We start from the raw sequence: 271,266 nt of genomic DNA, 5'->3' as shown, positions 1-271,266 counted from the left end.
CACATATCAGAGTGCATCTAACCTAACCTAACCTAACCTAACCTAACCTAACCTAACCTACCTAACCTAACCTAACCTAACCTAACCTAACTAACCTAACCTAACCTAACCAAACCTAACCTAACCTAACCTAACCTAACCTAACCTAACCTAACCTAACCTAACCTAACCTAACCTAACCTAACCTAACCTAACCTAACCTAACCTAACCTAACCTAACCTAACCTAACCTAACCTAACCTAACCTAACCTAACCTAACCTAACCTAACCTAACCTAACCTACCAACCTAACCTAACCTAACCTAACCTACCTAACCTAACCTAACCTAACCTAACCTAACCTAACCCTAACCTAACCTAACCTAACCTAACCTAACCTAACCTAACCTAACCTAACCTAACCTAACCTAACCTAACCTACCTAACCTAACCTAACCTACCTAACCTAACCTAACCTAACCTACCTAACCTACCTAACCTAACCTAACCTAACCCTAACCTAACCTAACCTAACCTAACCTAACCTAACCTAACCTAACCTAACCTAACCTAACCTAACCTAACCTAACCTAACCTAACCTAACCTAACCTAACCTAACCTAACCTAACCTAACCTAACCTAACCTAACCTAACCTAACCTAACCTAACCTAACCTAACCTAACCTAACCTAACCTAACCTAACCTAACCTAACCTAACCTAACCTAACCTAACCTAACCTAACCTAACCTAACCTAACCTAACCTAACCTAACCTAACCTAACCTAACCTAACCTAACCTAACCTAACCTAACCTAACCTAACCTAACCTAACCTAACCTAACCTAACCTAACCTAACCTAACCTAACCTAACCTAACCTAACCTAACCTAACCTAACCTAACCTAACCTAACCTAACCTAACCTAACCTAACCTAACCTAACCTAACCTAACCTAACCTAACCTAACCTAACCTAACCTAACCTAACCTAACCTAACCTAACCTAACCTAACCTAACCTAACCTAACCTAACCTAACCTAACCTAACCTAACCTAACCTAACCTAACCTAACCTAACCTAACCTAACCTAACCTAACCTAACCTAACCTAACCTAACCTAACCTAACCTAACCTAACCTAACCTAACCTAACCTAACCTAACCTAACCTAACCTAACCTAACCTAACCTAACCTAACCTAACCTAACCTAACCTAACCTAACCTAACCTAACCTAACCTAACCTAACCTAACCTAACCTAACCTAACCTAACCTAACCTAACCTAACCTAACCTAACCTAACCTAACCTAACCTAACCTAACCTAACCTAACCTAACCTAACCTAACCTAACCTAACCTAACCTAACCTAACCTAACCTAACCTAACCTAACCTTTTTTTTTTTTTTTTTTTTTTTTTTTTTTTCTTCGGGGAGGAAAGGCATTTACGCCTGCCGCCCGGTCCGGGGGGACCGGGACGGGTATGTGGGACTCACGGGGCAGAGGGCCACCGTCCTACCCACTAAAACCTCCCCGGATTTCCGCCTCTCCGCAAGGCGGCGGGGTCACGGGAACGTTGTGACTTACAACCGCAACCCCGCCAGCGGTCGTCGCCATAAGGCGACCCATCTCGAGAGCGCGCCAGGATGTTGGGGCGCGCCTCCCTCCTCTCTGTGCCTCCGTCCTGTTACGTGACGGACTCCCCCGAGTCCGCCACTGGAGGCTGGGCGTCAGGGCTTGAAGCCCCGCGGCGGATCAACAGACTGGCTCCGCCGCCAACCACACCTTAACTCTGCGGCAGCGTCCGGCCTGCGAAGGCACGTCGCCGTCGAAGAGGTCTCCTTCTTCGTTGCGGGAGCGAGTCCACGTCGTCCTCCCGCTCCCGCTCTGCCTCCTCCTTTTGCGACATGACACATGCGCTGAACCGTGACACTGCCGCCCAGATCTCTTCGCTTCCGGCCATCTTCTCGACGACGGCCGGAAGCGACAGGTCCCCACCTACAGCCGTGGATAGGACCGCGCGAGGCTCCGCCCAAGCCGGGCACTCTACGCGCGTGTGTTCCGCCGTATCCACGGCTCCTCCGCCACAATGGTGGCACTCCACCGTCGGCTCCCTACCGACCACCTCACACAGGTACCGGCCGAAACAACCGTGGCCGGTCAAAAGCTGTGTGAGGTGATACGTGGGTGGGCCGTGCTTGCGCTCGACCCACTTCCTCAGCACCGGCCGAATGGCCGCAACGAGGTCCCGGCTAGCACCCGGGACACCCAGTCTCTCCGACCACTCGGCGAATACCCTCTCGCGGGCCTCCTCTCGCCACGTCCGAACCTCACGTGGGTGGGGCCGGTTCTCCTCCGCTCTCACTGCCGCCTTGATCCGCCAATAGACCCTCGAGTTAGCCTCGGCCTCGAGGTCCCATGGCGGGCTTCCGGCGAGCAGGCACGCCGCGGTGTACGACACCGTGCGGTACGCCCGAGCCGCTCTGAGCGCCATCGCTCGCTGCGGACGTCGCAGCGAGGCGACGTTACGGGCGCTCAGAGCGTCCGCCCATATCGGCGCCCCGTAGAGCGCCATCGAGCGCACGACGCCGGTGTACAAGCGCCTGCAGGCACCTCCTGGCCCACCCACGTTCGGGAGGATCCTCCCTAGCGCCCCGGCTGCAGCCACCAACTTTGGGGCCAAGCGCCGGAAGTGCTCTTCGAACTTCCACCTGCCGTCGAGCACGAGTCCCAGGTACTTCATCGTCGACCCGACGGCGATGGAAGTTCCGCCCACCGTTATCGCCGCCCCCGGAGGTGGCGCGTTCCGAGGCCCGTGAAAGACGAGGGCCTCGGATTTGTGTAGGGCCACCTCGAGGCCCAACGCGCGGATTCGGTGGACTACGTGCGCCACCCCAGCCGTGGCGCGATAGGCCGCCTCCCGGTATGAACTGCCACGGGCCGACACGAGGGTGTCGTCAGCGTAGCACGTGACGCTGACCCCCCGCAACGTGGCCCCGCGCAGCACCCAGTCGTAGCCGATGCACCACAGGAGCGGTCCTAGTACCGACCCCTGCGGAACACCGCACGACAACGACCTGACGGCCCATCCGTCCGCAGTCGGGAAGGCCACCGCCCTGCCCGAGAAGTAATCGGCCACGGTACGCCGCAGGTAGCCCGGCACACCGTGGAACCGCAGGGCCTCCATCACCGTTTCCCAGGGCAGGGTGTTGAAGGCATTGGAAATATCCAGCGACACTGCCAACACCACCCCGCCCCGAGACACCTCCTCCTCGGCCAGGCCCCTCACCCTGGCGATCGCGTCGAGCGTCGAGCGGCCGGGACGGAACCCGTATTGCCGCTCGTCGAGTCCCGGCTCCATACTGCCGACGAGACGGGCAGCGAGCACCCGCTCGAAGAGCTTGCTCACCTCGTCGAGCAACACGATCGGGCGGTAGGCTGACGGCTGATCGGACGGACGCCCGTCCTTGCGGATCAGAACGAGCGTGCCCGTTTTCCACCGTCGCGGGAACCTACCCTGAGACAGGCATGCGGTGAAGAGGCGCCGCATGCTCTCGCCGAGTTCCTCCGACGCGATCTTCAGGGCTCGACCGGGGATTCTGTCGGGCCCAGGGGCTGTCTTTTTCGACCCTAGTCTGATGACAGCCGCCTGCAATTCCGCCTCGGTGATCGGAGTCACCGGTGACCCGTCGTCCTCCTCTTGGGGCCTGCTCGCGGGCGGCACCATGGCCGGTGGCACGAACTCTCCCCGCTCGGGGAAGAGCGTGTCCACAACCCTCGCCAAGAGCTGCGGCTGGAGACTGCTGGTCAGCGGAGGAGCCCAGGGTCGGAGCTTTTGTCTCACGACCCGATACGGACGCCCCCACGGATTGCCGTTGAGCGTCTCCAGCCATTCCTCCCACGCCGCCTCTTTGGCCTGTGCTATGGCCTTCTGTAGGGCCTGGCAGGCGGTCCTATATCCGGTGTAGAAAACCCCTTCCGCGTCGTCATCACGAACCCTTCGTCTCCTACACCGAACGTAACGGCGCCGTGCCGCCACGCACGCCTTGCGCAGCCGACGGAGCTCCGGACGCCACCAGTACACCCGCCGACGTTGCGGGTGCGGCTTAGCCCTCGGCATCGCCGCGTCGCACACTCGGGACAGGGCGCCGTCGATCCGGTCGGCCTCCTGGTCGATCCGGAGGACCGGGTCGGAACCGGCCCCCCAAGCTTCGACGATGGCCGCCTCCTTCGCCAACTGTCCGTCGAGGCGGCCCAGGCACCAACGCGGACGACCTTCCGTTCCTCCGACAACAGTGGGCCGAACATCCCAACGAGCCGACGCAGAGACATCGAACCGAATATATCGGTGATCCGACAGTGTCTCCACGCCAGTCTCGACCCTCCAGTTTTGAGCACGGCGGGCCAGGGCGTTGGACGCGAACGTAATGTCCACGATCGATTCGCCCTGCCGCCGCACGTACGTGCTCTCCGACCCACTGTTGAGGACCGCCAGCCCCAACGAGACCGCCCACTCCTCGAGCACCTCTCCCCGGGCATCGGCCACAGGAGAACCCCAAGCCGTTGATTTGGCGTTGAAGTCCCCCGCGACCAACACCGGTGCGGGCGCCGCTTGCCCGATCAGAGTCCCGACCTCTGCCAGCATCTGCTCAAACTCGGCGAGACTCCGACTGGGCGAGGCGTAGACGGCGACGACCGTCACACCGCCGACGACGGCCAGCACGCACCCCCTGCCCCTGGCCACACCCTCGATGGCCGGAGCGCCAGCGACCGCAGGGGCGACGATGGCCACGACCCGTTCGTGGTCGGAGACCCAGTCGTCCCGCGAGGGAACGAAATAGGGCTCCGATACCACCGCCACGTTGATCTGCCACTCTGCCATGCTTTGGACTAGGAGGTCCTGAGCCCTGGCAGAGTGGTTGATATTGGCCTGGAGGCAGCGCAGGGCCATCACTGCGTGGTCTCCATCGGCTCCGCCTCTGTGCGTGGAGACGCGGCTACCGGGCCTTTCGTCGCCACCTTCCTTGTCTTTTCCTTCTGCGCGGCGCCCTTTCCGCCCTGGCACGACTTGCTGCAGGCGGCATGGGCAGCTGGCTTACCGGCCGCAGTGCAGACCACGCAGCTGGCTACGGCGGCGGAGCACTCCCGAGCCTTGTGACCGGGCTGACCGCAGCGGAAGCACAGACGGCTTCGGTCGACGTCCCGGTCACACTTTGCCCCCATGTGCCCCCGCTCGAGGCACCGGAAACAGTGCAGCGGTCTGGGGTCGAGCAGCATGACTCGCGCCGACACCCACCCGACCCTTATGCGACCTACCTCCACGACCTTCTTCGCGGCCGAAACGGGGCAGCTCAGCCACAGAGAGCCCGAGCCGCTCGAGCCGCGAGCGATGATGCCCGCTTTAATGGCCCCGGTAGGGCAGCCGCCTTGTTCAGCGACCGCCGCCACGGCTTCCGCCACCGTCACGGAGTCGTCCAGGTCTAGTACCCTTTAACCTAACCTAACCTAACCTAACCTAACCTAACCTAACCTAACCTAACCTAACCTAACCTAACCTAACCTAACCTTTTTTTTTTTTTTTTTTTTTTTTTTTTTTTTTTTTTTTTTTTTTTTTTTTTTCGGGGAGGAAAGGCATTTACGCCTGCCGCCCGGTCCGGGGGGACCGGGACGGGTATGTGGGACTCACGGGGCAGAGGGCCACCGTCCTACCCACTAAAACCTCCCCGGATTTCCGCCTCTCCGCAAGGCGGCGGGGTCACGGGAACGTTGTGACTTACAACCGCAACCCCGCCAGCGGTCGTCGCCATAAGGCGACCCATCTCGAGAGCGCGCCAGGATGTTAGGGGGCGCGCCTCCCTCCTCTCTGTGCCTCCGTCCTGTTACGTGACGGACTCCCCCGAGTCCGCCACTGGAGGCTGGGCGTCAGGGCTTGAAGCCCCGCGGCGGATCAACAGACTGGCTCCGCCGCCAACCACACCTTAACTCTGCGGCAGCGTCCGGCCTGCGAAGGCACGTCGCCGTCGAAGAGGTCTCCTTCTTCGTTGCGGGAGCGAGTCCACGTCGTCCTCCCGCTCCCGCTCTGCCTCCTCCTTTTGCGACATGACACATGCGCTGAACCGTGACACTGCCGCCCAGATCTCTTCGCTTCCGGCCATCTTCTCGACGACGGCCGGAAGCGACAGGTCCCCACCTACAGCCGTGGATAGGACCGCGCGAGGCTCCGCCCAAGCCGGGCACTCTACGCGCGTGTGTTCCGCCGTATCCACGGCTCAACCTAACCTAACCTAACCTAACCTAACCTAACCTAACCTAACCTAACCTAACCTAACCTAACCTAACCTAACCTAACCTAACCTAACCTAACCTAACCTAACCTAACCTAACCTAACCTAACCTAACCTAACCTAACCTAACCTAACCTAACCTAACCTAACCTAACCTACCTAACCTAACCTAACCTACCTACCTACCTACCTACCTACCTACCTACCTACCTACCTACCTACCTACCTACCTACCTACCTACCTACCTACCTACCTACCTACCTACCTACCTACCTACCTACCTACCTACCTACCTACCTACCTACCTACCTACCTACCTACCTACCTACCTACCTAAATAAACCCACCACATAATTTTTTTTTTTTTTTTTTTTTTTTTTTTTTTTTTTTTTTTTTTTTCTTTTTTCATTATTTAATGTTATATGTAGCCGCTAACGATAACAAACTATCAATAAGCTCTTTAATGTAAATCTCTTTTAGAAAATCAATGTTACTCGTTACTTTACGGTTATTTATTACTTAAATTAAGAATAAGTTAAATTAATATTTAATAACTTAAATTACGCTTAAGCACCTACCTTTAATAGTAACAACTACTTTCCGCCAGGGTTCGTCTCGCGTTTTAGTTTTCCTTTGTATACATTTTCATACATTACCAACTGGTAATGGAAAGAAGCAGAGAGCGTCGTCAATACTAATATAATATTAAATGTGCAACTGTGCCGAGCTGAGCCAAGCTGTGACGAGCTGTGTGTGTATGTACAAAAAGTATGTAAGGCGTTTTTCTTTATGTGCAAAAAGTATAAAATTCATTATTCAAATAAGCGTAAATAAACCTTACTCAGGTAGCCTTGTGGTGGACTGTCATTGCCTATCTTATAGTCCTCGTGAATAAGTATTGCACATCGACCTTTGAAAAGAGATGATTAGCTAATGTCGACTTCGTAGAGCGTTATCAGTGTCGCACACTACCTATGAGACGTTTCTCAGTCATTTTTTAACTGACGATAACCGGCAAACCTTAAAAGACCCGCCAATTCAAACACCATTTCATTCAAACATGAAATTCCAGTTGACTCAAAATTGACGAAAAACCCAGATTTACGATTTTATATATTATCACTAGGAGAGGTTTAGTTGAAAATTACATTAGTATTGATGATAATTTTTATTCAAGTGAATTAGAATGTATTTAAACAATATTGAGACATAATCTAAAGAAATTAAAAGTGTAATAAAATAATTAAAAAAAAAAAAAAAAATGTCAAACAATAAGAGAAAATCCAATAACAAACAACAGTTTAAAAAAAATATATAAATATCAGATTACTTTACATGTACACAAAAATCATTGATTCACCTATCAAATGGATCAAATTACCAAAGAGTCAAGTGTATTAGACTTAATTAAACCAAAACAATAAATTGTTATAATGTTTCAATTCATATTAGAGCAGGAACCTCATAATTAAATCTTTAAATGTTGGTATCAAAGTTTAATCTTTGAATATAAAATAACAAAATTTACTATTTGAACGAAATTAACAATATTTTAACATGAATCGAATTACTTAAACATGACATTGAATGAGATTTTTTTTTAATATAATATAAAGATAATAAAAGTGTAATTTAATCATGCTCAGTTCCAACACAGCGGTGATATTAAATATGTATAAACTACATACCTCCAGTAATGTTAAACACTTTAAAGCGTTCAAAAATCCATGAAGACATCTTGACAATATATATTCCTTAAATAATCTTTAAAATAATTCTTAAGAGTAAAAATCCAAATTAAGCCTTCAAAATATTATCTAAATAAAAAAAATTGAAACATTGAAAACAGCCATTGATAAGAAAAGTAAAAAAAAAAAAAAAAAAATTAAAGAAAATAATCCACAATAGTGTAACTATTGAAAATAATGGTTGAAAATAAGGAATAATTCCAGTTAGAATCCAATTACGTTTTTATTACTATGTTTTTTATAATTCAAAAGACTTACCCAGACTATCCCAGTCATTTTTCCAAAAATAACAAAATGCATCATGGTAAATATTTTAAGAATTATCCTATAAAGAACCACAATCGATGTTACGAACCAGATCAATTAAAATTAAATTCAAATTTCTAAGAAAGTCTTAAAACTTACGAGTTGAACATGAATATTAACACATACCCATAATACCAAATATTGTTACTCCAAAATACCAAATATTGTTCACGATACCAACACTTGAACAATATTAAGAGTTTTAAATAAAATAGATAACATTACGAGTCATAAACCGAAAGGAAAGTGAATCCCTAGACAAATGTCAACGATCATCTCAAAGATAGTAAAACATAATATTTTTATCAGGTCAAGAATGCATAACGCATAATTCAATCGCATAAGTCAATGTTTATTTAAGTTTTTTTTTTTTATTGAAGCTAGAAATTCAAATAAGATATTCGTCGTTTTTATTTTAAACAAATGTAACTGTAACGACAATGTTAGCCACATTACGTTACAATTTACTATAAACTTCGTTACAAATATTATTATTATTTTTATTAAACACTTTTTTTTTAATAATTTTCCAGCATATTTGTAAATACGGCACACGGCAGCGATTTGTGTGTTTGCTTTGGCTGACAATAAGTATGCTTATTCTTATGCTATATCCTTATGCTTAATAAAATCTGAGTTGTACTCACACAGTGAATCCACACCTTGCCTCGACGTTACGCAGAAAGTAAATCCTCGAATTCCCGTTCACCACTCTAGCAACCATCGCCTGCGGCGCTCAGCGACGGCTATCCTCTCAAGATGGCCGTCACTCAGTTAATATACTCAATTTTAAATAATGAATTTAAGTTAACAGTTTTAACACAACATCATTTTAACTTATTAAATTATAAAACAATTTTTAAGAATTATTTAAACATTACTTAGAATTTTAGAATGTAAAACCAATAATAAAACATTTAAAAAACTGCAGTCACTTAAGTAATACACTCACTTTAAAATAATGAAATTAAAGTTAACAATTTTATTGCAACACAATTTTAATTTATTAAATTATGAAACAATTTTTAAGAATTATTTAAACACTGCTTAGAAATTTAGAATATAAAACTAATAATAAAAACATTTTAAAACGGCAAACAAATTTAGCACGCTGAGCGTAAAAATGAAAACTATTTCTTTTGATGTTACAGAAATTCATAAACAAAAATAACCATTGTTACTTATAAATTGTAAGTTTTTTGTTAATTTAGAACGTAAAATTAATAAGCAAAACATCTTCATAAACAACTAACGGTGTTAACGGAACTTGCCGTTTTATGATGTCTAGAATAATGCAACTTATTTACTTAAATGTAATCAAAATAACTAAACAATGATGTGTTGTTTTTTATAAATCTAGATAATAGTTTTACAATTGAATTTTTAATTTCAAGATTAACTTTTTAACAAATAAGGAGTAATTGTTCGTCTCTTAAAATACTACTCAACCATTACACCTTCTTTTTAATATTACTTAGTCAAATCATACATTTTAATCATAACATTACTTAGTAAAATAAACTTGTAAATTAATTTAGTAATATTAACATAATTTAGATTTAGGAAAGAGTTTTATGATTTTACGTCGACAAATATAACTTCAATAATACACCGGGATAACATCACTTTCGGGCAAGCGCAAGGCGGGGGCGGCTAGTGTAGAACATTCTTCCCGACTGTACTGGCCGTCGTCGTGTTTGGACTCTACTACCACTTACCATCAGGTGGAGTAGTCATTTGTCTTCCCGGCAAATATAAAAAAAGTATTCCTTTATTGCTATTGCACCACTTCATTGATAATCTCAACATAACTCTCAATTCTTCTTTGTCCAAACCCTCTTTCCAGTTCAGCTGGGGTCGTGTGTCCTTATACGTCTGCGTCAGAGAGCTTTGTTCTGGGTTGTCGGTGTACTCAGATTTTCTTTCTGGGTCTCTTTTTGCATGTTTGACCACCAAGTTGCGGGCGGTCGCCCTCTTCCCCGCGGTAAGTCCGGGTTATTTAAGGCTTTCTTGGTGAGATGGTCATCGTCATGTCTCAGGATATGGCCGTACCAGCGCAGTCAACATTTCTTTTTCAACAATTGGTTTTACCTTGAACGATCCCCTGACATACTCATTCCTTACTTTGCCGTAATTCCCACAGATTAATTTTAGGATGTGCTCGATGAGAGATAGTTTTCATTCCAAGAATTCCATCCATGAGAATATATCATTTGAATTTGAAAGTATATACTTCTCTCTTAAAGTGTGCTTCCCCATGACAATCAAAAGTCCCATTGCCTGTCGTTGAACATGGCCGGCACTGATTTTAATGAGAAGTGGACAGATGGACAGTTTTTATGTTGCATGCTCCAAAGTGAGCTCTGCGAGTAACTAAGTAATTTTTTTTCCCCAAAAGGAAATACCGCTAACATCGTTTTTTGATATAAATAAGATGTATATAAAATTGTAATATCAGAATCGCTGACTAATATTACAATTTATATTAGTTTCGGAGTCCACCACCTATGTTGCTTATGTAAAAACCTTAGATATGGACAAATGGGCCACCTGATGTTAAATGGTCACCATTGTCCTTAGACATTGGCTATGTAAGAAATATTAACCATTCCCTACCACCATTACAAAGAGGTGCTTCGATTATTAATTGAGTGAGTTGAATAGTTTTGTTTAACCTGAGATTGATAGAATAAAAAAAAAATTATTGGTATGCTAGATCATTTAGAATATTAACTATATCCAACAGTGTGGATAGATGTCGAGGTATTTAAGCAACATAATCATATAATATCATAGATCGGAAGATTTGTATAAAATATTGTTTTCTTCAATCCATTTAAGTCACTTTAAAATATTTTAAGTGAAACTACAGGGATTTACAGTAAGTTATGATCAGTCACTGATGATTATTGAAAGAGTAATCATAAATATAAAAATAAAAAACCCTTTACCTTAATTTTTTTCTAACCAGAATAGCATTTCATGGTTCTTAATTTAAAATCACAGACTTCTTAACAATCATTATCCTTTCTTTATACTTAAGTGCAAGCGAAGCCTGGGGCTAGTACTAAATAAAATCACAGACTTTGGCAAGGCTACTCAGTTTATTATCCTATCTTTTCCAAACAAATGTAACATTTAAATAAAAAACAAATCCAAAAAGTTTTTGACTTACATAAAAAAATAATTATACTTACGTTTTAATGAAACCAAAAATAAGGCAATTAAAAACAAATGTTGTCCATTGAACTTGACATACATTTTAATAAGCTGCTTATGGGCTTACACATCCAATATAGAAAAAGTATATAATATAAAAAAGCAGTTATATAACAGTTTTGATTAAAGTAAAAAGCGGTCATTTGACCATTCTGGTAGGTTTAGTGTTAATTATTATTATTAATTTTTAAGGGAAACTTACAATGTTATGACACTTATAGCATATTAATATAAAATAATACATACATCAGCCTAGTTTCCATCAATAGCAACTAAATAATTACTAAAATTAACAAAAACAAAACCTACATAAAATCACATTGCTAACACATGTAACAATAATATTAAGTGAAATCAATAAAGGTGTAGTAAGATATTTTGTGTAACCAAATAAAATTAATTATTTAAACAAAAATTTAACAAAAACAAAACAAATTAAATCACATAGCTAAACATTGTAATATAAATAAGATCAATAAAAGTACAGTAAATAAATAATTTATACATAAAAATATATCTTTTTTAACCATGTATTAAAAGGCAAGTAAGAATATGACTACAATTGCAGATTTATAACAAACTAAAAGATTGCATATTAAGATGTGTTCATACAATCATATATAAATTAATATATTATATTTTTACCTTATTTATTTATTTTATATCAACGTACCAACAAAAGTTATAATGATACAACAACCAATATATAATTTAGGCTAAGCAAGATTAATTGCACTTATATTATATTTAATTACAGCATGCTTTTTACTAATTTTGTATTAACTGAGTGACCAATATATTACATTAATTACATTTTATAATCATTAATAAATAACATATTATGATAACAATAAATTAAATTAGAAATTTGTTATACTTAGTATTCATAATAATTTTAATTAAATTATTTAAATGTTAATTTGAACGATATTGCAAAATATAATCTAGGAGAAAAAAAACGTGTGACTGTAGTCAAGAATGTCAAACATAGTAGAGAAAATCCACAATAATTTAACAAAAAAAAACAACAATTTAAAATATATAGATAAACAAAATACAATTAATTGGAACTAACTAAATTAAATTAGAATAATGTCAAATCATATTTTATTTTAAAAAGCATTGATTTTTTCAAATATATAATATGAATATCTGAATATAATTTATTATAATTTTGGCAGCTATGGCTATCGCAAGGATGAATAACGACCACAATATCTTTCTTGAGTGGAGTGAATCTTTAGGTCATATATTGGCAGACAGAAACAAATATCAAAAGTCGACTGGTCTTCCTTGTCATCCATAATGTTTGACAATATTTACTTACCTTATTGTGATCATTTTAAAAACTTGGTAGTTTTTGTGATAATATTCTTAGCTGGAGTGACCATATGAATGGCATCATCAGAAAAGTGTTTGCAGCTCTGAGGTCTGCGTTGTCTTCAACATTTTCTTTTAAATAATGCTCGCACAGATCTACTTCTTCCTATTCTTGATTATGCTAACGCAAGATTTGTAGCATTAATCGAAGACCAATTCAATAAAACTGAGAGACTTCAAAATACTATTATTCGATTTATATATGGATTAGGCAAATATGACCATGTTTCACAATTTCGTTCTCATCTAAATTGGTTACCCATTCGACTTCACCAGAATATGTACATCCTCTCTATTCTATACTGTGTGTTGTTTCATCCTTTTACTCCTCCTTCATCACTTGATATGCATTAGAAGATGACAATGACGACGACGACTCAGTGCTTTTATTTTTGTGGTCTGTGTTTTGTTGCGCGATGACCGTTGTAATAATCTTTGACGTAAGTGCGAGCTATTTGAGCACATATTTGCTATATTTGGTCCGTGATGGACCAATGATTCTTTTAATTCAATTTAAAACCATTTATTTGCTACACACATACATTACCGAAAACCGAAACCGAAACAGCCTGTAAATGTCCCACTGCTGGGCTAAAGGCCTCCTCTCCTCATTTTGAGGAGAAGGTTTGGAGCTTATTCCACCACGCTGCTCCAATGCGGGTTGGTGGAATACACATGTGGCAGAATTTCAGTGAAATTAGACACATGCAGGTTTCCTCACGATGTTTTCCTTCACCGTAAAGCACGAGATGAATTATAATCACAAATTAAGCACATGAAAATTCAGTGGTGCTTGCCCGGGTTTGAACCCACGATCATCGGTTAAGATTCACGCGTTCTTACCACTGGGCCATCTTGGCTTTTTTACATACATTACACACATTACATACATTACATAATTCAACGAAATCACATTTTAAGCTAACGATGCGATTTTCTAGATTCGTAATAGTTGTTTATATCTTCGTGTTCGCGTTGTTTTCTTATAAAAAATGTATGTCTGTCCGTCCATAGTTGTTAAATTAATTGATGAGGTCTACTAAAGTAATTTCTTTTTTTCAATGTTGAATTAATTGAATATTTCGACACTTTTGCACCAATCGAAAGTAATAAAAATTGCGACTAAAAACTCTTTTCACACTCCTTATCGAAGCCAGTGGCTAATAAATAAAGTTCGAAATATAGTAGCCACTTTTTCCAAATTCAATTGTTATTCGTTGTTTATAAGCAACTTAAAACTTTTTGATTGTGACAACTGCATTTGACAGTACGCGTGCAGTTCCTACAGATAATAATTTATTAATTCTTAGTTGTGAAGCAAAAGTTTTATTAAATAATTAAAGAAATGGCAAAAACATATTTAATATTGTAACGCACAAATATATATTAGACAAATTATAGGATAAATTATAAGCAAAAGAGTATATTAAATGATCAAATATTAATCTCATTTCAGTTTGACCAGACTATAAAAATTCCAAGAGGAATGATGAATGGATCACGTGTGTATACACACGTCCAATGCGTAATGCGTATGTTTGTTTGTTGTAGTGTGTGTAACGTTTTCTTTTACTAATTTAAGGTATTTCTAATGCATATTTCACAAAAATTTTACTACTTTCTGAACATCTCCTCTATCTAAACTTTAACTGTGCAAAATTTCATTCTTCTTCGTCTACGCAATTGGCGGTAAAAGAGGTACAAAGTGGGGTGCTTCACGTATTTATATTATAGATATAATATCGTATCCATTTGAATCGTCGTCGCGGATTCAAATGAATTGCCATTTAATGGCCGCCATTGTCGTCCAATATGTTGATTTTATTAACTCAGTCAGTGCACACGTCTGGCGCTGTCCTGAGAGCAAGAGACCAAGGGGGTCGCTCGACAAAATGATCACACGCGCTACTGAGATACTCCTTTATACTTTATATTTCCATCAGTCGGCTACATAATGAAATAGGCACCCGTCTTATAATTTTCGCACTTGACGTCTGACAACCGACCAACCTACATGACATACATCATGTTGTGTGGTGTTGCTATTCTAACAAGTGACGTCGTATACCCGCTTAAATTTATTATCTCTGACATATATATATATATATATATAAACTAGTGGCGTCGTTATTATTCTATACTTTCATTGCTAGCCGTTTGTGACGTCTAGCGAAAGATCGAAATGCGACGTTGCCACATCGTGCGCATTATGTTCGTGAATCTCGAGTATTCACACGTCTTCAGTTACCATACGATAGCAACGTCCGTCTTTTTAAGCGAAATGTTCAGAAAAAATTATCGAAGTGAAAAGTTGCTTAATTTAATTCCCGGCCTTGAAGGTAAGATTGCTAATTTTTTTTATTTTTTTTTTATTGTATTTGTTGATACTTTGAATTTATACATTTTATTATTGAATTGAATTTATTTCTTGATATAAATTCAATTATAGGTAGATAAGTATTTAACTGACTGCAAAAAGGAGGCTTTAAATCTTCTGTTGTTTCATATTAAAACTGACCTTTTCTTTTATACTTTTTTTAGTAGTATAATAAAAAAAAAAAATTCAGTGGTAAATCACAACAACTTCCTTATGCCTCGACCTAGAAGAAAACACAAAAATGTTATGGCGAGAAACGTACATTGGTGAGTATTTTTTCAATTATAATTACGAGTAGATAATTAGGTAGGTAGTCTATTAATCGTTGAACTAAATAGGCATCGTTCATATATTACGTAAAAATCTAAAGAAAAAAATTAATAAGTACATGCGAAACTACAATATTAAAATCATCAACGCAAACAGAGACGACTAGTTCACAAGCGGGGAGTTCCCGGGAGGTGCGGTGCGGGTGGCGCGGATCCATTACCATGGCAATCGTTTACCTATAAGCATCCGATACTTTTGAAGATAATTTATAAAAAAACTTGTAAAAAAACTAACTTGTTTTAAGTATTAAAATAATGGCCCCTATTGCAGCCTGAAAGAAACAAAAATGTATTTAAACGGATAGTGTATACGGACGTTGCAATATAATAACAAATTTCACAATGTGAATCATTTGACGTCCTGGACGTAACGTCCGTATATAATTTGTCTAACTAAATATGTTAGTTAATAATTTATTCCATAGATCGTTAATTAACGACAATTCGACAAATAGATTAGCATTTCAGTTAACTCTAAAAACTGTTAACAGTCTCGCTAACTTCTGTTAATTTTTTTTACGATTACTAATCGTTCATCCATTGCCTACTATAATAATATTTACCATATCGCACGCACGGCGCCTCGCCGTAAAAACACGACCAATACATAGTAATTTTATTTTCAATTGATATGATTCAATGATAGTTGTCAAAAAGCCGAGATGGCCCAGTGGTAAGAACGCGTGAATCTTAACCGATGATCGTGGGTTCAAACCCGGGCAAGCACCACTGAATTTTCATGTGCTTAATTTGTGATTATAATTTATCTCGTGCTTTACGGTGAAGGAAAACATCGTGAGGAAACCTGCATGTGTCTAATTTCACTGAAATTCTGCCACATGTGTATTCCACCAACCCGCATTGGAGCAGGGTGGTGGAATAAGCTCCAAACCTTCTCCTCAAAATGAGGAGAGGAGGCCTTTAGACCAGCAGTGGGACATTCACAGGCTGTTTCGGTTCGGTTCGGGATAGTTGTCAAAATATGTATGTTGATAAAAAAATTAAATCTCAAGCTTAATGTTTTTATTGCTGACAAAAAAAATAATTTGAAGAAGAACTTTGGTCAGACGTATTCGGTCGGTCTTAGGTGAGAGCGTGGTACTCTTCCAGACGTGGTGGCCTATTCGGCTGTAACTAGAAGGTATACAGCGTGGCAGTACCACATTAAAATTTAAAAAATATAAAAATTGGTCAGCAGCCTGTGTATAGCACCAACTATTTCCTTTATCCGAGGGACAAGGTGCTCGAAGTGTTTTTCGAAGCCGCGTCTCCCATCCAGTGGGATTATAACCCTTAAGGCTTTATCAGCTCGTACTATACAGGGTTACTGAAAACTGCCTATCTTCAGGGACAGGTCCTGAGAGGTATATGAGCATTTTTTGTTCTACAAATTTTGACTCGTTGAAATTTTACAACTTTGTATGAAACAGCCGATCGCTCATTTTAGGTTTCCATATTAAGTGTGGATAAGTCCGACGCACACTTGGCTAGCTTTTATTATTAATTTGTTGAGTAATTTTATGCGAGCATGTAATAGCATTCCTAACACCACATTTATGTTTTTAATAAGTTAGCCGAATTATAGTTTTATTTTACAGATGTCCAGCCACAATCTGCCTTCAATAGCAATACCTAATAGCAGTACTGATGATTTATTTATGGACACTACTGACAATGAGCAGAACAAAGATTAAGCTTATGTGCCATTTACAGGCGATGACACTGCAAACAGTTCATATCTATCTGACGACTTGTCGGTTTCTTTGGAGAATGAGTCGCATTGCACTACAGATTTAACTTCTATAAAGTATTTCATTGGAACTCAACACCGATGAAACACATTTAATAAACCAAGTTGCTACTCAACATTGTAATGTCAACATTGATGAAACCGAACATATTTTTGTTGAAAACAGTGACAATTCAATAATTGAAAATTCTGAAACTTCAAATATGTTGGTGTACGGGAATAACTGGCTCGACGAAATAAAACAGGCGAATTACGTTAACTTAGAAAGCGTGTATTTACGAATTTACATAACTCGTTGCCTCGTTGTATTAATTTTTTTCAAAACCTAGCAAGTTCCAGAAGAGATCAGCACCAATTAAAATATCTACTTCGGACGGCTATTGCCTACGCGAGAATTCACGTTATTTATGCCAAAGATTGACCCATCTACTTGTTTAGTGTATAGCTTGAGCCGTTTACATAATCGCTCCGTCATAAAGCATTATGTTATGTGCTGCCACTGTCGAGTGCCGCACGCACTATATGTTCAACATTATTGTGATCATATACTTTAACTAAAGCGGTTGATAATAAAACGCCGCGCTGCTTATTATTATTTTTGCTATACGAAGGCGAGAGGTTCGCAGATAAAGCGACGTTTCCAGCGCCAGTGTGAATGGAGCGCTCAGGCGCAACAGATGTTGACTGAGACGCAGATATATTATTATCTATGTCATAGCGATTACCTTTAATGTCAGAGACGTGAATTAATATATTATGCCTACGCTTACATAACTTGCACCCTGGTTTTTTACAATTGTTAGCAAAATGACCTGAACGAACACAGTTGTAACACACTTTTTAACTCGGTATTAACTTAAGACGAGCTTCATTACTTAATGCAAGGAACTGTGAACAATTAGTTAGACTGTGGTCACCTTTACAGCAGGGACAAGTCGAATGTGATCTTGCTATTCTTGTCAACACGGCCATTAACTCCTCCCACCCACGATAAGACTCTGATCTAACTTGCGAGTAACTAAATATATTAATAAAGTGTCTCATTGTTTAACTGTCTCACCTAAGGATTCTAAAGAACGCAAGTTTTTATTTAATTGGTCTATCAACCCTTTTAATCCCACAGAAGACTCCCTAGTAACAGCTTCGATATTAAATAAGGCTGACACGTGATTCTGCACTAATAATCTTTTATTATCATAAGAATCGCATATTAAACTCCAATCCAAGCCGAGATGGCCTAGTGGTTAGAACGCGTGCATCTTAACCGATGATCGTGGGTTCAAACCCGGGCAAGCACCACTGAATTATCATGTGCTTAATTTGTGTTTATAATTCATCTCGTGCTTGACGGTGAAGGAAAACATCGTGAGGAAACCTGCATGTGTCTAATTTCATTGAAATTATGCCACATGTGTATTCTACCAACCCGCATTGGAGCAGCGTGGTAGAATAAGCTCCAAAACCTTCTCCTCAAAAGGGAGAGGAGGCCTTAGCCCAGCAGTGGGACATTAACAGGCTGTTACTACTACTACTATTAAACTCCAAGCAACTGTATAATTACTAGCGGAAAACTCAATCGATTGAATAACCGCAGCCTCTAGAGAAGCACGCAGATCATCATCATCATATCAGCCGAAAGACGTCCACTGCTGGACAAAGGCCTCCCCAAAGGATTTCCACGTTGGCCGGTCTTACGCTGCTCGCATCCAACGGCTTCCCGCGACTCGTTCTAAGTTGTCGGTCCACCTTAATAATAATAAGATAATGGAATTTATTTATTTCGTCAATTTCATCATTATTATGGATGAGGCTAGTAAAAGTGTCACGAAATTCTAGCCAATTACTATAACAGCCATTAAACCGTGGTAGCTGTATTGTAGGCAATTTAATAGGCTTATGAATACTGACACCTGTATTCCTATCACTACATATAGACTCATTGTCTTTATTGTAAAACTTTAAAAATTCTTGAGATCTAGACAATCCCTTATAATATAATGATTCAAACTCTGAACGCTCAGAAAACTGTAATTTTACATCGACAACTATACATTCCAAACGCAACTGTACCTCATCATATTGCATGTACAACGACTCGATCCGTTCCCTCGGCAATTGCAATTCAGTGACATCACAACTGCTTAATTTTTTATCATTTAACGCATCGAGGTAATTAATAAATGCTGTTAAGCGACCTTTAAAACTTCCACGCTTCTTTACTAACTCCATTTCCTCGGACATACTGGGATTCGGTTGTCGTCGACCTGTAATGTATACAGTAACAAGTTATATAACTATGTACTATTTGAATTATAAGCTTTAGGCACTACTTTCTAGAATTAATTTTATTTGATTTAACAATGTAAATAGGTAATCTTTAAAGTAAATGTTAACAATATAATTATTAAATTTAAAACGGCAATTTTTATTTAACCTACACAAATAAATAATTATTTTAAGTACACAGACTTAATTAACACACAAATATATTAAAAGTAAATGGATTGTAATAATACCTAACACTTATTAATACGTTATATTTAACAAGTACCTATGCATCAACTCACACACAACAACAGTAATAATTGAATGTATGTCTCTTAAATGCAATTTTAAAATTATACAACAAAGTAATTACTTCTACAATAATATTTTAATTATTGTATATATAATATTTCTGCTAATCATATGTATATAATATGAAAAATGAGAACCATTCAAAATGCAAGTTGGTACTTAATTAATTAATTAATACAGGTACAAAATGTACTAACCTTTTATATTTCTTATATATTTTAAAGTTAAACACAACCTGTACGAGTGTTGGGTGACGATATTATCCACAAGAATATGTAGCAGTACGCATAGCAAAAAGAATATACACGCCACGCATGCCTCATTATTTGACGTCATCGTTTGAAACAACGAATAGCTCTGAAAAGAGCTGTGTATTTGAAACAAGAAGTAGCATGCAATGACGTAGTATGACATAATGTCAAGCTCTTAAAAGAGCTGTTTTTATATTTATTATCTTCATATAATAATCTTCGCTTCAATTGGTTTCACTTCTTCAACGAAAACAACTCGACTTGCTGACTTCTTGAAACGCGTCTTCACTCCACGCGCCGCTCGAACTGACTGAACGCGACGCCGCGGTAAAACGAGTATTTGTAGAATCAGCCGCGCATCGATAGTGGGGAATTAAGCGCGGAAGTAAGACGCAAAACAGGTTTATACGCGCCAATCAAAATTCCTACTTTTAATGTAGACGCGCGCATTTGTTATTATTTTTACATTTTTACAACTTATATTTTTCTTGTATTCCTATTGGTTAATTTTTACTCCACTTTTTGTATATATACTCGTACCGTTTTTCAATAAATCATTCCACGAATTCCACGATATTCTACTGTTCTACAAGAAGAAGTTTTATTTTACTACTACAACGTCCGCCTCCTAAAAATACTTAACACCGTTGAAATATGTGTACTAATTCCAAATTCACTCTGCCAACGTGTAACTCCTCAAGTTGCAGTTATTTTTAATTAATATTTCTGATTCATTAATTATCTTCATTAATTCTTAAGTAATAATCAGGCTCGATAATGGACCATGTACGGAAATAACTGGCTCGACGAAATAAAACAGGCGAATTTGGATAACTTAGAAATCGTGTATAGAAACGGTGACGATGAGCGGCAATTAAGCAAAATGAAGTTGACGGTATACAGGCTTACACCGTTGCTCCAAACAACAATCAGGCGCTTCAACAGTTGGAGTCATCTCATTATAATTTAAATATGTATATTCCGCCAAGTGAAAATGCAAGTGCAAAAATGCAAGTGACCATTGTTCCTTCAAATATATTGGAGCAATCTCAGTATCATGAAAATGTATTGGTTCCACCAATTGAAAGTGTAACAAGTCGGTCATTATCCCCAGGTCAGTGAGAAGATCAGAAATGAGATTATCCGGAAAAGAACCGGAGTCACCGACATAGCTTGCAAAATTAGCAGATTGAAGTGGTAGTGGGCTGGCCACGTATGTCGTAGGACCGATGGCCGTTGGAGCAGACGAGTCCTAGAGTGGAGACCGCGGATCGGCAAGCGCAACGTAGGGCGCCCTCCAGCCAGGTGGACCGATGACCTTAAGAAGGTGGCGGGCACCAACTGGATGCGAAAGGCGGAGGACAGGGAGCTTTGGCGCACCTTGGCAGTGGCCTATGTTCAGCAGTGGACAATGATTGGCTGTTGATATAATATGATATAACTTGCGTAAAAAAGGAAACTATATCAAAAATATCACAAAATGCTGTGGACCTATGAAAAAAGCAGTATTTATACAGATATTGACTTCTTGCCATGTAAAAAATGTTTGGGTTTTTACTGGAGAAAACAACTGTGGAAACACAAAAACAGATGTTAACCATTATCTGAAACTGCGAATACTAAAGTTGAAGCTCATTAATGATTGTAAATAAGATTGACTTTGACTTTGACAGATTGACTTCGACTGATTGACATTAACAGATTGACTTTGACACATCGACTTTGATTGTTTACATTGACAGATGACAGATTAAGTTTGACACATTGACTTTGACAGTTTACTTTGACAGATTGACTTTGACAGATATAGTTTGACAGTTGACTTTGACAGATGACAGATTGAGTTTGCCACATTGACTTTGACAGATGACATTGACAGATGACATATTGAGTTTGACACATTGACTTTGATTGTTGGTATTGACAGATGACAGATTGAGTTTGACACATTGACTTTGACAGTTGACATTGACAGATGACAGATTGATTAACTTTGAGACATTGATATGGACAGATTGATTTTGACACATTGACATTGACAGATTGATATTTACAAATTGACTTTGACACTGACCTTGAAAGTTTGAATTCGGAAGATTGACTTTGACATATTGGCAATTTGACATTTGAAAATTCCAGATTGACTTTGACAGAATAATTGACTTGAGACATTGACTTTGACAGATTGATATTTACAGATTGACTTTGACACATTGTCATTGACAGATTGACTTTGACATATTGGCAATTTGACATTTGACACTGACAGATTGACTATGCCAGATGGACTTTGACACATTGACATTTACAGATTGACTTTGACATATTGACAATCTGACATTTGACACTGACAGATTGACTTTGACATATAAACAATTTGGTTCCACCAAATTTTTAATATTATTATTATTACTTACCCCTAGAAGTGCACAGTCACGATCATTCCGGTACACGTTATAGCTAGAATCTAAGAGTTCTTCATCAAAGATATTAGGAAGTAACCAGGTTTCACTAAGACAAATTACGTCATAATTGGAATTTAACAAATTAGAATAGAACTGTAAAGTTTTTGTACGCAATCCTCTAATATTTTTGTATTAAATATTTAAGTACATAGTTACTTGGAAATGCAACTTTTCCGAACCAATATGACATAGCAACCTCAAAGAGCATACTCATTCCTAAAAGGCCGGCAACGCACCCGCAAGCCCTCGGGTTTTGCAGATGTCCATGGGCGGTAGTAGTCACTTTCCATCAGGTGAGCCCCTGCTCGTTTTCCTCCTTTTACTAAAAAGCGACTTTTAACAGATCGCGCGATATGAAGATGGCTAGTTTTCTTTCATGTATTGTGATGATACGAACAGTCACAATGGACAGCAATCATCGAATAGTCATTTATTAATCATCCATTAAATAAAATACATTGTTCGATCAAAAGCATATAACGGCAAATAAATATTAATATGCTTAGAATCCAGAATTAGACCAGCGCGCCCCTCTTATGCGCCATTACTCCGAGGAGCTCCCGGTCGTTGACCAAGAAGAGATTAGGGTGGCTCTAGAACAGCTTAAAAACAACAAAGCTCCGGGAGATGACGGAATCACAACAGAGTTGCTTAAGGCAGGCGGGACTCCGGTCCTGAAAGAGCTGCAAGCAATTCCGTCATCCAACATGGCAAGACCCCGGAAACGTGGAGCGGGAGTGAGGTGGTACTGTTTTTCAAGAAAGGTGATAAAACCCTCTTGAAAAACTACAGACCAATCTCCCTCCTGAGTCACGTGTATAAGCTGTTCTCAAGAGTCGTCACGAACCGTCTCGCCAGACGACTTGACGAGTTCCAGCCCCCAGAGCAAGCCGGCTTTCGATCAGGCTACAGCACCGTGGACCACATCCATACTGTTCGGCAGATTGTGCAGAAGACCGAAGAGTACAATCAGCCGCTGTGTATGGCATTTGTGGACTACGAGAAAGCCTTCGACTCCATCGAAACCTGGGCAGTGCTCGACTCATTGCAGAGATGTCATATTGATTGGAGATAAATCGAGGTACTGAGATGTCTGTACAACGCCGCTACAATGACTGTCCACATCCAGGACTGTAAGACGAAGGCGATCCAACTGCGCAGTGGGGTGAGACAGGGGGATGTAATATCCCCGAAACTGTTCACCAACGCGTTGGAAGACGTTTTCAAGACGCTGGATTGGACTAGGTATGGAGTCAATGTAAACGGCGAGTACATCTCACACCTTCGATTTGCCGACGATATCGTCATCATAGCAGAGTCGCTGGAACAACTCACCGAAATGCTGCGTAGCCTAGGCGAGTCTTCCTGGTGTGTCGGTCTCGGTATAAACTTGGACAAGACCAAGGTCATGTTCAATAGGCATGTCGTGCCGGGACCGATATACGTCGAGGGGAAACCTCTCGAAGTTGTTAGTGAATATACCTACCTAGGACAGATAATACAAGTCGGTAGGAACAACTTCGAGAAGGAAGCCGATCAAAGAGTTCGCTTGGGATGGGCAGCATTTGGCAACCTTCGTCAAGTCCTCAAGTCGTCTATACCGCAATGTTTGAAGACGAAAGTCTTCAACCAATGCGTCTTACCTGCCATGACATACGGTGCCGAAACGTGGACACTAACTGCGGGACTAGTCCACAAATTCAAAGTCACTCAGCGTGCTATGGAGCGAGCTATGCTCGGAGTATCTTTGAAGGATAAGATCAGACATGAGATTATCCGGAAAAGAACTGGAGTCACCGACATAGCTTGCAAAATTAGCAGGCTGAAGTGGCAGTGGGCTGGTCACGTATGTCGAAGGACCGATGGCCGTTGGAGCAGACGAGTCCTAGAGTGGAGACTGCGAATCCGCAAGCGCAGCGTAGGGCGCCCTCCAGCCAGGTGGACCGACGACCTTAAGAAGGTGGCGGGCACCAACTGGATGCGGAAGGCGGAGGACAGGGAGCTTTGGCGCACCTTGGGAGAGGCCTATGTTCAGCAGTGGACAACGATTGGCCGTTGATTGAAGCTTAGAATAATTCACATAGATATTTTTTTATATAATAGGTGAGCGGACAAGTTTGTGGGCCACCTGGTGGTAAGCGGTCACTAACGCTCATAAACATTGGCGTTGTAAAAAATGTTAAACATCGCTTACATCGCCAATGGGCCACTAACCTTGGGAACTAAGATATTATGTATTTTGCGCCTGTAGTTACCCTGGCTCACTCACTTTTCAAACCGAAACACTGCTAATACAAGTACAGCTCTTTTTCGGTAAAATATCTGATGAGTGAGTGGTACCTACCCAGACGAGCTTGCACAAAGCCCTACCACCAGTAAAAGAGCTGTAAATTTGCTTGATATTCTTGAGGTCTTTGGTAAACTATTATAAATGAAATATCAAAAATCACCATCAATCCTACGTCTGCTAAAAAAATACTAAGGAACACTTTTCAAGTTCTAATGTTGTCCCAGAGTTCGACCCATCTAAAATAAATCAGACAATAAGTAATAGGTTAACTAAGGTTAATGTGGTTATGTGCTATTTTGTATGGATGGAGTGACAGACAGATTATACATTATGCGTTACCAAAACTAAGCGGTGTACCAAAAAAAAAAAAAACAAAGGATGGTATGAGAGATTACCAATTAATAGTTTTGTTTAAGTAGGCAGAGTGGCAAGCTAAATTTTAAATGCGTTCAAGTCAGATGAAAATTATGGTCAGATGTTATCGGATACGTTAGATAAGAAAGCAAAATTGATAATTCTATAGGGGATTACTTTAACGAAAAAGTAGCACTAATCTATCGTTGTGACATTAAAGGGAAAAAAGCCGTAGAATGTGTTTTGCATGGGATAGAAGATAGTTCGATTCAATTAAGGTACATAAGCAGACAATTTGATAATCTAGATAAAGTAATAGCCTATTTACAAAATAGATCAATTAAAACTATTTTTTTAAGTATAATAAAGGTAGCAATGTTTTATAAAAACGAATATTTGTAGCAAAACTACTTTAATTAAGTATTATAATCGTAAAGATGAGTCATTCTGCTTTTAAAAGTCCAAAACCCTTAAAAAAATGCATAAAATGTTTAATGTTAGGACACTTGGATATCGAATACCTTAGGAATAAAAAAAGCTGAAAAAAAGTAATACTTTCTTTTAATAAACCAAAATTTTCGAAATAATGTAGATAAATACATAAGATATAAAAATAGTGACATTAGGAAAATCGGATTTATTGACTTAGGGAGTGATTTAATATCGATATGTGAAATTTAAAAAAATGGGATAACGGTGATAATAAACCTACGGTAGGATTCGGTGGCACGGTTATTCATTCGCTGTATGTGTGTGTATTATCTATGTAGTTATGTATTGTTGTATTCTTTACTTATAGGTCAAACTTATACCCCATGTTAATATTTTTAAAACAAAGGACAAAAATTATAAGTAACTATGATGTAGTCGACAAAAATGAAATAAAAATAGAATTTAAAGTTGCTTCTAACATTACAATTAAATAAACAAGAGGCCAAATTCTACTAATTTATAACGATTACGATACGTTCCCGATTCCATTCCGATCAAACTATGACTAATCTATATTTATTCGGATCGGAACCGAACCGATATGACGTTAACATATACCGTTGTGTCAAAACCAAACTTAATTCTTAACCGTTATAGCAATAGTCGATAATTAAATAATAGAAAAACGGAAAAACGACAACGATCAGGCTTCGATTCAAAGTCAATCTGGTCAAAGTCAATTTTTCGAAGCCAATCTGTCTAAGTCAATGTGTCAAAGTCAATCTGTCAAATTCAATGTATCAAAGTCAATCTTTCGATGTCAATCTGTCACTGTCAAATGTCAAATTGTCAATATGTCAAAGCCAATTTTTAGAAGTCAATCTGGTCAAATTCAATTTTTCGAAGTCAATCTGTCACTGTCAAATGTCAAATTGTCAATATGTCAATTCAATTTTTCGAAGTCAATCGGGTTAAAGTCAATTTTTCGAAGTCAATCTATCACTTGTCAAATTGTCAATATGTCAAAGTCAAATTTCCGAAGTCAATCTGTCAGTGTCAAAGTCAAGTAGTCAGTGTCAAATGCCAATTTGTCAAGTCAATCTGTCAAAGAAAATTTTTCGAATTCAATCTGTCTAATTCAATGTGTCAAAGTCAATATGTCAAACTGAATCTGTCAATATCAATGTGATAAAGTCTATACGTCAAAGTCTAACTATCAATTGCAATCGGTCAAATTCAATCTGTCAGTGTAGTTAATCTGTCAAAGTCAAGCTGTCAGTGTCAAATGTCAATTTGTCAATATGTCAAAGTCAATTTTTCGATGTCAATCTGTGACTGTCACTCACATCACTGTGTTAAGACTTTTTTCACGTAAGGAATAATGCATTATAAACTTTTAAACATATGGCGTAATCAATTGTATGTCGCATCCGCTCAATCGTACGGACACTCAATGGAACGAAAGGCGCACCAACGGTTGTGAACTCGACTCTGGTGTGGTTCGGCAGAACTTCAGTGCGCCATTCGACATTCGACAGAGTCGTGATGGTATGGCTCGGGACCGGGCAGAACACTCTCTGCAAAGCATCGGTCGAGTGAGGTCACGGAACTGTCTTACCGTTCCATAAAGTACTTTGTGTATGATATTAACTGTGAAGTGTAATAAAGTGTGATTATATTAAGTTAAAGTTGATCATTTCACGATAACCCACTGCACGCCCACATGATGTTCGACGATAATGATCAAAGATCTGATGTCCCCTCCGACATCAGAAGTGGGATACCAATCATAATGACTCGCAATGGCGACTACTGTTTGAAATGCAGAATCAACAAATGCAAGCGTTGATTCTAACATTGAAATCTCCAAATGAGAACAAGAACGTGAGTTTCAATCAACAGCCAATCGTTGTCCACTGCTGAACATAGGCCTCTCCCAGGGTGCGCCAAAGCTCCCTGTCCTCCGCCTTCCGCATTACATTGACTCCATACCTAGTCCAATCCAGCGTCTTGAAAACGTCTTCCAACGCGTTGGTGAACAGTTTCGGGGATATTAGATCCCCCTATCTCACCCCTTTGCGCAGTTGGATCGCCTTCGTCTTACAGTCCTGGATGTGGACAGTCATTGTAGGCGCGTTGTACAGACATCTCAGTAACTCGATATATCTCCAATCGATATGACATCTCTGCAATGAGTCGAGCACTGCCCAGGTTTCGATGGAGTCGAAGGCTTTCTCGTAGTCCACAAATGCCATACACAGCGGCTGATTGTACTCTTCGGTCTTCTGCACAATCTGCCGAACAGTATGAATGTGGTCCACGGTGCTGTAGCCTGATTGAAAGCCGGCTTGCTCTGGAGGCTGGAACTCGTCAAGTCGTCTGGCGAGACGGTTCGTGACGACTCTTGAGAACAGCTTATACACATGACTCAGGAGGGAGATTGGTCTGTAGTTTTTCAAGAGGGTTTTATCACTGTTCTAGAGCCGCCCCAATCTCGCCTTGGTCAACGATCGGGAGCTCCTCGGAGTAATGGCGCATAAGAGGGGCGCGCTGGTCATCAATACTGATTCCCACGGGTTTATCCGATCTTGAAGAGAACAACTGCCCATAAAACCTCTTTACTTCTCCGACAATCTCAGGCCTAGAGGTAACGACCCCACCATTTTCAGTCAAAAAGTTTTGTCAGACGCGGCCTCCCAAACTTGCGAGCGAACACTTTCGATCCCCGATTTTGCTCAATCGCAGCCTTGATGGCACGGGTATTGGAGCGTCGGAGATCGCGTCGCGTCAGCGTTTTTATTGTTCGGTTTCAGGCCTTATCTGACAAAAACGATGGTAGTTCTCGTCGTTTTCTCATGAGCTCGATTGTCTCAGCAGAGAGTTTTGGTGCGTTGTCTCTTCTCTGAGGCGGAAAACACTTGCGGGATGTGTTTTGCAGTATTTTGACCAGCGTGTCGGTTTTCTCATCAATGCTGCTTACGGTTTCCAACGCGGTGAATTGATTTTGAAGTTCCATTTGGAACTTTTCGGAGCCTTGAGCAGCTTGGAGCATGGTAGGTCGGAGAGTAGATCTCATCATTCTCGATCTTTCGGCTTTTAAGTCGATATTTAGAGTGCCTCGAACCAAGCGGTGATCACTTCCGGTATTAAATCTATTGATCACTGAAACATCTCTAAATATGTGCCTTTTATTCGAAATGATAAAGTCTATCTCGTTCCTTGTCACGTTATCGGGGCTTCGCCAGGTCCAACTCCTCTGAGGCTTCTTTTGAAAGAAAGAATTCATCAAAAAGAGCCCCTGCGCTTCGAGAAAGTTTACCAGCATTTGCCCCCTGTGATTTCTGCAGCCCAAGCCGTAAGGTCCGACTTTCGATTCACCGCTATCTTGTACTCCCACTTTAGCATTAAACGTGAAACGTGAACATGAGTTTGCCAGAGTTTAATCCCGTTAAACGTGATTCCGACGCACGATCATGGTGTGCAACCGCCGTTATATGCTTAGAAGGATCTGCTACCGAAGGCAGCCAGCTCATCATAACTATGTAAGCTATGTAATTTTAAGAAAGGTATGATTTACATAAAAATGTTTTTGATTTGACTATTTTTATTAAAAGGTAAGAAAATTAACAAGACGGGTAGTCAAATAAATTATAATTTAAAGTAGGGTTAAGTGTTTTAAAAAGAGTGGTGTAAATTGATTTGCTCTCAGTTCGTTTGGTGCATAGGTAGCAAAATCAACTAAAGGTGAGGTTATTGTACTATCTTTATATTTACTGTATTAATGTATAATATTATAATGTGGTTTACAAAAACGAATATACTTAGTGACGTGTATGTCTTGTTTTATTTTAAAAAAAGGATAGTAGATGCTAATAAATTCAGAATTGGGATCGCTCTTCACGCGCAAATCTGTTGCGTACCTTTTATCGTGTTGTTATGTAACAAATTATGTCCAAATATTTTTAAATATTTCAGTAAGAATAATGAACGATTCAATGGAACAAAATCGTCAGTCAAGATCTCCAGGGTTAAGCATTGCCAAAATACATCAAAGCAGGGTGGCCTGTTGCAGGGCTCTGTGATCGATGATTGTAGTGCGCAGCCACCAACAATACCTTCATGTGGCCACACGATGCCTGACATCAAAATCAGGCAACGTGATGTGCGTGCGGAGCTGCAATCACTTGATATACGGAATGCTAGCGGTCCTGATGGAATACCAGCCATTGTGCTGAAGAAGTGCGCGGCGGAGCTGTCTCCTGTGTTAACGCGCCTGTTCCAACTTTCTCTCTCTTCGGGATGTGGGCCGGAGGCTTGGAGAAGAGCTAATGTGCAAGCGGTTCCCAAAAAAGGGGATCGGTCTGACCCGGCAAATTATCGACCAATAGCTATCACCTCAGTACTTTGTAAGGTGATGGAACGGATTCTAAACAACCAACTCATCCATTACCTAGAAGATCGCTGTCTAATTAATGATCGTCAGTACGGGTTTCGACCAAAACGGTCCACAGTGAAGGTGAAGCTATCGACAAGCATGGAGAATCGTTGGCTGTCAGCCTCGATATCTCCAAGGCTTTCGACAGGGTCTGGCACAGAAGTCTTCTCTTCAAGCTGCCGGCATATGGTCTGCCTGCTCAGCTATGCACCTTGATTGCCAGCTTCTTACACAAGCGTAGCCTTCGTGTTTTAGTTGATGGTTGCGCTTCACAATTCTATGTAGTGAATGCTGGGGTCCCCCAGGGATCTGTGCTATCTCCCACACTCTTTCTTTTGCATATCAATGATATGCTCTCTCTTGGGAAGATACATTGCTAAGCAGATGTCACCGCCTAACTGTGACATCAATTCCATCGCGCACAAAGAAATTTGGCAACTCCTTTTTTTGTCGCACTACCAAAAAATGGAATTCCTTACCAGCTCACGTGTTCCCCTCCTCTTACAACCCGGGTTCCTTCAAACGAGGTGTGAAGAGGCATCTTGCGGGCCGGCAGGGCGGGGACGGCTAGTACAGAACATTCTTCCCGACTGTACTGGCCGTCGTCGCGTTTGGACTCTCATACCACTTACCATCAGGTGGAGTAGAGTCATATGTCATCCCGGGCATATATAAAAAAAAAGGTGAACTGTTTGCACGCCACTGCACCGCAATCGACAAAGAAGATAAGCGACTTTGACATCTACAGATTTATTTCGACACATTGACTTTGACAGATTGTCTTTGATACATTGACTTAGAAAGATTGCCTTTGAAAAATTGACAAATGGACAGTTGACACTGACAGATTGACTTTGACACTGACAGATTGACTCTGACAGATTGACTTTGACACTGACAGATTGACTTTTACACTAACAGATTGACTTTGACATAATGACAATTTGACATTTGACAGTGATAGATTGACATCAAAAGATTGACTGATACATTGACTTTGATAGATTGACTTAGACAGATTCAATTCGAAAAATTGACTGACCAGATTGACTTTGAATCGAAGCCTGATCGTTGCCGTTTTTCCGTTTTTCTATGTATTATTCAATTTAATTATCGACTATTGCTATCATATATGCCTCTGCATCTTTGACAGATGATTTAAGCGGCATCGCGAAGGCACTTGCGTTCATGACTGAAGAGACCAATGCGAGAGAGAATCCTTCGGCCGCACTCCCGAGAAGTGTATGCGCCCCCAGATGGGCGGGGGTTTGAAGCCCGCTCATGACGCCTAGTGCGTTTTTCTTTTAGTAATTTAAACCAGGCATCGTCATGCTTTGATTGACCTTCGTGAATAAGGCGTCGCCACTTGGCACGGTCCTCTGCCAGTTCCTCCCATCGATTTCTAGGGATGTTAAACGCAACCATATCACGCTTAGCGCAATCTTTGTAACGGAGCATATGCCGCCCAACAGACCTTTTTGCATCCACAACCTCTCCCAGTATTTGCCTTGGAAGACGAGTCTGCTCCATTCGATGCACGTGTCCCAGCCACCGTAACCGTTTTTTTTTGAGAATGGCCATGATGATAGGCAGCTGTGCCTCGCCTATAATAGACTCGTTTGTCACGCGATTCTGCTATGTGATGCCCAGAATGTTCCAAAGACAGCGCAAGTGAAATGTGTTTAGTCGTCGTTTTCGTTTTGCGTACGTTGTACACGTTTCTGCTCCATACAAGAGTGTGCTTAGGACACATGATTGGTAAACAAGCATTTTCGTTTTTACCGTAAAGTGTCTGTTATACCAAGCCCTTGTACAGAGCCCCCTGAACGTAGAGGCTGCTTTGCCGTTGCGGAAGTCGATCTCTGCATCAAGCGAGAGATTGCTCGACAAATGCAACCCAAGGTAGCAAAATTTGTTAACCACCTGTAAAGGTGCGCCGTTAAGTAAGATGACTGGTTGCTCTAAACATCCTTGCGCTAAAATAACGGTCTTCTTGCAGTTTATGGACATTGAAAAGAGGTCGCACGCTCTGGCAAATTTGTCCATTAGACTCTGGAGTTGAGCATAGTCATGAGCAACGAGGGCAGCGTCATCAGCGAAGAGGAGACTATCTACAAATAGGTCCTCCTTGTGGCGTTTGGACTTGAGCATTGAGATGTTGTACAGCCTACCATCGGTTCGCGTGTGTAAGTGGACGCCTTGCTGTTCATCTCCAAAAGCAACCTTCAGAAGCACCGAGAAGAATATTCCGGACAAGGTGGGGGCCAGTGCACAACCTTGACGAACACCACGGCGTACTTCGAATGGCGTGGATGTATTGCCATTGTGCAGGACGGTGACTTCCATATCTTCGTGGAACGATTGCACTATCCTTAGGAGTTTTGGGGGGCATCCAATTCTGACAAGAACCGAGTACAACCCCTCTCTGCTCACAGAGTCAAAAGCCTTGTTTAGGTCTATAAATGCAATGACTAGGGGGGTATGTTGCTCCCTACACTTTTCTTGTAGCTGTCCGAGTGAAAATATCATGTCGACAGTTGACCGGTGGGACCTAAAACCGCATTGTGCCTCAGGGTATACGCGGTCAGCGAGCCTTTGTAGTTTGCCTAAAATCGCCCTCGCAAAGGCTTTACCAACGGTGCTAAGAAGAGATATTCCGCGGTAACAGTCACCACGATCGCCTTTGCCTTTATAAAGAGTGACGTTTGCGCACGCTTGGATGCTTTGGCAAAGCTCTGTCCAATACGCATTTACAAAGAACCGCGTGCTACGCTGGAGTGAGGCTTTTGCCTTTGTGAGATCTTCACGCGTCGCATCGCAAGGGTTAAGGCGAAAATTTAAAGCGGCTTGACGTTTTGAGTCAATCAAGGGAAGTAAGTGCTCCTCGTTTTCTTGAAATCAGTCATAAGATTTTGCTTTTTGATAGCCAAAAACCTTGCCTGCAGTGTTAGTGAGAAGAGACTTGACTTTTTCCCATTCGACTCGCGCTGATGCCGTACTGTCCCAAGTTGCAACTTCTTCGCGGACAAGTTCCCCAAATGACTCCACTATTTCCATGTCCCGAGGCTTGAAAGGATTTATCTTTATTCGACCGAGTAGCTTGGAAGAATGGACTCTCTTAGGGACAAGTCGGACATTAGTAGCAACGAGGCTGTGATCGGTGTCGTACTCGGCTCTGTGAAACGCCCGCGTGTGGAGCGTTTCCCGTAGATCCCTCCTTCTTGTAAGAGCAAGGTCTAATTGGTGCCAGCGTTTTTTTTTTTTTATAGAATAGGAAGGCGGACAAGCATATGGGCCACCTGATGGTAAGTGGTCACCAACGCTCTTAGACATTGGCATTGTAAGAAATGTCTAGTATCTTAGACATTGGCATTGTAAGAAATGTAGAAAAAGGTGTCTTATCGAGCTGGCCATAGAATTGATTCTTGGTCTCGGGTTTTGAACTAAGCGTCGGTGCGTAAGCGGAAATTAGCGTAACAAAGCCGCTTTTTGTATTTAGACGCAAGACCATAATCAGCTCGGAAACGCCTACAGGTTACTATGGCGTTAATGAGATTGTTTCGAACCGCGAAACCTACACCATGTTCTCGTGTTTCCAAGGAACTCTTGCCCTTCCAGTAAAAAGTGTAGTTAGCTTCACGCAAAGAGCCTTCGTCTTCAGTTCTGGTCTCTTGTAAGGCTACAAAATCGATATTGAGCCTTTTAAGCTCCACGTCGATACTGGAAATTTTTACGCAGTTCTTGGGCGCAATCGGAGCTTCCGTAGGTGTTCGGGAAGCCTTTCCTCATCGTTCGGACATTCCATGTCGCAATGCGCATGTAAGCAGCGTTGGTGTGGGTTTTGGGATTTTTGTTCCTTTGAGCAGGTGGTTAATGTCACAGCATCTACGTCTAGCTGTAAGGCTTGTGTTCTGTTTACCCAGGCGGAACAAGTTAACGCTGAGGCGGATCAGTACCTTATTGATCGGGGGCTGCCCGACTTAAAGCAGGCGGTAGCTGATCAATGGATCTACGATGGATCCTCCTACTGTCAAGATTATTTCTATCCTATTTTATTTTACTAATTTAAGGTATTTCTATTGCATATTTCACAAAAATTTTACTACTTTCTGAACATCTCCTCTATCTAAACTTTAACTGTGCAAAATTTCATTCTTCTTTGTCCACGCAATTGGCGGTAAAAGGGGTACAAAGTGGGGTGCTTCACGTATTTATATTATAGATCAATCAATCAACAGCCAATCGTTGTCCACTGCTGAACATAGGCCTTTCCCAAGGTGCGCCAAAGCTTCCTGTCCTCCGCCTTCCGCATCCAGTTGGTGCCCGCCACCTTCTTAAGGTCGTCGGTCCACCTGGCTGGAGGGCGCCCTACGCTGCGCTTGCCGATTCGCGGTCTCCACTCTAGGACTCGTCTGCTCCAACGGCCATCTGTCCTACGACATACGTGACCAGCCCACCGCCACTTCAGCCTGCTAATTTTGCAAGCTATGTAGGTGACTCCGGTTCTTTTTTTTTATAGAATAGGAAGGTGGACGAGCATATGGGCCACCTGATGGTAAGTGGTCACCAAACGCCCTTAGACATTGGCATTGTAAGAAATGTCAACCATCGCTTATAGCCAATGCGCCACCAACCTTGGGAACTAAGATTTTATGTCCCTTGTGCCTGTAATTACACTGGCTCACTCACCCTTCAAACCGGAACACAACAATATCAAGTATTGCTGTTTTGCGGTAGAATACCTGATGAGTAGGTGGTACCTACCCAGACGAGCTTTCACAAAGCCCTACCACCTGTAAATAATTATAATTTAGCTCCACTAGTACTGAATTTGTGAATTTACCTATTTACGAATACTTCTATAAATCTAAATATATTATAAACATATAATAAATCTTTATGAATCTCTGCCTCTATATTTTTAAATGAAAAACCTTATCTCAGGTGATTATTTTAAACTAATAAAAACCTTGTCCATTGCCACCTTCTGTATTCGTATATTAATCTCAATTTTGTTTATTTTAGATCCTCACGACCGTCATATGGGGATGATGATGGTGTTGATATTGATGTATTTTTACACAAAGGCACCGCACACCACTTGTAAAATTTGGAATTCATTTTTAACCTTAGGAAATACGCAATAGTTTCTGATTTTCTTCGTTGAGTATAGACACAATACAACGTTTACTATGGAGTGACGTCACGTTCAGGCGCCATGACACCTGCGGGTGTTTTCGAGCGAAATTCAAAATAGGTAAATGAAATTGCAATTATTTGCGTAAACAGTTAGTTTATTACTGAAATAAAATTATTTTTATAAAATATAAATTATTTTTATAAAAGTGGCTACTATATTTCGAACTTTATTTATTAGCCACTGGCTTCGATAAGGAGTGTGAAGAGAGAAAAATCGCAATTTTTATTACATTCGATTAGTGCAAAAGTGTCGAAATATTCAGTTAATTCAACACTGAAAAAAAGAAATTACTTTAGTAGACCTCATTAATAAATTTAACAACTATGGACAGACAGACTTACTTTTTAATAAGAAAACAAAGCGAACACGAAGATATAAACAACTATTACGAATCTACAAAATCGCATCGCCAGCTTAAAATGTGATTTCGTTGAATTAAAAGAGTCATTGGTCTATCACGGACCAAATATAGCAAATATGTGCTCGAGTAGCTCGCACATACGTCAAAGATTATTACAACGGTCATCGCGCAACAAAACACAGACCACAAAAATAAAAGCACTGAGTCGTCGTCATTGTCACCTTCTAATGCATATCAAGTGATGAAGGAGGAGTAAAAGGGTGAAACAACACACAGTATAGAATAGAGAGGATGTACATATTCTGGTGAAGTCGAATGGGTAACCAATTTAGATGAGAACGAAATTGTGAAACATGTGTAACGTAGTTTTGGCGTACGTTACATGGTTGCTTTGCTTTAAAATAAATACGGCAAATTTATTAAAATTATAACCTTAAAACATTAGTTGTCATGTGTCAATTGACTTTGACAGGTGTCACTATAATTATGTTTATACCATATTTGAAAAATACCACTAAATTTGACGTCTCGTCATAATGCAAATTTTTATGCATTATGCATTTTCGAACTAATTTTAATTTGTTATCTTTGAGATGCTCTTTGACATTTTTCTAAGACTTTACTTTCCTTCCGGTCATTGGGTCGTAATGGTGACCTAAATGAGTTTTTGCAGTTTTTGTAACTTTTATTTTTTGTAAACTCATATTATATTGTTTAAAAGTACTGTTTTCATGAACAATATTCCTTATTTTGGTTAAATTAATTATAATCCATATTGGATTGTTTAAATAATCGTGGATTTGATATTATCCTGGTAAACCTCGTGGGAATAAAATTCGAATTAGATTCTTAAGAAACCTACTCTGGGAAAATTTATTTCAAGATGTCTTCATGATATTCTTGGGAAAGACTTCAAGGAGGTTTAAACTTTAATTAAAGTAACTTAAAGAACTGGACTATGATATGTAATTTCTACATATTATTTTCGCCGCTGTAGTGGAACCGCGTGTGATCTATATAAACTGTAATTTAATGTTTTATTTAAAAAAGTTGGCATTCAAAGGATTAAAAAAAAAATACTTTGATATTATTTGTATTTATAACATTAGTTTTGCATTCTTTTAAATATCATCATATTGTTTGGTTAAACTTATTTTGTAAAATTTCAATTTGACTTGTTCAGAATTTAAAAAAAAAAGAAAAGAAGTTATTAGATGTAACTTAATTATTATATTAATTTTAAACGGATATAATCATTCTGGCGAACGAGCATATTGCATTTTGGAATTAATAATTTAGAAAATAGATTTACTATCCATTTGGTAAACCGATATTGTAATAATATGGGTACTTATTCTGATTTCTGGAGCACTATTCTTTGAAGATTTGTTTAATTACTATTTTTCCATCTCTACCGATTTTTAGTTTTATTTGCCTCTTTAGAATTTTAAATTTAACTTAACAAATTTACAACTACACCCATAATTTTTTTTTTAATATTACACATGGTCATATTTGCCTAATCCATATATAAATCGAATAATAGTATTTTGAAGTCTCTCAGTTTTATTGAATTGGTCTTCGATTAATGCTACAAATCTTGTGTTAGCATAATCAAGAATAGGAAGAAGTAGATCTGTGCGATCATTATTTAAAAGAAAATGTTGAAGACAACGCAAACCTCAGAGCTTTCAAACACTTTTCAGCTGATGCCATTCATATGGTGAGTCCAGCTAAGAATATTATCACAAAAACTACCAAGTTTTTAACATGATCACAATAAGGAAAGCAAATATTGTCAAACATTATGGATGACAAGGAAGACCAGTCGACTTTTGATATTTGTTTCTGTCTGCCAATAATGACCTAAAGATTCACTCCACTCAAGAAAGATATTGTGGTCGTTATTCATCCTTGCGATAGCCATAGCTGCCAAAATTATAATAAATTATATTCAGATATTCATATTATATATTTGAAAAAATCAATGCTTTTTAAAATAAAATATGATTTGACATTATTCTAATTTAATTTAGTTAGTTCCAATTAATTGTATTTTGTTTATCTATATATTTTAAATTGATGTTTTTTTTTGTTAAATTATTGTGGATTTTCTCTACTATGTTTGACATTCTTGACTACAGTCACACGTTTTTTTTCTCCTAGATTATATTTTGCAATATCGTTCAAATTAACATTTAAATAATTTAATTAAAATTATTATGAATACTAAGTATAACAAATTTCTAATTTAATTTATTGTTATCATAATATGTTATTTATTAATGATTATAAAATGTAATTAATGTAATATATTGGTCACTCAGTTAATACAAAATTAGAAAAAGCATGCTGTAATTAAATATAATATAAGTGCAATTAATCTTGCTTAGCCTAAATTATATATTGGTTGTTGTATCATTATAACTTTTGTTGGTAATTTGATATAAAATAAATAAATAAGGTAAAAATATAATATATTAAGTTATATATGATTGTATGAACACATCTTAATATGCAATCTTTTAGTTTGTTATAAATCTGCAATTGTAGTCATATTCTTACTTGCCTTTTAATACATGGTTAAAAAAGATATATTTTTATGTATAAATTATTTATTTACTGTACTTTTATTGATCTTATTTATATTACAATGTTTAGCTATGTGATTTAATTTTTTTTTGTTTTTGTTAAATATTTGTTTAAATAATTAATTTTATTTGGTTACACAAAATATCTTACTACACCTTTATTGATTTCACTAAATATTATTGTTACATGTGTTAGCAATGTGATTTTATGTAGGTTTTGTTTTTGTTAATTTTAGTAATTATTTAGTTGCTATTGATGGAAACTAGGCTGATGTATGTATTATTTTATATTAATATGCTATAAGTGTCATAACATTGTAAGTTTCCCTTAAAAATTAATAATAATAATTAACACTAAACCTACCAGAATGGTCAAATGACCGCTTTTTAAACTTTAATCAAAACTGTTATATAACTGCTTTTTTATATTATATACTTTTTCTATATTGTATGTGTAAGCCCATAAGCAGCTTATTAAAATGTATGTCAAGTTCAATGGACAACATTTGTTTTTAATTGCCTTATTTTTGGTTTCATTAAAACGTAAGTATAATTATTTTTTTATGTAAGTCAAAAACTTTTTGGATTTGTTTTTTATTTAAATGTTACAATTGTTTGGAAAAGATAGGATAATAAACTGAGTAGCTTTGCCAAAGTCTGTGATTTTATTTAGTACTAGCCCCTGGCTTCGCTCGCACTCAAGTATAAAGAAAAGATAATGATTGTTAAGAAGTCTGTGATTTTAAATTAAGAACCATCAAATGCCATTCTGGTTAGAAAAAGTTAAGGTAAAAGGTTTTTTATTTTTATATTTATGAATACTCTTTTAATAATCATCAGTGACTGATCATAACTTACTGTAAATCCCTGTAGTTTCACTTAATATATTTTAAAGTGACTTAAATGGATTGAAGAAAACAATATTTTATACAAATCTTCCGATCTATGATATTATATGATTATGTTGCTTAAATACCCCGACATCTATCCACACTGTTGGATATAGTTAATATTCTAAATGATCAAGCATACCAATATATTTTTTTTATTCTATTCTATCAAACTCAGGTTACCATATCTAAGGTTTTTACATAAGCAACATAGGTGGTGGACCTCTGACTCCGAAACTAATATAAATTGTAATATTAGTCAGCGATTCTGATATTACAATTTTATATACATCTTATTTATATCAAAAAACGATGTTAGCGGTATTTCCTTTTGGGGCTAAAATTACTTAGTTACTCGCAGAGCTCACTCTGGAGCATGAAACATAAAAACTGTCCATGTGAATAACACTTCTCATTAAAATCAGTGGCGGCCATGTTCAACGACAGGCAATGGGACTTGTGATTGTCATAGGGAAGTACACTTTAAGAGGGAACTGTATACTTTCAAATTCAAATGATATATTCCATGGATGGAATTCTTGGAATGAAAACTACCTCTCATCGAGCACATCCTAAAACTAATCTGTAGGAATTACGGCAAAGTGAGGAATGAGTATATCAGGGGATCGTTCAAGGTAACACCAATTGTTGAAAATGAAATGTCGACTGCGCTGGTACGATCACATGTTGAGACATGACGATGACCATCTCATCAAGAAAGCCTTAAATATCCATATACAACAAGCCACATATACAAGCCAGAACAGAGCTCTCTGACGCATACGTATAAGGAGACCCGACCCCAGCTGAACTGGGAAGAGGGTTTGGACAAAGAAGGAAAGGAATTGAAAGTCATGTTGAGATTATCAATGTGGTGCACATAGCTATAATGGAATACTTTTTTTATATTTGCCGGGAAGACAAATGACTACTCCACCTGATGGTAAGTGGTAGTAGAGTCCAAACACGGCGACGGCCTGTACAGTCGGGAAGAATGTTCTACACTACCCGCCCCCGCCTTGCGAGCCCGCAAGTGATGTTATCCTGGTGTATTATTGAAGTTATATTTGTCGACGTAAAATCATAAAACTCTTTCCTAAATCTAAATTATGTTAATATTACTAATTTAATTTACAAGTTTATTTTACTAAGTAATGTTATGATTAAAATGTATGATTTGACTAAGTAATATTAAAAAGAAGGTGTAATTTCTTTAAGAGACGAATAATTACTCCTTATTTGTTAAAAAGTTAATCTTTAAATTAAAAATTCAATTGTAAAACTGTTGTCTGGATTTATAAAAAAACAAGACATCATTGTTTAGTTATTTTGATTACATTTGCAAATAAGTTGCATTATTCTAGATATCATAAAACGGCAAGTTCCGTTAGCACCGTTAGTTGTTTATAAAGATGTTTTGCTTATTAATTTTACGTTCTAAATTAACAAAAAAATTGCTACAATTAAACTTACAATTTATTAGTAATAATGGTTATTTTTGTTTATGAATTTCTGTAACATCAAAAGAAATAGTTTTGATTTTTACTCTCAGCGTGTTAACTTTGTTTGCAGTCTTAAAATGTTTTTATTATTAGTTTTATATTCTAAATTTCTAAGCAGTGTTTAAATAATTCTTAAAAATTGTTTCATAATTTAATAAATTAAAATTGTGTTGCAATAAAATTGTTAACTTTAATTTCATTATTTTAAAGTGAGTGTATTACTTAAGTGACTGCAGTTTTTTTAATGTTTTTGTTTTTAATAATGTTTAAATATTCTTAAAATTTGTTTTATAATTTAATAAGTTCGATTGGGTCGACGATTCGGTTGGGGATTCTAATCCGTTATATTATAATAGTCAATATACATACTTATTGACAGCCAAAGCAAACACACAAATCGCTGCCGTGTGCCGTATTTACAAATATGCTGGAAAATTATTAAAAAAAAGTGTTTAATAAAAATAATAATAATATTTGCAACGAAGCTTATAGTAAATTGTAACGTAATGTGGCTTATATTCACGTTACAGTTACATTTGCTTAAAATAAAAAACGACGAATATCTAATTTGAATTTCTAGCTTCAATCAAAAAAAACTTAAATAATACGAAAAAAAAATTAAATAATTGACGATATACGCAAGGTGGCTGGCAGCGGTTGGGGATTAAGAGCTGAAAATCGAGCTCAGTGGCGTGCCATTAGACCTATGTCCAGCAGTGGACGCGAAAAGGGTGATGATGATGAATACCGCTTACATTGACTTATGCGATTGAATTATGCGTTATGCATTCTTGACCTGATAGAAATATTATGATTTACTACTATCTTTGAGATGATCGTTGACATTTGTCTAGGGATTCACTTTCCTTTCGGCTTATGACTCGTAATGTTATCTATTTTATTTAAGACTCTTAATATTGTTCAAAAGTGTTGTTACCGTGAACAATATTTAGTATTTTGGAGAATTTGTTTTAAAACCTAGATTTAAAAGGGTGTGTGTTAATTTTCATTACATATACATTTTCAAAATTCATATTCAACTCGGTAAGTTTTAAAACTTTCTTAGAAATTTGAACTTAATTTTAATTGATCTGGTTCGTAACATCGATTGTGGTTCTTTATAGGATAATTCTTAAAATATTTACCATGATGCATTTTGTTATTTTTGGAAAAATAACTGGGATAGTCTGGGTAAGTCTTTTGAATTATAAAAAAATATAGTAATAAAAACGTAAATGGATTCTAACTGGAATTATTTCTTATTTTCAACCATTATTTTCAATGGTTACACTATTGTGGATTATTTTCTTTAATTTTATTCTACTATTCTTATCAATGTCTGTTTTCAATGTTTCAATTTTTTTTATTTAGATAATATTTTGACGGCTTAATTTGGATTTTTACTCTTAAGAATTATTCTAAAGATTATTTAAGGAATATATATTGTCAAGATGTCTTCATGGATTTTTGAACGCTTTAAAGAGTGTTTAACATTACTGGACTTTTCTGTGTAGTTTATACATATTTAATATCACCGCTGTGTTGGAACTGAGCATGATTAAATTACACTTTTATTATCTTTATATTATATTTAAAAAAAAATCTCATTCAATGTAATGTTTAAGTAATTCGATTCAAGTTAAAATATTGTTAATTTCGTTCAAATAGTAAATTTTGTTATTTCATATTCAAAGATGAAACTTAGATACCAACATTTAAAGATTTAATTTTGAGGTCCCTGCTCTAATATGAATTAAAACATTATAATATTTTAGTTTGGATATAACAATTTATTGTTTTGGTTTAATTAAGTCTTGACTTTTAAGTGTATTAACACTTGACTCTTTGGTAATTTGATCCATTTGATACGTGAATCAATGATTTTTGTGTACTTTGCATGTAAAGTAATACTTTAATCTGATATTTATATATTTTTTTAAACTGTTGTTTGTTATTGGATTTTCTCTTATTGTTTGACATTTTTAATTATTTTATTCCGTAACAGCCTGTGAATGTCCCACGGCTGGGCTAAAGGCCTCCTCTCCTCTTTTTGAGGGGAAGTTTTTTAGCTTATTCCAATTATTTTATTACACTTTTTTATTTCCTTAGATTATGTCTCAATATTGTTTAAATTACATTCTAATTCACTTGAATAAAAATTATTAAAATACTAATGCTTTATCCCTTATGGCCAAAAAGTAAATAAGGCATTATGCCTTATGAGTCAAAATGATAAAAGGCATTATTCTTTATGTACAGAAAGTATCTAAGACATTATTCCTTACTAACAAAAAGTGTATGTGATTTAGTTTTGGTATACTATGTACTTTAGCATTTCAGTAATGTTTTTCTTTTTTTTATAATTTAAGCTGTACTTAATTGATTTTGTATAATTTTCAAACTGTGATTATAGTTAAACAATATTAAAGATAAATATGTAATAGATATTTTTTTATAATTTTGCTTACGAGGACGTGAGAAGTTTGTCAGGATGGACGAGTTGTAAGCAATGTAATTTTAAGAAAGGTATATTGTACATAAATATGGTTTTGATTTGACTATTTTATTAAAATGTAAGAAAATCAACAAGACCGGTAGTCAAATAAATTATAATTTTAAGTAGGGGTAAGGACTTAAAAGGACCGTGTGAATTGATTTGTCTCTCAGTTCGTTTGGTACATTGGTAGCAAAATCAAAGATACGATGTGTGTATTACTATAATATTTACTGTGTTAATGTATAATGTTATAATGTGGTTTATACGAAATAAATATACTCAGTGATGTGTATGTTTTGTTTTATTTAAAAAAAATAATAGTAGATGCTTACAGTTATATACTTTTTGTACATATGGAATAAAGCTTTTTTTTTACTTTTTGCTGTTAAGTACTTATTAATACTTCTATTTTTATCATATTTTTTTTTTCGAATAATACGTCATAGTTTTTGTATATGTAGCAGTACGTCGATACGCACATAGCAACAAGAATACACACGCCACGCATGCCGCATTATATGACGTCATCTCTTTTTTTTTATCTTCATATAATCTTCGCTTAAATTGGTTTCACTTCTTCAACAAAAACAACAACTTGCTGACTTCTTGAAACACGTCTTCACTCCACGCGCCGCACGAACTGACTAAATGCTCTCAGAAATGTCCACTCGGGCCCGTGTGTGTCTTGGAGTAACTGTTCGGGGCGATGGTCCCCTGCAGTGGTGACAACGCCGTCTGCAACTACAGACGGGTCACTCGGTAGGATCATTGTCCATGGTGTTTATTTCGCAATCAAGCCTCGGCGATCAGCGGTCTGTGGCGGAGTGGTGGGTCCGTGTTGTCATTTCTCGTCGCTCAGCGAGGTTGAGCCCGTCGGTAGTTGCCGGCGAGCGCCCATCAGTCAGCGACGAATAAGCGGTCACTGTTGTGAGGTCGCGTGGAAGTCCTCTTGGGTCTGGTGGTCGCCGATGGTATGGCGCGATACCGCGCAGGTGCAGGTTATAAATGCAGCGTCGTCGGCGTACAGTGCTAGTGTAGCACCGTTCGCAACTCGAATATCATCCGTGTATCTGCTGCAGCAGACGGGTGACAGGCAGCTTGACTGGGGTACACCGGCTCGGATGGGGCGTTCCTTGGATAGGGCGTCTTCAACCGCCACTTGAAAACGTCTGTCTTTCAGGAAGCTGGCCACAGTCTTAACTACTCGACGAGGAATAGTAGACGTAGACAGCTTGTAGATGAGTCCGGTGTGCCAGACGCGGTCGAACGCTTTCTGCATATCAAGAAGTACTGCGATGGAATGTTCTCGCTTGTTGTAGGCGGCAGCTAGATGGTGCAGTACCCTAGAATCTCACGAGGGACTCTATCGATTTCAGAGTTTTCATAAAAAACGCGGAACGTTCGTTCGTGCATTAAAGAAGTGAAGTCTATCGAATTTATCATACTCCTTAGGAGCATCATACTCCTTTCCTTAGGAGGAATAGAAGAATAATAGTATTAAGATGTAGGCATCTTAATACTATTATTTATCATTATTTACATAAATCACGATATTCACGAAAATCATATTTTCGTGTGTAAATATATTTTTGCGAATATCGTTATTTTCATACGTGATGATACTAACGTCGAAGGCGAAAACTCGTATCAACGAACGCCTAGACGAAGACGACGACGACGTAGTCGTCGAAGTCGGAGAAACGATAATGCGATCCACCGATCGAATTCGGATATTTCATATTATGATTCTTTTTGGTTGGTGTTTTATTATCGTCATATATCGCACTCTCATTGCTCTTTCATACACTATTTATCTCGCTCGTATAAAGAGAGCTCGATGCACAGAGACGAAACAGAATTCGAGATAGATAAACGTACGTTAATGATCCTTCCGCAGGTTCCCTAGGGAAACCTTGTTACGACTTTTCGAAGACATCATGCAATCGGTAGTAGCGATGGGCGGTGACAAAAGGTACAATATATCATTATTCCTTATGTACAAATAGTATATAAGGCTTTATAACTTATGAAAAAAGTACATAATGCGTTATTGCTTATGTATAAAAAGTATAAAATGTGTTAATGTTTATGAGCCGAGCTGAGTCTAGCTGTGCCAAGCTGAGTCAGAATAATAATATAAATTGTAACAGATTTATATGAAATATTATCATAAAAAATTAAATATTTTAACAAAATAAACTGGACCGCAAAGAAAAAGGGTCGGATAGAAAATCTTCAATATCTTAAAACTTAACTTATGTGGTAATTGACCTGATCTTGGGAGGCCTTTCACAGGTACAACACTGCCCAGTCCAGTCCAGTCCAGTGCCAGCCTAGGGACAGATAACTTAGCTTTTATCGCCATCTCTAAAGAGCCTTTACATTTACAACTAGAAGTGCTAGATGTCGCCTTTTTTTCTCACCTGCGCTATCTATTATGCTTTTTAGGAAATAAAATTAGCCCGCTGAGGAGCCCGAATTAGCGATGTCCAAATATTTGTATGTATCTCTACTAGTATAGAATTATAATATGATCCGTGGTTTAGGTTAGTAAGTATGTAAAACAACAATTAAATATTTATTTATAGAAGAAATATTCAAATACCATTTTAACAATATAATATAATAAATACCGTCGGCCAAGCTGAGTATAACAAGAAATAATAGGTCACATGAAAAATTGCAAATTTAAAATGACCGTCAACGAGACCCTTGCGCTGACTTTCCCGCCAACGCACCACTTACCACCACAACGATTATTTTTGTTGCGCAAGAGTTTTTAGTTTTAATTCTACGATATCTGCTGAAGATATTAATTTAAATTATATTATTGTGTAATAAGCAAATATGGTCTAAAATTAGCAACTTTGATTTATACTATTTATAGATAGGGATTATAGATAAGTCTAATCTGACTCATCATACGATTATATATTATTCTTTGTAGACGTCCAAAGCCGACCGCGCCACTCGCCAGTCATCAGTGACGATCGCGCCTCTCCAGGGTGAGAACGTATCACTAGTTCTGCTGCGACGACGACAATTACAACCGGTATCAACTTACTACATAATATTTTCACACATGTATCCTATTTAGGGTAGGAAAAAACTATTGTATAAATATACTATATAACTTATGCTATAATTACGGTGCACAATATTGTCTTGCTATCGAATAATGAAATTAATTAATATAATTGGCTTACTGAAAGCTAAAAATCGACTTTCTATAATAGGCCAGCAAAAATGAGGTCGCTCATTCCTCGACGAATAATAAATTACAAGTGTAGGTCCTACACTCACAATTTGTGTACACATGTACATCACTGGTCGTCCATTAGGAGTGTCGTGTCTATTTCTTATTTGTTCATTCGTAACTTTTGTCATTTTGTTTATAAATAAGCAACAACATTTATTTTGTCATCAAAGTCATGTGTCAGTCTATTAAGATAGTTTTGCTACTATAAATATAAATACTGTACAAAAAATTAGCAAAACAATCGAAAAAGGAATCACACAAACTGATTTAATTAATATTCCATTCGTTAACGCTAATCAACTTTAAGTTGCAGAATACATCTTTTAATAATTGTGAATTATATTATATAAAATAAGTCTTTTAATGAGCAGACACCTGTCTGCTCGGATGATAGTCGACATTTTAAAAAAATAACCTTATGTTAATTTCATGCCGATATACATACATACTTAAGAGGCTGTATTTGTTAGAAGCTTAAGGATTATATAAATTTTTAGTTATATTAAAATAATATTAAAATGTAATGCGTTCATTGTGTCGCTCGAGGTCGTTTCAATCGATAGGACCACGTCACCTGCCGTCCACCGCCACTGTTTGTTGTGACTCGTTACATACATCATCGCTCGCACCGTCCGTTACTATTGTCTAATGCAATTCTATTAAATCATTGACTGTAACTATAATAGAAATAACTCGTTTTCATTGTTTCTTGAATAAGCTCAGTGGAAGGACATATACATACACCACATACATTGCATATAAAAGATTTGCTGTTTTCGTTTATATTGATAAATACAGTTGATTCCAGACCAAGATATTTTGAAAACAATTATTAATAAAATAACTGGATGGATAAAGTAGGTGAGCCCGTACTAATCAGTACATTGCGCTTGCGGCGCGGTGAAGTGACTTGTGTGGACACAGCGGGCGGGCGGCTTGTGGGCGGGAGCGGCGATGGAACATTACGGCTATGGCGGTGGGCTCGCGATGTCGCCTGGCTAGAGTTCGCGGAATACCCTAGAGCGCATAGATATGGTGTTACAGGTGTAAGTTTCTCTGCATCTGGAATCTTACTAGCTACAATTGGTATAGACGGTGCGGCTCGAATATGGAGCGCTTGTGACGCTCTTGTTGTGAGGCGTACACTTGCAGCACCAGACGCAGCGGCTGCGCGCTCTCTAGAGTGGGCGTCTAGCGACAGGCTCGTCGTTGGTCACGACGACGGCGGCGTTCGCGTGTGGATGGTCCGGTCGGGGACATTACTGGCTTATATACGTGCGCACGAAGGAGCGGTGTACGCTCTCACTGCGGTTGACAATGTCGCACTATTACTGACTGCCTGCACTGAAGGGGTTTTAAAAGTATTTGATTTTGAAGGTGATATATTTTTGTTTTAATAAATCACCAAATTTTGGTATGTTGTAAATGAAATATTATGTACTTTATAGAAATAATTACACATGGCCGAGATGGTACTACGGGACCGTCGCCTTTACTGTGGGAGGATGGCGCGCATGATTTGGGTGTACTATGTGCTACCCAGTATCTTAAGCGAGTGGCCACCGGGGGACACGATGGGCGCGTTCGGATCTGGCGCGTTGAAGGGACGGGACGAGAACGAACCGTCTTAGGGGACATCATATTAATAGGACACACAGCCGCTGTGACTGCGTTGCATTGGGTCCGAGATTTACTCGCCTCTGCGTCACTAGATCGCACTGCGCGGCTATGGGCTACGAACTCTGCTACTTGTATTCGTGTTTTGCATGCCCATTCACGTTATCTGACATGCATTACACTCGCGTCTGATATACGTTATGTAGTGACAGGTAAATATGTGTAAGAGCTTTGTCTTCATCATCAATTTGAGACATACTCGTGTATAACTTTCATATTATGTTATTTCAGGTTCTAATGACAAATCAATACGTATGTGGTCATTAGGAGACTTTTCTGCACACGATGATCTAGATCCGCCCTGTAACCCGCTTGCTCATTTCGCTCTCGGTGATCTGGAAGTGAGTGATTGTAATATATTTATCTTTCTTCTAATAAGTCTTATGTGTATCGCCATCTCTTGGCGTAATCGTTAAAATTAATCTTTAGAAGAGTATGTTTTAGTGTATATTTTAACGCGATCCAATATACATATATATTCTTAGGGTATTGGCCCTGTAGAAGAGGCAGACGTAGATGAAGTCGAAAATAGTTTAGAGTGCACCAACGCTGTAGCGCGCTGCGTGATCCGCGAGCCTCATGCTTCCGCTATCAATTCAATTGCTATTTCTACCCATATGATTGCAACTGCTTGCAGGTAATTATATTTCGAATTTAACTACTTTTACAACTTACGTAAATTAAATAAAAACTATATTGCGTTTTCAGCGATGGGTACGTTCGGGTCTTTAGATATCATGAACACGATAAGACGCTTCAACAAGAACTACAACTATCGGCGAACTCGTATCCAGTGATGGCGGTCGATTTCGGCGCGAATGGGGCTTTGCTACTCAGTGGTGGACTTGATGGATGTGCAAGAGTTTGGGACGTTCAGGTGAATAACACATACTGACTCACACGTATAGATATAGACACATAGATATGAGCTCAGGACCTCTGAATCTGCAACCTTTTATACACTGCCCAATTAGGCTAAGTCGTCATTGTTTTTTATAGAAAATAGTAAGGCGGACGGGCAAATAAGCCATCTAATGTTAAGTGGTGTTCCCCCATTGACATTGGTACTGAAATAATTATTTACTTTTCCTTGTATCACCTATGCTCCACCAACCTTGAGAACTAAGATATTATGTCCAATGTTCCTGTAATTGCCTCACTCACCCTTCAAATCGAAAAACAAAGATACTAAAGTATTGCTATTTGGTGGAAGAATATGTGATAAGGTTTGTTTATAGAATAGGAAGGCAGACGAGCATATGGGCTACCTGTTGGTAAGTGGTCACCACCGCCCATAGACATTGGCATTGTAAGAAATGTTAACGATCGCTTACATCACCAGTGCGCCACCAACCTTGGGAACTAAGATGTTATGTCCCTTGTGCCTGTAATTACACTGGCTAACTCACCCTTCAAACCGGAACACAACAATACCAAGTGCTGCTATTTTGCGATAGAATATCTGATGAGTGGGTGGTACCTACCCAGACGAGCTTGCACAGAGCTCTACTACCAAGGTAAACTAGTTGATGATAGTGGTATAACACTTAATATTTGTAATTAACAATTAAAAATGCGCTTTATTTCCTGCCGTTACTGGATACTAAAACTATTTAATTTTTTCATTATAAAATACAATTACTAGGTCGTCAAAATGTAACGTTGATTTATTTTTCTATGACCTTGCATCTACTCGTGCGTATCATTATTTTCAATCATTACGTGCGCAAACTCGACCCGTCGGCCCTGCCACCATTTGATAAATACGAGTGTATTGTCGCTATTGCTTACGACCTTACACTTACACTTCACGAATGCACGCCATTATGTGTATTCCGTGCCTGAAAAAAAACCAAATAAAACGTTAAGATATAATAATTAAAGAGTGGGTCCTCTACCTATTAGTATGGAGGAAGAGTTACAATGTATAAAAGTAATTTTAAGATAGTGTGGGGAAAAATAATTTATTTTTATCGTTACACTTTGAATTATTATGTCAATACTAATGGTCTTCTCTCACACAGTCTACACAGCCTCACTCGGTATATATTATTATTTTGAAAAATAGAAAAAACTGCTCCACCTGGTGAGTGATTGGTTTCGTGTGTGTACGAGTTTAAATTGCAGCAGTGGAATATTTACAAGCTGTTACTTATTTAAAAACATTCTACATACATACGTACATCATATTATTTGTAACATCTGGCCTATTATATTGACATTAACTCACAAATCACTATAAATTTTACATGACAATTATGTTACATGACTTGAAACAGAAAAAAATATGAATTCAACATTATTTTACCACAAAGTAGATACACCCAATTCGTTTTTTGGAAATTCAGTGAACCGTACGTTGTTCCTTTCGAAATATAACAACGTTTTTGATGCTTGGAATTAAAACTGTGGTTGCTGTATCTACATAAAACTTTGGAATAATTTCAGCTTTCCAGGTTGCGAACTAATGGTTCTGTTAAGTGAAAGCCGAAATTTTAAGCAAACGAATCTTAAAAATGGTATTTTCACCTGTCTTAGCTTAGTAAATATGAATTTTTGTGAAGGTTTTTTAGTTATCCTGTAAAGTTCGATTTTGCGAGATACAAGTTAGTTTACAGTATAGTTTACAAGTTAAGTGTCGATATTTTTAAAGTAATACATAATAAAGAAATAATTTAAAATATTATGATTTCATATCGAATGGCATTACCAAAAACAAACTGTAAAAAATGAATCTTATCTAAATAAAATTACCTTGGTAATAAAGCAATTTATTTTTAAATAGATTGACGTGTTATAAATGAAAAATAAAACGTCTAAATAAATAAATATCAAGAAATATCACTCAATACATTACGACACGGTCTCGGTTCCATACCTATGTCGTATTATCTGTTTAACCATTGGTTCAAATTATATGCAGTGAAAGAAAAAGGAATTTTGTTTTAAACACTTGCGACGTTAAGTTTACTTATTTTGATAAGAATTCATAAATGTTGATAATATGATCAATAAACATGACCTAACGACTTAATTTAATTATTTTTAATTAAAAAAACTACTTTTTGTGACTTAAATATAAAAGTTAGACCAATGCTGTCTTTGACTTTATCAATAGGCATTATCAAGCTCTACAACTTTTCTCTAGAATTCAATCATATATCTCATCGTTAAGGCCGTGTTCATAAGAAACGTTTTCGTTCGAGCATTTTTTCTCCGAGTTATTTTGCAAATCCCACTACTACGAAAAAGTCTTTTCATTTTTCGGGTTAATGTATAGCCTATGACACTCGATGACGTGGCTTTCTATTTGTAAAAGAATCTTCAAAATCGGTTAAGTAGATCGAGAGATTACCCCCTACAACATCACAAACTTTACCTCTTTGTATTTATTGTTATATTATATTTGCTTTTATCATTTCTCATATCATGTCCATAATAGGTTTGCGGTCGTCATAATATGCATAAAAGTTTGATTTCCACAGACAGGTTGCGAACTAATGGTTCTGTCAGTGGAAAGCTGCGGAAGTGACGGGGGCGGCGGAGTGCGCGACGTTCGTATTTCTTCCCACCGCCCTCCTCTCCTGCTCGTAGCCAGCGACGACGGCCTCGCGGCGCTGTGGAGCATCGACCCGCCCGGTCCAGATCCTTTACAGTAAAATAACATGCTTACTTTATAAGTTTACTTTTATAGACACCGAAATATTATGGTGTTAAATGTAAAGCTCTTGAACTCATCGCTTTATATTGAGGAGCAGTTTTCATTGATGGAATAAACGTCGGTAAATAAGCGGGAGATCTTTGTGCGACGCAAAGATCTCCCGCTTTATTATAAGGTGAAATTTGGATTTTTCGTTCATAATAGATAAACTCAAATACATACATTATAAGCGAGTAATACAGGATTTATTGTATATTCAAAAAAAAATAGAGATCCCTGAAAAAATGCAGTTTCCTTTTTTTTCTTATAAGTCACTATTATATCATACAGACTGCCTCGTTGGTCTAGTGGCTAGATGTAAACCCGCAGACGCGGAGTTCCTGAGTTCAACTCCCATGTTGGGCCAATTAAAAGTTATTGGGTTTTTCTGTGAAAATTCTCAGTAGCAGCCCGGAGTCTGGAAGTACACTCCTGTACCTTGGAAAGCACGTAAAGCCGTTGGTCCTGCGCTTGAACTCTTTACGTGTGTCGTGTCGGATTCCCGTCCCATCGGATTAAGGAAGTTAGGAAATAGAGAGTGCACCTGTGTTTGCGCACACACTTGTGCACTATAATATGTTCTGCGCAGTTGAAATATTGATCACTTTGTTCTAAGTTTATAAATGTCTAAAACACGAAATTTATATTCCAATAGTAATTGGAAAATATTACACCATTATGTATCAAGCTATTAATATTTAATTTATGGCGGACTGTTTTGATTGTTTGAAACTTTTATATATATATATAAATATATTTATAAGTTATTGATAAAATATTTAAATCCGTTACAAATTATGTCATTATTGTGAATCAAATTTAATTATTTTATGCAATAAGATAAACTTAACTCCATTTGTTCGGTTAAGTTAGTTATGCTATTTGTCAGTAGATGGCGTTAACCAAAAGAGTCTCAATTCTGAATCACACTGGCCAGAACCCAAGATAAAACCATAAAGTGTTTAAAAATGTTATATTTTTTTGTCTTTCAATACAGTTATATATTTCAAGGTGTGTTTTAATTTATCGTGTTAAGTAGTAAATTATATTTCAATTGTGTTAAGTGAACAGTTTGGTCCTTCGAGCCGGATGTAAAGTGCGTACGTAAGTTTAAATTAACAGATGTGAACTTAGAAAATATTTGAGGTGTCAGGACTTAGAATAAAATTTTGTAAAGTGGACTTCAATATAGACTTAGAAAATTCCGTTTAATAAAACTAAACACTTAGAAAAATTAAGTTCATTTGGGACAGCAAATTCGATCAATAAAACACTTAGAAAAATTTAGTGAATTTCGGACTTGTAAAACTTTTGTCTTCGGAACTTAGAAAAATTTAGTAACTTTGGACTTGAAAAATTTGTGTATCTGTTTTGTAACAAAACTTTGGAACTTTAATTTAATATTAACAATGGAAGACATAAATCAAATAATTAGTGTTCAGGAAGAGAAATTTGAGCAAATATTGAAAGGAAAACGAAATTACAATAAATCACCAAAACAAAGGATTACTTTAAGTTATCTAGAGACACGTTTGGAGACGCTAGAAAACACATGGCAAACATTTAAATCTGGTCATGATCAAGTTATAGCACATATCAAGAAGGAAAATAGAAAAGATTTTAAGTATTATTCTAATGATATATATAATCAATGTGAGGAGTCATATATAGAATACAAAAGTGAATTGAAAAATCAACTTCAAGAAATGGCACCTAAGAAAGAAGTACAACCAGCAGACACACAACACAAAATTACTAAAATTGATTTGCCGACGATAAAAATACCTACCTTTTCTGGCAAATACACCGATTGGCCGTCGTTTCATGATTTATTTAATTCTCTAATTCATATAAATAAACGCTTAGACGATGTACAGAAGCTGCATTATCTTAAATCATCGGTAACAGGTGAGGCAGAACAGTTGCTAAAAATTATATCTGTAACCAGTCAGAATTATGAACAAGCGTGGTCAACACTTAAAAACAGATACAACAATAAGAGGTACCTATCAAATTGTATTTTCAAAAAATTGTTGAACCTGAAAAATATTTCATCCGAATCTGCAGTGAGCATAAGGCAATTAATTGATTCAACGGTTGAATGTTTGAACGCTTGTATATCTGTAACCAGTCAGAATTATGAACAAGCGTGGTCAACACTTAAAAACAGATACAACAATAAGAGGTACCTATCAAATTGTATTTTCAAAAAATTGTTGAACCTGAAAAATATTTCATCAGAATCTGCAGTGAGCATAAGGCAATTAATTGATTCAACGGTTGAATGTTTGAACGCTTTGAGCAATCTTGGATTACCGACAGAATCGTGGAGTGCTATCATCGTTTATATAACAGTAAACAAATTGGATTCTGAAAGTCATCGATTATGGGAGCAACATATTGCAGTAGAGCAAGATTTTCCGACGTTTGACGAATTGCAACAATTTTTAGAAACAAGATTTCGGTCGCTTGAGATGATAGAATACAGTTCCAAAACTGTTAGAGCCCGCTCATTCCATACAGCATTTGACAAAAGTACAATATCATGCCTATACTGCAAAGAAAGTCATTACATCTATCAATGTAAGCAATTCGTAAAACTAAACTTTAAGGATAGATCGGAATTTGTACAAAAACATAATCTCTGTTTTAATTGTTTTATCCCAAACCACTCAGCAAGTAAATGTCTGCGAAATACCTCTTGCCGTATTTGTCAGAAAAAGCATCACTCTTTATTGCACCCTGAAAGAAAGGAAACTGTAAGAGAAGAAAGTCAGAAAGACCATACAAACATAGTATCACATTTTACAAAACAACCTGGTCAAATTTTATTAGCTACCGCACTGGTGGATGTGTCTTCAAGCCATGGAAACATAGGAACCTACTGTGCTCTCATTGACCAAGGCTCTCAGGCCTCGTTTGTGTCAGAGGATATCGTTCAAACGTTGCGTTTGAAACGAGAAAAAATCAACGGCGTGGTCACTGGACTGAGTGGAGGTAATCAGCTTAGCATCAAACACATGGTGGAAGTCAACCTTAGATCAAGGGTTAAACCAACCTTCACAGTCCATGTCAAGGCGTATGTTCTACGTAATATTACAAACTATTTGCCAACACAGCAAATCACGATGTTTAATTGGCCTGCACTAGATAACAAAACACTAGCAGATCCTGAGTTTCATATACCGAATAAAATACAACTGCTGCTAGGCGCTGAAGTCTATAGTAAAATCATAGATGTCGGTTTGCTGAAGAGTCCGTTTGGGTCTATAGTAGCACAATCAACATACCTGGGATGGATTCTATCTGGTGATACTAACGATACAAAACCTGTAAAGGAAAAACAAACAATTAGTTTACACATCTCTGTAAGTGATAATGAACAACTAAAAAGGTTTTGGGAAATTGAAAATGAAGTACTTACCAATGAACGTAAAATGACTAAGGAAGAGCAGATGTGTGAAGAGATCTATAAAAAAACGACGGTCAGAATAGAATCTGGTAGATATCAAGTACATATACCTTTTAAAGAAAATATAGAACCAGTAGAGAAATGTGGAAAAACTAAGGAAATAGCAACATCTAGATTTCTACAATTAGAAAGAAAATTTAAGTACAATATAAAATTGAAACAAGAATATTGTAAGGTAATTAATGAATATTTAGCTCTGGGTCATATGATAAAGGTAAATGAAGAAAACTACAATGTGATATATTTACCCCATTATGCGATCTTGAGAGACGATAAAGATACAACAAAGCTACGAGTTGTTTTCGACGCTTCTGCAAAGGGATCCAAAGGATTTTCTCTAAATGATACGATGTTAACTGGACCAGTAATACAAAGAGATTTACGCACTCTAATTATGGAGTGGAGAACATATAAAATAGCTCTGGTTAGTGATATTGTGAAAATGTATCGCCAAATATTAATCGCAGATAAACAGGCTGACTATCAAAGAATTGTTTGGAGAGAAAGCCCTCATGAAGATCTGTTATCTTATAAGTTATTAACTGTTACCTTTGGCACAGCATCAGCTCCGTTCTTGGCTGTTCGCACTCTTTTCCAAGTCGCTGAAGATGAAGAGCAAAGATTTATTTTGGCTGCATCAATAGTAAAAAAAGCGTTTTACATGGACGACTTAATGTGCGGCGCTAACGATGTATGTCAAGCTATGGAAATTTACAAACAAGTAAATGGCTTACTGAAATGCGCTGGGTTTGAATTGCAGAAGTGGACGAGCATTTGTAATGAAGTATTAGATAATATTACGCAGAGTAACCCCAAATTACAACCTTTTGAAATTAAATTTGATAAAGTCATTAAAATACTGGGACTTTCATGGGATAGAATAGATGATACGTTTAAATTTTATATAAACTTACCTGACCTTATAGAACCTATAACAAAACGTACTATTCTTTCCGAAGTGGCACGTCTATTCGACCCTTTCGGATGGTTAGCTCCAGTTATAATAAAGGCAAAAATTATTATTCAAAGGTTATGGCTCTGTACGTGCGGATGGGACGAAGACGTTCCAATTAATCTGAAAGAGGAATGGTTAGGTTATAGACAACGACTACAAGAATTGGAAAAAATAAAATTGGAGAGATGGATTTATACTTACCCAGAAATCAAGAGAGTTGAATTACATGGTTTCGCTGATGCTTCCGTGGCTGCATACGCTGCAGTTGTTTATGTAAAGGTGTTCCATAGGGAAAATATACATGTAACTATATTGGAGAGTAAGACAAAGGTAGCGCCTTTGAAACAAATTTCGATTGCACGATTGGAACTATGTGCAGCAGTTCTTCTTTCAAGACTGCTCTCGGAATCCGCCAACGTTTTAAACATATCTAAGGAAAACATTTTCGCATACACTGACTCGATGGTTGTGTTAGCCTGGATCGAAGCTCAACCTACCAGATGGCAAACCTTCGTAGCAAATCGAGTCTCAGAAATACAAACTAGACTGAATAATGATTCTTGGAACCATGTCACTTCAGAAGATAACCCTGCTGACTTTGCCTCTCGTGGAGTGAATCCATCTGAGTTAAACAATAAACAACTGTGGTGGAAGGGACCTAATTGGCTAAATCTTGAAACAAAAAAATCTATTAAATTAGTTATACCTAAAACAAATCTAGAAGAAAGAAAAAATCACACGAAAACATTTTTTTGTAATAACACTGAACCTATATGGGAGAGATTTTCTACACTTACCAAGATGATACGCGTACTCAGCTATTGTCGACGATTTCTGCACCTGAAAACAAAAAAGGAGATAAATGATAAACCAAATTACTTAACTAGTGAGGAAATGAGAAGAACATTAGACACATGCATTAAAATTATACAACAACAAGAATATTCAGAAGAGATACATGATATAATACAAAAGCAAAAAAGAAAAAAGAAAAGCAAATTATTTTTGTTGTCACCTTACCTGGATGATGATGGTCTTCTACGGGTTGGTGGAAGAATACAAGCTTCTCATGTCTCTGCCCGCTATAAACACCCTATAATAATACCGAAAAATACTCACCTTACCAATTTAATAGTTAGAGATGCTCATCAGAGACTGTTACATGGTGGCATAGCTTTAATGATGAACTATTTAAGGAGTCGTTACTGGATCATTGGTCTAAAACAGCTAGCGAAGAAATGCTATCGGCAATGTGTTGTCTGCCTGAAACACCGAGGCGCTATAATACAACCAAAGATGGGTGAACTTCCTGCGGTACGTGTTAATCCAGGACGTGCCTTCGAGACGACGGGAGTGGATTTTGCTGGCCCTATACAAATGAGAGTTTCAAAGGGTAGAGGTCAAAGGTCATACAAGGGATACCTATGTTTGTTTGTTTGTATGAAAACAAAGGCAATCCACTTGGAGGCTGTAAGTGACTTGACAACTCAAGGTTTCATTGCTGCATTTAGACGATTTGTGTCTCGTCGCGGTCACTGTTCCCATTTATATAGTGACAACGGCTTAAATTTTGTTGGAGCTGCAAAGGAGCTGTCAAAAATGTTAAATCAAAGCATGAGTCAGGTTATGAAGGAAGTTGCTGAGTTACTAAGTAATGATGGAACATCATGGCATTTCATACCTCCCAGAGCACCAAATTTTGGAGGCCTTTGGGAGTCTGGAATTAAATCAATGAAGATTACTTAAAACCATTGGAGATTCGACGTTGACCTTTGAAGAAATGACGACGCTTTTGACTCAGATTGAAGCTTGTCTCAATTCTCGACCATTATGCCAATTGAATGATTACCCAGATGACATCGCACCTTTAACACCGGCACATTTTCTGATTGGCAAACCTCTGATAACAATACCCGAAAAACATTTTGTCGCAGAAAAAATTTGCCCGTTAAACAGATAGAGACTAATACAACGGATGATGACACACTTCTGGAGGCGATGGTCAACGGAATATTTACATACATTGCAACAGCGTCACAAGTGGCAAAATACAGCTGGTGAACCAGATGTCGACGATGTCGTCATTTTGAAAGATGATTTACCGCCTTCGAAATGGCTACTGGCTCGAGTCCAACACGTTGGTCCTGACGGGCATGTGAGAGTTGTCACTTTAAAATGTAAAAATTCTATTCTGAAACGTCCGGTTTCCAAATTGATTCCTTTACCTAAGCTGTAAAGAACAGAGGGTTCTTGGTGAGCGGTATGTTCGGTTAAGTTAGTTATGCTATTTGTCGGTAGATGGCGTTAACCAAAAGAGTCTCAATTCTGAATCGCGCTGGCCAGAACCCAAGACCATTTGAATTCTGTTAGCAGCGCCGCCTGTGAGCAGAGTTAAAATAATGTTTGCTTATATTAATAAAACAGTTATTGTTATATTACGGTTCTCTGTAATTGTAAAAAAATAAATTTTGTGAGTTTTTTTTATACATAACTTTTTATTTTATACTAGCTTAAAAATATTAAATGGATTTTATTAATTTAAATCGTTTCTTAACATTTTTGCTCTGAAAAAATAATAAAAAAAATAACATAAAATTTACAAATAAGAGAGTATAAAGGCGCTGCACTTTTTGGTGTGACAAAAATACAGTAATATAATCAATAAAAATCTACCTTTTTTCTATTATAATACGTTTATAAAATAATACGTTTTGAGTTGAAAAAATATCGCAAAGAAATTCGTTCCTGTTCCGGGGGTCGCCTGATCGCACAATTTTTTGTATCGCCAACGTCTATGGGTGATGGTGACCTATTATAATATATAAATTAATACCGGGCCACCTTTTTAACGTAGAAGTCGTAAACAGAACCTTCGAGAACAATAATAAATAAACACATGAAAAAATGCGCAGGGCGTGTGTTTTATGCGCCGTACCGGACGGGCCAACAGATCGATCGGCGAATGTTTGATTAAAAAATGTACGGGATATATTTATTTTACCCGTACGTCAGAGCGGGCGTCTAACAGTATACACAAATGATCTTCCTCACACACACGGACACGGTTGCGACAAATAATATTAATTTATAATTGTTATTATTAAATTGCAGCGTTTACTCAGGACTGGCCGCGGCGGCCACGTGCTGCGCGTGGGCCGCGGGCGGGCGCGCGCTGGCCGCGGGTGGCGCGGCGGGCGAGCTGCGCGTGCTCGCCGCGCCGCCTCGGCCGGCGCTGCTCTGCCAGAAGGCAGACGCTCACGACCTTGGTGAATATTTAAAGCAATATTTTATTGACGAGCCGGTTGGCGTAGTTGGTAGAACACTTGCCTTTCACGCCGAAGGTTGTGGGTTCGATTCCCACCCAGGACAGACATTTGTGTGCATGAACACGTCTGTTTGTCCTGAGTCTGGATGTAATTATCTATATAAGTATGTATTTATAAAAGAAAAGTAGTATATGTAGTATATCTGTTGTCTGGTTTTCATAGCACAAGCTTAATTTGGGATCGGATGGCCGTGTGTGAAAAATGTCCCAGGATATTATTATTATTATTCGTTTCTCGAATGTAACGCGGAGCGGGAAGTGAGACGGCATTGAAATTTGCCTCCGTGACCACATACGTAGATGGCGTTTCTGCATTTTATTAAATTGTAACTATTTAATTAGAGAAGAAATTGAATAAAAATAAAAATATTTATTTCGTCTTTGCTATTATAATTTTAGAGAAGCGTAGGGGAAGGCCGGGCATAGTGAACAGCCCAGGCAAAGCGGATACCCTCCATTATTTCAAAATAACGCGTCACTAGGTTCTTCCCGAGCCCTTCAGTTGTAAACAAATAGATATAGCCCGAGTCATGAGTCCTTTGCGAAAAAAATTATAAAAATTAAAAAGTGAACATTGCTTACAATTTTTTAAGGTCTGTTATTCTGTAATTACTCATGTTTATTATAGTACTACTGTATTGGCTTGATTCTATCTTCAAAATGCACGTTTTCTTGCTTGAAATATTGCTAAGAATTTTATTCAGAATTTGTTTCTTTATTTGATTTTAGGTTGGGTTTAATTTAATAAAGTGAACACGGGCAAAGTGGACACCGTATTCAGTTTGCCCATCAGGTGTTCATTTGGCCCGGTACGTATTTTACAAGCTGTTATTGAGTTTTGCCTGTCTTTTTTGCCTGTCTCTATGTAATGAAATCTTGCAATTCTTTTTGCATAAATACTTTAAAATCTTTAACTACATTTTAAAGTCTAACTTTAAAGTCGATCTAACAAACTATCCACAAAATTGGGTGTAACCCTATAAATTTTAATTTTTAAATATTTTAATTTTATTAAAATATTGTATTTATTTCACCTAACTTAACCGGTTTACAATATAAATTACGGTTATCGAATCGGCATTCATTTTTTCGACATTTATTATCTGTGCGGTTTGAGAGATGGCAGCACTACGTTGTTTGCCGGTCGGCCGTCTTTTGGATCGTTGAGCGGGCGCCGGTCGCTTACCGACGCTGTCAGTTTTAAACGATTAAATATATTCCTTTTTTATTATATAGAAAATTATACTAACGGAGGGTTACCTACGTCATCCACTTTGTAAAACTTATTTGAGAGGTTCGGGTTAAAAACCTCTGTATCGAAACCATGCCACGTGCAATATAAGTCATGTATTGCCTTGTTTCTACATATTTAAACACTCCTGTGGGAGTGTTTATTTTTCTATAATTTTATATATACTTTGTATATTGCATTACAAAGTAATATAATATTTTTCGGTGCACTCAACCGAGGAATTGTTGCTGATTTGGAGCTGTTGGAGGCTCTGCTGTTTTGTAGAGCTGCTTGTCCAGAGGCCTGCTGTTGCTGCTGGTGCTTTTTGCTGCTTCGCACTGCTTTTATTTATTTGTTCACTCATTGTGACAATGCATTCAGGGCTTGCACTATCCTGCTTATTTATTTATTTAAGTCTATCACTTAATTTCAACCGATGCCAACTCAACTACAACTAACTTATAATATTTTATTGTTTTAATGTTAACCTATTTGACTAGATGCTGTCAACGGCCCACCCCCTGATTTTTTATGTTATAATTAAAATTTTATAATCTTTACGATGAGTTTTATTAATGTAACGGTAACTTGGTGGAACGAACCCCGTACACACGAGAACCCCGCGACGTGGGATATAAATGGAAAAGCTAGTGATTTAGCATTCAAAGCTGGATTTAGCAATGCTGTTAAGGAGGAACAAAAAGCTAAATTTGTTAAAAGTACCAAATTATTAAAAAAAATATTCACAAAGATTAAAGATGTTCACACTACCAAAAGAACAAAAGAACCAAAACAACCAAAATTGCTAAAACGAACAAAAATGTTAAAATGACCAAAATTATTAAAGCTAAAGGATCTTATTCCACCAACCCGCATTGGAGCAGCGTGGTGGAATAAGCTCCAAACCTTCTCCTCAAAAAAGGGAGAGGAGGTCTTTAGCCCAGCAGTGAGACATTCACAGGCTGTTACTGTAAAGGATCTAAGGACAAAGAAAATGATGAAAAGTGTACGTGCTGATTTTGTGGAGAGTTTTATATGGAAATTAACGAACAACCGGTTGATGACTGGATCCAATGCAATTCCTTCATGCAATGGAGTCACGAGAAATGCACGGCTTATGAGAGAAATGGCATATTTCTGTGTGCCAACTGCACTGATGACTGATTAGTTGAATTTTTTATTATTATTTCCTTTATTTACCTGTTGTTACTTAATTAACCTTGTGTTCACCTTGCCCTATGTGCCTATTCACTTTACCCGGTGGTTTGGGCAAAGCGGATAGCGGTACCAATTTTAATGCGATTAATAATTTTAAGTACTGATGTTACGTGTTTTTTGTTGATTATATTAATAAGTTCAATAAATACTGTTTCAAACTCAATAATGTTTTTTTATCTATCTGTATTCCCTTCACATAGCCCGCCAAAGCTTAAGGTATTCACTTTGCCTGGCCATCCCCTATGTATCGAATACAATTTAATAAATATTAAAATTTTACTTAAAATGTTACACTTTTAAAATATTGTGCCTTTAATTTAAAGTATTTGCAATATATTATACGAAAAGTATTTGTGTAATGTTTTTTTTTTATTAATTTAGTTTGCTTATGTATTGTAGCTGGAAAACTTTATCCTAAAACTACGCAATAAATGTATATTTAATATAAATTCTTAATATACTACTGTAACTTATACTATTAACAAATGACAATCTACAAAAGACTCGGTTACGTATTATTCACGATCGCGACATGCTTGCGACATCTCCTTTATCTCTTTTGCCATAAGCAGTGGTATAAAACAATAAAAAAACGTACATGAGTAAATTAAAAGCTAAAAGAGAACTGTAACTGTGTAACTACATATATGTCGATGGTTTGAGAAATTGGATTGAAGTTAAAAGCATTGATTTCAGTGTTCTATTATGACGTTAGCACTTATATAGAGTTCGGTCTTATTGCTTACAACTTTTACCTAGGATTGGCCCAAACTAACTGTCCCTAGTCATATCTCTATGTTTTTCTTAGAACCATTGAGGCAATTAGAATTAGTAACACTTAAAAATCGCCAAAGATGTAATAATTATGAAGCCTTACTACAAATAGGATGTGAGCAAGTGAATAAAAAAAAATATTTGTAATAATTGTTCTTCGTTTCTTCGATTTGGCTAATAAAGATTCTAATTATTTATCTATCTGTATCATATGCAGGAGTTCTAAGCTGTGATTTTGCTAATACCTCGTCTTTAAAAAACCTGAAATCTGTGGACGAACATCCCCTATTACTACTGGCAACTGGCGGTCGTGACGCTTGTGTGAAACTATGGTGGGTAGAGATGAGCATTAGTGAAATGAGTATCGAAGAAGGATCACTGGAGCTGGCACAGACTCTGCCGGCGCACGGCGGAGCAGTGCAGTGTGTGCGGTGGGGACTCGGCATTCAACGCGAGTCGGAGCTGACGCTTGCGACCGGCGGAGCTGACCGTTGGGCCCGCGTGTGGCGAGTGGCCGTGCATGATATGAAGCTCGACGTGCAGGCCATGGTGGCGGTACCGGCAGGTGCAGCAGGAGGTGCTGCAGCTGTTCGCTTGCTAGGTGATGGTGATGAGGCCTCGCTGGTTGTGGGCTCGCTATCTGGTACCCTGGCAGTATGGCAATTACCCCCCATAGATTTATTGCACGATACGGAGAGTGCCGAGGTACGTGTCTGGGGCACAGTGGGAGTAACGCGATGGTTACGAGAATATGTACTAAAGTCACCAGGTAATTTTTTGCAATCTGTTGTTGTATCAATTTTTATTTCATTTACCTAAAATACTTTTCTTGTTTAAATTTACTTAATAAGAACAACATTATACTTGTATGTTATGGTATTAAGAAATAATAACTATTAAGATAATTATAATTCTAGTTATATAGACAAGTCAAAGTCGTGGCTTCCATCATCAGTGCATATATAATTTTAAAGGATCATCAGTATCAGAGTCGGAAGCGGCTCGCTTGCTAGCAGCAGCTGGCGCCGCCGCATTCACTGGAGCAAAGCTGCTGGACGAACCTTTGGACGAGTTGATGCTTAGTTTCGGATATGGTATTGTTTTAATGTCACGTTAAAGTTTATTAAAATACCAAGTGAATTATTAAAAAAAAAAATAAAAGATCAAATCATACTAAATTAATCATTTTATTTAAGGAGCGGACTCTAGTGAAGAGTCCAATGAGCTAGCGGAGACTCGAGCCCGTCTTCTCCATGAAATACTTTGGCTGCGACGGGAGCCATTGTCATATGAATTGGTACGTTGCAGCTTACTTGAATAATATTAAATTACTTTTGATAATTGTTCGATTTCCGCCACGGAACTTCTGGAAATAACTCCAGTATATCGGTCGAACGTGATTTCATAGTACAATGCAGTTTTAGTCAACCTACATGAAGTTTGGCAAGTATTTGATATTTAAGATAAAGTAGTCTATAAAGTGGGATAAACAATTCGTTTTCCGACATTTGACATTAAAATAGTTGTGATTCGACTTTACAGGAAGATTCAGCTCCACACTTCTTGCGATGTCCCCTGACCCATGCAGTTCTTCGAGAACCTGCTCGAGCCTCTGATGGGTTTACCTATGAGCGACAGAATATTCTAGATTGGATTTTAGCTGCCGGAACAGGTTTTCTTAATGTTATAGTACCAACAGTATAAGTCCTTTAAGATCTATGAATAAACTTATCTCTGTAATCCTGTACAAAAAGCATTTGGGGATGAGTTCATCCAATCATGATATTCCGTGACGTACTAAAATAACTTTTAAATTTCGATAGAAATACGCAGGTGTCCTAGCTGTGTTTTAATCATAGTGGAGCTTTAAATGAAATGAAAACATACTTAAATTTTATTAAAAACACAAAACATGATTTTGATGGCACAAACCATAACGTTGAATCGGTTCTGCTGCGAGTCATCTGGTTCAAAATATTTACATCCTTTTCAGAAAATTGAACCTTACAGTCGATAAGACAAAGGCTCACAATAATATGTATAATTTTCAGAGGAAGTGCGCTCTCCGATGTCCGGGCGACGACTGAGCAGCTTGCTCATTGAACCAAACTACGGCGTGCGCAACCAGCTGCGACAGTTCTGTGCCTGGCGGCCGTAGTGCGTGCTCTGCCGACAGGAGAGCGCTGCCGTACTGCCCTGTCGCTATAACCACACACTGCTTTGTATCGATTGATATAGCCTTTGTTGTATGGGCGGTTACGAGTTTCATATTCTGCTGAATATGAATTAGGCAATAAATTACCTTAAATATTAAGCACCATAATAATCGTAAGCATAAAAAGATTAAACATTAATTATAATTATTTTGGTCGTTCTTATATGATGTCATCGTTGTGATTTTATAGTATATACAAGAATGTTCTCCTTTGATACTCATTGCTATTATTAAGTAGTTTTTTGTAATGATGTTGTTAATATGAAAATAAAACGCAATTGACATAATATTATCCTTCTGCAGTCACCTTTGACTCTTCTTTCTTTTAACAATTATAAGCTTGTATTGTATTAAACATAACTATGCGCTTTTTGGAGACAATAAAAATATTTGTGAAACAACTGTATGAGGACATTTCTAATTTATATATCTTTAAGCTGTAATTTGATGGTCTATAATATTATTATTTGCAACTTTTGATTACATTTTTATGTAATTAAATTTATTGTTACCATAATATAATTCAATCTGAATCGTTGAATACATTTCGTATCAAATGTTAGATATTAAGAAAATGTTCTTAATCGTGTGAGTTGTTATTTAATAACAATTGATTAAACAAGTGTGGATACATAAAGTGTATTCGTTTTATTTACAAATTTTCTTATATCAGGATAAGCAATCGTTATAACATACCTATATGTATAGATGTACACTGCTGCCGTGTCATGGCCTGTTGTTGTATCATTAATAACAGTGAATACAATTTATCTGAGTAGTAGTTTTATTATTAGTTAAAGAATAATCCTGTTTGATTGCAAGGTTTAAGTAATATTTATACGAATATATTCGACCAGACAAGGAACACTGCCAGCCGCGCTCCACAGAACAGAGGTAACGGAAGAACTGTCTTCGGGTGTACTCAATAACTTGTTAACGCCGCTTAATCTGAATAATATTTATTTATAATTTTTACTTTTCAAGCTCAATGCTCTATGATGATTTATTAAATATAATACATTATTTCGTAATATAAGTGATACACCAGTGAATGTTTCAACGATCTCATCTTTATTTATATTACTTACATTTATATATTTACAAGTGAGGCAGTAACAGTGTCAACGAATCAAACTTACTTTACTCCGTATCACTGCTCAACGTACAACTTAACAAACGCCGGACGCCGCCTGCGCGCCGGACGCCGGACGGGCGCCGGACGACGGATGACGGACGAGCGCCGAGGCGCAGGCGACGACCCGTCGGAAATAAATAATTACCCGAAGGCGATCACTTCTTGTCGCTTGGCGACAGAGAGCGGGCGCATCGGCCCGGGACCGGAATTAAACAACTTCGATGTGAGAACGAGCGGGAGCCGTTCAGGGAGGTATGGCGTGCGAAATTATACTTATCTCTAGTACTCGTTAATAAAAAATGACTATCACTAGCGTAACGCTCCGATATAATAACGACGGCATCGAATTTAAACCACGCGACCCCGCAGCGACCCCCGCGGTCAGCGCGCGCGCCGCGTCCCGGACGGCAGGCGACGCGCGTTTGACGTTATTTAAAAGATTTCATATATCTTAATATTTATAATAATATGTACAAACTTTACAGAGGTCCCAGCGTTGGATTCGCTGGGAGATTATCGTTAGTATATTGAATAAGGACGCGTCGTCTGCGGATCTCTCGCTCGAGCGACAATATTAACTTATAAAGTATCAGAGAGGTCCGCGAACGCGCGTCACACGTGCAGCGCACGAGGTTTCACAGAGTCCGCTGTGCGAGCGTGACGGCATGCGGCGGACGCTATTTCGGCGAGTCCTCGTCGTGGCACTGCAACCTGGAACATACGTGAACGAACTAATAATTTTAGATCTCGTAATATCGATCAGGCTAATTTACAGAGTGAACACGCTGGTCAAGCCGAACAGGCATAATTACGAGAACAATGGTTAGATTTTTATCGAATAAGCTAGGTGCACTATTATCTAAATCTCATAATGGGATGGTTTTGTTGCCCCGACCTGGGATTTGAACTCAGGCCCCCTAGTCTGCGGCTTCACATTTAGTGAATAGACCAACGAGGATGCGCAGTACAACGTTATCGGTAATACTGACGGTAGTAGGAGAGCGAGTGCGAGGAGTGCGAGCGGGCGCGAGGCGCGTGGCGCGGCGAGCGCGGCGCCGGCCAACAGCAGCGCCGTGCGCGCGCCACGCGGCGCGGCTCCGTTGCCGTGCTGCATGGCGGCCGGTTGCTCGCCTGTGTTGTAATTAATCGATTCTTGTGGTGAATTTAAATCAATTTTTAAAATTAATCATTTTAATTGTACAGATACTCTGTGACATAAAATTTTGAGCCAATATTTTGTGTTATACATTTTTTTATCATATCGAAACATCTTTGACTTATTGAGTTAAGGATACTCAGGTATTTGTAAATGTTCTTCTTGTGTGAAGTAAACGGAGCGTTTACGATTTGCATTCCGTCAATAGAATATTTTCGCCAACATAAGTCTAATATAAAATTATAATCCTAATCATACAGTTAGGGAGCTGGCAGGCGTTTCGGCTGACGTGTGAGTACAATGCTAAAATGTTGTGTTGTTTTTAAATATCAGTTAGTTTTTTTTTAAATAGAATGGAGCGAATTGCGAGATAATCATTGCTTGTAATTCTTAATGGTGAGCTACTACTCACACTATATTGTACTTAATATAGTGTAGCATTCCGCACTTACCGCTGAGCACGTGGAGCACGACGGACGCGGAGTCGAGATTGGAAGGCGAGCACGAATAGTTGCCGGAGTCCTCTCGCCGAGGATTGTATATTATCAGGTTTCCGATCTTTAAATTAAAATAATTTTCTTTATTGAACATTATTACCAGAAATATATTTCTGATAAAATTTCAGGACCGATAGATAAACTGCGATGAGCTATGCAGGTGCAGGAGCTAATATTGTAAGGTAACGATACTACTAAAAGTTACGTAAGTAATTGAAGCAATTAATAATGATTAATTGTTTAAATATTAAATGAGTCCTAAACGTGCCATATAAAGTATTATTGTATACCGTAGTGTCGGGTGCGAGGCGCTCCATCCTGATCTCGACAAGGCTTCTGTCGTAGTTGAGGACGCGTTCGTCGTTGTGATACCAAAAGATATATGCGGGTTCCTCCAGAGCTTGCGTTATCACACACTTCAGGCTCACCGTGCTGCCGGCCTTGACGTACAGGTCCGACTCGCCGACAATCTCAATCTTTGGCACTGCAAGTGGTATTTTTAGATAACAATAAACAACCTCATAAAATATCTAATAAGCTTTAAGACTAGATAGGATGCTCGACTGTCAGTCACGTCAAGCAACGATACTTCAATTTGTGGTTTTCAGTTTCATAGGAAGGCAGAGAGAGATATTTCAAGTGTACTGTGTGTACATAGAACAGCTAAGTGAGTTGCTGGTCCTTAACCGTTTCACAAGCGCTACTCACCGACGACGTTGAGCTGCACAAAGTGACTCATCTTGGGTTCGGTGCCGACCTGACACTCGTACACGCCCGCATCACGCGCTTGCACGTACTTTACCTGAAGTTGTACAATGTACAGATGTAAACATTATATCCTACTGTGGCTTTTATGCTCATTTAATGCTTAAACTAATTTTCATTCAATCCCTATGGAAATATTTTGTAACGAATAACATTTTCAAAATTTGAGTATCATTAAATTTAAAGGTCCACAAACTTTGGTTCCAGGTTTCGTAATTGTGTACTGCGTTTGAGTACATTATAACTATTGTGTGTGTTCGCGAATGTCGTCCTTGCATGGACATACAATATCTTGAGAAATCCATTTTACCCAACAAGTAATTACATAAAAAATAACCTTAGGATTCAATAATAAATTATAAATGTATCTTTATAAATAAATAAAATTCTGTTTGTGATTTCAAAATTACTGTTAGTTTTTAATATGTATAATCGAATAGACATTACGTTACAATGGCAGATTTTGAAAGATGTTCGTCACCAAACGAAACCCGCGCCGGCGAAGTTGCGGGTGTTAATTTTCAAAATATGACGCGATGGACAGACCATATCCCACTCGAGCCGAAGTTCGAATTTAAACTTTATTTATTATATCACGCGTCCTTTTATCATTATAATAGAATTATTTTTCTTGACATTCAACAGATAGTGATGTATACAACTAAAACTGTATTAACATAACAATCCATAGCTAGTGAGGTGACGTTTTATGTTTAGATGACACGTTACACAGTCACAGTGTGAAGTTACCTGCAATGTCCACGTGTCAGTCGCCTCGACAAGGAACGCCTGGAAGCGCTCGTCGGCGATGAACGTGAACCGGTCCACGGTGAGGATGTGCGCGTCGCGACGTCGGATCCAAGACACAGACTTGTTACTCAACTGTCGCACCTGTAACGTCGAATATATTACAACAGGACTTCATGCCTTCAGACGCTCAACAATGTCTGCCAATATACTACGACAGGACTCTCGTGTTCCTGATACTGACTATATTTCTTAAAAATATTGTAGCTTCCAAGTCAGTTTTGTGCATGTCACTGTTATTACCATAATATAAAAACACAGAATGCTTCTGACAATATAATAATAAACGAATAAAATTTTAATTTAAGTTTTTATTTTTTTAGAAAATAGGAAGGCGGACGAGCATATGAGTCAGCTGATGATAAGTGGTCACCAACGCCCTTAGACATTGGCATTGTAAGAAATGTTAACCATCGCTTACATCACCAATGCGCCACCAACCTTGGGAACTAAGATGTTATGTCCCTTGTGCCTGTAATTACACTGGCTCACTCACGCTTCAAACCGGAACACAACAATACCGAGTACTGCTGTTTTGCGGTAGAATATCTGATGAGTGGGTGGTACCTACCCAGACGAGCTTGCACAAAACTCTACCACCAGTATAATAATATAGTGTCTGTATAATAATTGCCTCTTCTTAAGGTATTTGCGAGTTATCAAAACTGAAACAGCATTTTTTTGTCTGTCCGTCTGTCTTTCCAGAGTAATCTTCAAAACAAAAAGTTAAAACAATTAAAATTTTACGTAAATTGGTTTGGACAGTATTTTAGGTTATAAATTTAAACACTTTTTTCTTATTTCAATAGGACGATAGTAACAATACTTAAAAAATGATAATATCAGCACTGCTTAGAGGTTATAAAGTCTATTTAATACTTTATACCAGCTGGATTGCTGCTTATTTTAAAGTATTTTCTTCACAAACTGAATCCACGCTAGCGAGGTGCGGGTTTTTCTAGTCAGTAGTATTATTGCCACAAAATATTACCTTGCAAGGGAGGTAGGCGTGTGTTCCCAGCTGCGCTGTGATGTTGTTGGGCGCCGAGGGGTCGAAGTAAGGGCCGGTGTACAGACCCACGTAGCGCCGCGCGCGCGCGCCGCCGCCCCCGCCCGTCTCGCCGCAGGACAACACTGAAACGTGACCAACAAATTCTTAGTCGACACAGTTATACACTTTACTACGTTATTATTTACAAAACACTTGATTGCAGCAACCGACCACGAGATTAAAATAAAACATTGATCCGACCTAAAAATATAATAAAAACAATTGTGCGTCAGGAGCGAAATTCTTTGCGATATTTGTTCTACTCGTTTTAAAATGTAAATTTTGATTGATATATTAATGTATTTTTGTCACACTAAAAACCGCAATCCTCCTTTATTCGACTCTTTCTAATTGATATATTTTATGTTTTTTTTTTATTATGCAATGCAATGATATTAAATAACGATTTGTATTATTAAATTTCACTATTTTTTTTTTAGAAATTAGTAATTTATTCAAATTTAAATATAAAATAGAGAATTAATAAATAAAATAATTTAAAAGAAAACTTAGAGATCAAAGAGATCAGTATTTGAAGGTTATTGCCGATAGATGGCGATATGCGCCCTTTAATTATTTAAACGACAAATTAAAACATAAAGATCAATACATATTTATTCTTTGCTAAAATTAACAGTACATTATTAAATACAAAAAAATATTTTTCTATTTATTAAAAGTAAAAAGTAATCTATAAATTTCAAATTAAAAATAGTACTTAAGTACTGAAGACTATTAGAACAAAATTACAACGCGTCATACAAAGTCACAAAGTATAATACTTTAAGTATTTAATATTATTAATGTAAATCGTAAAAACATATTTAATAAATAATATCAAAACAATCAGATTATAGACTCATAGAATATTAAAATATACTTTTAAGGTTACCAAATCCTTAGTTTTCGGGTTTGATATGCATTCAATTGGGGCGATTAGGCTACCGATGGTATGCTGTCAACATCGTGCAGAGACATTGACATTGTAAGAAATATTCACCACTCCTTAAATCAATGCGCCACCAGCGTTGGGAACTGAGATATGACTGAATCGGAATATAATAATTTTACGTATTACTTTGGTTTGGATGAGTGGGTGGTACCTCCTCAGACGGGCACGAACAAAACCCTACCACCAAGTAAAAATGAATAAGTACACTCACTTTGCCAATAAAATAAGACAAAATATATAAGTTAAATAATCTTGTCAAAGAATTTGTAGTTTTTTGTGAACGCTGTAAATAACTTACGTATAAAGTGAAATAGCTTATAAACACTTCAATAATAATATGAGTGTGCTCTGTACGTTACATGCGTTATATGTACGTTAAGAGAAAATCAATTTAAAAAGCTTTATAGTTCACAGCCAACAAGTTACAACAGCTAGTTGTACTCTAGAGTTTTACATAATTTATGTGACGCCACTTGATGCGCGCCTCTACTAAATATTCGGAAGCGATACGAGTAAGTACTTAACCCCCCCCCTTACTGCCCGCAAACTTTATGAAAATGTTCTCGCATGGAATACGTCGGATTATCCCCGGGCCGACGACAAATTCCTCCGCTAACTTTTAATATCAGTCGTGTGCATAAAGTATCAGTTATCACCCTCAGGAACCGAAGTAAAACACGAGCCTATATAGTTTTCGAGCACTCGATAAGAGTTCCGTGATGTATCTTTAAGTAAAAACTTGCAGCCTCACTGTTAAATCATGATGAGCTTTCATTTCCATTTCAGATTTCCTGGGAGGGGGCCAATAGTGGAGAGATTTACGTGCACACGGAGATCGGGAGTGGCGGAGAGTGGCGGGTAGCCGCGGGTAGCGAACGCTTTAATTAATTACTATAGAAGCCGCGACGAGCCGGCGCCTCGCTGCTACTGCGGTTTCTTTACTGCCGCTACACTTTATGTCTTTAATGCTTTTAAGTAAGGATTTGCGAGAGCCGTTTCGGTTTGTGGTCTTTATTATGCTTCAGGGTTCCTTATCTTAAGGTGTAATAAAATGATCATCTACGGTGAGTTCTTCAACTCAACTGTATCGCACTCAATTACTTCATTATATAATTTTAATACTCGAGATGATTTTGGCAGATTTGTGGAACCATTTATTACGGATCTTGTCTGTTTTGTTGATTATTTACTTTATGTCCATTATTACAAAAATAATTTATTTTCGTATCGTCTTTCCTTGTGCATGGGCGTGGACGTGGGCGCTTGAAGTATTTTTTGGGCTCCTTCTTTTTGGTCGGGTGAAGAATGAAAGTAAAAAGGGTTAGTAGAAAGTTCGTACTAAAGGTAATTGAATAAATTAAATTTGACAGGTTTTCTATTCTAACAACGGTTGCAGTCGCCAGTCGGCAGGCGGCAGATTGAATCATTGCAAAGCTTTCAAAGCGAGTTTAACTTTGCGGAAGTTCGCCGCTTGACCGCTAATTCAATTTCGGTGTGGATAGAGCAAGGTCATATTTTAAAATAATATTTTTTTATAACAAATATTATGCTTGTTGTGTACAAAGTGAAAAAAAAGTGTACAAGTACTGTATGATTTGTTACATAAATGTACCGCTGTCAGTGGTATCCGGTATATAACATATATTCACATTCTCTGGTGTAAACCAAAGGAATTGTTTTGGCTTTATTGAGTTAACAATATGAAATATATTTTACCGTTAAGTGATATTAAACTCATAGGAATGTTCAAAACGAAAATGTCTTTAAGTGTGGTGCAGTCCACTACACGAGTATACTATATAACATACGAAAGCCAGGGGCTGAGCGACTCAGTCGGTGCGTCTCCACTGACATGCCCGCGCTCTGTTTAATTGACGACTACTTCAAATTGATTGACACTCGTTCCATACAACACAACTGTGTACATGCGAAGTGTTAAGCAATTATCTTTCACGTATTTCTGTCTATACTCGATAGTATTGCCGCAGCAGTATTTCTGTTAACAATTATTATTAATATACAATGTTTTGTTAAAGTAATTCCTAAATGTACTCACGCTGCAAAACCAACATATATATTGTAATGGTGGTTTTGTTCCCATATGTTAATGTAAAAACATAAGGTTGTAAATGTCAGCAACTTGGAATAGCTTCTAATTTATAGTTTACAATTCAAGCGGCTGCTGCAAGGGTTGGATCAATGCCTAGTCGAAATATTTAGTCGACTCCAGGCTACAGGCTACTGGCTACACGAAGCGACCGCAGCAGCAGCTCAGCGGCGGGTGGCCATAACAAGTTGTTAGGAGTAATGAGCGCTTTAATACAGAACTACATAAATGCACGTTACGGTTATATCAACAAAATATATCAAATTTATCTGCATCGAAGATTTTTTTTTTAATTTAGCTTAAAATTTGTACTTTTGATAATCGAAGCGTTAATTACTAATGAAAACAGAAATGAAACTCCCGATAACTTGACGCCGACTGTAACTCACTCTACGTACTTCCGCTTATGATGTTTAATATCTGACGGGGCGTCTCTACTTATCAATTGTAACCGTATAAATTATATATAAAACATCGTTTTTGTCTTCATTAATGTATTCGGCTCATCAAATGAATAACTAATACTAAATAATAATACTAAATGACGGTCAGTTTAAATCTTAACAAAAACAGTAATCTAGTAGTCTAATAGTAAGTCTATTCGTATTTGTAATACAAGTAATATCATTTATTTTGTTTTTAAATAAATGTTATTGTTTAATATTTGATAAATATAATCGAGATGGCTTTACTCGATATACACATCGCTTCTCTTTGACGCAACCGTGCAACGCGTACTTGTGAAACGAGCTAATTTTTTCTACGATAAAATATTTTCATATCACAGTCACGGGACGTCGTCCGTTATAGTATTGTTATAGTTTTTATTTGACCCTCTTTTATAGAGGAGGTATTATTACAGCAAGGTAGTCCTTTGGCCGGCCGCCAGTGGCCCAGATCTGAAAGCAGATGGGGGAATGTATCCACACCATTTCACTCGAGCAATAATGACCTCAGAATTGTATTCTTTTTCAATACGATTTCATACTGTTTCGTACAGAAAATATCGTTGTGATATGAAGTTCATATAATTAAATTTTCTTGGAGGTCGCTTTGTATCAGAAGTCTTTATCGATAATTTTATTAATGATCAATGGACGCTACGTTTTGTAAACTAGTAAACTTAGCTTACCATTTTTACGAAAAAAAACCAGTTTTTTTTCGTCCCTTAACATTGGAAATGTTATTGTGAATACACAATTTACAGCGTCGCTTCGCTGCTAATCTTGAGTCTCAGATATGGCGCCTGTAATACTTATGAATATACCGTTTCATCTCCATTACAACTGAGACATAGCGACTTTTGCTGTTTAATGAACGAAAAATTGGTGAATGGGTAACACTAGTAGAATATTTAATGAACCGGTTCCTTCATATCGCTACAGCTCGTAACCCGTGCCATGAGGTATGACAGTAGTGTGATATCCCCTCACGGTGATCAACACGGTGATCTGACTCATTCATTTTATGATATTGTCTTGAACAGTTTGATAAATGTCAGCGTTATCCATTGAATTAAGAATCTGTGAAGTTCGGCACAGCTCGAGTTCGACTTCGTCGTCATTGGTCGATATTAAGCGCTGTTCAACAAAGTACCAAGTGTCATATATCAAACGATTGTCAACCGCGTTGTATGTAACGATTATAGTCATAATATAACTGAGCTGAGTTGAATAAGCCTCTGAATAATCACGCTAATATTACGTTAAATGTGAAACTTGGGGCATTCACCGCGCTCCTCTACAGCGGGTTTAAAAGTACTAATTATTTAACATAAGTTTAAATAAATATATTAATATCATTATCTAATGAATGTTTCTTAGATATTATTATGCCCCTCGTTACAGCTTCCTTTGTTGTCACGAGTTTGTTCACTTTGTTGTGCTCCACCGCGCACGCCGAGTCGTGACAGCTGTCGCTTGCCAGTTGCCAGTTGCCCAAATATACTAAGAACGTATTATTATAAGTTCTGCTTCAAACTGTCACCCACATGAGCTGATAAGCGGGATAGTGTGGGTATTTAGTTTTAATTATCTTATGTTGTATTTGCATACCTGCATCTGTTTTAATTTTCGAACGTTTACGATTCGCACCTAAATCCTTTTGACTCATAATAGGTGAAAACACTTTCCAATAAAAGTGTAAATGCAACGCATTAACGGTATAAGGGATGGGTAATATATCTTACAGTGCAAATGTCTATGGGCGGTGGTCACTACTTAGCATCGAAGTATTAGTATTTATGTACCTATCTGCCAGTCTGTTTAACTATTTTAAATTAAAAATAAAAATAATAATATAATAAAAAACAAAAATCTTATAAAATTTAGTTTTTCGTTAAGTTTAAGAGTTAATTATTATGTCAAAGATTTTTATTACTAGTGATAATGACCTCCCCGATCTTAGCGGAGCTTTAGAGGCTGACTTATCTGAGCTGTTATTTTGCCAGTAGTCCAAGTGTACGTGCGGCGATGCTCCGCTTACTCCCTAGTCCACACGAAGACTGCCTCATCGTTTTACTATGCTCCTCATTCTACGGACCTTACAGCTGTAATGACTCGAAACGCTCGCGGCCTCCTGCGGCCTCGACGCAAGCTGGCCGCACGCCAACGCCGATGGCGGATACTACTTACCCTATTCACTCAGATTCCGTACCCTTTTTTCAGAACTAAAACTTAGACTAGAACCAATAATTACCTTTTCAATAATGTTCAGATAATTTAACTGTTCTCAAGCGGCGAAGTTCTGTTAAGATATATAAAAGTCGACTGCTCGATGCTGGGGACGATAAATAAAGATTTAATATTCCCAATCTCGCTAGACATTATTATAATATAGTTCCTAGTTGTTAATGCGATTCAGATTTCCTAAGACTGTTTTAAAGTGAAAACTGGAAATTAATCATCAATAAAGTCTGCTATTTACATTTGATTGACATGGGATACATAAAAATTGAGGAGTTATACGATGAGCTGTGGAGGTTCCTTCCATCCATCACCGACATCCGGCTGGACGGGGCGAGAGCGGGACGAAGCGGGTCGACGGTGTTAGGTGAGAGTGAGGGGTAGTGGTACGAGGAGGATACGGGGGTGTCCGGGGGAGGTCGGTCGTACCGGATGCGATAAAAAGCAAATTTATTCGGATTCGAGCGGCCGCGCTGCGACTTGCCCATGATACTACGACCATAGTCGATAAAATAATATATCGAGACACTAAACAAACTTAATGTTCTTGTAAACAGGAAAAACGAACACGAATTAAGCAAAAATAAGTCGCTTAAAGTTGATCTGATGATTCTTAGCTAGCTGACAGACTTTTATATTCAGTTTACTTAAAAGTTTCCGTACAGAATAATGAACTAAAATTTTACAATCTCAGCTGATCAATACAATTGTATTTATGTATAGCCGTGTAACTGAAACTTATGTTGTAACACCAGTACACCTCCGCGGTGCCGTAAGTGGCTGCGTTTTTATATGCGTTATTTTAATGTCGGGCTCACATTATGAAAATAAAACAGAAATTATGTTAATAAATATTTCGAAAATTTGACATCATTTATAAAGATAAATATTAACATTGTTACAAATAAAAAACTACTAAAAATTTGTACTTAATGTACACAGACACCTGTAACAATGCGACCCCGCCCTCCTCACCGGAAAGCCGACACTGCTTCGAGCAACGCGATAAGGAATCGTAGCACCAAAATAACTTTAAAGAACAGAGAGATTGTGTTTTTGATGAGCTAACTAAAGCCGAGGGACGCGGTGCTTAATTCGATCTTAGTCCGCATACTACGTAATCCACGCTCGGACCACAAAGACAATGTAAGTAATGAAGCGATATAAGACCACGAACAAAAGTCAAAGAAGGCACGGCCGCGAATATCTGTGGGGAGGCAAACTCATTATTATAAAGAAATATAATATTGCTATTGTAATGGCATTTTTCATATTTAAACATATATAAATGAATTCCATAATTTGGTCCGAGCTTGCATAATAAATCTATAACTGATCGCTGTCTGTACATCGAATATATATAAGTAAAACTATTACCGAGGAATTTTTGTCTGATTGTCAGTGCGTTTGTGCACGCTAATCTTCAAAACGGTTTAACGGATTTGGTTGCGGTTTCAACTTGCTTTAAATTTGCTTGCGGTGGCTAACTTAATTTAAAATTTAGTGTTTGTTTTATTTCAATCGGTTCATAAATAATAAAGTTATGTCAATTTAAAGAATCACATCAAACATTTTTTTGATAAAAATGCTATAAAATAACTGTTCAGTTGAATTGCCTTAACTTTAGCTATCTATAAATGATAGTCTGTAAAATGATGATAATTGAAAGCTTATAGGAACAAAACAAAGTTAAAAAATGGACTGTTATAGAGATTTATATGCTTTTAATGTAAGTTGAGCTCAGATCTATATGAATAATCATATTCAGCTTATGCTGGACGCTCCGTAGTTACACGCGTTTTTTGTTCTAAAATAATGCATTATTTGTCAATCGCGAAGTCGTTTGTATAAACATGGTATTATTCTCATGAAAGATATCGAGATAAGGCCATAGACAGTTCTAGTACTTTTTATAGTTTTGATATTATTTCAATAGTAAGTTAAGTAGGTAACTTGAAAATACTCATACACAAGTATTTGTTTTCGGTTTGTAAATAACTTTGTAAGTTAAAGTTTACAGGTTACGTAGTTATTTCGTTTCGTCGTCGCTTAGATTTTCATTTTATTTTGTTTTAAATGTATACTTATCGTTAGGCGGTTTTTAATAGTTAGTTGATAATAAGTACTTATTTTTTAAATACATTGCTTTTAAGTTTTAAAGGTAAAATACATTCAAGTATGTCAAAACCAAGACAAAAGTCTTAAATCTTTTAAATTCGACAGCTTAATGTCAATTGAATAATACTAAATATTTAAAATTTGTGTTGAATAAACTTACTGACCTCCCGCCACACCGCGCTGTTAAATGTTCAACAACTAGTTTGGCCTGGGAAAATATATCAGCCGGTATGCGGTATAAACAGACTAGTAAACACAAAATAACGCAGATTATAAAATCAGGGAACAGCTGGTACTCGGCCAGTGATAGATCGATCAGGTCAGGCCCGATGCCTGTCATATGTCCATCCAATACAATGTTTTTGAGCCAATTCTTGAAATTTAGACATATTTTCTTCACAATCTTAAATTCTAAATTTAGATATTTGGTGAGTGATGGACGGGGGCGAGACGTCGGCGGCTGAGGCAAATTCATTTAGCCGAAGATTCCGTCGGGGCGGCGATTCGCAGTGGCTTCACTTTCTGCTTAAATATCATTCTCGAAGTTTGTACTTTCAGTGGATTGTTTGTGTTAGTGGACTATAAACTAGTTGTTTTCGTTTCTCTGTAACTCCCACAGACTAAGTTCACGTGATTGCATGTTATTAAGAAATGCCGTATATATTTTTGTTTTGAATAATAAAAGCAAACTAACCCACAAGATGACAACAATACTTTCTCTTCAAACGTACACTACTAGGTATCGTTAAATAAATTACAGTAAACATTAGTTGTCATCAGTAAACATTAGTTGTCATCAGTAAACATTAGTTGTCATCAGTAAACATTAGTTGTCATCAGTAAACATTAGTTGTCATCAGTGTTCATTTTATAATATAGTAGTAGTGGGAACTAAGGAAGGATGTTTTGATATTCCATCCTTGAAGGAGTAAAATAAGGTTTTTTTTTTTATATTCGCCGGGAGGGCAAATGACTCTACTCCACCTGATGGTAAGTGGTAGTAGAGTCCAAACGCGACGACGGCCAGTACAGACGGGAAAAACGTTCTGCACTAGCCGCCTTCGCCTTGCCGGCCCGCAAGATGCCTCTTCACGCCTCGTTTGAAGGAACCCGGGTTGTAAGAGGAGGGGAACACGTGAGCTGGTAAGGAATTCCATTTTTTGGAAGTGCGACAAAGAAAGGAGTTGCCAAATTTCTTAGTTCGCGATGGAATTGATGTCACAGTTAGGCGGTGACATCGAGAACCAGCTCGCGTGGACTTAAGAAGGAAGGGGGAAGCAGGAATTAGAGAGAATAATTCCTCAGAGCACTCGCCGTGATACAGTCGATAGAAAGCGCTCAGTGCTGCTATCTCACGACGCAATTGTAAAGGTTCAAGGGTGTTTGTGACCTTTACGTCACAAATTTTGTTATGTATGGTATGATATTTGTATGGAAACCGGTCATTTTTAACGTTAGAGGCATGAAATTTCATATACAGGTTTCTGCTTAGAAATAAATAAATATTTATTTTAGCGTTTTTAAAAAGCTAACTAGTAATATAAGAGGGTAAAGTAAAGAGGTGCAAGAAATACGCATTATTTTAGCGGGTTCTTGAAGATGGAACTCTGTATATGTATATCTTTTTTTTACAAATAATTTGTATCCCACAGAATTGCATCGACTCATGAGGTGTGCAAAGAAAAATATGAAAAAAATGTTTTCCAACTCTCGATAGATGGTGTTGTACCTAATTTGTGAGTCGCACTTTGGTTTCGTTACACGGCTTATAAATAATTATTTGCAAGATCAATCAAGGAAACAAAAATTTGTATGATTAATAATTATAGTAAATATATTCGACTGTTCTAACTTAGCGACAGTGGTAGCGCTACCGGTAGCAGTACTTAATGAAACTGTTGTCTGTGAATATTCCTTTAATTAAAGTAAATAAGAACCACCACCTCGACCTCCAATTTTTAAATATTTTGTTTTGTTCCCCTATAACTTTAACGATTGTAAACCGATTTTAGTTATAAATAATATTCTATTAAATAAATTATAAGTTGAAGTGTAAAAAACACACAAAAATCATCATAAATAACATCTATAAATAACAACACAAAATACATCTATAAAGGGTGGAACAAGAATCAAATATGATCTTTTAATCCTCGAAGGCTATTAATATAATTTGTTGAGTTATTTACTGTTGGTATGTGTCATGTTACAATGCTTAGTAACGCCACACGCCGTACTTGATAAGTACTTGCAGTGAGTTAACACCCGGGTTAGTGTTATCCCGACTATTTAGGTATTAGGTTGGCGTTCATAGAGCTTTACTGATTGACATTTAAGCGTAAGAATATTTAAATAATTTTAGAGATACCACCTAGTGGTATATAACTGTTGTGGAATATTTTTAGCATTCTAATGTCACTCAATGTAATATTATTAAAGTTTTGATACCGGAATAATTTTACAAAGAAAGGCACTGTGTCAGCTCAGTACTGCTTTCTACCTACCGAGTGCCTTCAGAGTGTCGATCATTTGTGAATGTATAATAATGTCGAGTACATCGTTATAAGGTATCAAATCAAAATAAAAACAATAAAATAGGCAAGAAACTGTACAATTGAATGAAGTGCATCGACTTAGATTTCATTTTGAATTAAATAAGATAACATTAACTACTCGCATAAAATACTTTAACCAAAGGTACTCAGTGCTCGTACAAGATATACGTTAGAGTAACAAAGCCGACTGAAAGCCTCCATGAAGCACTCGCCACTTGCCACTCGACATCTTCTCTACGATACGTATTTGATTATGAGGACGGTTTCGAAGTATTTATTTAATAAATTGTTATGAACGACCATTATATACTATATTATATCTAATTCACAAAGTATATTATTGCAGCACAAATGTGTTGCGAAAAACAGTGATCAAAACTTAAAGTTCAATTAAAACTATAGTTAATTAGTTAAACTATGTAATTGTGTTATTAGTTTAAGACATTGAATATAGAAAAAGAAATATCTTGTTTAAGAAATTATATTTATTTCAAAATACTTTTGAATAAGGTACGCCTGTACGCCGGTACGCCTTCTTAAAAAAATACGTTTATTTAATTTACTAGATGCTTATATATACTAAATCTGTAACTGATTGCTGTCTGTACATGGAAGATATATGAGTAAAACTATTACCTGGTCTTTATCAACGCAATAGAACCCAAAACTATGATTGTAAAATTTTGTCTGTTTGTCTGTACGTTTGTGAATGCTAATCTTAGAAACGGCTTAACGGATTTTGTGTTTGTTTTATTTCAATCGGTTTATAAAAAGTAAAGTTATGTCAATTTACAGAATCACTAACAAATTTTTTTCGATACAATTGTTGTAAAATAACTAATCTTCCAATGTAAGTTTTTTCAAGGTTGCATTAAGGCCTTTTGTATGGTAATCAATTTGTTCTAAAATAATGCATTATTTGCAAAGTCAAGCCAAAATGATGTTTTTCTAATGTTTGATTCCAATTGTATGTTGCGCTATCTAGATCCGGGTGCGGCAAAAACCAAATAAATACTAACATCCCACGAAAACTAAACTAAAAATGTTGTATACACTGAAATATTATACATATAAGTCTGCTCTCAGTGATTTTTTTAAGTTATACGCGGGTGAAACCGCGTGCACAGCTAGTTTTTAAATATATTTTTATAACAATTACGACGATGTGCTTCTGTGCACAGACACAGCGCGTGTCGTACGAGTACAACAGAGAGCACTCGAGAGAGGAGACGCTGCAAATCGATCCCGGAGGGATGCGGAATACGGGCCCCTTCGCGTAAGTAAGTACCGCATTGTTATTTATCACAAGGGCGGGGACTCTCTTCAGGTGCGGGGTTCGTCACTAGCAGGCAGTTCAGATTTATCATCGTTACATAATACTTCTGTGAACAATGTACTCTCATGTGTCCCTTTATTATTTTCAATTCATTATTTACCGAATGACAACAAATACAGTACATTAGTTGTACGGGTATGTCTAAACTTTTAAATTTTATAATTATTTTGCCAAAGTCGGAGTTATATTTCTGTTCGATGTGTATTACTATAATTATTGTATACGTATGTCATGTTATATGACCAAACCTTTCAGTAAATAAGAGTTACGACGTCGTCTGCATGCATGCAGAACGAACACACAGAACGAGCTCACCCGAGCTCAGAGTCCCGTAATGCGCGCTCCACAAATGTAATTAATACAGACATCAGATGTCTTATCTGTGTCTCATCTGAAATCTTATCTCTTACGTAACGTAATTAGTCGTCCGCTGTAAGCTTGGTCTCTTCGTTTTTTGTTTAAAACAAAACATTTTTAAAGCGGGTACAGCGAAGAAGTGTAAATGTTTGTGCGCTTGTCGAACAGACCCTTCAGCCTTCACCCGTCACCTTTAACCCGGTACACGTCACCAAGTCTCCGACAACCGTCACCCGGCGTCCGGCGGGTCCAGCAAACACTACAGGCTGAGCAAAGTGCTGAAGCGGTCAGTCTTCATTCATAATGAGCTCTCGGCGAGTGTTTGAGTGTGGGAAAATCTAGCACGAGCCTTTGTGAGCTTTTTATTATTTGAAGCCATGCCTTTTGAAGGAAACGCGCCGTAGTTTAATATTTTTCTGCGCTTAAAAAGTTTTACGACGTATTTCTATGTATATGTGAGGAATTATTGTTTCAGTTTGTTCATTCATTCAGTGTTTTAATTCATCACTTTATTATAGTAAGGGAAGAATAAAACAATCCCATATTTAATAGGTAATCCCAGCCAAGAAAAAATGTATATTGTACCTTAAAGTGCATGTTGCGGCCGACTGGAAGAGTCGCGCACTTTATGTTAAGTTTAAGTTTGAATGTTTTTATTATTACACGTGTAAGTGTAGTGACTGCTGATGGTCCTTAATAAAATAAATAAATAAAAACAGAAAATTATAAAAATGCAAGTCACGCACCGCAGTCTTTCCACTGGAAAAAAGTTTTTATTTATTTATTTATTATACTGGATTAAAATAAATACTGAATTTAAAGAAATCACAAAGAGCAGACTTATAATATTTCAGTATATACAACATTTTAGTTTCATTTTCGTAGAATATTAATATTTATTGGTTTTCGCCGCACCCGGACAATAAAGCATTCCCTTAAATCTATTCCATGTCGGAACTTGAATGTCTGTCCCTGTGGTTTGTTTGTTGTGACTGCAAACGATACCTTCACTGGATATTGTGTCCTTTGAAAACTGAAAGGTAAATCTGTGTATTTAAAAAATAAGTACTTAATTTGAACTAATCGACTAAGTAATTTTAACAAAACAATAATCACATGGTTACTGAAAAATCAGAATTCTAGCTTTGTCTACAACGTAACAGAATTTCCTTGAATGACTTTGAGAAAAAGATGTTATGGGCTGTGGAAGAATTTTCGGGGCACTGACGACTAAAATATTTCATAATTAATTTTATAATAACTTGTAGATTTCAAATGATTAACTCCTTTAATTAGAGAATATTTCCAAACGTAAAACAAACACAGTGTAATATACGTCTATAGCGGCATCTGTATGAGCTGTACAGCGAGAGATGCTCGGGTGCAGTCTGCAGCCCGATAGATTTATTCTTCAACGAGATTACAGCGCGCTTTGAGACGATGAAATCTATTTCACGCTGAAAGACGTTAAAATATCATGTCATAATCTGAAATATGTATCAAAGAAAGGAGCGTATAATGGAGTATATCGCCGAGAGGAGCTTTCCATAGTGCACGTCTCGTGGTATGCATTTCCATTTACTTCAATAACGTTTTAAATATTGTTGTATACTTTATACTCTTCGTTGTATTCACTCGGCACATCCAGCGGCACGAAATATAATGAAGGTTGCATCTCACAGATAATATTAGGTCTTGCCCTTTTCTTTACTGACGTGATACTCGTTTGTCCTACAGTGGCAGTGCGGTTACCGTTGGAACTCGTCTAACCATCTTTAAATGAAACCGATTGAGAGAGCACACGGATTGATTTAAAAGCATAGCACGGTACCGTTTCGCTCGCTACAGACTCACCTGCAACAAATAAAAGAGAATTTCAATCCCATTGAAAGTTAGATTTTATTTATTTAATTAGAGCAGTTTTCTAAAACAATTGGAGCGCGTTCGTACTCGCGGCACGTAGCGAGCTGTCCGCGAGCGCGGGCCTCGCGCGTCGACACTGTCAGTACTTGCGTAACGATTAATAAATGTATTACTAACCAACCAACACTACACGATTTCCATTGCATTTGAATTTTAAATAGTTGCGCCTCGGTTTTCAATTTTCAAAATCATTTAAAAGTATGCTTTAAATTTTTAATGAATTATTGAAATACGATGATAGTAATATTCTGGTCGTTATAAATGTTTGTCATATTAAATTATAATTCAAGACCATCAAATGAGATAAATTTATTTTTTTAGCAAATTACCCACCTAACCGAGGCCAAATAGCTAAGTTCTGTGCGAATCGCGCGTAAGGTCGTCGGTGTCGACCGCTACTCTAATGGACCTGTCACTGTGAACTGGGGAGAGAACATTGATATATTAAGATTTAATAGTAAAAGAAAGACGTATTTTAGAATTTAACTTAGGATAATGAACATATTTTTGAAGAAGCAAAATCACTGCTCCTCAAGATATGTTTGTATATAATTTTGTACCTACAAATATCTTCTTAAGAACGAACACTAAGATGAAGATTGAAGATGTAATTATATACTTGTGCATAACTGGGATCTCAATCTGGGAGGAGTCGAACCATATTCAAAAGTTAAAACAGAAACAAGTATCACCGGTTGTCGTAAGTTTCGCCGAGGCGGGCGGTCGGAACTCCCGGTGCGATCGAATTAAATCGAGTGTTAAATTATGTGATCTTTCGGAGACGCGTTGACTCATCTAACGATATCATACCAAGTCATTATTTTATGTATAACTAGCTTAACTTGTAAGGCTAATCTTTTTCTTTTATACTTTTTGGGTAAAATAAATTAAATTTTTTATCAAATTAACCACACTTTCATATGTCTTCCACTCGTTTGAATTGAAGGAATTGTTGAAAATCAATTATCATACAAAAGCTTTACATATTATTTTTAACATAATTTTTATGATCTAATTCATTCTTCTCTGTCATCTTTGTCTGCGTTCGATCGCCCGAAGCGTACGTAGTTACGTACTGCTGACGCCTGTATTTTGTTAAACTGTGAGTCTTATTTATCCGGGGCGAGGACTTCCACGTGTCTTCTTCGCGACTTTAATATATAACCAAAAACTGATTATTATATAATTAATTGAATTAAAAACGAAAAAAAATCGGACTAAAACCTTCTAACGTAGAAAAATTGTGGGAGGATCAGCTGATCATCCAATTTTATAAATTAAATATAACGTAAAAAATTGAGTATAAAATAAGTTCCTATTGTACATAGAAAGCGGATTTCAAAGCTTACCAAACTCAGCAATACAGTCGAAGAGGTCTCGTTAGTCGACCTTGCAGCGGCGCATTGTCACCAGAAAACAATAAGAGACAAAGGTCAAGAAGCTCTCGGCTACACTAGTAACAAAGGGGCTTGATCGCCGCCACAGTATCTATCTCATAAAGAGGCTAATGGCGCATCCCCGACTGTGGCTCACGACAAATCTGCAGCGGTCGCGGCAAGACGAGCAATTACGTAGCAATATGTGAACATGGCACCCGAATAACATATGCTGCAGCTTAAGCTGCGTTTTATTTTGACATTTGCGCCATGGTAATAACGCTTATTGTAGCTTGCGCAATTGATGCAATGTCGTCGGTGATTACGAGCGGGAAGCAATTGGAACGTCTTTGGCGCAGCTGCGCTGAGCGAGGATTAACATGTCCCTCTGTAACTAAGGCGTGACTGTTGCAAGTGCATCGTGATCTTACACCACCGTCTGAATTCAGCCCTCGGTAATTAAAACATCTCAAGAGCTTTGCGCCATGCTTGTCATTACGTTTTGATTTTAAAATAAAATCGGCCTTAGACTAATCTCTAGATTTATTACGTTTTAATTGGATTTCTAATAAACGGCCTCAACTGCTCCAGAATCAACCATAAAATATTTGTTTCGAATATTACTGGTTACGATTCATAAATTATGATTAAACCGAGCGATTTAAAGGCTTGGCGCAGTAAAGCAAATATTTAACGTAAATTTTACTGGATCCAATTTAACCAATTAACGGTAATCAAAGTAATTAATTAACATAATTGGGGAAAAAATGTGGCATTGAAATGCTAAACAGCGAACGAAACAGAAGTGGGAGTGAATTAGCATAGTTAAGAGATTCATCAATGCCGAGACCCGCTCGACCCGTCGACCCGGAGCGGAGCGAAACAGGAGCCCAACCGGAGTCGGCTTTAGTAAAATTGTATTCCGCGTGAAAAATCAATTATCAGAAATAATTTCCATGGCCTAATTATGTTATGGTATTTATAACTGATTTTATCCTAATAATCCTTCTACTGGGGACATTAACAAATGTTCTGTATAAAATCAATTAATGTTTAACAGTTATAACAAAACTTGAAAACCAACTTGAGTGCAAATTCAAAACTCGCTTATTTAATAGTGCATTTTTGTTTTCGAAGCAAAACTGGTGTAGATAGGAAAGAAGCCAAGTTAAATGATTTACGTGAGATATCTTAGTACATGACCTATCTATTGCTTTTGGGCCAATCTCTCATGGCTTCGACATGCGTACTTTCCAATACCTGCTTTAACTTTATGTATATAAGGATTGCAATTCAAGTATTGCGCTTCATTGTACCAATTGCTCGATGCATCGAAGACGTACGCGACATCAGCCGAGCGTGAACCTCACCGAGAACGCGCTTGTAATACATACTGAGGACACGGAAATAAAAGTGGCTTATGGAGCAAAAAGGAATGCTGCCTGTATCATATAACCATTACCTGATTAAAAATATACGATGTACCGTACATAGTCCTTGAAAGATTTAATTGTCACCTAGTATCTTTGTCACCTAATATTGATCCATATTATTATAAATTTTAAAACATTTACGATGAGTAAATGATTTTCATTCGTATTTTGATTGTTTATGATTGTGTTAGGGTAAATAGTTAATATGTTTTAACACAACCATAGAACTCGTACTAAATAAAAGTTGTGAAACAATATCTTAGTTTTACAAAGGAAATTTTATAATTAAAATACTGAAAAACATATTAAATAGCGCACTTTGAAATGTTCTCAAGAAGAGTCGGTACAACTACGCGGTACGCGCGAAGTCGCCGATGGGAACAATACACCTTGTTTGCGAAGCGCTCGGCTGAGAGCGCGGTGACCAAGCTTGTTATTTAATAAACAACACTTCATTCAACTGGGACTTACGACTTTTACAAAATATTTAATATAATTTCTAATAGAGAGAATAAACGGTAAAAATAATAATTGATCGTTTGCATGTACAGCGGCTATTAAGTAAGACATTCGTTAGAGAAAAAAAACACCCAAACAACTAGTAAATAATTTCATAGTTACTTAAAATATGGGTTAATTTACTAACGCTGGTAGTGATCATAACCACCATTCGCCTCAGACTTCGCTCCCTTAAATTTTATCAAAACTATGATAAAACAATGAAGCGCATGTCACTCTCCGGCCCTTTAAATATAATATCTCTATATAAAAATTTACAATAAGTCGCTCCGTGGTTGTATGCCATGCTGGGGATGGACGTTCGCTGCGACCTTAGTCCAAGGGATTACATCGAGGCTATTATAAAAACAGCTTCACGGAAACTCGGAGTTCTGAACAAGGTCCGGCGTTTTTTCACGCCACAACAACTCTGCCTGTTATACAAAACACAGGTACGGTCTTGCGTTGAATATTGCTCACACCTTTGGGATGGCTCCGCTAAGTACCTATTGGAGGCCTTGGACCGGTTGCAGCGACGTGCAGTACGCATTATTGGCGACGTAAAGGTCACAAACACCCGTGAACCTTTACAATTGCGTCGCGAGATAGCAGCACTGAGCGCTTTCTATCGACTGTATCACGGCGAGTGCTCTGAGGAATTATTCTCTCTAATTCCTGCTTCCCCCTTCCTTCTTAAGTCCACGCGAGCTGGTTCTCGATGTCACCGCCTAACTGTGACATCAATTCCATCGCGCACGAAGAAATTTGGCAACTCCTTTCTTTGTCGCACTACCAAAAAATGGAATTCCTTATCAGCTCACGTGTTCCCCTCCTCTTACAACCCGGGTTCCTTCAAACGAGGCGTGAAGAGGCATTTTGTGGGCCGGCAAGGCGGGGACGGCTAGTACAGAACATTCTTCCCGACTGTACTGGCCGTCGTCGCGTTTGGACTCTACTACCACTTACCATCAGGTGGAGTAGAGTCATTTGCCATCCCGGCGCATATAAAAAAAAGCATGTAAGAAGAAAAAACAAAGAAACACACTTTCACATTTGTAATATTTGAGAAGTTCATTGATTTTAGATGCTCATTAATGAAGATCCAAGGGTGTTTTTATTAGCTTTCTCGAAAAAAGTAAGTTTTAATTTAAAGAAAATTGCTAATTTCTATTGAGACGAGAGTGGAGTTGAACCAGTGGATAGAACAAATGAGTCTTAACCGCTGATTGCGGTTTTAAATCGTGGCTTACACAACAGATTTAGACAGTGACACTATTTTACTTTTACTATTATTATTATAAAAAAAAATCGCTGGGTCGGATATAATAATGAAGACGACATTTTGAGTATTACGACGCGACAGGTAGAAACAAAATAATATATAGTCGTCGACTCTCCACAGCTCGCGTGAAAAAATAATACGGTCGTGTCGCCACATCGACCGTCGGAGCGGAGCTCGTGGTGCAACTTTAGCAATTTCCTAAGACGCGTCCCTTTACCAGTTTTTATTTACCGCACACCGCACACCGTACACAAACTACTCTGCTTATTGGTCATAGTACCACCAGTAAATATTTGACAACATATAGTCATAATAATATAACATGAGCCCTGACATCCGCTAGTCACTCGCCTCGTGCGAGGCCTGTTAAGTTTTTGTCTCATTTAAGGGTTACCGATTTTGAGATATTTCGTCACGAGACATATTTTTATATTCCACCGCCTGCACAGTCGCACCCGCGCGGGAATTTCCACGCGAGATGACACCACAAACGAGATAACGTACTTCGCGACTTTTGTACACGATTCTTTTAATTCATGAAAAAGAATTGTAAAATAGCATAGGATATTAAAATAAAGAGACACATTTTTATATCTCAATATGTTGTTCTTCTGTTCGAAATTCATTATTTGGATATACGTTTTTGTAAAAATAGTAAAACCTATTTCACGAGAAATTGTTGTTATTATGCAAATCTATAACCAATTTACTACTTCGTTGTCCTCGTGGCTTATAAGGCTACGCGATACCGCGGCCCTGGGTTCACGTACTGGGTCAGGCCACCGATGGTAAATTTGTGTTAAACGATTTTTGTTACTTCAATATAATTGTAGTTCTAGTTATAATGATCATTAACTGTGTCCACGGTTTCAAGGGGGTATAACTTAAAAAAATCACTAAGAGCAGACTTGTAGTATCAGTATATACAACATTTTTAGTTTTATTTTCGTGGGGTATTAGTACGTATTGGTTTTCGCCCCACTAGGATTTAGATAAAACAACATATAATTGGCCATGAGAAAAACAGCATTCCCTTAAATATATTCCGATATATTTGAATGTCTATCCCTGGGTTTTATTCATTGTGACTGCAAACGATACCGTTACCGGAAATTGTGTCCTTTTAAAACCGAAAGGTATTTGAAAAATAAGCACTTATTTTCAACTAACCGACGTAGTAAAAATGTATGCGGTGACGAAACGAAATACCTACCTAACCTTTAAACTTTTCCAAAGTTATTTAAAAACCGGAAAGGAATACTTAAGTATGAGTATTTTCAAACAACCTACTCAACTACCTGTTAAAAATATGTCAAAACTATTAAAATCACTAAATGTCGTAAATTAAATTAATTGTCGTAAATTACTTCGCAAGTAATGCATTATTTGAGAACAAATTTGGTTAACATAAAAAAGGTTAAAAAATATCCTTCTACTTCTATCCAACACTTAAATAATTTATCAATCTGAACCCGTATTTCCTGACATTAGCGCGTTCAATCAAACAAACTCTTCAGCTATATAATATTATGTAGTATAGAAGTAACTCAGTTTGGCAGTTGGACGACTAAAATAAACTCCTTTGAATACGGTTTTCCTATAATTCACATCTCGAAAGTATTTGTTAAGTATTTAATAGCTTGGGCATGGTTCGTGGGTTGATAGTTATGTTGTAGATAATTATTCCGATCACAAATTAATTATTCCACACCACAAATACTCATTTAAGTCAGTTAAGAACGTGTGAGCTAGCGAGAGGGCGATAGTGAAGTGGTTTCGCAAACGGAGAGAACAGCTCACGGAGTTGCAAGAATTAGAAGTGTTGAAGAAGTGTTGGAATGTATAGCATGTCGCACTCAAAGCGATTGTAATGTTAAAGGCACATAAAAGGAAGAAAGTCGCGACGATGAAGGAATTGAATTTAAAAATAGAGGCTTCAAGTATTCTTAGTCACCACACTTACGTTTATTTTATGTTTGAAACTTTGGAAACATTTTTCAACAGTCGGAAAGGGAGTATGTCAAATCTAGTTGCTTCAGTCTGGACCCTTTGCATTAGTAAGACGGTTCTAGGATTCTATTTCATCGTTTCTTTCTATAATAAATTTAGATTATTTAGGGTTTTAAATTATTTTTTTTATTTTAAAACCCTAGCTCGTAAAATTTTAGCAGTAGTAAAAGAAATATAACTATATAATCGTCTGTTATTAATTAAATAATAAATTATAAACAGCGCAACAGATATCACCGACCACTTGGAGTTATGAGATCTCTCTCACACCAATTTAGGTTCGAGAGGCATTCAGTTGATTAGATAATATTCATAATTTTGGAAATGTAACGAATATTATGCAAAACACGATCATATTAAAATTTGCTTGCAACAAACAGTCAGCGGCTCGTAGGCGATGATAGTACAAACAATAAACTCATCTTTCATGCAGCATGTTGTTGTTCATCGCTATTTAATGCGGGCGCGGCCGCTAATGTCCGCTGAGGCGATTTTAATACACGATGTACCGAGTTAATAGCTGCCCGTAGCCGGGGCGCTGTGTGGAGAACTACGCTCTTAGTTAATTAGTCTTGTTTTACTTATTCGAGGAGAGTTCATGTTTTAAGTAAATGTTGAGTGAAAATTTGTGCTCATCATAATAACATTTTTGATTACTCTTAAAAACATAAAAATAATATCACGATATGTTCTCATTAGTAGTATCGTGGTCATATGCTTCATCTTCGTCACACCACATATTGTCTACATCACTCTATGTTGGTATTATTGCAATGAAGTTCCTCCACCGCTGGTTACACATTACATTGGTTACATGTTTACAAGTGCATTTACAATTATATTACCATTTCTTATTATTATTTTTACTTTTTTAATAAATTGAATTATTAATACTTAAACGTTGTTTTTTATTTCATTATGCCTGTTATTTAACTAAAATAGTTTTTAGCTTTGTTGTTAAATTTAAGGTAATAAATAAATAATTTCTATAATTTGTACTTTGTACAAATTTTTAAAGAAATAAAATTAAATGATTATGTGTTGTTGTGTTGTTAACACATAATCATTTAATACAGGCAAAAATTCTGAGGGGGCAAAACAGGATACTAAGATAAAACTTTCGTTCATTTTTATTTCTCAGAGAAGGAAAAATAAAATATGTATTTATTAGATTATATTAAACAAATAAATAATAATTATTATTTTATACAATCTTCACTAATATAGAGAGGACTGGTTTCGAGAGCCGCTGAAGACCCTCCAGCAGACACATTGTGCCCTCGCTACACATGCATGAATATCATTTGGGGTCGCTCTCACGAGCGCCGCCATTACTGTTTTTGCTCAGCAATGAATAGCGCGCTGTGCGCATTATCGTTACATGTGAAGCGAAATATTTAAAACTTTAAATTAACTTAATATGTTCACAGAATACGTTATTTCTAAACGATAGACTTGTGTAATTCTGTAATATTGTACTTAGCTTAACAAAAAATTAAAATCATATTATTATTGAACATTTTATTAGGAAAAGAAACAGTTTAAATTGGTCAATTACAATTTAGATCAGGCAAGCAATTGACACGTACCACTTTCTCAAACCATGGGTGGAGAGAACGGTGGTCGAAGCAATCAGTTAAGTGACACTGCGTAATTTTCCATTCCGATGGAATCACGGTCTGCGTTGCCGAAAGCGAACAAAGCAAAAATGTATATAGTTAAATGAAAATCAGTTCGGTGTCGGAGCGTTTAAGGGTAATTGGAAGCGAGCGATTACTATCAAATATGCAAACCACCCGCGTACAACTTTTAATTTTCGTTTCTAATTGAAGACGCCGACCGCCCTCGCAGACCGCCGCTACACATCCCCGTGGAACACCTTCCCTCCAATTTGTTATTTCTAGAAAACGAGTTTGTTATTAAAAACATTCTCTGTAAAATGATGAATTCCAACTAATTTTGTCTTACAAAACATATTGTAGCGAGTTTTAAGGCTAATAGATAAAAGAAAATAAAAATAGAGCGTGTGTTTTCTCATATAGAACATAGAATCATTGCACTCAAATGCAACGTTGAACGACTCACGTCGCACTCACACGAAGTTTTATTCGCAAAAATCTATTTAACTGAAAAATCATATCTTCAGTTACACTGACTTCAACGAAGGTTTTGTTATAATTGTGAGTAAGTAAGTAAGTTGCATGTAACACAAATTGAGTATAATGATACGGAGACGGTAAACTCATGTTGTCCTAATGACAGAACATGTAAGAACATTTTGTGAGGCCAGTCAGTCAGGGGCGCGACAGTCTTTTTGGTAGAGATGTTTCTTTCGAAAAATAATTAATGAAGGCATCTTATTAAAATTGTTATAGTTCTGGGTTTATAATCCGCATAAAACCATAAAAAAGAGCGGAAGCATTAAATGGAAACGAACCCGGGACGCGGCCGGATGCCCCTAAGCGTGCAGGAAATGAGACGCACGCATATAAAATACCCTTTGTGCTGTGACTGTGGAAAATATGTAGCCCCTGGAAATATTACATTCATAAGTTTATTCTAGAAAATATTATTATTCAACTATTTAACGGATACATTTTAACGTGATTATAAAATTCTGGAAAAAAATGTCTGCAACAATTACTCCACAATACTTATCAGCCTATACTATTAGTTGTTTCAGAAAAAAAATCATGCGTTAATACAACTCGTTACCGATACTTGAGTCTCATTATACAATCCAGTGTTATATAAGGCGACAGTTACAATAAGCATCATATAGAATTACTAAGGTTTTGCTATTCGTCACAGCTTGTCACATTCATGGTATATTTTCTGCTTATTGACATTTTTAAGGGCATTTAAGGTCGGACGAGCAAAGGTGCTACCTCATGGTAAGTCATGGCTACTGCCACCCATAGATACTGATAGAAGTATTGTAAGAAATATTAACTACAAGTACATGAAATTTAAACACTAAGAAATAATAAACTACATTACACTACCAAGAAATAATAAAATATATATATACTAAAATCTTTCCAAAACGCGCTGCTTCTTCTGATGTAGGTTTTATGTTCATGGGTTAACTAGTTTTTCAATTAGCTTTACATTGAACTGTCTCATCATTTAGTTTAATAAATAATATAGGTACATGGCTATGCGCCGCCGCCAACCATGCGCACTAAAATGTTTCACCTAAGCTGGCTCACTCGCCCGTAATCAGGTAGTTGATGACACATTAAATGTACACTTATTACAAACTGCTATTACACACACACAGTTGTACTATCTACATAGACGTAGTGGTCATATTATGCAATGAGCCATCGTTTTAACTGATCGTTTAAAATTAAACCGTCAATGGAGGCAGTGAACAAATCATACGAGATATACTAACGAGATGAACGTGTCTCGTATACTATTCATGAAAAAGACCGGCGGCCCCACGAGACGCGCCGCTCGTCCCGTTACGTCAGGTGATCGCCCACAATAATTGTATATTCGAGGTAATACGAGTATTAACCAAAAACACTGTAAGAGTAAACTTTAAAGAAAAAGTTAAATAGGTCATCACCCGTGAAGCCAATATACGCACGCTTGAACGTGGTCTAATATATGAATATGAGATAATCAACAATGTTATTATATTATTACGAATATGACATAAATAATATGTAGAAATGATGACGTCCTTCCTGGTGATTAAAGAACACAAGACGTTTCTCTCTATTACTTTTCCCTCATAATCTGACGATGTCTGAAGGTTTCAGGTCCAAGGACAACGGTTTTTCTGGCTTTATGAGTTGGGGATGGGTTTCTAGACAGACTTTTTATTGGCTTTCTCACCTTTTTTTTTCTCGCAGTGGAAACCTTCAGAAAGGTACCCGGGTCGTATGGGGGTGGAACCGGGTTATGTGGGTTTCTTACCCACTAAAACCACTGCGATGGCCGTCCTCAGCACGGATCGGAGAGGCTGCGGGATCATGTTGATATAACGCATCCGCGGCCTCTCCCGTGCTTTGCTCCACTCGTGGCTCGGCGGAACTCTCATCAGGGGGCGAATCTCGCCCCCCGCACTCCTCGCTAGTGCGTACGGCAGTTCGAGGCCATCACGGCTGCCGTCCTCCACAGGGCCGTCTGAAATAGGACACGTGAGACCTCCACCTCACGCATCCACGGCCCCAGGGTTACGCCCTATCTTTTAAGCCCCGGGTGTCTGGGCTATGGGAAGGCCGAGACGACGCCGTCGTCGTGTCCGCCGAGCAGGATCGGCCCTTTCCCGTTCCCGCTCCGCCGTCTCCTTCTGAATCATGATGGTCTCACAGAAGGAGGCTACGGCCCTCCACGCCGATTCCCTGCGAAGCATCGCCGACACGATTGCTCGCAGGGACAGGTCTTGTCCGACTTCACGGACCAGGATCGTCCTCTCCGCACTCCACGCGGGGCACACCTCCAACGTATGCTGAGCTGTGTCCCGGTCCGCGCCTCGGTGGTGACACATCGCCGTCGATTCACGTCCGATTTTACACAGGTATTCTCCAAAACAACCGTGACCGGTTATTACCTGCGTAAGTCGGAAGGTGACTCGTCGCTTTCGTCTCATCCAGGCTTCGAAGGCTGGCAGGATCGCTCCAACGACGCGTTTGCGTGCGTACCGTTCTTCACAGAGACGGTCGCGCCACTTACAAGAGCCCTCCGGTGTTCCTGCCGCTTCAACGCCTCGAGCGCACTCGAAGTGGGCGCACTTTTACTGCTCCGGCGGAGGATGCGGGTCTGTTGGTAGACACAGGCATCCATATCTGCCAGAATATTCAAGGGTTGACGGGACCCTTGCCGCCTCGTAGGATATCGTGCAATATTCTCGCAATATGCGGATGGCCACTCTCCGCTGCGAACTTTGGATCTTAGTCCTGCAGCGGCGGACGCCCGATAGTCTGTGAGACCAAACGGGTGCCCCGTAGAGAGCCATCGATCGCACGACACCGGCATAGAGACGGCGAACTTCCTCCCTCGGTCCCCCGAGATTAGGCAGCAGTCTGTGCATGGCACCCACTACCTTCTCGATCCGGGTGGCTAGGCGCTCGAAGTGCTCCTCAAAGCCCCAGCGACCATCCAGTGTGAGGCCCAGGTATTTCATGTACCTGGACATATGAGTCACCAACGCGGACGTGCGAGTCAGGCGGTTCCCTGCTCCTTGGCAGTTTATGGAACCATAGTGCCTCCGTCTTATGGGACGCGATCCGAAGGCTCAACTCGCAGATCTTTTCGACGACAATGTTCACCCGAAGCTCGGCGAGCTCTTTGGTTCTCTCAAAATTCTCCCCCGTTGCCAGCACCAAAGTGTCGTCTGCGTAGCAGACGATGCTGACACCTTCAGGGAGAGTGACGCGCAGGACTGTATCATAGGCGAGATTTCGCAATAAAGGCTCCAAAACTGGCCCCTGTGGGACACCACAGCAAACCTCCCTCCGGATCGTCGTACCGTCTTGATCCATATACGAAACGTATCTGTCGCGCAAGTAGCCACCGATGATCACCTGCAGGTAAGGAGGCACACCATGGTGTATGAGTGCCCCCCTAATAGCGTCCCAGGGCAACATGTTGAATGCGTTGACGATATCGAGACTTATCGCCAACGCCACGTCACCCCGGGCCACCGCCTGCTCCGACAAAGTCCAGACGCGCAAGATTGCGTCAATAGTCGAGCGGCCCTGTCGGAAGCCGAACTGACACTCAGCCAGGTCGGGGCCGATACACGACAGATGCTCACACAGACGAGAAGCGACAATTCGCTCAAAAAGCTTGCCAGCCTCATCGAGTAGGCATATAGGACGGTACGAAGAGAGAGATTCTGCAGCCCTGCCATCCTTCTTCAAGAGAATCAAATTCGCCTCCTTACAGACCTTGGGGAACGTGGCAGTACGGAAGCAGCTGTCAAACAGCCGCCTCAGCCGACTCCCCAATGAAGCCGAAGCTAACAACAGCGCCCGCCCCGGAATCCCGTCGGGGCCGGCTGCGGTGTTGCGAGTCCGCATGTGATCAATCGCGCGGTTTAGCTCCTGCTCAGTCACTCCCAGGTCGTCGGACCAGGCCGGTAATGGCAGAGAGGCCGGGGGACTTGACCGGATCACTGGGAAGAGTACTTTTATCACCCTTCTCAGTAAATCCGGATCTAATTACTCCGTCAGTGGGGGCATCCACGGGCGCAATTTACCCAACACTATACGGTATGGTTGCCCAAACGGATCCCTGTTGAGTCCCTCTAGGAGCTCGTTCCAGGAACGAGCGCAAGCGTCCGAGATCTCGACTCAGAGGCTTGCGCTCGTTCCTGGAACTGAATGTTCCGGGAAGCCAACTTGGCTTCCCGGAACATCTCGAATGCTTCAGCTTTTTGGTCTGGAGTTGCTCGCCTTCTTCTTCGGGTACGGGTGTACTCGCGGCGCGCACGAAGACAAGACTCGCGCAGTTACGCGATATGCGACGACCACCAATACATTACCCAGCGCTTGGGGCGGCCGGTTCGGGGCATAGAGACGTCGCAGACTGACGTCATCGTATCCCTGAGTCGAACCGACTCACCTTCTGGATCGGATAAGACCTCTTCGGTGTTTTCCGACCAGGCCTTGACGATGGCAGCAGCTTCAAGGAAGTCTCGGTTTAGCCGCTTAAGGGACTATCGATGCGGTAAGTTGCCTTCTCGACGATAGCTGGAACGTTCGGGACGACGGAGAGCTACATCGAATACGATGTAGCGGCAGTCTGATAGTGTGACCGCCTCTTCCGCAACGCGCCATCCCGACAGCAAGCGAATTGCAGCAGGACTCGACCATGTGAGATCGACGACAGACTCGCCCTGCCACCGTACGCAAGTGCTCTCCGAACCTCGGTTTACTAGCCGGAGGTTCAGTAGAGTAACGTCTCTCCTCTCGGGTTGTCCCAAGCCCTGGCGTGGGTATTGAAGTCTCCTAGGACGATCAAGGGACGGGGCAGGCATCTGCGTACGCAGCTTGCCAGCCCGTCCAGGTACACCTCGTAGTTGGTGAGGGACCTATTAGGAGAGACGTAGCAACCGATGATAGCCAGAGAGCCCCACCTTATAGCCACGAATCCCTGCTCCCTTTCGAGCAAGGAACAATGTGGGACCCCTTCACCACCCGCCTAATACACGGTGACGGTTCCAGTTACGTCCCCGAACCAGCGAGGGTGGTCGTGGACATTATAGGGCTCCGCTATGACTGCGAGACCTGAGGACCGCTCCGCAACGGTCTGAATCAGCAATTGCTGAGCGTTGCGGCAGTGGTTAAGATTCGCCTGCAGCACCTCTATACCCGCGAATTGGAGATTTCCATTGCCTCCAGCGGGTTAGGGCCCGGTGCTGAGGCAGAAGCCTCGGCAGTCGTCTGGGCTGAAGTAGGAGGAGAAGCTTTCTTCTTTCCCTTACTCCTCGTCGGGCAGCATCCCTCGCCTTGTGACCAGTCTCACCACAGGCGAAGCATCTGTCACTCCGGTCAACAGTGCTTGAGCATCTCTGCCCGACGTGACCTTTCTCGAAGCACCGGTAGCAGTGTAAGGGTCTACTTTCCAGAGCCTCGACTCTTGCGGATCCCCATCCAACGCGGATGCGACCCGCCGCCGTGACTTTAACCATGGCGGAGAGAGGGCATTGAACCCAGACGACGCCAAGCGACATAGATGTCCGACGGATTTCACCAACGTTAACGTTCTCCGCCGAACATCCTCCCGCATCTGCAACAGCCGACGCGACTCTTGTTGGTGTCGTGGCATTTTGGCTTTCTCACCTATTCCAACATGTGGAAACTAGTAGTTTATATTTGTTTACAAGTTCCCATGTTTAATACACAATTACAAAATACGAGTTGTTCTATTATTTTGTGGTGCAGTGTACAACTTAGTTGCCTTTTAATAATGAAATAATTTCTGGTGCTCAGTAGGTCATTAAACTCGTTTGAAAAGAAACGATTGTTCTAGCCACTCGAGGATCACTCAGCACTGCCGACGGGCTGTAGTTTTTGAGCTCACGAAGTGGAGCAAGGCCGGTGGCTGATGGCGGATACTTTACGAGGGCACATAAAACGTCGATTCATCGTAATTAAATATAAATTAAGCGCAATTGGCCGTCGGCGCCGATCACTGTCTAGACTTCTGCGCTTCCAGGTTTGGAAATACACGTATTCATAATACCTATGCAATACACATGCCGAGTTCAGACAATAGGACAAGGCTAATTTATATATTAAAAAAATAAATAATAGGCACTGCCACTGCAAGCTCTTTGGCCTTTTTAAATTATTATATTAAATGCTCTAAACTTTCTAAAATATATCAATTAATGTTACAATCGGGCTCTAGTTTCTTCCTAAAACTTTTCAAATTTTTTTAAAGAGTCTGTGGACCTTTACTCTTTAAAATCTCTTAAAATATTTAAATATCGTGAATCTGACTACTTACAGTTTAAAATTATTGTTTATACTCCATGGAGCTCAAATTTGAAACAGCCAAAAGAGGTTTGCTTTAAATTCGCAAAGTATTTCTGTTGAGGCCGTCGCCGTGGTCAATCCATACAAAAAAAAACTTTAACTGATATTTAGTTTACGTAATAATATAACGTGAGGACTATACAATAATGTTGAAAAGAAAGGATATTCAATAAATGTAAAATATTAAGAGAAAGTCCACAATCGCGCCGTATAGAATTTGTGTCAATTCGAGCTTTTAGATCGCATGTTACGTAAGCGGAGACTGCAGTGCGCATATCTGTAACGAGCCGGAAACCTTCTTTCTATGACAATAAGGGCTAGAGTGGCTCGGCGGATACCGGATTCTCTTCACAATATTTCTCGTGCCGCCGGCGAGGGCGAATTCCCGGCGGCCTCCACATGCCGGAATGTGCGCTGCCACGGAATAAAATACAAAGGTAAATATTTATTAGTAATACATATGCAAACCATTACTGTGGAAAGAATCCCCACTTGTGGGTGGAGTGTGCGGCGTATTGCCTGGATTTGATTAATGCTGTCGACATCGAAGGTAATTAAATAAACAAGCACAGGTTATTTGGACATTGCTCATATAAATGTTGTCATTTGAAGCCTGAACAATCAATACCCCGTTCTCTAAAATTTAATTTTCTTTACAAAAATCACATTTCTTTTACCCCATTAAGATTTTATATTATTGATTAATTTTTATTAATGAAATTGTTTACAAAATATATGACGTACGATTTTGTGACGGTAAAATAGTGTAGTGGTAGGCTTATTAATTTTCCACTGGTAAAAACAAATTTGCATAGTTCCCCCGCTATAATTCTGAGTGTATATTTCATGTTCATTTCTGTGTACAATGTTGCCGGTACGTTAAATACATATATATTTAGTAGTAGTTATTGTAGCTGCCCCGCGGTGTTTTAACCGAATAGACTCATTGCATCTGCTAAATTAAATACATTTTAACTGAATAAACTCCGTAAGTCGGTGGTCACTCAAACTCAATTTAACTCATTGGGTAACACAATTGCCGAGTTTATTTGTCTGTACGTGGCTCTCTTCACTAACAAGTTCCGTGCAGCGTCGCCGCAGGTTCGCTGCTTCGTTGTAATTGAAAGATTAACCGAAACCTACAGCAGAGATGTAGCTTGCGTCACGTGACCTCCTCAGAATTTAAAATTTATTGAAATGTTTTGTAGTATTCGATCGTTACGATTATAATGTTATGATTTTGATTTTATTATTTTGACTTGGATTACATACTTGGGAGTTTTATATTATACATATTTAGTTATTATTATTAACTATTTATGTCATCACATATTATAACACAAAGACTCCCGTCGCGTTTGTCTGTCTGAACGCGATAAACTCAAAAACTACCAAACAGATTTTCATACGGCTTTTACCAATGGACGAAGTGATTCATGAGGAAGTTTAAGTGTATAAAATCATTAATGTTTTGTGTAAATTGTGAAGACGTCGGAAAAAATGTTGTCAACTTTACTGGCGTGCGTCACGTAAAACAATAGAATTAAATTAAGTATGATATAATGATTTAAACGTTTTACGTAGATCTTTATTATACTCGTGCAGAGCCGGGTATACTGGTAGCTCTTAATATTTTTGTCAGCGTAATGACTATATAATTTAGCATATACATATAAAATGAGTCTAAACTTAGTTTTGCGTAGCCATTGAAGATTTTTTCCATCCTTCATCCTCATAGTTTCTAGCTCTATCATCATATCACTTGTACCAAATTATTATATTGTTGTCAGAGTTTAATATTCTCCGACTTATAGAAGTAGGTTCAAATCGATTTCCTAGATTTGTTTTCATACATATGATAAGTATAAATATGACATTGTTCTTAAATGTTTTTGACAAAGACGAAAGACATTATATATTTATGTATAATATTTTAAAAAAAAACAATAGAATTTACAACAACCATTATACTTTCTAGTTAATTATTAAAAACTGTAGCCGTCGGCAATTTTATAATCAAGACTCATAAAGATGAAATTAATCATGGATTTATTTAGATATCAGTTACATTTAATAAATAATTAAATATCTGTTGTTAATAATGCCTAGGATTAATTTTAATAGCATTTTGTCTTCCAGTTTGTCGTACGCTATATACTGTCCGCGCAACACTACAAAGGTTTTGATAAAATTAAACATGGCAATAGCTTCAGCAGTCACTGTCAACATGTTGGTTATTTTATAAATATCCCCATTCCCAATATCCGTAAAAAGAGGTTGACGAACAGCAGCTCGTAACAGTAGCATGTCTTGTCACAGAATCTCACCTAACACATGAACGTCTTCTCATAATGTCTCGTAGTTTCGTAAATCAACGGCACTTGTCCGGATTTGAACTTCCTTGCTTTTCCTTCCTTTCCTTCCTTTTTTGGCGAATAAATTAAGTAGAGAACTATTATATGTTAAGCTCACAACGATCACACGCCGTCTGTGTTCTGGTGTAGAAGCGATCTGGTGTATAAGTGTACTCGCCACTATTACGTACATAAGCAATATCATAGTGTTTATACAGGTTTCATTGTAAAGTGGATTTTTATTAGTTTTGCTTTCAGTATAATATACTTAGACCAGATTTTCAACTTCTTTTTTTAGAATATGCACTACGTGTATGCTATGAGTGGGATATACAATGTAAGTAAGTTGGATATACCTTGAATTTTTATTTAGTATTATAATTATATAATTATGTTATACATGGTCGTCCCATTTTTTTACGTATACGGTTGCATATAGGCTTATGTGCGAGTAATAACTATTGACATTAAGTTGCTCGATTGGTCGAAATCGTCAATTTAATGGTTTGATATAATTGTAAATGGCGCGCTGGAATTGTCCCATTTCATATAAAAAGTAAACTAGCTACCCCGAATTGGCACGGTTTATTTCATTTATATTTTTTATTTAAAGATATATCTTAATACTGATATTGAGCAACTATTGAGCGAATCTTTCAACCCACGCCATCAAACGTCTTTTTATTCTTCAAAACTATTTATCCTGATTAATAAGCTAAAAATAAAGCTGTATTTATAGAAAATACTTCGATGTAATTCATATTCGTGAGAATAAATATTTTCAAACAAATCAAGTGCCGTCCATTTTCCAGTATTGTTAAATGAAAAGTAGACTCATCTGTCAATAAGTACCATTGTTGTTGTAATGGGGATCAGCTGTTCCTTATAACGTTATCGCGCTGTCAAGCGTGGCATCTTAGTTGTTCTTGTTATGTCTCTTGTGCCTCTAATTACAGCGGCTGGTCCCGAGCGGAACACGGAAATATGTTCTTTGTAGTGACAATCTCCGAACATTCTCTCAAGAGAGCGCGTCCTTCGCTCATCCATCAGCAGGACACATGTACAGCCTGTTAGTTTACGCTTTTGTTTATTTTGCAAAAAAAAAATCTGACGAAAAAATTATTCGTATTTTTGGAATCTATTGCCTCTCATGTCTATAGCAGACAATTGTACTGGTATGTTTATATTTTTACGACAAATAATGAATATCACGAAACATGGTCAAAACTTTACGATTTTAATCTCGAGCACACGGTAATTAAATATCGCCACCGAGCACTTACAAATATTTCGTAATAAAATTCGTTTTTATTCAAAAGGCTTTTCTGCTTTCGGTTGGTGTTGCTTATTTATCGTATGTTTCTGTAGAAATCTATAGAAAGGAACCCCGTGAAGGATCGACGCCGTCCGAATGACTTATCTAGAGATCTAGAGATTATAACGAAATATTTTATTTACATCCGTTCCTCTCTTCAAAACGAGAAATTTCTTTACTAAGCAGATGAAATATTTAATTTTAATTTTCAACCGGCGACCGTTGTGATATATCATTTTTAATGGTTAGTTATTTGCTAAACGTAAGAAATACATACATATATATATATATATATATATATATATATATATATATATAAATGGTAAATTGTTCATAAGTTGTATTGATTTCACTTACATATTTATTTACTTATGATTCATCTAATTTAATGCAAATAATAATAACAAATACATGTGTAATATATAAAATAACTTTAAAGTTATAAGATAATTCAAACTTTTTTATTAGTTTTAAAAATAACGAGTGAAAAGTGAAGTAAGTGAGTGAATAATTAGTGGAAAACTAAATAGTATTTAAAGTATTTTTTAAAGTAATAATTTAGATGTTGACTTGAGCGAGTGACGACGCAGCCAAGTGTGTTATGTAACAAAGGCAAACATAATGTTGCGCTAACCTTCTTCTAGGATTACGCGCGCAAACATTAGCAAACGTAGTCTACGAGTCCATTTGAAATAATAAAGTTGGTGAGGCGGCACGTCGGGCACTTATGTAGTTACGTCTAAACAGACAATGTGTAACAGTTGCGAGTGAGTTGCAAGTGAGTGCGGGGGCGGAAAAACGAGCTTACTTCAAACACTTGGCTGGTAGAGGTAGTCGAACATTTTAGAACAGTTAGATATAAAACTATTGATATTCCAATAAGTTTACTAAATGTTGAAGATATTTTCTTTTTCTACTTAGAGAAAATTAAATTGTGATTTTCTGCGTATAGGAGTCATAACAGCAGACGACTTGATTTTTTAAATGACAATTGAATCAAATTATATTGTTCTCGTTAGCGACAGCGTGTTGTACAATATATTCGATTAATTTAACTGTAGTCGATAGTTGATTACATGAAGTTGGTTTAGTTTTTTTTTTTTTTTAATGTATAGGCTAGCGCTTGACTGTTATCACACCTGATGGAAAGTGAGATATAGTCTAAGATGGAGCGCGCTTGCCTAGAAGATGCCTATTCACTCTAGACTTGAAGGTACCCACATTGTAGGTGAGGGTATTCCAGACCTTGGCGGTGCGTATCAGAAACAAGGAAGCAAATCGTTTCGTACGTATCTTAAATACGTCAACTACGTACGGATGCAGATCTTTTCGATGCCTCGCAGTTCTATGGTAAAAAGGTGACGGGGGAACCAAATTAAATAGTTCCTGAGCACACTCTCCGAAATATATCTTGTAGCATACCGACAGATAGGCAACCTTACGACGATGTTCTAAGGTCTGGAGTTTTGTGACCAGTGGCGACCAAACGGTCGCCAATGAGCCTTCTAGCACGACGATCCACTGAATCCAAAGATTCAAGCTGGTACTTAGCAGAGCCGCCCCATAAATGGCAGCAGTACTCCATGCACGATCTGACTTGGGCTTGATATAGAGTCAGAAGCTGTTCCGGTGTGAAGTACTGCTTGACCTTATTGAGGATGCCAAGTTTTTTGCCAGCAGTTTTAGCTTTGGATTCAATGTATTGCCCAAAGTTGAGTATGGATGTTAATGTAATTCCTAGAAGCTCTATACCGTCGGTGATGGGTATAGATACACCTCGGAAAGTCGGAGTCAGGTCAAATGGGCTCCTCTGGGCGGTGACCAAACACGCTTGAGTCTTGGTAGGATTAAATTTGACTTGGATAACCATGATGATAATATCGCCCCACTTCGATACCTCTTCCAATGTCAAATTGATGTGTTCTACCAAAGCCTCCCTGTGCTCACGAGTTTCTGCTGCTTTAGCTCGGGGACCGGATATGTATCTCTTCTTTACAGTGCTGTCGTCTGCGTACCCAAAGATACCGGGTTTCAGCAGATCGTTTATATACAGCATGAAGAGTGTAGCGGAGAGAATTAATCCCTGAGGAACACCGGGATTAATCGCCATTAGATCAGACGAGAAGCCATCTAGGACAACTTGAAATGATCGTCCACTCAGGAAATCTGATATCCAGTTGCAAAGGCCAACAGGTATCCCGTAGCTAGGAAGCTTGCTCAGAAGCCCCTTATGCTATATTAGACTATTTAAGCTTAGAGAATATTTTAATTATACAAACTGAGAGTGTTTAAGACAATCTTCTGAGAATTTCTTAACAGGTTATCGATGAATTAAAATATAAAATGGAGATTCAAAGTACATTTAACAACTAGGTCAGTTCAATGTGGCTTACGCCAAAGGTACGAATATAGTTTTGGTAAGTTAAGCGGAGTAGCGGGGGGTGCCTTACGAGTGTAACGAGAAACAGTATATCTCTTTTACAACTATTCTGAGATATGCATTGACTGATCCGATTGACGTGACGTATACTGTAAGCACTTTGTATTGTTCGTGTCGTTAGTATCGAATCGTAGCAACTCGGTCAACGTAAGCCAGTAATGTAATATATAATATTGAACTAAACAAAAATAAAAATATTGAAGTGTTAAGCAGGCCGATTTTTGACATCGGCTTTATAAACTTACAATGTTTGTTAGCTAATTAGTTTGCTTCGGTAAAATCTTGCAAGTTGAATTAGAACTATTTCAATTTATCATACGGATCTGAAATATCATATGTTGGTTCAGTTCCGAAGACTATTCATACCATAAAAAAGGTAAGTTTGGTCAAATTCTACACCCAGGAACTCCTTCACGGTTAAAATTATACATATACAAAAAAAAATTGTGTACGTACTGCACTCACATTGCTATTTGCACACATGAGTGGCTTAGAATGTGTTGTTTATCGAGGATCAAATCATCCTCCTCCTTATTATAGAAATAAATTGTAGTAAATTAAGAGGCAAGCGACCGGGTAACAATGAGGCTTGTATTGAAATAAACAGTCTTAGAAACATGCCTAGCGAAAACTAAAAATAAATAAATATATATATTTAAAATATAGACAGGAAAATATAAATATTACAAAAAAATTAAGCCAAATAAAGTATCAATAGCAATGATGCCTTCGCTTCACACACTTGGTATGAGTTTATCTGAAAGTAGTTCATATTTATATAATGTTGGTCACTGTTTCTACCAAAAAAGCAAAAGTCGCGGATGATGTATCCGTACAATACATAGTGATGCAAATATAAATAATTGACGTATTGAACTGCAGAAGAACTTTGCTGAAAATAACAATAGTCGGATCAGTATTGTTTAAAATGATCACTAATTCAATATAAGACGAATCGTTGCCTCGTAGTGATGTCTGAATCGCACAGTACTAATATATTAGTTAATTGTCAAACTTTTATAATATTGTATCTGCGGAGCTGAGTCTACCAATTATGGATGACAAATGAACATTTTATTTAGCCCTTGATATTGTCGGATCAGTTACATTATGTTCGGTGACAGAATAATGAGTAGGTCTAAAAGCTGTCGACAAAATAGTCTGCGAGAGAATATGATATGTATGTATTTAATAGATTAGTCCAAGTTACCATTTTTATAAATTTATTGCAATTTATTAATTACACGGTATTAAAATTTATTCAAAAAAATATTATATGTGAAATCCTTCCTGGCGGTTAGTTCGATATAATTATGTGTCGGGTACATATGAGGCGTTGTTTACGTCATCATAATTATATTATTGTTAAAATTTTCTAAACTTATAAAATATTAATACCAAACAATAGTGTTATACAAAAAGTGTATAACAGAAACAATATAACATTTTTTTTTAATATACATTAAATAAAAAAAAAATACAATTCGAACCGAGCACGTTTGACGTCATCGCTCGCGGGTTATTTTCAGCTGAACGGATCTGTTGCATCGGACGTGGCGACGCTGGACATTCAACGTTATATTTTCTCAAGAATAAATCTACACAGAGAACTGTTTACGACGTTGATTTTTGGAAAAATATATTTTGGAACTGCAAATAATTAATCTTGTAAATAAATATTTATTTCGTTGACAGACATAGATGTCTTATTGTTTTATTGTATATAAATTTCACGACATGGTCCAACTACGAATATCATGCAGACTGCGTAGCCGGTAGTCATCTAAACACGCTGAACTCATTAGGGAGCGAACAAAGTAAATCTTGCGCTCATTACGCCGCCGGGTGCGGTGTTGATGGTGATGTGACGGCTCTCTCGTTGCAGGCAGGTAAATAAACTCTAAGTGCATCAGTTATGTGACTATTTAGGCGATTTTAAATCTTAATTTCTGCAAAAGGTTCAAAGGTCTCAGTTTATTATTACATTAATTTTCAATACTCTTATTTTACTTTTAACTAGTTAATAAACATAAAATAATGTTATTGGAAATGTCACTCATACTTTAATTAAATGTTACAATCGAATATATTAAGATTCGATAGGATTAGAATAAAATGTCGTATGACAAGTTGTAACACGCAATCTGATCAAAGTAATATACAGAGCACAAGCACGAGCCGAGCATAAAACATTAATATCTTTTACGATCTATAAGATTGAGTTTTCTCTTACAAATGAAAGTGTTTTTATTTGAATTTTAAACGTACTCCGAATTATTAATATTTACAAAACCTTCATAAATATCTAAAGATAAACGCGGAGTCGTTTTAAATAAACTCCTTCGAGAAACCAGAACCTTTATTCACTTGATGCGGATTAGAGCTTCGAGGACGTGCCGAGAAGTTATTAACTTTGTTAAATAAATTGCAGAGAAGTTGCTATGGATTTATATCTAAGATAAAGAACAAGAGAATCTTGACCGCTATTGTAAGGGACTACGCGCTACAGGCTGTAGCTGCGCACTATAGCAGTGCTACGGGGTACGACGTAGCATTGCTGCGGGCTACGTTCTTGTTAGTGTATAGTTTTTGTTCACGAAGTCCGTCTGTCGTTTGATTTTTTAATGGGGAGAAAGAAAGCGAATATGCATTTATTCTACTACTAAATTTTGTTCGCAATGTCATGTTTAAAATGGAATCCTTACTTTAATCGTTACTACCGAATGACCTGCAAAAGACCTTTCAATGAAGTAGACAGATTCGTAAACACAAATATTAAAATAAGAAGGTATTCTTTCGATAAATGCGAATATTCATCGTGAGTAAATTCCGTGATACTAACCATCGAAAAAAATTGTAACGAGTACCGACAACGGCATCAGAATCAGATAGTTATTTTCTTTCAATTTTCGCTATCGTTGGACATACACAGCACTAATTGTCAATTGTAAAAATAATTTTTGTGTGTAGAGCCTTATTTAAAGATGACCAGAAATGCGTGTGTGATAATTTAGCCTGTGTCGGCGTGGTTCGTTTGAGCTCGCTCCATCACCTCCGTCTACAATGCTTCACGCTCGCGACCTTCTGCCCCACCTCAAACCCACTTGCCCCTCGCCCCGCAGCATCCTGCTTTGATGTTCCATTTAATTAATTCCACTCTAAAACACCATGTCTATATTGTTTTCGTAATACATGAACAGAATAAACGCTCAAAAAAAATTCACTAATTCGTCCGACGTCGCACGGGATCGCCTCAAATTATATTTTTAATTAAAAGGAACATTTGAAATAAATCACCTGTTCTTTTGTTTGTATGAAAGAACGTTTCGTGTTAATTCTAAGCGAGAAATTACCCGCTAACAAGATCGTAATGAATAGTACTATGATAATTAATCGGCGCTTACCAGGAGAGCAGCAATTACAATGAATCATAATTATGACGCTGCGAGATTCCTGGCTCGTATTCATCTTCGGATGATGAATATTTAATGCTCTCTGAAGACAAGATCTGTGATATTTCTATGACGAGCCTTAATAATGAAAAGCTTAGCTTCTTACTTTTTTTTTAAATATGAATTTACCTAGTTAATAATATACATTTAGTATAATTTACAAAGCTTCATTTTTTGCATTATATTATTATCAATATTTCATAATCCGTATTGGCCGTACTCAAGGCCTTGGCAGTCTTCAGGCAGTTTTGTAATCCATATAAAACTCTTTGATAAAAAATCCAATAGTGTTTTTTTCACTTTCAGTGCAGTCACTCCGTTGTGCCGAAATGACTGGCGCGCGGACAAGCTGGTGAAGCGGATTATGATATTTCAATTATTATTATTGCAATTTATTCGAACAAATATTATATTCGCTACAAAAGGAGTCACTATATATTATAAACATATAAATCGCGTAAACCACGCCAGTAGTTTCTGAGTTATCGCATTAGGCTCGCGACGTAATACATCACGCGCGAACACCCGCAATCGTTCGACGTAATGAATTCCGAGTCAGATTACAGCGTCTAATAAATACGTACTAGACCTCATTCAGCACAAGATATTACAATGACTTAAAGCACTTCCAATATAAAATAAAATATAACAAAATTTATGTAACACTGAATATAGATAAACTATAATTATATTATATTTGTTTAATATTCAAAAAAAACATACAAATATCCGTAGATTTTGAACATAACCTATTTTACATTCATTCAAATTCAATCTCATAACTTTACTTACATCGCAACTAAATGAGTTTTACTCAATTAAACAACTTCAACAACTCAACAGTGTACGTAGTTTCCATGCCAACTACTGGCTGATTTGCTAGCGTCGCGTCGTAAAGAATGTTCAAGCTCAACGCTAAGTTAAACGATAAATTGTTAAAAAACCACTACGGGTATATCATCATAAAAGTATAATAGAAAACAAAAAATACACTTTCATAATAAAAAATTGTAATTAATTTTAATTTATAATTACAGTGGTGTGACGAGCGCGATATGGGCGGCGACGTCACGCGCACGAGCGGAGGTGACCGGGGGCAATCATTTGTCGCATTACGTCAAGAGGAGTATGCGATTCGCTTCGTAGTCGTGTGACGTGTGCACCCACCGTGCACGCTGCCGCGATAAAAGTATATAGTGGGGAAATTTTAAAACTGCGAGCCGATTAATAATGTATTTATAACAGTTTAAGAACAGATATAGCCTTTAAACGCTGTTTACATGTGGTATATTTTCTGACATACAGCTTACTTTGTTAGCGTCGGCCGAAAGAAAACTATCCGTTCGGTTGATTTATATTTAAAGAAATTGAAGAGATCTCTCGCCAGTGACTTTTTCTAAAACTACTTAGTTTCAGGTTTAAGTCTAGTCACTAGACCATCGAGGCAGCTTAATGTATAAATAAAACAGTGATAGTTGCTTTCACGTGTATAAAATTAACTGCTTATATCTCTGTAACACACAAAAGTCAGATGTACGTGTCCATTTCAACCATATCTTATTCGCTATCACCTCACCTCAATGACTTGTGCATCTCGTTCTCATTTTTACAAGTTGTAATATACATTTTGTTCGCTCACTACACTACACTTTGTGTGTTATCCGGTAACATTGACTAGTGGTGGGAACGAGACGGCAATAATGATAGAGTAAAAAGCATTGATATTTCCTAATAGCAATGCCTCTGGGAACGACATCAGAATATTGCAATTCATATTAAAAATTTATTCACGGTACTAAACTGTGGTCATTATAGATAGGAAAATTAGTGGCTTAAATTTTACGCCTGTCATCACAATATTTAGACTGAAATACATTACATTGTTGCGTCGATTAAAATTTAGGAAAATAATTCGAATATTAGTCTAGTTGAATACAATGTAATTAAGGTAGAGACTAACTGCTTGACTAGCCCACAAACTCACTTAGCGAAGGATGGAATATCAAACCAAAAAAAAAGGATTTGGAAAAAAATCGAACTTATTGGCAGTGGGCAGATCACGTATTTCGAAGGGTCGGTGGTTAGAGCAGACTATTCATAGAGTAGAGAAAGCGGATTGGCAAACGGAGATAAGTTGTTGATAGATTAGAGACGGCGTATTGTGTTAATGCGTTCCAGAGAAAACAGACCGGTTGCAGCGACGTGCAGTACGCATTATTGGCGACGTAAAGGTCACAAACACCCTTGAACCTTTACAATTGCGTCGCGAGATAGCAGCACTGAGCGCTTTCTATCGACTGTATCACGGCGAGTGCTCTGAGGAATTATTCTCTCTAATTCCTGCTTCCCCCTTCCTTCTTAAGTCCACGCGAGGTGGTTCTCGATGTCACCGCCTAACTGTGACATCAATTCCATCGCGCACAAAGAAATTTGGCAACTTTTTGTCGCACTACCAAAAAATGGAATTCCTTACCAGCTCACGTGTTACCCTCCTCTTACAACCCTGGTTCCTTCAAACGAGGCGTGAAGAGGCATCTTGCGGGCCGGCAAGGCGGTGACGGCTAGTACAGAACATTCTTCCCGACTGTACTGGCCGTCGTCGCGTTTGGACTCTACTACCACTTACCATCAGGTGGAGTAGAGTCATTTGCCATCCCGGACATATAAAAAAAAAAAAAAAGAATAGGTAAGAAGCATAACGGGCAATGATTTAGATAAGACGCCCGACCTCGTACACACCATTACACATTCCATTTATTCGTCAATTTCAATTTATCAAATTTCATAAAAATTCGTCTTCATTCGAATATTTAATTGCCGAAATCTCACACAGAGTACCCAAATATAAAAGAAATTAGTCACTCGGAGGTGCGTGTTCCCTTAGTTTAGGACCTTATACTTATTAATTTTCTTTTTGTTTTTGAATACGTAGCTGGACGAGCATTTGGGCCACCTGATGGTAAGTGGTCACCAACGCCCAACGACATTAGCACTAAAGATATGTTAATCATCGCTTACATAGCCAACGCGCAACCAACCTCGGGAACTAAGATTTTACGTTCCTTGTGCCTGTAATTAGACTGGCTCACTCACCTTTCAAACCGGAACACAACAATACCAGGTACTGCTGTTTTGCGATAGAATAAATTAAAATATATTAAAATTCTTATACCATACGCCTATTACTTTCATTTATTATGATTAAACTTTTTATTATAATATTTGTTTTTGTGTACCTACATTACATTATATTCATTAGAATATTACGAAGATTAATTTATTATCCTATCCTCATTACACACTATGTAATGCAATATGTAATATTATTTAGAACAAATATTTTTATCAAATAAAGAATAACAAAATTTATATATTTTTTTTAAGTTTTCTAAATTCAAATCTGGTTATTGTTTCATTAATGTTTACTTAAACATATATTTCAATTATAATGTCAAATGCAAACACGATGTAAAGCGAACGGCGACAAATCGAGAACTAAGTCGTTTGCATTCCTGATTCCAACACCAGCTGTGATCGTGACGTTAATTGCTTTTTATCGTGTTGCGAATTAACTCAAGTGCAGAAAAATGCAATGACTGTTTATTTAGTTGATAATAAGGTAATAAAATATGGATTAAAAATTTGTCGTTTAAAAAATTGGTCGCGGCGGCCATTTTCGACCGAGTCTTGTTACTGACTGCGTTAGTCAGACAGAGATATTATAGTATAAAGTACCATCTCTATTCCCTTCTTCTATAGTTCTTTTTCTTCTTCTATAGAACGCTCTTTATCTGACTGGAGAGCGATTAGTCATTAGACACTCAAATAATATATATACACGAAGATCACGAATCACGAAGTTTCTATTATAATAAATAAATAAATAACTCTCAAGACTTATCATTTATGAACTGTATGAATTGTTATTGACTTTTAGTTTATGAACATCACTTTATACATTTTTTATACCAACTCATCCCTCAGTTGCAGTTTGTATATTTTCTCATCAACAAATAGTTAGTGGTTCAATGTAATGGATTAAAAGGTTAACTAATAGGATTAACTTTATGAATATTACAATTTTTCGCAAATAGTTTATTTGATAATTTAGGTCCAGAGCTTCGGGATCCCCAGGATTATAAGATACAGCAATAACGAGGGAAGGAGAGTTACACAATTAGTATATCTAAGAATTCATATATTATAAATCAGTATTATGAAATCGTTCATAAATAAAGTAGTACATTTAGTTAAGTATATTGATTTATAAAAAGCCTCGTTTTTCACGGAGAGGGAGGAGAAATCTAAAGATTATTTTGCTAACATATTTAAAGTAACACAAAAATATTACGCTATATTTTTCCGATGATAAGCGCGCAATGCTGTTTCACTATGACCCTTTTGAATATTTGTAATCGCCTTTTTCCTCGTCCTTTCCCATCCCTTCGGAACCTATTTCGGAAGATCGATGGATTCAGATTTAAAGTGCCGTGGTCTTGGGGTTAGATTAATTGATACTCTAGGATTGGAACAACAAAGTTACATTTTAAAACAAAAAAAAAAGATTAATGTAATTTTAGATCATAGCTTTAAGTTTAGCTATTTTGAGATTTAGATTATTATTTTTTATTTAGTTTTTCTTTTGCTATTTCATATTTAATCCTATGTCATGCTTTGCTGGTTTTGCTTATATTTTTAGTTTATTAAACCTTGAGTGTTACAATGACACTTCTAAGAAATACATACGTTACATTATTACATCAAAAAAATCTAAGCGATCCGCTAAACGAGAAGGAATTATAAAACGTAAGCGTCAGAATGCAACTACCGTTCCTGTAAAGTTTTCCCCTAATTCTAGATCGAATGACAAAGAGGTAAAGGAACCGACCTCTTCTGCTGACTGCGAACAAAATATATTGTCTTGTTTCGCATTACATATGCCGCAGGTACCACACATGTATAGTGTACTACGTGCAATATGTCTGAATGCACCGGCCATATTTATTGTTTAGTTTCTATGATTCTTTTTTTACCACAACGGTCAAGCTATGTGTTTAAGACACATAGTTTGAGCGTATATAGGTATTTCATAATGGTATCGGCATTCAGAAACTAAACGCCACTGAGTCATTATAGTAATTATTATATATGACTAAGTTTCCTTTTAAATTTATTACTCTCATATAAAACATGGTAGCTTTAATGTTTCCACGGCATATAGATGTCCGAATTAGTAATAATGCGCAGCCAGAAATATAATACACCCGAACAAAGAGATAGCATTCAAAATATTTTTCGACGAATAACTCTTCCGGATGAACCGCGCGTACAAAAGCTCAGTATTAGTATTCTAAATTGCGTCGTCATGTCCGACAACACACACATCTGTTAAAATAATAACAGTCATATTGCTGGCTTTCCTGAGTTAAGTCGTAATCCGACGCGAGTGCTCAGCGGAGGCGCAGACGGGAGACGGCGCTGCTGTAAACAAAGGCCCGCCACTCGATTGGCAATTTCAGCTCACGCGGAAAATCAAAGCATTGATTGGATGACACACAGTAAACAACATTTATTATACATTATACGTACCTACATTCTCCGAGCCATTGAACACGCGTCGCCCTTAATTTATTTCGTCTTTGCGAGGTTAAGTGAAATATTCGACGCGTTCGAGCAATAATAGCGATGCGTCTCGTCGTGTTCCGTCGCGGAAATAAATGATGTTTTATCGCATGATTTGTGGATACTATATCACAACCGCTGGAGCGCTGTCGCCGCGATGCAGAGTACATATACAATAACACTCGTATTTGCGTTTAATTAAACGTACAAACGGTAATTATGTAGCGCTCAGACGTGAAATCTAAGGTCAATTGTAATTTAGAATGTTAATGTAATTATTTTACTGAAATAACATTATAATTTTCTATTTATATGCTTGTGCAAGCTGTGAAAGTGTAATACGTGACAAGGTCCTTTAAACGAGTTTAAAGTCATGTTTTGTATTTAGCACACATTGACAAACATTTCGCATTCAGTGACGTCATGCGTAAGGTTTCTGATGTAAAACATACATACATCTAGAATACATAGCATATACATACATATAGCGTGTAAGATGTTCTCATTCACATTTTGCAAGTGTATTTGAGCCGAGATGACCAACCAACACACGGCTATGTACCGAACATCACGTAGTCAAATTCTAGCAAGCACGATTTGTGAGATTTCATGTGCCAAGTTTATGTTTACAGTTGATCACGCACTTCGCGATGAAGGAAAGCATCGCGAGGTGCATGTGTCAGATGTATATTCTGCTTCGTTTGTTTCGCACTACGGTCTAGTGGGTTGGACTATAACGGCGTATTGGAATCCCCCTTAAAAGGAGAGAGGGCCTTTGGCTAGCATTCAATAAATATTATAAGTAACGTTAATTATTATTATTTTTAATTTATTTTGCTTCGAATCACTAGAGCTGTCCTGAAAACACGAACTCGAAACACCGGAAAACTCATTACTGCGCTAATTATATTATTTAAGCGATACACGCGTGAAAATATCGCCTTAAGTCGATTTTCAGCATAACACGAGATACAAAGCGAGTTCTGACTGAATGGCAGTGAACTTCAAATACGAGTATGGCGTACTATAGCGTACTACACCGTTTATTGCAAGTTCGATCTTTGCTTACTTTTTATGTAGTACTCTATACGTTAACGTCTATTAGGTCCATTATGTTATTATAATTATTAGGGTTTGCATATTTATATAATCAACATTTCGTACTAAAATAGTACGTAATCTAGAATTTAGTTCAAGAAAGTAAATAATATCAGTGATTTCGCTAAAATTAGTACATATCAACTGAAACGCATTGTATATGTATGTATACATATATGTATACATATATGAGATAGCAGCACTGAGCGCTTTCTATCGTCTGTATCACGGCGAGTGCTCTGAGGAATTATTCTCTCTAATTCCTGCTTCCCCCTTCCTTCTTAAGTCCACGCGAGCTGGTTCTCGATGTCACCGCCTAACTGTGACATCAATTCCATCGCGCACAAAGAAATTTGGCAACTCTTTGTCGCACTACCAAAAAATGGAATTCCTTACCAGCTCACGTGTTCCCCTCCTCTTACAACCCTGGTTCCTTCAAACGAGGCGTGAAGAGGCATCTTGCGGGCCGGCAAGGCGGTGACAGCTAGTACAGAACATTCTTCCCGACTGTACTGGCCGTCGTCGCGTTTGGACTCTACTACCACTTACCATCAGGTGGAGTAGAGTCATTTGCCATCCCGGATATATAAAAAAAAAAAAAAAAAGTATGTAACATACATATACAATGTATGTATGTAACATACATATACAATACACGTATTTCATTTGAGAAACAGAGCAACTAGAAATTTTTTTGCCGGTTCTTGTCGGTATAATCTTTTGTTAAAATGTATTCCTGCAAAAGTCCCAGTAAATGACTGAAGAATGTTGGCCTATCAACATTTGCCTACTTTGATAAAATATATTTTGATTTCATATATAAAAGATTACGGTAATATTAATTCTGTTCTGGCTCCACGGCCCTCGAAGGTCTGTTTGATTGAAGGCAGTATCAATAAAGCCCTGCCAGAAAATTGCTTGCGAAATACTGTAGGGTCACGGACAAATATAAATTTATTAAGAGAAGCGGCACACGTACATATTGAGTAAATGTCTTATCGCTAATACAAAAAATACACAGAGATATGAGTATGAAGTGAAATTGTACTGACCGCCTACAAATGTAACATGACTAGCGAGTGGTGAACATCAATATATGTCACTCCACTCGTACTAGCTACCGGTCTCGACGTTACGGTGGAGTAGAGGTCTATATAAAACGTTTGTATCGTAATAAATATTCTATATCTATCATTCTACTCTATAAAGTAAAGCCGGCGTGATTCTTTAGGACAACTTCAACCATCATCGTTATATTTTGGCCAATGTTCTTGTGCTTGGCGGTGAAGGAAAACATCGTGAGGAAATCTGCATATGTGTAATTTCATTGAAATTGTGCCATATGTGTGTTCTACCACCACTATATATACCCACATTGGAGCAGCGTGATGGAATGTGCCCCAATCCTTCTCCTCGAAAGGTAGAGGAGGCCTTAGCCCAGCAGTGGGACATTTACAGGCTGTTACTGTACACACCTTAATGAATTACACACCTAAACGTTCCACATCTCTCATTCCATTGGTCAAAACCTTATGAAAATCTATTTGGTAGTTTTTGAGTGTATTCCCTTTTTGTAAGCACTATATTTTATTGTCTTTATGCAAATACGTTCTACAATAAAATTTATTATTTTTAGGCAGCTTTCTTTGAGGTGTAAATTAATGTATTATGATCGAATCGTTTTTATTGCGAACGGAACATAGAGAGCGACAGAATAAAAGCTGAAGTGCAGACAGACCAGCCGAGCCTTTCGCTTACGCTTTGATGAAGCAATTATATCAATCCCAAACTGTCATGAATGCTAAGAAGTCGCCGTCATTGTCGCCGCCGTTGTCGTTCCACATTGATATTATCATTTCAGCCGAAATTATATTCAGTCGTTTGGATTGAATAATAATAATGTTTGATTTTCATTTATTTGAAGTGCTCCTGCTATTGTGTCCCGCAATTAAATATAATATTCATTGTATTGCCATTAAAATTATACCATTTTCATTGTTAATGTCATGTATTCAAGTCGGGTTGCTGACTACACAGACTTGTATTCACAACATTTGAATAACCATTCAGTTCAGGTTGTACGCTTTTTTTATAAAAAGTGACGTGACCCTTGTAAAACATATGTATTAGTTCATTAAAACGCTAAAGCTATATATAAACGCGCGACCTTGAACACTGGAGGGCTGTACATTTGTGACGTCATACTTGTTTTTGTTCATATTCTATGCACTCACGCATCATTCGTTCCCTCTGGTTAAGCTGAAACTGTACAGCTCTGGTTAAAACACTTCAGACATTGCTGTCAACGTGTGTGGATAAGCAAATTATAATATTTAATGACATAAACGTTTTGTTTGCATCAAAAAACCAGCTGTAGCTGCAGAACAAGTACTTTTTATTTATTGCTTTATTAACCATTTATTCACTTAACAAAAAATGTTTTAAGCTTTTATTTCATAAAAAGCTTAAGAGTTTTAAAACGAAGCAAACATTAGCAATAAGCGTAGGTGTAATAAAGGCCGCTCCGACCTCTCGGCAGCTCGGGTCGCACAATTACACTCGAGACGGACTGACGAATTGTTTGCTTAGCGCATTAGTTACGGCTCTCGTGTCTAATGACAATTACGAGGGACAAAGAAAATAGAGCGCGAACTTTGCCAGGAAATTGTCTTCTTTCACGCGCCCCGAGGCTGGCCGGGAGATGAGAAGCGGCCGCTAAGTGTGGCCAAATGTTATTGGAATATTATTGGACCATTGCGAGTCACTGATCCATCTGTAACATTGGCGATTTGCTGTAATTAAATTGAGGGGAGCCTGTTTTAATGTCTTACCAAATATTTTAAATAATATTTAACTAATAATTTGGTCGTATTGGGTGATCGTGTTAGTCGATTTTAATTTGCGATATTAGTATTAAATGACTTTTACTTAATTGGATTATTTTTCCCACCTTGTCGAATCATCGTACGATAGTTTAATTTTATTGTAAATGTCACAAAATTACGTTATATTGTCGATGATATCGTTAAGCATCCGCGATAATATTTATATTGTAGATATTTATTGATTAGCGATATATAGTAAATGCGGCCTGTGTAATTTTTACAGACGCCATATTGATAGACATTTCGATCCACTAAAAAAAGTTTCTTTCGTCTTTCTGAATTAAAACATCTTGCTTTCAAATAATTCGAAATTTAATCAAAATTTATTAATATTAAATAATTCTTTTTCGAATAATAAAAACAAATATACAAAATATTTTAATTAAGTTGCACGCAGAGTTACAGTTAGAGTTAGAGAATAACACGATCTTGTAGATGCCTTAACGCGCTCAATAACAACTTAAAGAGAACTCTTCAATTGCAAGGACGTTGCTTTTTATGTCGAGCGAAGAGCAAGCGGGTCGGAGCGGCGGTGCGAGGGGGAGGGGAAAATTACTTGCGACCGTACACGAGAAGAAATAGAAATGTCAACAATTCCATTTCGACGGCAACAGCCACCGGTTATATCGAGCCGCGTCCGCTCCGGCGCGGCGAACAGAAATTAGGACTACATGTAATTTGTTCCACTTCGAATTCATTCGTTTCGAAATTATTTTGAAATTTCTGAATACTTCCACGAAATCTATTCATATAAAGACACTGCCACAGAGCCGCGTCTTTACATACATTTCTGTGTTTATTTTTTAAGAAATGTATGATTCTTTAAAAAATAAACATAAAAATAATGAAACTTAATTATAATTAACCGACTAAACAGAAGTTTAGTTATCTTTTTAATTAAATTTATTTTCTGGCGAGTGCACGCTGCTCTCAGTAGAAGTGAAATCATTAAGCGCCATTAAAAATGGTAATTGTTTTTTATCGCCATGTTTTTCTTCTTAAATATTTATATAAATATCTTGCAGAACATATTATGATAATTATATGGATATGTCTCATATAATCAATAGGATTGTTATATTAAAAAAAATCCGGATCAATCTAACAAGTAATTCGATTTCACAGTATGACTCGCACATTTTTTCTTAAACATTATTGAAAAATTCGTAACGTATCTGAAAGTACTAATCCAAATTGAAAAGTGTAAATTGTAATTATTATCTACAGTAAACGTTTTCATTTAATGTGGTTACTAATCCGGTGAGGATTAATACTGTGTGTCAAACAATTTGACGCCTCCCGATTTTTAGAAAAACGGTTTGTTATATTATGTCAATGAAAACTCATGAAAGAACCTGAAAATAATATATAATCTTCTTCTTCTTCGAGTGCCACTCCGACTAGCGAAGGTTGGCAGTCAGCTTTAAATACTCCTTCTTGTTCTCCGCGAGGCGAAAGAGTTCGGCAACACTCGCGATTCCCGTCCATTCACGGATGTAATATAATCTAAATATGTCATATATTTAGATTAAAGCTTAAATCATCCACATTGGTTGAGCCATTTCTAGCAAACGATGAACATTCATAAAAAAGCTATATATGTATGTAGGTGTGCTTTCTGGAAGTCAATTAAATATTGTAAGCGTATAAGTAATAACAATAATTGTCGTCCAGACCATTTCGGGCACGGCGGCCAATCTCAAGAGACATTAGCCAACTGTGCAGGATATATTATAGTACACAAGTGTGTGCGCAAACACAGGTGCACTATACCCCAACTCTCATAACCCGTGTGATGGCTAGCGATATAAGTCCAGAGTCTCTGTACATATTGAATTCATTAAAATATTATCCTTCTTTAAGTGAATGCTCACGCAGATCCTACCCGACGCCCGACGTATATTAAAAATACTCAGAACGAGTAAACTGGTTACATACATGTCGCGGACAAGGATATCAGTGACTGCTGTCAAAAAAGCAGTAAAATAATGGTTCTCATGGTTATATCTATAATATATTATTTAACACACAACTTAGATGTCTTTCTTTAGCGAAAATAGTTTAAAAGGGAAAGACGGGCAGCGAGCGTCAGCGTCCGTATTGTATCGAGTGAGGCAGTTTAATTTACTGATACGGCTGCGGTGCGATTGGATTGTCGACATGAAAATAATATAACGTAACACCTATGTGTGTAGCTCCATTGCCGACACTATTTTTGTAAATTGCTTATTAAATTAAACGCATTTTGGTATAAGTTTGATTTCAAACCGTATGTTATTGTTTGTAAATGAGTGCGTCGCTCAGATAAATAAATATATATAAATAAATATATATTCTGGATGTTTTGCAAATTAATTATCGGTAAGTACAATATAGGAAATAGGAATAAGAGTGTGAAAGAAAATGAAAATGTAGATTAATTTTAATATAGATAACGATAATTCGTACATTGAAATTATAAACGATCACACATTCTATTTTTTTAAATATAATCAAATTCAAGAATACATCGTTTTCAACGTTGTCCACCAGAGCAGGACATAAAAAAACACCCATCTATTTTCTATTAATTAAAAATTGAACAAAATGAAAACAAATCCAAAGAACCGAATCATAACATATAACAATCGAAAATATATTTATTTATTTATTTATTTGAAAAGGCAAATCTACAGTACATATATTAAACACTTTTGAATTTAGAAGAATCTTATAGTAACATCTATGTAATTGGTACATAATGTGTTGTATATATATATAGTTACGATATTAGTTACCTTGTCAGTAGTATATATATATATATATATGATATTAGTTACCTTGTCAAGGTAACTAATATCGTCTGTTGCTTGACAAATTTTATACTAATACATATTATTTGTATTTATATTTATGTCCTGATAACAATATTTATTTTGGCACAAAATATTCTGCTATGGTAAAAATTAAACGTAAATATACTTTATATAACTGTTGATATAACGACGCGCAAATTCCATCATATATTTTCAATTTTTTGGAGTATATTATTAACCATTCGGCTTCATTTATAGTTTGATTTAATAAAGCACATTCTATCAAAAAACAACGATTGTTATGTGGTTCGCAGGTAAAAAAAATGTAGGGGAAGTTAAATTTTATCGAATTTAGGAAAAATAAATAAGGTAAGTTTTCGGAGATATTAATCAGAATTTGCTATAATGTAACTTTAGCAACGTTATAAAGTTAATACGTTATACGTTAATAGTATGTAATTTTCTCAACTCATTGGTGTAGTGGCTTTTACGGCAAAGACAGACCGAACGGATCCGGAGTCCTTGGTTCAAATTTCGATTGAAGGTCTGAATTGCACTCAGCAGCCCGGAGTTAGGAATTTGGCTGTCGTTGCTTGCTTTGTTGTTAAGCGCTCCAGTGTCTCTGTCTCCAGTTGTGTTGGTTGGCCGTCTCAATGGACTATTAGAGTGAGGGAATAGAGTGTACCTTTGTTTGCGCATACACTGAACTTCTGCCCCATTATATATTTAATAATGATCAGTTTGAATTGTGCTACTGACAAAACACACTGTTTTCTGTTATAATCTTGTCATCATATTTCTTCATTCAATTTTACTTTAATAGTTCGACCCAAAGCGATCAGCTGACGATATATGTATTATTGATATTATTTGATATCGGGGATCATTCTCTCGATCTCAATCTTCTCGGAAATCAACTTAAGTTGAACACGTCGAATAATATATTCAGCGAGTTGAATGTAAATTATGATTAGTTGATTTTTCTTGGTTTTTTCATGTGAGATGTTTGGTGGTAATCGTCACGCGCGGTAGCGAGCGACCATCGCCGTGGACGTAGACGGTCAATTCCTGCGAAAATTTCATGTCACAGAAAGAGGTTGCGCAGCGGAAGCGTGAAAACAATGCCTTTTTTATGTTAAGCTTTCAGTTTATTAAAGAGGTAAAAGAGAAGCTTGTTTTAAAAATTTTAAACTCATTTTCTTTTATTGACTGTGCTATTTAATTACCGTAACCTTAAGTTAAATTAAACATTTAAAAAGCTATCATGAATTATACTAAAAAAAAATTGCACTGAACTTTAATAATATTACAAGATCAACTTTGTGTTATCTATTCCAGAGAGTGGAGGTGAAATATAGACAAAAATTCCAACTTAAACCATAGTACGTTCACATAAATATTTTATCTCCCTGACCAATTCTGTTACGATGGCCATTCCCACCAGAGAATGGCCAGCTTGCTGGTATTGGAATAACGGCATGCTGGTATTGGAATAACGGCGTTTCGTGCTTTCTGAGGCAAGAGAAGGGAAAATTGCCGACTTGCGCTACTAAGAATTCAGGAAAGGGGTCCTGCCGGGGTTCGTATCGTATCGTTCGTATAATAGAATATGCAGCCTTATCACCTAGACAAACGAGACCAACGAGATGGTCGTATCATAATAAACACTTAATACAAACTTTGATAAAATGAAAGTATCTGAAGATTTAATTATTTAAATTCGATAATCCAGTAGCCCAGTCCGAACCGTTCTAGGAACGTAACATTTCGTACAACAAATTAAGTTTTTAAAAATAAAATGTTTTCAATTTTCTACAAAAGTTCTCGTACAGTTTGTTTGTCTCCGGTCTCGTTCCGCCCGAGGAGAGTCATGTGGAGCGTCAGATGTCGCAGCGACGGGACAAACGGCCCGAGGTCTTAATTCGGATCGGATGTTACTGTTATTGCCTCCCCTTCTATCGCGACCAGCTCAACTATCGACCACCGGCTCCACCACGACGCTACGACTCTGGTGCAGTTTTTATAGCATATTTTTTGTCGCATATGCCTTCTATATAATTTTATACCATGACTCGAATAATATTTATTTTAAGAAAAATGTTATATTCAATTACACATAATAAATACTATCACCAGTACCAAAGTTATTCATAATTTAAAAATAGGGACTTTCAGTCGTGGTACATGGCACGGTTAAGTAAGACTCATTTAATTTGCATTAAAAATAAACAACTGACGTATTCTTCATACCGTACCGTGTATAATGTTACAGGCCCACCATACTATTAGCAGAGAACTATTGGCGTTATATTACGTTTTTCATTAGTATATCATTATATATAGTCCAATGCTAACGGATAAGCATGTGATTATACGCAGTTTTTGTGTTATATTATATTTATGTATTTAGATACGTACATTGAGACGCGCGTAATTTACAATATTTTTTGTAGAATATCAATGAAATCTAAATTTAAGTATGCTCTTTTGCTTCCTTCAGACTTTTATCTTCTATTTAATATTGTATACAGTATCCCTTATGTATTAAGTATCTAAGGAATTATATTAAAGAAACGAATGACAAGAACGATTCGAGAACTTGAAGTCGAAAATTTGGTGTTGCAAGTTTATCTTTACTTGTTGTTTATACAATGATTGTTTCTTATTTTGTCAAAACAAACAATTTTTTATTGTTTATATTATATTTTATAATATCAAAAGTAATTTGCCGAATGCCGGTTTTACTAAGATCATTTGGAAATTGTAAACATGACGTATGCAGTGTCATATTAACTTATGTCTAAGAAGCTCCATTCAGATGTCGAGTGATCTCTGGTATAAGTCATCGTCGATCGGCATGTTGATGTATCCAGTGGTTGCTTCCAAACTTCCTATTATCTTATTATTTCTATTGTCTTTGATGATGATACGTATGAATATTATAAGCTAATTACTACAAATCTTGAATGCTGCGTATTACGTGCATAGTGAGCTTTCCAGCAGTCCAATCGTATCTACACGACGCATGTATATGCGTCGTACACACACACACACATCGGTCACACGAGTCCACATAACAATTCGCCATATCGTTGATAGCATTCGTATAAATCCAATATGTGTGAAACGTGCGTAATTTACTGGATACATGTCTGAAACGGCAACACGTACAACATAAGGCACCCTCGCAACGCAGCGGGTGGCTAGCAGCGCTACCGCGTTACCGCCGAGCTACCCGCTGCCGCCCGCTTTATGTCAGTCGTAAAGGCCGCTATTACATCGCACGCGATCGCCGACCGATATTACGCATTGCAATTCGTTCCCGCATTACACTTTTATTCCCCCGGATTTTATTCACCTGTACAACGCTATAAATTACGTGAATAATATACGCGTCGATTCCGCGATTGTGGGCTAACTACGCCTATAATAAATTCGCCTTTATAGCGTCCTATATTTTATTCTTTCGTGACATTTCTTTGTGTTTTTGATTGTGTCTATCAGTGTAAGTGTTATATATGTGTTGCGATATACTCGGTCGCTTATTTAAATACAAGAGCAGTATCTAGAATACAGTAACAGCCTGTTAATGTCCCACTGCTGGGCTAAGGTCTCCTCTCCCTTTTGAGGAGAAGGTTGTGGAGCTTATTCCACCACGCTGCTCCAATGCGGGTTGGTAGAATACACATGTGGCAGAATTTCAATGAAATTAGACACATGCAGGTTTCCTCACGATGTTTTCCTTCACCTTTAAGCACGAGATGAATTATAATCAAAAATTAAGCACATGAAAATACAGTGGTGCTTGCCCGGGTTTGAACCCACGATCATCGGATAAGATTCACGCGTTCTAACCACTGGGCCATCTCGGCTTTTTTTAGAATGTCCCTATTATAGACGGACAAAAACATTGTTTTACTAATTATTAGGAAACTTGAATTCTTTAAAAACTTTTAACTGTTTGGCTATGTTTTGTATTTAAGGAAAAAATATTTTACGGTAATAAAAGTGTAAAGTAGGAAAATAATTAGTACGTCGTCGCCAGCTGGAGGAATCTTTATGACTCCTGACGTGATCCTCTGCACGCTGTAAATAGACAAAGTTTGTCTACAACTTCAACCTCTTTCTCTTATGATATAATATCGTTAGATATTACAATATATGGCCGGGTGGTAATCGCAGAGTAGAATATATGTAAATGCAATAACCGACTAGGAATTTTTGATGTTAGATTTGGCAGTGAACCCACCAGTAAAAGATTTCCCAAGGAGTGATGGATCAGGTAGACTGATGGACGTACAAGTCTACCAGAATCTGGAGAAAGATAGGTCAGCGAAAGACGATAGTGAAGATACGAGTATTACGATAGACTCGTAAAGTTTTAATGCGATGATAGATAACTAAATAAGCGGACACCTAATGGGGATAAAGAAAATTGATGTGTTACATAATTTTGGTTTACGACTCTGTCGCGGGCCAAATTGCTTTCCTGACAGGACGATATCTTCTGGCACCGGGCTCGTTAAGGCGCTGCAGGTTCACGAAACCCTAAACTAGATTTCCGACATCAAAGCCACTGATTACATGAACGAGCGTCGACTACAGATAGCAGCTACTGAAAATGTAATAGCTACCAGATTGGAAATTGAAGTCAACTAAATATTTGACCTTCGAACTTCCGTCTGTGAATATATTAAAATATTTTGTAGCTCCTAAGCACTTGGTTTGTTACTACAGTTTGCTTTACTCAGATGTTGTCTTGTAATAAAACATATTTACTACATAATCTGGTTCCATATATAATTTAATGATAGCAAATATACAGTATTGTAATTAATGTTCATTATTTTTATAACATTTGAGTATATTTTTAACATTATATTTAAAATATAACAAAGTCGTTTTACAAAATGAATTGGAGCTTATTCCATCGCGCTGCTTTGTAGTCACAATTTCATTAGATACATGCAGGTTTCCTCACAATATAATTCTTTATGCCCGAGAGGAATTAAATTATGAACACAAATGGAGTATATAAAAGAAGCGGATTCGCTTTTATATACTCCATGGTTCCGACTCAAGCAAGCATCACCGATTGGTGATGCTTGCTTGAGAACCTACAATTGTAGGTCCACTAGCTAAGTTAGTAAGTGTACTGGGTCACCTCGACTAACTATGACGATGAAAAATGAAAAACTTTGACGATGCACAAAACCAGGTCGAGTAAATTAGTAAACCTTTTCCTAGATAAAACTAAATTTTATCAAAAAAACTTGAGAGCTTCGGCCGGGGTACAGAACTCAGCGCAGCTTGCGTCTATGTCTGTGATAGATCTTTGTCTGAAATTCGAGTCACGTATTCGAGCAGATTCATTTTGTCGACATTTTATAATTTAATCTTTCGCCTTGTTGCAATCAAAATGATAAAACAGCGAAATATTCGCGGACGCGGCGCACGCGTGTTCACTCTGAGCACTTTTAATCCCACTCGAAGTAAGAGCCCTGTCACGAATTTAAGTAACGAGAAAACAGACGTACGTTTAGCATAAAAATAATTAAACTTGGGATAATAAATGTTCGCATTTTATAAATAATTCGTGGAGTGCCTTCAGCCTTGAAACAGGGTTCCGTATACATTGCGGATGAGCTTTACGAAATGTTTCACTCGAGTGAAATATTATATTCATCATGTACAACTTTATGAAAAGGGAAAGAAGAAATTAATGTTCGTAGTTGCTGGAAATGGAACACGTCGAAATACGAACATTTTGTCACGGAAATCTCAAAGACGGTAACGAAGGAACGCTCGCTAAGACGGGAACTGAGGTCAATATAATTACTGTCTTTAGATGGTAACGCAGAAACTAAGACATAAGACGCTGTGTCCTCCTCGCTCACGGTTATGGAATTGTAACTATATTGTAACTAGTTAGTTGGGATTACGTGCATTAGGCCTACATAAGAAGTTAGTGCTGCTCGGGAAATCTCGTCTTTAATATTATAAAAGGAAAATTTACTGTGTGAAGTTACCGTTTAATAAGCATATATTTTTAGAGCTTTTTGTTAAGAAAATCTATTGTAAATTGTTACATAATTATCCTGTTTAAGCAAATGTTTAAAAATACATATTTTTCATAATACCCTTTTTCTGATTTGGTTAGAATAATTAAAAATAATTAATAAAGTGTGCCGTGTCGTGACGGTGACAAATATCAGCACCCCATCTCATCCCGTGGGGGGCGTAGAAGTCCACCCAAGGGAATATACACCAGAGAACGGGCAGCATCGTCTCTCTGAGTACTATGACTAACTTTCTGCGATCGCCAACCCGTCTGCTAAGCGTGGCGATTATGGCATATCCCCTCATGATTCGTGCAACTAAACCACGGCCCCTAGTCCCCGGCAGCCCTGCTATTCCTAGCCTTGGTAACAGCTGTGGTAACGGCGGGGCAGGGGGTGCTAAGAATCCCCGGCAAATTTAATTATAATAATTAGAAGAACACCGACGACCTCTGGCCCTGGCAACATATAACACGCGTACACTGCGGACCGACGAGAAGATCATCGAACTGGAGGAAGAAGAGCAGGTTACACTGTGATATCGTCGGATTATCCGAAGTCCGAAGACAGGGGGAGGATACGATGATCCTGAAATCCGGTAACCTTCTCTATTTCCGAGAGGGCGATCAACTGACTCAAGGTGGTGTCGGGTTCATAGTCCACAAGTACCTCGTTAACAACGTTGTGAAAATCGAGAGCGCGTCGACTAGGGTGGTGTATCTTATACTCAGAATCACCAAGCGGTATTCTTTGAAGGTCATACAGGTATAAGCGCCGATTTCGACACACTCCGACGATGAGGTTGAGGTCATGTATGAGGATTTATCTAAAGCCATACATACCAATAAGACTCATTTCACTGTTGTAATGGGGGACTTTAACGCGAAGCTGGGCAAACGATTCGGTGATGAGTTAAAGGTGGGACCACATGGAATTGGAGACCGCAACCCTCGGGGCCAGATGTTGGCCGACTTTATGGAGAAGGAGGGACTCTTTATGATGAACTCCTTTTTCAAGAAGCCAGGTCAGCGTAAATGGACCTGGGTGAGCCCTGATGGGAAAACCAAGAATGAGATAAACTTCATCTTGTCGACGAGAAGACAAATATTTAATGACGTCTCCGTGATCAATGCAGGCAAAACTGGGAGCGATCACAGACTCGTAAGAAGCTCGTTAAATATCAATGTTAAACTCCAGAGGTCCCGACTGTTGAAGTCTACGCTCCGACCATCACCTCTTCAAATCCGAAGCCTTTCAGCTCGAACTCCAAAACCGATTCGATTGCCTAGCAGACTGCGAGGAAGTGGACACATACAACGACAGGCTTGTGGAAACTGTGCGTACGGCTGGGTCTAAGACCTTCAAGATCAGCCATACAAAAGGAACCAAAAAGATCTCTGCCTCTACTCTACGGCTTATGGAGGAAAGACGGAAAATGATTCTGACGTCCCCAGCTGATGCTGCCAGCTATCGCCTGATCAACAGACAGATTTCAAAGTCTCTAACTCGCGACACTCGCCAATTTAATACAATGCGCATTAAAGAGGCCATCGAGCGGAACAAAGGCTCTAAAGTGTTCGCCAGAGATCTGTCTGTTGGGCAGAGTCAACTGACAAATCTGAAAACTGAGGATGGCAGAATAGTCACGTCAAGATCTGAGCTGTTGGAAGAGGTTGAGAAGTTCTACGGTCAGCTGTACACGACAGCTCAATCACCTGTCAGTAGTCATGCTGCAGATCCCAGAGCAAGACTAACCCGACACTACACTGAAGATTTTAAGGACGTCAGTCTTTTCGAGATTAAAATGGCTCTCGGACAACTCAAAAACAACAAGGCACCTGGTGATGATGGTATTTCAGCCGAGCTTCTGAAGGCGGGTGGTACATTGATCTTTAGGGCTCTTCAGAGGCTTTTTAACTCCGTCATAGCCAAAGGTCAAACGCCAAAAGCATGGCACAGAAGTGTGGTGGTACTTTTCTTTAAGAAGGGTGATAAAACCCTTCTGAAGAATTACAGGCCCATCTCACTGCTGAGTCATGTTTACAAGTTGTTTTCGAGAGTCATTACGAATCGTCTCGAGCAAAGGCTTGACGACTTCCAGCCACCCGAACAAGCCGGATTCCGGAAAGGCTTTAGCACCATAGACCACATAATATACGGCAAGTTATACAGAAGACTGAGGAGTATAACCAGCCACTTTGCTTAGCCTTTGTGAACTATGAGAAAGCCTTTGATTCGATCGAAACCTGGGCCGTGCTGAATTCTCTTCAAAGGTGCCAAATTGATTATCGGTATATCAGGGTGTTAAAGTGCTTGTACGAGAACGCCACCATGTCGATCCGACTCCAGGATCAGAACTCAAAACCTATCCAACTGCAGAGAGGTGTAAGACAAGGAGACATGATATCTCCGAAACTGTTTACCGCTGCATTGGAAGATGTTTTCAAGCAGAAGCTTGTTGTTGTCCGTTCCAGTCCAGAAGGACTGGAACGGACTTGGCATCAATTTCAACGGCGAGTACATCACTCATCTCCGATTTGCCGATGACATTGTAATTATGGCTGAGACCTTGGAAGACCTCGGCACTATGCTCGATGACCTCAGCAGGGTTTCCCAACAAGTGGGTCTAAAAATGAATGGAAGCCGCAGCGTGGGCAGGCCCCCTACAAGGTGGACCGACGACTTAAAAGGAGTCGCGGGAAGCCGTTGGATGCGGGCAGCGCAAGATCGGCCAACGTGGAAATCCTTGGGGGAGGCCTTTGTCCAGCAGTGGACGTCTTTCGGCTGATATGATGATGATGAATAAAGTGGAGGTTTCAGTTTCTTTGTTTAAAATAAAGGTTTTATATTTTCGCTCAGAGTTTCAACGAACGAAGTATTTAAACACTCAAATAAAAATATAAAAATCTGTTTTCAATCGAAGCGATTGCGAGATGCATATTCACAAAAAAGGATCAATTGATACCGCCTTCTTTTTAAAATTAGCTAGACAGACTTGAAGCAACCGATGAGATGAGATCGACTAGGATACTTTTTTATCAGTTATTATAATATTTATTTTTTATATTCAAAATAATATCACAGGTTATCTTTAAATCCCCATGCAAAGATGGTTTACATGGTTGGGTAAATTGAGTTTTGCTTGCGCGGATGTGAACCCACAATCTTCGGTTGAGATTCAGTGGTCTAGCCACCGGGTCATCTCTGCTCTGCTATGTATTTGTGTTTAATATTCATAATTCCTATACATTTTCCGGTGGGCTAACAATTTATTATTTGTGATTATAATTCATCTCGTGCTTTACGGTGAAGGAAAACATCGTGAGGAAACCTGCATGTGTCTAATTTCACTGAAATTCTGCCACATGTGAATTCTATCAACCCGCATTGGAGCAGCGTGGTGGAATAAGCTCCAAACCTTCAAACCTCAAAAAGACGAGAGGAGGCCTTTAGCCCAGCAGTGGGACATTCACAGGCTGTTACGGTAACAATTTAGTCTATGTAGTTAGTAAATAAGGTAAATTTATAATTTATATTTCTATCTATTATAAAAGAGAGTATATATCAATATGTGAATAATTTAGTTTTAAAAAACATAGCGAAGCACCTTCCAGCTACTTTAGTAATATTATAAAATGATAGTTTATTTTAAGCTGTGCCAGTATAAAAACCAAATAGGTTACCGCTATACACTCATGCATGGAAAGGAATTCACGCGAACAGAAAAGGCTAGTTATAAAACCGAAGCTATTAAGAATATTAAAAGTAACTTGCTTATAATTAAGCCTAAGTAATTGGCTGCTATTGAAAAACCAATACATGTTTTATTTAAATAAAGACCAGCGAGAGGGTTCGCTGCCAATGACGATAATTGATTAGTGTGCAACCGAAGGAGCTGATACAGAAATAATATACAGGCCAGTGAAAGCCGGTTAGGGTTGTATGTTTTAAATATACGCGAACATCGGCCGCAAAAAAATTATTCACTCTTGTATGGACAAGAGAAACAATGAAAGAGCTGCTCTTACTTATTTTTATTAAAAATTATTAAACAGACTGGCAAATGGGCTATCTGATGGTGAGTCGTCATCACCGCCCATAGATATAGTCACTATTTACACGTGGCCGTCGTATCTAAAAACAAAAATAAATATTTTATTTACATAGAAAAGACAACGTTTTAAAGATCTTTTTGCCACAATATATTGTGAAAGCGATAAACTCGATATACTCGATAAACTTTTCAATGAACAGCTTTGATAATGGAACGATGTAAAAAAACGGATATCTTAAAACAAAGGATCGCTAAACATATCTGAAATTACGGAAAGCCTTAAAAAAATTTATATGTTATCAAAGAATTAAATGATCTCAAAATCCTGAGGCTGGAGCTAACAAAGGGATTTAACAAGGGAACAGATTTCATCACCTAATTGGCAACCCGTAATGAGATCCAAATAATGCAAATATGCATTACTTGCGGCTTCCGGACACGTGCCGCTAGACTGTACACAGAAGATCAATTATAAATACAGTACATTTCTCCAACTTGAATAAAATAAGTACCTAAAACATGTTTAGGATAACCTAGTTTCTGTGCGCTGCTTCGCCCGCGAGTGAGGATGAGGTTGTCTGGTGTTAGGTATGTCCTATTCTGTATCCCAGACAACGTTTGTGCAAAATGTCATAATGATCGGTTGAGTGACCACATGTGAAAGCGTTACAAACAAACAAACTCACATTCGCAATTAGTTAGAATCTCATGCTCGGCGATAACAGAAGATTCTAAATCAATCTGATATGATGAAATTTGTGTCCGAATTCGGGGGGCATTGGAATTGTGTGGTATAACCTGCAAACTTTCTCCTTAAGAGGGGAGGAATATTTTGTCCAGAAATTGTCATTATATTTATAGAACTGATATAAGAAACGTATTGTGGGTCCGAGAGGCGTCAATTAGTCCAATCTAGACTTGTGAAGACTGTTGAATCGATGAATGTAAAATTAATATTCTATGAAAAAATATATGCTTGGCTTGGCCAAGAAAAGCACTCATAGCCGTCGGTCCTGCGCCTATATTGCAACCGGTCTTGTCGGATTAACGTCTCATTGGTTAATGAGAGTTGCACACAGAACTTAAGTAAATATTATTTATTTATTATTGTTTTATTTTTTAATAGATACTGAAGTAACATAGTATGGATTTATTTATTGCCTAGAATATTATAAAAATATATAATTATCTAATGATTTCTGGCACGAAATGTTACATCAAATAATAAAAATAAAACATGATAATACTAAAATCTTTAGGTATTAATATTATAAATGCGAAAGTAGCTGTGTTTGTCTGTTACGCCTTCACGGCTATGCCACTGAACTGATTTCGGATGAAATTTGGTATGCAGCAAGCTCGAACCCTAAGAAAGGACATAGGTTATTTTTGTCTACTAACACGGGGGCGAAGCCGCGGGCGAAAACTAGTGAAATACAAAGAATTATAAAATTTGCAGTGGCAGACACAACTGCATTATATACATTAACACTCACAGCACTATTTTTTAAAATACAAAACTGACTTCGAATATTTATTTCAGCTAATTTAAAAATTAAACTCCAAAAATTGATTTCAATAATAATCAGTTCAGACGTTGGTCCACAGTAAAAAAAACCTCCAGGAGATCCCGAATTTCAATTAAACTTTTCTCGAATGAAAAATATTTTTATGAATCAAAGGCTCTCATTTGATACGGATTCATGCTAACAGTTTTATATACACTGTGAATCTGAAATATTTTAACGGCTATATAGGAAGTAGTGTTGTGAAAAAACAAAAATTAAACAGTTAAAACATCGCGAAACATGGTGTTTATTGCAGCTTTTTGAAATTTATGACGTGTGCGCTTTTAGTGTATTCGACATTACTTTTACATAAAATGGAATGCCAGCTGTGAAGTTTTTTGTACATATTTCTCGAATTACGCGTCAGAAGTCTGTAATGGTTTAAGTAAAAATAATAATATTTAATACAGTATCTTAGTTAGTTAGTATAACTTATCCGTGATAATATGACACCAATCGATCAAGGGTTCCAAGCTTGCCGCTGGGCCGCTGTCTATTTCATTGCCTCCAACGTAGATGGATTCATTAATTCTTATTACTGGAGACCCTAAAGGATCCTTAAGGGGCTGAACCAGACTTGTAGCTTATACAACATAGCTACTAGTTCCCCTTTTATTTTTTAATGTTCCACACAAATTTCATTTTTTCTACTAACTTTGCTTAACAGATTTCGAGATCATTCTCATTCTTCATCAAGTTACTGTAATACATTATACATACATATGTATGTACATACGGGTGTATGTTGGAAAAATATGTCTTCAAATATTATCTATACTCTGTTGCTCATGACATATCGCTTGGTATCGCAGTCGAGTGGTAAGGCGAAATTAGTTTGTAAAGCCGATGTATAAAATATTTTTTATCACTTCATGAATAAAAATAAAAATTTATACATTGTTTATATGGAAGGTTATATAGAGAGATTTAAAAAAAAGGTAATGATAAATGTTCACCACAGCCCATAGACATTGGCTAAGTAAGAAATATTAACATTTCCTTACATCGCCAATACACCAAGAACCTGGGAACTAAGTTATGTCTTTTGTGCCTGCAGTTACATTGGCACCCTCACCCGTCAGCCTGGAACACAGAAATACTATCAGATACAAAGCCCTACCCCAATTAAATCTGAATTTTAATAAATTTTATTTTCAATATATAAATAGAAGTTTTTTGTTTGGTTATAGATATATTTCGAAACATGCTCGACCGTGCAGTGCACACTTCATACGAACGCGTTTAGTGATTTAGAACTCCGATAGCGCGGTGCCTCGCACACAGCCCGTATCAGTAGAGGCTATATCGCAGTATCGCGGCTATTCAATTTTTCTCGCGAGTTAATCGCACGTTGGCCGTGCTCCAGGCGGTAAATCGTTCTGCCTCAGCGCGCGATATTAAATGCGGCCGTCCGATGCATTGCGTTCACTCGCCTTCGCCATTCGCCATTGTTGTGAAGTACAAACATAAAACATGTTAAATACACACAAGTACTACGTGCTCGTAATTGTTTCAATGGAGAAACTTTTAACAATAGAACTAAAATCGATCTTCTATTAAAAACAGTTTAAGGCAGATTAATATCCGATAACGAACTATTCCTATTTTATTTCATTGTCAATTTCAACACAATACTTTTTTATGTATTTAATTTGAATAAAAGGCCCACTTGAAACATTATTTAATCATATTTATTCCATTTAGAGGAAATTTTGACTTTAATTTCACTATTGGTTAAATATGTGCCGTCTACTCAAATATTGTCACTGAGTGAGTTGACATATTGCACAAACTAATAACTGGTGTTGATGACAATACAATACATTACAAAATTTATTTTGTTTTAGATAACCCAATAAAAATATCACTTTAAAAATTGTTTCGCTAAAATCGAAAGGTTTCGTCTTATCACCGTAATGTAAGTCCACTTTTGCCTTATAATAATAATTAATAATATAAATCCATAATGTAATCATTGTGAGCAATAAAATAACTCAATTATAATGTAGTTACTTAATAAATGAAGATAAAATATAGGCAAACGAAGGGAATTAGCCATCGTTAGTTTCTCAAAGAGTTCAAAATAATTAAGTTTTAAAGTACGTACTCGTACGTAGTGAGGACGCAGTAGCGTGAGAGCAGTGCAACTAACTAGCGAAGTTCGTCTTGTAAAAGTCTATTATTCCGAAGGAGTTGGGAAAAAGTAGCTGTCAAAAGACTATTAGCAACGAGCTAAGCCCGGGGCATTAAGTAGTTAAGACAACTTCTCCCGCTGCCGGAACTACCGCTGGAGCCGTACAATTGGGTTCAAGAAAAACCTTATCTACCTTATAATGTTTTAAATTACAGAGACAGGCGAGTCTTTGCAGCAAGTTTTCTGTTAAAACGAATTTAATTGCAACAGATTAGAGGAAACAAGGGAATCCAATATGACGTCGCTCTGTCTTGAGTGGAGATGTGAATATGTTTTAATAACTGTTTCGAACCAACTGCTTGAGACACGTGACAACCAGTAAAGTGCTTTCTATTGAAGCAAGTGCGCATAATAACTTTACTAGTTATCTAATATTGTATTTTGTATATTTTCTGAAAAATTGTATATTATCTAAAATGAAACTAAAAAGTACCCTAAAAAAGGCCCTTACAAATACTTTTGACAACATTTTACAAGTTTGAATTGATTGCTTAGCTTTTGAAATCACTGGTTCTGAATATAGATTCTACTAAAAAATGGTAAGAAATTTAATAGTTGTCCTTTTTTATTTATTATTTTTTTATGTAAGGGGGGGGAGGGCAAATAGGCCGCGGATAACCAGATGGAAAGAGACTACCGCCGCCCACGAACACCTGCAACACCGGCGGGCTTGCAGGTGCGTTGTGCTCTATTTTCATCTATGTAATATAGTGTAGTATAAAATGCCTTATTTCAAACTAATAAGCTTGAAATATTTAACAAAAGAAATAGCTTGTTTAATACTATTTTTTTTATAATTACTTTAAAATTTATTTCTTACGTTTTCTTTTAAGTTAAATTATTGTATTAGTAGGATGTAGCGAATGTGATACAATTGGTTCGTATTATATAACAATGACTTGTAATATCTCTATTTGATACCGAAAATGTGTAGACGAACGTGAGCGACCTGCTTTACGGCTATACATGTTGAGCCTAAAATAATACACTTACCTCAAAAACTGAAAACACCAAATCCGGCACCGACCTAAAAGCTACTTAGAAAATAATATAAATCGGTTGTTAGTAGAGTCACATGGATATACGTAATCACTTAATATGGATGAGTATAACATCTAATATTATAATTGTGAAAGTCAGTGTGTCTGTGTGTTAATGTTTACATGGCCTAACTACTTAAACTTTAAAACTTAAATATAATTCGGTTTGAAACTTGAGAAAGGCATATTTGTTCAAAAATAATCATTAAAAAAAATTAAAGAAACCGTCATGTAGTTCGTTCACGTAAAATAACTACATGACAACAATGTGTGTTACAGTTGTTATGTGCTATAGGTATTCTACGTCGTTACGATTAATTTTTTCCACGCAAATTCATCATCATAATTGAGCCAACCGTAATCTCTTGCCAACCGGTCGACCAACCGACCGACGTGCTCGAGATGAGAGGTGAAGGTGCGCCAAAGCTCCTGGTTTTTCGCCTTCCAAATCCAGTCAGGTCTCACGAACTTCCTTAAGTCATCAGTCGAACATCTTACGTGCGTTGCTGACCCGCGATTTCCACTGTAGAGCTCATTTGCTTCAACGGCGATCGGTCAAGCTATGTCAGTAAATCTGGCACTTCTCCGGGTAATCTTTTTGATTTTATAGCACTCTGAGCGATATTTATATTTGTGGACTAGTCCTTGTTAATGTGCACGTTTCGGCATCGTATGTTATAATTAAATTAGTTAATTAATTTGAATAAAACTTATATACAAGACCCAGTTTTACTGCCTGTGAAAATTGTTTGATAGATAAGTTTATAATAAGCGGCAAAATTAAAGTTAAGTGATTAAATATATCACATAAACCGCACAACAATAACATTCGGTTAAATCCATTAAACTGATAAGCAATGAAATAACTTTTCTGTGACATGGAGCACATAGCTATAGCTAGAAGAGCGCGTCAGACTGTTATGAGTTTTCTACTTCAAGTAGAATGAAAAACATAAATGTACGTTTTAAGACTTTACTTTGCAATTGAAAATGGAAAATATATTACAAAATATCGCTTAACACGAAGTACACGTTAAGCTTAGTGTATGAGCTTTTTTCCAAATTTTGTATATGTTTTTAGTAAATTTAGCGAATAAATACTGACAATTTTTTTCTAGTAGAATAAGTACCGAGTGGAATAATAACAATATAGACATATGGGGTGTAGGGCATTTAGAGATAACGTGTATTATATTATTATGTTTATACATATATGCTATGTTTTATTGACCATCTTCACTTATTTATTTATTTAATATAAGACAAAAAGTTATGACATAAACAAAAATTATTATCACTTGTTGGAAATATAAAGTTTCATCATAAAAATATAGGTTTGTTTATTTTTATGTATTTTTTTTGGTTCTTTAAAAAGCAAAACAGTGAACAGTGTCTGTTGTTACGTTTAATTAGGTCAATTGAAATGTATTCAAAGTTCCATCAACGACTATTAGAATAACAATTAGTTGTATCTGTTGAACAATGTCATCAAACAGTTATACGCCCAGTAACCATTTTAAGTCAAAAAACATGCTCGTTCAAGTTAATAATCAAACGACAAAAGGTTACGTAGATAAACGTTGCACTCAAATTCAATCTTGAAACTTTAATCTTATCGCTTGCGAATGAACTTTACTTAAAAATACTTCGATGTAGTTGACAACGTCAAATGGTAAAGAACTTGCGAGCGAAGACCGACGTCAAACGATTTAATTTTTGATTTTTTCTCGTCATGGCATCAAGACGATAAGAAGATACAACCGATTTGGTTGTTATTCTGTCATCAAAACGTATTGCCTTGTATTGCTGTTTGAATAAGCGAAATTAAACGGAGCCATTGTGATCACAAGCACAATAGACAGCGACGATGATTGTTTAGTCGGTAGCGCATCGGCAATACAATATAAGGAAACACTGATTTATTTTTACAATGCACTGTGAGGAAATAAGCACAAACAATATCGTCTAAAATTTACTTGGTGCCTTACGCTTTGTCCAGTCGCCGGGTTGCAATACGTAGTGTTGTTGTATTTCGGTTTGAACAATAAGTGAGCCAGTGTAATCTCTACAGGCAAAAGGATTTTAAGGTTGACGGCGCATTGGCAATTTAAGGAATGGCTAAGATTTCTATTTCTTGGTTGTGATGACTGCTAACAAAAGTGCCCATTAGTCTTTCTATCTTCTTAAAACTCTAGCCATCAGCTAAGAATGATAATAAACGTCAATTAAATATTAATTGGAATATTATAGACCAGTGATAATACCAAACGACCATAGAGGAGAATATGAAACATGAACTAGAGCAAATGTACCAAATATTTCTTAATTCAATTAGCGACTGCGTATTACTCCTACCCACGGGCTCTGTCTGGAGGCGGCGTCTTCGCGAGGTTTGCCTGGAAGTGATTCAAACTATACGCTTAGCGCAGTGCTTGTTTGAGTATCTAGATGTTCAGGCTTGAAATGCCATCGTGATTATTTGCATAGTTAATGAATTTATTTATACGTACTTACAAGTTTAATATTTGATAGTTGTAATAGTTAATTGACGCTAATTATATATTGATGTGGCTTCATTCAGTGGAAATACGAAATAATTTATTTGCATAATGCAAGTATATCTAAATATTATGAGAGCTTCGACTAGAATATTTTTTATTCCGGAACTCCGATCCTACAGAAGGAAGTAATAGCTTTAAAAGCGATTTACATTTTATAAAAAAATCCAAAGCACTTTATGCTGTGTCGTGAGTGCAGGATAATACATCTTGAATATCTTATGTCATTTTACCTATGCATGATGTTAAACAAATATATAGCATAGAAATAATAACATCTAACTATTTCTATATTTCGATTTACACCCATTCGAGCGATCTAGACGTGTATTGCTGTATTTACAAATTTGTTCAAATTAAACTTGTTTCAAAAGGATGAGAGTACAATTCCAAGTCGAGCTTGAGCGCATCGAATATGTGTTACGTTTCTGACCAAAGACCTAGCATCCACTGAATATTATATTGAATTGCACACGCTTTAATATTTTTATAAAGAAGTGAAGAAATAAAATTTCCCGTTAAATGTTTTGTGCAAACATCTTTTAAAAAAAACACCAAGTTGTTGTTACTCTCTTAATATGTTGGCAGTATAAATATTTAAGCCGAAGAGTATAAAGCTAACTGAAGCAATAAATCACATTATATTTTTCAATAAACAGCTCTTCGGTGTTTGATAATAAGTTTGAATCCTGTTTTATAATTTAAATAAATAATCCCCGCGAGAAGGGATTATTCGGGTCGACAAAACCTCGACTGAGGCTGATTTCCAGCATATAACAACATGCAATTATGGAGCTCACCCTATCTCTTTTTTGTTTTTTTTTTTTTCTATCGCAAGTGTATTGGTTGTCTTGCTTGCATTCTAGCTGGCTGTGGGCTGTGTCCGGCAAATACATTATCAAATGAACTTTGAACCTTTATTTGATCTAAGTGATTTTATTATTTACCTTCTTTGTTTTATCAAGAGTTGAATCACGAACATTTTTACGGGAAAAATACTTTTGAAAATAGTAACCGATATAATTCGTAGCTGTTATTTCAATTTTCTTCAGTAAATAAATAGCGTTACGTTATATTCGCAGCCAATATTTAAGTGGAAGTGCTTGTATAAATAATTTGATACCGGCCATTCACCGGTTATTCTACACTTAACAAAAATACTTTGATTTACTCTATTCTAGTAGTATTAATGTGTGAGCCAGTGTGAACAAGGCAAATATCTAAATAAATCATTCCAGTGGTTGGCAGCACATAGTAGGTGTAAACGGAGTAGTTCATATTAATATAGAGCTAGTGTCTGTGGGTGAAGGTGACCAGTTACTATTAGGTAAAGCCTCAGTGCTTTTTAAAACACAAATTAAAAAAACACCTAATCTTCAAAATACAAAAAAATATTCTAACATATGTTATTCAAATTCATCCACGTACATAAATGCTAAACGGCGAGCAAGCCCGTGATATAACTAACGTAACGGCTATAATTTGTTATACAGGCTGTCTGCCATTTTTGAAGCGATAGAAGAGCAAATGGCGCGATAACGGTATAACAGACTATCAACGTCTGTACACGAGATACATGTCGTGTAAGAGTTGCAACTCTATAACATAAAAACAACCAACACAGGAATACACTTCCACGGTAACACAACTACGCATTTGTAACAGTAAAATGTATCACTGAAACTAATTCGTTAATTCTTATACCGTGTCTGCGGTAGGCAGTTAGCCTAACAAACCATGTTTGCTTATTTCAATTCGCATCCCATCATGAATGTGCTCCGTTTAAATTGAATGAGTTAATTTTGAAATTCCGACATTTTGTTAGCTTATTCGTTGGTTTTATTACATTACACGCTAGTTGAGTTTAATCTGTTATAACTGGGGCGGGTTTTATTCAGTTGATGAAAATTTAGTACTATCTCTAACGACCGCACTGGAAGTACGCTCACTATGTAGGTATACGGAGCACGTGCGCTGCGAGTGAAACAAAAGCCGAAACGGCGTTCCTATGTTTTAATACTTCTTATTGTTCTCTGAACATTTTTCTATGTTTACCAAATACGTTTCGTGATTAATTTTAATTTCAACTGTTCAACATTCACAGTTAGCGGTTAATCACAGCCGCGGTCGTGTGGGCTTGGGGGTTGAGGAAGTCTCTCAACGGAAATTGTTGTGTTCAATTATATTTTCTTTTCTTATAAAATGACATATATGGGAAACTAACCTTGGGAAGTAAGTGTTATATCCCTTGTGCCTGTAATTACACAGTTACGAGAGAGAGAACTGCCGTGTCCCATTGCTCACTTGTAGAGCTGCTGCTGATCCCGAGGTAGGTTTTGAATGTCAGTCTTTAACTCAGAATTGCGAGGCACAGGACTTCTTTTCTCCTCAGATACAAGTTAGAGCTTAAGCTCAATAAGCTAGCGGAATTTTACAAGCAGATTTACTCGCGATTATGTCTTTTCTGCTGAACACGATATTAATTATAAATACAAATTAGGCACATAAACTACACGTCCACTGTATGGGCAAGTGATGCGTGTCTTAGGGTCTGTGAGAATATTATAATAAGAAATGAAACTCACGCGGATGGTCCATAAACGTGTATATTATATACACGTTATACACACAATATATGCACACAGAAGAAATAACGTTATACAGGCATAGAAGATCACATATGTACACATAAACACGAGCACAATACTTAAAAACAAAGCGAATTATTTTTAAGCGCAAGTAACGGTTATGACGGTGGTAGAATAATGAATAATGCGTAAGTCTTAAACGTTGGTAGGATCATTCGTAGCCAATATAAAAAATCCGTCGCTCCAATGCGCTTGCACCGGTAGGCGGGGCCTCAACATAGAACAAAGGACGACGTCACAACGGAGATAAACAATGCGGTTGTCCACTGTGTACGTTCGATCGTCCGTTGTGTCGTCAATCCAATATTCCATGTTGAGTTGGAATGTGTTGTGTAGTATGTCTGTTTGGATGTATGTTTATAATATGTGTGTAAGTATGTATGTTAGTGGGATGCACATGTGGTGGACGCCACAACTGTATTAAATAATCCAACACTATAGGATAAGACAAAAGAAAGCTTTACATGTTTTTATGGGTTATGGAAGTGCTATACAGCCAATGTCCAAACTCAAACAGCTTATTAATATCTGATGGCAGCTCAACAAACAGCCCCGTATTCGAGCCTAGCAACTGGATCAGCAGAGGTTCGCTACTAGAGTAGGACTGAGTTACTAATCAGTTTTATTACCCATCGCTTGGCGAAGGTCTCCTTTCTTGTTAAATAGGTTTAGTACTGATGTTCATTATCGATTAATAACTATGACGGCGAGTGGAGAAACTTGCGGCGATATCCCGACGCACAGTTATATATATGTGAATGAGAATTAGGTACTTCGTAATAGATTTTTTATTTTTATTTCATACAATTAGTGTTAACTAACATATTTTACACTTACCTAGAATACCATTTATCATACTACTTTTTTTCTTTTGCACATTAAAAAAATATGTAATATGATTTGTAGCGTGCAGAAAAGTATATATGTATAAATATTCGAGTCATCCCTGTGGATGCGCGGACGGCGTCACTTCGCCGGCTCTATTGTTGTCTATTGTTTTTGTTTAATTGCTTCCCCACTGAAAGTTGATCCGATTGAAAGATACGCCAAGAAAAAATTTAATTTTCCACGCTTAAGGGAACTTTTGTTGAAGTAAATTTCTCTTTGAGTTTTTTATGTCGTTAGTCATTTTGCTATTTCATTATTTGTTTTGTTTTTTGTATTACTTTTTTTTTGTTCGAAACGCAGTAAGAAAAGTTTCTTTCTTTTCTTATTTATCTAAACAAGTAAATTATAATACTTTCTTACTTTAAGACCTTATAAATTTAATTTAATTTTATTATCATTGGTAGTAATTAGTAGTAACAAAATAAAATGAAGATATATATATTAATTTAAAGCTTCGTGCATAATATAATTAGCCGCGATGGCCTAGTGGTTAGAACGCGTGAATCTTAAACGATGATCGTGGGTTCAAACCCGGGCGAGCACCACTCAATTTTCATGTGCTAAATTGTGTTTATAATTGGCATGTGTTTATTTTCATTGAAATTATACTACAAGTGTATTCTACCAATCCGCATTGGAACAGCGTGGTGGAATAACCTCCAAACCTACTCCTTAAAAAGGGAGAGGAAGTTTTAGCCCAGCAGTGGGACATTAACAGGCTGTTACTGTTACTGTACTGTATACTAACTGCATAATAACTTTATCTGTACAAAATGTTATTGTTACAGAATTAGTGTGTATTTTTAATTATGTCATATTATTGAAATGATTATAATGTTTATTTCAAATTCATGTTTATAATAATTTAATAAAATGTAGATTTAGTAAATACGAGTTAAATTCTGTGTCAATACACTCAACAATTTTGCGACCGTGTGCATAAAATGTAGTATAACTTTATGTATTTTAGTTTCGGTAAATAAAATAAAGCTGTATGCATAAATAAAACGATGTTTGGACATGTTTCAACGTAATTCGATCTCTCACGCGCGCCGCTCGCCGGTCAGCGCACTAACTCGCTTAGACGCACTGCTTCCAAAACTAGTTATTTTAGCAAAATATTTTTACTCGATATTTTTTCGCCTATCCACTCCGACGTGTGATTCAATTAAAAGTATTTGCTTTTCGTATAAAAGCTTCAATAAAATTAAAATTAGTTTCGAATACTGTTGGAATGGAAAATAATGTAGACGTAACAGTTATTCCAAATCCTGTTGTTGTTATGTTATTTTTTTTCATTATTTAATGTTTTTTATAGAATAGGTAGGCGGACGAGCATATAGACCACCTGATGATAAGAGGTCATTAACGCTCATAGACATTGTAAGAAATGTTAATCATCGCATACGTCATCATACATATAATTTTAAGCCGGACTCAAATTCAAATAAAATGATAGGCACGATTACCCAAAAAGGCGATAATATTCTTGAAAATTGTCGAAATAGCTGTAAACACGCGATATAATATTTTCCAAGAACTTTTTATGTGCGCAGTATAACCTGACTCATTCGTGAACATCTAATTTTAATTGCCGAGATTGTATTTAAATGTATGTAATATGATGGTTGCATGGTAACGAGCTCTTTTTTCAATCGTTCGCCATTATTATATAATATATTTATATTAGTATCTACAAACAATTGTTTTTAAGGTCAGGAAAACTGTTAGAGCCTGGCGAGTCTCGATTGAAAAACTATATCATCCAAGTATTCGTTTTAAGTCTGATTTTTTGATGCCGGTAGTATCTCTTTTACTATATAGGTAACTGCCGCTAGATTCGATCCCTTCGTATTCACCTATATTTTACCATATTCGCTGTAAGTCACAAAACGGTATATATACGACTAGAGAATATTATATGTAAGATATAGTCTGGTCTGTATATAATCATAGATCTTCGTAATTTTTGTAAAGTATATACAAAAGTGGACAGTGTCCGGTTCAATTAGCTGTTACTACTGATGTATTGACTCTGTTTCTTGTCAACAATTGGTCGAACAATTAAAACGTGCGATGTACACGATCCACTTACTCGGGTTTTATCCGTAATAACAAGAAAATAAAAATAAAATGGATACCGGATTTTCTTTTTATTAGTCGAAGAAAACTCGCGCGGTTGATGTCGGAGAGCTGGCGGGAAGTCAGCTTGCGACCACGACAGATGCAACTTAGCTGAAACGTCGGATGAAATAAAAAAGTTATGATCGCGGTTAAAATCCGAATGAAATATATAAAAAAGTTACGTTTATTTTTATGGATTTGCAAAGCTGCGATATTATAATTGAAAAGTGGTGACATACGCTAACAATGTAGCTGGATTGTTGCTCTAATCGAATCCATACCAGACAACTAAAAATTACCTGCAGTTATTTTAAGGAATTTATTTTTGTATGGATCATTATTCTGTGATAGATAAATCGATTAAGAAAACTGACTCGAATTTTAACAGCACAAATAAAAATATATGACAAAACAAAAGCACAGTCCAGTGATGTTATATATAGATGATAAGTGTTAATGTTACGTATGTTGTATGTTACGTACAATGATTTGCCATATTGGCTAAATTCTCATCAAAAGTCGATATATAGTATTTCACAATTGAGTTTAAAAATAGTTCTTACAGAATAGCACTGATGGAGTACAGAAGGAAAAAGTAGAATAGTATCATAAAACAATATAATAAATTTTATAAAAAAAATTATTAATAAAATTATAAATTCGAGTACAAACAATAAAATTATACTATATATATATATAATAAAATAAATACAATGTCAATTTTTTTGTTCTCGCTTCGAGAATATACATAAAAATAAGATTTACTAGAAAATAAAAATAAGATGTCTATTCTATCTTTGTTTTATTAAAGTCGAATGTTTCATACAGCTATGATGTACGGTTATTTGTTTTCATCTTTTGTAACATTTCCTTTAAATATTTGAAATTGTTATTTTATAAAGAGTTTATACAATTTATAATAAATTACATTTTAGTAATACACTCTCAGGTCTCAGCCTCTGGCGACTCAAAGATATTAAAAGTGAAAATTGAGGAATCAAGTGAGTGAGGAAGAGTAATGATTCTTATTTAAATATCTTTTGACTCCGCTATAATAATAAAAATAATAATGTACTCCTAACCGTTTATCAGATGAAACGAGCCAACTGCGCAGGAGATGTGCTCGAGCGTCTATGCGAACACAAGTGCAATCTTTTTTCCCTTCGCTCTCATAATCTTATCTCATCGACCATGGAACATAACTATGTAAGTATTCAATAATGAGATATTTGACTAATGCATTCTATAGTAATATAGTGAGTGTCCTCTGACACTATTTAATTTTAATATTATGTTCGCCAGATAGTTGAAAAAGTTCTTAAAAGTATTATGAACTTAAGCGCCAAACAAGACAATAATTATACACCTCTTTTTATGGAAAAGTTCATTAGAGAGGAAAGTGAAAGTTAGTTTGACGGCTTAAAATAAGGCTGACCATTGTGGATTTGTTAATTGTAACATTATATAAACAGGATGCTTACAATGATATGTATGCTTACGTTCAATAATAGTCGTTGTGTTAATCGCAGATCGAATCGAGGCGAAGGCACCAACTTTACTTACTACAGAAAACAACATCAACGAACAAGTCCACAACACCCTGCACAACCCACATACTTACGAGTATTCATGTCGGAGACATTGACAACAAGAGATACTTTGCATAATATATTAAAGTCGACCACATCAGTGCTGTATGTATATTTTATAGCCGTAAGCTAGTGAAGTAGTGTTAGTAGTTACATAAAGATAAGTTGGCGTGTGATGCTTCACTTAGAGGCTCCGTGGCGGGTCTTGCGACGATATTTACAGCGATTTAACACAATTTCCATCGTATTAGACCACGCCTATCGTATTACCACATAAGCGATAGCGGGCTAGCTGAAATAATGACCGCGGGCTTTCACCCGAATTACTTACTCAGTTACTTATTATGTAGGCTGCGGTAAGTGATTGCTTTATTTAAGTTTTTAGTAGAAATAAATGGTTCAGTTCATTGCTTTGAATATATAATTACATGTAGGGTTTGGTTTAATATAACGAAAAAAAGCTACCTTAGCTTATATGAAATAGATTATATTTTAATACGTTTAGAAAACATTACACAAATTCAATAAACAGTTACGTAAATATGAACGTACGTTACGTAATATAAACTCTTCTTTATTTATTTTCATATAATTGTAAAACTATACACAGTCTTAAACGCAGAAATATATACAATCATTATAATAAGTTGCAAATATTTATTTCAACTTTCATTACAATTCGAATAATCGAGTTTGAATGTCGATGTGTCGAATTTCAATTGACCGAAAATTTATATCAAAATAAGGCAATCGAAGTAGTTTTAAATTGTTTTTTATTTTATTTATATTTATGAAATATAAATAAGATTCATAGAGATGAAGGATAAGTAAGAATAGCAACCTGTAAATGTCCTATTTATACTTTTAAAGAGAAGGTTTGGAGATAATTCCTCCAATTCCGCTTCAGTGCGATGAAATGATTTTCATGGGACACGTGCAGGACTCGTCTCGTTTATTACAGAGCACGAGATGTGTTATTATTTAGATGTATTTTGTCTTTTTACTATTTATTTGTATTTATGATCCCTGTTTGGTCGAAATAAATGATTTTATTATTATTATTATAAACACATAAGAAAATTCATCGATGGTTCAGGTTTGAACCCACGATCTTCGGTCAAGTTCTAACCATTGCGTCATCTCGGCTCTGTAGTGTATTATTGCGTTTAGTGGAACTTAGAGGGGTCGCAGCTTTGATTTTACAAGTTTATTTCTATTTATTGATTTTTATAAGGATATAAATAACGTCAATTTATAGAAAAATTAACATAATGATATTATATAAAACTGATATTTTTTTTAAGTTTTTGCTTTGGAAGCCTTCATGTGATTGAGTTGGAAACGCATTAGCTGTTGATACTTGAGAGTTTGGCGACGCTGTAAATCATTCGGTTTCTGAATATATTAGATCCTTACATATGAAATTAGCGTTTTGTCGTACTAACCACTTTGATCTGAAATATCTCTTCTTTGGTTAAGAATTCCAAATTCAAATGAATAAATTCGTTTAGCTGGTACATTTGAGTTTTAAAAACAGTCATTCATTTGTTTTTTCCTCATTATTTTTTTCTTTGGTGTCGCTTATTACCGCACATTGGAAAACATGAAATATCGTATATTTATGAGTACGAGTTCTACCGTGGAACCAGTGCTGCAGAAACAGCTCGAAGGATAAATGATGTGTACGGCGCTGGTGTCGCAAAAGAAAGCACGGTACGTTTTTGGTTTCAACATTTTCGTTCTGGAAAATTTCGACCTTCAGAACCAACCCCGTGACCAAAGTGGATAAATATAACCATTTACAATGGTTATATTTACATAATTAGAAAGTTCAAACTAATTACTCTGCGCTATCAGAACTCTGGCAATTTCGATATTACCGATTTGCGGTTAATAACTGATAATAATTAACGGCGTTATCATAGCGTTTCAATCAGACCTGAATTCGCCTTTATGTCGCTTTGAATATTAATGGATTAGTCTTAGTGTAAAATTTCTCTGAAAGTATCAAAATTCGATGTTTTGTATGATATTATAATAAAATTAGAATTGTCTGTTTTAATATATGCATAACGCATGTATATAATATACTTTTAGTAATATATGAAGAGTTTGATTGTTTGTTTGTACTTCTAATCTTAGGATGTAACACCACGCTAAAAGCAAGGGGGCGGAGCAGTGAGCGAATATTGTATATTAACCAATTAATTAATTTAAACAATAAGGCGTATTACTCGCAAAAATATTATATTGTTGATAAACACCGTGGAGTAGAATTCGTTTGTTTCCATTCAGTATAGATAATGAGTTTTTATTAAAACCTTTTTTAATTACCTTTCTAATTTAATTGTTGGAAAAGAATCTACACTCCAAACCGGTGGTACTTTAAGTATAATCGAATTATGAAAAATGAAAATTCAAAAGAGCTTGTAAGAGTCTACTTGAATGAACTATATTTTGAATTTGATTTCGTAAAGATGCTAATATCGCTAAACAAGAGCGAAAGCACGAAGAACATTTATTTAAGAAAAGAGGGGATGAAACTTGTATAGTTATAAAATAGAAACATTACGTTACAGAGTTTCACAAAAATATTTGTTTTATTTCGTCCAAAAGAAAATAGCAAATACAGACTTCACGTGATTCTACGAGTAGTTACTATAATGAATATAAAAAGATTAAGCTTTAAGTACATTCAGTAGAACACCCTGTTGGTACGAAATAATATGTAAATAAAACAGGTCATAACACTTGAATGTGTTGATATTAAAACATTCCAGTTTCAGTTGAAAGAAGAGAGAAAGATATCTGATTCTATTTAAAAGGCACCTAAAATGGAGGCCTACTTCTCGGCGAGACTCGTTTGTGTGAGTCAGGGCTGGCGAGTGTCATGATAAATATTTTATAATCGGGCTTGTATAGGAAAGTAAAAATATACCTCGAGATAAACTGGAGCAATATTTTTTTTTACTACCAATTTTCAACCTGACAAGCTGACAGGGGCGAGTTGATTTCTTTGCTACTATCACAAAGTTGTCTACATTCGTACTTCCGGAATCACACTATGCGAATAGAACATGATCCGATTGCTAACTCTATTTGAATAAAATAGAAATAAATTATTAATCGTCATAGCTGTATAATTTCTAGTTTCGGATCAGTTTTCAATATCAATTAAATTAAGGCATCACTTTAAAACTAATTAATTCACATGATAGACTAGTAATGAAGCTTCCACCCTATTATACGTAATTACGTCTTACTTGGAAATGTTTTTTTCGATATTTTCTCAAAGTTCATACAACCCTGGTCAAGCCGCAAAGCATCGCAAGAGCGAGCTATAGACAGAGGGAACGAACGCTGGCTGGCCCTTGACCAAGTTTTGAGCAATATCAGTTCGACATCTGTCTGTGACCGAAATTGTGATGTAGAAAACGTTCAGCTCCAATTGTCGTCTCTTTCTTTTAAAAGGCCATATGTTAGAAATCTCAATAAGCATAAAGTAATAGTAATTGTTATTATTTCTTCCAACCCTTTCCCATAGGCGATAAAATTGAGTTTTTGATTTAATCAATATATTCATCCAATCGGAGCATATGTAGATTTGACTACAGGAACTTAAAAAAAAACAAACAATCACTGAACAGTTTTTAATTACAAAACATCGGAAACCAAAGTGGATCGGGGCATAGCGTGCCTCGCTCGCGTGTCTCGTGGCATCCGCAGGAACCGCTCAAGTCGCATTTGCGTCACACCGTCTTAAAGTGCAGCCTTGCAAACTAGACGTCGTAAACTGTGACAAAGACACCAGCCCCTAGCTCCTCGTGCATAAGACGCATTCTATCGTTACCAGGTTTAGGCAGGTCGTCAACCCTAGCTCAGAGTTTACAAGGAACATTTTGACTTGTTTTATTTTTTCTTGTGTTTCCAATTGAAAGTCGTAAAATAAATATAATACAACTGAGAATATTCTTTAGCACTATTACCATAAGGGTCATATTATCGCCGAGTTTGCCAGCCAAAAAATACAATTTTATAAAACGCAGTCAATATAATGCATTGTACCAGTTTGAATCTTACTTCAATTAAAATAAGCAATGTTTTGCTATAACTTTTACATTACGTAACCTTGAAACAGTTTTATATGCATACACACTAGCAGTTTTAACCACAAGAATTAGAGAGCGAATGAGTGTCCTAAATACTAAAGGCATAAGATGTTTAACTGGCGTGATCTTTCTTTTAAGAATAAAGTTCTTATTATTAATCAAATATTAAAGAAAAGATTTACACAATATACATTCGTTACGAAACACAGGTAAATAGAATATGAATTAGTTAGATTTTTTCCAAATCAAGTATAAGTGTACTAACTTTTCTATTTTCACAAGAATGATATTGTTCGAAATATAAAAAAAATCACAGTTATGCTTCCGTTTTAGCAGCAAGAAGTCGATATTTATTTCTGTGACTAACTTGTGAAGTGCCTATGATGCCGATAATATACACTTTTATTTCGACTCAGTTATTCGACGCGACTGAGAATGAAAAACACTTTGGGGTTTTTGTAACAGGACGCTTTTAACTATATATTTATATTCTGAGTTTATTACATATTAATTAAAAATGAATAGAATATTATTTTATTTTTATTATTTATTAGTAAATACTGTCAACTATATTTTACTATGATAGTCTAAAACTTGGAGGTGTGGTCACTTTTAATTTATAAAAATAATTAATTTCAAGTGTAACAGCCTGTAAATGTCCCACTGTTGGGCTAAAGCCTCCTCTCCTTTTTTGAGGAAAATGTTTGGAGCTTATTCCACTACACTGCTCCAATGTGGGTTGGTGGAATACACATGTGGCAGAATTTCAATGAAATTAGACACATGCAGGTTTCCTCGCGATGTTTTCCTTCACCGAAAAGCACGAGATGAATTATAAACAGTAATAAAGCACATGAAAATTCAGAGGTGCTTGCCCGGGCTTGAACCCACGTTCATCGGTTAAGATTCACGCGTTCTTACCACTGGGCCATCTCGACTTTCAAGTCGAGAATTTAAAGTGAATTGTCTTGAAACGAGCAACTTAGTGCGTCTATGAATTCGAAGAGCCGTTTAAGAAATGGTGGTAGACAGGAAGAAAGTTACGAGCAACCGCCGATCTTTCTTACTTAATTTCTTTATACTTTATTTTATTGACTGGTTATATTAAAAAGAGTATTCGCATCAGGAAACTTAAAAAATAAATATACCTTTAAATTAATAGTTCGTGGACTGGATCTATGAAAATCCAAATTAGTTTCACATCACGTTCCCCCTATGCGTAAATATGAGCCAACTTTCTAAAACCAAACATTGGCTGTGTGAGTCAAATTCACTGACGATAAAACTTTATTCATCAAACTCGTCACAACTTTGAACGAATACAAAAATGTTGGCAACTCGTTAACATCAATACATCTTTGAAATAAACTAGATACCACTAACACACTACTTTTTGCGCAGCAGTTACACAGCTTGACCAACCAAGAACTCGAGTCTAATACTTTGACTATTTCAGAAAAAATATTGTACAATAATGAAGACAAAAAGAGGAAGAACTCTGGCGTTCAGTTGATCAAATGCATGAAATTTGTCAACTTAAGTCTATCGATAAAAGTATTTACACAAACTTCAATATATCACCATCGGACCCATCACGGATATTCGTGCAGCGAATAAATAGTAGGCAATAATAAGACGACATCTGACGAGGGGCAGGAGAGCCTGCCACGCACACACGCCTTATAGAAACGGATCGTCTCCAAATGCCAATAGCAGAAAAATTAAAAAAAAGTCAAACAATAATTCCACTAATTATTATTAAATTTCTTGGATAGAAAGTACCGGGAAATAATTAAAATATTTATTCTGAATTCACGAAACACGAACACAAACTTGACGTATCTTATGTATTACAACATACAAACGTCGTTTCTTTCCTCAATTGGCTTGCAAAATATAGTCATAATTAAATAAAATTAATTATTTTTTACATAGATAGCGTACTATTTTAAATATAATTTATATATAAATATTTTTAGTATGAATGGTTTAAGAAAAGATGTAGAGTAAAGAAATCATATTTTGAATTTTTATGAGTATTGTGATATATTTTTATAATAATAATAATATATATTTATTCATAATAGAGATTGAACATAGTAGTTGATTATTATAATTTAGTTTGTACAAATTATTTTAATTTCAATCAGGTGTGTATAGTAGCACTGTACTCCTCGCTAGGTTATAAAATAATCTGTATTAAGGAGTAGCAGTTAACATGACTGTTACTCCTTTTTTGAGTTATAAAATTATTTTGTACAACATGTTACAATATTAGTTTATATGTAAGACATCAACAAGAATATATGTGTGTGCATGTATGCGTTTTTCATAAGTTTTGTGTAGAAGGAATGAAATTTACGTACGTACGTACGTACCGTACGTTTCTTGCAATTATGATTGGATTAGCCATATATTGAAAAAAATGAAAAAACTAATGTTATTGTAAATAACTGGACCTAGGAAATGAAAACCTTCTAATAAAAGTAGTACGCGCTTGGAACTACACAGATTTTGTCCTTTCGACGTTTGTTAGATTTTTTTGTAGGCGGTGTTGCGCTGCTGAAAAAGAATCGTTTGTAGAATAAAATTCTGTCGTACGTTAAGGACATTACATTAATTACACAATTGTAAAGTTTTAAAGGTGATTGGAGGGAAGGTACCAGATAGGAAGCTACTATCAGAATGGCATACCTTCCTGGCACCCCTGGAAGCTATGCAATATGTATTAATAGCAAACACAGAGCAAAATAAACTTTGTGTCAATAATTGTATAAATATATTGTTCTTATAGCCAATCATCGTAATTTACGTTTCCAAAATACAACATATAATATAATTACATATTTGTAACATCATTTAATTATAAGTATTGGTTATTTAATTGAAAACTTATTTTATTTAGAGTTATATTTGTAATATTCGTTGTCAAAATTACACCGTATTTGGAACAATATATTAATTTAACGTTTACATAAACTTTATTTTTAAATATATCTTGTGATTGATAAATACGTATTCGTTTAATTGTAAAACATAATAGTTCACCAATTAATATGTATGAATGTCAGTTGTGTTATAATCGCAGACAAGCAATTTACTATTTTCTATTTAAATGTGCTTTCTTGCATAATTTCTACAACCTAATCATAAAAATCTTGCATAATTTCTAAAACCTTTTCTAAAGTGACATTTGTGTCGAGAAAAAAACTGTCGCTGGAAGTGTAAGCGTTTCAGTAAAGCAGCTTATTTTCTTAAAAAATTATGTTAAAGTAAGTTTTTGAAACTAACGTTATAATATAAATTCCCTAAAGCACAAGTTACGTAATTTTAACTTGCTTCCGTCGGAGCAATGTTGCTACGGAGCTACGACAGCTACAGCACTACGATGCTACGAACTACGTAAATATCATTTAGTTGAGTGGATTTATTAAAATTACGGGTATACAAATACATGTATAATGTATTTTAATATATTCACTGATGTTGATGTTTAAATTATTACAGCCGATAGTTTATCACTTACAAGTTATGATGACTAACTGAAAAAATGCATTTTAATATTATCAATACAAATTCGGCGAACAGAATTTTTTTCAAATTTTAGAAAATAGTTCCATTATTTTAAAGAGCTGAAAATACATTACGAAATTTCGAAAATATTCACATTGTACCGACAGTACGTCAATTTTAAGGTTTTTATTTTAATTTAAAGTAAATTTCCGACGAGGAGCGCTTATAAAATAGTTTTACTGACCTTTGATGAGGTGCGCGGCGAGCACGAGCGCGGCGGTGAAGGCGTGCAGCCGCCACGCGCACGCGCACATGTTGCACGCACCACCTGCATAACACACTCAATGTTAATAAATAATCACAACAATGAACATAATGTACAATGAACAATAAGATATGTAATGACAGTGATTGTTAAAAATACCAGTTTTACCATACCAAAATTAAGCGAATTTCGTGAAGTTTATCCGATTGGAATTCACTCATTGCGGCCATTGGATCTCTCAAAAGAAGTATTATAGTGCACACGTGCCTGCACAGCACAATACGAGATCAGACGTATCAACGGCTTATCGTAACGTCCGAGACATGGAAGTGTAAAACTGTTAACTTTCTGTCTCCAGGTCACTGAGAATTATTTAATATCAAGTTTCGTTCTCAGGACCTCATGCAATCTTATATCTAGCCACTACATGAACGAGGCAAGTAGTTACCATTAATTTTATTGTTAAAACGCAATAAATAATAAGCCGTTACATGTACCTATTATATATATTTTCGACGTGAAACATCTATTGATCGTCTCGGGGTGAGACCGAATCGAATGCCGTGACGGCAAACGGCAAGATGCTTTCTTATACCATCACGCCTCCAATCCACTGCTGTTCTCTACTTTTTTGTGTGTTCGTGACGAGTATAAGTGTGAAGAGTGTTGCTATATATTATTAAAGTTGTCTCCTATTTATTAAATCTCTATTCCCAAACTTAATAACTTATTTGACGTCGATGGTTAAAATTATTTTAATACTTAGCACTTAAATATTCTTAAAGAAATTTTTTAACTTAATTTTTAAGCAATATACATTATCAATTGTAGATAGTATGTATACTGAAAATAATTTTATTTAATCCCTAGTATAAAAGTATTTCGATTCTCCAAGGCTTATACGTATAATGCTTGTACCTACAGATGGTATCTAAATTTGGGTCGCGCAGAGGCGGTATCGAGCGTCGAGTAATCAAGCACTCATTAGCATCGGATATTGGTACTAACTCGCGAACCCTGATTTGACCGACGCCCGCAACACGCCTTCCGGCCTCACAACACGTCACTCGAGACGATCATCAGAATGACTGTCAATAATTGATTTAGTGATAAAAACGTGGCAAACAACATGTCTTATATGTAATAATAACCGGCTTTAAAAAAAACATTGATCATTGTATTTTTCAAGAAATTGATCACTATATTTGTCATGAAAAAAATACATAAGACGATTTTCACGTACAATCTAAATTTTCAACTTATAAAAATTAAATTAAAAAGTTATTTAATATAAGAAAAAAAACGTTATCTCGTCAAAAGTGTCAACGAATTTAAACTCGTACCAAAATAATAAAAAAACATTTACCAAACTATTTTTAGTATATTTTAGTGAAAAAAAAATCACATAACCTTCAACATTAAATCTATCACCAGAAAAATATTTGATATATTTTTATTCATAATAGGAAGGGTAGTTGTAATTGTATTTTTGAACGGTACAACAAAAGCTTCAAGGCCATGTCGTGACTAGCTGCTATAAGGCGACTCGCAGCGGGTCTGGCGGGTCTGTACATAATAGTCGTAGTGAACGTTACTAATCTCAATTGACTGTGCGACATTTGTATTGAAAATAAAGATGATTTTGTCAGACATTTCTGTGTTGAAATGTTAGTTTTATTGTTTTCCCTCGTCTGGTTGTCATGTTACGAATTCTTGAACAAGTCGAAGAAATCTTTATTATTTCTCGTCCCTTATGAATATTACAAAGAAGAAATCACTTGCTATTTTAGTAATTTCTACGAAAATGTGTACGAAAATATTATTCCTTAATATGTATCAGACGTAAGATGTATAGTAATTACAATATATTATATATAATATATACACACGTTATAAAAATATATTTAATAGTAATGGTATGTATTTACCGTGTACATTTACTTACTCTTAAATAGTGGAGATCGATAGCACTTCATAGCTTTTAATTAAAGATCGTGGGTTCTAATCTGGGCGAGCACAACTCAATGAATACGTTCTTAATGTTTATAATTAAACTTATACTCATCAGTGACAGAAAACATCGTGAGGATGAAATTTGCCAAAACATCACCAACCAGCAGTGCAGTCCACTGCGTCTTGAAATAAGCAACAAACGTCTTGTACTCGAGAGGAGAGGATTCTCCGTCTAGGAGAGGACGTTAGTACTCTGCTAGTAAAATATTCGATTGGCAAAATAAAAGCTGATAACACTTTTTCTCGTCACATTCATAATGTTAAAAAAATATGAAATCGATTATAATGTCCGAATAAATATTATTGCCATAAAAGGATGTAAATACGAACACTAGCTAAGCCTGTTATCAGAGAGGCGAGCGCAACCAGCGTCAATATGTCACGCTTATCGTGCGACATCGGGGCCGGCTGCTATCACTCGCGTTAAGATGCGCGATAGTGCTTGTCACACTATACGTTAACTGGCTGGCTTTAAGTGATCTATAGTTGGTGTTTAATGGTGTTTAAACATAAAAAATAACTTTAATGCATACAATAATATTAATCGTAGGTTTTTTATCTTACGTTAATTACTATTATTATCAAAGACAATGTGATGAAAGTGTTGCATTCGCCAGATGGATATATTACTTTGCTTATGATACGAAGCTTAATACATTTGGTACTGGTACTTAATATTTACTATTTAAAAAAAAACATTTTAACTTGTAAATTAATCTTGAACTAGCAATTAATTTATTGAACGATTTTTATTTACACAACGCGCTATGTAAAACACTTTTATCTTTTCTTCTTTGAAGGCAATAAACATCAGCATGTCCAATCAGCTAATATCTGATACAAACTGAGCAATTTTATAAATAGGCTAACTTTGTACACGAGCTCCGATCCACTAATCTGATATGGAAATGTGCTCGGAAAAAGAAAGTTTTGTACAAAACGTCGAATATCATGTTAGTCGGACGTTACGAGAAAATGAAAATGTTTTATGTGGTATTAGTAAATAGACAAAAATATATCGCTTTTGATACTTTCATAACTTAATAGACATTATCACAGGATATTCTTCAGTACAAATAGGTGTGTCACCTATATCTTTGTCTCTCTCTCTCTTAGCTTTTGAGAATGCGAAATAGATTAATGATTTCAGGAATGTCTGTAAATAAGTTCACTCGTATGTAGGTATATGTACTAAGAACATGTAGTGGAGCAGAGTGGAATCGGTTCTAAATCCTTCTGAGCAGTAGAGCAGGCTTTAGCCCAGTTCGTACATTTCAGGTTATTTAATATTTTATTCGGATACTAACCGCCATCATACGTTTAGCTCGACGTTTTGGTGGTTACATCTGCCTTGTTCAATTAAGGCTTTGTTCAATGTTTGAATAATAAATATATAGTGATATATGTAGTAATTTTAAGATTATTTTATTTTCAAAAACATCACGCACAAATACTTAGACGTATTTATACACAAATTATTAATATAAAAAAATAAAAACAGCCTGTGAATGTCCCACTGCTGGGCTAAGGCCTCCTCTCCTTTTTTGAGGAGAAGGTACGGAGCTTATTCCACCGCGCTGCTCCAATGCGACTGATGCGACAATGCGGTTAATAATAAAATTAACTAAATTTATTTCGATTCGATATTCGATCTTTTAAAAGTTTTTCTTTATAAATCACTTTGGAAGTAGAAGTAAATCGAGTCGAGGTGAAGGTGGGCGACTCCTCATTATAAATTCTACTTGAATAATAAAATAATTCTCTTTTAAATTGTTATTGGTTAGGGACTATTGATTTTAACCATTAAACAGTAAATCCAAATAGAGTTTATAGTACTGTTTACGAGTGCGTCTTGACTAAACTACAGGATATTAATTTGTTTCATTTCTTTTTTTCTTAGCAACCTTAAATCTTTCACGTGGAGTCATGAACAAAAGTAAAATAGAAATTGTAGTTATATATCGTAGTCTAATTTAATTAAAATGTTTTGAACGTTTTGACGAATTAATGAATTTAAGTGTCTTAAATTAAAAATCTAGATTTTTACAATCTTTATGTTTCGAAATTTTATTTAGTATAAAAATAACAAAGGCAAAGGTTACAGAAATCAGTAAAACAACATTTTTGTGTGAAAGTAAGTAAAATGCACGAAATCGCGAGCGCTGACATGAGGCTTATACTTTTAGTAATTTTAATCAAAGTATGAAATAATAAAATGAGAGAGGTCAGCGTGATAAAAGGATCTCGTAAAATCTGCCAGTTTACTGCAGCGCTTGATGCGACGGCTCACCAAGTATATTCGTATTTGAATTCTTAATCATCAACTACATGACGCAGTTTTTGTAACTGTAATTACATAAATGTTATGATTTGTTCAGATAATTGACTGATATCATCGATTCTTTAGAGGTGGGAAGCTCTTGTTCAGCTGTGGGACATTAATTATTTTGACGAGCCGGTTGGCGTGGTTGGTAGATGCTTGCCTTTCATGCCGAAGGTTGTGGGTTCGATTCCCACCCAGGACAGACATTTGTGTGCATGAACATGTCTGTTTGTCCTGAGTCTGGGTGTAATTATCTATATAAGTATGTATTTACAAAAGAAAAGTAGTATATGTAGTATATCAGTTGTCTGGTTTCCATAGCACAAGCTTTGTAAAAGCTTAATTTGGGATTAGATGGCCGTGTGTGAAAAATGTCCCAGGATAAAAAAAATATATATAGTTTGTTACTTTTTACCAAAGTAGTTGTTACAAAAGTAATAAGTAATTTTAATATAATATATATTTACTTGTTATAAGCTCAAGGTTATAATAATAAAACTTAAAATGATGGTTCTTTTTGTTAATTGGTACTAAATAATAATAATTTAATAACAAAATTTCTTATTGCATCACTTAAAACATCGCTAGTATATTCTGACATAGCGAGGGCTCGGAGTTGCGCCGCCTGCTCGCTCGTAAAATGAAAAATAAGGCATCCCTTCGTCAAATTTTCAGCAGAAGTTGTTTATGCGATCGTTACGTCGGCTCGTATTAGTTAATTTGTTTCTTACACAGACATCGACGACGGACGACGCGCGCTTCGAACGGAAGCCGTTCAACTTAAAAATAACTTAAGGTTTCGACGATAAATTTAACTCCACTTTCATTTTAATACAAATCAAATTAAGCGATTCTTATTTCGTTCATTTTTCTTGGAAATAATAATTCGACGAGTGAAATTATTTTCTTTTATTTTTAACTTCTCATTTGAAAGGTGTTTTAGTATTCCAATTTCTAGTTTAGATAAATGTGTAAATTTTTAAAAGCTTGATTCCTTTTTTATATTAGGATGTGTTATAAAAATGTGTTTAAAAAAAATAGAGATCCCGAGATGGCCCATTGGTAAGAATGCGTGAATCTTAATCGATGATCGTGGGTTCAAACCCGAGCAAGCACCACTGAATTTTCATGTCCTTAATTTGTGATTATAATTCATCTCGTGCTTTACGGTGAAGGAAAACACGTGAGGAAACGTGCATGTGTCTAATATCACTGAAATTCTGCCACATATGTATTCCACCTACCCACACTGGAGCAGTGTGGTGGAATAAACTCCAAACCTTCTCCTTAAAAAAAGGGAGAGGAGGACTTTAGCCCAGCAGTGGGACAGCAGTAGGCTGTTACGGATAGAGATCCCTACAAAATTCCAATAATGTAACCCAAGGTATATTTTTTATACCTTGGGTATAAAAAAAGACCGAAAGTTAATAGTTATATAATGTTGGGTGAGATGATAGAACACGTGGAGTTTAATCTAGAATGACCCGCGCAAGCACCATTGAGTTGTCATGAGTTTCATTTGTCTTCTTAATTCATTCCGCGCTCGGAGGTGAAGGAAAACATCGTGAGTAAGTCTACACGTGTCAGGTGAAGTTGGGCCATCTTATGTAATACCTACCAAGCCGTCGCGGAACAGCGCAGCATTGTGGAACGCGAACTCGAAACTTTCTTCGTAGAGAGTGGAAGCTGGCACTCGGGCATGTGTAGATTGTGGTTTTGTGTGTTTGTATAATGCTTAATCCGACGATTTGTTTCATTGAATTAAGTTATATTTTTTTACAAAATGAATAATTCATAAGTATTACAAATAATAATTATAGGATAAATATTTGCGATTTAATGAATTTTGAAATGAACGTACTCATATGCATTTTAAATATTTTTGTGTAACTCTTGAAAAATTTCTACGATTTTTTCGTAACTAATTTTACTACATTTAATTATAATCTAAATAGTTTTTTTTTTAAATTTTTTTAATAACAATTTAGTTTGATTTCGTCATTTAAATCACAAATTTGTACAACTTATAACATCAATCAATAATAATATTAAAAATTTTAAGTGTTTCCGTACGTATTCTATGCGCTTAAATCGTGTTTACGAGTCAATTTAAGTCATCGAGCAAGTAAAGTACGAAAGCGTCTTGCACCGTCTTTTTTAAGACTTAAAATAAAATAAAAGTCATAAAAATCAACTAAAATCGGTCCGTTTAATCCAGCTCTTCATCCAATTGAGTTAAAACTTTGTACACTTAGCGTGAGCACTTGCGTTAAGGTTTCTGGCAAAGAAACATCAACTATCAACAGGATTGTTGCACAGATGTCATTGAAAGGATAATTGCTTACAAAATAATCTAGAGGAATTACAAATCTTTTTTGCTAATTTAAAATTGTTAGACGAGCTAGCAAGTGTACCATCTGATGGTATCAGCCCCCACCGACCTTCGACGTTTGCAATTTCAGAAATATAACCCTCGTTACATCGTCAATGCGCCATCAATCTTGGGAAACATCATCAAAACTACTTGACAAATGAAATAGGCGAGCCACAACTTTATTAACTAAATTAACGAAGTTTATATAAACTTTTAAAAAGCATTGACTTAAAAACTTGAGATTTGTTTTGCTAGATAAATAAAGGCTCATTCACGTGGCGGTGGTACCTACCTAGACGGGCTTGCACTAAGCCCTACCACAACGTTAAATTCATGCCCATCATATAATCAAAATAAATATACATGATATAAAACATCACAAATCATATACAATTTGACATCATTAACGTCCTTATACTAATTCTAGTCAAGATTAACGACCCTTCAGCTCCGGTATCTAATGTCCATTACAAATCATCCGACAGTTAACAATAATCGTTGTTTCATACAGATGTGTTATGTAATCACACAATACAAACGTGATGTGTTACTTAACAAAATATTATAAATGCAAGAACTACAAGCCATTATCACCTTGTGTCTGTAACTAAGACTCAATGAAATTTCAAGAACGATAACCACATGTGTGTGCGCATACACAAGTGAACTCTCTATTCCTACACTCTTCAAATCATCAGAACAAACGGCAAAACTGACTGAGAATGATAGAATTGCCAAATTTCAATTTCTTGTTGAAACTCAAAATATTTTATCGGGCTAAACTAGGGCCGGATAGAAAATATAACCCAAACTTTTAATTCAGAATTTGAGTCTGATTCAACTCCATCTTATTGACCAATGAGGCAATATATCTGCATTGAACATTATTTTGTATATCTATAACAAATCTTTTACAGTATTTATATGAAGTTTGTCAGATATAATTAAATAAAATTAAAGTATTATAAGATATTAAATAAGATATAAGATATTCAAATAAAAGCAAGAGAAAAAAGGCCTGGATCGTGCGGTAAATAACAAGTTTGATCGCGAGGGCTCCAGAAACGTCATCTGTTTTGCTACATTATTTATCCTTATATTATTCAATACGTATTTTCAAAGAGACAATTTTGTAACTGTCAAGATGAACCTTTGTAAATGTAAAAATATGCAGACAATAGGAATAGAATCGTGTCGGTGACACAAATGAAGACAAAGGTATATATACGTATTTATATGTAATATGTCCTCCCACTAATACAGCTTCGATAACACGACTTGTTTGAATCTGTCTCAGAAATTCCTGCTTTCTTTGAATAACGAGTAACTCACTTAATATATATTATTAACATAATATATAATAATAATATATGTATATATTACATTATTATACAAAAAATATATACTATGTTTGAGGATTTCTTTGGATCACTCATCTTTAAAACTGATACACCGAACACACAGCTCTTCGTATTTCCGTGCGAAGCTTATAAGTGGCTAGTACCTAAAGAACTAGATCCTTAGTGATACTTTGTGGTAGTGCTCTGTGCAAGCCGAGGCAGGTACCGCCCACTCAACATCATATTCTACTGGAGCCAGCAATACTTAGTATTGTTGTGTTGCGGTTTGAAGGGTGAGTAAATCAATCTTACTTACGGAAGCAATCACCGCCTATAGACATGGGCTCCCATATTAGATGGCCCATGTGTCCTACCTATTTTATACAAAAAAGTACAGACTTTCACAAAGCTCATGCAAAGTTGTAATATATATTCAATAATGTTATTAATTTCTAAAAACAGCTATATTTAAAATTCGGTACCTTAAAAAACATCTGACTTTTATTTAATAAAACTTAAATTATGAAAATCATAAAATAAAACTTTAAAAAGTAATAAATAATATGAATATTATAAATGTATTAACAATCAAAAATGAAAAGTAAGGCTTATATAAAAATCTTGACCGAATACATTATATTAGAATTTATAATACAAGATAATATAATTAGTTAAATTAAAACTCTGTCGCGTCGCGGGACCGCGCAATACCAAACTACATACCTACTTACATATATCTTTGTACCTACTCGGATTACCTACGTACCTAATGTACTTAATGTCAACTGTTGGTCACCTACCAACAGGTTTATAATTATTTCGTTCATCGTTATTGATTGCGTATTTATTTTAAAGAAGTTTAATTTGTAGCGGTCCCCCGACAGTGACAAATATTCATTTGTTTTGTGGCTGAACTCTGTCCGGTCGTGTCGGATTGCCGTCCCTTCGGATTATGAGAGTTAGGGAATAGAGAGTGCACCTGTGTTTGCGCACACATTTGTGCACTATAATATCTCCTGCGTAGTTGGCTAATCTCTCTTGAGACTGGCCGCCGTGGCCGAAATTGGTCTGGAGAACATTATTATTATTAAGTATGTCGAATATTTTGGTAACAGAGTCAATACGATGAAGGAATATTTTTATTGTTCTTGCGACACTAATATTTGTATAAAATGTTCGTCAATATTTTCCGCATGCAGATCGTGTATCACTTTATTGTTGTAAAAGTGAATTTAAAATAAACTCGCGTTCCGTGAACGAGTTTGTGGTAAATTCATTCTCATTTAATTCCTACAAATGTGTGACGCAAATTTTTGAACAATTGAATTTCCAATAAAGAATTATCTCACTCAAAAATTGTAATATTAATAATAAAAACGAACTCTATTTAGGTCAGTGTACATTTCGAAATATATTTTTATTATTAACTCAAGATGACAGTGGATTGTATTCTGAATTTTCAAAAATTTATTTCGTTTAGTAGAAATAATAAAATCACGGTGGGTACTGAAATAAGTTTATAAATAAAATATTTATTACTTATGTCAGCCGCCACACTCGACATAAGTTTTTTTTATATAAATAATAAAAAAAGACTACGTTAAGCCCTATTTTAGGATAACTTTGACAAAAATTATCAGAATTTGTTAAGCCGCTGAACGTGATTGAGAAACAACCTTAATTAAATTATACATTTCTGATTTAACACATAATTCACTTAGTTAATTTATATTTAAACAACAAACACAAAATAGCTCAATACGTTTTTCACCTCAGTTTGTCAACCATTCGTGGAAGCGATTGACGAACTTGTGTTATCAATAAAATAATGAAAAAAAATTATGTTTGAAATATGCAATTTCATTTAATATGTTTTCTTTAAATTTACAATCATGATCGAATTTACTAGATGTTTTGACAACCTTGTTGCTATATAAACATATTACGGTCAAGCATGTTAAACAAATAAAATAAAATTTCAAACTCTTTCAAACTCAGTGTATTCGAACGTCATCGTCTACCGTAACCGTAACAGCCTGTGAATGTCCCACTGCTGGGCTAAAGGCCTCCTCTCCTCTTTTTGAGGAGAAGGTTTGGAGCTTATTCCACCACGCTGCTTCAATGCGGGTCTACACGAATAATATATTCAGACGAGGCATGCACGATTAATTGTATTGATTTCAATGTTATACAAACAGCACAGCGCCTTTATGTCATGTTTCAAGTTTATATATAGCTTAAGTAAATGGCAAACTAACTAGTACTGCTTCGCTCGTTTGAAATTAGCACTAAGAAGAATTTTTTAATTGTTTTTTTTTTTTAATACTTTATTGCTCAATACTAAATATGTTTTGTACAGAGGGCGGGCTTAATGCTAAAGGCATTGTCTAACAGGCAACTATGAGTGAGAGCAAAAAAGAATGTTTGCAGGTGTCCAATCGAAAAATAAATGATCTTATAGAAAAAAAAAAACAGTTTAGTCGCATCAATACATAAACATATAAATAAAAATATATAAATAACACGTAAAATAAATTCTAGGGAAGTTATGTAGCTACATTCACTCGAATTATTTTACAAACCATTTAATATGTTTATTATATAAGATCCAACTAGTTTAATCATTATATAATGCTATTGTATTATACTAGGTATAATACACCGACCTCGGGAATTAAAATGTTATGTCCCTTGTGCTTGTAATTACACTGGCTCACTCACCCTTCAAACCGAAACACAACAATACCAACTACTGCTGTTTTGCGGTAGAATATCTGATAAATGGGTGGTGGTGGTCCCAGAGGAGCTTGCACAAAGCCCTACCACCAGTACATTGCAACAACACATCGTTATTTTTTAATATTCATCCTTTTTATGTAGAACGCTAACAAAGCTATAGAAGTTGTAAAAAATGAGTGATGCCTTAAAAGCATATTGTTAAAGAACAATTAATTTTATGTTAAAATAAGTAAAAAAAACCTGAAACTTCTGTTTGGTTTATATGGTCATTATTATGTAATACATAGTGTACATCGTTGCCTGACAAATCTTGTTGTAACGATTATGCATTGTCTCCATACAAATACTAGCTGCCCGACTTCGTACGAAAAATTCATAAAATGTAACCGTAGAGTCAAGTAATTTTTTAATTTTGTTAAAAACATATCGGGCTAATTTCAGATGATAAAAAAATATATTTTGGATAGGATTTGCGTAAAATCCGTTCTTAGTGATCGTTTACGCCGCGAAAGGAGTAACCAATATGTTTCAAGGCAACCCGACCTATAGTTTGGAGATCTCGTGATTTATATATAAAAATATGTATTTTTGTATTTTAATTTATTTGTAAATGTTTCTCCAGAAAAAAAAATTAATTATATTTTTTATTGTAAAACTAACAATAGTTTTACAATAAATTCTTTCTATTATATAAATGTAATATATTTTTGATTACAATTATTATATTATGCATATAATTGATAAAAAAATCTAATAAAATTCTATAAGTAACTTGTTCAATTCTTCACAATCATATTTATATTCCGAATCGGTGGTGGTGGTTAAAATTATCTAGTACAATAAATAGTGCTTTTAAGTCAACTGAAATAATGTATATATTTTTGATTTAAAGCCAACTTTTAGCTTCTTCGTTCTAAGCTGATTGAGAATATCTTAACAGAAAAACTTAATGACTTCGATTTGTCTCAACGCTCAAGATCTGCCGCCGTATACCCCAACCTCTAGAGCAAAGTAATAAAAAAAACTGTTAATGATGGGGACGAGAAGGACATTGGACAATTAAGTGACCGTACTGCTTTTGTTAAGCCAATATCAATACAGTTCTTCGATCCGTAAAAAAATATACTCGAAATTACTAACCAGGATTTTAAAGTATCATTTAATTAACTTATTGACTGTGTTTTTTCAAATTTTATGAAAATTGTTAAAAATATGAAATGCTAATTCTTGCGTAAGAACTGTTAATAGGAGGAACGAACCTAAATTTGTGACCTTTTTAACCTTGTTTCTGTAACTTTTTTTTATTCCATATCATGGAATAAAAATGCAAGAAGCGTTTGAAAATATTCAATTATAAAATTAAAAGAAAATTCAAGGGTCATTCGTGTGTGTGCTACGTAACGGTAGCAATACACTAATGACTTTTTAAACGATAACACCGCGAGAATAAAACAATGGCGTCCTGTCTTTTTCATGAAAAAAGTTAATTATAATGTTGTTGCAAAAAAAAATGGCCCCCGTGAGTATTTTCGCTGTTTTCTTAAGTATATTTCATACTGGAGAACTTATTTCTAAATCAAAGCTGTCACGTCCCTTTTACCTGCAATAACATCGGCTCAATTACTTGAAAACTGAGTATACAGCAATACTTTGTATTGGCAGTAGAATAACTGACGAGTGGGTGGCGCCTTCTCAGACAGGATTGCATAAAGCCTTATTACCGATAATAGTATAATAATAGTAGCTTTAGCTCAGGAGACGACAAGTCGTAGCATATTGACTATGGCGTTGCTTAGTTGCCAAAATATATATACAATACAACACAAAGAAAATAGTCGAGGCAATAATTAATATACGAATTATGGTATTGAAATTAAAGCACCATTTCTAAATTGGTTTTTTCGATTTAGACGTCAAATCATATCAAATATCAACTTTATCAATATCAAATAAATACATTAAATTAGTTGTGATTTGGTTCAATTCAATTTTGGTTTTAAGAATTTTGGTAAAAGATAACAATCAGTGACTTAAGTTGGCGCTCACAGTCAAACATATATATGCTGTATTTATAGTTAAGTAAAGCATAGCTACAACAACAGATGAGGTGAAAATTACCTAAGTAAGAGCAACACATTTATAAGAATTAAAAAATAATATTTTTGTTAATATTACGACAAACAACTATTCATTAGAACCAGTTAAAGCTTTTATTTGAGAGATATCTACATATAAAATTTTGAAATTGTGTTGTAAATATATTTTCGTGTAATCGAATCGAACACGTGCGGCGAACGTTCGACCCGCAACGTACGTACCCGTACGGGCTGCGGCGCGGCGCGACCACGTCCCCCGCTCCATTAATCAGAGCCGGATAATTATTCACACGTCAAGAAAACAACGAGAGCGCGCAGACACAATGTCCCAATGTTTATGGATATAAATGGTTTGAATCACGGCTACGAGACTTTCCATTGTTTTATACGGAAAATATGTTGCTAACTATAGCGGTTATTTAATTATTGCTTAGTGTTATAACAACACCTAGCTAAATAACAAATTTGCTTCTTACTATTATAATGAATTACACTTGCAGTACTTGAATAGAGTATATTATAATTTTTGATCATAGCTCAAAATTGTGTCTACGTATACATACAAGTATGACTATCAAAGAACAGTCATTATCTAAGCATGTACGTTCGTACCCTCAAAACGTTAAATGCGTCATTATACGTCTTGACATCTCCAGTTGTCAGTTAGATCCAATGCAGTATGCGCTTAAATAAATTTTTAATTCATTAAATATATTGATAAGTAGATTTTCATACTAGTTTTTCGTTTAGTTTAAATAACATTCTAAAAAGACAAAGCTGTGTATTTTTACGTTGTTATACAAGTAAGCAAAATTTTTCTTCATATATATACGAATATATTTTAACTATTACATTTGTAGCGGCACCGGCAAGGTGTGCGCATAATATAATGCCTTTTCTATGTTAATTTATTTAAAATTTGCTTCTCGCGTCTGTGTTTAAGCTAACTTAAACCTTAAAATATAATCTTGTTTGTGTAAAAGTTTCAAAATACATTTTTATAATTACGTATTTAGTTTAGAAATAAAAACGAACGAGCTGCCTATTTTATTTCAATGTTTTTTAATGAGTTACAAAAAAACAACTTGTCACCGACTCTCGTAGAACTCTAGAGCAATTAAAAAACAAAGTAAACCTTACGAACAGAAATATAAATATTTATTTTTCCTTAACTCCGAGGAGGAGCGCGCGGCTCGCTGTCTGCATATTATATAAAAGATCTGCAACAGGCCTACGTCTGTAGCCATCACGTCGAATATCATTTTCTTTTGAATAAGAAAGTCACAATTAGGTATATGTGATATACACTAATAAAATATATAATTTTTAATGTTGTTGTCTCTAGGGGCTTGTAAACTGAATGTAAAATGAATTTGAAAGTCAGAGGATGTTTTAACTATCTAATGGTAAGCGGTCATCTTCGACCATAAACGCAGGTAGAGCAAATGGCAAATTATTCTAAGCATCAACTATGGTGACAACCGTGGGATCGCAAATGATATATCTCCTGTGTCTGTAATTACACTGGCTCACTGACACTTCACAATGAGGCACAATAATATACAGTTATCGATATCTAAATGTTTAACGGTAGAATAAGTGTTGAGTTATATATTGTCAACATACACAGTACAGTTACAACCTGTGAATGTCCCACAGCTGGGCTAACGCCTCCTCTCCTTTTTTTGATGAGAAGGTTTGGAGCTTATTCAATTACGCTGCTCCAATGCGGGTTGGTGGAATACACATGTGGCAGAATTTTAGTGAAATTAGATGTCTTTCTTCACCGTCAAGCACGAGGTGAATTATAAACACAAATTAAGCACATGAAAATTCAGTGATGTTTGCCCGTTTTTGAACTTACGATAATTGGTTAAGATTCACGCATTCTTACCACTGGGCCATCTCAATTCTTATACTGTCAATATATTGATATTTACATAATATATATCGGCGGGGCGGGAACACATCGTGAGGGAACTTGCATGTGTATACATATATACGAAACCAGATTGGGGCAGCATGATGGAATATACTCCAAACCATCTCCTCAAGATAACCAGATAACTTTGCACTACAGTGGGACTAATTATTGAATGTTATTTTTAACTAATTACGTACTTAATCAATAAAGCTTGTTACAGTGAGTACAACAAAACAAACTGGTAACTACAGAATCATTACTTTTAGGTAATTTAATTTCTTCCATACCATTTGTTACCATAATTTTCTTTACTCGGATAAAATATATAATGGGATATTCAGCCTGTATTTAGCCGTCCGCGTTCGTCACCACGCGGCGAAAGAAACGAACGTTCGCATACAAATTACACATGAACGCGACCGTAAATTAGAACATATTTTCAAATAAAACAAAGAACAACAAGCAACGGAAAAGGTTCTATTACGTTTATGAATGTAAATTTAATTCTCGCCGGCGCTCGTTCGAGGCGGTGTCCCGTCACGGCCGTTTCGTTAATTAACTTTTCTGTTTAATTTATTACGATCGAGTTAATAAGGTTTACTTTGAATTGTAATTTATTCGTTGTTCCGAACTCCTCTTGGCTTGTTAACAATCAGACACGCTGGCCTGTGACGGCTGCTTGACCTGCGTACTGCGATCAGTAAAAAGTTTATTACTGACTTGGAATAAACATTTTACTTACTGCTTCAAACCAGTACATGTCGTATATATTTCATGCTTCGTACTTATACTATGTATTATGTTTTCTATTTCTTTAACTTAACTAATAAAAAGTAAATCACGTTAAGCTCAAAGCTAAGAAGCCTATTAAGTATTTCTAATACCAGAGCTAACGAACGCAACAGAGTGTAGTAACCATCGCAGTGAGCCAACTCGCGAGTGTTCCGGTGTCTATTATAATAATTCACATTATTATTGTGTTTCTAGTTTATATAATTAGTTAAAAATAAATGACAACCTTGTGATTTAATAATTTTCCATTGTGTTACAAAAAAATATAATAATTATTTCTGATGTATCCTTCTTCATCGTTTCATTCTCAAATATTCCTATATTCAATAATGTAAGCTTATTATATTAACTAAGTTGGAGCTGTTGATAATGTTTATTATATTTTTTAATGTTAGGAAAGTCGACGCGCACCACTGTGTCGACTATTGCAGATAATTATAGGAATTCAGAGCATGGCTGCTTTGGGAGGTACCCACTGGCAGGGTTGCGGATGAATGCGCAAGCGTACCCATAGCTTCGTAATTTGCGGAGAGAAATAACACCGTGGTAGTTTATTTTGTGTAGGAATCCGACATAACCCCATGAGATGTGTGATCCATGAGGATTTCCCCACGAAATTAGAAAAAAGTGTTTATTACATTTCTACTGTAAATAGTTATTGGAAGAGCTTCCATTCATCACATTAATGTATTGATTTGCTTGTATAAATATTATACCTCATACTTAATGTTACTTCGTTGCAATGTACATGCACTGCCCAGCCTGCATGCAAATAAAGGCAGTAATCAGGACGGCGTCAGTGTTGTTACACACGAACGGGTTAAGCACTCCTGAAAATCTAAATCTCGCTCTCCTTTCTTAGTGCATCTTTATATACGGTGTCCTCTACGACTTACAAATAAACACTTACAGCAGAAGTGTTACTCTTTCTGTCATCAAATATTTGATATTTGAAAGAACAAGACAAAGTAACTTAATGTTAAATTCTTATAAAACGTTTGTACACGTAACTAATTGAAATGTACTGAGCTATATGCCAGCTTTTTGATTATTTGGTGTATACTATAAAGCTGTTTTATAGCTTTAAGCAAACAATAATCGTTTCAGTTATAATATTCATTAAAGGGTAATTAGTTTGAACACTATCGGTGCTAACAGAGCGCTGTAACCGATACAAAGCTCAGATCAAGAAGCTGCGAATGATCAATTTGAAACTACAAGTGTACATTAATTACGTCAGTTACGGAGTTACAATGGCCGCACTGTCGTTACAGTGAATAACGACTGATAATTTAGGCAGTTAATTTTGATAGTTTCAATTATAATTTGCTTTCCGGGATATTAACTGAACCGAAGTACGCCATTCAAGATTTATAATAAGCAGTGTTACAGTCTCATTACTCCTGTACAAGTTTATTAAAATACAGAACGTTATTACTAAATGATCCACAACAATGGAAACTGAAATTTCTCCGAAACATGTCGAGCATCCCTCGATAAACAACGTAAGTACAACCGGAAGAGTTCAATCAATAATATTAACAACGCTTACAACTTGAAGTGTAGTCTAGTCTAGTCTAGCGTAGCTAAATACTTTAATTTATTTATTAACAGTAAAAACACAGTAAATATTTGCTTTATCAAAATTCAAATTCGGTTTGTCGAAAATTTATAAGCCGTAGACAGAAAAATATATACATGCCTATGTTTAATATGGAAGCTGTATATCAATCACATATGCTCGTCCGCTTTCCTATTCTATAAAACACTTTCAACTTCCAGACTTCGGGCTGCTACTGAGAATTTTCTGATAGAAAAGCTTAATAACTTTTTATTGGCTGGGAATTGAACCCAGGATCTCCAGGTCTGCGGCCTTACATCAAGCCACTTTAATATTATATAATAGGCATACCTATAGGTACGTTTCTGTGTAAAAGTAATTATAAATACCGTCGGAACGCAATACAACTATCTCATAATGGATGCAAAACGAAAATACTGTAGTCGGATTAATGATATTAGACCACAAAGCGTTGAGGTCATTAAGAAAAGTCATAACGGTTTGGATCGCTGGCTGATGCAACCGTTACGACGGAAGATTTGTAACATGTCAACGACCACTCTGCAAACGCAACTAGAGTTTAATTTTGAATGTAATTTATTTATTTTCATTAATGTTTAATATGATATATACAATGAAAGTAACAAGTTCAAACAAAAAAAGTTTGATTGGACGAATCTAAGTTGCTACACTGCTGCAAAGCTGTTTTACAAAATAAATGAAATATAAAACTATCAACAAGTAGATTATTAGTAGAAACTCGGTTATTGTTTATTTTCATAATAAAATTATATAAAATAATATGCTAATTAAAAGTAATGTAACATGAAATGAAAGTATTAACTTTAGTATGAAAAAAACAATTATTAACTCCACTCCTTATATATATATCGTCCGATGGAGGCAGGACTATCATACCTTTTGCTGCTGAGGGAGTAGCGGAGTGGGAGATGCTCTTCCCGAATGCACCCCTTCCTAGATTTCCAGAAAGGCAGTGTTCTTGGGACAACGTGGGGTACAAGTCTGAGCTCGACCGACTTGTCAGTGCGGCTGGGGGAGCGGATCTGTCCAAACTCAGAGCGGTGTCGAGGGCGGAGTCTGGACCTTGGTTGCAGGCTTTGCCTTCCCTACTTTGGGACTCTTCTCAACAGTGACTCTTTGCGTGTGGCTGTGGCTCTCCGCCTTGACTGCGATGTTTGTCAACCACACCGATGCATCTGCGGGTCCATGGTGGGTGCCAACGGTCATCACGCATTATTTGCGGACGATGCTCGGGGCGATTTCCCCGACACCACGTTCTAAACGACATTGTCCGGAGTTTTTTTGTTTTACTTTAATACATTTCTTTCTCGTGCTTCGGTGTTAAGAAGTTCATTGAAATTTTTCTATATAAAAAATCCCAAGCACCGTCACACATTCGCCAATTATTTAAGTTTTATCATAAAACACATGTAACAGCTACAAAGAGAAACATTTCGTATACCGCGCTACCAAAATTACATAGTGATGGTCGTAAGGGACCAATTTAGCAATTTATTTACATGTAGCACAGTCTCAGTGGGCGAAAATTTAGATTTGAACAAAACAGCCGAACACTGGACGTGTCCCTGCATACTGCGCCGCCATTGTGCCACTTCGCTTCGAATTTAATCGCATACCCGGTAGAATAACAGCTACTTGTATGATATTATTTTTGGGTAATATGTATTATCTACGTGGCGCATACTTTCCTGAACGGAGTTGTTTTTGTTTATTACGTATGTAGTTTTACCTACTACGGTGCTGATATAACGTTCAAAATATTTATTTTTAACGGATTTCAAAGTATATAAGAGGATACTGGATAGTTATAGCTATACTTTAAGTGTTTAAGTAATTTAAAAAGGGGGAAAATGGACGGTTTTATATTATAACTGTATGTAGGTATTTTTATATTCGCAATAAATCAGTCACCATCTTGCTCCTGTGTTTGATTGACGTTCCAGATACCACTTCGGCTTTTGTATTGTTTCTAATTTATGTGATAAATGCGCCGATTGTGATATTGGTTTTCTATTTAAAATTCATGAAAAAATGAAATCCTTAAGGTTCGAATAAGATTGAAAATCCCGGGAGTTTATTTAAAAAAAAAGAGTTATAATAGAAAAAAAAATTAGCAGTTTAACATTAATTATTTTTGATTGACAAATATACTACAAAAAACGTTTCGTGTATCATTACAGACACAATTTATGACGTCACACGGCAGCCGTTCCCCGTTATATATTAGCTGTGCATTTGTCAGACTTTAGTACATTACATAGCAATTCTGATAACAGTTTGCTTTTCTTAAGATTTTTTTAGGATCTGTTGAAAGTAAGGTCAATAGGCTATGGCACCATGTATCCACAATAGTATTCATTTTTTTGATACAAACAAAATTATAACCACATCAAATAAATACGAGAAGTGAAGACAAAGTTGTAACAGCAAGTCTTCGGCTTTTCAAAGTCCTTCTGCAGATATTACTAGTTTTGACAATTACAAGATTATATACGAGTAGTTGATGAAATTGCCGAGCTAGTATTTCTTGGTCTTAAGCTGCGATAATATCATATGTTGATTTTGCGTTTTTATTGAATTATTTATCATTTATTTTAAGCTATGTAGTCATTTTTATTATTATATTCTATAACTAAAATTAAAATAAAAAACAAAATACGCATTACAAATATATAGAAAAAACATATATTATATTATATTGATTGTATATTACAACATATATTAATATGATTGACACAAAAGGACTGTATTTCAATTATATATTTCTCAGTAGAATCTCTTTGCGAAGTGGTGTAAGTTTGATTCAATATGGAAAATGTCGATTTTATAGAGAGTATAAGAGCCTAACTTATACTTGAAAAAAAAATCGCTTTCGAAAAACGTCGAGTGTGCCGTTAAATACCGTAAAAACGTTTAACATGATCGCAAAGAACAAAGAAATTTTATGAAAAAAATAAACTATTGAATGATTTCCAATTAATATCTCATCAATATGTATTACGGTAACTGGGTTATAAAGAGCTAACGGCGCTTTAATCTCCGGAGCAACTCAGGTATAATATGCATTATACGCGGATACACTGCATGGAAATAAATTAACATATTATAATATATTATACGGCACATATATTATAAGGACGACTATCGCAAGCGTGCTCGCGCAAGTACAGGCAGCGACTAAGTTTGCGAAAGACATGAGTTATGGCAACTTGTGATTATATACGACATCGGTGCGCATCGGATTTGCTTGATAAATTGTTTATTTACATATATTATTGCACAAGAAAATTAAATTGCACAAAAGTGGGAAACACTACTTATTCTCTATCAGTCTCCTTCTCAACACGAATATGAAAGGTAGCAAGGGGAACAAAAAATATATACATATGTAACATATAATATATGTACGTATAATATATATAAACAATATACAGCTTTTACATATTTGAATTAGAAAAATTATTAATACATTTAAATGACCCCTTTGTTGAAACGTAATTCTCCACACACCACCAATAGTCCATGGGTTCGATCCTACAACTTGCACGTTCCTAGACGGCCGCAAAATGTTAAGCGTTTGAAGCTATATTTATTTTGAATACTAAATATAATATGTTGCTGTTATAAGAACTGAAACTTATAATAATATTTTATAAATTAGTTAAAAATTGTAATGAATGTTTAAAATCGAATGAAATATAATGTTGAGAATCCGTTTCGAATATATATTGGAATTCTTTGCTGGAGACTGTACAGTATCGTAAATGCGCTTATGAAATTCATCAAAGCGCTTACTCAGTGTCGCGAAGTTTTTCACTTACGTATAGATCCGATGCTTTCCAGCGATAAAATCGCTTTCTCGCGCTTTGCACGTGTTCAGACAATATTAAAGTTTTAAAAGATCGCTTTCAGTTGCTACGATTGCTTCTATATAAATTGAATTTCATTTATTTATTATAAACGCTGACAATAAATTAGCAAGAGCTGTTTTATCATCATACTGATATTATAGTGTGTTTGTTTTATTCGTTGATTTTTTCAGGATTAACAATGATTTAATTCTATTCAATTAACATCTTATGTAATTGAATTTTCGGAAAAGCATGGAGTTTCTTGGAGGTTTTTGAGCTTTATATTTATTTTATCTTACAAAATGACGTTAGAGTGCTTGTAGCTGCTTAAATAAGTAAGTAAGTAAGTGTAAGGATTTGCCAGACTTGCAGTCGACCTGTCTAACCAAGCATATTATTAGGAGTGTTTTAGTTAAAAGGTTAGTTTCTGTAGTAATACTAGAGGTACATAGGAACTTGTTCATGCATGCGATGCATCGTTTAATTAATTATGAGCCGTTATTTGGCTTTTACGGTGTTCATGGTCATATAATGTCCATTTCCCAGATACCTTTCAGAAACAAAACAAACCGAAGCTAACCCCCCCCATTAGTCAAATTGTAGTTGTTGCCGCTTAAAATTATTTTTGCCTGAAAAAGGCTTTGACTGTTATACAGAACCTATAATCGCGTCGATGTTTTGAAATTTGTTTACACTGAGCTCTTGGAAAAACATCATGTGAAAAATATTAAAAATAGTAAAAAACATAAATAGAACATGACAAGTTTTCATTAATGTAAAAATCATAAAGTGATGATTTTCTTATACAAAAATAAATTATAGGAATAAAAATCAGTATTATTTATAGAAACCATTATAAAAGCCAAGGAGGCTTGTTCAATTTATTTTATAAAAATAATTGAAACATCTAACAAAGTATCCCTAAGCAAGAACACTCGGACATATAATTGTAAATACTTACCCGATACATAAATGAGTACATTCATCGCCATCCGCCTCATTACGCAACAAACGGCGTCTGACGGAGTACCATTAACGTGATCACTGCGTTTGGTGACGTTGCCTTCAAATTATTTGTTATATAATCTGTAGCTTGCTTTTTATATATTTTATTATATATTTGTTTAAATATATATATTACTTATATGTAATTTATATTTTTGAAATGTTAATTATTCAAATTCGAATTAATTTTGATGTTTCTCAATTAATGTTTTTTAAATCTTGTGTTAAAATTACTTTAATAAATAAGGCGTATTACTAAAGTCAACATTATATTGATGACTGCCGTCAAACAAAAAAAAAAGAAGGTATTTGCTAAGTCTCATTTAATGACCTAGGTTAAGTATTTGTAAAGTAACAAATGTGATTTTTTTCAGCATGTGTTCACATGCAAAATTTGTTGTGTTTGTCCAGATTTGAACCCGCAATAATCGGTTAAGATGACCGTGTCCTGCCATCTCGACTCTGAACATTTTTGTAATTCTTCTAAATATTTCACTTGCAACTGTTTTCCCTGTTTGAATAATTTATGTCTTAATTTTGCACGCACTACGGATCACGGGTCTCGGTTCGATCATACCTTTTTATGACACGCGGGACAGGGGACGCTTAGACGTATTGTCTGCTCACCCCCCTACAACGGGAATTGACCTCTAGAGTGGTGCACTGTGGTGCAGTGAATAGAAACCTTCCGCTTTAAATTGAACTCGTATACGATATTGATTGAGGAGTTTCAAATACAAATAATTTGATTTTACTTTAAAATTTGAAAAAAAGACTTTTTTACGACAGATACATTACATAAAAATCAATTGCAAATACATGCAGCAAGAAGATACTTTATAGAAGTGAAACTTCTTTAAATATATAGCTCTCTTTCTCTTTCTGTCTATATGATATCATTTTACTCTCTCGTGTAACGTAATTTGCCAAAACGTGATGGATAATGTTCTCATTTGTAAAACAGACCTGTTAACCAGATTCATGACTCATATAAATAATCAAACAAAGTAAAAAAATCTATTCTATCTCTCTATCTATCTATATATTTACGTTTACAGTTCGCACGGCGTGGGGAGTTACAAACGTCAGGATCGGGTTCCGGGCAGCGCGGAGTGGGCTGGAGCCGTCAGCGGACGGACGGCGATGATTTATTGCATAACAATGTTTCTATTGTGCTATTGATATAAATTACAGAACAATGGCCGCCATTATCAGACTCGTTTGTTTTGAGAAATAATTGATCCATATATTTAGATTGTATATTTGATTTCAAATGGGCAACCAATTATTTTTTAGTTTCAATTCAATCTCGATAAACAAAGAAGTTTTTATTTTTCTATAGTATACTGTAAAGCTTCTGATCCGCAGACCGCAGACATATTGGAGAAGAAAAAAAATGTTACATGAGTTCACGATAGATGGCGGTGTGGTCAAATTAGTATTCATTTTTTACTATTATGTTCTTGCGTACGAACCAGCGACATCGCTTATAAAACTTAACAAATATTTTAAAGTAAATAGTCCGTATCCTAAGGAAACGCTATGAAGTTAATCCTAAGCATTGAGTAAGTTAAATACCTTTCAGTGAGGATTATCCGCAACAACAACGCTAGGCTAACAAGCAACTTAACGAGTACTCGTGTTCACTTAATTTGGAAACGAAACCGTTATGGAGACGTAGAAGAAAATACAAAGTAAAATTATTCGGAAAGCGAGAAAACAACGCACATTACAACTTTGGATTGTAAACGCCCCCGCTGCATAAATTATAACTCTGAAAGTTGTTCAGGATCAAACAATCAAAGAGACGTGACGTGAGAGGAACGGGGACGACACGACGCGCCTGTTCGCAACAGCGAGGGTGATACCTCTTTAGTCCCCACGTGTTGTCATTGTTGTCTCCTGTACTAACCGCTGGGGATGTTCCTACTGCGATCTTTCCATTTAACACGCTTCAAATAAGAACTCTATATATATGATACCTTGTATTTTACATCTTTATGTCGATTGTTTTACATTTTAAATTTAAATGTTTTAAATTAATTTAATGTTTATTATGAATACCTCAGTGTGTGCTATTTAATAAAATAGTATTTGATAAAACGATAAAAAATGATATGACAGTTATTAACATAGAAGTAACAGTCTGTTAATGTCCCACTGCAGGCCTAAGGTCTTCTCTCCTTTTTTGGGTTTGGTGTTATTCCACCACTCAGCACAAGTGCCCGTTAATGGTTACACGTGTAACTAATCTGACACATGAGGGATGTTTTTTTCATCGTACTAGTTTAATTATAAAAACAAATAAAGCACATGAATTCGGTGGTGCTTACCTGGGAACCCGTATCTATTCTTTGGCTAACATCTCGGCTCTCATTACATCATTATTTACATAAGGAGAATACAAATTACTATAACATAGTATATATCATTATTAAAGCCAAATTATCAGTAACGTCAAATTCATCATCTTCTATTTATAATGTGCACATACAATGAACATTATTTACATATAATGTATGTGTAATGGAACGGTATGCATCGAATATAGGTTATATATTATGTTGATATGAATTACTCCCTTTTAACTCACGATGTCCTTATTACTATATGGGACAGTTTTTGTAGGACAATCAAAAGATTCCCAAATGTATATTTAACAAGAGTATTTCCATATTCACGAGAATGTCACTAATACGCTCGTTAATAACAGAAGTAAATTGTCTCGATAATAACTCGAATCTGTCTGCCTGGATGTAACGACAATAACTCATAAGCACAGCTTAGGAAGATAAACCTGATAACCAAGTTTGTCGAAGATGTTGTAATCCAGTCACAAGTACAAGTCACTTTGTTTTCATTACGTGTTAATATTAAATTAATTTGACATTATTTTAATTAAATTACAATATAATAAATACGAAATGTATACGACATCTGTACTAATAATATTATAAATGCGAACGTAGCTCTGTCTTTCTACGCTTTTACGGATAAACCACTGAACCGATTTTGATGAAATTTGGTTTAACTCGCGGGCGAATCCGCCTGCAAAAACTAGTTATATATGAATAAATTTGTACGAGACCTATACAATATTCTCTGTCTATAGTTAAAATATTTTGATTTAATTTACAATACTAAATCTTTTGATACATAGGCAAGTTAAGATGATGATCGTCTCCTGACCGATTTTGTCTATTGCGCCCATTACAAGTGACACTTGACATAGTGATACGTTTTTCCTCGGATCTACACGCAATGAAATTATAGTATTGTACCGTATTAAATACCTCTTGTTAGGACCGTATAAAGACTATAACGAAATCCCAAGCGATTGTCGTCATGTAAATGTTCTTCAAGTAGGAACTATTATTAAAAAAATAACAATAAATACACAACTCCTGAGGGGCTTAGATATTTGAATTTTGGCAAACGTACAGTCTTGGCAGTCGACAAAGGAAACGTCGACGTTTCTTTGTACACTAAAGCGTGCATTAACAAACTCGTGTTTGAATTATTTCCCAGTAACTACAACTTTCGAACGTCGCCAGAGACAATTGAAAACTCGACTGGAATTTTGAACTAAAGCCTATTTAAGGTTCTGAAAAAATTCAATCCTATTTCACGCTCGGCGTTGAATCGTACGCGGCGTGAGTTCCGTCACCCGCGAGGCTTATTCCATTTCTTGCTGCGTTCAGCGAAAATCTTTCATCAGCTTCTTGTCAATATTTTTCAATTTTGTAATCTCTTTGTCTACTATTTTATTTGAAATCACTGTTAAATACCACCTTTACGATTTTATTAAATAATTACAACAATAAAATGGTCAAATCTGAAATGGACTAACACGGAAAACTTCACATAAATATCGCAGTATGCTAGTTTATTCATATCGTAAAAATGTTGCCTTCAATATCGAAAACCTGACAACACGAATATAAACATGAAACGAGCAAACGGCAACAAAGATATATCAATTTGACAAACGATTAAACTTTAACGCGATCCGATCGTCCTCGGCCCAGTGTCTGTGCGTACGTTGTTACTTTATACAACAATGAAATCCGTATCGGCAATTAAGAGCTTCCTAATTATTTGCAAAAGACAGAATACACCTGGCGTTCAATTCGGACGAGAGGACTCTCCCTGTCAAAATTGTTACGGAGAGCTCTCCTGGCGCCCCTCGTCCCCACGCCCCGCCCCTTCGCCTACGCGATGAAGTGTCAGTACGTGACTCGGAAGCGCCGATAAAATTATTCGAACAACCTGCGTTACACATTTTAAACATGTTAAGGAAAATATATGATCCGACGTAAGGTAATGAGGTCTCGCGACGAGAATAGAACGGTTTCATCTTAAATAAGCGGTGAAAATTTGAAGGGTTAATATATACAGATTTTAATTAAACCAGTATATATAATATGTTATTTTTAATAAATATATATATATATATATATATATATATACCACTGACTAACTTATCACGACATCTCCAAAACTTTACGCCTGATTGACTTAAAATTTTTCATGGTTACTTCGTTTGTGATGTAGATATAGTTCACTAAGAACAGATTCTTGGAAATTTCAACTTCAACAGCGAGGGCGAGGAATGAAAAGGGTAACCCGCAATAAGTTGGGAGAGCTAGTTAGGTAAAAAAGGATTCTGTATCTTTTCTTGGTGTTCAGGCTTGCTTCGTACCAAATTTCATCAATATCAGTTTAGTAGTTTAGCCGTGATAGCGTAACGGATAGAAAGAGTTACTTTCGCATTTATAATATTAGTATAGATTACTTCAGTTCATAAAAATATTAAAACAGAATTATTAAGTTCGCTGCAAAGAGCCAGCCATTAAATGTAAGCTGTTTTTTTATTACCTCGGAATATGGATTGTAAAATTTTCATCACTTCGCTTTATAAAGTTCAATTTCATAATGGTTTACTATTATAAATATTAAACTCATAATCAAGAAAGCCGGTGTCATTAGCCAGAACACGAGGAACCTATCAACTGTTCGGGAGATTACAGTAAAAGTGCGAGTTACAGAGGATTTTTGTTATATGTTTTTAGTATTGTGAAGGACAAGAAAGTAAGAAATTTTAAGATATACAAACCGAGGTATCAGGTTCATTTCTAGTCATGGTACACTAAGTTTAGGTATGCATTTTTTATAGAATAGGTAGCGGACGAGGCCACCTGATGGTAAGTCACCACCACCCATTTTTTTTTCACGCTGGAAGAACGCGTTACGCGTTTCTCTCACCAGAACATTGGGGGGGGGGTATGTGGAGCTCGCCGGTGTCCGGGGCGCACTCGGTGCCTCGAACAACGGAATACTTACTAAAAAACCAGCGTTATCCTTTCCGTCTTAACGAGGATCGTAACGGGATCGCTTGCGCATGCTACCGTAACGGACAGCCCGCTTATGCAGGCCTCCATTCTCTAGGGGTAATCCACCAGGGTACTGAGAACCCCCTAGTCCCGGTGACGCCTATTGCGGCGGAGGTAGTAGGTGCGCATAGCGCCACTTTCTTCTCCCCGGTTTTCATCAACAACCGCTGCCAGGGAATGCCTCTAGGGCCCCCACGCAGCACACTCCGTCAGGGTGAGTTGCGCCGTGTTGATTGGTGCACCACACTAGTGTCAGGAAGGTGACACCTCCGTCACCACCGCCTATAGACATTGGCATTGTAAGAAATGTTAACCATCGCTTACATCGCCTATTCACCAACAACCTTGGGAATCAAGATGTTATTTTCCTTGTGCCTGTAATTACACTAGCTCTATCACCCTTCAAAACAGAAAAAAACAATAAAAAGTACTGCTGTTTTACGGTAGAATATCTGATAAGTTCCAAGCTACCAGACGAGCTTCCACATAGGCCGACCAGCAGTATATTGCAATATTAATCTCATGTTTAGGGGTGAAGCATCGTTGACATACCTGCGTGTAACTAATGATATTATGCCACGTGTATTATCCGAGTGGAGCAGCGTAGTTAAGTAAGCTTCATTTCCGCTCCTTAACATGAGTGGAGGTATTTGCCCAGCTGTGATATTCACAGACTGTTACTACTTGACGTGACGAGATTACGCTCGTGCGCGTTTTGTCCTTAGAGACCTTAGGATATTAAGTAAAAAACAAAACACGTCCTACTAACCTCATACACTCGTAGAGGGCAGTATTTAATAATTGAATTTTATTCTTCCTTAGTGTAGTTTTATTTAAATGAACGACAAATTAATACATAGAGTAGTTTTCTTTGTGAAATTTTCTTTTTAGAAATGTCACTTTGGTATTGTGGAGAAAACTAAATAATATTGGAGAAGTTTATAAGATATAAATACGATAAGTGCTTGAATTATTATGAGAAAACCGACTTTAATCTTTATATGTTTACGAAGTATATTTTGTATCGTATATATGGTTTGTATGCCTTAAGGAAACTCGTGATAAATGGCTGAGTATTATATAAAAGTATCCATTCAATGATGAGTGAATTATGTAGGAATGAAATACGTTGTGTAACAGCGCAGTGCAGACATCAATCACATACTAACGCGGTCCGTAATTTGTAGCAGCTCGCTAAATGTACCCATCCTTATTAATGCCTCTGTAAATCTGGCTCGTTCTGACCTATATACCTTCATTGTCTCTGGGCGAATGAGTTATTGTCGAAATTTTGCTGAAAAATGTCGTGGAAAATTTAGAATTTAAGACTCTGTAATTCAAAACTGTACCTAAATACATCCGATAATGTAGGTGTATGATCATTGTTACTCATATAATATTTTTTGTATATAAGAATGCAGACGGATCAATGGGCAACCCGATAGTAACTGATCACCCCATATGCCATCGATACCATATATACGCAGCCAAGTATAAGATCCAAAATGTTACGTGCCTTGTGTTTACTTACACTTTGCAGTCTGACAGTAGAATAAGTCTACCCAAACAGATAGATATTTGTAGCGTGTATCATCACGAGTGTCCTAGACACAGACAACTCGTACCTACATCTCATTAAGAGTCACGTAATTCCGGGCGACGCGTTCTCCTCAGCGTAACGTGTCACTTAAGCCCCTAAGGATCAGCCACTTACGTGAATCGTAAACAGATCCGTGGCGATATTTATTATTCAAGCTAAATTGAGCCACTGTAAATATTAATATCCTAACGTATAACGGCAGCACCACACTAGGCGAATGCTTACGAGCTTAATTCGCTTCTAAGGGATATGCAAATGTAATGCAAATAACGCCACATATAGAATCAACTGAGTATAATGTCTTCACAAGATGATTTTTTTCCTTGTTCTTGTTTCATAAGCTTTTAAACAGGTAACATTTTATCAGAATCGGTTTAGTAGTTTTAGTTTGTTACTTGAAAAATAATATAATTTTATTATACTTTCATAACACCGTAAATGCTTAGTCTAGATTGATCTCACTGCAGTAGATATATGCGTCTGCTTCATCTCAGAACGATGGAAAAAATATCAAAAATCATTTTTCTTGATAGAAGATACTTCTCAACAATCACTAACCTAGTGAACATACAAATATCAAGTGAATTTTTAACTTTTAATTCAAGAAGAAAATTTTAAATTACTTTACTAAAAAATAATGAAGAATGAATGTTATTTTGAAACTAATCTCTATAACATAAAATTTTCAAGCATTTAATTAACTCTTTCTTCGCTTCAAAGTTCGTAAAAATTTTCTTCCCTTTAGAATATTACTTTCTGAATTGCAATTTACGCACAACTCAATAGATTTAAAATATTTAAAGTCTCGACTTGCCACCGTAATTTCTAATGACCACTGAGCCTCGTTCTGTATATAAAATAATATATTATACATTAAGATAATAATATATAAGATTTCATCCGATGTTAAATCAAGAAGCCAGTATGTATGTGATTAAGCTGAACAATGGATATCATTTTGAAGCCACCGCGGATAGATGTGATTGTTCGTCAAATTCTATCCATTTTTCAATTGCCAATACAATTTTCTAATTTCTTGAGGATGATATTGTGTAATACGGTGGTTGGTATGCAGACCTGTCTAAATGGATACCACCCATTCACCAGTAATTTGTATTGCTAAGTTCTAACTTGTAAGGGTGTATCGGTGTAATTACAGGGACAAAAGACCTCGTTTCAGTGTTCGGGAAGGGGTGAAAAGTGTCACAACAGAATCGATGTATATGACTATGATGAGACCTATTACCTATTAAACCCATTATCACCTATTCTTGGAGAATCAGCCAATGGTCCATTTGCTCATCCTCCAAGAAATCATTTTGCCATGACAACAAGAACAGCAAATATATCTGCATTGTAGTTTCTCTCAATTAAATTCCTACGCCTATTACCACACACACCTCAACCTATACTGTAAATTCGACGTCGCCGATGTGACCTTCGAATGTCCACAACAGAAACGATATCATATTTGCTTTAATAATTGCTATTAAATTTGCTTTTAAAAGCATGAAAATAAAATTTAAAACGTTTTTAAGTACGAAAGTAAAATGATTAAGTTGCTTAAAGCTTATCGTCGTGTAAGCTTAAAAATTATCGCGTGTTAATATCACTCGATAACGTTTTACAACGTTACATAAATTCTCAAACACAATTATCGTAAACAAATGTGTATTATCGTTTAATATCTTGAAATAAAATTGCCAAATAAAAATGCGAATGCAGAGCCGGAAAATACTCAGAAAACCGATTAAGTGTAATGTTGGCTCGGTTCGTATCTGCGGAGATGCGCATCCGTTAGATGAGCAAGACGACCGCCGGGAACGGGCGAGAATGCATCCAATTGACACAGATAAAGACCTCACATACTTTATATAGAAACACATTTATACCACGATTTAATGTTTAGTAGACACATTAAGAAAAAAAATATCATTAATTATTATTATCGCAAGTTATTTTTCTCATACTCGCAATAAATAACATACACGTATAAACAAACAAATAGACGCAAGTATGTAACCACAATAGTTTCGATGTGATTCAATAACTATTTCAGCCAACCGACGAAAACGTGCGTGCAATACGTCATAATTCACATGCGACTTGATACGTTTTAAACCATTTAATAGAAAGAGATTGTACAATTTGTCTGTTTATAATATAATATATGTTTATAATATATATATACTTGAACTATAACATGACGGTACGGTTACAACTTTTGTTATACATACACTTCACAACGAACACTGCATAACTCCCCCGTCTTAAAACCGGTAGTAACTGAAACTGGAGGTGAGTAGTTGCTTCGAAAACGAAGTAATAGCTCAAGCTGTAAATTAATATTGAAACTGGATAACACTGGCCTACCACCTACGAGTACAACTCATGTGTACCTGCAGTACTACAGACACCAGAACTATAACTAACAGCGTGCACATCTGTTTCGTATTGTTTGCCCTATTATTTCGTTATTAACACTTTTATACGAACAACCTAAATAATTAATTTTAGTTCAAAATCAAAATACATTAAGAAATCTCATTCATGTTCTTCTGAATCGTCATTTTACAAGATTATATTAAATTTAACGTTTCGGTGATATATTGTTATCAGAAGTTACTTGAAATACCTCCTGTATTTCAAGTAACTTCTGATATCAATATCAACAATCATAATCACCGAACACTGTCTTACGAACGCGCTTACGAGAGTTACATTTGGTTATTTTATTTCAATCGTTCCGTTCAAACCTTTATACTATCACATATCAATCTTTTAACGAATAAAAAATATATAACTCAGATACGACTTTATTGTCAATCGTTCTTCAATAATCACGATCAATGATATGAATGGCAACAATGAAATAATCGCGAGCGCGACTTGTACTAAGAGAAATTCAGCGTCGGAACTTGAACAATGCCTCTCTAACGAGCGCCGATTACGGCGATAAGTGTAATGGATCAAAGCAAAACAAAGTGTTCTATAATTGTCCCTCGACAATATTAATAGTTTTGATTTTATCAATAAGCGAGGGGTGAGGGGCGCGGGGTAATGGAGTCGAGGTGAGACTAGTAAAATATCGCTGTAATTCATCATCGCTGTTTGCTCCTTGATACTAATCTTAAAGTTTATGTTACTTAAATTCGTGTTTGCTTTGACGATTACGAAAATTATTGATATTTGTTATTTGTTACGGTTTCTGTTAAATATCTTCGAATTAATTTATGTAAAATGTGTTTTGTGTTTATTTGTCACATCGGAAACAGTTGATTGTATTTATAACAACTGTTATAGAAGAATTTATTTTGTTATATAATTGTTACTATATATATATACAATATGAAATATAATTTAAATATCCTAACACAAATGTTGGAAGAATTAAGAAGAAATAAGACCACCTCTTGTACTGCATTTTGTGATTCTATTAAAATTTTTAATTCGTCTAATGTGGTTGATAATGTTGGTTATTAATATATATTATTACAAAGAGTAACAAACCGAGCGATTATCCGCCTGTATTATCTAAAACACATATTTTTTTCTCATAACTTGTAATACATTAAAATGGTATTTTATATTTATTGAACACGTCTTAAGTTCACATGTTTTTACAGAATAGGAAGGCGGACGAGCATATTCCATCGCGCACAAAGAAATTTGGCAACTCCTTTCTTTGTCGCACTTCCAAAAAATGGAATTCCTTACCAGCTCACGTGTTCCCCTCCTCTTACAACCCGGGTTCCTCAATCTTGTGGGCCGGCAAGGCGAAGGCGGCTAGTGTAGAACGTTTTTCCCGTCTGTACTGGCCGTCGTCGCGTTTGGACTCTACTACCACTTACCATCAGGTGGAGTAGAGTCATTTGCCCTCCCGGCGAATATAATAAAAATAAAAAAATATGGGCCACCTGACTGTATGTGGTCACCAACGCCCTTAGACATTGGCATTGTAAGAAATGTCAAGCTTCGCTTACATAGCCAATGCGCTACCAATCTTGGGAACTAAGATTTTATGTCCCTTGTGCCTGTAATTACAATGGCTCACTCACCCTTCAAACCGGAACACAACAATATCAAGTACTGCTGTTTTGCGGTAGAATATCTGATGAGTGGGTGGTACCTACCTAGACGAGCTTCCACAAAGCCATACCACCAGTATATTAACATTTATTTTGATAAAAAGCAAAAATTTAGAAAAAGTAACACTGTAAATGTCCCATTGCTGGGCCGTTCTCTTTTTAAAAACGTTTAGCTCTTATCCTACTCCCTGCTCCACTTACACTTACAGCAGTTTTTTACCAACACAGGCAGATTTCCTCACGGCGTTTTCAGCACGAGATGAATTAAAAACGCAAATTACTCACTTGACTTGATGTGAACCCGATCACGAGTTTTAACAAAATGGAAAAATAAATGAAATTAATCTTTTACATTCAAATAAAATCATACATACAAATACAAAGTAACCGTCAGTTATATAGAGGTAAGATATGAATGTACCGTTGCAAACCTTTCTTTACATATTTTGAAGATCAAAACTTACATAGAAAGATTGTGTGTATCTGATAGTTTTTAAAAGAAATACTTTTTTGTTTTACATTCGCTTGGAAAGCTCCGGCCAAGCAATTTTCTTTCCGATTACGGTAACATAAAATAACCTATATTTCTAAAAGTATTCAACTTAAAATATAATAGGCAGCTTATATCTGCCTTGAAACTAATATTATCATAGTATTAAAATAGCTTTTTTTGCAAATAAGCTAACAAAACTTACCTCTATATAATATGCTGCGAAAGTCTATTAAAAATAAGTATATACGAGGAGAATAATAAAAAAAAAATACTTTCTTAAATTATGTTCTGTTTTTATTGCGTGTATTTTATTATTGGTTGAAGGCTTATTTGAATATGTTCAATGTTTTGATCTTTCAACGTATAATTTTTATTTTCATTTACCGCTGAAAACATCAAAAGATCTTCTTCATACCTGTATACAGCCGTATACAAATACGTTATTACCGTACATACTTCTATCTGTTTTTCTATCGCCGTATTCGAATCCTAAACCTCGGTAAAGTCCTTGGGAAACGACGGATAATACCGCGCTCAAAGCGAGGGAAACGTTTTTGAACTGATTTCACGTTTTTTCAACCTTATTTTCTTAGAGATTTTACGGTCACACACCGAAATTGCTAAAAGTAATCCCACTTAAAGTTGCCTTATGTAAATAATATTTGAAATAAGTTATCCCGCAAGTTTCGCTGCTTTTATTTAACCATATGTATGTCTGTATATATGTATGATCGCGCTAAACACGTTAATTAATGTGTTTCTTTCGTTTGTGTTTATCAAGAGACGGACATAATATTTCATGCAAATTATTAAATATTGCTTAATATTTTATATTTAATAAATCGACAAATATACAGATTTATCTTATACCAGCAAAGTGTATTAACATCGTTGCTTATATTCGATGAAGTTAAAAAAGAAAACACTTGACGCTTAGTTTAAATTTAAAAAAAAACTATGACGTCACTATGTAGAACGAAAGTTGCCATATCTCAGGTGTATATTGTCTGTCCGTCAATATGTCACAGATTTGTATAAACAAAGTGATATCGAGCGAGTGGACAGGCTCTTAAAACTAAAACAATGACATAGTTGTAAAATCAGTGGGTCGTGATTTAATTGAAATACTGTTTTTTTATAAATATAATCATAGTAATCCCGCGCTAAGCGTTCACTTCGTTCGTAAATCCGTTTACTTACAGGTGCGGATTATAAAGTTAACAAAGATTAACTCTATCATTAAAACACTTCAATATTATCTTTCAAGTCAATAATAAATAGAAACAAAATTCGCGTTTATTTTAGTATGATGATTTTTAAACTATGCCGGTATATTTTTGGTTTCTTAATATATGTAATATTAGATTTTTAGTTTTTGTTGACCAAATAAACTCACATTTTAGACTTTTTGTGAATATTTAAAAAACAAACACTTAAAAAACTAAATTTATTCTCCAATGTATCTACAATGGCGAATATACACGCTAATAACCCACTTGTATACAAATCAAATCAAATGTATCAATTCAAGTAAACTTAACAAAACAAAAAATTGTTTTTTTTTCATCTCGGCTCAGTTTATTGATAAATGTAAGTTTTTCTGATTACTTTTAAAATCATCAAAGCTTAATGTGTAAGATTAGACGTCTTTATAAAATAGAATATCTGCATCGAACAGTTACTCCAAATCAGAAATGTAATGTTTACAAGTTTAATGACCATAATTAAATTTAAAAGTCAAAGATAATATCTAAAATAACAAGCCTTTGCTTCAGTAATAAATAAAATAACGGTAACTTCTCGAACATTGCCAAGAGCTAGTTAGTCTGCGACGATTTAATTTTCTGACCCAATTTAGTAAACTAACACAAATCGGCAGCTATTTAAACGGACAAATTTGCGATGACAATGAAACGAAATTTGTATCACACTCTGAATAATTCAAAGGTTCACGAGGGCGGGTACGATAAGTGGGCACTTACTATCATTATTACATTACATTCATGGTTATGCGATACTGCCCCGTCGCGCGGCGGTAGCGTCGTGTGCGATCTCTGTTACGAGTATACGCGAGAACTCAAAACAAAATAATACTGTCTAAGATGACATTAAAAAGTTTCTGATTTCTATTTTTATTTGACTACTCTTTTTATTAATCGATTTAAAAAGACTCACATAGAATGAACAAATAATAATAAGTCAGCCCAAGGGATCGATATCTAACTTGCAACGTTCGCATCACTCGGTGACTAATGAGGCCTTCGCGGTTTCAAAATTTTTACAATCACTTATCGAACGTGGAATATTCACAGAGCACGTCGTTCAGTTCCTTTGTATGGGTAATTGTTTCCCTTCGCAACTCATCAAAGCTGTCAGAAATTCAATAGATGTTCAGTCGATAAAAACAATGACTCGGTATTTTCTTTGAACACCGACAAACGGATTTTAACGACCATAATCTTTGGAATGAATGTTGGATTTCTATGATTCTTAAATGTCATCGTGAAATTTCAGTTGTCTTATCGCTAAAAGGGGTCGGATCGCTTTACTAAGATAAAATAATTAGATATTATATGGTTTGCGCAAATAACCACGATAATTGATTATTATTTTCTTAATATCTTGAAACTAATAACGTAGAAAAACCTCATATGTAATAGCTTTGAAATAAAAAAGCGACTAATGATAAGTCAGTCGACTAATAATAATTAATTTATTCAAATATTTTAAGCACAACGTTTGAAAATAAATAAACAATTTTAATTACTGTCATATTATAATAAATATCATTAATTTACAATACGAAGTTAAAATGAGAAGATTGATAAATAAATAAATAAAAACATAGTTGAATACTCTTGATTTATGTCTTATGGAATCTCATAATAAGCAGAAAAATCTTAGCATTGAATTATATACCGAATAAACTTTAAGTATAAATACCTTTATTAATCACTAATGCAGTCGATATAAAAACACCCGACAACATTAGGGTTAGCGCAAACGTAACATTGTCGTGGGCGACCAAATCGCGCTATAAAGCAAAGGGCTACGAATGGTATCGCGGGTGAGCTTATCGGGGCTCGGGGGAGCGATCGACGATCGTCCACATGAATATGTTATGGTGACAAAGCTATAACGGAAGCCATTTGAACCTTCGAGCCACTTCTCGAGACGAGATTTTTGAAGTATCATGTTGAAATTATATTTTATGTGCATTTTTTCGCGCTGAGGCGCAAATTAGTTTTATTTTACATTGAACTTAGATTAGATTTCAATCAGTTATATATATTTTGCAAAAAACCGTATTGAATAGCTTAAGTTTAAAAGAAAGTAAGTAGGTCCGGCTACTTCACTTGCTCTGAAAGAATATTTTGAGTCACTCGGGATCAGAATCGTTAAAAATTCAGGAGACGCTCAACCACTAACTTCGAGGCGCCTCAACTTCACAACAAAGAAAGCAAAATCCGCAGAAATTGTTATATTTCAATCTTCGCTTCGAAAGCCGATAGTTTGGGTCTTTCTAAATCACCAGTAAAGGGTGAGGAACTGAATGCGAAATGTTTCGGGTAATAGTGGAATAGCGGAGCAAGTACACGTTCTGCGAAGAAAGCCTTCGACCGCGCACTAAATAGGGTTATTCGAAACCCATTCCACTCCGCATATTAGTTTATCGCGTCCCTCGAAAGGGCTAATCCCATTCGAGCGACGGTAAAGCAATTCTCTCGTCGCCTGAACTGCTCTTTCATAGTACTTCAACTTCAATAAAACTACAAGTGTTTCATAAGACGACGGTAATTTAAGCTTTATTATCAATATTCGAAGCTCACGATGTCTGTTAACAAGCTATAATCAAATCATTAGTCTTTATTTGTGTTACTTGTTTCGATAAAAAGTTATAAAAAATGCAAATTGTCCGTCTCGGTGGTAACGTCACTCCAGAGATATTATTGTTACACAATGGACATTAACAATTCTTCACATTATAAATATTGCTAACACAATACAATTTGAATCAGTAATTTTAGATACGTATGTATGTATTTTTATATGCCCTTAGCACTGTACTGTATGGCTGAATTGATCGACTGGAGAATACTTTTATATCATTGATTAATAAATGTATGGTATGGTTTATAATCCTAATTTTACCCGTACGAAGTCGGAACTAATTAAAAAATTAAACTTAATTTTGTAGTAATAAAATATTAAAACGGAAAGTTTTAATATTTATAAATAGTTTTACTAGTTTATAAATAAAAGCTCTTCAAAAAATGGTACGTTATAATTACCAATTTATCCTTAACACATCAAGGTTTAAGCCTACCATATATCAATTACAGGAACTGTTTCCTTTGACGCAGAGCTTCATCTACTAATGTTCCTTGCTATGTCTCGGAGCTGATCTTCTTATTTGTGAAGGATTCTCGGTAACGATTACGATGTTAATCAAATAGAGTAGGTTTTCTCGAGGATTGAATGTTTTATTCAGGTTATCTAAGCGCACTCATCTAAACGGACATTCCATTTTAAACCGACCGTAAAACTTTACGCGGGATTCAACGTGTTTGTTCAACAGCAGCAGAACAGTTGCACATGACACATGACACACTCGCCTTATTAATTCAGCCATCAAAATTCATTGCTTCGATTTCCGTCGACAACTAGTAAATGCTAATTTTATTCGTATGAAATATTCTAATTAATTTTAAAATGGTTTTATTTTATATTTGACAATGATGTTAATGTACAAGTATGCAATAAATGGAAATGTCTACATCAGGAGACCTACCTCCGTTCTGTCAACTAAGTAAGATCGGTCTGTGAAAGTTTATGGCCCGATCTTATCTTTATTGTTGTGGAGGCTTTGACGGCCGCTCCGGCGGCTTCGAGTGAGATAAGAGATACTCGTGGCCGACGGTCCGCTTTCAGGATTATAAGTTAAACTACCCTCACTGACACAAAAAGTCGTACACAGTCCTTACGTAAGCACAAAAAATCAGAAGTTGAAACTTACTCAGCTATATGAACACTTCAGCTTCAGAGGTTTCGCGACATCGCTTTACTATCAGCAGTTTGTCCGCAGGTCCGCTTCCGACTACGTCACGGTGGAACTTTAAAACGTGTGCCGAACTGTAACTTTGTCTCCGCTCAGTGAGCGCGGAGATGCGCGGGCGACACGCCGCGCGCGCTTTTCGCTTTCCACATAGAGCACACACTGCGACACAGACACGATCACGCGCGAGTCTTTGAAGAGGATTCTTGAAACGCCTCACGTGCGCTCAGCGCGGGCGGCCCGGGACACTGCCGCCGCTGCCGTCACCTCCCCGCGGCGCGCGCACCCTCGACGCCCGCCCACCCCGCGACGCCCGCCCGCGACGCGCGCACCCGAACAAACGATCTTTCCCGAGCCTGCGATCATTTTTACATCTGCACTGTTGTGACATTGAAATTCAATTTTCCTGTGAGCCTGACCCGAGCTCCAGCGCGCTACGAGTTCCGGAATCGTTCGCTCCCATACATAACCGCGGGGTCCACCGACGGAAATCGCAGATTTCGTCTCGAAAATTGACAAAATTGAAAAGCAATCCGGTCAAATGCCAGGTCTACTCGATGCTCTTTTATAAATTCCTTCAACTTATATTAAAAATTGACTCCCACGTGATAATAAAATAAATATATATACCTGGCCACAATAAATATTGGCCGAGTTAACATAATTATATAAATAAAAGCGCAACTGTCGACAGTCGGAAGGCGTGCGCCTTTATTAGAGAAGCGACGGGAAGCGGGCTCACTAATCTGGCTCCGCGGTTCGCTGCCGGTTACCCTTACAAATCGCTACGCTTCGGAATTTAATTTCGCGCATTTCTTTTACGCTATTGGATATTGTAAGGATTTGGGATTCCACTTATATAAGGCGGTGCTGATACGCAATTTCTTGTCTAAATCTTGAATCTGAAATTTAGAGCGTGTTTATACGAGACGAAGACGGTTCGTTTAAGTCCCGTCGGAATGTGATCTACCCTCGCGCCCATTATGGGGAAGTCGAAGGGCCGAGAAGGGTAATCTAGTTTGCAATTAATGCCCTCACAAGTATTCGCAGTCTTAACAAGTTTCCACAGGGTCGGGGTGAGGTCGGGGCACATTTAATAAATCGACGCCTTTATTTACGCTAACTGTCACGTTTCACCGTAATTTCGTTAAAGCGAAGAAGATAATTCAATATTTCCAGCGCTCGTTCAACGGCATTACTTATATAATTATATAAATAATAAGTCTAAAGATAAATTCTTTAGACTTATTATTGTTTGATTTTAATTTGATAATTCCAAATGAAGTTGAACCCAACGAGATAAATAGTAATCGACAAGGGATTATCGATCAACGCAGATTAACAAATAAGATCGCTTCATTTGCACCACTTGAGAGCCCAGACATCTCTGTTCACCGTGAACCACTTGCACCCCCTTACCCTTTGTCATCCGCGTCCCTTTTCAAGAAGAATACTTTAAAAAACATCCCACAACAATTGTAACTTCGCGCAAGTTTGAGCTCCGAGGAAATCACGCTTCCCCAGTTTTTTCTTTTATTGGTCAATCTGTTAGTGGAATATTTCGTGATCCCCTTTGTTCTATTAAGAGCCGATGCTGTGACAGTTCATTCTGAACCAAATTACCAACAACACTGAAGACTTCGCCTTGAAATAGAATCAGTATTTCTAATCTAATCCTATAAGTTTTAATTGGGTGGTTCATTTAAAATGTCTGATCGAATGGCTTAGTGAATTAGTATTTATTATATAAAAATAAAACTAGTTAAAGTTTAAAACTAAAATTTTCTATGTAAGAACTAGTGCACACTCTGAAAATTATAACGTGACTTTGTAAGTTTCACCCTTTCTTCGGGGTCGCGGGTTTAAATCCGTGTGAGATCCACTGAGGCATTGAACCGCATTGAAGCAAATTGGAATAAGTTCAAAATCTTCTCCCTAAGAGGAGAGGAGGTCTTCGGCCAACAGTAGGACTCTTGCATATAGCTTTCTTATTATTATTTTTTCATTTATCTAACATAACAGTATCAATAAATAATAAATGTACTCAAATAAGTTTATTTGTATTATATGCATATGCTGTCTATTGTATACAACAGTTAAGAGGACTATTGCTGTTTATCGTTAGAATCCACAGTTCGGAATGGATGTAGTTTCTATTTTAATCAGATTATCTTGTAAAATGATAACTCAGAGTGCTTGTATGAGGCTTAATAAAGTTACTTCCATTTGATTTTATCGTAGTGAATTGAAAAACTCATATTTTTACAACTAACATTTAATTGATAAAAATACTTTTGTTTAAACTTTATTAAATATAAAGCGTTAATGTAAACGTCGCGTGTCAATCATGACGTATTGCACGCACGTTTTCGTCGGTTGGCTGAAATAGTAATCGAATCACATCGAAACTTGTGGTTACATACTTGCGTGTTATTTGATTGTTGAATATGTATGTTCAGTCTTTGCCTTTCCTAAGGCTGGCTGGGCTGGTTTTTTTTATAATATATATTTTGGGGGACGGGCAAATGGGCCATCTGATGTTAAGTAGTCACCAACGTTTTAAGACATTGGTACCGTAAGAAATACTTACAAATTGACCTTGGAGACTTGGAGATAATATGCCCCTTGTGATTGTCACACTGGCTCGCTCACCCATACATACATACATACATAAAAATTGATTAATAAAAGTACAGGTTAATGACTTGTTTTTGTTCATATTCCAACGCTAGGTTTGCGTATTATTCTTCATGGAGTTGCTGACATAATACATGTATGTGATGGAACATAATAGCAATACAATAATTTACTATAGCTTTGTTGAAAAAAAGCCATTAGAGCTATATATTAGCTTAATAAAAGTTGAAAGTATACTCCCGTACCTTAGAAAGCATGAAAAACCGTTGCTTCTGTGCTTGAAGTCTTTTATTGAATTATTGATTGATTAAGTTCATATTTCACATCATAATTAATATGAAGATGGTGAAACAATTTTTAGTATCAATTTCCTGACACCAACAAATATTCAAGAGAATTATTGAAAAACTAAATTTAACAAATATAAACATTCGTCGAGGCTGCCTTCGACGAAAGTTGTCGAAACAACCCGTACAACTTATCACGTACCTAAAACTTAACTTGTTCTAGCCTATTTATATTTCATACATCCGTATGGTTACAGTACATTATAACAATATTTTGTTTCAATAAGAATTACAAGTAACTATAGTTACTTCAGCTAATAATTTGTTTACGCTGATATCAAGTATATAAATATATTAACATTAAATTTAGAAATATTACGAGATATTTAAATAAACGATAAAAAAATACATGATGTCCAGCAATAAATAGATCGGTTTAAGCGCGATAAAATTCCTAATTTACCCGTAGGTCCAAAGTCGGGTCTTGTTATCCAAGATCCACACTATACATAAGTTAGAACTATATATGAGTAAAAAACTAGTTATTTATTAAGATTCTTCCAAAAGACGTTCTACTTGATGGTAGGACTTTGTGTAAGCTCGTCTGAGTAGGTACCACCCACTCATTAGTTACTACCGCAAACAGCAATACTTATGTTCTAATTATTAACGGGCAATAGGTCATCTCGGCTCTTAGGTTTTTTTGTAATCAGAGAGGATTTTTACATAACGAATATTATATAATATACGATAGAGAATGTGTTTAGTTAAAAAATCAAATTGGATTTATTTTTTCCCAAGCAAAGACGGCGTGGGTAGTTAGTATTTAAATATACTTCAAGGAAATTAATTACGCTGGTCGCAGATAAGCTTGAGTACGTTAACGTACTTTTGACGTTTTCCTGATAACTTGTCTGAGTAGGAAGGAATTATGATTATATTTTTACATGTACTAGAGAACAACTCCCGTCGTTGCGTGCTTTGGTAATTATTTTATTTGTGCAAAGGAATACATTTTTCAATGTCGTAACAAATATTACCTTATGATTGCGGGCGTTACTGTAAATTTTATAAATCAATTAAACACACGTCCAATAAGTTTAAAAAATAAACGTGAATCCACAAATTGTAGTAAAAATATGTACAAGTATAACTAAAGCAGATTTCTTAAATTACGTTTTAATTATTAACATCTATAACATCCCATTATTACAATTGCTTTGTCGTGCATACTTGCAAATTGGTAAATCAACTTAGTTTTTTAGATTTTTTTTTCTATTTGTGTGCAAGCGTTGACAATCTGACAAGTTTCACACGCACGCCCGCAGCCCCCTGTTTAGGGAATGTTGACAAATCCATAAATAAATTGAAAGACGTGTCAAATAGGTCATTACCCTATAGATTGCGCCGGCTCCAGGGTGACCTTTTACATATTGCGTATTTTAAAAGGGACGCCGCATCCACTGGTTTTGTCGTGTGTTTGTAAGTACTGATATTATTATAGGTGTCTGTATATTTGACTTAACACAAGCGAACGTCATCGATAGGATAAAGTAGACGAAATTTATACGACCTTTATAAAAATCTATTAATATGTGGGTTTTTCATTCAAATCGACCGCCTGATCTCTACACAGAGATAACCAATATTTGGAATTAAATACATACAGATGCGACTCATTCAAACTTTTAACAGAATTTCTCGAAAACTTAACAATCAAACCATCTAGTATAATAATTTATTTTATCACAAAATCATATCAAGCTGGAGGTTGTACTCCAGTCGTTATTGTAACAATTGTGACAATTGCTCAAATTGAACCCAACAATGACATCCCACGCCGTTAAAACTATTGAAAGGCAATTCCGTCATTTGTAAAGCACGATTAATGAATCATATCTATAGACCTCATTTAATATTATATAATGGAGTTCTTTATCAATTCCCGAAGTTAACGTCAGGGGCACAATACCGCGTCTTTCGAATAGACCTAGTGTATGAATGAGTAATGGGCGAACCAATTATTAAGACTGTGGGAACTTAAATTAACTGGATCGACGCAGACGGAAGTCAACTGGCGAAGTGAATGGCGCCGGGTTAACGGCAGACGAGCCGCGAGCGATAGTTCGGAACAAGCCCGGAGTCTCGCGACCACCGGCCGCCATTGTCATTCAAATGAAAGCAAGCCCTCCAAAGTCTTGATAAAGCAAAAACTTATGCGTTCTGAGTAGACGTAGTGCAATTGTCATAATTATATCAGCAGTTAGATTTTTTCAATCAAAACTAACAACGTTAGATTGTCCCGAATCGAAGTGTAATACTCGTAGTACTCGTTATCAAACGATTTGAATACTGTTCTAATATGAATATATGTAAAAGTAAACAAAATTATTATTTTTATTGTAACTTATCCAAACGCAATATTAGCATTATTTTTTTTAAAATAAACATAACTCATTTTATTTAGATAACATAGTTGCAAGAAAAAAAAAGTTTAAAAATAATTGTTTTATAGACGATATAAACTTATATTTATCTGAGTGCACATACTATAAAGTGGCTCATATGCCTTCTATTTAATCTCCGTGCGTGTGGTTCTTGTCGTGATTTGATATTCCTGCATGATTATATTTTATTACCTTGGTACTTAAGATGTTATGTCCCTTTTGCCTGTAATTACACTGGCTCACTCACCCTTCAAACCGGAACACAACACTACCAAGTACTGTCATTTTGCGGTAGAATATCTGATGAGTAGGTGGTTCCTGCCCAGACGAGCTTAAGACAAAGCCCTACCACCGGTAAAACAGGCCACCAACAGTAAGCAGGTCAGGCCGCAACATAATCAAAATTTCAGGATTACAATTTTATTCGCCGTATTCCCTGTATATTTTTTTTGTTTACGACTCCTATATTGCTAAAGACTTAGAATTTATTAGAGTTAAACTTATTATAAACGATAAGATGTTTCCATAGCAGTGACCTCGTTATCGTGACAAAATATTCAAAGTAAAGAATTCCTGGCAACAGGAACGCAGACGGAATGACGTGACGCCGAACTTCTGAATTTCAAGTCTTTACTCTTGACATTCCTATGTGTTTTTACGTGCAGTTTACTTGAGCGGGTTTAGTTCGCTTTTGAATTTCCAAAACATATCCTTTGAATATTCAAAATCAAAAAAATGAAATAAAAACTATCCATTTTTAAATAAGTACTTTTTGTAAGAGACAAATTTCAGTATTTTATAAACGAAACTTTGAACTAAAACGACATTTAAATTTTTTTGTATTTCTTTTATATAATTTGAACGTCAGATTTATCTTTAGTTTCTTAAGAATTACTTCATAATCGATAAACTGTCCAATATTTATTTTTAAATATGTTTAAAACTTTTACCTAAGTTACACAACAGCAGACAAACTAACGATATTTTAATGTTTTAATTATAAGAAGTATAAATACGTTCCTCTTGGTGGTAGGGCTCTGTACAAGCCCGTCTGGGTACGCTCATCAGATATTCTACCGCTAAACGGCAATACTTGGTATTGTTGCGTTCTGATTTGAAGGGTGAGTGAACCAGTGAAAATACAGGCGCTAGGAACATAATATCTCAGTTCCCAAGGTTGGTGGCGCATTCGCGACTTAAGAAATGTTTTTTTTTGTTTTTTATAGAATAGGAAGGTGGACGAGCATATGGGCCATTTGATGGTAAGTGGTGACCAAACGCCCTTAGACATTGGCATTGTAAGAAATGTCAACCATCGCTTATAGCCAATGCGCCACCAACCTTGGGAACTAAGATTTTATGTCCCTTGTGCCTGTAATTACACTGGCTCACTCACCCTTCAAACCGGAACACAACAATATCAAGTATTGCTGTTTTGCGGTAGAATATCTGATGAGTGGGTGGTACCTACCCAGACGAGCTTGCTCAAAGCCATACCACCAGTAGAAGTAGTTTAATATATCTTACATTGCGAATATCTATGAGCGACCACTTACCCATGTCATTTTATAGTAGTCGGGCAAATGTGACCCATTACAGTATAAATAAAAAACAAATAAACGAGCAACTTAATCATTTTCTTTATTTGTATGTTCTTAAATTAGAATCATGACTTAAAATGTCTTCTAGAATAAAGTATTTACACCTCTAGTATAGGCTATTTTTAATTGAATGAACTATTTTCTTGCCTCAACGGGGATAAAGGAGCTTTATTTTCCGCTTTCTAATGGAATAAATGAAACTATCTTTTATAGAAGAAATAATGCGTTTTTAAGAAAAATCGGTGAGTTATACTTGTCTTTATGTAATAATAAAGCTCTTACAGCATCAAGTATATATATAGTAGTGCAATACATATGTAAGCCTGAACTTTCAAAGGGACCTTTAAGTAAATTACCGTTTCTACCCATAGGTAGAAAGATTTAGACATTTTTAAAAGTAATTCATTCATCTTCATTTCATTTTCAAACTTCGGTAAGCATGAGATCTTAATTATTTATTTTATAGCGCATTCATACAATTCAATTATAGTTAGAAATAATAAAAAATATACTTTTGAAATCAACGAATTGTAAAAGCTTTTATTAAACGTTTTTTTTAGTTACGATGACAATGAAAGTCGTTCATATGTCTCATTTCCTATCTATTAGTTGATCGACTTAAGTTGATGTTTATGAATAAGGTTTTATGTCTTTTCACTTAGACTGACCAACTTATCCAACAAACTGGAACACAGCAAGATCAGGTGTTTATATTTAGTGGTAGAACAACTAATTAGGTGGTATGTATCAGACGAGCTTCAAATCCATGACACTAGTAGAAAATAACCGTAGAAGGAATTTATTAGCCTATTCCTTTGCTTATTCATAACTAAGTAACCTTCCCAAAAAAGATAAAACTTAGCATAATAGTAGCTTATATATTTATTCAATAACTTATCGCATAATACAAATTAAGATATAGTATAAAAAACGAGCTTAATAATGCATGTCTATTAGGCATGCCTAGAAAGTGCAGGTAAAAATGTTTGTTGTTGAGCAAATGAATAAAAAGTAACAACACATTTACTCCGATATATAGGAACATAATTATTATTTATTTAAATTGTAATATTATATTTTTATAATATTAATAACTTTCAGATAAAAATATGTAGGATATCTTTTAGCATTTAAAGTTCGCGGCTCAGCAACTCGGGATAACATATAAAAACGCAAGGATATGACGATAAACAGGAAAATCTTCTAGGAAATAAACGTGATTGATAATAATTATAACATAATATGATATCTAAGATAATTAAACAAAGCTGACCAGAGATTGTTCTATTTTAATAATATCTATTAATTAAATAATACAAAACATTGAAATAATACAAAACGGGCGAATTTAAACTGAAAGTCAACAAATCCTCACAAGAACCAGCGTCGCCGGAGTCTTTATAGAATTTAGTGCTTTTATTAAGTTACTTTATATTATTACCGAGATGAAGCCGAGATGGCCCAGTGGTAAGAGTGCGTAAATCTTAACCGATGATCGTGGATTCAAACCCGGGCAAGCACCACTGAATTTTCATGAGCTTAATTTGCAAATCGTGCTTTACGGTGAAGGAAAACATCGTGAGGAAACCTGCATTTGTATAATTTCACTGAAATTTTGCCACATGTGTATTCCACCAACCCGCAATGGAGTAGCGTGGTGAAATAAGCTCCAAACCTTCTTCTCAAAATGGGAGAGGAGGCCTTTAGCCCAGCAGTGGGACATTCATAGTCTGTTACGGATATTATTACTAGCAACCCGTCCCGACTTTGCACAGGCAGGAGGAGGGTCGACATATGTTTATATCTTAAGACATCTAGCTCTATTGGTTAACACGGCACACGCCTCTTCAACACTTATCTTCATATTTCACCTAATTTTTCAAAACCTCCCTTCTCTTCATTGACTATCGTATCCAACTTTATTAAGAAGAACAAAATTCACACTTATTTTAATAATAAAATGTATTATACATTTAATTACAAAATTTATAATCGACGGGCCGGTTGGCGTGGATGGTAGAGACTAGCCTTTCACGCCGAAGGTTGTGGTTTCGATTCCCACCCAGGACAGACATTTGTGTGCATGAACATGTCTGTTTGGATTGAGTCTGGGTGTAATTATCTTTATAAGTATGTATTTACAAAAGAAAAGTCGTATAATATGTAGTAAATCAGTTATCTGGTTTCCATTGTACAAGCTTTGCTTAGTTTGGGATCAGATGGCTGTGTGTGAATAAGTCCCAGGATATTATTATTATAATTTAACTGGTGCAAATAACATTATAAATATTGTATAAAAATATCTTAGTATTTTTTTAATATTAACGCCTCATTATCATTGTCACTTAATCTTAGATAATTGCAAAGTTAAAAGAGAACAAAATTAAGTCCATCTGAAATAACCTATCCATCTGTGAAGTGTCGATTCGTCAGAGCGTGCCTCAAGTTACTAGACACGTTGTAAGGGTTACAGTAACAAAATCAAACGCACCGATCACGGTGTCTCGTGTGTCAAAGGATACAGAGCATATTCTGCTACAAAACAAATGCGTTACACGGATACACTAAGATTCGTTAATCAGCCGATTGAAATTGTAGCTTTGATGATTATGATGATTGATGATTTAACTTCCCGTTACTACATTGTGTATTCCTTAAAAGTCTTTAATGGAGGGCTTATTTACAACACAAGTTTCGTAATAACAATATTTTCAGACTTAATATAATTATATTATATTTTTTACTTGGTGGCAGGGCTTTGTACAAGTCCAAGAGGGACTAGGGATAGTTAATACCCACTCATCAGTTATTCTACAGCCAAATAGTAATACGTGGTATTGTTTTGCTCCAGTTTGAAGAGTGGGTGAGCAAGTATAACTGCCGTGCTCAAGGGACATAACATCTTAGGTCCCAAGGTTAGTGGTTCCTTGGAGATGTAAGAAATGGTTAACATTTTTTTGGACGGTGGTGACCACTTGGCAACAGTGGTTGGCAATTACAAACGGGTGGGGACCAATTGCATGTTTACCTACCTATTTTATAAAAATAAATAGAGGTCTGTGATTATCATCATCGTTAACTTGCATTGCTTCAATTCCTTAATTTGGATCGTCAACTAGGATTCCTCATCTTCTAGCACTGCTAGAAAGTGCTTTAGCGAACTTTTATGAACATATTATACACTATTCCTTAGAAATGACTACACGCATACAGGATTGGTATACTAGGTAACACTTCGCTTGTAACAAGAACAGTCGACAAACTCTATGATTACTCTTTTAATTACGCCTTTAGTACCGGGACATATTTCAGGCACTGAGATAAATCAAATTATTCGAATCTCACGCTTTTTCATTTTATATTCATATGTGTACAGTACTACATGAATATATAATGTGAAGTGAACTGATTTCATCCGACGCATAATTGCTACCGAATATCGAATTTAGTTCTTATTAAATTGGATTCTGAAATATTTTCTTTTTTTTCTGTTATAAATTTCTTAAAACTCCTATAAACTGTTAATAAAGAAAAGCGAAATAGTACGTAAACAACAGTTGGTCATTTTTTTTAATTTTGAGCTCAAAACAGATTATCATTGTATTTGTTAATTATTGTGAATATTATATATTATAGTGATTATATAAGTATCTCATATCAAGATTACGTCTCATAAGGCCCGTGCAGCCGCTGAAGCTGCTCAAATACTCAAGCGCCGCAAATATTCACTTTTATCCAACGAATATGAATTTGCAGGGCTGGGTTTTGAAACGTTGGGTCCATGGTCGTCCGATACAAAAAGAATCATAAAAGATATTTCTAAGAAACTGGTCCACACTTCTGGTGACCCAAGAGCTGGCGCTTATTTAGCCCAAAGGCTGAGTCTAGCGGTGCAGAGAGGCAACAGTGCCAGCGTCTTGGGTACAATGCCACAGGACAATCTTTTAGACGGCGTGTTTTTGCTTTAAATTTTTAATGTGTATTTTGTTCATTATTATATATTAATTCAATCTCAATAGTATATTTTATTATTAAATGAGTAATAATTCAATTTATTAATCAATGAGATCTCCAATAGCAGAGAGACAATTATTCCGTGTGATGGTAAGTGGTCACATTCACTCTTAGACACAGGTGCTGTAAAAGTATAACTCCCTCAGAGCTTTATTGTAACGCTGACCTTGGGATTTAAGATGTTATATCTCATGTCCCAATGTTGTATAAGCGTCGGTATTAGAGATACAAAATGATGTAATGAATAAACAATACTTTCTTCGCGGAGGCACAAATAGTTTTTTTTTTTTATAGAATAGGAAGGCTGACGAGCATATGGGCCACCTGATGGTAAGTGGTCACCAATGCCCTAAGACATTGGCATTCTAAGAAATGTCAACCATCACTTACATCGCCAATGCGCCACCAAAGGGAAGTAAGATTTTATGTCCCTTGTGCCTGTAATTACACTGGCTCACTCACCCTCCAAACCGGAACACAACAATATCAAGTACTGCTTTGCGATAGAATATCTGATGAGTGGGTGGTACCTACCCAGATGAGCTGGCACAAAACCCTACCACAAGTAGTAGTTTTGAAGATCAAATCTAATGTATAGAATATACCGGGAAAGAAAATCAATAGTTTTTTTTTAAATCAATCATAAACATTTAATTATACTATAAATATACAATTAAATGTATATATCCCGTATGGAAATCAAAGAATAGTAGCTTTAGGTAATTCCATGATAAAATCTATACACATAAACTTGTATAATATGCCTTATATTTTAAGGAATATAATTTAAATACAATAATTGAAAGTCCATTTGTATGATTGCGTAAGTCATTTGTTCGTGAAAAATCGGTTCAAGATAAAACTCGCAGCAGCTGGGCGATTGGCTGAAATAGATTTCCTACGTGACCGGTCTGGTAAGGAGAACACACGCCACACATTTAAGTGTTGCTTTTGTGGTAAATTGGGCGAATATAAGCTGGACCGTGACGTCATTTGGATCGTAATGATCATTCTTCCTACTTTTCCTAAAGGTGCTCTCCCCGTGAGCCTTAGCGATTGAAAGTGCTGAGTTGTCTTTATTGATTGATTGAATTCAATTGAAACTGAGCGATGTAAGGACTTATGAAATGAGGTTTTAAAAATAAATTATTTTAACTGCGATCCGAAGTCGGTTTTGTATACTCTGCAATAATATGAATGGTAAACTGAAATATTGCGTTGCGTATCAAAAAGTAACTAAAGATACATTTTTTTGTCTTTGCACAAATTAATCGGAAAATAGCAGATGGTATTCAAGCTAGTAAATATCTTGGAACTATATACATTAAATTTATTACAGTGAATGTCCACAGACTTAGCAATGGGGGCTTTTTTTTAATTTAATTAATTATTAATACATTTAATTTTTCGACATGTCAACACATTTTTTAAAGAACGGAACAACGAATGTAGACCCTCTTTGCATTGCAATATAAAGGATTATATATCTCCATATCAACGACCAACACGAACATGGTCGACGTATTCATTTAATTAATTACGTATATATATACATAAGTATTTGCAGGTAACTGCACTAAATACACCATATAGAATGAAATAAAGAAAAATGTGAAAATCTAAAAGAAGAAAGTATTTCGAAATAACATTATTGAATTGAATTTTCAAGTACATTACATGTAAAGTAGAAAACAGAAAAGAGATTTTCTCTCTTAAGCATTATATGGAATGCTTGTCTCCTACTTATCAGAGACGTTCAATTGCAAACATTCGATTGGAAAACTTTTGACTATTTTCTTTCGGCTAATATAGACGTCTTTATGTCAACCGCATCGTGAAACTTTATTGTGTACATCGGCTTTAAATGCCATCGAAATTACTAAAACGCATTTTCATTTCTCTTCAAAGTGTCATGAAGTCGTGAAATATTCATACACCTAAAAATAACACTTCCCCGTAGAATTTTAAAGTCAAAAAACAAAATCCATTTGAACGGCTCGTGCAGGCAAAGCCCTAAATGTTCACTATTTAACGGTTTTTTGCGGCGTTTGTCAAAAATCGTCGATCAGGGAACGTATATTTGTTTTTTAGACAATACATAGCACAGTCACTGAATGGCTCGGTGTTACGGTGGCGTGCTCCGCAGATGTGTGAACTACACTTAAAAGTCTTTTCGTAGAATTGTTTGTTAATAAAATTTACATTTTTTGACAATGTCCTCAAACTTTACGCTTAGTCATATTTCACATATTTTTCATACAAGTTCAAATCACAAATTAAGCACATGAAAATTCAGTGGTGCTTGCCTGGATTTGAACCCACGATCATCGGTTAAGATTCACGCGTTCTTACCACTGGGCCATCTCGGCCCTACCACTGGGCCATCTCGGCTCTTTGAATTTTCATGTGCTTAATTTGTGATTATAATTCATCCCGTGCTTTATGGTGAAGGAAAATATCGCGAGAGTGAATTTCACTAAAATTCTGCCACATGTGTATTCCACCAACCCGCATTGAAGCAGCGTGGTGGAATAAACTCCATACCTTCTCATAAAAAAGGGAGAGGAGGCCTTAGCCCAGCCTGCATATATATAGGTAAGTCATTGATATTTTGTAAATGTGTTTTTTAAATTCATAAGGAACATAATATTATACATATATACATCCCATTGTTAGTGGCGTTGATGGTGCAAAAATCTTACCATTTCATGGGCGGTATGAATAGCTACCATTCGGTGACTTGCATAGTAGTCAGTAGTCTTGTTTTTGAAAATGAACTTGCAATCAGGTTTTATATCTTATGCAAGCTGATTTGATATATAGCACTATTCTATAAGAAATCATTGCATATCTTACTAGTGAAATGTTGTATAGCAATCCATGGTAATAAGCCATTTCGTTGTGTTTATACTCAAAACATTATAATTATTATGTTCATTTTCGCGTATTATTTTCTTATATATTACGATCATGTGATGTTTGTGTATTATATTTTATTTAACGCTTTTAAAAAAAGTATTATTAAGACCACCCAATCATCCGATATTTTACCGCAATACAGCAGTACTTGTTATATGTTGTGTTCTGGCTTAAAGGGTGAGGGATGCGAGTGTAATTACAGGCACAATAGACATAAAATCATAGTTCCCAGGGTTTGTGAAAAATAATATTAATAGTGATATTCTTCAGTCAAGTATTACGATTTAGAGATTTCCAATACAAAAATAAATTAAGAAATTAATAATTATTGAGTTAAAAAAATATCCTTTTTTATAACTCAACACACACTACCGCTTATTGCGAAATCCATAAAATATGTATTAACTTCATATATTATGTATTATTCAAGTACTTAATTACTGGTTATAATATTTATCTGTAATTCATTTTCTGAATTAAGTAAAACACAATCAATCACATTATTCTGTTTCATTCGAATGCTTATATTTGATTCATTCGATAAGTTATTACTCGGGCCTCGCAGCGGTCATAGTTGTGCGGTTCAGTAAACAAATCGGCGAAGTGCAGGAGGAGTTTTGAAAAGTAGGATTACCGCAAATATTAACATATAGATATGGATATGTAACGTGACGAGAATGGATAGAATACGAAATGAGTATTTAAAAAAGAAAGTCCAAAGTAGAAATTGATTAAAGTGACTCAAAGTGAAATCAAAATTGAAATACTCTTCATTCAAGTTGGCTCTCATACGCACTTTAGATTTGACTCATTACAGGAAATAAATTCTACAGAAAACATTCAGCGAGTAATTCTCACAGAAGCACAAAGTGTTTGATAGCAAAGCGATGCATATCGATAGGACAATAGGGCAAGAGAAAGAACAAATTGCTTGAAGGGTAATAATATGAGCAAAGTTAGAGTGAATGAGGATATGACTAGAGATAGTAAAATAACAATCTGTACTTGTACCACTGCTTAGGACCGGTTCATCTGCTCTTGAGGAGAAGCTACGGAGATTACTCCACGCTAGATTATTATTATTATATTTATTATTGGTTATTAGCTCCACATGCAGATTTCTTCACGTAGTTTGTCTTCAGCACCGAGGAAGGGATGAATTGTAAACACAAATTACTTGTAAAATTAATGACGTTATTCGAGGTTTGAAACGGTAATCTTCGGTTATATTAAAGTATAAACACAGAACCAACTTGAAACTAAAGATAGTCAATTATAAAAACGAAAAAAAATCTACTGCTTTCGTCGACGGCTGGCGAATAATGATATAAAACAAATTATATAAAAACTTTGTCTCAAATAAAAGTTTTTTTTTTCAGCCTTTTACCGTCCACTGTTGGACGAAAGCCTCCCCCATAGAACGCCAACCATCCCGATCTTGGGCAGTCCGCATCCATCCCGAACCTGCCACCTTTTTTAAATCGTCGGCCCATCTTGTCACAGGGCGTCCTACACTACGTTTGCCTAAGCGTGGTCTCCACTCCAACACGTGTTGGCTCCATCGGCCATCAATGCGCCTGGAGACATGACCGGCCCACTTCCACTTCAGCGAGCTAATTCTAAGCGCAATGTCGGTGACTTTAGTTCTCTGGCGAATGTCCTCATTTCGAATTCTATCTGTCAGAGAAACCCCAAGCATCGCACGTTCCATTGCTCGCTGAGCGACCCTAAATTTGTGGACCAGTCCTACGGTAAGTGTCCACGTTTCAGCACCGTAAGTCATTACAGGTAGGACGCACTGATTGAAGACCCTGGTCTTAAGTGACTGTGGGATCGACGATTCAAAAATATGTCGTAACCTCCCGAATGCCGCCCAGCCCAAACGTATTCTTCTTTTAGCCTCCTTCTCAAAGTTGTGCCGGCCAAGTTGTATAGTTTGGCCCAGGTAGATATATTCCTGCACAATTTCAAGTGGAGAGCCATTTACGACCACTGGTCTCGGGGATACATGACGGTTTGCCATAATTTTGGTCTTTTCAATGTTCATCCCGAGACCTACTTGTCTTGAAGAATCGCTCAGGCTGTTTAGCATCTCTTCCAAATCCTGCAGAGTCTCCGCCATGATGACATGTCGTCGGCAAATCGCAGATGTGTAATGTGTTGGCCATTTATATTAATGCCGCGTCCGTTCCAATCGAGCGTCTTGAAGACGTCCTCCAATGCATTGGTAAAGAGTTTCGGTGATATTACATCTCCCTGTCTTACCCCGCGATGCAATTGGATTGGTCTTGTGCTCTGATCTTGTACTTGGACGGTCATGGTAGCGGCTTCGTATAAACACTTCACCACCTGGACATATCGACAGTCAATTAGGCATCTCTGCATGGATTCCAGAACAGCCCAGGTCTCGATGGTATCGAAGGCTTTTTCGTAGTCCACAAACGCTAGGCATAGAAGCTGATTATATTTCTCGGTCTTCTGTATTATTTGCCTTAGTGTGTGTATGTGGTCTACGGTACTGAAGCCTTTTTGAAACCCAGCCTGTTCCACGGGTTGGAAGTCATCGAATTTTCGGGCAAGACGATTCGTGATCACCCTCGAAAACAATTTGTAAACATGGCTTAAAAGTGAAATGGGGCGGTAGTTTTTCAGAAGAGCTTTATCGCCCTTCTTGAAAAACAGCACCACCACACTTCTGCTCCATGTCTTCGGTGTTATACCATTGTGGAGGACGGAATTAAAGATGTTAGCCAGCTCTCTCAGAACTGGTGTGCCTCCTGCTTTGAGAAGCTCTGAGGTGATTCCGTCATCTCCTGGAGCCTTGTTGTTTCCAAGTTGCCCGAGAGCAATCCTAATCTCGCCCAAATCGATGTCGGGAAGATCGTCTGATAGATGGCGTGTTAGTCTGGCTCGTGGGTCATCCGCACTGTGGGACTCAGGTGGAGGTACTCGTGATGAGTATAAATCGCCATAGTACTTTTCGACTTCAGCTAGAATCTCTGGTTTTGAGGTGATGGTTGTGCCTTGGTTCTGAGTTTTGTCAGGTGACAACAGGAGGTATGTGACTTTGCAAGAACCTTTGAGCCCCTATTGAGTGCTATAGCATCTTCAATATTCCGGGTATTTGCTCGTCTTGTGTCACGCCTTATTAGTTTTTTAACCTTCCTGTTAAGTGCCTGACACTCAGATGGCGTCATGTTCTGCTGTTCTCGTCTCCTCGTCATCTCAATCAGAGTTTCGCCTGAGAGCTTCGACTTACGTCCATTGCTCTTTTGTCGAAAGTAATTTTGGCCTACCTCGCGGATGACACGCACCAGACCATTGGTGGCGTCGTCAATGCCCTGCCTGGTTTCCAACATGGCAAATCGGTTCTGTAGTTCCAGCTGGAAGCTTTCGCAACCAGCTTCGACCTGAGGCAGAGTTGGTCTAAGAGTCGACTTCATTAACCGCGATCGTTCTATTTTAGTGTTAATATTCAGGGTGCCTCTTACCAGGCGGTGATCACTTCCAGTGTTTACCCTGTTGATCACGGAGACATCCCTAAATATTTGGCGCTTATTGTATAAAATGAAGTCGATCTCATTCATTGCTATGTTATCGTGGCTTCGCCAGGTCCACTTCCTTTGGGGCTTTTTCTGGAAAAATGAATTCATCAGAAATAATCGCTGAGCCTCGAGGAAGTTTACCAGCATTTGTCCCCGATGATTTCTGCGCCCATAGCCGAATTTTCCTACGCTCGATTCACCATCTTCTTGTACTCCCACTTTGGCATTGAAGTCACCCATAACAATTGTGTAGAAGGTATTGGTACGAGACATAGCTTTCACTATGTCTTCGTACATGGCTTCGACCTCTTCGTCAGTGTATGTAGACGTTGGGGCATACACTTGTATAACCTTCAAGGCATACATCTTTAAGACAAGGTATGCTACCCTCGCCGACACACTGCCAACCTCCACGACATTACATCTGAGTGACTTGTGGATCAAAAAGCCGACGCCACCTTGGGATGGTTGGTGTCCTTCTCGGAAGTAGAGTAAGTGACCGGCATCTAGTGTCATCGTGTCCTCGCCCTGTCTTCGGATTTCGGATAGACCTACTATATCCCAGTTAATACGACTTAACTCTACTTCCAATTCTGTCAGATGTTCGTCCAGCCGCAGAGAGCGTCCATTATACGTGGCCAGAAACAGTCGCCGTTTGTGGTACCCTGCCGTAGCCCGGGAATTCTTAGCACCCCCCATCGCACCGTTACCATAGCCGGTACCGTGGCCAGGAATAGTGTGATTACCGGGAATTGGGGGCCGTAAATTTTTGTCGTCGCTCATAGGGGGGTTTTTGCCTTAGTCACCACGCTTGGCAGGCGGGTTGGTGGCCGCAGTGGCTGGAAATCTTTCACTAATAGCGCTGCTACCCGCTATCAGGATTTGCATTTTCGGATTCCAGCATTTGTGTGGTTATACCGCCACGATTTCGGTCGCCAGAGCCTCGTTCGTTGATTAGCAGGATGTACCACGACCAGGTGAGGTTGATGGTAGAGAGCCTAAGTTGTTATCGACTCCCCTTATACCCCTTATTTTATTATAAATAAAAGTATATACTTTTATTATTATTGCATACATTTGTGATTTAAGATCTAAATTGCGTTCGGTATAAAAGCTACCCACTTCGATATTATACCTGAGATGCCTAAACAATTAAATCATACATTCGAGTAACACTTAATAGAAGCAACCTGAGGTAGAATTAAAATAAAACTAAAAAAAATAAGGATTTCATTGTGACTTTCTGATCTTGGTTAACTTCCGCAGGATGGTTACACGCGCAAGCATTATTGAACAATAAATATTATGACTTAAGCCTCGTCATTTCGATAATAGTCTTCTATTATTGACATGAAAATAATAATTAAACGTCCTCCCAAGCAATTCTTAATTAAGAAATATATTATTACGTACATACATGTACAAATATACAGGAGTGCAATAAAAAAATGTCCCCTCGATTTTCTAATTTTATAAAATGATCGTAACTTTGATAACTTACATGCTATATTACATTATAAAAAGTTATACGTTTTCGGCCACACTTAATTTGGTTCTCTCACACAAAGATGGATTCTCATCAAAATATATTAATTGATATTAATCAGATTAGTGTTATTTATACATAAATATATGTTTTTATGTATGAGGAACAAACGCTAGGATTTTATTAAGTGGTAATTACCACTTAATAAAATCCCTAATATGGTTTCATCATTATCATCATCATCAACCCTTTGTTGTCCATTGCTGGATATAGGCCTCTCCAATGGCATGCCAATGGCATGCATTTACTAGTGGTAGGACTTTGTGCAAGTTTGTCTGGGTAGGTACCACCCACTCATCAGATATTCTACCGCAAAACAGCAATACTTGATATTGTTGTAATCCGGTTTGAAGAGTGAGTGAGCGAGTGTAATTACAGGTACAAGGGACATAAAATGGCGTATTGGCTATTTAAGCGATGGTTGACATTTCTTACAATGGCAATGTCTAAGGGCGTTGATGACCATTTTCCAACTGATTGCCATGCTATAAAAATGCCATTGAGCGTATATTTTACGTAAGTGAAATATATTTTGCAATTTTAAAATGTAACAAGCGCTCTTACGTCTCACGGGTACAACTTCAAATTGTCATATAAATATATTATTAGAATCGTGATAAGAACAAAGAATATAGATTGATAAAAAAGTAAAGTAATATGAAGACGGCCTTTATGCTTTTAGACCGGATATCTAATGTAAAAACCCATTATCCCAAAAATGTAGTATAACTTGCGGCCAGGCTTTGTGTACCACTTCATCATTTATTGTTCTGCTAATCAGCAATACTCATTTTGTCAGAAGAACATTATGTGTCGTGTTGGTGATGTTACGCAGGGAATTAGCTAAACGAACTTAACTGTTACTCCTTAATACAGATTATTTTATAACCTAGCGAGGAGTACAGTGGTACTATACACACCTGATTTGAATTAAATTAATGTATACAAACAAATTGTAATATTCAGCTACTTTGTTCAATCTCTATTATGAATAAAGATATATTATTATTATAATTTCTAACTTCTGAAGTATGATTGTTGATTTTAATTGATAATAATTTAGTTTCACAAAAGAAACCACCTTATCCCCGAATATAGCGTATTTTTACGTTGGTTGTATAAGGGGCAGGTTACTGTTGGGGCATCACGGTAGCAATTGAAGACGGAGCGGGTACCGCTGGTTTTTAGTGGGTAATCTGGCGCCGGTGATTCCCACGTACCTCCACACTTCACTATGAAACGCGTAAATGTAAAAGGTCTAAAGTATATAATCAACTATATATATATATTTTTTTATAGAATAGGAAGGTGGACGAGCATATGGGCCACCTGATGGTAAGTGGTCACCAAACGCCCTTAGACATTGGCATTGTAAGAAATGTCAACCATCACTTATAGCCAATGCGCCACCAACCTTGGGAACTAAGATTTTATGTCCCTTGTGCCTGTAATAACACTGGCTCACTCACCCTTCAAACCGGAACACAACAATATCAAGTATTGCTGTTTTGCGGTAGAATATCTGATGAGTGGGTGGTACCTACCCAGACGAGCTTGCACAAAGCCCTACCACCAGTATATATTCGATAGTTTTAATACGAAACTAATACTGTTTGGATAGAACTATTACTATCGATGACTATCGCTTCACTATCACTTAAGTGATCAATTTTCCCGCTTTAACTTCCCGCGTTTTACGAGTTTGCAGTAGTTAGATGCTAATCTTTTGTTGTACACGTATTTGGTTGTAAAAGGTAGGTTTATTAGGAAATTGTAAAATAATTGTACTTATAGTTAGTTAATATTCCTTATTAATATAAACGTTTAAACTAAGACCGTAAATGAACACGTAGAACTCGTAAGTTCTACAGTTCTACTCAGGTGTTCCAGAGTAGAACTGTAGATTGCTAGTTAAACTCCGAACAGACATAAATGAGTTTTCGTGTGCTTAATTTTTGGCGAGTACATGAAATATATTATGAATAATATTTCATGTGCTTGACGATGTAAAAAAACATCATAACGACACCTAAGCAGTTGCGTATGGAATAAAATATACCTACTAGGATCTGGAAGTTCGCAGAGGCGAGCCAACCGTCGGGGCGTCACGGTAGTACGCAAGCGATCTCGTGACGATTAAATTGTAAAATAACTCACAAAATACTACTGATATTAAAAATATAAAACTTTGTATGTAATGAGCTATAATATAGCATTCGCACTGCAAAACTTTGCTTGAGTCTGTATTTCCCGATAGGTACAATGTTGGTGTCTTCAAAACCAGAGTAAACAGGTTTCTTCTAGGCAAGCGTGCTAAAGCCTAGACCGTGTCGATACTTAACATCAGGCAAGACAACGGTCAAACGTTGGCCTATAAAAATACGATAAAAAAACCACAATTGACGGTGAAAGAAAACATATTATAAACATATTAAACATATTGTTTCAGCTTAAAGTTTAAGTGTGAATGAAGATTTACCTTTCTTCGAGTGCACAGGTAAGAACTTACTTATTTTTAGCTTTTATACTAAAATGACACACATAACATAAATTGTATTATAAACAGCTTATACTAATAACTTTAATTATAAACGTTTATTTATAATTAACTGTATTTTATTTTTATAAATTTGTCAGTGTAACCTTTTCCTAATTTAGTTTCGTAAATCAAGCTCATTTTATTATAAAGAACATTTAACACGTTGTGTGTATCGCATCTTACTAGAATAAAAAAATGATTGTTATTAATATCCTCAGCTAATTAATAAGATTGTCATTCCCCTGTTCCCGAGGGTCGAAGAGCTTCATTGGCTTGGGGTATCGTGAAGTCCATTTAAGCTATACCCTACACATTACAGATTGACAGGGGAACATCATGATTACGAACGCGTCGTCACTAGAGGATTGATCGTCCCCTTCGTTATGAACATGTTTGGATTAGAAGCGCGTATTGAATTATAGAAAAACCAGCTTAACCAAATTCACGTTAGAATAAGTTTATATCTCTTATATATACATACATCTATTTGGTCAACGGCGCGGGCCAGTAAAGCTCGCAGTCAGCACGATTTTTCAAAATTTCTAACAATCAGCGTCATGTTTTAGTTAATTAACACAAAAGTCTTAATAAATTATACACCAAACCTTTCTCATGAATCACTCCGTTCTCGGATGAAAATCCTTTAAAAATCCTGTCGGTAGTTGTTAAACTTATCGCTTTTAGACGGACAGATATAATATAAAACAAATTATTTATAATAACTACAAATTATGCGTATTCATATGACCAATTTTCTATTTTAAGGTATTTGATTTTAAAACAAGTTAAATTTAGTTCTTAGAGAGCCTGTGTCTATAGGCGAAGTTTCTATACACAGGAAAATAAATAAAAATATATATTATATTTTTAATTTTATACGGAAGTCACTTATTCATAATATGTAACTTATTTTATCGTGTCATATTGTTACGGGCGCTCTTTTTATTAGCTATGAAACTACAAAGTCGGAATTATAAAATTAAAAGAGAATATAATTTACTTTGTTGAAGATTATTTTATGTTCAGAATAAATTAATTATGTTGAAGATACGCTTTTTAGGTAACTTCTAGATTAATAATGAAATATCACCTGTCGTAAAAAACCGTATCTTAGACATTATTAAATTTCTCATTGATGATTCATAAACTATTTTTTTATTAATGATCTTATCTCAAAAACCAATTTCTAAATCTCGAAGCTAGAATAATATATAGCTAGCTATATATTATTGTGCCAAGTGTTCTTACAAACAGAGGTTCACTCTTCAGGACCCCACTTTCATAATTCGATGTGTTAAATCCGACACGACCAGAAATAGTTCAAGCACAGGATCAAAAGTCTAAGTACCGCCAACTCATGGGCTCCTGCTGAAAGGTTAGATGAGGTATTGGCCCGGGTCGGATTTTAATCTGGAACCTCGGGTTCTGCAGTCTAAGAAGCGAGCGAATGTAGCAACGAGGTGCCAATCCTCAAAACAATTCAAATGAACATTATGTTTTTACTTTATTGACTAAATATATTCAAATAAAAGTTATGTTATTTAATTATTTGAACAGACAGTAGTTTAATATTTTTAAAATTATCCAATGATTTGATAAATTTGTTTTTTAATTGCTGGGAACTTAGCAGATCACATCATTTTTAATAGAGTCACATAGAATATTCTTTCAGGCTACTGATTTGTTTTATTCGCCAAAGTGAAATTATATTAATTATTATTATTTATTTATAAACGGTTTAAAGTTATTTTTATGAGCGGATTATATTTTTTATAAAAATTGAACACAAGCTGTTAAAAGTGTAGAACATCACGAATACAACTCGAAAGCGAAAAAAAAAAAAATAAGCATACTGTAAATAAATAAGGCAAAAAATTAAATGCAAGGAAACAAGGCATATAATGCGAAGAGGCTCGTGACGCGCTCGCGAACGCACGCCAAATTAACCTCTCTCTTCATAGCTGCACCTTTATTACACACACTGCTGCGTAAAACAGATAACAAACAAATTAGAACAAAAGAGAAACGCGTGTGACTCAGTTTACTTGACAGAAATATTATAGAATATTATATATTAAACATCCAGAAGTAAAACTGATTTAAAAAACCTCGAATTGGTCTTTTTTAGGGTAACGTACCTCTAAAGGAAAAAAGAACCCTTACTTCGTTGTCCGTCTGTCTGTCCATCAAAACCCTTTTTCTCAGGAACGCATAAAGGTATAAAATTAATACCAAAAACTGAGGTCTGCGGTCCCTTGGATCTGTGAAAAAATCAAATCTCTAAGTCTAAGCAATCAAAAGATATGGCCGCTTATGTCGCAGTACCCATACATTCGCAATGGGAATCCAAACCTATAGAGTACTTCCCGTTGACCTAGAATTATGAAATTTGGCAAAAGAGCAATATCTTGTAGCAGAAGTACAGGAAAAAAATCCTAAAACCGTAAATTTTTACGAAAAAATTAAAGGAAAACCTATGAAACGTCTAAATCTTTAAGTAACCTGGTAAATCTTGTGTGGTGATACGGAACCCTCGGTGCGCGAGGCCGTCTGGCACTTGTCCAGTTTTTTTTAAAATAGAACTTCAAATGATATAAATTGATATAAATAACTCACTTAATTACTCTTAAAAATCCAAATAACACATTGAACACATTCAACAAATCTCAAGTCGCGCCAATAATTAATTAATTACTTTACCTGTCCGTCCACCAACAAAATGGTGGTATTAGCGCACGTCTTTTTTTTAACGATGGTGTATGGATCAAAAACTGACAATAATATTTTAACGTACGAATATATCAATATCAATTTTGAATATCAATCTATAAATTTTGAACTTAAAATTTTCGAACAAAAAAACTATTTTAGTTACATTTAGAAGACACCTCAATAAAAATTGTATTATTTAATATAATATAGGAATAGACGGGGAAGTGGACCAATATCAGTAGGGCGATGACACCTCGTAATTTGTTTCACCGGCCCATTTTCCCTGCTCTATAGTATTGAATTCAGATTGCACGTCTAATAAATCACTCATGCCAATTTATTCTCGTTAAAAGCTTTCAAAAACAAATAATATTGTGTACTTCAATAAACCTGAAAAAATGGACGCTGACAAAGTGATGAAAGAAGAAATGTATTCAAAATACATTCTATGGGATTAAGACAATAGGTTTGTTTTTAAATTATTAAAATGACATTACTTTAAATTTTTAATAACAAAAAATAAGATTTTCCTTCAGCGTAATCAGTATTATCTTCACTGTGACATTTGATTCATATTATTTACTTAATTTCAAGACTTCTCTGAAATAGTATCTACGAATTATTTAAATAAATATTTTTTTTATCCTGTTCGCCGTTGTTTCTCTTACCCGCGAGCCCCGCCCGGTGCATCCCTCGCGTCTGAAATAGCCCGATGCTAGGGGAAGTAATAAAATTAGATCCTCAGTCAATACGTCTTCATTAGTCTTCCGTTGCACACAACCACGAACTCCTTAACAAGGGTGTAAATAATTCATACTCGTTCATATGAAAAATAGTAAAGTTTAAAATTAAAATGCAATCCGTTTTATAAATATTAACATAGTATTTTTTTTTATTTATTGTTTCTCTTTGGCGACTTTGTTCGTGTACACTTTTTTATTTGTTTTAGGAAAGCTCATGATTACAATATATTCCAACTTATTGTTACCAAAATTTTTTTTATTATTTTGTTAGTATTTGGAGACTTTTGTTTGAGTAAATGTGAATAGATAATTATTATTTATTGTTTTATATTATTATGTTGCAATTTGGTTTCCTTGATAAAGAGAAAAAAATACTCGTGACAGAAGTACAATTCCATTTTGCGGCAGAATATTTTCACTGAGTACATTTTAATTTGACCTTGAAATTTTAATATCTCGTCCAAAGAAGTTTCTCTTTAAAATATTTCATACACAGACAACGCTCCGTTTTTTTTTTTTACAAATTTTTTCTCTTAGAAACGTCTACGAGTTCATCTCGACTCGGTAATTATTTTTTAATTAGTTTTTAGAGACATCACTGCGTTGTTTCCAGTTACATGAAATTTATAACTTTCAACAAAATAATATAAACTGTTTTCTCCTGTATTAGGACATTGTGCTTCGCTTTTACTGGTGATAGGGCTTTGTGCAAACTAGTCTGGATATGTACCTTCCACACATCAGATATTCTTCCGCAAAACAGCAGTACTGGGTATTGTTCCGGCTTAAAGGGTGAGTGAGCTAATTTAATTACAGGCACAAGGGACATAACATCTCAGTTCCCAAGGTTGATGGCGCATTGGCGATGTAAGCGATGGTTAACATTTCTTACAAGGCCAATGTCTATGGGCGGGTGACTTAGAATAGAATGGTGAAATGTATAATAATTAAATTATTTCTGGCAAAAAAATTTTAGGAATATCTTACATTAACTGGTAGTATAAAGCAAAAAATGGTCAATTTATTCATCTGCCTTCGTAATCTATATTGAAAAAATAAATATAAATAAACAGAGATAATGTCATTTGTCACGAAGTTCTCGTGTGTACGGGGTTCGTTCCACCAAGACCGTTACATTAATAAAACTCGTCATAAATATTATAAAATTTTAATTATATAATTTACAACATAAAAATCAGGGGGTGGGCCGGTGACAGTATCTCGTCAATTAAGTTAACATTAATACAACAAAATATTATAAGTGAGTTAGCTGTAGGTGAGTTGGCATCGGGTAAAATTAAGTGATAGATAAGCAGGATAATGCAAACCCTGAACACATTGTCAAAATGAGTGAAGAAATAAATAAAAGCATTGCGAAGCAGCAAAAAGCACCAGCAGCAACAGCAGGCCACCGGTCAAGCAGCCTCTCCTCTATAAAACAGCAGAGCCTCCAACAGCTCCAAATCAGTAACCATTCCTCGGTTGAGTCCACCGAACAATATTATATTACTTTGTAATGCAATATACAAAGTATATATAAAATATAATATAAGGCAAGCGACAGGCGCCTGCTCAACGATCTAAAGGATGACCGAACGGCGAACAACGTAGTGCTGCCATCTCTCAAACAGCACAGATAATAAATGTCGAAACAATGAATGATTCGATAACCGTAATTTATTTTATAAACCGGTTAGATTAAGTAAAATAAATCCAATATTTTAATGAAAATAAAAAATTGAAAAATTAAAATTTATAGGGTTACACATTATATATTAAACAATATATATACTCACGCTTTGGTTTTCCGCAAAACCAAACCACAAAACTATTATAATTTTACTAATTGATTGTTAGCTTGTTATATTTCAAACTATTTATACATTATTATTTCATTTATCTGTTCGGGTTATGAACATACTTTACTGGTGGTAGGGCTTTGTGCAAGCTCGTCTGGGTAGGTACCACCCACTCATCATCAGATATTCTACCGCAAAACAGCAATACTTGATATTGTTGTGTTCCGGTTTGAAGGGTGAGTGAGCCAGTGTAATTACAGGCACAAGGGACATAAAATCTTAGTTCCCAAGGTTGGTGGCGCATTGGATATGTAAGCGATGGTTGACATTTCTTACAATGCTAATGTCTAAGAGCGTTGGTGACCACTTACCATCAGGTGGCCCATATGCTCGTCCGCCTTCCTATTCTATAAAAAAAAAAAAAATCTTAAAATTATTTAAACAATTATATGTGATATATTTTATAATGTTGATACGTCGTAAACGCCAGCGTCTTTGACATTTATCTATACATAAAAATAAAATTGTAGTGTCTGTCTGTGATTCCAAAATAACTGCCTCTTTTAAAATTAAGATGGCTATTTGCGATTTACCAAAATCAAAACAATCTATTTTTTTGTTTTTGTCTGTCCGTCTTTCTATTTGTCCAGGCTAATCTCGAAGACGGCTAAAAATTATAAATTGAAATAACTAAATTATTATAAGAAGTATTTTGAGGTTTCATTTAATCTTTGTTTCATCAAAATCGGTTGATTCTATCAAAAGTTATAAAAACATACGTATTTTTGTTCCTTCTAAGGAAGGATTTCTGGAAATTCCACCCCTGAAGGATTAAAATAAGGGATGAACGATTGTATTCATCATTCATGATTGTATTCATTCATGTTGTTCATATATAAGCTTGTGTGTTTTTGAAAATATACCCCCTTAGAGGGTAAAATAAGGGTTGAAAGTTAGTATGGAGATTGCATCATTTTTGATGTAAGAAGAATAATATTTAATATTAAGGCTTCTGATAAAAAGAAACTAATACGTAATTCGTCGATTTTGGAATTTTTTTCGATTTTTGGATTTGATTCAACGCCAAACGAGAGAAAATAAAAAAAATAGTCTGAATTGCTTGAAATTTACTATTTGTCTTTTTTGATTGAAATGATATATAAATATTTCAAAGTTTTCAGAAATTCCATCCAATCGGGTGGATTTTTTTGTTTTTTTTTTTTTTTTTTTTTTTTTAATTTAAGTTACTATAAAATATATTAAGTGAAACTACAGAGGTTCTCGGTAAGTTCACTGATGATTATTAAAAGAATTATCATCAATCTAAAAATAAAAAAAATCCCTTAACCTTACTTTTTTTTAACCTGAATGAAATTTCATGCTTTTTGCTTTAAAATCACACAATTCCAAACAATCATTTATCCTTTCCTTCAGCGCTAGCGAAGCCGCGGGCAGAAGCTAATTACCAATATTATTTTAATCAACCTCACTATGAAGCGAATATAACAAAAATAATAAGTGTTAAAATAAATATTAAACGCCTGATGCGTCTTAAGGCGAGTTAAGCCTTTTTTAGTAATTATCGACAGACAGCTTGAATTGTACATGTTATTTTTTTAAGCCAAAACGTACGTCTTTTATTTTAAAAGATTAAATAATTATTTTTTACCCGACAATGACAAAGGCAATACGATTTTAGCAGGTATAGAAATATTCAAATATATTGTTATAATAACGTATGCAATCCTTAGAGCAAGGTGAGGTTTCCGAGGGGAGGGTTCGCATTGCCCACTCTGCTGATAGTCTCTAGCGTCCATAACCGACAAAATATCCATGGGCGGAAGCGTGCTAGGCGGTTACCGTCTCGTAGGATATCCTGCAATATTCCCGCACTATGCGGATGGTCACTCTCCGCTACTAACTTTGGTTCTTAGTCCTAACATTATATTATATGTATTATAGGATACCGTTTTGTATGCGTTTCTTTATGTGCCAACATTTTTATACAGCTTACATCATTCTTCGTCCTTACAATTATCTGGTCACATTAACATATAATTATTCATACACGTTTTGGTATTAGACAAACGTGTTGCAAAGTGCTACTATGTTTATAAGAAACTCATTGTATTAGATAATACGATTCTATGTAACCATCAACGCAATGCTCGAGAAAATCGCTTCAGGCGCTGTCGGCAAAACTATACCAGATAAAGGAACTAAAACTTTATGATAGAATTGTACGTCTCAAATAGATAAAGTCCGGAACATTATGAGTTACTTAGTAAAACAATATTAACGACAAACTTATATGACAACAATATAAATATATATAAAGTTCCATTTGTTCTACGCTCTGGGGAATTCCCTATTCGATGTCCTTACAATAAATAAATATTATAAGCAATTTAATGAACGGTTCAGTGGTGTTCCGTTATGCAATTACGTTTTGTAAGAAATTAATTTTGCGTTAATGACATCTCTTTACCGGTAAGATTAGGTAAAAAGTCACCATTTTACCCTCATCCCTCCCTCTGTGGCACACCGCTGATAATACAAAGCAAAATCGCCATGCTGGGGATGGACGTTCGCTGCGACCTTAGTCCAAGGGATTACATCGAGGCTATTATAAAAACAGCTTCACGGAAACTCGGAGTTCTGAACAAGGTGCGGCGTTTTTTCACGCCACAACAACTGTGCCTGTTATACAAAACACAGGTACGGTCTTGCGTTGAATATTGCTCGCACCTTTGGGATGGCTCCGCTAAGTACCTACTGGAGGCCTTGGACCGGTTGCAGCGACGTGCAGTACGCATTATTGGCGACGTAAAGGTCACAAACACCCTTGAACCTTTACAATTGCGTCGCGAGATAGCAGCACTGAGCGCTTTCTATCGACTGTATCACGGCGAGTGCTCTGAGGAATTATTCTCTCTAATTCCTGCTTTCCCCTTCCTTCTTAAGTCCACGCGAGCTGGTTCTCGATGTCACCGCCTAACTGTGACATCAATTCTATCGCGTACAAAGAAATTTGGCAACTCCTTTCTTTGTCGAACTACCAAAAAATGGAATTCCTTACCAGCTCACGTGTTCCCCTCCTCTTACAACCCGGGTTTCTTCAAACGAGGCGTGAAGAGGCATCTTGCAGGCCGGCAAGGCGGGGACGGCTAGTACAGAACATTCTTCCCGACTGTACTGGCCGTCGTCGCGTTTGGACTCTACTACCACTTACCATCAGGTGGAGTAGAGTCATTTGCCATCCCGAGGCATATATATAAAAAAAAAAGATATCTTGCAAGATTATATATAAATATATAATATATAAATACATTAAAAAATTAAAAAAAAAAATATTTTAGACACGACATCTAACTACCTTGGAAGGGTTTGTTATAATTTCAACATATTAAACATGTTACCCTCTACAATAACGAAATAGGAAAGTTAAATTATAATCTGACATAATTTGAGTGTCGGTTCTTTTTCTAAAACATCAATTACTATCTAGGTATGCTAAACGTTAATGTTTTCTGAAATCGTTAACATACAAAATGTTATAATCACTAATAGCAGTCCCGCACGAAGCTATTCCTACGAGTTGAATCAGTGACAAGAACATGTAAATATTAGCCGAAGAATTTGGCTTCAAGCCTGAGCATGGATCATTGAGTGTTCTTGTGGTTAATATGTATTTTTAAATAATTCATCTCATGTTAAGCGGTAAAGGAAGGAAATTCTGTCACGTAGCTTTGTTTCCACATACCCGAATTACCAGCGTAGTGGAATAATGTTCAAACGTACTCCTCAAAAGTAAAGAGGGAAGTTCATTGTCCAGCAGTAGAAAATTTACAGGGTGTTATTATTTTAAATATGTTCTAACCAGGTTAAACAAAAGCATCTGCTGTTTTAAGATTTAAATTAGATAACTAAGATGCATTCTTGGTCTCTTATTTCTTCTTTTCCGTCTCTTCGCTTTGTCGTTACGAGCATTTATCTTACTTACGATACACTTATATATTTAATTCATGTATATTCTTAATAGCCCTTTGCATTGCTCTGTAGTTACACTGGCTCATACAACTTTCAAGCCAGAACACAACAATACTACGCAATGCTCTTTAACGGCTGAATATATCACGAGTAGATGGTACGTACCCAGGCGGGTTTCCACAAAGCTCGAATAAGTAAGATTAACATATTATAATTTACTTTAATCTTATGTGTACATTTTTCGTACCAAGCTGGCACGCGTTGTTCTGCCAGTGTTTTTATTCATGTGATGTCAAATAGTTGAACTATGACGGTATTGATATACACGTCTAGGAGCAACAAATGGATTTTAAATTTATTGATAGACCAAGTTGAATAAATTACTGTGACATCATATTTTTTATCGGTCCAAGCTTGGATTTGAACCCAGGACCACCGGGTCTGCGGCCTTAGATCTAGCCAGTAGACCACCGAGGCAGTCAAAACTGTATTTTTTTTAGATTAGGAAGGCGGACGAGCGTCTGGACCACCTGATGTTCAGTGGTCACCAACGACCATAAACATTGGTATTGTAAGAAATGTTAACCATCAATTACATCACCAATGCGCCACCATCCTTGGGAACTAAGATGTTATGTCCCTTGTGCCTGTAATTACACTGGCTCACTCACCCTTCAAACCGGAACACAACAATACCAAGTACTGCTGTTTTGCGGTAGAATATCTTATGAGTGGGTGGTACCCCAGACGAGCTTGCACAAAGCTCTACCACCAGTAAAATGTTGATAGTATAAAAACCTTTAATACCTATACGAGTATCACCAAAGGGTACAACGATGGTAATTTTATGTTAAATTTAACCTTGTAAAATAAAGATTCTAAAAGCCTGCTTGTAAAAGCCTTCTTGATTACTTATCACAAGCAAATATATTAACATCCATTATCATTTAGATATACACAGTTATACGAATGTATATATAATGTTATATAATACGATTCAATATTATCACTCGAATAGAGGGTTAGGACCTCAGACCTGTTTTCAATTACTGTAACTGTAGCGAAATTTATAATGGATATTTGTAATGTATTCCAATATTTGTATTTGAGTTAAACCCTACCAGACATACCATGGGTCCATATTATAGATTTGCAAAGTTATACAATCTCTCTTAGTATAGTACAAATTCTATCTAGTATCGACTCTCAAAGGCACAATTATATTTATCGCTACATTTTACTTAATAGAAAGAAATTGAATCGACAACAATAGAAAATATGCAATTTAATCGTATCAAGCGAATAGGACAATTGCAATCAGAGTACGTAATCTCCTGCCGATTGAGAATCGAATTGTCCTGGAAACGCTCCGATAATACTGCTTGCATTATACCTCCATTATAAATTTAGCTCTATACACTTCTATATAACAAGAAATGAGGGCTCAAATTAAAGTGGATATGTTTACGTTGGCTGTTGCAAGTTGAACTTGCGGTATATTTAGTTCAGGTACGTTGATGGATCTATACAATATGGACCATTTCGTATCGATTTTATATGCGTAACTTTTATTTAAGAGACTTTAAGTGATTGAATTCATATTTTAGTTCAATGTGATCATTGATATTCAGAATAGTCACTTGAATGTTAATTACCTTAGTTTTAATTATAGAATATATTCGGTAACAATTGTTTGTTTGAGAAAGTAAAATTCAATTAGGTATTCTATGGAATCTGGTTTCATTTCCGTTAGTTATCGAGGAATGCAAGACTAAGTATGAGTAGTAAAAAATGCAATTAGGTTTTTATCAATGTATTTGTTAAATATTATAATTAGTAGTCAATATTTTATATCACTTTCTGACATTTCACCATCGTATCCTGTGGTGAGTTGTGATGAAACGTGCACGTCTCGAATTTGACGTGCGAAACTCTGTTACATGCATACAGCCCGCATTGTAGTATTGAGCATGGTGGAATAACTCCAAACCCTCTCGTTAGTAGAAGAGGAAGCCTTAGCCTAGCAATTGGACGTTAACAGTTATCTTAATGATTTATTAATTTAATTAGGATTAATACATGTGTCAAATAATTTGATCCAAAGTTATTGAGAAGTTAGACACGTCAGTAAGTGTGCAGTAATGTTAACCCCACTGCTTTATGACTAAGACTTAAATTTTGTACTTATTAGTTTTGCGCTACAGCGAAACAACGAATCACTTACTTGATACCCTAATGTATCGAGAGTTGAAACATGTTTACAGATTACGTAATTTTTCCGAATTTTTTTCGAACGTCCTGAAATTATAAATTTTAGAATTCCTCACACGTGTAGACTTAAGCCTTCGAAACAAAAACAAGAAAGCAGTTCGTATTCTATTGTATAATGAACAATTCTTATAAGTCCTAAGGCCGACATTAAATAATCTCGAAGCGCCTTTGTTACAAGCCGTAAAAACAATGCCTCGTCCAAAGAACAATATAGGCAAAACAACGCACCTGCGGGCCTCTCTATGTGCCCCTCCTGTGGGCCCCTTAAAAGAATTAATTACGTAGGTCACCTTTTAATTCGGCCATTCGTTCGTATAAAGAAAATAATTAACCTTTTTTGTCGTAAGCGAGCCGTTCTAATTATCTCGTGTGCGATTTTACCGACAGACAAAAATTGAAGCAAAACTATACTGTGTTACAGGAATAATCCTGGTCTCCTCTTTCTTTTAATTTTGTTTTAAAAGATGCCAGAAAATCGCAATAATCAAAAATATTCTTCGCTATAATAAAAAACTAATATCAACAAGTAAGGAATATAGAATTCATAAAAGACAGACAACGATGCAAACACACTATTATTATTCCGTAGTAAAGATGAACTACAGCCTCCAATGTTTAGTCTCTCTTGGTCTGGATATCTCATACTCACTTGTATCTTTAACAAAATAATTAATGATTAGATGTTTTTTTCGCTTTCTTGCATTTTAATAATACTGTTACGTGTCATACGATCATTTCTATTTCAATATTTAAGAATATCTATTCACGTATTATATTTATCTATTCAAAGGTACATTTCGAATATTTATGTAGAACATACACGTTATTATATTATATGATGTATCACACACTCACATTATTATCAAATCTTTGGGGGTATGTACATCAATGATAATTATACACAGCATCACATTACAGTACATGTAAAACATTTAACTAAAAATGAAATTAAAAAATAAAAGTGAAAATGAAAAAAAAAAAATGTAACTATTAATCTAAGTGGCGACTAACATACTTACTTCTTATTATAATATCACGGTGATATATTCGTGCGAGAAATAACTACGTATTTTAAGCCGAGTAAGCCTAGCCCACGTGCATTAGCATAACATTATTGTCGCCTGTAAAGAAAATTTGAAGAATTTCATTATAATACACCGTGAAATGCAGATTTTAATGCAACGTGGAAAAGTTGTGGTCGACGTCACCAACTGACGTCTGTATTCTAAAAACTGCTGGACATTTGCAACTACGCTTTTGAATGTAGATTTATTTAAATGTCCAGTATGAATGCAAGACACAAAGTTACGCGAGTCGCACAAAGTGTGTTATAATCATCACATATTTACATTTCAGCGAGTGCTTGCGGAGTGAAACAAAGTCGTAGTTTAATTCCATTACGATTTCGGACCAATTCTCTAAATCGAGCACAACTTCAGCGATATTAATTAGACTAATATTGTATCCAGGGACGAGATGGCAGATTGGTTATAGAACATGGATTTTGACGGGGGTTGTCAAATATACGTAAACGTCTCTTAGCTTTACATGAGCTAGATTATAATTAATCTATGTTCAGCGATGAAGCCAAACTTCGAGGAATTTCCTCATCAAGCATTCAACCATCTCTAAAGCAGCGTTTTGAAATATGAAAAGTGGAGCTATGTCCATCAGTGGTATATTTATTTTATTGATTTTACATACTTTACATGAGACTATTCTCACTTAAGTAATTATTTCCTTCAAAATAAAATAATATTAAAAAAAATAATCTGATTTTCTTTTTTTAATAATCATTTTCCTCCAATACCCACAGTAACGTTATGTCACCTAAATCGCGAGGAACCTCAGAGACCAGAGCCAACCAATCATAATGCGATAAACATATATTTGATATATTATATAATGATATAATAATATCGCGTTATGTATTAAAAGAAACCTGTTTACTCTGGATTTGAAGACACCAACATTGTACCTATCAGGAAATACGGACTCAGGCAAAGCATTTCATAGTTTCGCAGTGTGAATGATGAATGTAGACTCAAAGCGCTGCGTACGTAGGCGGGTAATTTCCAATGTGTACCTATGGCGCTTTAGTCGCGTTTGCCTGGCCGTTCGATATTAAAAAGGGGCTGGAGGAATCAGTTCGTGTAATTCCTGAGCACATTCTCCGAAATGTATCCGATAGAAGACAGATAGTGATGCAACCACACGTCAATGTTCAAGACTTTGGAGCCTGGACTCGACCAATGCGTCGTCTCTTATCAACCTTCTGGCACGCCTCTCAATCAACTCTAGAGCCTGGCCTAGGTGGTTCTTGGCAGAGCCATCACAAAGGTGAGAGCAGTACTCCATACATGACCTTAATTTTGCTTTATATAAGTTGAGCAGTTGTTCTGGAGTAAAGTAACGTCTCACTTTGGAGAGGATACCAAATTTTCGAGCGGCTATTTGGGCTTTAAACTCAATAAATGAGCCGAAATTTAGAGTCGACGTGAGAGTAATGCCAAGAAGGTCAAGATGGTTAGTTATAGGTACAGATACATTTCGGAAGGAGGGAGGTAGCTGGAATTCCCTCTTTTCGGCGGAAAACAAACACGCCTGCGTCTTAGATGCATTGAACTTGACCAGATTGACATCGCCCCAATCGGACACTGCCTTAAGGGTCACGCTCAGGCGCTCTACCATGGCCTCTCTCTGAGCCTGGATTTGGGCCTCACTAGCTCGCGCGTTGGACTTATAGCTCTCGACAACTGTGCAATCATCTGCGTACCCATGGATACCGGGCATCAGCAGATCATTAATGTGCAACAGAAATAGTGTCGCCGAGAGCACTGACATTTGATCCGACGAGTGGCCATCAACCACTACTCGTAACGATCGATTCCTCAGGAAGTCTGAAATCCACGCACACAGGCTAGCAGGTTGGCCATATGCAGGAAGCTTTCTGATAAGGCCATCATGCCAAAACCTATCAAAAGCCTTCGAGATATCCAAAGAAACAGCAAGTTCCTCCCCGTGTTTCTCGATGGCCTCACTCCAGATGTGTGTGACGTACACCAGAAGATCACCAGTGGACCGGTTTCGGTGAAACCCGTACTGTCGGTCACTGAGAATGTCATTGGCTTCCAGGTACGTTAGGAGCCTAGTATTTAGGATACGTTCCATTGTTTTGCACAAAATGGACGTAACCGAGATGGGTCTGTAATTGGCAGGGTCAGCATGACTGCCCTTTTTAGGCACGGGCTGCACGTTAGCAAGCTTCCAGGACTTAAGCACTTGACCAGTCTCAAGAGAGAGGCGAAACGGAGGTGTCAGGATAGGAGACAGTTCAGGTGCACAGTTTCTCAGGACAATTGCTGGAATGGAACAGAAATTAAATGGATTAAGCTTATGCCTTAGCTATATAAATTATTTTATATAAAAAATATTTTATTTTATCTATTTATTTTTTATTAAATATATATATTATTGTTTTGCTGTTTGTTAACTGTTTGAATCTTCATATATATTATTTATAATTTACAAAATTGCTTGTTTACAATACGTATAGTATGTATACATGAATTAGTTTTAAGTGGAAACTTGATTGGTGTGTGAACGAGATAATTGTTGTATAATGTATGTGGTGTGTACTGTATGTTTCCCAATTATAATAAAAATAAAATAAAAATAATTTACTGATACGAGGTGGCCCAGTGGGTAGAACGCGTGAATTTAAACCGAAGACCGCTGGTTCAAGCGAGTACCACTGAGTTTTCTTATTACTTATTCCACCAAGCAGCTCTACTTCGTATATGTGCTACATGTGCTGCAGCACATTTTCATTTTTGCATTCTCTCACGATAGCTTTCGTCACTGCTATAGAACGAGAGGAATTATAAAAACAAATTAAAGGCTAAAGATAAGTTCCACTGATTTCAATCCACGATTTTTGATGTTCGATTAAAATTTTCGTATTTTAACCATATTCTTCATAGCAAATCATAGCAAAATTAAAAAAAAAAAAATTACTTACTACGTTTACGTAAAAACTTACATATACATTTAATTTAAGTAAAATATATTACAAAGAACCGTATAAACAAACCAAATAAAAGGCCACGGCTTAAAACATACTGCTAAGCTGCAGTCGAACGAGGAAATCGATACACGTTCTCAGTGGTCAGTCGGAAATTTTATTTGCTTCCCACAAAAAACGAAAACGATTCCATTTTCTCGATTAATTAGCAGCAAACCGCAAAGGCAGGGAATGTGGGCTTTGTTCTTTTACTTCGCGTCGAGAGTGCGCCGGGACTGGAGATGCAAATCGTTCAGTGATAGAGGCGAGGCGCTCTTGCAATCATTATCGCTTTATAAAATTATATATCCGCACTATGTAAGCCCGCGACCCAGTAAAATACTTTTGTAAGTTAGTTATTACAATTGTAGCTTAAACTAAACCAACTTAATATTACTTCATATTGTACTATGCAATATAAATAATAATAATAATAATAATCTTTATTCACATAAAAAGTAACAAATTATAATGAAGTCCCTGATTTCTGAACTCGGCTCAAAGACCTGTACAGTTACAGAAATTAGTGTCCTCTCTCATACGTACAATTAAGCGCATTGTTTCAGTTTTTATTAATTTAATTAAATGTGTATCAATTATTAATTCAATCAATTATCTATATAAGTATGTATTTACACACTTCCATAGTACAAGCTCTGCTTAGTTTTTTTTTTTTTTTATAGAATAGGAAGGTGGACGAGCATATGGGCCACCTGATGGTAAGTGGTCACCAAACGCTCTTAGACATTGGCATTGTAAGAAATGTCAACCATCGCTTATAGCCAATGCGCCACCAACCTTGGGAACTAAGATTTTATGTCCCTTGTGCCTGTAATTACACTGGCTCACTCACCCTTCAAACCGGAACACAACAATATCAAGTATTGCTGTTTTGCGGTAGAATATCTGATGAGTGTATAGTTTGGGATCAGATGGCCGTGTGAGAATAATGTCCCAGGATAATATTATTATATTATAAAGGCGCGAACGCACTTTGTTTTACAATGCAGATGCAATGCGTTAAAACATTTCACGTTCTCAATTTTCAATTTACAATATAATTCACAGTGCAAACAAACTTTTTATATACCTATAAAAGTGTGTCGGATTTATTTTATATTGTTTGTTCCTTATGTTTCTAGGCTAGTGTGTGCACCATTTTTAAGAAACTACAGAAGTCATTGTTTTTTACTCTTTAATCAGTAAAATAAAGTAAAAAATATACGTACATATATTGTTTACTTTATTTTGTAATTTCAATCCATTATGTAATAATAATGAATGTTAGTGGTTTTTCTAGATTAGAATTTGAGCTGGTAAACTTAAATCTCCGCTTTTAGGTTTCGTTGTTCCTTAAAATTATTTAGGACTTCTCCGTCCTGTAGTTTGTTTGGATTTTTAAACACAAGCTGGTAAAGGCAGCCTGCGTGCTTGAGCCGCAACGTTTCATTTTGCAGCTCTGCAATTTAAAGGTAAAGTTGAAAGAACGAGGATTTTATCTGTCTAGATTATTTTATAAATTTCTTATTTAACTGATATTTGAACCGTTTATAGAATATCAATTCATACAATGGTTGTATATTACGTAGATTGCGTGTATTGCGTTGATAACGATATTTTTAATGAAAATTAACAGTTTTTATGTATTTGTATATTAAAACAACTTTTATCCCGAGCGATTTTTTTAACCAATGACGTAATCATTCGCTGAGTTATCTATTCACCTGTATTCGTACTGTACTAATACTTCGGGTAATTTAAACAGAAATCTTACACGCACAGTGTTCTTTCATCTTGCATGGTAATAGTTTAGGTAGCAATCATTTCGAAAGTTCCCTGACCGAGAATTTTCTCAAATATTATTTTCACAAAATGAGCTAAAAAATATGTAGCCTATGTCCATCTTAAAACAATTCAAGTTTCATAGATATCGAAGTATTATTAGTTTTGACGTAAAATTGGAAATAAGTAAGAAACAAAACTTACCTCATTATAACATAATGAGGATGTTTGCTAATGTTAAACGATTAAGTGCTTGTAAAAGTCGTGAGCGTTATATATTTTGACATCGACTGATATTCTTTCATAATCTTACTCGATCCAGAAATGTTTTTGTTAACGTACTTACATTCAATTCAACTTTATTTCCGTAGCGCGTGATTTCACACGAAACGTAATCCCCGTTTGAGAGGTAAGCTCCTTGTAAAATTATTTTTTAAATTTTGTCATAAGTCTATCGCGTTCGCTTGAAAAGAAAAGTTCTTTTCGTCTCAATAAAGTAATTATTGCGGAAATACTTCTTTGAAGGTTCTTCGGGTGCGAATAAAGGCAAAATCCAAGGTCTATACAGACTAGCGATTTGGTACCGTTTGTTGCCTATTGTCCGTCAGTCTCTGTATGTAGACGATCGGTTTCCAATTCATAGTGATTTTGTTTACTACTTCCTAATAATTTATCTATTGATCAGTGTAGGTAAAATCTTTTTGCTAATTATTGTATTTATGAAAAAAAAATCTTGTAGGTCTTTCTGCAAGCCTGTCTGTATAAATACCGCTCTCTCATTATTATTTATTCTAACACTACACTACTAAGTATTGTTATATTCTGGTTTGAAAGGCGAGTGACCCAGTGTAATTACATATGAATACAAGGGTCATAACTTCTTAGTTTTCTAAGTTGGTGGTGGTGAGAGACAATGTAAAAATGGTTAATATTACTTTCAGCTCCAATCAATAAGTGTAGTGCTTACCGTAACCATCAGACAGAGATGCTAGCCCACCTACCTATTGCATAAAAAAGATATCTTATGAATATACAACTGTTAACTTTCGTGCCGTACGTTATCCATTTTATGCAACCTGGTGTAACGTCACCTGTCGCAGCGTCAGCTCGTGATTACGACAAGTACAACTCTGCCGTCACGTCGCGCGTCAGCCGAAGTAATAATAAATGTTTGACCACCGTTATAACTAGTGAACGTTATGGAAAATAATATTACTGTTTATTTTGTATTTATTTGGTCCTTATTGTACACGATTTCTAAAACAATATGGTTAAAAAGAAAAATAGGTTAAAGAATATATATATATATATGTATGTATATATAATAAGACATACCTGTTATTGTCTCATATCCATAACATTAAGATATATATTTTTATTTAGTTACAGTAAAACTTATCAATAATTATAATATAGTTAGATTTAGTATTTAAGTAATGTTGGTTTTTAAGTTTATATTGCATATAATAAAAAAGAGAGATATATATATATATATATATTGTTAAGAATATCTTCCGGCGGGGCGCCTAGCGCTGCGGCGTTCCACAGGGGTCAGTACTTGGCCCAATCCTGTGGAACGTCGGATTCGATTGGCTCCTTAGGGCCCCCATCCTTCCCGGAATGAGGGTGTTGTGCTACGCGGATGACGCCCTCATCACGGCGACGGGGCAGACCTTTCAGGAGGTGGCCCGCCTGGCCGAGGTTGGAGTATCGCTCACGATGGACCGGATTGGGATGCTGGGCTTGAGGGTCTCTGTTACAAAAACAGAGGCCCTCCTATTCCACGGTCCACGTCGGGGTCCCCCTCGAGAGGCGTCTATCACCGTCCAGGGGACGGTGATTAAGGTGCAAGCCCAGATGAGGTATCTGGGCCTGATCCTGGACGGAAGATGGAGCTTCAGGCAGCATTTTGTCCAACTCGGCCCGAAGCTCATAAGCGCTGCTGCTGCCCTGGGCCGCCTCCTACCCAATGTAGGAGGGCCGGAAATACCATGTCGGCGCTTATACGCTGGCGTGGTACGCTCCATGGCGTTGTACGGTGCACCCATTTGGGTGGATGCTCTCACCGCTCGTAACAGAGCTTTTCTGCGGAGGCCGCAAAGAGTCATAGCGGTGAGAGCGATACGTGGGTACCGTACGGTGTCATGGACGGCAGCGACACTTCTCGCGAGCGATCCGCCCTGGTGCCAGAGGTGCCTACGGAAGTGCACCGGTTCCGGGTGGAAACGAGGTCAAGCGGCGTTTGTCTAGGATCGGCGGAGGTTGAGCGAGTCAGGGCCCTAGCCCAGCGAGCCTTGATTCGTAGGTGGGAGGAGGACCTGAGGTCCCCCTCAGCAGGCCTAGTGACAGTGGAGGCGGTCCGCCCCCACTTGAGTCGCTGGGTGGAACGGAGTCACGGCACACTCACATTCAGGCTGACGCAGGTACTTACAGGACACGGTTATTTCGGTAAGTACCTGCACCGGATAGCGAGGCGGGAGGTGACACCCTCCTGCCATGAGTGTGGTGCGCCTTCGGACACAGCGTGCCACACTCTGATGGAGTGTGCCGCTTGGGGACCTCAGCGCCTGTCCCTGGCGGCCTTAGTCGGTGAAGACCTCTCGCTGCCGAGTGTGATAAACGCCATGCTTGGTAGCGAGAGGTGCTGGTTGGAGACGGTCTCCTTCTGCGAAAATGTCATGTCGCAGAAGGAGGCAGCGGAGCGGGAGCGTGAGGAGAGGGCCTCCGCTGACTCGCTTCGCCGAAGAAGACCGGGGAGAAGGCGTCGGCGCTATGTGCATCTTCTCCTCCCGCCCTAAGTGTTGCCGGGGTTAGGGGGTCTTTGTACCCTGAGAACCCCCTAGGATTTGGAGGCCTGCAGAGGCGGGCCAACCGTCGGGGCGTCACGGTAGTATGCGCAAGCGATCCCGTGACGCCCCTCGAAAAGGCGGTGTGGGTACCGATGGTTTTTTAGTGGGTATTCCGGCGCATACTCGGCGCCGGCGAGTCCCACATGGGGGGTATGTGGGACTTCAAGTGGGAGAAACGCGTAAACGCGTTTTTCCAGCGAAAAAAAAAAGGGGGCGCCTAGCGGCGCGACTTGATCACGTGATGATCATCATAGTGGGGACTGGCCCTGCCGAGCTCATCGGCCGGCCAGGCTGGCTTTAGACTCTTCTGCTTGGACCCTCGGTTGTGGCGGATATCTCATAAATAATTGCTCAACAAACAGTTGCTCAGTATTGGTTCTTTTGTTCTATTTTTGTGTGTAAATTGTCCGTGTCGGTCTATGTTTACTTTATTGTTGTATAGGTATTTTGATTTACCTCTTTTTAAAAATCCTATTTCTATCTTGATTTCTAATAATATATACACGTCTAATATATTATTAGAGTGTGATTAAAATAAGATTGCGGATCAAGTCCGAGCGACGCTGATTTTTCAAGTTCTTAATTTGTCTATATAATGATTGTACTCAGCTGCGAAGAAAAATATCGTGAGGAAACTAGACATCCTAACACGTGTACGTCCACCGCGTGTCTGCAATACGTGGTGGTGGAATAAGCTCCAAACCATATCCTCAAGGAAACCAGAACTCACATTTATTTTCATAGCAATAAAGTTGAAATGTAAATATAAGAATGTTACCAAAAGCATTTTTGATTCGTGTTCTTACAATTCATCAGTTTATACGCGAAGGCTGTAAAAGGCAACAATACAAAAGAAAACAAAGCCAGCCGTCAGATATTGCATCAAAGGTCGAGATTGTAGCGATACTGTAAACCGATCCAACACAAAGGCGTCCCGTTTGCCCTTTGTTCAACCGTAACTACGTTTGAACGATAGCAAATATCGAGCAAATATCGTATACATGATCGGCTTAAAAGATATGTTGCTAATTATAGGAATAACTAAACCAGCAATGGATGGCAGATTGGATTATAATTGATCGGAAGACCATTAAAATTGAATCAAGTTTATTTTAATTAAACACATTACGTTAGAATTATGGAATTAAATATAAATAAATATTTACATTTAATCATGATTTAAACATAAATCTAATTACCCATCGAAGTTACTTCAAAGCTTAATTATTAATTGCTGTTTCTCAATGAACAATTTTTAATAATTTGATTTGTTATAAACAATTAACGTAATTTTTTAGTTGCTCATGTAAGTGGTTATTTATGTTAGATAATCGTAAAAACTATTTTACCTGTTATATTGGCTTATTTTTACTAATAAATCGGTTATTCAGCTAATTTACCTCCTTTTTGTTTTTTTAGTCTCACAAAAAAAATGACTCGTTCGATCTTACTCAAAATCTAATTAACGCTAGAATTTGTAATTCTGCGTCGAATGCAATTGGTCCCATCTCGATAACATTTTTGTTCTGGAGATAATCGTGACGAAAAAGAATTCCGAACGCACCTACGCACCAACCGTATCTATAATAACGAAAAAACTGGTAATAAATAATATATGTGTGCGTTATTGTTTACATTTGTCTTGGTTCCTTATATACAATGATCAAAATATCCAGCTACTTGCATTATACCTGTACTTGTACAAAATGTACGACAATGGTACAGTAGTTGCGTAATCGCATATCGCCAGTACACGATCAGCCTAATATAGTTTTAGTACACGTGTAAACAACTCAACCGCAAGGAACGATTCCACTTAATTAGTTTTGGTAATTTGCATCGACGCATTATTGAAATTATTATAATCTTAGTTATCGTAATTAAACCATAAGCTTTGTAAAGTGAAATATGTATGAGAATGGACCGAAGTCTTTAACGATGTTGTTAATTTTTAAATGATACAAATTTTATTGTTATAAAAAATTAGATTTTATTTAAAAGAATAAATAAAGCGCGTAAAATATGTTGTACTTTTTTCGAAAGAAACATTTCTCCCGACGACCGATAAAAATTTTACTCTCAATGCGTCCAAAAAAGGTTAACTTCAAAAATTTTTGTCCAAATATATATAATTCCAGTTGTTTGTGTTGCCACATTATAATTTTGTTTCTTAAAGAATACCATCACTATGTATTTATTTTACAAGTACGTTCATGGGACAGACGATTTTCTTGCATTAATATATCGTTCAGTCAGTGAAACTATTTAAACAAGCAACGTTAATGTTCATTGTTTTTGGATTCAATAACCCATCCCAACCCACTTTTTAGTCTCATCTTAGCTATTTCTTGCACAGAGAGAAAGTCTGATCCTATGAACTGTTCTGCTCTACTGTTGCTAGAATTAAATGCCCCGCATATTTCCGTCTTCACCCGTGGTGTAACATACCTTCTCAATTCGTTACTTAGAATTGAATCTTGACAGGCTATTTCTCAGATAGTGGAGACCAGGTTACGTTTCCGAACAGCAGCAATCAAGGCTTGATCTACATCGCTTAATTATTCTATATTAAATAGCCGCGCGTGAAACACACGAAACAGAAAAAAAATAAAAGATCAGTTTACGGTCTATTCTTTAGACTTGCTTTCATAAAAACGTGAATTTAATTTTAGCTCTTAAAACACGAACCTACACGCAATTTTGTCCTCGACCCTTAAAAAAACAGTATCAAGTAATATTAAATATTATTTATGACGACATACGAGCAAGAGTACATAACGCTCTCGACTTCAGGCACTTTTTGTTAATATTACACACGACATCTCATAAATTATAAATATTTTAAGGACAAATTGAATAAAATTATCTAAAGTCTATTTACGTTTTCATAAAATCAAAATAAATGTACTGTTATTAAGTAGGCTCATACCATAGTATCCTCGTCTTACAAGGTTTTTGAGTTAAAGCTACCACAAATTCGAATGGTAATTTCTACCGAGAATAATTGTCAATAAATAATCCACAAAGTTAAGTAGTCAGTGTTTCCTAGATAATAGCGTTTATACATACTCTTTACTACACTCACACTGATGTTATAGACATAGGTCTGTCTTCGCATTTACGCAATAACTGATGAGCTTGTTTATGTGAACGTAGGGAGATATATATTGTTTTAGTAATTTTATAAATAACTGACATAAGAATATGTACCTCGGACATCTTAATTAGATAAAAGTGCTTCGATAAATTTTAGTAATGTATAAAAATAAATAAAAATGAATGATATTACATTTATTAACATCAAAAAGGATTAGGTAATGAATGATTACACGAACGTCTCACGAATACAGCAGCCTCAGATATTCTCCATATCCGATATTTATCAGACGACAACTGACAAATACTGCCATTCGTTCCTCGCCCGCGCTCGCCTCGAGCGCTATCGCCCATCAATCGAAGCTATAACTCACAGTTTAGCTGGCTTAGCGAGTGCGCTATTGGAGTATGACCCCTAAAACCATTAAACTAAGGAGTAGATTTGCAGATGTTAATGAAACCAGAATTAATCGTCTTGAGTGATTGTTTCTTCGATTTAAATAAGAGTAATTTATCAAAATTACAAATTACTTTAAAATTTAATTGCCATATGTTGATTAATGCTTGAATTAATATAAAATTCTCAATTATTTACTGAAAATTAATAAATTAAAACAACATTAAAAGAAAACATTGTGTTGGAAAAAAAACAATTATTTAATTAAGTTTCATATGACTTACATTGAAATAAACATATAATAATTTAAATTGTATTCATGTAATATTTAAAACTAGATATGGAGTTATACTACGGATATATCTACGGAAAAAACAGTCAAGTAATTTCAACTCGCACGATAACCCGCTACAAAAAGAATAACTTATCCAATCACAAGTTCATTTCAGGGGTAACGAAGCTATTTCAGCAATAAAAGCAGTTTTCCTAACAGAACACCGCCCAGCGCTGCGACCAAACGAGATTAGCTCTGAAGAGTCCCTCGCGCCCCCCTTCCCCACCACTTATTGGGTGAAATTAAATCAAGGTCGGTAGTAAAGTATTCTTTCACTAACGAAGCGGCTCATATAAAAATCTTGTGCGAAAATTAAAATTTAAAAAGTTCCTCGACTCGTCGAGACGAGGTCGCGGGAAATATTAACACTCCAGACTTAATCGTGTCGGGTTTGTACACATTAAGGGCTGAGCCAGAGTAATTGTTGTGGAAAAAAATCAAAATTATACGTCATTTTATAACGAGGTTTTCGAGTGAATTATTTTTTTAATACATTTAGGGGTCGTCGAGAAGAAATCGTTGACGGAGGAAGCTACAAGAATGTTTTAACATTTATTCCATTAATCAAATTATGCAAAAAATCCTCTAAATTTGTTTTAAAAAAAATTAATAGCCATATACTTACTCCCATAAAATACTCCATATAATATGGAGCCTCAAAGTTTTACACGACACCAAGTTTAAAGGTAAGTAAAAGAAGCAAGTTCCGAAGTTGAGGGGCAAGAGTTAATTAAGAGGTCGGGTGGCATAATTTAGTAGTGACCACTTAATAGCGTCGCCGTGATTTGCATTCATTCGCTGATAGAGAACCAGAGGGCTGGCGGTGAACGGAGATAGTGCATCTTATATGCAAATCAAAGTTCGAGTGATGTATTTATTTATTCATTTATTCTTAGGAAGACAAACAGCTACGACTTACAAAAAATATTATCACATAAAAAAAAATCATGTACCAATCAAGTCTTCACAAATAATTACATCAAAAATACATAGCAGAATAATAAAAAATAAAAATTAAAATGATAGATTAATTAAAATATTACGGAATATCACCAAATTAAGAAATAATTCTTAAAAAAATAAAATTTCTTCTTGATCGGTGGTAAAGCATAACAGTCGAAAGAAACCTGCGAATGAACAATCTAATATATGTGTATCCGTCAACCCAAGCAGAGGCAGTAGTAGAATAATTAAAACAACGTGGTGATATAAAATTTGCTTAATTAAAGAGGCAGTGGGCGGGGCACATCGCTCGCGAACTGACGGCCGCTGGGTCCAGAAAGGTCTCGAGTGGCGACCACGAAACGAAAGGCGCAGCGTGGGCAGGCCCCCTACAAGGTGGACCGACGATATAAAAAATATCACGGGGAGTCGTTGGTTGCGGGCAGCGCAAGATCGGCCAACATGGAAATCTTTGGGGTAGGCCTTTGTTCAGCAGTGGACGTTTTTCGGCTGACTTGATGATACAATTGTATAAGCTCCAAATCAACTGTCCAATAGTAATGGAGGCCTCTTTGCTTCCTTTCTGTAAGATGATATTGATTTTAATTAAGTTCCGAAACTTTTAAGAGGGAAAGAAATGTTAGTGGATTTGAAATTGATATTCGAGCCGTTATAATATTACAACAAAAACGAATGAGTTTATTAAGTCATTTTAATTATTTAAAACAAAATACCACAAAATCTGATAAAACGAAATGAATAACAGAATTTAGTTACTAAACGTCACACAGTCGCGATACTTACTACTATTAATGTAAACAGTCATCACTGTTACTGTCACTTAAATGGAAAGCAAAATTTAATTTAAAACTGATATTTAATATTAATTGATTATTATTTTTTATCAATAAAATATTTTAGAATTCTATATAAACATTAAATAGATGTACAAATATCGGTTACAAATAATAAATAAAATTTAATAGCGAATTGTTATGAGTCCAATATTGTTCGTAATATTTATATTCATGAGGTATATACATCAAAACGCTATAACATTAGATATTTTTGTTTTATAAACGTGCGTGAAACGCCAATTCATTAACGTAACTATTAATCAATCAGTTTATCAAATTCGATGAGCATCAGTGCTAATCTCTAAGAGCTTACTGTGTAATGTTGAAAACCGACTAACGGTAATACGCTTTTGCGATGCGGATACTTTTATTATTATTATTATTTTTATTGTTATAATTAATTTCGCATATCGCTTTGCGATGAAACCATGAATCAAATGAAGTGCCTCACTTGTAACCACCAACACGAATTGAAAAAGCTTGGCGGAATAAATTTCTGACCTTTTCCTCAAAAGGAGTGGAGGCCTTAGTTCAGTGGGCACTGTTGTTATCTAATGTTGTAATATACTTCCCATATAGCATTTTAAAAAAATACTAAAATGACAAATGTGTAATAAATTTAATGGAAATCATAATTAATTATTGTTTTGATATTAACTATAAAAAAACGAATCCGAACTTAAATACAGAGAAAATTTAAGTTTAAAAACAGCAACAAAATATTTTAACTAGAAGTAGTTTTCTTCACTCGAGCTAAACAACTGGTCATTTAACTCGCGTTGCGGGCGGCTTATATATGTATCTGTTCCCGAGTTGGCAACTTTCCGCAGGTGGCCTCGCACCCGCTCGTAATCCTGAAGCTGATAACACCGAGCACTGCCACTAATTATATTAAGTTCTAGTAAAAAGCACAGTTTGCTCGAAAACTGTACTTGCGGAAGTGTAGGAGATAGGACGATTTAAAGTACGGTTCTATTTTTACACTTAACGTGTTATTTAAATATCATTAAGATCTTTTTGATCGGATTATAATGAAAAACGAAAATTTTATCAACCAATCGTAACTGAATATTGATGACCATCAAACTTTAAAACAAAAAGAAGGGTTACCAGTACGTAGACGAATATACGTTCTGTGTTTATGAAACTGGCGCTTTAGTTACTTATTATATTTAGTCAAATAATATGTCGGTAGATTTAACTTAAAAAGGACGCCTTTGAATTTCATATTCTCTGAGATATTTAGTGTAATAAAGCAATTCTATACACAAAAATCCAAGGAATCGTCTGTCTTTGCTCAACTTCTTCTAGCGAACCGTTTCTGTGTTGCTTTTAATTAAAACGAGTACAATAATTAAAAATGTGTTAACATAATAGCGTGCGGCTTTGAAAATTGTTATCACCAGGATTTCGAACTTAGAACGTGAAGAAGATACAAGCACAAGTGATTTTTTTAATTTTAATATATTATGCTACGAATCTACCGTAAGCAGCCCTTGGTAAAACAACAAAAACGAATTGGTTACCTACTATGTTGCATAATAAAAAAACAGTAAAATCTAAGTTATCGTTTAAAAAAACATACATTCTCAATATAGATATTGCTTTTATAACACGAATGACACAATATTTTAACTAATAAAATAATGTAAGTGTCGGTATTGACGCCACGATTCTGAGCTGCGGTGATATTAAATATTTGCGGTCTACATCGCCATAGCAGCGCCTGCGGTTATATTACTTGTATATTTCTTTTCTTTCCTTTGTACTTACTGCTGTTGTGTAGTGTCGAACAATAGAACTATCAAGCATCGATTGCTCGATCAGAGCTATAGACGAAAATAAAAAAAAATCTGTTATGTTTGATAGCATATTTAACCTTCATGTATTTAAAAAGCTTGAACGTTGGAACGTAGATAAGAATACTAGTGATATATTATCAATTGATTAAAGAAAAGTTACAAAAAAATATAAATAGAAATACTTTACAAATAGCTTAAAAGTAAATTAAAAAAATACTATTGTCATTCAATGTAAAAAATTAATAAATTTTCATTCAAAGTAACAATATGTAAACAAATACTTTTTTACTTGATAGGGTTTTGTGCAATCCATGTGTGTGGCCTACTCATGGCATATTATACCGTCAAACAGAAATACTTTATAATATTGTGTTCTGGTTTAAAGTGTGAGTGAGCCAGTGAAACTACAGGCACAAAGGACATAACATAGTTTTCAAGGTTGGTGGCGCATTGGCGATGTAAGTAATGGTAAATATTTATTAAAACTTCCTTATTTCCTTCAAACGAGGCGTGAAGAGGGAGCTTGCGGGCCGGCAAGGCGGGGGCGGCTAGTGTAGAATATTCTTCCCGACTGTACTGGCCGTCGTCGCGCTTGGACTCTACTACCACTTACCATCAGGTGGAGTCATTTGACTTCTCTGCAGGTATATAAAAAAACAACGCCAAAATCAATGGACGGTGTTGGCCACTTACTATCAGGTAGACTATTTGCTCGCTATTGCTATTTTTTATAAACAATAAAAAATTGTTAGCTATTACAATATAAATTAAATGGCAAGTCGCTCAGCAGGTTACTCTTCGATGCGGATTGTTACGTAAATATAATCAAAGAATGTCCGTTCGACAACCAATCACCGTCGTTTAAGTCAGTCATGTTTTGTCGTATTTTCAAAAGCCACATATTGTTAAACTCATCGTTTTAACTCATATTGTAGTTCTTAATATTGGCATAGTTTGTACATGTTCTCTTAAAATTTTGACTTTAAGGATATTATTCAAAGAGACATTATTCGTCGATATCTACAGTTTTTACGGCCGAGGATTATGAATATCATGGAAACAACAATCTTATTTATAATAGCAGTAGTAATTTCTGAGACGTTGTAGAATCTATAAAAGCAAGGACGAAGGCGGAATTAAATATTTTATTAATCTTTGACTTTATATATATATATATATATATATATAAATTAAAATTAAAAAAAACAACTATACAAATGTGTGGAATGATGGCAAGAATGCTAACACCATTTTCCTATTGAATCACAATTATAATTCTCGGGGCGAAAATGAATCAGCCTTATTAGACTGATGTGCTCTGATCGGAAACCGATACCATCAGAGTTATTGTTTATAAAAAAATTCTCGCTCCTGTTTAATTAAATATGACGTAATTAAGGGAAACAAGAAATATAGGTATTCGATTATTGAACTGTATTTATAGAGAATCGTCGCGCTATACATCAGGTATAATTCAATGTTATTATGTTGTAAGCAAATTGAGCCGCAAGCAATTTACATAAATGGCGTTAGCTCGAGCGCCGAACCGAAGGAATAACACTGTAAATTGACTTAATAAGACCTCGGTAATTCATTGGAAATTAGAACGCCGTCTCGGTCTGAATGTGTCAACAGCAGGAATCACGGGCTATAGACGACTCCACGAATTAAAATAATAGACAAACAAATATAAATAAAATAAAACCTGTTATTAAATATAAATGTAATTACTGCAGTAAGTTAGCTTAGTATTTTTATAGCTATATTAAATATAAGTGGAAGACGGCAATCAAATTTTATATTTAAAGCTTATTTTCACTTTTTGAATGGTTTTATTTCGCTTGGCAGTATATTTGTTGATTAATTTAAGCGCTTATTTCATTTTATGTCTTTGTTTAACATATCCTGTTAATATGTGCGAGTGATTTTTGTAATTGAAAGATGAATTGTATTGAAAATATTATGTAACATTTTTATAACCAAAACCTTACTGCGAATCTAAGTCTTTGTGAACCCTTGCCTCTGACGAATTTTCAATACCTACTGACCTGACTTCTCAATTACTCATCGGCTGATAATTAACAATCTTCTGTTAGAAAGGTGCAACGAAGGCGGTCTAAGCATTTTGTTGCAGCAGAAGCTTTTTTTAATAATATTTACAATATTAAGGCAGACTGTAAAGTGGGTCACGCGATGATCACGTAAATAGTCAACAACGCAATGGTCAAATATGATCAACAAGGAAATATTAACCATGTTTTACATCGACACGGCGAGCTTATAACCTATAGACACCACACCCACGAGGCTATTGTAATAATAGTATTATATAGTGTTGTAGTTTTATTTATCTGAATTAACGTTAAAACTGTAAGTCTGATTAAAATGGATCTTTCCATTATGATGGGTGGATGGATGGGATAATGATACTGGACAAGAATCTCCATACTAGTTATATGGCTCTCTGCAAGAAAATTATATGCGGCTTTCTCAAAAAAAATACGTATAGATATTTATTTGTACTGTTTATTATTGATTGCTTAATTTAATATCTTGTTATTTTCTATATAATTTTTTTATTAGTTTAGTTTATTAAAAAAAACTTGTGCGGTCGGGGGAACCCAGTCAGGAACGAAGTTCTTTGCGAAATATTTCAACTCAAATTGTAAATTTCTATCGATTGCTGTATTTTTATCGAACCAAAAAGTGCATTTATCCTTTATTTAGTTCTCTCTCTATTTTTTTAAATTTTATTGATTTAGAAATATACGGTATAAGATCCTTATTTTACCCGCACGCAGTCGAGACGGGCAGCTAGCTTATATATTATATTATATATAATAAATATATTTGTGTAATTTCGATGCCTAAATAACTATCAACTTGGTTTCCGAGTAATCTTCATTAATAAGACAATTGGAAAAAGAAAAAATAAAACTGTTTCTTATTCTCGTGCTAAATATATATACATATACATACCTCGCATAATTCAGTTTCATTTTGCTGTACTTTTTATTTATTTTACATTCTGTTGGAATTGACGTTGACGTTGAGCGTTTGTTTTTGGCATTTTATTTTCAATTCTGAAGTTGATTTTGGATTTTTTTTCATACGATATACTTTTTGACGCTAAGTATATAATGATTTCATTATAATATTTCTGTAATCAATGTAAATAGTAAACACTAGAATCATATTTAAATTGAATGTATGTAATATGTAAATACTTGTATGAAGTTATATAATTTATTAACTTACTTTTCTATGTTTTCATTCTTAAGAAATATTTTAAATGATATTTACTTGTATAGTATTGTGATGGGGTTTCGTTGACCGTAATGGGCATAAATCGCCATATATCGGCAATAGCTATTATATCAAATATTAATCTTTTTGTTTTAATGATTATATTTTATTTTTATAAATGTCTAAAACACACAAAATTTATATTCTAACAGCTATTGGAAAATATAAGACCATTTATCAAGTTATTTATATTTAATTTATAGTACACTGTTTTGATCGCTTGAAACTTTTAAAGATATTTGATGCTTAAATTATTAAATAATATTTTTTTAATTTACGGCGGCAGCATTCAAAATAAAATTTGTTTTAATTTATATCATTTTTCTGAATTAAATTTATTAATAATTATTTTATGCAATAAGTAAAAATGAATTCTATTTGAATTCTGCTAGCAGCGACACCTGTGTACGGATTATGTTAGAATAATGTTTGCTTATATTATTTCTTATATTTACTTTTTATATAATAATATAATATAATATAATAATATAATATAATAATAGATAAATCATTACGAGTTATTTTCGAGTTTTATAGTAAAATTCAATTAAACGTTTAGTTTTATTATAAAAGTATATTTAAAAAATTATTTACCTAATAGACCATCTATTATAAAAGAAGTTGCTAATATAATGAAAGGTCGTTTTGAATAGGTTTTGTTACTTTCCGCAAGTTTTTTTTTTTATTTATTTGTAAAATATTTTAATTGTATAAAAAAAATAGTTTGAATTTCTAATATAAAATAGTTTTGCAAAGTACTAAAACGCAAAATTAAAATTAAAATCTATCATTATTACTGCTTGGAGCGCCATCAACTATTACTACTACTGCTACTACTACTAGGTAGTAAGAGAGATCGTGTCATTATAATGTAGTACCTATTATTGCTGCCAGAAATATAATGATATTATAAAATTTTATACAACTTCAAAAATATTATACATTTATCCATGACTTCCTTTTCTCTTATGTTGGTTTTTTTTTAGTTTATATAATATATGCTTTTACCGTATAAAATGTTTTTATATTTTTAAGAACGTTAGGTAGTAGCGTTAAACATTAGTAGTAAGTATTTTAAATAATAATAATGATGATGATGACAGTAATAATAATATCCTGGGTCATTATATACACAAAGCCATCTGACCTACATATACTACTTTTTTTTTGTAAATACATACTTATATAGATAATTACACTCAGACTCAATACAAACAGACATGTTTATACACAAGTTACGTTTACGACAGCCGGAGCATTTGAGATAAACCAAAGTTTCTATTAACACTTTAATTAATCACTTAATATTATATTTAACTTAATCCTAAGATACCATACCGGCTAGGTGTTTTTAGGGCTGTACGTGACAAATATGTAATTTATTTAACCTACTGATCTCTTAACTGGGTCGCGGCGGCGACTGCGCGGCTATGTGCTGCGTCAGCGATCCTCCCTGAGGTGCTGTACGTAACACACATAATTGTCTATTCTGGGAAGGAATCGAACCCACAACCTGCGGTGCGAAAGGGCAACCAACCACGCCAACCGGCTCGTCAAATAAAATTATAAAGCAATCCCCATTTTAAGGAATTCACTAATATTTTAATAATTTACCAATTATTATTATCATATTATATTAATCAAACAAATTCTATGATGGAAATTGTGACAATAGCCCAAAGTTGGAATCTGGGACTTGCATACGGCTCGTAAGCCGAAGCGCTATTGGTACTTATATGGTTTTGTATTAACTTTATATTTTTCTTTTTGTATGTTTAAGAATGTATTTTAAATTAATTATTTTCATTCATCATCATCATCATCGTATCAGCCGAAAGACGTCCACTGCTGGACAAAGGCCTCCCCCAAGGATTTCCACGCTGGCCGGTCTTGTTCTGCCCGCATCCAACGGCTTCCCGGGACTCTTTCTAAGTTGTCGGTCCACCTTGTAGGGAGCCTGCCTACGCTGCGTCTTCCGGTTCGTGGTCGCCACTCGAGAACCTTTCTGCTCCAGCGGCCGTCGGTTCTGCGAGCAATTATTTTCATTGAAGTATTTAACTTAATTAATAATGGTAGGCGCACTATACAGTTCACGCTTTATCGTTTGGCGTGGTTTGGTGCTCAAAAATTCGGCATTGATCCTACCTCCAGAAGCGCGCAGCACTGAATTCGAACGAACGAATTGCGCAAAGCATCGCATTTTATATTTATTTATTTATTTTATTAAGGACCATCAGCAGTCACTACACTTACACGCGTAATAATAAAATCACATTCAAACTTAAGCTTAACAAAGTGTGCGACTCTTCCAGACGGCCACAACATGCACTTTAAGGTACAATATACATTTTTTTTGTATTACTTTAATAGATTATAACATAAACAATATTGCTACATGCTACAATACTAAAAATTGCTAACTACATTTCTATTAAAAAAAGATTTAAAAATAAATAATAATAATTAATAACGGTAAATAGAGTTATAAATATTACAATTAACGAGTGCACTAATTTCATTTATCACATTAATAACATAATCATTCAAAATTTTCAAAATTTAAGTTGAATAATATAACATTTTGTAACATTTGGTAGACACAGTTTGAAGTATGAACGCTTTTTGTTATGCGACATGTCCTTGAGTCACTGCCACATTACTCTACTGTAAGCTGCGTAAAGGAACTTCGTTCCAATAATTTGATTAAAAGTCACAAGTTTTTATATTGATTTTAATATTATTTCAACTTAGTCTACGTATAAAAGAGCAAATTTATCATTATCAAAGTATAATCTCATCAAAGATTACGTTTATTGTTTTTAATATTATTATTTACAACACTTAGGTTATCTTTGATAAACTCTTACGGCCCATTTATGTAAAGCAATGTTGCAATATTATTTCGTATCATGAATATGAACTTAAGAATGTACTTTACTTCACTTTAATGTATTAAAACATCAAAAGAAAAGTAACAAAATAAGGAAAGGTCTTGAACCCAAAACTCGTTGATATAAATCCTGACAGAAAAATATTTTTTCAAGATTCTTTTGCGGAGCTTATTCTTTGTAATCGTTATTTCTCGATGAGTTCAATTTTATAAGCGCCTTTATCTCACCTGCGGTCCCAATGCGAGCATCGACGGAGGCTGAAGTGGTTAATTGAAATTCAACATTCCGTAAACGGAAATCGTGAGGTTCTAGTGATTTTGCAGGGACTATCTTGAACGTGCAAAAATATTTGCGACTAAATTTTCATGTGATATTTTTCACTTATTTAGTATTCGTCCACTTTTGAACTTCCGAATGGCTTATTTCTTACGAAAGTGTTGACAACAATATAATACAAGAAATTTAAAAAAATATATTAAGGAGTATATTTTGAAAGAACAAACATTTTTAGCGTCGCTATACCTTATTTTTCCATTCAAATGTTTGTTTTTGAAAGTTGTTGCGTGGCAGTCTGTGTAACTTTATTTGTGTATGTCAGTGAGCGCAGGTGTGTCCGTATATTATGTTATTTTTTCTTTCACAATTTTTTTTAATATATTGTAATACGTCCAAAATACGTTTAAATTGCAAAGTGTTAAATTATATTTAGTTTGATACGAATACCTTGTGGCAATTAAACTAGACTATAGTAATTGTGGTCCCTAGTTTTATAATATATACCTTTAAGCTGTGACATTTAGTAAGTAGTTGTTTTGTAGACCAAATCTACAAATAAGGTAGTGTAGATACCTGCATGTGTCGGATGAATATCTGCCACATGAGTGACCCGTAATCCGCATTTTAGAAGCTTGGTGGGATAAGCTAGAAACCTCTTTTTCGAAATGAAAATAACGAGATATTACTTATGTGATATAAACATACACCATATATATACTATAATATACTTATATGATGTAAAAAATACATTAACAACTAACTGTGACATCAATTCCATCGCACACAAAGAAATTTGACATTATTTGTATTTATCATTTTATAACTTATCCCTTTGTCTTATCGGTAATGATTATTTCCGGCACTGGCAATTAATAATTCGATTTTAATGGTATATATAATATAAATAAACATTCAGCTTGTAATAAAATATAATGTCAAATGTACATTATTTTCTCTGAATATAACATTATCACTTTGTCGCACTTCCAAAAAATGGAATTCCTTACCAGCTTACGTGTTCCCCTCCTCTTACAACCTGGGTTCCTTCAATGGAGGCGTGAAGAGGCATCTTGCGGGCCGGCAAGGCGAAGGTGGCAAGTGCAGGACATTCTTACCGTCTGTACCCCGTACTGGCCGTCATCGCGCTTGGACTCTACTACCACTTACCATCAGGTGGAGTAGAGTCATTTGCCCTCTCGGCGAATATAAAAAAAAAACATTATTTTGATGAAATTATGAATGAACACATTAATACACACAAATGGATATACTCATGTAAGTCTTCTTTACTATAGTCTAGTAAAAACAGTAAATCGAGAGTGATAATGTTATATTCAGAGAAAATAATGTACATTTGACATTATATTTTATTACAAGCTGAATGTTTATTTATATTATATATACCATTAAAATCGAATTATTAATTGCCAGTGCCGGAAATAATCATTACCGATAAGACAAAGGGATAAGTTATAAAATGATAAATACAAATAATGTTATTCAATACCGTACTTATCGTTTCTCTCATGCGTTTGTATTAAGCCCGGAGGGTGATCAGATCTTCATACTCGTCGTATACCTCATTATAAACATTACTATCCTCTCGTGGCCTATTGAAATGTAATTTTATTCCTTGCATGTTTCACGTACTCCCCCGAGTCTGCCTCAAGGGCCATTGTGCCAGACGATTTTATGCATTTATAATTAAAATCCAATTTTAAAATTTAATGATTTAAATAAAATCGCATTATAATATTTAAAGTTGAATCGAAAACTCACACTTGAACTGATACCTTAGGAACGCGTTTAAATTAATTAAGTTATTATCGATAAATAATAATAGATTATAAACCAAATCTCATAAACTAATCTCGTGTAAATAAACCGCGGCACAAGTTGCTACGGCTTCATCAAACGTATCCCTTTCTAGAGTGTAATAATGCCCTTTGTACTGATGTGTGTCACGAATCCCTATTAACGGTCAACTGTCCTATTCTCTGCCATCTGCGTGAGAGAGATAGAGCGCAAGTGAGAAGCCAAAGAAATAATAGAAATAAATGAGTGGATTAATAGAACTATATGCCTCGCCTTAATTCGATTCGGGAACTGATTTATTTATTGAAAACCAGCCGTGGGGGCGTTATCAATAAGTTAATACCGCACCAGGCCAAGTGAAATGAGTTCTGGATGATGTGAATTATTTACATCATTACGAATTGGTGGGTAAAGAATCGGTAGAATATTGTTACCCACAATATGCGATGTTAGCGAAATCTGATGTTTGTTAAGAAAAGTCTGTAAATTTCACAATACAAAAAACCATTGAGAAATTTAAAACAAAACGACGTGTCACTCGATATGCACTACGAATTTCACTTAATTGCAACTTAGGACAACAAGAATGGCTACTCGCTATTTTCTTATCTTCTAACTTTATACATATATATATATTATTTCTACTTCTATTTTCTTTTATCTTCGTAATTTTAAGTCGGTTAAATTTGTTACTAAACAAGTTCCTCGAGGCTCGATGTTTCTATATATAGATACTATTTATTCCAAGGGCGATCAACAAGGCGTAGTACATCACCATTGCGCTGTCAAGCGTAAGATCAAAGATCTCTCTCTCTCTCTCACTCTTAAGCTAGAAATTTTGAACTAGTTCATTTGGCGCTCCTGCTAGTGTTAGTAGTTAGTGCGTGTAATACGAATCAATTTTAATGTTTACAAAATATACAAACTAGTGTGCCATGGCTTCGTATACTTCATACCATGATCATAACTCATTGATCGCCGAGTTAGTTTAGTGGCCACAGATCTCGAAGTCCTGATGACCTCAACCCTTGGTTCGGCCACTATTAATATTTTTTTATAGAATAGGACGAGCATATGGGCCACCTGATGGTTAGTGGTCACCAACGCCTTCTATGGGCTCATTGGCATTATAAGAAATGTAAAGCATTGCTTACATCGCCAATGCGCCACCAACCTTGGGAACTAAGATTTTATGTCCCTTGTGCTTGTAATTACACTGGCTCACTCACCCTTTCATTGAAAATCTTACACATGTGTATTCCACCAACCCGCATTGGTGCAGCGTGGTAGAATAAACTTCAAAAATCTTCTCCTCATAAAGAGAGAGAAGGCCTTAGCCCAGCAGTGGGGCATTCACAGGATGTTACTATTACTGTTACTCACCCTTCAAACCGGAACAGATCTAGAAAAAATTAGTAGCTTCTTTTCTTGAAGGTTCCTTTGTTACATCGGTTCGGAAAAGTCGAAGGCAAAAACTAGTTTCACAAAATTGGTGTGTGAGGCAGGAAATGCCTTAAAAATTGTGCGATTGTAGATTTCCAGGCATTGGGGTGGTAAGGATGGAATTTAGAATTCTGACGCGATGTTTGGTGAAATTCAGTGGGCGGGATCAATCCAAGCAGATACTATCCCTTGAGATTTAGGGCGTTTAAATTCATCGAGGTAAGTACAACCTACTCATCAATTATTCTGCAGCCAATCATCAATACATTATTTTATGTTTTGATTTGAACGACGAACGAACCAGGGTAATTACAAACTTATAGGAGCCTTTTACGCTCAAAGAAAAATTGATGGTTGAACATAGTAAGCAGTAATATTTTTTGTTTTTAACAGTGCCTACAGGCAAAAACCCCACCTATCACTATCCAGAAACTAATTTGCTATTCTGTTATCAATGGGACTTATTTTTAAATGTTTTGAAATAACTTAACATATTAACGTTTAGAAATAAAATTTCTTGTCATATTAATTTTCTGGTATAAATATAATAGAGGTACCTTTTCAAAGTTTTGGAAATACTTCACTATCGTAATTAAAACGCGTTGATAATAATATATCAGAGAGTGGTCGTCTGCAGCTCGATACACGAGCCCAGTCGTTATCACATCGACACAATATTCATAAAGGATTCGAACATTATTGTCCAATATCGCTCCGAAATATGTAGATTAATATAAAAAATAGTACATTCGATACTATTTAATAAGTTGATAATAATAATATTGCATTTATATGTTATGTTACAGATATATATTATTATCCTACCTACGTAGGTGGACGGCCAAATGGATACCTGATGTTAAGAGATCACCACGGCCCATAGGCAATGGCGATGCAATAAATATTAATCATTCCTTTTATAGCCAGTGCACCACCAATCTTGGGAACGCAGATTTTATGTGCCTTGTGCCTGTAGTTACACTGGCTCACTCATTCTTCAAACCGTAACATAAAAATACGAACTATTGCTATTTAGTGGTTGAACATCTGATGAGTGGTACCTACCCAGACGGGCTTTCACAAACTCCTACTACCAAGTAAATGATACTTCAAGGCATAACAACATTGATCAGTTTATCCATTAGAATAAAGCACTACCTATTGGGGAGAAAAATTAATGGGCAATTAATATTAATAACATATATTTCTTATATTCTTGTTGAAGGCTTTTTGTGCATTTCAACACAACACAGTGTTAAGGCACAAATTATTTCACCAATTCCACGTAGGATGACAACTGCACACGAATAATTTATGTCGGTATGAGGTTAGAGAAATAATTCAATTTGGAATACAGCAGTGCAAATGTTGACAACCGACTTATGGTGATAAACTATTTTGTTGTGTGAATTCTTGAAATTTCATAATTATAATAGTCAATTTAGCATTTTCTGACATTACACGACTTTGTTCTTATATAATAGTGCTACAGGCATAAAAGGAGTAGTGTATTTACTAACCTAAAACTACACAAATATAAGGACTTAGATAATTAATTATTTGTGTGAAAAACGTACCACGAGATTATAGTCTCTTTCACTATCGTTTAACTTATATATCATAATACTTTTTTCCGATAAATTAAAAAGCTTATAGGGGACACTGTCATAACTACATATCGATAAGAAAGCAAGAGTTCCTTTTTCAAATTAAAAAAAATAATTAAGTACATAAGAGAAAAAAAATTAGTAATTTATCAATGTCAAAAGCTCAACAGCTTGTATTCATTGCGTCCAATGTGCTGACATCGTTATAATAATATTACTAACGAGCTAGCAAAGTTTCATGGCTCGCTTAGCACAATACAAGGCGTAAATCTCCTGTACACACTGGAGGTGAGACATTACTATTATAATAAATCACACGCGCACTTCATTACGGGCTCGTGTTATTACAAGCTATTAGGAGTAGTGTACCTTCGACCGACAATCTGTCATACAAAGTAATATTGCTCTAAGAGCATTTTCACATCAACCGATACGACATTCTTATCAGCTAACCTTACAATATCGGAGAATCTAAAATTTTTAATTTCAAAGGGTTGTGTTTTAGTTCTAAGCCTACAGCATTTGTCTGACAAATTTATAATTTTACAAATATTATTTTCTTTATCTTTTTATTAAATTCATAGTTATTTTATTTTTTTATTTTGAAATAAAAAAGTAAAGATATTAACTTTATAATTAAACTGCAATTAAACCTTATTCAAGAAACGACAAGTACACTGAAATTGTCATTTTGCAATAATATTTAACGGTAAAGTTCTTAATGGCTTAGAATGTAGATTTTACCTGGAAACACTGTCAAGAAACATGAAACTTGGTGCGCAATCTGTTAAACTGACACGCACAAACACTTTTGGAAACTCACAATAATTTGTTAGTAGCAAGTCAATAGTAATATATGAATACAGTAGAATCTTAATTATAATTTACCGTCATTCGTTGCGAAAATATATGCGATAGCAAGGAATATAATAATTATGACAGGCACAAGGGACATAACATTTTAGTTCCCAAGGTTGGTGGCGCATTGGCGATATAAGCGATGGTTAACATTTTTTTACACTGCCTATGTCTATGGGCGTTGGTGAACACTTACCATCAGGTGGCTCATATGCTCGTCCGCCTATCATTACTATAAAAAAGCAAGATTTATACGGCTAATAAATGTCGTTGAAGTGTGCATAATTAAAAGATCATTAATTACGATCAATTTAAAGGTGAATTTGCTTTCTTATGTATTGCTGGTTGCACAAACACAAATGTACTCTATTACTTCACTCTCACAATACGATTGGACCGGCCTTAATAAAAATTTAATATTACATCATCAATAATATTTGTAGCACAGTCTACAGTCTATACAATCAATAGGATTGACTGTTTAAAAGTATTTTCTTTCACAAACATATTTCACGAATAATAAATAATAATTGTCTAAAAATTTCAAATATGAAATACAGAAACGTGGAGAATTACGTTCTTAGACGACATCGTGGGTAATGGCGTATCTTTCATGATTTATTTTATTATTTTATTTTTCTGAAATTGTTTGGTCGTTGGTTTTTATTTCATAAATAACTCCTATCGTAAAAGTATTTGAATACCAAAATATATTTGAAAGACTAAAATATTATTTTTTATGAATATTTCACCCGAAGTTTTTCCAGACAGAGAAAGCAGAAAGCAGCAGGATATTTAAAGAAATTTAAAGAAAGAACAGAAATGTGATAAAATATCTAAATACTTTGAAAAGTAACTCAGATAAACCAATATCAAAAGTGATCTTGTATTTGTTTATTAATTATGAATGTTCTCGAAAGGGGTTGAAGAAAGTAACGTGCGAAAATTGTTGCCGGATTATCGGTGCTACCGTATAACTTCTTTAATGAAATTTCTTGATGAAGCCACGTGCCTGAGTTAATGTAATGTATCGGTACTTTCTGCCCTCAGTAACCGGAGTTGATTTAAGTCGTTGAGGAAAATTTGAAGTGAAGTAAATATTTGAGACACTGCTAGAGGAAATTATCCTGTTCTATTAAGGTGTTATGGTTTATAATATATATAATATATATAATTGTATGGTTTATAATATGTATAATTTAGTAATTTGTTTTATCTCAACTCGAATAAACATAAACAAACATGCAGGTATTTACGTTGCTTGCTATATTGATCACTATAGATATATAAAAATAAGCTACAAGGACTACAAACGTTTGATAACAATGCACTATTATTGGAAGCGATCTTAAGGAAATGGAACAAATCAGTTTAATGTTTTTATTGGCTTGGATTGTGGCTCAAGTCGATTCCTTTTTCAATTTATTTTATTTTAATATATTTTGTTGATTTATCAAGGCTCTGTTACTTATATATTCTTAATAAGTTTTAATATGTTTATAAAACATTGATTATGATGACGTATTTCTCTTGATTAACCTCGGTTACGGTGACGACATTGTAGTACTAATTTGTGTGCGTAACCACAGTTGTACTGACTATTACTATTACAATCTGATGAGGCGGTTATCTTCCATGACCGAAAATAATTTAGGCGCTGGATCGACGCCTTTTCGAGGTACATTAGTGATATTACACCTAATATAATAAGCCGTGGAGTACCGGCTTAGAATAGTACTCCCCAATCTCATCCCGTGGGTGTCGTAAGAGGCGACTGAGGGATGGGGAAAAGGGGGGATGGGCAGCAGCGTCCCCCCTCCCATAAACATCTTACCCCCTACTGCGCTCGCCAACACGCCTGCCCAGCGCGGCGAGTATGGGCAAACCCCTCCCTTAATGGCAGATGCGCCCAAAAAAAGGCCTCCAGTTACCGGCAAGCCCGCTAGGCCCGACCAAGGTAGCGGTCGCGGTATCGGCAGGGCAGGGGGTGCTAAGAATCACCGGTTCACGGCAGGCTACCGTATAAAACGACTGAAAATGGCAACGTATAATGGACGCTCGATGAGGCTGGACCATCACCTCGCCGAATTAGAAGTAGAGTTAAGTCATATAAACTGGCATATACTGGGGTTATCTGAAGTCCGAAGACAGGGGGAGGACACGATAACTCTAGAGTCCGGTAACTTACTCTACTTCCGCGAAGGTGATAACCTCTCCCAGGGTGGTGTCGGTTTTCTAGTCAAAAAGGATCTCATTAGCAGCATTGTGGAAATCAGTAGTGTGTCGAACCGGGTAGCGTACCTTGTCCTAAAACTTTCCGACAGGTACTCCCTGAAGGTTGTACAGGTATATGCGCCAACTTCGACATACTCTGATGATGTGGTCGAAGCGATGTACGAGGACATCGCAAAGGCCCTCAACGACACCTCGAGGGCCCACTACAATGTTGTTATGGGAGACTTTAATGCTAAAGTGGGAGTACAAGATAGCGGTGAATCGAAAGTCTTACGGCTTGGGCTGCAGAAATCACAGGGGGCAAATGCTGGTAAACTTTCTCGAAGCGCAGGGGCTTTTTTTGATGAATTCTTTCTTTCAAAAAAAGCCTCAGAGGAGGTGGACCTGGCGAAGCCCCGATAACGTGACAAGGAACGAGATAGACTTTATCATTTCGAATAAAAGGCACATATTTAGAGATGTTCCAGTGATCAACAGGTTTAATACCGGAAGTGATCACCGCTTGGTTCGAGGCACTCTAAATATCAACTTAAAAGCCGAAAGATCGAGAATGATGAGGTCTACTCTCCGACCTACCATGCTCCAAGCTGCTCAAGGCTCCGAAAAGTTCCAAATGGAACTTCAAAATCAATTCACCGCGTTGGAAACCATAAGCAGCATTGATGAGAGAACCGACACGCTGGTCAAAATACTGCAAAACACATCCCGCAAGTGTTTTCCGCCACAGAGAAGAGACAACGCACCAAAACTCTCTGCTGAGACACTCGAGCTCATGAGAAAACGACGAGAACTACCATCGTTTTTGTCAGATAAGGCCTTAAACCGAACAATAAAAACGCGATCTCCGACGCTCCAATACCCGTGCCATCAAGGCTGCGATTGAGCAAAATCGGGGATCGAAAGTGTTCGCTCGCAAGTTTGGGAGGCCGCGTCTGACAAAACTTAAAACTGAAAATGGTGGGGTCGTTACCTCTAGGCCTGAGATTATCGGAGAAGTAGAGAGGTTTTATGGGCAGTTGTTCTCTTCAAGATCGGATAAACCCGTGGGAATCAGTATTGAAGACCAGCGCGCCCCTCTTATGCGCCATTACTCCGAGGAGCTCCCGGTCGTTGACCAAGGAGAGATTAGGGCGGCTCTAGAACAGCTTAAAAACAACAAAGCTCCGGGAGATGACGGAATCACAACAGAGTTGCTTAAGGCAGGCGGGACTCCGGTCCTGAAAGAGCTAGCAAGCCTCTTTAATTCCGTCATCCAACATGGCAAGACCCCGGAAACGTGGAGCGGGAGTGAGGTGGTACTGTTTTTCAAGAAAGGTGATAAAACCCTCTTGAAAAACTACAGACCAATCTCCCTCCTGAGTCACGTGTATAAGCTGTTCTCAAGAGTCGTCACGAACCGTCTCGCCAGACGACTTGACGAGTTCCAGCCCCCAGAGCAAGCCGGCTTTCGATCAGGCTACAGCACCGTGGACCACATCCATACTGTTCGGCAGATTGTGCAGAAGACCGAAGAGTACAATCACCCGCTGTGTATGGCATTTGTGGACTACGAGAAAGCCTTCGACTCCATCGAAACCTGGGCAGTGCTCGACTCATTGCAGAGATGTCATATCGATTGGAGATATATCGAGGTACTGAGATGTCTGTACAACGCCGCTACAATGACTGTCCACATCCAGGACTGTAAGACGAAGGCGATCCAACTGCGCAGAGGGGTGAGACAGGGGGATGTAATATCCCCGAAACTGTTCACCAACGCGTTGGAAGACGTTTTCAAAACGCTGGATTGGACTAGGTATGGAGTCAATGTAAACGGCGAGTACATCTCACACCTTCGATTTGCCGACGATATCGTCATCATAGCAGAGTCGCTGGAACAACTCACCGAAATGCTGCGTAGCCTAGGCGAGTCTTCCCGGTGTGTCGGTCTCGGTATGAACTTGGACAAGACCAAGGTCATGTTCAATAGGCATGTCGTGCCGGGACCGATATACGTCGAGGGGAAACCTCTCGAAGTTGTTAGTAAATATACCTACCTAGGACAGATAATACAAGTCGGTAGGAACAACTTCGAGAAGGAAGCCGATCGAAGAATTCGCTTGGGATGGGCAGCATTTGGCAACCTTCGTCAAGTCCTCAAGTCGTCTATACCGCAATGTTTGAAGACGAAAGTCTTCAACCAATGCGTCTTACCTGCCATGACATACGGTGCCGAAACGTGGACACTAACTGCGGGACTAGTCCACAAATTCAAAGTCGCTCAGCGTGCTATGGAGCGAGCTATGCTCGGAGTATCTTTGAAGGATAAGATCAGAAATGAGATTATCCGGAAGAGAACCGGAGTCACCGACATAGCTTGCAAAATTAGCAGGCTGAAGTGGCAGTGGGCTGTGTCACGTATGTCGTAGGACCGATGGCCGTTGGAGCAGACGAGTCCTAGAGTGGAGACCGCGAATCGGCAAGCGTAGCATAGGGCGCCCTCCAGCCAGGTGGACCGACGACCTTAAGAAGGTGGCGGGCACCAACTGGATGCGGAAGGCGGAGGACAGGGAGCTTTGGCGCACCTTGGGAGAGGCCTATGTTCAGCAGTGGACAACGATTGGCTGTTGATTGATAACACCTAATTTTCAAACTTCGGGTTGCTAAGCCCTGCTGCTAAAAATACCAAGTATTTTTTGACAGAAAATGTTGGAATTGGGTTTGACTATGTCGTTTCTATCTTAATTTTTTACATACATATCTACATATAAAACAACTAATGTATATTTTACAAATTTCTTTAATAATTATAGATATTATCTTTAGTTTTCATTATCTCCTTAAAAGGATTTGTATGAAAAGCCCGTCGTTATCCTATAATCCAAATTATTGAAGTATTCGTGACATTGGTTGAAACTTTCTTTAGCGTTTTGATACACAATTTTTTTTATTGCATCCTTGTCGCACGTAAACAAAAATAGTTTGCTCTTTCAGTCAGTTTACCATATATTTTAGTAGTTTTAAGAACGCACCTTGGCTTTGAATATTGGCTAAATAATTGGTGGTTGGGGTTTCCGGTCTGGGTAGGTAGAACCCACTCATCAGATATTCTACTAAACAGCAATATTCAGTATTGTTGTGTTCCCGTTTAAGGGGTGAGTAAGCTAGTGTAACTACAGGCACAAGGGACATAACATCACAGTTTCCAAGATTGGTAGCGCATTGGCGATGTAAGGAATGGTTGATATTTCATACATCGCCAATGTCTATGGGCGGTGGTGACCACTTATTATCAGGTGGTAATATTTAAATAGTTATGCGGAGCGCGTGAAGTTGTCAAGTGGATCGATGTAGCGACGCAATCCAAGACTATGCTGACGGTGACGGTGTAAGTGTGGAGTTAATTAACATGAAATGTAAAAATATAAAAAAAGGCAGTAGACCATAGCGCGAATAAATAATTGAAATTCAATGTATTGGGATATCTAATGTCAAGTAGAAACACTACTAATTATTTTAATGGGGTTATATTGAATGCATACATACTAATGTTATAAATGCAACACAAAATTTGTTTGTGGAAACTAGTAATAGATAATATAAAAGTTATTTATTAATTTTAATTAAAAGGAAAATTGTTTTGCACTCGCGAACGGATCTTAATAGCATTAAATATATTTAAAAACAATTAATTTAACTGAAGCAACGCGCTGACGTTATTAATAATAATAAATGTCACCGTACGATATAGTGTCGGGGTGGGTGACGGCTCCTCACTTCCACGGCACAGCTTTATCTTACGTTGTGCAGTTAATGAGGACGCAAATATGTGACGTAAGTAAATTTTAATATCACATTATACTCGTATATCACACGGCACTCGCTGTCGAGTATATTTTCGTTTTAAAATGTATAATATTTATTTATTATGTTATATATATTATATTATTATTATACTTCTAATAGTACTTTACTCTAACTCACTTTGTTTTTGTAACAAGATTAACAGCTGTCGCATTATTGACAGCCCGATAATGCCGGGATTCCAAGTGTAAGTTCCGAACCGTAAGCGGAGATTGCGGGCGCAACGTGATAAGTGTGATATACCTCCTCTAAAGATGAGGAGGTCTTAGTCCAGCACGACTGGGCGATGAAATGGGCTCTTCACCCGTAGACACTGACACTGTAAGTATAAAATTCTTGCTATAGCGTTAATTTTTTCACTTGGTAATAGGATAGTCTGGGTAGGTTACATCAAATATTCCAGCGCCAAGCATTAATACTTAGTATTTTAGTGTTACGTTGAAAAGTGAGCGAGCCCGTGTAACTACAGGCACAAGAGACATAACATTTTTGTTCCTAAGGTTGCTTGCGTAAGGGATGGTTAATATTTCTTACAGTACCAATGTTTATCGGCGTTAGTGATCACTTACCATCAGGTCGTCCATTGGCCAGTCCTCTTACGCTTATTTAAATTTAAAAAAGGTGATAAAACGGTTGCAGTTGGCACTTCTTGATTTGAATACATTTTGCTGAAAAAAAATCACTCCTAATTTTCTTGTCCGTTCTTTTCGGTATATCGGAGAAACAATGATCCTATCGCTTATGTTCATGAGATTTGTTGGAGCCACAATAAAAACAATTGGAAACAAAATATTTGCATTGTTTTAATAGTTTTATTCAATTTAATACAAAACACTTATAGCAGGTAATCACAAACTTACACGGAAAGCTCAAAGCGATTTTAGCAGCGGGTTCGCGACACCAATTATGTAGCTACAAACATTATAAGCTTTTAAGCCGCGTACACACTTACAAATATATTTGTTGCGTTCCTTGATATGTAATAAGCTTTACATGCAGTTTGCTTTGTGGCGATTCAATTTATATGATGTTTAGACAAAAGATACGAAACAAAAATACTCGTTCAGAACTCGAATGAGATTCGGTAACTACAATATCGTCCACGCCTCACAATAAAGCCGTGACTACCGAGGGAGAGAGTACATGACCATTCTGCTCGAACTTGGCTTGAACTGTATTTGTGTACACTTTACTAATTTGTGCCCATAAGTGTCAGCCAAATATTCGTGGTCAATTTTCGTGTTCATATGTGTACCCGGCTTAATAATCCAACTCGATCATGTGCATCCATTTTATTACCTCTGTGCTTAACGAGTTCACACAAGTAACATGCTCTAATTGGACGACTATCATAATTCTTTAATGCATTTTAAATATATACAACTCTAATAATTAATTAGTTTCAAACTTATCACAAACTACAAAAATAATATATAAATGACAAAAACGCGTGGAGTTCGTATTCAACACTTGAAATATAAATAATTTCATTGTTGCTAGTTGACTACCGGCCTTATAAATATTTCTTAGCGGATATTTAGTTAAAATAAAACAGTATATTTCTCTCTTTCTATCATTATTGATTTGACATTCGAAAGAAGACACCGCATTGCTTAACTAATCACCCGCTAACAACTGTTGTAATTAAGGCCGTATATTATATTTTATTTAGCAAAAAAAAATAACTACTGAGTTTATTTTATTTATTGTCGGGTGTTCTCAGTAGAATCTACACTCTGAAACATTCAATTTAATCCTGTGAAAAAGAAATAAATGATGATACAAATATTCAAAGTTCCAATAAAAGTCCTTACCTATTTGAAAAAGAAAATTTGATTTTAGATTTGATTAAAATGTAAAACTGAAGATATATTTTACAATAATTCTCATTTTATTTACATGATAGCATATAAATCTTATTTAGGTATCGAAAGGCATAGAGTGTAGCTCAATTCAAAAGGGCTTTGTTCGGTATTATTTTATTATAAGCCATTTTACATTCGGTAAGGGCGGGGTGGGTGACGTCGCGCCGTCTCGATACCAATCTATTGAACTATTACAAAAGCGACTTACAATAACAAAGGAATCCCGATTAAGAAACAGTATATTTCTAAAGCAAAAGCAAGCAAAATTTATGTTCCATTTTGAATGGTGAATGGGATAGTGTAACTATAGGCACAAGGGTTGTGATATACTACCATAAACAATGGTGGAGGGCACTTTTATAGTGTGAGAAGTTGTTTCTGGTTTGTTTTTTTTTAATCATTAGAACGGTCGTATGTATATATTCGCTTAAAAAACTTCATTCATATATCTTTGGGTGCAAAAAACGAAATGGAAAATACACAATGTCTTAATATCAATATCTACTAGGGAAGGCAAGTAATACTTTTTTTTAACGAACTTCAACATGTTAGTGAAGTTTGTATAAAGAAAACGTGTTCCATTATTGCCATGTGCACCACTTAATTGATAGTCTCGAAGGCTTACCTCAACATGAGCCTCAATTCCTACAGATTTATTTTAGGATGTGCTCGAGGAGAGGTAGTATTCATTCCATGAATACCATCCATGAATGAGAAATGAGAATGAGAATATATCATTTGAATTTGAAAGTATATAGTTCCCTCTTAAAATGTGCTTCCTCATGACAACCAAAAGTCCCATTGCCGTTTGTTGAACAAGGCCGGCGCTGATATTAGTGAGAACTGTCATCACATGGACAGTTTTTTATGTTGGATGCTCCAGAGTTAACTCTGCAAGTAACTAAGTAATTTTAGCCCCAAAAGGAAATACCGCAAACGTTGTTTTTTAATGTAAATAATAATTATGTATGTATATAAATTTTAATATCAGAATCGCTGACTCCGATAGTACAATTAATATTAGTTTCGAAGTCAGAGGTCCACCACCTATGTTGCTTATGTAAAAACCCTAGATTTAGACAAAACTGTCAACTAATATTATGTACGTGTTTTTGGGTGTAAATAAAATTTATTATTATTATTATTTATATTATAGGTAACCGGACGGCTAAATAGGTCGCTTTATGTTAAGTGATCACCACCGTCCTTAGGCATTGGCGATGTAAGAAATATTAACCATTCCTTACATCGCTAATGCGCCACTAATTTTGGGAACGGAGATGTTATGTTCTTTGTGCACAGGCACAGCTACACTGGCTTACTTATCCTTCAAACTGGAACGCAAAAGTATTGCTGTTTAGCTATAAAATATCTGATGAGTGGGTGGTACCTACCCAGACGGGCTCGCACAAAGTTCTACCACTGTTTACAGAGAGGTGCTTCGATTATTAATTATAAATAAAGTTTTCAGTGAGTTGAATAGTTTTGTTTAACCCGAGTTTGATAGAATAAAAAAAAATGTAGGCTTGCTCATTTACTACAGTATTAACTATATCCAACGGCGTGGATAGATGCCGGTGTATTTAAGCAACAGAATCGTTAATTGGAAGATTTGTATAATATATTTTTTTCTTCAAGCAATTTAAGTCACTATCAAATATATTAAGTTAGCCACAATGGTAGCGGTTCACAGTGAGTTCACTGATGATTATTAAAAGAATAATCATCAAAACTAAATATTAAAAATCTCCTTAACCTTACTTTTTTCTAACCAAAATGACATTTCATGCTTCTTGCTTTAAAATCACACACTTCCAAATCAATCATTTATCCTTTCCTTATACTAAGCGCGAGCGAAGCCGCGGGCAACAGCTAGTCACACAATAAAATTGTTGACAAATGGACGGAGTAAAAGGTACTGAACTGTTTGACTTTGCCAATTTATATAATTTGATAGATAACTAATAAAAACGAGACCTAAGCCGTATACAAAAATAAACATATGTATTTATTGCTACGAAATATTACCTGTTCTATTTTGATTGTACACAATTTGGACATATTAAAATAAGTTTTATGTAGCAATAAAAATTTATTTGTTAATTTCGTGGCATTGAATCAAATATTACCACTATAACAATGGTAATACAAGTTTTATAAGGTAGCTGATATATGGTGTGTATGGTGTTCGGTGAGCCAATAGAAATATTTACGATCAGGAAAAAGCAATACGTTTATGGGATGATAAATGTCAAGGTCCCGGGTTCAAACACCGGGTGGGGTGAACAAAGGTATTTTGTTTTTCAGCTGTGAAATTTTTAGTAGCAACCCTAAGCCTGTAAGTTGTATTTACAATATGTCTCCCATGACTCTGAAAGAATGTAAAGCTTGGTCCTTAGCCGTTGGCAAATTTCCGTTGATTTTTTTGAATTATTTTATCGGATTCATATAAAAATATGTTGTAAATAAATAAAAATAATAATTATAATAAAACTGACAGTGTACAGACTAAATATATATTTCCACGAATTAATTTATGATCGTGATTTACATAATAAATTAAATAACACATAAGTTACATCTTAGTTTAATTTCTAATATAGAAAGTTAAATGACCACCGGAATGGTTTATTTTATTCGCATTCGGATTTATTCAACAAATTTAAATTTATTAATTTGTTCCTGAATCAAGTAATATTCCATTAGTTTAAAATATACAAACCCGACTATAGAACAGCATGAAATATTTCATTCATTCATGTACAGCCTTAAATAGCTGTTTAGTTAAACAATGGCTTTTGACTCTTTCTGTCATTATTGATTTGACATTCGAAAAAAGAAGACACAGCATTGTTTAACTAATCGCCCGCTTAACGAGTTCATAATGACGGCCGTTGGATATTATATAATATAAATGATAAAATTTAATATGATATCTCATAACGTATGAAAAGCGGGACTCTAACAGGAAGAGGCAGATGTAAATAAAATATATTGAGAAATTTATAACTACTTATGTATGTGATTTCAGTCGTCCATAGAATGGAATGCTTATCATTATCTAAAATGATTATTTCCAAAATGTTATTCAAGCTCATTCGATACGACCTGCTCGAAGCAATAAAATATGCTATAAATGTAATTCATATAGCACACATAATTACGGCTGTTGTAAAGGAATTTCCCAATGGTGAAACAAATCCTTGCAACGATATAAATCAAGAGATTTCATCACCAGATGCGTTCTATCCTACAGGGAACAATGCGCGGAATCGCACCTTTATAAGTCATCTCACGAGCACTTATTTGCTTCCTATGAAATGCTTGCTGTTAAAACATAGATTTTATTACAATGCATTAAGATCTATTTCATATTTCAGTAATGGAAGGTCATGTTTGTGATTTATAAGGGGTACAGCCCTTCGAAGAGAATTCCCTATCGCTGATTATCAGAGTTGATCCTAAATAATAAATAGAGGGTGGGTCGGGGGGTAGACGACAACTTATAAAAAGTTAGTCTAAACATTTTTAACGACTGAAATTAAAAAAATATAGCCGTCACGAGGTAAATATTGGAATTGGTTATTGAAAAAAAAATCTTATTAATGAAAACAAAAGAATATTAAGTAAATTAAACAAAAACATAGCAGTTTCGATAAATTTTTTTTTTTTTCATTACAATTAAATAAATTATTTATTACTTTAAATTATTTATTATACACCGCAACACACATAAAGAAGGTACCTTACTAGTGGACGGCGTTGCAGACAGGGTATGACGGGATAAGAGGGCATCCCGCCGTCTGCTATCAAGGCATATGAGTCAGTTTTACCCCAAGTCACGTGATATACTAGTGGTAGAGCTTTGTGCAAGCTCGTCTGGATAGGTACCACCCACTCATCAGATATTCTATCGCAAAACAGCAGTACTTGTTATTGTTGTGTTCCGGTTTGAAGGATGAGTGAGCTAGTGTAATTACAGGCACAAGGGACATAAAATCTTAGTTCCCAAGGTTGGTGGCGCATTGGCTATGTAAGCGATGGTTGACATTTCTTACAATGCCAATGTCTAAGAGCGTTTGGTGACCACTTACCATCAGGTGGCCCATATGCTCGTCCGCCTTCTTTTTTTCTAAAAAAAAAGAAATCTATTTTTTTTTTTTTTAAAAAAGAATAGATGTTTCATATTCTAATAATAAAAAATATTTTAATGATAACATAAATGCTTTTTGACTGTAGTACGGTTTGTCTGATAAAGTAACGCCAACTTACAAACCAAATAAACAAGTTACTATATGTATGTTCGTGTGTTCGGAAATAGTGTAACCGCAGGCCGGTGTGATTACAGGAACAAACAAAAGTATATAATAATGTGATACGTATTATATAACTACTACTACTTATTTATATGAAAATAAAATACATTTTATTTTGTCAGATTTATAAATAGCACATTACAGTCAGTAAACAGGTTCGATCCTGAGTATAGCACTGAAGCACGAGGTTGTGAAGTTTCACGTACAGAAACCCGAGGCCATTCAGTGGTTCATTCAACTACAACTATAATAATTCAGAAATATTTGTCAGTTCTGCGTTTTGCAAGCGTTTTTTAGGGATCTAAAAATATTAGATCGACGTTTCTGAATAGGCCCGAACTGCTGTCGTGATATTATTAATATATTTTTGGTAAAATATTCAACAAAAACGTTATAAGTTTTAAAATATATTTGTTACCGTACATTTTCTTTAACATGTATGACATAATATGTGTGTACGCATTAAAAAAAGGAGAATAAAACTTGTATCAATCCAAAAAGGTTGTACCACAAAAACGAGTAAAAAAATTTAATCACGGCCAACTAAATATGAACGAATTTAAATTAAATCAGTATTAGTACCTTATATTATCTATTTATCTATGGTATAATGCCTTATATCAAAATGTAGTTCAAAAACATATATTCTAAAATAAAAACAAAATGAGTAGATGGATTTTAAAATAACGTAAATCAACTATTTAAATATTACTTCTTTCTGTTATTATTAATTATTACTAATAAAATAAATGACCTAAAGCAATATTTATTATTGCTATATACATTCCTGCATGATTTTCTTAATTCTGTCGTATATGATAAGCCAGCTAGATAATATTAACCTACGGATTTATATTATCAAGTAGCGTCTTCGTTCCAAGACACATTTCCAAGGAAAAGTGGCCAAAAAAACAAACCTCCATGTACTCTAGAGAATTCAGTTGTCACCACTTGTTTTTGTCATTTAAGGAACTCCCGAAGCGCAGTACATTCCTCTCCATTAGACATAGACCAAGGTGTGAAGTGCGAAGAAGATGGTAATATGTGACGTGCCGCCGAGTGAAGGGGACGGATACGAGGGATATTTATCGCAGGTCAAATGTTCGCCAGACAATATTGTCTTATTTGAGTCCCAACGGCCGATACTCTCAACTCTCGATAGCTTTATGTGCTAGTTCATTGAAAGTCCCAACTTTGTGGATCACAATGCAAATTCTCAGTGGCTCTTTCGTGTGAATGTTTTTGCTTTCTAAATGAATAAGTCGATATTATATTTTATTACGGCAGTTTGTGTCATAATAAGAGTCAGTGATCGAAGTCAGTTCGGAAAAATATTATTTTCAACCGAAAATAGACTATGATTAAGATTGGTATAATAAAAATCTTAAGAGAAATATTACACAAATGGGCGCTCAAGTCGAGGGGTGCGAGTTTGAAACTCGCTATCGTTGTTACAACTTTTGTTTGTGTGATTTGGGATTTAATGTTATTTTTAAATTTATATTCCTATTTTATTTATGAGCGAAACGTATATTGTCTTCAGTTAGTTTGCGAAAGTATCAGTTTTATTTTATACGTGACCTTCAGATTTATGAAGATATCGCCTAACCGCTGTTTGCTTTTCTAGAAATACTGAAAAGGTGTATTTACAGACATTCGCTACGTAAAAGAAAATTCTAACGGAATTATGTCTGTGATTGAAGATTTTTTTTTATTAAATAAAACTTTAGTTGATGAAGAAAAGCGTCAATGTCAATGAACAATTAATTGAGATTTCACGATGGGCTTCAAATTTAACGAAAAACAATACGCTTAGCACTGTATCATGTATTATTATGTTTAGTTTATTGGTACTTTTTGTCTTAAAAACCGTCGAATCAAATCTTTTCTAAAAGTTCGTGTTCAATTGAATACGAATAGACGCGGGTGCAGGTTGTTCAAAATATGTTTCAAAATTCTATTCAAAGTTCGTGTAAGTTATGAATAAGTTATATGAGATCTGACCTTGGCTCGATCTTAGCTCCGAGAGCGCCTTGACTCAGCTCTCGAGTACACAATGTAAGCTCATAGAACATGAGCAGATGAATGTCAAATCACTTGATCTCGAGTAAAGATTCTGTCACGTATTCATTAAGGCTTGCTCTGCGATATCTTTTTTTAATGTTTGCTAAATTTAATTCGGTTAAATTATTTCATATTGTAATATGTTTCTGTTCCATAATAATAATAGTCCAGCTGTATTTACAGACTAATAATTTACTGTTATCACTCAAACAACATCGATACACCTACGGTAGCAACAGATAAAAAACGGCTATCGCTCATATAATTGTCTAATCTTTTGAAACCAATATACAATTTAATTTATTAAACTCCTAAAACCACTTTCTAAGCATTTTACAAGACTAATTTAATTTAAAACTACCGCTGGTTACACTTTAACATTTCATAAAAAGTTAATAAAACACATTCAAATTATTATTAATCTTAGGTGAAAAAAAAAACAAAATACGAATTACAAATTTATAGAAAAAACACCCGTCTAAAAGATTGTCTGGTACTATATTGCCTCTCACCAGTCAGCAAAAAAATTGAAAATGAATTAATAAATAATATATAATTACTCATTAGTATATGTTGTTATTTTAGTTTACATGTTTTTAATAAATTTCACTAAAGTCGCTGTAAGTATCTTAATAATTCTAATAGCATTTTTACTTGTAGTGTAGAGCCATATTGATTTAAACGATGATTCAATGTAAGTCGGTCAATAAATAGCTAACGTGCTTAAACAAACAGCTATTATAGCAACATCGGCAAGCGTTTATAATTCAGTGACTAAATCGTAATTTGCTGTTCAGTTCGAATGAATTCTGATCGTGACAATTTGCCGCCGTCCCGCAGCGTGACAATAACGCTCTAAATTGTAATAGGATCGGAATCAACGGTCACACAATCTGGGGCATTGTTTTATAGATATCTATAAGCATATAATAAACCACTAACAAGGCCGTGAATATGAAATGGTTTTTAAAAAAGGAATATCTGACTGTTAGTAATATTTTCTGTAATTAATTATATATCAAAAGTCAATTTCGGCATCGCGTTAATTTTTTATTCGAATTAAAATATTATATAAAGTTTAAACATTTCAAATATAGAGTTGGCATTTTAGACGCTTTTTTAACATTCAAATATTATAACTACATTACAGTGGTAGAATTAAAGAGGACTGTGAGAAGAGACTATTAATTCGTCAAAAAAGTAATTACTGAATGTGTTTCAGATTATTTTAGACATAGTCTCATTCCGTAATGAAATTATTCGCTAATTTGTATATTTTCATAGAACATATTATTTCGATTTCAACTTTGTATATTTTATTGAAACAGTTGGAAATTACTCGTGAAGACAACACGCGACCACTGAATAGATTAAATGTCACTCGGCATACTGATACCTTGGAATCCAGCATTACTCCAGACTCTTTGGCTTTCGAGTTTAAGCTCTTAGTATATTTAGCGTTCACACTAATGAAATTATTTTTTGCAAATCTTGATAAGACAACGTTTCTTTCCGGTTATTTTCAGTAGAATCTACACCCTGAAATTACTTTATACGTCCTCTAATTACAAAAAAATCCTTTGTACTAATAAACATCGCTTCATTCCTTTCATCATTATTTTAATTATTCAATTTACTTTAAACTTATTTAATTTCAAATAAAAATATTTCGCAAGGGAAATATCAATAGTCACATTTCATTACAGTATAGAACAGTAACAGCCTGTGAATGTCCCACTACTGGGCTAAGGCATGCTCTCCCCTTTTCAGGAGAAGGTTTGGAGCTTATTCCACCACGCTGCTCCAATGCGGGTTGGTGGAATCCACATGTGGCAGAATTTCAGTGAAGTTAGACACATGCAGGTTTCCTCACGATGTTTTCATTCACCGTTAAGCACGAAATGAATTATAATCACAAATTAAGCACATGAAAATACAGTAGTTCTTAACCGGGTTTGAACCCACGATCATCGGTTATGATTTACGCGTTCTTACCACTGGGCCATCTCGGCACATTACATTAAATTACATGAATTCCTTCTTTAATAAATTCCAATCGCTCATAAATTTTCTTCAAACGCATTTCGTAACAGGATATGATGGGACAATTTAAATCTTTGTTTTATACCCAAGTTTTAATGGACATTTGAGATGGTCAAATGGATTGCCGTTGTTCCCTAGCTCGATATTAAACGTAACTTACAGATTCAAATTTAGGCAATTACACATCTTTTCACTTCAGATTTTGTCATATCTATAACACATTATTGGAAGAAATTCTGACAATGACGAACTGCTAGACAAAAACGGTTTTATCTGAGAAGAAAGAATTATACGATAAGTTTCTTTATATCCACCTCGGTGACATTTATAAGTTAAATTAATTATTAAAAGACAAATATTATTTTATATATAATAAAATATATATAATAAAATAAAATTATATATAATAAAAAGCCGAGATGGCCCAGTGGTAAGAACGCGTGAATCTTAACCGATGATCGTGGGTTCAAACCCGGGCAAGCACCACTGAATTTTCATGTGCTTAATTTGTGATTATAATTCATCTCGTGCTTTACGGTGAAGGAAAACATCGTGAGGAAACCTGCATGTGTCTAATTTCACTGAAATTCTGCCACATGTGTATTCCACCAACCCGCATTGGAGCAGCGTGGTGGAATAAGCTCCAAACCATCTCCTCAAAATGAGGAGAGGAGGCCTTTAGC

General features: G+C 36.2%; 2 protein-coding genes across 3 annotated transcripts; one reads left to right on the top strand and one right to left on the bottom strand.

Moving 5' to 3' along the window:
• The first annotated feature begins 47,327 nt into the window (after positions 1-47,327).
• On the top strand, positions 47,328-65,112 carry LOC126773520 (uncharacterized). Its single transcript, XM_050494470.1, has 15 exons — positions 47,328-47,856; positions 47,928-48,308; positions 48,388-48,497; positions 48,642-48,793; positions 48,865-49,033; positions 51,642-51,811; positions 55,251-55,498; positions 55,889-56,613; positions 58,240-58,340; positions 59,395-59,549; positions 63,172-63,536; positions 63,787-63,925; positions 64,028-64,128; positions 64,374-64,503; positions 64,889-65,112. The coding sequence occupies exons 1-15, from the start codon at positions 47,328-47,330 to the stop codon at positions 64,987-64,989; spliced, it is 3,576 nt and encodes a 1,191-aa protein (XP_050350427.1). The 3' UTR covers positions 64,990-65,112.
• Positions 65,113-66,096: 984 nt separating this feature from the next.
• On the bottom strand, positions 66,097-193,084 carry LOC126773286 (lachesin-like). Of its 2 annotated transcripts, none has more exons than XM_050494114.1 (9): positions 192,811-193,084; positions 154,139-154,222; positions 70,398-70,540; positions 69,350-69,490; positions 68,543-68,636; positions 68,125-68,318; positions 67,790-67,895; positions 67,171-67,312; positions 66,097-66,892 (listed from the first exon to the last, which is right to left on the bottom strand). In XM_050494114.1, the coding sequence occupies exons 2-9, from the start codon at positions 154,206-154,208 to the stop codon at positions 66,859-66,861; spliced, it is 924 nt and encodes a 307-aa protein (XP_050350071.1). In that variant the 5' UTR covers positions 154,209-154,222; positions 192,811-193,084; the 3' UTR covers positions 66,097-66,858. The 2 variants fall into 2 exon arrangements, with proteins under 2 accessions (XP_050350071.1, XP_050350070.1); XM_050494113.1 differs by having other exon boundaries at positions 154,139-154,234; positions 192,825-193,084.
• Positions 193,085-271,266: the final 78,182 nt, after the last annotated feature.

Source organism: Nymphalis io, chromosome 14, assembly GCF_905147045.1.
Source record: "Nymphalis io chromosome 14, ilAglIoxx1.1, whole genome shotgun sequence".
Lineage (NCBI taxonomy): Eukaryota > Metazoa > Arthropoda > Insecta > Lepidoptera > Nymphalidae > Nymphalis > Nymphalis io.
Note: the sequence above shows the minus strand (reverse complement) of the source record. Positions and strands in the feature narration are given on the sequence as shown.

Excerpts from the sequence above, each read along its gene's own strand:
- LOC126773520 (XM_050494470.1), top strand. The coding sequence starts at position 47,328 with ATGGATAAAGTAGGTGAGCCCGTACTAATCAGTACATTGCGCTTGCGG. Across the intron at positions 48,498-48,641 it reads TCGCTCTCGGTGATCTGGAA|GGTATTGGCCCTGTAGAAGA; the intron begins GTGAGTGATTGT and ends ATATATTCTTAG. Across the intron at positions 55,499-55,888 it reads AAAATTGAAACAAGAATATT|CATCAGCTCCGTTCTTGGCT; the intron begins GTAAGGTAATTA and ends CCTTTGGCACAG.
- LOC126773286 (XM_050494114.1), bottom strand. The coding sequence starts at position 154,208 with ATGTGCGCGTGCGCGTGGCGGCTGCACGCCTTCACCGCCGCGCTCGTG. Across the intron at positions 69,491-70,397 it reads ACGCCTACCTCCCTTGCAAG|GTGCGACAGTTGAGTAACAA; the intron begins GTAATATTTTGT and ends TCGACGTTACAG. Across the intron at positions 66,893-67,170 it reads GCACTCGCTCTCCTACTACC|GTTGCAGTGCCACGACGAGG; the intron begins GTCAGTATTACC and ends CGTATGTTCCAG.